At 50.9% G+C, this 221620-nt stretch overlaps 3 protein-coding genes and 1 non-coding gene across 7 annotated transcripts; all 4 read left to right on the forward strand.

The window, feature by feature from the left end:
• Positions 1-9203: 9203 nt before the first annotated feature.
• On the forward strand, positions 9204-154792 carry LGR6 (leucine rich repeat containing G protein-coupled receptor 6). Its single transcript, XM_066335919.1, has 18 exons — positions 9204-9511; positions 61145-61216; positions 71999-72070; positions 83789-83860; positions 105555-105770; positions 114713-114784; positions 128384-128452; positions 129854-129925; positions 131088-131159; positions 132170-132238; positions 133147-133218; positions 136314-136379; positions 138892-138963; positions 140423-140494; positions 141202-141327; positions 144952-145112; positions 150654-150734; positions 152282-154792. The coding sequence occupies exons 1-18, from the start codon at positions 9204-9206 to the stop codon at positions 153517-153519; spliced, it is 2982 nt and encodes a 993-aa protein (XP_066192016.1). The 3' UTR covers positions 153520-154792.
• Positions 144587-144690, forward strand: LOC136371739 (U6 spliceosomal RNA). Its single transcript, XR_010745394.1, has one exon. It is a non-coding gene; the product is annotated as a U6 spliceosomal RNA (small nuclear RNA).
• A 24227-nt stretch (positions 154793-179019) lies between the features above and the next one.
• KLHL12 (kelch like family member 12) lies at positions 179020-202976 on the forward strand. Of its 4 annotated transcripts, XR_010745387.1 has the most exons (13): positions 179020-179103; positions 179339-179536; positions 186242-186395; positions 187181-187398; positions 190381-190530; positions 192222-192336; positions 194912-195018; positions 195877-196072; positions 196769-196927; positions 198112-198210; positions 200947-201133; positions 201425-202417; positions 202532-202976. XR_010745387.1 is itself a non-coding variant. In XM_066335923.1 (12 exons), the coding sequence occupies exons 1-12, from the start codon at positions 179020-179022 to the stop codon at positions 201549-201551; spliced, it is 1794 nt and encodes a 597-aa protein (XP_066192020.1). In that variant the 3' UTR covers positions 201552-202976. The 4 variants fall into 4 exon arrangements, 1 of the variants encoding a protein (XP_066192020.1); XM_066335923.1 differs by having other exon boundaries at positions 201425-202976; XR_010745388.1 differs by lacking the exons at positions 201425-202417; positions 202532-202976 and adding an exon at positions 200488-200698 and having other exon boundaries at positions 179043-179103; positions 200947-201073.
• Positions 202977-207731: 4755 nt separating this feature from the next.
• Positions 207732-209198, forward strand: RABIF (RAB interacting factor). Its single transcript, XM_066335964.1, has 2 exons — positions 207732-207926; positions 208000-209198. The coding sequence occupies exons 1-2, from the start codon at positions 207741-207743 to the stop codon at positions 208240-208242; spliced, it is 429 nt and encodes a 142-aa protein (XP_066192061.1). The 5' UTR covers positions 207732-207740; the 3' UTR covers positions 208243-209198.
• Positions 209199-221620: the final 12422 nt, after the last annotated feature.

The raw sequence follows: 221620 nt of genomic DNA on the forward strand, positions 1-221620 counted from the left end.
CCACTGGAAACAACCCTGATGTCCAGGTTTCACCCTCCAGCTGCATCCAGCCTTTAAAATAATTCTTGGACTACAGGACAGCAGCTTTCTGCCAGGACCTGCAGGTCCACTCTAACACACCCTTAGAACAGTGAAAATGCTGATACTTTCATACTGGAGACTCAATTCCATCCCTTGTAACACTCCTCTCACTGCTTCACCCCCAGCACAGCTGACCTGTGAAGCATGTGAAGGCAGAGCTTCCTGTGTTGGAAGGAGTGAGAGAGCTGCTGGTGTGGGAAAGGGCTGGTGTCATGCTCTCAAAACAAGACAGAGGTGAACCAGACCTGACTCCAACTGCAGCATCACCTTGTTGGTGCTGCTGGACACAGCCCGTGGCTCCGCTGGCTTTACATGGCCCAGGAATTCTGGGTGCTGAGCATGGTTAATCTCCAAGGTGGGTGTAGAGGTGAGGTTTAGCATCAGGCTCTTGTTCCAGGTGTGCAGCCTGCACTCAACACTGAGAAGCCTTTGCACCCGTATATCCCCACACAAAATAAAACTGCTGGTGCTCGTTTTCTCAGAGGGTTTCAAGGTCTGTGGGTTGCCCTACCTGCAAAGCAGGGCCAGTCACAGTGACAGTGCCATGGGCCAGCAGGAGCTTTGTGAGGGGCACAGAAGAAGGCTGACCAGGGGTTTTGCTCTCTAGGGCCTGGCAGCCTGGCAGTGTGTGGGACTTGTGCTGCTGGCTGCCCCACCTGCATGGGTGAGCATCGTCCCTCTTGGCTCTGCATCACCCCAGGGTTCTGCAGGGACAAGTCCTTCCTTGCTCCCAGGTGCATCTACCAGGGTGCACCCACAGCCCAGCCAGGACTGCCTCCTCCAAAATGGGCAGCTGCCAGGGATAAGGAGAGGCTGGAACTCCTCAGCGTCTCTGTGCTGTTTTCCCACAGTCAGAACTACCCTGTGGTGCTCAGGGTCGTCATGGCTTGGGCTTTGCTCAAAGCCATGTTCTGTATGGAGGGGCTCTGGGTCTGACTCCACAGCTGATGGCAGAGGAGAGAGGCCTCAGAATGGGCCAGAATTGCTTTCATGGAGAAGAGCAGAACATCCTCCACATGGGACAACCACATGGCCACACCCCGGGCCACACCGATGGCAGTGACCGAGCAAGGGATGGGGTGAGTTCTGCTGGCACCTGCCCCACACCAGCTCTCATCCTGGAGCTCAGCACAGCACACGACTGTCCATCCTCCTCAGTGGATGGGCAGGGAACTAGGAACCTTCCACAGTCTCTTGGGAAAGTGCCCCTGGATCTCCTGTGTGACTGTGCACAGAGAAGCAGTCCCAGGACAGGGCCAGGGCTGATGCCCTGTCACCCACAGCTGGTGGCACAGAGCTGCCAGGGGCACTGGCCCTGAGACAAAAGGAAGGAAGTTAAAAGCATGGTGGGGAGGCCTGGTGCTGTCTGCAGAGCTTCCACGAGTCCAGGAGAGAGGAATCCCTCAGCCCTCACATCTGGCTAACACAGCATGGTGTTCCCTGCAGCCAAGGTGAACCTGCAGACATCTGCACCTAAAGCACAGCTCCCCCAGCAGCTATGGTGCGTGCTCCTCATCTCCAGGACAGGCACAGGACAGGGGTTTGTCACACAAACTGGCCAACAGGTTTTGCCCAGTGACTATGCCCTGGCTGTGACAGCCACACTGTGGCTGTGACAGAGCCCTCTGTGCTTCATGTCCTGCCTGACAGGAGGCCAAGCTGGTGACGATGATGAATTTATGACCTCCCACCCACTGCTGCAGTGGAGTCTGGAGCCACAGATGCTTACAGAGGGTGTTGTGGGAGCTGCGGTTTGGATGAATAATTTTCCAGCCCTGCAGCTCAAGAGCCACGAAACCCAGAGGGGGAGAGAAAGACAACAGAACATTAAAACAAAACAAGCCTCTGGCTTGGGCTGCCCAGTGAGTTCTGGGCCATGCCATGTTGTTCTTCATGTTTATCCTGTTCCAGATGAGCAGCATCCAGCCACTGCCCTCTTCCATCAGCCCTGGTGCAAAGGTCAAAACATGGGAGATGAGCAAGAATTTGCCTGTTTGGACCCCCACTTTCTACTCCCTGCTCCGCTTTCCATGGCTGCCAGAGCATGGGCAGGCTGGGTTGCCATTGCCAAGTGACAGGAGACAGGGACCCCTCAGAGCTGCACAGCCATGGGAACTGATGGTGGCTGCTGGAGCACCAGAGATCCCTGATTCCACAGTTTCTCCAGCACTGAACCTCTACCCCAGGCTCTTCCCTGGCCCGTGCTCTCCCCAGGACACAGAGTCCAGCTGCTCCACATCTTTGCACAACACAGTAATGGGCCCCTGCTCCCACCACAGGGAGTCCATTTCACCCTGACACGTGCCCAGCTGGACATCTCTGTGAAATCAGGTGCTGGCATCAGTCATGGCATGGAATGCTGACTGCCCACCGTGTCTCCCACTAGAGTTGTACCAGACCAGGAGCAGCAGGACTGCAGCCAGATGCCCCCAGGATCTCCAGTATCCTTCATCATCAGCTTCTAATGTTGGCCACCTCCTGGTGAGCAGAAGTGCTGGGGCCAGCACAGATTGAAGGTAGGTCTGAAGTAGAAGGGGAATTCACAGAATCACAGGGTTGGAAGGGACCTCTGGAGATCACCCAGTCCATCCCCTCTGCCAAGGCAGGACACAGGGACACATCCAGGTGGGTTCTGAATGTCTCCAAAGGGAGAATCTACAACCTCCCAGGGAAACTGTTCAGTGCTCTGCCACCCTAAATGTGAACAAGTCCTTCTTCATCTTGAGGTGGAATTTCTTGTGTTTTAGTTTATTCCTCCAGGGACAGGTGAGTAGTACTGGAGCTGAGGGTCCCTCCTCAACACCTCTCTTGCACGTGCAGGGCTTGCCACGGCTGTGGCTCCCTGACCCAGCTGAGGTGCAGCTGCTCCAAAAGAAAGCAAAAGTCTTCCAGCATGTAGGACACTGGACCAGGGTTCTGGTCCACCTAACACATCTCCTACCTGGCTCTGCACCTCTGTCCCTCTTCTCTGCAGGGCATGGAGCCACAGGTCTGCCCCTTTTTGTAACCAGTGCCTCCCAGAGCAAGGGGTTTGTGAGTCCCTTGGCAGGACAGGCCATAGTTACCTGCCCAGCCTGAGAGAGGGGATTCCCAATGGTGCTCTGTAGATGATGGTTCACCCCGGTCTCCCCCTCCCCAGTGCCCCTGGCCCTTGGTTTCTCCTTCCCTCTGTGTCTCTGTTGGCTGTGGGACGCGGTGACCGGCCCTGTCCTCCCGATGGGAAGCTGACCTTACCTGCCCTGTGCTCCGCCCCAAAAACTCCAGGTCATTGGCTGCTGAGCCTCATACCTGAGACCGGCACCTGCTCAGCCCCTCTGGCTCTGGGTTTCCCTTCAGCTCCTGGTAATAAACCTGCTGGAACTGATCTAGTGCCAAGGCCTTCTGCCTCTCCTGGCTGAGCTAGCCACAGGGCGTGTGTGGATGTGTGAGCTTGACACCTGGGTTTCCTCAAGAGGCCTTTCCACTGGAGAGGCTCACTGGGGTCTAGGCTCCAGCTCCCCTCCCAGAAAGCACACTGCAACAGGGGTTAAAGGGCATCTGAAGACTGTGCTGCTCTGTGCCCTGGGCATCAGGCTGGAACCATCCTTCCTCCACGTGACTTCACAGGCACTGTCAGGAGCATGGGCACCTGTCCCTGTCCCTGTCCTGCCCCTGCCCCTGCTGGAGCCACACGCTGGGCACTGAGACCTTGTTTGCAAGTGTTTGCTGTTACATTTTGGAAAGCCTCTGGGAGTCCTTGCTGGGCCCAGACTCACAGAGAACCTGACAGTGCCACCCCAGCCTTTGGATGGCCCTGATGGTAGTAGCGTGACCAGGAACATTCCTCTGGCCTTTGCCTCTGCCCCTGACCTTGGATGTCTCCACAAGGAATGGCTGGGCTCACAGACACATCTGAACCACCAGACTCCTGGATCCTGCTCCATCTCTGCTGGTTTGGATCACAACCTGCTCCACCCACCACCTAAAGGATCAGCTTCAAGAGAAGCCAGGTGTCTCAATTTGGAAAGATAGGGAAAATCAGAGCCTCCCTTGGAATGGAGAATGTAAACCCCTTCCCTCTGAATTATTATGGTTTTGAAAGTAAAGGGCTTTCAGGCAAAGATATGGGAATAGGAATAACAGTTCTTTACTAGGAATATTAAAAATAAAAATGTAGTAGTACAAAAAAGCAAATGAACAACAGAAAAAGAAAAACACTGACAGAGTCAGAACACAACCTGACCCCCTGTTGGTCAGGGTGTTGGGAGCAGTCCAATCAAGTCCTCCTGCAGTGACAGACGTGGTTCTGTTGGAGCAGAGATGATCCTGTAGAAGGGTCCAGTGGTGCTGAGATGGGTCAGGTCTCCCTCTGGGAATCCAGTGCAGACAGGCTGTGCTGGTGTTCTGAATGCCAGCTTTGATCCAGGTAGGAATGCTGGGCCCCTCCCACTGGGTGGAGCATCTCCCAGTGGAATGATGTCATTTTATCAGCCCTGCAGTGAGCCTCAGTGGTCCATTAACAGCAGATACCCCTGGAGGGAGGATGGCTCCTGGAGGAGATGAAGGAAAAACACCTCCCCAACTGGTTTTCACAGATGGAATAGAACACACACTGCTGGTGACATCCTGCACTGCAACCCAGGACACCAGGGACGGCAAGGCTGAGGAGCCTTACTCTCAGAGAGACCATGGCCCAGGAGTGAGTGTCCCCTTCACAGAGATGTCAGATGAGGGGGATGAGTGAATGCCACAGCACATATGGGCCAGCCCTGGTGATGATTTTTTTTTCTCTGGTGTCCCTGTGCCCTGTGCTCCTGCCTAAGGCTCTCTGCATCCTCTCCTGTCGCTGCAAGCCCTTCTGGAGGGAGGGGCTCGCTGCTGTCCTCCCCAGTGTGTGACACAGCATCAATCCCTCCTGGAACCTTGGCAGTGAAACAGAGCCAGCATCATCCAGGCCTGCAGGATGGACTGGCTGTCCTTGGAGATCAGCAGCCAAACTGGGATCCTACTGGCTTGATCCAGAGCCCTATAAAATCTGGAAGGAAATAAAAAGAGGGCAAAAGCAGTTGCCCCATGGGAGCAGGGCAGGAGGCACATTTAGGGTTTGTTCCAGGGGCCCCATGTCAGGCCCTTGCTGAGGACAGACACAAACAGCCTCCAGCTCTTTGCCTCAGGTGGCATCATCAGTTTTCCAGTTTGGGAAGGATCTCAGCTGGATGCCCAGGGCACTGGCACCATCACCTCTCTCCACTCTGCAGGGAGAGCACTGCTGAGTGACAGAGCCAAGGCCCAGCAGGTTGTCCCAACAGGGCCCACAGTGACCTTGTGGCTCTGCAGGAGGGGACCTCAGTGCTTGTCATCAGGGTGTTGCTGCAGCCCTGCCCCTGCTAGAGCTCCACAGCAACTCTGGCAGCCTTGGAATGCCCCCAGCCCCAGAAAATCTTGCCAGGCACAATCCTCAGGCCACAGCCTGTTTGGAATCTCACTTCTGGCCCATAGAGAAGATCTGGCCAGTGCTGGTGCACAAAGTCCTGCCTCTCCTCAGGTGGAAGGCTGCAATCCAGGGTCAGACCCCCTTGGAGCACGTGCTGGTGTGAGGAATGCAGCCCACTCCCACCAGCCCTGGCCCCTCTGTGTCCCTGGCCAGCTGAGGCCATGGCTACACTTGCAGCTCACAAGAACTGGACCTTGTTCTCCACTTAAGCTATGTTCTAAATTTCCCCAAGGATTTTTTTTTTTTTTAATTCTTGCTTTTAAGCGAGCTATAGGAAGACCTATTAGTGTGGAGGCAGCAGAAGAAACATCACCTGAGATGTCATCTGCCACTGAGAGGTGGCAGGTGACAAAAAAAAATTATTTTAAAATATTTTAAAATTTTGCATGGATTAATCCATTAAGAGATTCACAATAGCTACCCGGGAATTCCAGTGGTACTATACAGCATTATTCAGCACTTTAAAAATTTTGTTATTTTCTTACAAATTAACAATAAAAATGAGGATGTGTTAGAACTGTACTGAAGAGTGTACTTCAATCTTTTCTAAAATCAAACTGCAGTTGAATTGTCAGGCTTCAGCCTTGTGGCTGTTAAAGATGCATTGGTTCTCTGTAGGTGTTTGAGAAGTTCCTGGCTGCCTTTCATCAAAGTTTCCCCAACCTCTTGTGCTGTCTCGGAGTATTGTAGGCATTTCTCAGGCAAGCAGAAAGAAGACTACAGGAAAGCAAAATAGAAGCATCTTCACCCACACCATAAGATAATTCAGTAATTTGGGAAATGCTGGAGAAGTTGTCACGCTCAGGAATCACACTCAGCCGAACCCCGCAGTCTCAGCTCCATCCTCTAAAAGCAGCAGGAGGGTGCGGGAGCCCCGCAGGGTGGCAGCGGAGCAGCGCTGCCCTGGCAGACCGCAGCCTGCCGCTAGAGGACAACACACCAACACGGCTGAGCTGCAGGAGCATCCTCCGCTCCCCCTGCAGCGCTGCGCTGGACCCGCTGCTCCGGTACCCGCACTCATGGCACGGCCACACTGCTCCTCCCGAGCTGCGGGTTCAGCCAGAGAGGGCTCAAAGTGACACTTTCACCCCTGAGGGATTTGTTCAGAAATCCTGGTTTAACCATGGGAGCATCAAAGCTCCAAGCAGCTTGGTGTCCAGCTGTTATAAGATTTCAAAGAAATAAAACATGGATATGAACCACCACAGCCAGCCGGGAATAAAAAGCAAACGGAGAAGTCAAAGTGAGGCAGATGGAGAAAAGCTCTCCAATTTCAGGATATTCTGCTCCAAAAATATGTGAAAATTGCACTCAATACCTTCCCGAGGAAATACCCCTGCTTCAGCTGAATGACAGTTTTGAATAGCAACCTCTTCAGTGTGGTTTTTTTTGCAAGAATTGTATTAATACTGTGATCAGCCAGAGCCCTGGGTTCCTGAGGACAATTTGCTGAGCAAGGAATTGCCAAGAAGTGGTGATGTTTATAGCATTGGCTGCTGAGGCTGAGGGAGAGGAACAGGAATCACAGATAAGAGCTGCTGCTGCTGCAGCCAGGAGTGACAGGGCTGACACTTTCTCCAAAATTATTTCAGATTCCTGGCTGCTGTCAGAGCATGTCCAGCCATTCCAGGCCCTGCTGCTGTCCCATGTCAGAGCTGGAGGGAAGCGTGCTGGGGAACCCCAGGACTCATCCCTCTGAGGAGGGCTCCCTGTCTCCTCACCAAGCAGTGTTTTACATTTGGAGCTGTCAAAAGACATTGCAAATTAATTATTGACATCCCCAGCACTGGTCATGATGGAAGCGGCTTAATTCCAATTAAACCAGTTCCTGCTCCAAGACTGAAATCCTCTCGCTCCTCTGCACTCAGTGATGGTGTTTCCAAAGGCTGCAGCAATCACAGGGAGTCCTGAAACTGTGGGGTCTGAATGCACTTTGCAAGTGCAATAGTTTCAGACCCAGCATCACCCCAGCCAGGAGTCCTCAGCCAGAGTCTGCACATCAGCCCCAAACCCTGAACTCCATCCTGAGCACATTTTTGGGACAAGATGTCTGCTCTGACTCACAGGTGTCAAGACACCCCAGCCCCAGTGAGCTGGAGCTGTTTAAGTCTCCCAGAACCAGAACTGGTTCTGGTTCAACTTCCTGACCCCAGATAACACTTCCACCTCTTTTATCTTGTGGTAATGGGGCTATCAATCGGAAACTCTTATGCCAGAAGGAAAGGCCCACTCAGAGGAAGCAGGGCTGTGAAAGCATCTCTCAGTCTGTGCCTTGGCCACATGGCACTTTGCTATAGCATGGTCACAGGGGGAGAGGTGACTTTTTGGGTGGACTTTCCAGCCACCCAAACCTGAGCTCTTCTTTCTCTGCCTCATTCACTTCCTCCATTCATGGGTGTGAGGGAGGAAGAAGGAGGAACAAACCAGGAGTCCAAATCCACCTAAAGCCTCATGGAGAGCTGTCTGTCTCCAGTGTGAGCCCCATGTTCAGCTGCTGTACCTATTACAGAGAAGACACTTGGCTCTGTACAGAGACTCCGTGTGATTCAAGCTGTGGGGCCAGGCTCACCCCTATCCCTGAAACCACTGCCATGGGATCCCAGCAGTCACCCCATCTGAGGGCATCAGTGACACTGAGCAGCCAGTGGCTGTCATGAGAGAGGACACAGAGCTGTCCTTTGCAGCCTTCTCCTTTCACAGGTCAGCACCCCCTTTGCTAAGCAGGTGTTTCTGCTGCCCCAGAACTCGGTAGCTCCTTGATACAGAATCCTGTTGTGATGCACATCCCACATGTTCCAGGACACTCTGAGGCCTGGGCCAGGCAGTGCCCCCTGCTAAGCCAGACCATGCCACAGTCCCAGATGATATGGCTTCAAGCCCCACTCAATGGACAATTCCTCTACTTTGGCCACTCTCCCCAGGGTTAGAAAGAGCTCTTGAAGCAACCCAGCCTCCTGCTGCTGGCATCAGTGCTGGGCAGCTCCTGCAAACAGAGCTCACACATGCCCCTGATCTGGGCAAAACTGACAGGAGCACCATGTCCCACCATGGAGCGTGGCACTGTGACACCGCTGCTCCACCTCCCCCCAGCCCCTGCCTGGTGCAAGGAGAGAGCAGCAGGGCTGCTGAGAGTGAGGGCTGGAGCTCAGGACACACAGACAGCCTTGGGCATGGTCACTCCCAGCAAAGGGCTTGTCTTGAGCTCCTCAGTCCCTTCTCCTCAGCTGCACCCCGACTTTCCAGTCCCAGCTGAGTTTAGCAGCCAGCACAGACACAGTGTCCTTTATCTGGGGTTATATTTCAGCGTCCCGAAGTCTGGAGCCCTTGAAGTGCCGGTTGGGTAGTCCTGCTTCACTACTTGTACTCCTCTGCCCTGTTGGAGCCAGCTCTGCCTTCTCCTGCCCTGCTATCTCACAAAAACACAGTTACAAAATAAGCCTGGGTCCTGGAGCTATGAACAGGTCTTTATTTGTTGAGGTTTCTTTCGGCTTTTTTTTTTTTTTTCCTTTCTTCCCTTTGAATGAAATTCCTGCCAGCTCTAAGAGAGAGAGAGAGAGAGAGGGAAAGAGTAGAAAGCTTAACTCCTCCCATTGGAGTGTCTCACGCCCCTGCCCAGCCCTTGAAACCCAATAACCAAGATCATTCAGCGATGCCTCCCCTTGGCTGGCTGCATCCTCCGCACACTGGGACCTGCCGGAGGAGCCGTGCCCGCTCCGTGCCCGGCGCCGAGCCCCGCAGCCGGCCGCCGCCCGGGGCCACCATGGGCACGCTCCTCTTCTGGGCCCTTCTCCTGGCCTCCTGTGCCCGCTGCCAGGCGCTGCCTCTGGAGCCAGGGGCTGCTCCCTCCTGCCCGCCCCAGTGTCACTGCGAACAGGATGGCATCGTGCTCTCGGTGGATTGCTCCGAGCTGGGGCTTTCGGAGGTCCCCGCCAACCTGAGCCCGCTCACCGCTTACCTGTAAGTACAGCCCTTGCTGCTCCTTTCGCCACGGGCTCCCTGGACCCCTTACAACAGCTGCAGCTTTCCTCCGGTTTGGAAGTTTGTGCCGCATAGCCCCGAAATTAAATTTCCTGTGGAAATTAGAAAGCAAGCAAAATAACAACAACAACAAAAGGCAGCTCTCTGGGCAGGACCTGCCGAGCTCCGCTCCTCCCGCGCCCCTCTGCCAGCGCTGTTTGCACTGCGAGGTTCTGCTCCGCTCCGTGATGGCAGCGGACTCGCTGGGTCGATTTTGATTGTCTGAGCACATAATGGAGTATTTTTACACAGCAATTAGCGCAAACTGCTCTGGGATCTTTCTGTCAAGCATTTCAATAGCTGCAATAACACGGAGCTTTGCGGGGTTTGGGTTGTGCTGGCCGCCAGCAGTGTCCGAGCTGCCTTTTTAAAATGAGTATTAAAGCCTTGTAAGTGGTCCGGGGGGCTGGTAAGTGTTGTGATTATTTATGTACTAATTTTATTTAAAAGTTCTTGATTATCTTTCATGCCCCTTCTGATGTTAATACCGCAAAGAGTGAATGGACAGACACTGCTGTGCTCATTTCTAGCCCCAGAGGTGGTCTCAGTGTCATCACACTGGTGATGACTGAGGATCCTGATAAACGACCGTGGAAAAATCCCAGGGTTTAACTGGGAGAGGAAACATCCCTCTCAGGGAGAAAAGTTATCCCTGAGGAAGATGCTTGCTGGGTTTATAAGCAGCGCTGCAGTTTGGCAGCCGGGCTGGGAAGGACGGTGACATTCCCAGCTCGGAATGCCAGGGCAGTGCCAGGGGCAGCCGCGTGTGCTGCAGTCACCGGGGATCACCGGCAGCCTCAGACAGTGCTGGGGATGTTCACGCTGCGCTCAGTGCCGAGAGGGGCTCGTGTCTGGGAGTGGCGTACAGACCACGGGGTTGGTTTTCCCACGTCCCTGGACTGTGCTGAGATGCAGGTGCTCAGCTGCCGGAGCAAAGCAGGCAGAGGGTGCCCCAGGAAGGGCTTTGCACAGCCAGGGGGGAGCCGCCACAGCTGGATGTGGGCTCCTCTGCTCCTCCCGCTCGCTCGAGCGGCACAGTCTTGTGCCAGCCACTGGATGGCCGGAGCTGCGCTGGGTTAGCTGGGAGAGAAATGAGACAGGAAAGGACGATGCTCACTGGAGATCCTGAAAGATGAGAGAAATGTGTAATGCAGGCTGTATTTCCCCTGGGAGATGGAACCACTCGGTACGCGAGGTGCGACTGCACAGAATTGTTCCTGGGGCTTGGTTTAGAACCTGCTGCCCACGAGTGAAAAGTCACAGGAGCATGTGGGCGAATGCAGAACCCTGCAGCTTCTGCGGGGACAGCCCCATCAGGCACCCGCTTCACCCTGAGCTGTCACAGGGTGGGCGCCCTTTGCTGCCACTCCGCAGAGAGGACGCTGCAGGTCATCCCCCGGGGCTGGCCCCTGGGCTGGGACATTCCGGTGTTCCCGGAGCTCAGTGCCGCGTTTACCCCGGCCGTGGTGCTTGGAGCAGGGCCACAGAGCCCTGGCACACGGATCCCTGTGCCCGGACCCGGGGTGGCTCCGGTGGGTGGGTGCTGGCCGGTGCCGCCGCCCGGTGCGGGTGCGCCCGGTGACTGATGCGGCTGCAGCCAGAGCCCTGGGTTTCACCGGGACTGGATCCTCGGGACAGCCCTGGGGCACCCAGCGCTTCGGGATGGTGCTGGTGCGGTCCCTTAGCCGAGACTTTGTTCCCTGTGGGCTGTACCGGCCCAGATCCCCCGTGTCTGTACCATCCCTGCTCTCCGTGTCTGCACCGGCCCCGGGATCCAGTGTCAGTACCGGCCCCGGGATCCCCGTGTGTGTACCGGCCCCGGGATCTGTGTGTGTACCGGCCCCGGGATCCAGTGTCTGTACGGCCCCGGGATCCAGTGTCAGTACCGGCCCCGGGATCCCCGTGTGTGTACCGGCCCCGGGATCCAGTGTCAGTACCGGCCCCGGGATCCCCGTGTGTGTACCGGCCCCGGGATCCAGTGTCAGTACCGGCCCCGGGATCCCCGTGTGTGTACCGGCCCCGGGATCCAGTGTCAGTACCGGCCCCGGGATCCCCGTGTGTGTACCGGCCCCGGGATCTGTGTGTGTACCGGCCCCGGGATCCCCGTGTCCCGCTCCCCGTGGGCTCTCACGGTGGCTCCAGTGACAGTGGTCCCCTTTGCAGGGGCAGAGCCCCGTCCCCACCCGTCCCCAGGACCCTCGGGGTGCACCGGGGGGTGTTGGAGGGTCCCTCCGTTTCCCTCCCTCTCTCTTTGGGGAAAACCAGCACGTTTGGTGCCTCTCCACTAAACTCTGCCAGTGAGAGGACCAGACAGACGTTACGGAGGTAGAAAGTCAGGACGAACTGGGAATGACTGGAGGAGCACTGGAGAGCTGCGTTTTCTCCCTGCTCCTGTCACTGCTGTTAGCAAGTTACGTGAGGTTGGTACAAGTGTGCAGCCAGGGCTGGTTTGGCAAAGCAAACCAGCATACATTTGGTAGAAAGTATGGATATTGGAGTGAGATTTAAGTTTTTCATGGAAATACAGGCTCAAACTCCACATTGGAGTGAAGAAATGCTAGATGGCTTTGGAGAGCTCCAGGGGCTGAAGAGGGAGCCCTGGGATGGCAGCAGGAGCATGGAGCTGGAGGGCAGCTGCCTGCAAAACTTTCCAGCCTCTTTGCTTCCTCCCCTGTCTTCTCTGCCAGGTCACCGGCACTGTGGAGAGCAGCACTTCCTTCAGAGCAAAAGAAAGAATCCTCGTAATCGCCCTTGATTAGACACTCCTCACCACTAATGAGCTGGGGTCCATGCCCCATCCTGAGGGTGCTGCGCCCCCCCCAGTACCTGTCTCCCTGCAGGAATCCTGTCCTTGCTCACCCCTGAGCCTCTCTGAACTTGACCTTGATCCCACCCTTCCAAAGCCAAGTGTTTTCAGTGGAGACATCGCTGGTGAAATTGCCGCTGTGCATAAGGAGATGGGAGAGATTTCCCCTTTAGCTGTCGTGCCTGTGCCAGTCCTGTGTCACATCTCTGGCCCTCCGTGTGTGTCAGGGAGTTGATCTGGGGCTCCAGCAGAGGAGCCTGGAGCTACTGGGGGCTCCCTGGAAAGGACAGCAGCCATCTGGGGGTGCAGGAGAGTGGAGCTGCACAGGGGAAGGCTCCTCTGCAGCAGAGAGGGACTGTGCAAAGGGGTTCAGAGGAGGATGGGAAAAGCTTCTTGGTGCTTAAAATACTGTCTTAGCTGTGATCTCTGGCACACCCTGCAAGTCACCTGGTGGAGCAGCCCCACCTCAGATTCCCCAGGGTAAATGTTGCATCTCATGGGCTGGTGCAGTTCAGTCCCCAGCTGTCCCTGTGGCTGTCACCAGGAGGATGTCTCCACAGCTGGGTGCAGGGGCTCAGTGCAGCCCCTGCCCTGGGATGGCATCCTGACCCCCCAGCCCCATGGGTCTGGCTGCCAGCCCCTGCAAAGGGACACAAGTGGCAGTGTTGGGGCTGAGGTAATGCTCTCAATTTGCCAAGGCTTCTTCTCTTTCACCAAAAAGAAAATGACCCCGTGTTGCTTTTGCCTGCCAAGGGACAGGGATGTGCTGGCCTGTCCAACTGTCACTTGCAGGAAAGAAATGGTGAGTCTGTCTCAGCAGAGGACACCTTGGGATGGAAAGGCAACAGCAGTAGTGCCAGGGCCACGTGTGACATCAGCTGGCAGGGAGCACACACACCCCCACACCCTGCACAGGTCTAGAGGGATGTGACACATCTTCAGTGCCTTATCCCCAGCCTGGAGTCCATGGACATGGGAAAGTACTGGAAGGATTGCCCAGATACCCTAGGCTGAAAGACACTTCTGGAGGTCTCTTATCCACATTCAAACAGCTCCATCACATGAGGCTGGTCAGGATCTTGTCCAGGAGGTAAACCTACTGGCTAATCTCAGGAGTATCTCTAAGATTCCCTCAGCTTTTTCCCATTTTTTACTATCCTATTTTTCCTAATATCAAATTACAAATTCCTACGGTTCACCTTGGGCCTATTACCTCTCACCCTTCCCCTGCACAGCTCCTGTGATGTTGGCTTCAGCTTCTCTACACCCTTCCAGTCAATAGCTAAAGAGAGCACTAACACTCCTCCATTCCTCCTTTTCTTTGTGAAGGCTGATCAAACTACTGGTGTGAGCAGTGTGGGGACACAGCAGAGTGGGGACACTGTTTTGTGGGCGAGGGGGAATGGAGATACTGCAGGGGAAGAGATGAAGATGAAGGATACAAACCTGGAGGGTGGCAGACACCAGTAGCTCCATGGCTCAAAGCTCAGCTGGAGGAGCATCCCCCACTTCCCGAGGGTCTCAGGTCTCCCCAGCTCCACAGAGGGCTCAGGCAGTTCTGCTGCTCTGTGCCCCATCCCCAGAAACACCAGTGCCTGCTGTGTTCCTGTCCCAGGCCCCTGCACACCTCGCAGTGGAGCCAGGCACAGGCTGCAGTGCTGTTCTGTGTCCTGGCAAACAGCAGAGAGCTGGGGCAGGACACAGCTGAGGAGGCTCTCAGGCTGCTGCTGTCACAGCAGGACCTGGCAGGAGGGAAAAGCAGCAGGTCCTGGCCGCTCCCAGATGTCACCAAGCCTCTTGTGAGGCTTCCCAGATAGAAAGCTTCTCATTCCCCACACTGTTTCCTTTGAGGAGAACGGGACCAGGAGCCTTCAGGGCTGTTCTCACCTTGCAGAGACATTTTGAGCCACTGCCTGGAATTTAGCACCCCACTGGGAGTCTGGGGCCCTGCATCCCCCACTCTTCTCCTCTGAGGTGTCCTCTGGAGCCAGGTGCCACACAGAGCCCTGACAGGGATGAGCAGGAGATGCTTTGAAGCTGAGCAGGCACTTCCCAGGTCACACAGTGCTGGATCCAGCATTGAGCAGAGTGAGGGAAAGGTGCCTTTTCCTCAAAATTTGCATTTTCTAAAGATCCAAGAGCTGCAGGTAGGTGAGGCAGCAGGTTCAGAGGCTCAGGACCTAGCTGCTGCCCGGGGCAACACGAGCAGCAGTGCTGAAGGCAGCTCCCCTCAGGCCAAATCTCTCCCCATGGGCAACCTCTGCCCCTTGCAGCACCCTCATGGTAAGGACAGACACCACAACCTCCTAAATGGGAGGACCCCAAGGGCTGCCACCAGAGCTGGGACACCAGTGGGAGGGACAGGATGTGTGGCTGCCCTCTAGAAGCCAAGCTCTAGACAGCTCTGGGAGTTGGCACTGAAGGGATGATTGAGGCTTCCGAGGAGCTGCAGGTTCCTGCAGGGGTGACAGGGACCCCTGTGTGCCTTTGGGACACTCACACGCCCTAGGGAGAAAGAAGGAGCAGCAAAAACTGCAGAGAGCACAAAAATCCCAATGCAAAGTGTGAGTTAAGTCTTTCCTGGGGCCAGTGCTGCCCTCCTGCCCTAGGTGATTTTGCACTGACCAGTGGGTCACCATCCTGTGCCTGGCGCTTGCCTGGTGCCAGGGCCCATCCACAGCTTCTTCTTCATGCCATGGTCACCACAGGAGCCCCAGTGTTGCCCCAGAACCATCTAAACACACCACAAAGGTGCAGACTCACCCTCAGACCCTTCCACTTCTCATGCCATGATAGATAGACATGGGGCTGCTCTCTGCTTGGCCTTCTTTCCTGCTGGCACACTAATGGGAAGGGCCATTCCTGCCCTGTGCAGTCCAAACTCCACAGTCTCATCATCAGGAATGCCCAGAATTCCTGGGAGAAGGGCGACCAAAGAAGGAGCCACAGGAAATGGTTTTGGGCTTGGGGTTGTGGATGAGGAAGATAAAACTGGCGAGGGGCACTCAAAGAGCTGGGCTCTGCACACTGCAGTGGATTCACAGGTTTATATCCACCATTTATCAACTTTGAGGAACTGTTTTTCCCCACATCTAAAATATCAGGGCTAACAAGGGTTTCCCACTTTCAGGGATTTGGGTTCCTTTAAAGGGACTCTACAATGTCCATCTGCTGACCCCATACAGGCACTTCATAGGGACACAGGGGTGCTCTGCATCCTTACTGCTGCATCCCTGCCAGCAGGAGCTCCAAGATTCTAAGAGCAGGCCACCTGGATTCCAGTCCAATTGCCCAGCATTCTGGGTTTGTTATCTTCTTTCTCTTCTGGTTTTAGGCTCAGGATTAAAGCTTGGGAGACACAGTTTTCATGTTCAGACTCAGATGTTTATTAGTTCTTATCTATAGCACAGTCTCACAAGTTGTGAGTTCTAGCTAACAAGGTGAAAAATAGCTGTCTCCAACTCTTTCCAAGGTCTTCTAAGCACAAATTGTCCAATTATGACATGACACCCAGATTATTTTTGCTTTTAACCTAATAACCAACCACCCGTGGTCCACAATGCAGATTTTTTCACCCAATTACAAAATACCACCCAAACCCATGAAGAAGAAGGTGAAAGAAGGACTAACCTATGCCCTGAATCCTCCATATTGCCCTGTATATATTACTACATACTAAAATCTTAAACTCTAAGTTTTCCATCCTGTGATATTACACACCTCCATTCAAACTACACACCCATAATCCCAGAGCTATCACTCAATTCTGGAACCCTGTTCCACGGCCTCTGGTCAAATGTAGTGCTTACCTGAGGGTCAGTGCCTGTCAGGACAGAAAGCCCAAAATTCTCAGCCTCCAGGGTTCCAACAGCCCCTCAGTTACAACCTCAGGGTGTCCTGTGGGGGACAGTGGCTTTTTGCTGGCACATTGCTGTGAAGGCTCCAGGGGGAACATCTCCCATTACTCCTGCATGGCAACACTTGGGGAGACCCAAATGGGCTGGTCCAAACCAAAAACCTGCCCGAGCCCCAGATTACAGGGAGAGCTGTTGGCACTGAATCCAAGGCTCTGGCTGGTGTTTCCCTCTGGAGCAGGCAGGTGAGCCCTAAGCAGAAACAGTAATTCCTGTCCTGTGCTCCTGCAAGGAGGAGAAAACCAAATTGAGGAAATCTGGGATCAGGCACAGTTTGTGAGAGACACTGAACAGCAACAGGGAAATAGCTCAACTCCTGAGCAAATGTTTCCAAATGGCCTTTTGTGTCCTCTGGGCAAGGTGGAACTCCCAGCCCAGCAAAAGCTGAAATGCCCTGGTCCCTTGGCCCACAGCAGGGCTCAGTGTGCCTTCATCCCTGCACTGAGGATGATGAGCACGATTCTGCAGATGCTTCATGGTTTTGTGTCTGGACTCGAGGTGCAGAGCGGAGCAGTGGAAAGACTCCACAGCAAGCAGACAAAATAGTGGTGAGGGAGCCCAGGTCAGGGGGTGGAGGGAGCGAGGGGCGGGTGGGAGTGCTCAGAGCAAAGCCAGAATTGCAGGACCATTAATCATAGAGCCACAGAATAATCTGAGTTAGAAGGGACCTTGAAGATCATCTCATTCCACCTTCCACTACCCCAGGTTGCTCCAAACCCTGTTCAACCTGACCCCAAACACTTCCAGAGATCCAGGGGCAGCCAAAGCTTTCTCTGGGCACCCTGTGCCCCATCCTCACAGGGAAGAATTTCTTATGGACATATAATCTAAATCCCTGTGTCTGTGGGAAGCCATTCTCCCTTATCCTGTCACTATCATGCCCATGTGAAAAGTTGCTCTCCTGTTTTCTTTAAGCCCCTTTAGGCACTAGAAGGGGCTCTAAGTCTCCCCAGTGCCTTTTCTCCAGGCTGAGCCCCAGACCTCTCAGCCTGCCTTAACAGTGAAGTCAGTCCTAGAGCTGCCTGAAGAGCGTGTTTGGTGGGATGGTCTTCCAAGGAATAGCTCATTTAATCGAAAAGGAAAAGCTTAGTGAAAATGGACATTGTTCATGGGACTGTAAATTGTAGAAATGTAGTAACAAGTTCATCAGGAGAGATTTTTTTCAATGTTTTCACTTCATTATGTCCTTCTAAAAAAAGTTTCCATTTACATATTTTCACCTGCTGGTGTTACATTTACCCATAAGCCATTTAATATTCACATTGCAGGACTTCAGGGTTATCAGAGCTAAGCATTTTGCTATTTTTAAAACACAGATTTTTGGGTGTTTTTTTTTTTTTTGGGGGGGGGGGTGTTTGTTTTTGGTTTGGTTTTGTGTGTGTGGGTTTGGTTTTTGGGTTTTTGGGGGGTTTTTGTTCTATACTAAATGAGCATGCTGGCTCTTCGTTCTGTGTTCAAGGGAAAAGAAGTTCAGAAGTCTCTGAATTTCCAAGGAGTTTCATGGCATCTCTTCCCATTTCCTCCTGTGCTTCAGCTCCCTTTCCTGCCATAGGCTCTGCTCTTGATGTCATGAGGCAGAAGCGCTTTGGGTTCAGCGCTGTTCACTTTACTCGGCTGCTGTTTTCCCACTGTGGGTGCTGTTGGGATTCAGGGGATGCTCTGCTTTTGGAGTGAACTGAGGGTTGGTTCTCTCAAGCCCTTCCAGCCACAAGAGGCAGTGCTGCAGGTGACAGAGCAGAGAGCTGTGCCTGCAGCGCCAGCACGGCTAACACCTCCCCAGCATCTCAGTTCAGAAGGAGAGAGGCATCTCCTGCAGGGCTGGTGGGAACAGCTATCTGGATGTGAGCACACGTCTGATTGTTGGTGGGGCGCTTTCAGAGTACCAGAGAACCGTGGGATCTTCTGGGCTGGAAGGGAAGGGACCCACGAGAATCGCTGAATTCGACTCCTGCATGAGGAGAGATGCAGGATCTGCCCCTTCCCGCTGCCACCAGCTGGTGCCCGGGTCACTCCGCAGGAGAGGCAGCGGCCAGACCTCTGCTGCCCTTGCTGCAGCGCTGGCACAAGCTCTGCGCTCCCTGGCACCAGCGGGGCAGGTGAGCGGCCCGGGGCGGACAGAGCCGATGTGCACAGAGCTGGGGCTGTGCCTGGGCTGGACAGCCGTGTGCGACTGCCACACGCCTCCTCCTCCTCCCCCTCTTCATCCTCCTCCTCATCCTCCTCTTCCTCCTCCTCATCCTCCTCATCCTCCTCATCTTCCTCCTCCTCCTCCTCATCATCCTCATCCTCCTCCTCATCCTCCTCATCCTCCTCATCCTCCTCATCCTCCTCCTCATCCTCATCCTCCTCATCCTCATCTTCCTCCTCTTCCTCCTCATCCTCATCCTCCTCATCCTCATCCTCATCCTCCTCATCCTCATCCTCATCCTCCTCCTCCTCATCCTCATCCTCATCCTCATCCTCATCCTCATCCTCAACCTCCTCCTCCTCCTCCTCCTCCTCCTCCTCATCCTCCTCCTCCTCCTCCTCCTCCTCGTCCCCTCCGCAAACCGCTCCCCGGCCCCGGGGCTGGGGCAGCGCTGTCCCCGCTCGCACTGGGAGCGATGCCCCGTCCCCTTGGCGAGGTGCGGGCGCTGCTCCGTCCCGGGGCCGGGCCGGGGGGATGGAGGGAGCCGCTGCTGGCCGGCCGCATGCCCCGGGCTCCCAGCCCCAGCCGCTTTTCCTCTCCTCCAGCGCCGAGAGCGGAGGCCGGCTCTGTGCGGCGTCCCTCCACCGCAGCCCCGCTCCCCTCCGCTCCCTGCCTGCCCCCCGGGCTCAGCAATACGCTCCAGCCTCCCCTCTCTCCCGCCCTTTCTTGGAGAATAAGCTCATAAATCTGCCCGGGGCAACGAAAACACTGAGCTCATGGCCCTTAGATCTGTGTGGGAGGAGCTCTCGCTGGCGATTAAAGGAGTTTAAGGTTTGCTTTGAAAAGCTCTTTGATTCTGGTCGGGGCTCCGGTGCCAAAAGGCAGCGATGGGGCTGCAAACGCCGCTCCCCCTCTGCACCTGCCTGGGTCAGGGAGCGCAGCGGGCTGGGGGAGGGAAGGGGAGAGCAGCGCTTCGAGCGCTCTGCAGCGGGAGCTGGGGGACCCCTGTCACTCTGTCACCGTGTCACCTGTCACCCTGTCATCCCTCTGGGGAGCACCCTCTGCCCGCAGCGGTGTGTTCTGCCTGCGAGACCAGACACAGCCAGGATGCCAAATGCCTCTGTACCTAAGGAACACGAGCTCTGGGGGGCTGGGCCGGGTCTCAGGATGGGCTCAGTCTCAGTCTGGGTTCAGTCTCAGGATGGGTTCAGTCTCAGGATGGGTTCAGTCTCAGGCTCAGGCTGGGTCAGGTCTCAGGATGGGTTCAGTTTCAGTCTCAGGAGGGGTCAGGTCTCAGTCTGGGTCAGGTCTCAGGCACGGGGGTCCTGTCGGTGAGATGAGGACCAAAGGGAGAGGAGCGGAGGTCAGGACAGGGATCATCAAGCAGCTCTGAAAAGCACTGGGAAGGGATAGGGCAGGACTCTCAGGGCTGGGAGGAGTCTGGGGTCTTGGAGAATGACTTGAATTTTGTAGGAGCAAAAAAGATCGGGAACGGTCTTTGCCAGGAGCAGCAGGACCAAGCACAAGCAGCATGTTGCAGCCCCGTGGACACAGAGCCAGGCTCCAGCCCGTGAGGAGGCAGGAGCTGTGGCACAATGGAGAGCAGGGGGAGGATTCAGGGAAGCTCAGGTGGTGCCTCCAGTTCTGCAAGGATTCATCGAGGACTCAAAAGGGGCTCGTGTAAAGCCATTCCCAGATGCAGCAGCCCAGGCTTTGCTGGCGGTGATGAAGGAGGGCAGCTCCCAGTCTCCTCCCCTCCGTGGACAGACAGGTCTCTCAAGCTATCCACAGCTCTCTGTCTCCCTTTGCCTTGTTTGCAGGCCTTCCTGTAGCTGTTTCAACCCCTTTGAGGATTTGCAAATGAAAAGCAGTCCCCATGGGAGTGGAGCGAGTTGAACACACCTGTAAGGGCAGGACCAGCTCAAGGGACATGCTGTCTCTTCTTGTGAGCAGCCACAGGTCCCACTACAAAGAGAGCCCGGGAGACAGGATGGTTTCCAGTACTGAACATCCCCGTGGGGCACCAATTAGGAGCATTCCCTTCGTTCAAAGGGAAGGTGAAGCCCAAGCACCACGTGTCATCCCATCAGATGTGCCACGGTGGGAACCGCAGGGGTGGAAGGGGAGCAGAAATGTGGCCTCCTCTGCCAAGTCTGGGGCAGGCAGGCAGGGAGGCTGCCCTACACAGGCTGAAAGGCTTTGTAATGTGACACTGAGCCCTGAATGCCACCAGCCCCTGGGACATTCCCCTCCCTGCCCATGCCACCTCTGGGTGCTGGCAATGCCAAGGGCATGGATCAATGGGTGCTGCTGGCAGTGTGACGTGTGGCCAGTATTGGGGATCTCAGAGACCTGCAGGATCAGAAGGCACAAATCACCTTCCCAAAGGATGTTATCTGATGTGGGGATGGCTCTGGGTATAATTGCATTTTGAAACTTCAAGAGAATTCACAATTGTGGGCATTTCTCAACCTCAGTAAAGCAGATGCTCATCTTTGCATGAAACCTGCAGGAAAGACATTTGCACCTTTAGATAGGAATCCATCACTGGTCTTTCCCGGAGAACACAAGAAGAATTTCTGGTTGAGGAAACAATCTGTGCAGTTCTGCTTTATCCCTGGTTCTGCATCCCTGAAAGTGTCCCCAGCAGCCCCTCAGTGCCTGGGGGCTGAGAAAGGAAATGGCCATGTGAGCATTTCATCTTAGAATCCCCGAATTCCCGAAAGGTTTGGGTTGGAAAAGAACCTGAAAGCTCATCCTGTTCCACCCCCTGCCATGGGCAGGGACACCTTCCACTATCCCAGGTTTCTCCAAGTCCCATCCAACCTGGCCTTGGGCACTTCCAGGAATCCAGGGGCAGTCACAGCTGCTCTGGGCCCCTGTGCCAGGGCCTCCCCACCCTCCCAGGGCAATTTCTTCCCAATATCCCAGTATCTCTGGCAGTGCAGTCATCCCCCCTTGTCCTGTTGTTCCAGGTCCCTGTCCAAAGTCCCTTCCCATCTCCTTTAGGCACTGACAGGGGCTCTGAGATCTTCCTGGAGCTTTCTCCAGGTGAACAGCCTGAGGTCTCCCAGCCTGGCTCCAGACAAGAGGGGCTCCAGCCCTGTGACCAGCTTAGAGGCCTTCTCTGGGCTCGTTCCACTCCCCAGGCTGCACTGACTCATCCTGGCTGAGGACACACACCAGGATTTCTGTGCTGCCCAGCTCTCTTCCCCAAGGGAAGAATGAGATGCAGATCCATAGAGCTGCACTCTCTGGCTTCTCCCTGGGCACAGGGGCACGGCAGTGGTCAGATATTGTCCCAAGCTGTTGTCCCAAGGCCCTGTCCCAAAACTGGAAGGTCTCCTCATATACCAAAGGACAGAGATGTACCTTTAGGGTCAGGTGTGTGGTATGGGCAGAACCAAAGGCACCACAACCAGGACAGGACCTCGATTATAGGTGCAGGTGAGGTTTGTGTGCTGCACTGATTTCCTGTGGCAAGGTGTTCCATGAACTAATGAGGTCCTGTTGCACACAGTGGTTTTACACGTGCCCTGGAAACACCATGTGGGGCTTTCTAGAGCAGGGAGCAGCCTTCCTCTACACACTGTCTGTGAGTTCCCTTCAGCTCAGGGCCAAGCAGCAGGTTCCTGTGTTGCAGGTTGTGTTTGCAGCTGCGTCCTGTGCAGGGAAGTGCCTGCCAGTTTAGGTATTGTTGTGCTTTCATGTGGTGTAAGGCAGCAGAAGATTTATTAGTGACAAAAGCATGAATGCTGGAAGCTGTGATTTATTGAAGAAGGGGGAGAGGAAATGTGTTGCAGCCCATGCTGGTTAGTGTGGTGTGTCTGAGGTGAGCTCGCACACGCTGTGGAAACCGCCCTGCTCCTCCACGGAGAGCTGGGGCTCACCTGGAGAGACCCTGGGGGACCAAGTCCTCTTCCAGGGGTGACCTGACACTGACCATCTCACAGATGCTCTGAGGAGAGGGTTTCTCCTGGGGGAAGGGACACAAGGACTCAGACTTTTGGGAACAGACAGGTGTCCCACAAGCTTTGGCTCCCTTGTGGGGTATAGGTGGGAGACATAAAGGACAGTGCAGCACCAGGAACAGATTTCTAGCTCTGTCCCAGCCTTATGGCTGACCCTAAACCCGTTTTTTTTTCCTTTGCCTCAGTTTTCCTACCTTTAAAGCACTGCTAATAAGCCCTTCCCAATGTGCTTTGAGATGAATTGATCAAACCAGTGCTCCGGAAGAGCTGGAGACTCTCTGCACTTTCCAGCCACATGTCTGGACCTCTCAAGTTAAAATACCTTTTAAAAGTTTATTAAAAAGTTCTTGAGCTTTCCATTTGTACACGCACCACATGAAGAAAAGCCCCACTGAACTCTCAGATTTAGTGCCTGCCTTTCATGTCCGCTGACCTCATCCCTTCTCGCTCAGGGAGCAGCCACAAGTCAGAGCAGCTACTGAAACACTCCTCACAGCCACAGGCAGCAGCTGCTCAGAGCTCGTGGGCAGCACTGGAGGACTCCACCGAGGAAGTGAACCCAGCTGGGAAATGTCAGCTTGGCCAGAGATGCTGTAAACCCCAATTCTGTTCTCTGTAGGAAGCTCCGTTACTTTCAGCACAATTCTTCCTGAATTAGAGCTAGTCCAGCTCTTTGTTAAACCTGGAAAGGAGGGAAAAGGCTTGCTCAGGTTAAACAAATAGGGATGCTCTCTTCAGGTTTCCCAGGCAATTAAAACTAAACCAAACCAAAACACAACATCTTTTCTCTGACTATGCCCAAAACATTTTGCTTTGACACAAAATAGAGTACTTTTCTTTTTTTTTTTTTTTTTGAGTCACCCGAAAAATCTTTAAATCCTTAAAAAAAAAAAGGTCTTACAATGAAAAATTCTACCATTTTCCCCCAGCCCCTCTGGTTTTTTAGTGGAACATAATTTTCCTGTGAACTTACTTTTAACCAAAACACTGTGGGTTCTACCTTGCCTGGAAGTCGCAGTCAACCAGATGAGCTTGTGCTGTCACTTGCTTTTCCTTTCAACACCATTTCTGTCTTTTCACCTCCCACTGCACAAACACAAAGATCTCATGGGAGCATCACCCTCATCTGAGGGCTGTGCTGAGTTCCCAGGGAGACTAAAGAGGGGCTGGGAGAGGGAAGGAAAGAATCCATGAAGGCTCTTTTTAGCTTCAGAGAGCTCCTCTGGCTCTCCTGACTACCTCTGGCTACTGCCAAGGCACCTTTGAAACACCTTTGAAACATCTCCAGCATGTTGGGCATCATGACTGGGCTGGAGGGGAAATCCACATTCCCTTTGAAGTCTGGATACTTGAACAGTCTTAGAATTATAGGGCTGTAATGTACAGGAATGTGTGGGGCTGTAATTGTGACTTAGATCCTTGGATGAAAGGTGCTATGTACATACAAAAGGTATTATCATTATTGCTACTATTATTACTATTATTATTGCTATTATTATTGCTATTATTATTATTATAGGCCTGCAATATGTGGATTGGAGATGAAAGTAGCACCAAAAGATCTTGAAATACAAGATGTGTCTTAAGGAAATTTCAGCTTGGAATTGGGTTTTGTCTACACAGGAAAAGCGGAGCCGACTGGCTCTGCTGCACTGACAGCTCTGGGGTTGGATGGGAGAACTCCTGCACGCAGGCATGATTCCCAAATCCAGGCTTCTCTGGCCTTTGGAAGGCTGTTTCCTGTAGGAGCTATTCCAGAGCAGTTTTAGCATAAAAAGTGAAATCAGACATTTTCACCATTCTTTATGAGACACCCCGATTGCTCTGCAGACATCACAAAATGAATCCCTGGTGTTTGAGCCATTCGGTGTCACATCGTGCTGCTGCATGTCCCTGAGAGTGACCTGCACCTTTGGGGCCTGGAGAACTCTGCTAATAAAGGGCTGATGATAAAGGTGAGGAGACGGGTCCCATCTGGAAATCCCAGTGCTGTTTACTGTCTGCATTGTGGGTACAGCCTCCAATGTGCTCCAGGGATGAGAGCCAAAACGGGGCCAAGGATCCAGGGTTATATACCACAGAAAAGGGGGAGTCCTGAGGGTCCAATAGGGATAGGGAAAAGTGGTGCAGAGGGGTGGCCAGGAAACAGGGGGACTAATGGGGTCACAGGGGTGGAACACTGTGGCAAAAATAACCCAGTGGGGTCCAGGGGAAGGAAGAACATTCGAGGAGGATTGCATATATGGTGAACGGGGCTGAATGGGGTGACACGAACTTAACAAACCAACAGAACAATGAAACCAAGAAATATTTACATGTGGCTGCAAAGGCCCATGAGAGGAAGATTTTTCTCACCCTAATCTCAAAGGGTATCTCAGGCCCCTGGGCTTCCATAATTCGGTATGAGGAGTTTGGGGAGTGGTGTCCTCGCAGGACTCAGAGGCTGGAGTAGAACCTGGAGCAAAGTCCTGGTGTCACTGAGAGAGCTCCATGGTGTGCTGACCCTCCTGCCCTCAGCAGAGACGGGCCCTGCCCTCTTCACTGTCCTTCCAGCACATCGCCTCTCTCCCGGGGCGGCCTGGAGTCACCGCAGGAGAAACCCGGGATCACCTTCCATCCCTACAGGCTGTGCCTGTGCTCAGCCTTGGCCATCACCTCTCTCCTTGGTCCTGCCTCTTCTGCACTCAGGTCCCATGACCGGCCACTGGAGTGGGGCTGCCCTGGACAACCCCACAGGGATTTTCTCCTGTGTCACAGGTTCTGCAGATTATTGGTTTTCCCTTTCTACCTGATCCGCAGAGCAATACCTGCCCCACGTTGGGGAGGAGGGGGGATGACTCAGCTCCATCCCCGGCAGTTTTGCCATTGCTAAACTCCCACGGGAGTGATCTGGCTGCCCGCAGGAGGATTCAGCCCCCCAGCATTCCCCAGCTCTCCCCCAGTTGTACACCATGATAAGGACAACTCTTCCCCCGGAGTCGGGGGCGCTGGTTCCTCCCCACCCATGTGCAGGAGCCCCAGCAGCAGCATGGGCTGGGGATGGACAGAGCACAAGAAAGGCTGTTCCCGGAGCGTGGGGAGCACCCACCGGAGGGTATGACAAAACAAGGGCTCTGGTGACACCGTAGAGTCGGCCAGTGCTGATGGAAACACACTCGTTCCTCGGGGTAGCAGGCAGTGCTGAAAGGAGCCAGCTCTCAGCATCTCTGAAACGCAACCTGTCCCTCCCGAGGAGCTGCCAGGCCATTGCTGCCAGGCCATCGCTGGGCTTGGCTGCACAGCACCTCAGCCCAAATCCCTGCAGACTTCTCTCTGTCCTTAGAAGGCAGAGAGCACGGTGAGGAATGCAGATGGGATCCATCTGCCACCTTGGGCTCCAAGTCCCACCAAGCAGACAAGTCTCAAACAGTGTGGAGCTGCTCTCCTCTGCTGTCACAAACGCTCCGAGACTCATGTCTCTAAACCCTGGACTATTTTGGGGGGCAGGGCTGGGATGTGGTGATGCTGGCTGGCCACAGAGCCAGGCTGTTCTGCTTTAGGTGCTGGCAGGAGCAGCAGCTCCCCAGGGAAGTGTTCAGAAATGTCTGGATTGTCAGCGCTGGTAGCACAAGGGAAACCTGCCTGCGTGGGCTGTGTCACAGGGGAGGAATGACAGGGTCCTGGCTGCCACGTGTCCCCATAACCAGGATGCATCCTTTGGGTTGCATCCTCAGTTCCTTCTGGCTGGATTTCCCAGCTGCTGCTTTTGTAATGTCCACTTGAGAAGGCCACAAGTCCAAAAGGCATTTTTCAAAAGTTTTCAGCCATAATGTTTCTTTTTGGGAAGTATTTGGTCTGAACACAGAAAATTATCAGCCAAAAATTACTGAAAACCACCAGTAATTTTCAGTTCTGATAAAAATGCTGTTCTCCATTGTACAGTGTCAACAACTGGTTTTTGCTCCCAGTTTCCTGCAAGAGGAGTCAGATATCTCTAGGCAGCTATTCCCTGGGATCCCAGCAGTTTATCCATCTCTGTCACAGCGTAGTCCCTTCTCCCAGGACCGTTTCTGTTCCTCCAAAGAGATGCAGAATGCCACTCTGGCCCAGGGTCTGAGAGGCAATAATATTTATAGAACTGGCTGGCTTGTGCTTCTCTCCACACTACAGTTCAGCTCAGAGAGGAAGGGTAAGCCACAGCTCAGAATAGTGTTGGTGATGGCAGCAGAGATTAGGTTGCAAAATCAAGTAATAAAGCTCCAGAATCTCAAGATTTCCTGAGACTGTAGGAGCAGGAAATCTTGCCTGATGAAGCAGATGAGGAGCAGAGTCTCTTGCTCTGTGTCCTGGGCTCTTCTGTGCAGGCAGCCCAAGATTAGGGACCGAACCCCCCAGGAGGAAGGCAGCAGGGATGGTTGAGTGGCTCCTCAAAGGTCACTGTGCTACAGTCCAAGAAAAAGAAGAGATGGTGTGGGTTGGCACTTCTCAGAAGAGGTGATAACAAACAGGACACCACAGCTCTCACCCTGGCTGCAGTGTTGCCATCCAGGGAAAAGCACGAGACACTGGATGAGTGCAGCAAACCCAAGGCTGCCTGCATTGGCACAGAGCTTCCCTGCAAGGCAGCTTGTGGTGCTGCTCCTGACCAGCAGCTCACATCCCACCCAAAACTGCCTGGTCACCCTCCCCAGTGGGAGCAGGGGCAGGATCAGAAGTGCAACAATGAGAACTCTCATGGGTCAAGACAAAGACAGTTCAGGAGGTAGAGCAAATCTGAGTGTGTAAGAGGAACAAAACAAGGGAATCATGCACTGCTTCCCACACCAGTCAGGTGCTTCCAGGGGAGCAAGGCTTTATCACATCTCACGGTTCCTCGGGAAAACAAATGTCACAACTACAAATGTGGCCCCTTGCTGCTCTTTTCTCTACAGCTTTCAGTGCTGAGCCTGATGTCAGAGGATGTGGGACATCCCTTTGATCAGCTCAGATCACAGCTGCCCAAGCTGTGTTCCATCCCCACTTCTCACATGCACCCAGACTACTCCTGGTGGGGACAGAGAGGGGGAAAGCTGCTGTGTAACCCCTCCTCAGCAGCAGCCAGGACACTGGTGTTTTATCAGCATAGTCACAGATCTGAACTACAGCACCCCATGGGCTGCTATGAGGGAAATTTTCTCCATCCCAGCCAGAACCAGTTCATATTTCCAGCTGCTTGCCCAGCTCCAGCTGCTTTCACTTCTCCCTGGCAGGTTTTTGCAGGCTGATGTGGAGATCAAGGCTCTCTTCCCAGATCCTGTTATCACCATGTCAGTTCATGGCCACAACAGATTAGAATCATGCTTTAGCTAATCTGATTGATAGCCTTGATCTTCCAGAGCATGGTGGAGATGTTTGTTTCTGTTGTGGGCAGGATTCTGCTCAATCTTGATAAATCAATCCAACTATGATAAATCAATCCAATTTATTCACTTTATATCTAGTTCTTTCTGTAATGAAAATCATTACAGTTATGTGACATACTCCCTGACCATATTTCTGACAACAGTTTGGGGGTAGAGAGGTAATGTTGATGCCCTGTAGCTGCAGTCCCACAGTCTTTCCCAGAGTCCCACACAACTGGTCACACAACAGCACGAGCCTTCTGGGGCAAGGCCCAGCCATACCATGATCTTTCTAAAGGTCCAAATAAAAATTAATATTTACTTATGGCATTCTTTTGATGGCAGATGTGAGAGAGTTTCGGATCTGTGCAATTTTGTGTCTGAGGTCTGACTGGGTGACATCAGAAGTTTTCCGTGGTTCCTTGGCCTGTCCTTGCTATTCCTGATAAAGATTGAACTTTCACCAGACCCACCAGGTTCATTACTGGACATAAAAGGATTTTTCTTACCCTGAGACATCTTGACTGGGGGTGCTCTATCCCACCTGCATGACTGCAGTTCCTCTAGCACAAGAGAGAGTCCTAGAGTTGTACTGGAGGAGCTTTGTTACCCTTTCCTTACCCATTATTTGTCTCAAAATTCTTCTTATTTTCAAGTTCCACCTTGGCTAGCCCAGGTCTTGGATATGTGACAGACTTCCAGGGCTGGGACGAATGTTCTCCATGCTCTGTGAACACAGAGCTCCAGGTGCTTTCTTGTGAGATTGAGATCTCCAGAAGGGAGAGCACGAGCAGAGATGTTGTTGTACACCCAATGCACCATCAAGGTGAAGGGTTTGGAGCAGCAGTCTGGTGAGGGGTGGCTGAGGGATCTGGGGGGACTCTGAGGGGTTTGGAGGAAAGGAGGCTCAGGGGGAACCTTCTGGCTCTGCACAGCTCCCTGACAGGAGGTGACAGCCAGGGGGAGTTGGCCTCTGCTCCCAGGGAACAGGGATGGGACAAGGGGAAACGGGCTCAAGCTGGGCCAGGGGAGGATTTAGGGAAAAACCCCTCCCTGAAAGGGTGGTCAAGCCCTGGCACAAGATGTCGAGGGCAGTGCTGGAGTCACCATCTCTAGAACTGTTCAAAAGCTGTGTGGATGTGGCACCTGGGGACGTGGTTTCGTGGTGGCCTTGGCAGTGCTTGGTTAATGGCTGGACTTGATCTTAGAAGCCTTTTCCAGCCCCAATGATTCCATGATTCTGTGATCAAGCAGACCTTAGAGGAGACCTGGTTTTGCCCTGGCACAGCAGTGAGATCCCTGTGAGGGACTGGAGGTGCCCAGATCCCAAGCAGACGCAGACTGCCCACGTTCAGAGCAGCTGGGGGGATGCAGGATCAGACTGTGACATCATACCTGACAGGTCACCTTGAGAGCCACGAGCTGCCTGCCAGAAACCCTTCCCCAGAGCTGTTAGAGAACCAGGAACAAACACTGCCTGCTCAGGAGGAGGGAGCAGGGAAGCACCCCCTGCCCAGCATCCTCCTCAAATGCAGATCCCAAGCTGCTGGGGAAGGCGCCTCTGTGGACACCAGGGCTGAGGCACACAAGGCTTTGCCCTGTGGCCAGTGCAGCAGGAGCTCACGGGGACAGAAGGTGCAGGGAGCAGCAGAGTGTTCTCCTTCCTCATCTCAGCCTGTTGGGTGGTATCTGCAGAGTGCAGAGGGTGTGGGCCTGGCATGTCACCTTCTCTTGGCCAGCTGCTGCTGGGACTTCCCCACCTGGCATCCAGCAGATGTGAACAGAGCTGTGTGCCCTGTGAGTTTTGGAGTGGTGAGGCTGGAGAATGTGTAACCTTCATCAGCCAGGAGTGTGCCATGGTCTTTGATGGCTTCCTGTGTGCCAGGAAAGCTGTTTCACTGTTCACATTCCTTAAATGGTGCCCACCAGATATTCCCTGAGAACACCTGTGGGCTGTTTCCCACGTGTGGATCCTGTCAGCTCCAGGCTCTAAGATATTGTCATCTTAGAATATTGCTGGCTTTTGCTGTTGCTCATGCTGGTGAAACTTGTCTGGACAGGAGAGATGATCTTTTGGTGCATGGGCAGAGGGAATGCCAATGAATCACCCACAGGGCATCTGATTTCCAGACGTGGCCCACATGCTTCCCTGCCTTTCTCCAAGAGACCAGGCCACAGGTTCTGGGCTCATTGCACCATCAATCTGTGTCGAAGGGAGGGAACAGAGCTGGCACCCAGAGCTTTCCACCAGAGCAGCATCCACTGCCAGCAGGCAAAGGTTCCCACATTCTGCAGCTGCCGTGGAGCTGGGAGCAAAAGGGACTGGTGGGATGTCCTCTCTCATCCATGAGGAACATCTGGGTCAGCCCCTGGAGCTGTGTGAGGAATGAACAGCAGGAGCAGCCTGATGCTGCAGTAGGGAGGGTCCTTGGCAGCTCCTTCCACCTGAGAGCCCCTGCAGGTCACCTCTTGTTGGCTGTGTGTGGTGACAGCATCCCTCAGGCACTATGGAGGAGGTCAGGACTCTGGGGACCCAGAGCAGGTGGCATCAGGCACATTGGGACACAGCCCCAGCAAGGAGGTCCTGTTCCCCTCTGGGCCAGAGCACGGGTTAGCCACGGGCTGCCTCACCCCAGAGCCCTGCCTCCCACCCTGCTCTGCCCCTCTGTGCTGTCCCACACAGATTGTCCCACCTGCTGCTCATGCCACCAGCACCAGAAGGAGCTGGGTAAAACCAGTGCTGAGCACTCAGGCATTGGTCCAGCATGTGGCAGCCAGAGGTGGGAAGTTTGCACAAGTTCTGCTCATGATTTCCCAATCCAGGAGAGCAGCAGGGGATATTGGGCCTGCCCATACTTCTTGGCCATTGCCAGGGTAACCCTCTCCAGTTCAAAACTCCTCCTAATTAGTGAACCTCCCCATTACAAGTCACAATGGAGCAATTCATTATTAGTGATGTGTGCAGGCTCTGCATTCCCTGGCTCTCTGCTTCTGCAAGAATGTGGGGACTGATCTAAACAGATAACCCATCTCATCTGCGTTGTCTTTGGTGATTTAATAGTTCTGCTCTTTCGGTCTTTGGCAATTAACTGCTTCTTAATCCTCCACATCCACCAGCTTCCAGGTAATGCAGCCAAGTGGATTTGCACTGAATCATTTCTATCAAAAAAGGGAATTAGAAACACTCTGCTTGAGGGTCCCTTCACTGTTGACACCACAGCAACCAGCAGGGATGTCAAAACACAACCTTCCAAACTTCCTCCAAGTATGAGCACTCAAACTGAGTCCTGCTATCAAAAGCTTCTGCTTCCCCCTGGGATTCTCATTACTTGATGCTGCCTGTGAATTTCCTGTGTTTGAATGAATTGTCTTTTGCACCTGTGAGGGAGCAGGTTCCTGGGTGGGGTGGAGGGGAGAACAGTCCCAGTGCCAGTGCTGGCAGACAGGGATGGGGAGCTCTGGGTGGGCTGGTGGAAGCACAGCCCCATGGGGCTGCAGCACCTTTCCTGAGGGAAGGTAGGACATCCTCTGATCATAGCAGAGAGCTGTGTGCCAGGAATAACTTTTTTTCTCTCTGTGGAGGGTACCGTGCCTAGGACAGAGCAAGGTGACGGATGAGCAGCGTTAAAGGGAGTTCTGTTCTCATGCCATTTGCACTCCCCCCAGCAGGAAATTGCCTGTGTGGCTTCTCCTCAGTGAGGGAGGTGCAAGCACTCCAGCGTGGACACTTGGGACCTGTCCTCCACAAGGACTGTGGTCCTTTGGCAGCCTGAGATTGATTGGGTGCATCTGCTTTAGCCCTGTGTTCCCACCTCACAGCCCATCTCATCCAGAACTATCCTGGAGACAACTCAGTGACTCCCTGCCATGATTTCCTCAGTGAGCTGTGACTGTGCCAGGGCTGTTCCTCAGGTGGGTTTTTATCTGTGGGGCAGGTGGCTTCTGTTGCCCTCACTGTGTCCCCAGAGCCTGGCTGCCTGTGGGCTGCACGGCCAAGTGGCCACCCGGATTTTATTGTCTGTCAGTGTGCAGGAGCTCGTGGCCCTCCCAAGGGCCTGCCCTCAGAAAGGCATGGCCAAGGACTGGCTTTGCTGCAGGCTGCTTGTGTAGGCAGCTGGCTCTTCATATTGCTCCTTTCCAAGAGTTTTAGATGCCTCTAGTCTGCTTTCCTGACAAGAACCTGGAAAGGGAAAAAAGCCTTCAAGAACCCATCTGATACTCACACGCTGTGCTGTGGGTCTCCACTGGAGCAACTGCTGAAACCAGAATAAAATAGAAACAGAGATGTTTTTCCAGACAGAAATAAGGTCTATGGGATAGGAAAACGCTGGATTAGAGCTCAAAGCAGGAATCACTCAGAGATGCTGAGTTTTGAGGAGCTGTTGGCAGCTGAGTGTAGAGAGCTTTTGGGATTATTTATTTGGCCCATTATTTATCATGTAGGTATGACATTGTTGGGGAGGGGTTCTCCTGGACGTGGAGCCTCTGTAGAGATTCCATCTACCACACTGTGTCCTGGATTTCTCAGTGTCTGATGGATGGCAAATTTTCATGAGATTTTCAGCGGTTTTCCAGGAGTTCTCCAATGTGCATAACTCTCAAAGCAAAGAAATGCTACCCTGTCAGTTCCCTCATAATCAGTATTTTTTTGGATTTGACACTCTGGAGGGTCACCAACGTAGATGAGAGGGAGGGGAGTGTTTTTTCAAACATGTCTTCATGGGGATTCATGAAACAGAGGAAGAACTCAAAGCAGCAAAGATATAATTTATTGGGTGGATCTGGGCAGAAAATGTGAAAGGTTCCCCACAAAAACAACAGTTACATTTTTAGATGAGAGTGAAGTTTGTAGGTGTTTTGTCTAGACTGTCTCTTCTTTTGATGAAGTTGGAGACTCCCAACAATGAAAATCTGGCTGGGCTTTAAAGACTTCCTTTGATATTTTCAGAAGGGACTGTAAACCCTTCTGAAGACAGAAGGGTACAGAAGGCACAGTCTGGCCTGGGTGAGAAATCTGGCCTTCTGTAATTTAGTGTGACAGAGAGTGAAATAATTGATAGACCTCAACCTGTCAGTCCAGACAATTGTACAGATAAATGAAAGGAGGAATGCTATGGGAAGCAGGATAAAATACACCCAGTCAATCAAATGGTACAAGCCAAACCATCATCCCAGAGTCTGGTTTAGTTTCTATATTTACCCATTACCTTAAAGTGGATACGTAGCAGTGAATAACTCTTTTATTCCCAATACGATAAGAAATTCTTTCCAAAACATGGATTAAATCTGAGGCTTGCAGTGAGAAATCCCAGTAGGTGGCAAGTTTACAAGTTAAGAAAAGCTGAGCTGCTCCTTAATAGTAGGAGGGTAGGTACACAGCAGAAGGTGTATTGTCTTAATTAAGCTGATTAATAAGGCCAAAAAAAAGCCATTCTGATTCCCTGGAGGTATGAAATGTAACCTTATATCAAAACGTAAGCCAAAGAGAGCTGGTGTGATTTCAGATGCAGAGGCATCTCCAGCTCCTCAGCCATGATCTATTTGCAGGTTTGGCCTGTGAAATGCACTCCTGGCTGTCCCCAGGCCCAGCACGTTGGGCTGGTCAAAAAGGATATGGGGAAAAGCTTCTGATCTCTGAACAACCTCCTGTGTCAGAAATGGGGCTGGCTCATACCTTGAACCAAGCATTCCATTATGGGCTCACAGCTGTCTCCCAGCAGGGTGAGCAGGCTGATGTGTGCATAACCAGAGAATCTCCTGAGCTGGGAAAGACCCACAGGGATCATCCAGTTCAGCCCCTGCCCTGCACAGACACCCCAACAATCCCACCCTGGGCATCCCTGGGAGTGGTGTCCAAACACCCCTGGAGCTCTGGCAGCCTTGGGGCTGTGCCCATTCCCTGGAGAGCCTGGGCAGTGCCCAGCACCCTCTGGGGGGAGAACTTTTGTCTAATATCCAACCTAAACCCCCCAACACAGCTCCAGCCCTTCCCTGGGTCCTGTCCCTGCTCACAGGGAGATGGAGCAGCCCCTCTGCTGCCCTTTGGGAGGGAGCTGCAGACTGAGATGAGATCTGCTCTCAGTCTCCTGTCCTCCAGCTAAACAAACTGAGTGACCCTAGCTGCTCTTCCTGTGGCCCCTACAGACCCTTCACCATCCCAGTGTCCCTCCTTTAGATGCTGTCTAACAGATTTAGATTTCTTTCATATTATGGTGCTCGAAACTGCCCCCAGCCCCTGAGCTGAGGCTGCCCCAGGGCAGAGCAGAGCAGAGCAGAGCAGGACAATCCCCTCCCAGGAAATGCTGGGCCTGGTGCCCCTCAGGACCCCATCTGTGAAGGTTCTGGCTTCTTTTTTTCCTTCCCAAGGTCGAGATCAATACATGGGAAACTTAGGGTTTGAGTTCAGACTTGGATGTTTGTTATTTCTTATCTATTTACAGACACACGAGCCATGAGCTCTAAGTAGCAAGTCAGAGAAATGAGGTAAAATGGAGCACTTCTAACTCTTTCCAAGGTTATTTAAGTGATAATTACCCAATGATGAAGTGACACCTATATTATTCATATTTCTGACCCAATAATGACCACCCAAGGCCCACAATTGGACATTTTTCACCCAATTACAGAAAACCACCTAAACCCATGAAGAAGAAGGTGAAGAAGAAGGAAGAAGAAGGTGAAGAAGAAAGACTTAGACAATGCCCAAGATCCTCCATCTTGACTCATATATATTACTACACACTAAAACCCCAAAATCTAAGTTTTCAGAGTTCCAACACACATTGGCCCTTCTGGTTCCAGGGCACTGCTGGCTCATTCAACTTGCCATGGCCAGGACTTCCTTCAGTGGGGCTGCTCTCCAGCCTCTCATTCCCACTGTGCCCACATCCAAAGTGCTCCATCCGAGGGGCAGAATTCAGCACTTGCCCTGCTTAAACTTCATTCTTCTGCCTGGAGAAGGAAGGCTTTTGGGGGTGGCATAACTGGGGCCTTCCAGTACCTGAAGGGAGCCTGCAAGGATAATGGGAAAAGACTGTTTATGAGAGCCTGGAGTGACAGGATGAGGGGAAACTGCTTCAAACTGACAGAGATTAGGTTTAGATTTTGGGAAGAAATTCTTTCCTGTGAGGGTGGTGAGACCCTGGCACAGGTTGCCCAGAGCAGCTGTGGCTGCCCTGGAAATGTCCAAGGCCAGGTTGGACTGGGCTTGGAGCAGCTTGGGATGGTGGAATGTGACCCTGCACATGGCAGAGGGTGGAATGAGATGAGGTTTAAGGACCCTTTTCAACACAAACTATTCTATGATTCTGTGATTGTTCCACTCTCTCATTTGTTGAGGTCTCTCTGCAGCCCTCTGTGTCCTCTCAGTTTAGTGTCACCAACAAACTTATTTATTATACCTTCAGTTGCTGTATGTGAGTCCTTTATGAAGACACTGAAGAGTGTCTTGCATGGCTGAAGACTGTGAGCCTTGAGTCAGCAAAATCTTCTTTAGGGTGGCTGAACAGTTTATTCTGACAAACTCCAGGTGGTTTTAAATCTGACCTCCATGACTGCAGACCAGAGCTGGTTTTAATCCAAGCCCACTTTCTGCATCTTTACAACAGGCAAAAGGCCAGATGGTGAAAAGAAAGATGATAATCAGGAGACAGGGTGGGTTGATAGTGGTTGAGTTGTGTGATCATGGTGCTTTATGCTCCTCAGTGTTCCACCCTGGCTGGGCACGAGTGGCTCTGCTGCAGTAGCTCATCAATTGCAGCCAATTCTCTTGAATTCAGCTGCTGTCATCACTAAAAATACTTCATGTAGGAAGAAGCTGAGGTTGAAAGTCTTTACCTGACTAGAATTGCTCCTCCAGCACAGTGAGAAAGAGCTGCTTTCACAACGACCTGATGGGAAGGGTCTGTGGGCATTATGAATGGGACAATTATAAAAACCTGTTCAAAATTATCCCGTATTTCCTCAGCAACCAGGGCGTGATTTCTCTCCACCTAAAATGCACATCTAAAACAGGCAGCATGAATCACCCAGTAAAAGGACTGGTTTCTCCTCATGCCACTAGAAAGGAAATCCAAAGTCTAGCTCAGATGTAAGCATGGGCATCGTAGGCTTCTAAACTGAGGTGATGAGATTCAAACGTCCCCCTCTTTAATAACTCCAGAAATGGGAAGATTATTTGGTGAAGTCTTTAATTAATTGGTGATAAAAGCTAATGAAGCTAAGAAAGCTCCAAAACCTAATAACTATCTTTGGCGTGGCCACGTCTGTGATTTCTCAGAGTTCATTTCCATTGCCTCTGGGGAGCTGAAGCAGCCCAGGAATTCAATGGAAGAATTTTCAGAATCTTACCTCTCTAATTTGGCATATGACTTTGTGACAATTCAGATACTCTGGGACTGATTTTACAAGCTGCTCAGGTTGGTTCATGTCCTGTGAGAAGAATAATGCTGTTGTCCAAGAACATTATTATAAAGGAATCTAGTAAAACTCTAAAAAACATAATTAAAAATTTTGCAAGGTAACTGCAGCATTACATAGGCCAAAGGGCATCACCAAATACTCAAGTTTGGTTCTGGTCTAAAAGATAATTTTTGTTTCATCTTCTGAGGATTCTCTTGCCAAACTTCAGATGTCTCTGAGTTGCAGTTTTGTAAAGACATACCCTACAATCTAATTTTCAAGATCAAGAGTAATGCTCTCTTTTCTCATCACTCTTCCCTGGTTTCCCAAACCTTGATGTTCAGTGGAAACAAGCCATCCTCCTTGCACACAAAGAGAATGTGGCCCAGCTGAGGGACACACAACCCCTCTGGCTTTCAAGGCAGTTCTCCACGTGCTTTCCTGCTGCTCTGACAATGGATAAAGGAAGCCAAATCTGGCTCCCAGGGCAGTGTGGTCACCTGCCCAGGGGTGGGAAGAGCAGCACTGTGTCTCCACAGCCAAGCCTTGTGTTGGCATAACCAGGACTAGTCTGACTCACACAGGCTGGGGCAATGCCAGAGACCTTCCTCCCAAGATCCTGGCTGGGATGACATCACTTCTGATGGAGACAAACATCAAACATGAATGTTATCCCCTTACTCCAAATGGCTTTAGGAAATTTTGGATTGTGCAATTGGAGTCAGTACCCTGCACCCCTTCACATGATTGGGAAATGGGGCAAATGAGCCAGAAAACTCTTAACAGATAGATACTTTTTCTATGTAATTGCAGCCACTAATAATATTTCTAACACAGAAGATGCAGGCAATTCAACAGACCAAAAGGTGGCAGGGATGGGAAGAGCTGCTCTAACACAAGGCCATCACCATAAAATAGAATAGTTTTCTTTGTTGTTCCCTGAGAACAGGCTGTGGGTGCTTCCCTCAAAGTCATTCTTAATGTGGACAAATCTGAAAACAAACGGGTAGGATGAATAACAAAAAATATCAGATGGTATTCACACGGCTCCTAAAGGCATCCAAATTTGAGACTATTGACCTACATTGTGCTTAGCTCACTGCTGAAACCAGTTCTGCTGCCTGAAAAATGCAAGGGGACAAATGCAACACCAGCTCTCAAAAAGCCTTCAGGGGCAACCCAAGCAATCACAGGCCCTTAAGTCCGTAAGTACGTGAGTCAAAGTAGAAGTAAGGGACAGGATTAGTAGACTAAATTACAAAGGGTAAATGTGGTAGGACATAAGAAGAGGAGGGTCTGAGGAGAGGAAACCATTCATTGAAGGTGCCAACAGGCATCTGGTCCAACAGAAATTAGTGATTGAATTTACAGAGTCTCCAAAACGAGCCCACATCAAACCCTCCTAAAGGGATTCAGTTGCTGTGGGTCGATAACTGGTCAAGAGAAGGGAAATTAAAAGAGTCTCTGGCAGGAGGAACCAAGAACTGGGAGAGTAACACAGAAATGTGTGCCTCTGCCAGATGCCAGAGCTTTGCCAGGAGAACAGATGAGGGAAACATCAGTTTTGAGAAACCCAGAGACAAACAGGCTCCTGTGTGCACACAGCAGTGGGCTGCAGAGGTGTTATGACCAGCTGAGGAACCGTTCCTGGAGGCAGTGCAGGCAGATTGAGGGGTGTGTCAGCTTGGCCCTCAGGGTGATCAAAAAGGCAGGTGTTGAGGGATGGGAGGAAGCCACAGTCTACAGAATTCCAGTCTATAGTCTATAAAACTGTGTGGTAGGTCTGCTGAAGTCAAAAGGAATGACCAGAAGTGGTGCCTGCCCTCATTTTGATCCCAAATTAAATACAGATCTCATAGGCTCAGGGTCCAGAGCTCACCAAGGAGCTGGCAAAAGAAAGAGAAGATGTGATTCTACGTCATCCCCATGAATCAGTTCCTTGCTCTGGTCTCAAATCCCTGCTTCCTTTGCTGACTCCAGCAGGTCCTGCTTTACTGCCCCAGCCAGTTTCACATGCTTTTGACTCAGGAGCTTAGGAAAATGTTCATTTTGCCAGGCCTTTCCTCCCTTTGCTGCTCAGAGCAAGTTCCCACGCTGTGAAGTAGTTTTGTTGAAAAATTCAACTTCAGAAGTTTTCAGGCCTGTTGTAAGCACACAGTTCTCTCACTATGTGTGAACTGACAGTGAAATAATTATAAAAGTGAATATAACTGCAATACAGAATTGGTATAAATGAAATGATAAAAACATGGGCTACTAATCCCATCATGATAATGATACAGACTAATTCTGGTAACTTATACTACCACTTCTCTGACTCTTCTGCCTTTCCAAAATATCACTGACTTCACAGGAACCATGTCTTCTGCTTACTTCCTCCTCTTCCATCCTGAGTCAGATAGATCCAGGTCCGTCTGAAGGATCTCTGTCTAGGTTGGTGTGTTGGTTATGCACATCCTGGTTTTTGGTAGCAGGGGTCCACAGATGTGCCTTCTGTCAGAAGCTGCTGGAAGCCCCCACCATGTCTGGCAGAGCCAATTCCTGACGGCTCTGAAGATGGACATGCCAAAGCTGGGCCAATCAGAGAAGTTGCTAACACCTCTGTGACAACAGATTTAAGAAGAAAATCGAAACAAAGTGGGCACATGCTGTTTTTCTTCTTGTCAGAGAAGGAGGAGGTGAGAACATGTGAGGGAAACAACATGGGAACACCAAGGGCAGTGGAGAAGGAGGGGTAGGAGCTGCTCCAGGTGCCAGAGCTGAGATTCCTCTGTAGGCTGTGGTGATGACCACGGCGAGGCAGCTGTGCCCCTGCAGCCCATGGGGATCCATGGAGGATGCAGAGATCCACCCACAGCCCATGGGGATCCATGGAGGATGCAGAGATCCACCCACAGCCCATGGGGATCCATGGAGGATGCAGAGATCCACCCACAGCCCATGGGGATCCATGGGGGACGCAGAGATCCACCCACAGCCCATGGGGATCCATGGAGGATGCTGAGATCCACCCACAGCCCATGGGGATCCATGGAGGATGCAGATATTCACCCACAGCCCCTGGGGATCCATGGAGGATGCAGAGATCCACCCACAGCCCCTGCAGGAGCCCACAGAGGAGTGGGTGGACGCCTGGAGGAGACTGTGATCCCCTGGGAGACCTGTGGAGAGTCAGGCCCTGCTCCCAGGCTGGAGCAGCCTGTCCTTGGAGGACTGACCCTGTGAGGAGTGACCCATGCTGAAGCAGTTTGGGTGGGTTGTTGCACGTGGGATGCTGCAGCAGTTCCCAGGGAGCTGTTGCTCATGAGATGGACTCACACTGGAGAAGTTCATGGGGGACTGTCTCCCTTGGGAGGGACCCCGGGGTGCAGCAGGGGGGTGACTCCTCTCCCTGAGCAGCAGGAGAAGCTATGGGGCATGAACTGACCATAACACCCATTCCCTGTCTCCCTGCACTGCTGGGGTAGGGGGCTAGAGCTGGGAAGGAAGAGAGGTGGGAGGAAAGTGTTTTTAAAGGGCTTATTTCCTTCTCACTGTCCTGCTCTGACTTGGTTTGCAATAAATTAATTTCATATCTCTAATTAGAGCCTGTTATGCCCACGACAGTTTTTGATGGGTGACTTCTCCTGGTCCTTATCTCAACCCATGAACCCTTCATTAAATTTTCTTTCCCAGTCCAGCTGCAAAGGGGAAAGAAAATTTCCCCTTTGAGTGAGCAGCTCTGGTGGGTGCCTGGCGTCCATCCAGGGTCAGCCCATGACAGCTGGGTTTAAGTGCTCAGGATATTTGGTGCTGGGGTGCTCAAAAATGCAGTCATTATGTCAACAGGTACTCCTGGTGCTCCTTCTTTATGAAATCCAGACTGTACTGAGGTGCCTACAGGGAAGCTGAACTCTTCTGAAAGTCTGGCTCCAAAACAAGCAGCTCCTGGCACTGTTTTCTCCAGGCAAGTTCTGTGCAGGAGCTGCTCAATGGGAGAGGGAAGTTTCTGGCTTAGGGGGTTTTTTTAAGTGGCAAAATGCACTTTTGTCCTCAAATTGAATCTTTCCTTCAGAACATCTCAAGTTTCCATTGGGAAAGTTGAATCATGAAGAATTGACTGGCCTCCAGTGCCCAGTCAAATCACCTGGCTGGGTCGAACAAAACCATGTTTGACTTCACAAAGACACTGAACTGTGTAATGGGAGGCACGTGCTTGGACCTGTAGCTTAGACAATCCTGCTAACAGGTTTCCTAATTGGACCCCCAGAGTGTCTGTGATTTGACAAGGACATTACTGCTGGAGAAGTGTTCTCTATGTAGAAAACAGAAAGCAAATATTGTATTTCAAGCTTTGCTGTTTTCCTAAGAAATACACAGGGAATATTTCAGTCAGCCTTGATCAGATTAGCTGGCCTGTCACCAGGGCCTTTCTGATTCTTCCCTGGTGGTCTTTGTAAATGGAGATGGACAAACTGTAGGAAACAGGAAAAAAAATCCTAGAACAATATCCTAGGACAATATATTCCAATTGTTCTCACAAGCTGAAAAGCAGAAGCATTTGTCCTCAGTTGAAGACAGTGTTTTGTCTGAACTGATTTCAAGCAATTCAAGCTATTTAACTATGTCAGTTTGCATGAAGAATAATGTATTCCAAGGGTCTTTGTAAAAATAGAGCATTTTAGTATTTTTTATCGTTTTGCAGCCTTTGCTTGCACAAACTAGAAAACCTGATGCTGACTTGCCAAGTCTTAAATTGTCATTCCACAAGCACATTTGGAAAAGACAATATCAGTCAAAAACCTTTTCTCTGTCTCTACAGTCACTCCATTGCTTTGGTCCATCTTCTGCTGGCTGCCAGCACGGCTCAGAGGGAAGCAGTGATTCCCCAGCACAGCCAAGGGCCCAAACATTCTGTGGTGAACACTGGTGTGGACATGTGAAGCTCCTGAACAGAGATTCTTCATCAGGAACTGTAGTGATAGGACAAGGAGCAATGGGATTTAGCTAAAAATGGGGAAATTTAGGTTAAATATATCCCAAAGAAATTCTGCCCTGTGAGGGTGGTGAGATCCTGCCCCAGGGTGCCCAGAGAAGCTGTGGCTGCCCCTGGATGTGTCCAAGGCCAGGTTGGACAGAGCTTGGAACAGCCTGGGCAAGTGGAAAGTGTCCCTGCCCATGGCAGGGGGTGGAATGGGATGGGATTTAAGGTTGCTTGCAACCCAAACCATTCTGTGCTTCTCATTCTAGGACAGAGTCAGACAGTCTGGGTAATTTGACACAAATTTTTCTTGTCTTAAGATACCTGTCCAGATCTTTACACAGATCTCCTCAGCAGCAAGCCAAGGGTGACATTTTCATCCTCCTTTGACTTTTTTTGTCTATACCTAAATCTGACTGTGCAACCCAACAGCAAGAGCAGCTGTCTCTGGTGCCCAGTGATGGATATCCAGGAGGGCTCTGCTCTGGGCAGTGGCACAGTTGCAGGGCCCTGCATGGGTGGGCATGGACAGAGCTGGGAGCTCAGCAACAAATGTGGGAAAAGCTGCACAAATTTTTTTTAGTGAGTGTGGTAGAAAAGGAAGGTTTTGTGGGGAGGGATGCAGTCTGGGAGCTGCCCAGCAGATGTTCCTCTCCAACCACGGAGAGAAGGACAGCCAGTGGCGCAGCTGGGGGACACGGGGACAGTTTTGGAGAGGGAGACAAGGAGGTCTGAGAGCCATTGGCAGGAGGCAGAGCAGAAACTGGGACTAGGACAGTGTGGGCTGAGAGCAGCAGCAGTGGGGGTGATGGTGCTGTGGGGATGTGGGGCTGTCCTGTGAGCTGCTCCGTGCCTCTGCCCCATGGAGCCTCTCCCCCCAGAGCACCCAGAGGGAACATTGCTCCCCGGGTGACAGAACTGGGCTTCTCCCAGCTGCCAGGGGGATTTTCAGCCCGTGGCAGGAAGGCAGCAGCAGTATCAGTAGTGCAGCAGGGGCCTTTGAAAGCACAAATGGGATGGAAATCTGGCCGGTTCTTGCACCCTGCAGGCAAACCCTCAGTCCTCCTCCAGCTGTGCCAGGACACCAGCCTCAGCCCTCCAGCACCAGGGGCTGCTGCTTCCAGAGAAAAGGCAGTTTCTGCTGAAACTCCTGCACTGAGTGCCCTGGCCAGAGGCCAGAGAACTCGTGGTCACAGTGGAGAGTCTTCCCAGGTGATGTCAGTGTGCTGGAGGTAACTGGGCAGCACACAGTGACGTGCTCTCACTTACTGCTTTATACTTGCAGGAGTTTGCAATCCACTTTTCAGCTCTTGGCAAGAGGTAAAGCTGTTTTTCCTTGTATTTCAGGGATCTCAAGGGCCCACACAAGGAAAGGCATTATTTGAGTGTCCCATGAAAAGGCAGTGGCACGGCTGGAATCAAGGAGGTCACTCACTTGCAAGCTGCCCCCAGCACAGCTGCCTGTGAAGCACATCTGTCACCTGTGTCACAGGAGGTGTGGGCACACCCTGCCCAAGGCAGGACACGGTCACTGGGCTCCTCAGGCACCATCCCCAGGAGCTGCCTGGCCAGGGAGCTCCCTAGCTTTGGGACACACTGCTCAAAGCACGGCTGAGGGAGGGCAGGCTGCAGAAAGAGCAGGCAAGGTGTGCTGCATGTCACACACTGGCCAAGGGGCCTCTCTGTGCTCTGGGGGTACCACAGGAGCTCACTGGGTGCTCACTCCCTTTCTCCCACTCTCACCAGGTGTTAGGGACAGGGATTGTCTCCTGGAAGCCAGATATCCACATCCCAGGTCACTTTTGGAAGATGGGTTGGCAAGGATCTGGGCAGGTGTTGGTTAGGGAGCAGAAAAGACAACACACACTAGACTGGTGGTGATGCCAAACCTTCAAACATCTCCTGTAACCAGGTGAAATGAGTGTCTTTTCTTTGAAAAAGACATTTCCTGGTCCTCTAAAGGCTCAAAATTCAAACAAGGCAAATAACAGAAACCAAGTATTCTTCATTGTTAACCCTTTTCAGCAAGCAAGCTGGCAATACCAGAGTCGTGAAGACCTGGTTTTGTCGGGATGAAAATTAAAAATTAAAAATTGGGAAAAGTAAATTACAGGAGTGGGGTGCTTGATGTAATCTATTTATTTACCAAGAACTCACACTGAGGCCTGTTCCCCTGTTCACTACAGAACACCACACCGGCTCTGAAATGCCACAGCTGCCCCTCCATGCCCCAAAACCCTGGGGCCATGTCCTGGCTTCTGTCACCAGGCAGTGTCTCCCAGGCCAAGCTCTGCCACTTGCAGCCTGATCACACAACTTGATTCTTCAAATCCTGCACCTCCACAGCTTCCAGTCTGGGGTTCCCCCATGGGACTGGGCAGCAACCATCAGAAAGGTGCTTCTGACAGTTAAAAGGGGCTTCACTTTTGGAGACTGGATGTGTTTGTGTTTGGAACCTAAACTGCAGCCATTGCTGCAAGGGAATGGGAGCACACTGAGCTGGTTGCCTTGAAAAGCTGATGTCTCTTTAAGATAAATTAATATATGCATCATTCTGCACACATATGGAGCACTTAAAGGCTGGAGATGGACATCTCTGGTGTCGAAAGCAAGACTGGAATACCTTGCAGTGTTGTGACCGGCATGCACTGATGCAGGTGGATATAGCAAGGAGGTAGGAATGCACTATCTGATGGAGCACAGAACACTGGAGCACTGCCTGCAGTCCAAGTATTTTTGAGATATTAAGTTAGTAGACCCAGTCCAGGTCTGAACAGGCAGATCTGCACCAAAATACTCATTCCTGTAGTCTCAGGGTGATTCAGTGCTCATAAAAACTTGTGTCTTGTGGTTTTCCTTTTCATTTCCAAGGAGAAATCCACTTAAAAATGGTATCAGGTCATGAGGACTCTGGCAGCTGTGAGCAGAAGTTGTCACTCCCTGCAGCAGGCCAGGCTCCAGAGCCATTTGAAAGCCTTGTGTCTACTCCCAGCCCCAAGCTGTGAGCACAGCAGGTCACACTGTGTTTCCTCACATCTGCCTTCCATGTGCTGGGCACCATTCCCTGTGCTCCAGTTGGAGTTTGGAGATACCTGTAGCAGCCAGTGCAGAGTAACAGCGCTCAGGATGTTCTTCATTCCTTCTCCTATGCTTTACTCTTTCTGTTTGAGATAGGAATGAGGGTGTTCACCTTGTAAAAGTGCTTTGCAGCAGCATTCCTCCATGGCTGGGCCCTGCACCTCCAGTATTTTGTGCCTTTTCCCTTTTCCCTTGGCCCCAGGACACCCATCAGACGTGTCCCAAGGGGGCACAGCTCAGTTTCCAGGGGCAGGGGTTGGACTACAAGCAGCGACCAGAGCAAGCTGCAGCTCTCCCAGTTTCTGCTGCAGTGCCAGTCCATGTCCCTGCCATCCTCTGGGCATGCCAGTAGAAGCTCAGTCACTGCTCAGGGGTCAGGATGCTTGGAGTGCCTGGCTCTGCTGCCAGAACCCCACCTCCAGCTCAGACTTCTCATGACAAGCACTGAGAAGTCACAGAGACACTCCTGGTGCTGTGAGCAGTGCCACATGGGGCTGCCCCTCTTCTGCACAGCTCAGGAGGGACAGGGACCTGTTGGAGCAAGTCCCAAGGAGGTCACCAAGTTGATTAAGGAGAGGGAGCACAACTCCTGCCCTGGTTCCCTCACCTCTTAGGTGAGCAATGGACCTCGGGGAGGAATCTGGGCAGGGACAAAGATAAAAGGCAAAAAGGTGCTCTTATTCCTTGTGGGAAATTGTCCCACAGGTTTCATGTAGAACTTATTCCTCAAAGTCCAGGAGGAAAAAGAGGACAGGACCCCTCATGTGGGGAGTTTTCAGCCCCAGGGAAGAGGGGAGGGGGTCTATTGACAAACTGACCCAAGAGGAGGGGAGATACAGGGGGTATCAGGTGAAGAAGATTCCAAGGTTCATGGGAAGGTGTGATCAAGAACACCCAGTGCAAAATGAACTAACTATTTAGTGTAACACAACAAACTCCTACAAGGAAAGGCAGAGGGAATTGAGATTGTTCAGCCTGGAGAAGAGAAGCTCCAGGGTGACCCAATTGCAGCCTTCCAGTGCCTGAACAGAGCTGACAAGGAAGATGGAGAGAGACTGTTTAAAAGGGCCTGGAGTGACAGGACAAGAAGAAATGGATTCACACTGACAAAGAGTAGGTTCAGATTGAACATTGGGAAAAAACTCTCCCCTGTGAGGGTGGTGATAGCCTGGCACAGGGTGCCCTGAGAAGCTGTGGCTGCCCCTGGATCCCTGGAAGTGTTCCAGGCCAGGTTGGATGGAGCTCTGAGCAGCCTGGGATAGTGGAAGGTGTCCCTGCCCATGGCAGGCAGGTGGAACGAGATGAAGTTTAAGGTCCCCTCCAACCCAAACCAGTCTGGGATTCTGGGAGTTTGTGGTTCTGTGATTCTGCTGGGGCACTGACAGATGGAGAGGCTGTTGCACACTCCCAGCCCCACTTCACAAAAACATCCATGAAAAGCAGCTTGATCCAGCCCTGCCAATTGCCAGGAGCAGTGTGGGGACCACTCCAAGGGCCCGTCAGGACACAGACCTTTGGTTTGTGGCTGTGAGAAACAGCTCAGGATGATGTGTGGGCACAGCTGGATCACAAGTGGTCACCCCAGCAGCCTGCTAAGGAGACACCAGCCATCATCCATCCATCCCTCACCAGAACAGGCTGGGTTCAAACCTCACCTGGGGGCTGTGATGGTGGTGTCACAATGTTCAGCAGCTGGGTGGCTCATGGTAGCTGTGTCAGCTCTAAGCACAGTGTGGAAGACTTTATTTTTCTCTGTGCCTCGGTCTGTTGGGGCAATGAAGTGCTTCTGGTCCCAAAGCTGAGTCCAAAACACGGGGAAGAAATAACACAATCACTGTTTTCCCCCTGAAACATTTTGCACAATTGAACTGCATGAGATAAAAACAGCAAACTGGAGTTGGATGAGAGTGCTGGACCAGCCTAGGGTGATGTTACTTGTCCTACTGTCATCCAGAGTTGCCTCCTTCCACCCTAAAGAGCCACAGGGACCTGAAGCAAGTCAAGCCTTGGCTCTAAAGATGGTTTATACATGATCAGGCTGCCAGTGACTGCTCCAACCATGATAAGGTGTCTGCCCATATCCCAGGGTGCATGGCCACATCCTGAGTGGGAAGGCAGTCTTTGGGCAGTCAAACCCCAAAGAATTCCCTGGATTACCCACACAAATGCCTCAGTCTGTGTCCCCAAGGTCAGCTCCACTCAAATAGGGCAGAGGAGTCATCTGGAGTTGAGCATGCAGCCAGAGCCTTGCTGTCCCTCCACACTGCAGGATGCAGCTCCTGTCTGCTGCCCCTTCCTCTGCTGCCTTCAGGCTACAGGTGAGCCCCCTCCTGGCCCAGACTGTACAGAAAGAACCTGCCAGCATCATCGGGCATGATTCTGGGTCCTGGAGAAAGCAAAGAAAAAGGTGGTGGCCCAATGCTGCACTGGGGCTGCAGAGGACAAGAGGTGCCCAGTGCAGCCAATGCCTGCCAAAACACTGAGCAGGGGAGAGGGCAGCAATGCTGGGAGACAAACGAGGAAAGCATAGTCTCATAGTCCAGCCCCCAGCTCCTGCACACAGCAAGGCTCTCACAGCACAGGGGATGTGCCCTGTCAAACATGCACCAGCAATGCACCTTCACATCTGTCCAGAAGCTGCTCCTCTCCTGCACTCGGGCATCAAACACTTAGAACAGATCTGTGGTCAGCAAAACACGTCTGGTGGTGTAGCAGGGGCAGGAAGCGGTGGTCAGACAACACCCAGATGTCCAAGCAAGCCTGATGTCTGCTCCTCACATGGTTCTCCTCAGTCTCTCATGGTCTGCACAACTCTGGACTCACTCTGTTGTCTCATCAGAAGTTTGCTTTAAAGGAAATTCGTTGTTTTCATCAGGCCTCCTATCTCCTACTTCAGTAATCTTGTCTAGCAAGACTGGCATATGGAGTGTGGCCATAACTCGGCTGGAGGGAGAGGACTGCAGATGGCAGGACTCAGACTGGGAGCAGTCCAGCTCCATCAGTTCACAGGTGCAGCTCCTGGTTCTTCCAGACTGCAGAAAATGCCACACAGACATTGCTGCTGCTGCTTCTTCTCACTGCACAGATACAGTGCAGAGAGCAGCAGGCACACCATGTCTGCCCAGTGAAACATGGACTGGACATATATTGAATTCCCCCAGAACCTTGGTCTTTCCTGGGAAGAACCATGCCTTGAACTTTCCAAAGGAAAGCAAGCAAGCTTGGCTCCAGCAAGCCTCAAGGCTGGAGAGGGCACCTCCTCTGACACCCACCAAGCTGAGACCAAACATGGAATATGCAGGACCATCAGGTCTGATGGCATAACAAAGAGATGGTGCTCTGTGAAAGTCTGGATCTTGTCAGCACAAAAGACTTTCTTCTTTCCATTTTCTTCTGATGCACATCAGTGCCTGGCAGTGCAGTGCGGAACCACCGAGGGAACCAGAAGATGCCCACGATGATCTACCAGCCCTCAGGGGCTGTTTGTCACTCAGCTGCCTGAGGACTAGGCAGCTTGGCCTCAGGGAACAGCTTTAGGGTGCATGGACAGGCTTTGGGCAATGCTGTGGGCAGCAGTCCCCTTCCAGTCCAGCAGAACTCCTTCTCTGAAAACCCTGAGGGATCCCCAGTCCTCCCCAGCACATCCCTGAGCAGCATCCAGCCTGAGTGACACCTGCACCACCAGGCTGGGACCCTCTGCCAACCACACAGCCCAACATCACAGCAGCCTCTTGGAGCTCTCCTCCCCACCCAGCTCTCCTTGGCCCTTTCCCTGCTTTATTCTGCATTTTAATACGTCGGATGTTACACAAACCCCCTGATTGTTCTCCCTTTTGTGCTGGGGCAGACAGACAGGCTCCCCAGACAATAGACAGGCTTCACCGTGACTGGCAAGGAGAGGTAGAAGATTTACTGCCATGAGGTAATTTGCTGGAGGAATTTGAACTTTCTTTGCTTCCGGAGCTGCCTCCCTTGTCCTGCCCTGTCAGCAAAGCAGAGACAGGGAGGGTCCCGGGCACAGGGTGCTTGCAACAGCCAAGGTTTGCCTTTCAAGAACCAGCTCCATTCACAGATGGCAGCCAGAACCTGAATCTTTGGGCTGGGAATGTTTTCTGCCCCTGGGTGCAGCTTACCCCACCTGCTTTGACACTTCTTTTGCCAGATTTCTCAACCACGACCCCCCTCTCCCTTATTCAGAGCATAAAAATGTCCCAACCCTATTTGATTGACCTCATCAGTGAGAATTAAGCTTCTCCCTGATGCCTTTGATAGCGCATTAGGACATGACAGGCAGCATCACATGTTAGATCACACAAGTGTGTGGGTGCGTGGTGAAAGTCAGTGCAAGAGGTGAGCTCTTGTGGGCTGTGTGGGGCGAGGAGGGAGCTGTTTTCAGCTAGGAAAAACACTTTTGCAACTTGCAACTGCCCGTGTGGTGCTTTTGAAATCCCTTCCCTTTGTGGTGTGGGTGCAGCAGGCACAGAGCAGGAAATGCCACACCAGCAAGGCCAACACTTCATCATCCTTTCAGGTGCAAAAAGCCACTTGGTTGGGATCTGAAACTTCAGGCTGCCACATGGCTCAGACTGACTGCTCCAGACAGGTGCAATGTCTTTACTGAATGGCTGGTTTAATCCAGTGTGGGCTGCAGCTGCACAGATTTACACGGCTTTGTCACAGCCTCTCCTGACAGGGTTGGCTCACGGAGTTTCCCAGTCCTGGAGGCTGTGGGCCTGGACACAGGTCACTGCCTAAGGGAGCTGGTGACAACACTAACAGGAAGCTTCAGAACGATGCATTAGGGGTCCTTTAGCACAGCTCTGCACAGACATGGCCAACAGGCTCTCAGGTGGACACAGCCTTGGCAGACAACCTGGGCAAAGGGTGAGAGCGTCAGGTGGGATATGCTGGGGACAACCCCAGCCTTAGATTACACATCCCAAAAAGTTCTGGTGCCTGGGTGGTGGGGGAAGGCAAACAAATGAAATCCGTGTCCAGACTCATGCCATGGCCTCTGATACTCCTTCCAGATATCAGTGGGAGATGCCCAGTGATACCTCATCTCTGCATGTCAACATCATCCTGTGGGTTTTCACCCCAGGACCAGCAGGAAAGCCAGTGCTGCTCAGTTTTTGTAAAGCCCTAGATGCAGGACTTCAATGAGTCTTAAATAGCTCTTAAAAGTGCTGTTTTAAATTTTATTTAAGCTTCTGAATTGTGTTGAATTCTGGTTTTTATTTTTCCTTTTCCTGACTCTGTCCCCATATGCAAGTTCAGCCATTGGACTTCAGGGAGGCATTGCCTGTGAATCCCCCAGAGCCTGTTCTCCATCCCTGAGTTAAGGTGACACTTCCCTTCTCACTCTGTGCAAATTCATCCTCCTACACAAAATAAAGGGAAGGCAGAAACATTTGCAGGAGCAATTTTTTTTTTTTTTTGAGTTTCATTTACTCAGAGTCTCATCATGAAGGCAACCATTTAATGCTGGCCTGGCCACCAGCAGGGGCTTGTCCATCCCCACAGCTCTGGCAGCAAAGCGTTGCCCAGTGGAGCCCAAAGCAGGGATCCAGGCTCCAGAGTGAAGTGGCCAAGCCAGCTGCCCCAGGCTGTGAGCACGGGGCTGGCCTCAGCAGCCCCTCCCTGCCTGAGTGGCCAGCACAGCTCCAGGAGCATCAGCCCTGGCCACAGCCTCTCCCAAGCTGACACTGCAGGGCTTATGCAAAACCCATCCTGGACACCCTTCCTAGGACAGCCCCATGGACATGTTGTCTGTCCTCCTGCCACAGTGCTGGGAAAATGTGGCCTCCACTGTGGCCTTTCAATTCCCAGTCCTCATGCCAGAGTGGGGATGGGTTTTGGGGGCTGGAGGGCAAGGAGAGGGCTGGGGCAGGGCAGGAGCCCAACTCTTCCTGGCCCCTGGGTTTCTGCCAGTCCACCCAGGCACTTGGGTGCAGGATGTTGAAGGGGTTCTGCCCTCTGATCAATGTGCCATGCCTCTGACAGCACCTAGCACCACCCAGCTCCCAGGAAACAGAAGAGGGCAGTTTTGTGCACTTCTTTCCCAGCTAACCTAGTGAATAGTTGGCCATGCCACAAAGCGGAATGGTTTGAACTGGTTTTGGGACGGGTTGAATACAATTGAAAACCAAACTTCTGTTCCATAAGAGCACCTGCCAAGCCCAATTCCAAGTATAAATCATCTGCTGTGCTGGACCATCCCAAAGCAGTGCTGCTCCAGAGTGAATTATTGCCTTCTGTTCCTGCTTGAGTGCATGAAATGTATTCAGCACTCTATTACATGATTGTTCCTTCTGTGCCTTGTTTTGGCACAGAGAACACCACCTCCAAGACAAGTGAGCTGCAAAGCAAGCCCTGGACATTGCCTTGCTGCTCAGCAGCTGTTAGGTTATCACAGGTCTCCTCCTCTCGGAGCAGCCATTCTGCAGATGTGCTGTTGCTGCTCTTGGCAATTCTCAGAGCCTTACTTCAGTATCTTTGAAAATCCAAGTCTGCACAGGTAGTCCTTTGTCTAAACAACTGCTGCTCACAGTCGTGGCTGAAGGAGTGGCACAAACCAGACTGAAAAAGCAAAGTGCAAACCTTAAGGGGGGTCCTGCTGCCCTGTCATTGCAATGGGCAGCTCCTCTCAGGGCAAAGCAGGGATTAGAACCATGGGATCATAGAATTAGACTGGTTTGGGTCGGGAGGGACCTTAAACCACATCTGATTCCAGATCCCCTGCTGAGGGAGAGACAGGGGTTAGGGTTCCACCAGACCAGGCTGCTCAGAGCTGCATCCAGCCTGATCCATCCTGTATCCTTGTGATACACCTCCCTGCTGGAGGAGACCATGACCTGAATCCAGGGCACCTGAATCCATGATAAGATGCACAGGCACAATTCCCCCACAACTCCTGCCCACCTCTGCTGTGTCTCTCAGCCATTCTGCACAGAGCTGGCCTGGCTGCTGGGCCTCAAAGCACAGGAAAGACAAGAGACACAACTGGGAGGTGTCTCTGCCAGCTCTGGGCTGGATGCAGCCATCGCTCTTTGTTTGCCCAAACTTTTGGCCGAGTCTTTTGGGACTGGATGCAGTTCCCCACTCAGGGGCATTAAGGGCTGTCTGGGATAGCCTGTGGTGCCCCAGACATGCCTGTGGATGCAGTGCAGGACCCCCAGCTCCTCTGCCTGAACACAGCTCAGAGTGGAGCCCAGGGCTCCCTCGGGGTCTTTCCTGCAGGGGCAATGCCTGGAGCCCCCAGGGTACAAGATGGTAACTTGCTTGTGAGCAGCAAAAGCACCCCCCTGCAATGCCCAGGGAAACCAGGCTTCTCTCTGAGTAAGCTTCCTAGAGCAAAAAATGCTCTTCATCAAATGCAAAAGTTTCCAGGCATCAGATGTAGTAGAATTTTTTGAATGAAAACATATTGGAGGTGTTTGAGTCTGAAGTGAAGGATTTTGTTTCAATTCATTTTACTTTTGATTTTTCCAAATTCAGCCTCGGGTTAGTTTGTGCAGGTGCTGCCTGTCATTAAATACTGCATTGTCATGGCTTGGCTTTTAGTGAATGAAATGTTCTGATGTGCCCATAAAGCATTTCAATCAGCCATTCTGACATTTTCTGTGACTACAAAATTTATAAGATTTGGTCCCCTTTAAGATGTTTCCAAATTTTGCCTACATCCAAGCAGTGACAGACCCAAACTGCACTGAGACCCAGCAGTGCATCTATTCCCACCCTCAGTTCACCTTTACTGCTTTACTTGCCAGCCTCAGGACTTGGGGACTGGTCCCCAGGGCAGTGATGGACACGTGGTGCTTTGCCATCTGGTTTAGCTGATATGGTGGTATTTGGTCAAAGGCTGGATGTTGATTTCTTATTTTCTTTTCTTTCATGTTAGAGCTGAGATTAATACACAGGAGTCACAGTTTTTGTGTTTGGACTCAGTGTTTATTAATTCTTATCTATGTTACAGTCTCATAAGCTGTGAGTTCTGTTATACTCCAACTAACAAGGGTTTAAAATGGATGCCTCTGTATCCGTACAAAGCCTTTTCAAGGACAAATTGTCCAATTGTGAACTAACACCTGAATTATTTATACTTTTAACCCAATAGCCAATAACCAAAGGTCTGCAATGCAGGCCCTTTTCACCCAATTTCACCCCTTTTCATTCAGTTAGAGCTGCTGGCAGGACATGGAGCAGGCAGGGCAGGCTGCAGTGGATAGGCCATGGATAGGTTTAGTGCAAGCTGCTTTCTGAGGTGCTGCAGGTACCAGCACAGCTCCAGTCTGCTGAGAGGAGCCTCTGCCAGAGAGTTTCTGGCGGCCTAGAACAGCCCTGTGGCTTACAGCCATCCTCAGCCTGGTTTTATCCACATCTGGGTTAATTTTTGCAGTATTTGGGAAGGGACACGTTTCCAGCACTCATTTGGTTTCCAGGACACTGGCATGGGGAATGCCAGGGGTGCACCAGTTGTATTGGTTTGCTCTTTACTGCTCATGACCTTGTTCCAAAGGCTTTGGCTGGGCAGCAAAGAGGAAGATGCTCCTGGGTTCACCTTTCCCTGGTGGCTGTTCTGGGTTAAGAGAATAATTCCTCACACAGGAGGGATTTTTGTCCCCAAAAAGCCTGACAAGTGGGGACCTGAAACACAGCAGAGATCTGGAGGAGGACAGGGAACAATCCCACACTCTGTACACAAGGGGATGTGAAGCTCTTTTCAAGAATCTAATGGAGATCATTTAGTTGCCAAAAGTCAGGATGTTGCTGGGCTGTTGCTGCTCCAAAGGACATGGTGGGAAGAAAGGATGTATACCTGCAATCTCATTTCTCTTCCTTTAAAAAGGTATTTCTTGCTCTCATTCATGCCCCAATATTTCTTTTTAGTTTGGGGGTTCTTTTAGATTTGATGTGCTCACACTAATGAAAATGTTAAGGTTGACCCAGCTCATCCACTTGCCATCTCTCAATCTTATTAAGTTAGGCTAACATGTAAAAATGAGTTTTAAAGATGCTTAGAAGTCCTGCTTTGACATTTTCTGGACAGAAAGTATTTTTCTTTTCAAACAACTGCTTGTTTAGAATGTCCTTTCTGGAATAATTTTTTTAATGTCAACACTGAAGGGTGGGGGGAAACAACATGGTTTTTATTATTTTGATCAACCCAAACCAATTCCTTCTGGACTTCTCTTTCATGGGAATCACCAAAAACATGAACTTGCAGAATGGTACCAGAAAAGGACAAGTGTGACTTGCCCAACATCCAACTCAAAGCAGGCTGCTGCACTGCCTGCTCTGTCTGGAAGGTGAAAGAGGGAATGGCACAGGGAATGGTGTGTGAGATTCCCCATCTCCAGCCCCGTGTGATAGGCACAGAAACCACCACAGCACTCATCCTCCTGCAGGCCAGGAGCTGGCAGTGCCTGTGGTGCTCCTCAGAGCTGGATGCAGCCAGACAAGCCATCTGCTCCCTGCCTCCTCACAGCACACTGCTTTCCCCTGGGACTGTCGTGCTCCTCTGGAGCCAGGACAGCTACAGACAGGAGATAGAGCCCAGGAAAAAAAATTTCCATGAGTTAAAGGAGCATTTGGATAACACTCTCAGGCTTATGTTGGGGCTGTCCTCTGCAGGGCCAGGGCTTGATCTTTGTGGGTCCCTTCCCAGGGATATTTTCTGATTCTGTGGTTCTATGACACGCTATGAAAAATTCACAATTCTGCCTATTTGGAAAGAGTGCCCTTTTGTTCTGATCAGGTCTCATTCCTGCCCCCTGGCACAGGGGCTGCTGTTCCTCAGCTCTATTTCCTCCCTCTGGCTGCAGCCTGTTCTGCCAAGTGCCCTGACCCTCTACCTGCCCTGGCCTTGCCCACGCCTTCCTGGCTCCTCTGCCCTTCCCTGGCAGCCCCTTGGCCCCGGGGTGGGATGGGATCCCCTGACAGCCCTGACCCAGCAGAGGGTTTCTACAAGTGCTTTCTTCTGTCTCAGCCATTCCAGGGGAATAAAGCATCAGTGCCCTGCTCAGCCCCTTCCTGCCCCACGCTGGAGGACCCCTGACACGGGGCAGAGCCAGGGCAGGTACAGGACAAGGTGCAGGAGCAGCAGCCAGAGTGTCATCAGAGCTTTGCTTGCCAAGGGTCACTGCTCTCACTGCACAGACCCAGCTTCTAGAGACCTTCTGGTGCAGGAATGGGCTTAATCTCACCCTGGCAAACTGGCCTTGGCTGAGACTTTATTACTGAACTACTGTGGAGATCTGGGGTAGGGCCTACACATGGGGGATGATCTAAGATGACTGATCTATTTTCAAACGTGGAGAGGTGGGAGTAGAAACACATTCTGCTCTTGCTCATTGCAGTAATATGGGATTGAAGCAGTGCTGGTGCCTCCAGATATGGTGTGATGCAAATAAGCTCTCATTGCTTTGATCTCTTTATCTTTCCTTTCTCCTTCTCTTTATGGAGACTACCTTCAGTGTAGTTTTCAACCTGCAGGCTTTTAGGAAGAATTTCAGCTGGTTCTGTGGCTCCAGGTACCATTCTATCCTCAGCCCCAGCTTTGCCCCAGGCAATTCAAGCATTTTGTGGTGACCTTGGAGATCTCAAGATAAAGAGGAAAAGAGATAGTGAGAACCTTTGTGAATCACTCTGGTATAATCTGAAGTATTTCTGAAACCATCATTTATTGCCTTTGGGCTTCTTTTCTGGTGGTGTAACTGTGCATTTTTACTGGATGCTAACGAGAGTGGCCAGGAGAGAGGCACAGACAGTGCTCAGCACCCAGAGGTTTCAGGGTGTTTCATGCCTGAAAGACAAGAACAGGTCTAGTGCTGGGCCCTTCCAGGATAAGGATGGGGATTTTGGTCTGGTTTGTTCAGTTCCCCTAGAAATCAGACTGCTGGACTGGGAGACCTTGATGCTGTAACAGTGCAACTAATTAATCAAAAGGATACCAGGTCATTAGCTTCTCCTCACAATCACAAACATTTCTGCTCACCTGCCTGAGTGGAAGGAAGGAGTTTTGCTTGGTCCAGGAAGCCCCATGTTCAGCACCAGAAGTGAGAGGAGCCAGGCTGAGCCTGGGCTGGGAAGAGAGCACATTAATATCCTGAAAAATATGGACATATTCATATAGCAGAGCAATTTAGAATCTGAGAAGACAGTCACCATCTGGGCTTCTTAGCCTCCTGTGGGCTCAAACCAGGATCTCAGCCAAATTTGTCCTTTGGAGTGACTTTGCCTCCTTACAAACAGGGAGCAAGGGGTCCACTTCCCAAAATACTGAAAGTCTTGTCCAGTGACTGGGGCCATGTCTGTCATCATTTCCAGCTGTAGCCACACACACTGGATTTCACTGAGGTACCAGGAAGCCCATGGAGTACCCACTGTGAGCTCTCTGAAGGTCCAGGAACAACAACCTGAGCTTGCAGAAACCTTGCAGGATAAAATTCTTGAAGGCAGCTGCAAGAGCAGGAGGACACAGGCTTCTCGGTCTGCTGAGTGGCAGAGGAACCCAATGGAGAGCACCTCAGGGGGCTGGAGCTGAGGACCAGACTTTGTGCCCCTTTGGAGCAGACAGAGGTGATTGGGGAAGGTCTTCTCCCAGCCACAGGTGGGAGCTGCTCTTTCTGTGGGACATCTGTCCTGTGATGAGAAGGGAGCGCCTCTCTGCCAGCTGTGTGCAGTTTTCTACAGCCAGATGCACATCTGGCTCTGAGATCTTTCTAACTGGCCTCAGCCCAACCCTACCCCAGCAGTTTCCCCTTCAAACCCTCCTGGTCCTGTTGGGTTACTCAAGGGGGAACTCAACCTCTGTTGTTTTAGGTCTGTTGGCTTCTGCTTGCATTAATCCCCATTGCAGCACATCTCTGGGGAAATACTTTGCTTTGTGCCTGGGAAGACACACATCAGGAGCTTTGGGGCTCATGGGCAGGGCTCATTTTCCCCCCAGTTTTGTGGGCAGCTTCTGGATGCCTTGAGTTTGTGAGAGAGGCATCAGTCCTGCTGTCTGTCCCTGGAGGAACATCCTGGGGATGTTGCTTAGGCCTGTCTCAGACAAGGGTTGCAGGATGTCCTTTGTGCAGCCCCCTCACAGCAGCATAAAATCCTGTCCCTTTGGCCCAGAGCATGCACAAAGTCCACACAGCCCTGCAGGTGCCTTCTCTGCCTTCTCCCAGTGGGGCTGCACACTCCCGCAGTGACAGCCACGGCTCCGTGGCTCAGAGCACACCACCACAGCCTGCCTGGCAGGGATGTCAAGGATAAAAAAAACCCTTTGATCTTTAAAGCTCATCTCATCCCTGAGCTAAATCTCTGTGGTCACCATCTCACAGAGCGGGTGGAGAGCGTGGCAGGCAGCCCCAGCAGGGAACCCGGAGCAGCATGTGTGTGTCACCTCATTTTTTGGTAAGGAAGATCAGCTAATCAGTGAATAATCAAAGGTTGTTCATGAAAGAAGGTGACATCAAAGCAAATAATTTAAGGAACCCCTCGAGGGCCAGAGGAGTTGTAAGGTCTGAGGCTGAATCACATGAGCTCAGTTTCCATGAACTGTGTCTCAGTTTTCCTGCAGGTACAAGTTCGAAATGCTTACAATAAATGTTTAGAATTAGTTGGGGAAGGGGGGAAAGTTAAATCACACTAATTATAGCCATGATGGCTTTGGTGCAGTGCCATTTGAAAGCATAGTTATTTTCTACACCTAATGCAAGAGGCATTAAAAGGAATTGCTTCTTGGGTAAGCAGGGTGATACGAGAGCAGAGTTTCAGTTTGGGGAGTAGTAGAGTACTTCACTCTACTGGCAGCATTCCAGACCACAGCCATGAAGGATGATTTGACAGCAAAAGAATTCCTGCTTTTATTTTATTTTGTAGAGAGGGTAGACAGGCCAGTCACTGGGGCAGGAGGAACAGGGGAGCTCTGGGACAGGAGAGGGATGGCTTGGCCCAGAGCAGCACTGCTGGGTGGTATCGTGGACTCAAAGGCAAGAATCTGGACAGTTCCTCTGCAGGTCCTACACTGCAAGGCTGGGTGAAGCTTCAGCACCCCACTTCTTCTTCTACCTTCCTAATTTCCTTAAGGGACTTTGGGATTTGAATCAGATTCTTTGTGCACTTCTGTACTGCCTGCTCTGGTACAGACCTCACCTTTGGAGGCGTCATTTTTGGCTCTCACTTTTGGAATGGTTTCTCCAGAGCAAATGACAACAGCCATACACAGACACGAGTGGCCCAGCACTTGTGTGGCCTCCCTGGGTGCTCAGCCATTTAGAAGAGAGCCCTAGCTTGGAAAATCAAAGTCACTGACACAGCTGAGAAAGGTCAGAGGAGCTCCCAACCCATTCAGTCCACGGATCCCTATTTCTTTTGCTAGATGTTGCAGAAAAAAATAATCCAACAAGGTTCAAACACCGTGGGTTCCTTTTAAATTAACTAAATGCGGCTGACTGAAGTAACCACCCCCAAACACTGAAGAGATAAACAGCTTCTCTGATTGCTCTGACAGGAAGCATTTCCACCCTTGCATGTGTTGGGGATGTACATAACATAAGAAACCTTACTAAGAGGAAAAGCACGAGCTTGGGAAAACACAGCAACAAGTCAACAACATCTTTAAATGAGTAATAAGTCAAATATTTACTCCCACAACACTTCAGGCAAGAATCCTGTGCCTCAGCTTTCACACAAGCATGGACAGCCTGTGGAGAAACATCTCGTTCTCTTGTGGCTAGAAAAATCACCGGGTCCAGGGCTGTGCTTGGGAAGTTTATTTCCAGCCTTTGGAGGAATTTGTTCTTCCTTCACACCATTTGTCCTTGCTGGCCAGGTTGGGTGTGATGTCCCCTGCTCTGGAGGAGCTCGTGGGGGTCCCTGCAGGATGTCACACTATAATGACAAATCTGAGTCCCTGGAGCCTTTGCCTAGCTGTTCATTAGCTGGCAAACCACTGCCAGGATTTGCACTTTTGGGGTGCCTTTTTCAGGGTTGTCAGTGTAGATGTATTACACTTGAGTCCTGCAGGACTGCAAACCACCAGAGTGTTCAAACAGCCAAAATATCGGTGACTTTTACATAAAATTACTCAAAATATTGTCTATGTAACAGCCTTGAAAATACAGATTGGGCTTTTCTGCACTACCCAAAAAGATGATGGGAGAGAGCCCCTTGTGTCAGACCTGCCCGTGGCCAGGAGCCCCAGGGCTGCAGGAGGGTGGGAAGGAGGGAAGAGGAGCTGTGAAAGAAAAGCCACAAGCTGTGGAGCTGTGAGGCTGCCAGAGTGATGGGATAATGGTATCTCTCCTCTGCCTTTTGGAAGATTTGTTCAGAAATCAGAGTATTTTGTTCCTTTTAGTAATGGATCAGGGCAGGAAGAAAGAAGTGTCCAAGGCCAGGCTGGACAGAGCTTGGAGCAACCTGGGCTAGTGGAAGGTGTCCCAGCCATGGCAGAGGGTGGGAGGAGATGAGATTTGAGGTCCCTTCTAACCCAAACCATTGAGTGATTCTACAAGATATTTGCCCTCCCATCTCCTCAGCCCTGCTGCTGTCTGGGCCTGGGGCTGGGTCCCTGCAGCCACCACCCACCCAGATGTCCCAACTGTCCCCATCACACCTGGGGAACACCTGGGCACACAAAAGGCGCTTCCATGGCTCTTGGAAAGTGGCTCCTGCAGCAAGCAAGGGGTATTCTCTACACTGCCAACAGAAGGCAACTTAAGGAATATGCTTCACAGTTTTCAAGGAGATCGTGGATGTTTCAGATCTGTGTTTTCTTTCACACTCTTTCATTTTACATTGTTTTTCGTTATTTTCACATTGTTCCACAACATGTCAAAACATCAGACAGATTCATTACAACACAAGCAGGAGACACTTTGATGTAGGAAAAAAGATGTTTTAATGGGTGCTAAGTAGCAACTGCCCTTGGGGGTTTAAAAATAAAAATAGAAGCAGCACAAAATAATATTTTAACCCTTGTATCCCGGGATCACCAAAATATAGAATGCAGCATTGCACACAGAACAGTGCAGGCATTAATTTTCTTTTTGCACTCATTCTGAAAACAAAATTTTGAATCCTCATAGATTTTTGGAGAGGTTTCTATTACTTCTTTGGAGAGGAGAAAGTTATAAAGAAAAAAGTCAACTTCTCCAGGAGTATTTTCAAAAGGGCTCACGGAAGTGTGTGGTTTTGTCACGAGACACCTCTCCAGAGAATACACACAGACAGCTTCCAACCTTCCTGATGTGTCACCTGCCTCCACCAATGCCAAACAGAGCTGGTTAGAACATGGTGGTTTGGGGTTTTTTGTGGAAAATGGTCAAAATGTAGAAACCAATGCCCCCCCTAGGTGTTCTGCTCTTTGCCAGCAAAACTCAGGCTTTTTTTTTTTTTTTTTCCTGAGGAATACAAAGGGATCTCAGTAAATTTTTCAATTAACTCGTTTTTCAATGAAGCAATTTCCTATCCAGAGCCCAAACCCAGCTGAGGTGCTCCAGATCATTTGATATGTGACCTGTAGGATCTCAGGTGCTCTGAGCAGATGGAACAACTCAGAGAGGTCCCTCTTGTATTGCTGGGGTCTCCTGAGGGTCATTTCTCCTTCATACTTCTGTCCTTGTCCCTGGCAGCAGCCTCCTTCCAGTGCCAAGACATTCCCAGTGACACTGGGAGGACAGGGAACGTCCTTCCTTAGGCTCACAAGTCTGTGAGGTTTGCAGAAAGGAAGAGCCAATAAACTGCCCTTATTTTGTTGTTGTTTCTCCTCATTTTCCTATCACACCCATCAGTCTCTGCTGTTTAGTCCAAGCTCTCAGGAGCTGAGCTGTGCCTTGTCTGTGCACAGTGACAAAGAGCAGCTCCTTCTGCCTCACAGGGAACTCTCCTGTACCCAGATGACACTGCCCAGGTTTGCTTTGCTCAGTGAGGGATATGCCCCAACTATTCCCATTGGTTTTAACCACACCAGCTTTTAATTCAGTCTCATCTCACCTCTTAGCTTTAAAGGTCCATGCTCCCTTGCTCACGTGGACACAGCCTGGTCTAGGCTGGGGTAAGCAGCGTGGGTTTCTCCCTGTGCAGCTGCTCATGAGGGCAGGGTTACAGCTATCAGGTGTCAGACCCCAAGAACAGCCTTGGAGCCTGGAAATATCCCTGTTTTTATCAAATACCAGCTTGTGGATTGAATCACTGGGGACAGACTGAGCTGCTCCCATGCCCTGAGACCAGGAGAGCTCTGCACAGGCAGCTCACAGTGACTCTGTGAAGTGCAAAGGGCTTCAGACTCACCCTGACCTCTGGGTACCAACACAGCCTCCTCCAGAGGCTCTGTTGGAGCCTGGGCAGAGATGACCTTTAGCTGCGGATGGCAGAGTGGGACAAGCACCATCAGCCAGGTTCCTTCCACCTGCTAACCTCAGTCTGTCACCCACAGAGCCAACCTCTGCCCCTCAGCGTGGTTCTCCTGTTAGTACAGCACAGAGAAAGCCAGTCCAGTGGGATGTACTCCTTCTCTCGTGGGCTGTCTCCTCAAAAGCAGCTGTCTGTCCACACACTGGAAGAGCTCCCTGTGGGGGCTGCCATGACCATGGTGACAGAGAGATGCTCTTGGGCCCAAGGACAGACTGTCCTATTCCAGTGTCACGGGACTTCCTGTCCACTCTCCAAACCTTGTGAGACAGCAATAGTGCTTGTGCTGTTGGGAAATGTCCTAGCTTGCTCCATAACTTGGAGAAGCCCAGACACACCACGCTGAAGGAGCCAGCTCTCTCTGGCTGCTCCTCTCCATCCCTCTGCAGGCAGAGCCGGGGCTGTGATCAGACATTGATGGTGAAATGCTCTTTGCAGAGACTTCTCACCCTTTCACTTAGCAGAGAGGGGACACAGAGCCTGGCACTGACGTTTACTCCATGCAAACCACTGCATGACTGATCAGAAACCTCTGTCTTTCTTTCCTGCCAGAGACCTGAGCATGAACAACATCAGCCAGCTGCAGCCCAGTGCGCTCCGGCACCTGCGCTTCCTGGAGGAGCTGTGAGTACGGGGCAGGGAACGGTCGGGGTGCTGGGGGGACACTTCACAGGCTCCTGCAGCTCTGCCCACAGCCTCCAGTGCTGCTCCTGCAGCTGCAAGCTGAGAGGGAAGCAGACTGCGTGCTGGGACAGTGTTTATTCACTGCTCCAGCTTAGGGGTTTCACTGAGGTCATCACCTCCAGGCTGAGGTGATGCATGTGCCAAAAGCCAAAATAAAAGAGGACCTAATCTCCCATTCAAAAATCAACACTGCACCCTGGAGCAGAGCCAGCAAACAGAGAGCTTCACTTAACCCTACAGCAGAGAGGGTCCCCCTCACAGCCTCCTGGAGCCCAGAGACACATTAACCGCCGGCACTTTGGATGGAACCCACCCTGGAAAACTGATGTCCAGAAAGTTTTCCCCAGAGGCTGAGGTGTCCCACCACGCACCAGTGTGCACTCAGGTCTAAGCAGACACACTCAGACACAGCAGCAATCTCAGTCCTGGGGTTCAGCATGTGGCGGTGTGTCAGTGGAGGAGTGGCCCCACTTCTGAAAGTGTGAAGATTAACCAGCAGCACAAGAAACCACTGGAATCCTTTGTGAGCCCCAAAAATGGGAGCCCAGGGGGCAGAATGTTGAGGTTGACCGTTTCTGCATGAGTAAATTGCACCTGTATGGTCTTACTCCACTTGACCATGAGAAACACCTCCAGGTGTTATTCTCATGCTGTTGGTACTTTCAACACAACAGCTTCTGTTGGAAAACACAATTTCTTCAAAACACTGTTATTGCATTCATGAAATACTAATATTAACGCTGCATTTGATGTGTGTTGTAAACTTACTGTGTATATAACAGTTACTGCAACTTAATCTTCCTAAATGAAACACTTTCACTTCTCTGAATCAGATCTTGCCGCCGCCACAAGGCACAGCACTGGCATTTCATAAATGGTATTTTCCAAAATGTCACAATTACAGACATTTCCCTAACACCCTCTGAGGGTGCTGAGGCCCTGGCACAGGGTTCCCAGAGCAGCTGTGGCTGCCCCATCCCTGGAAGTGTCCAAGGCCAGGTTGGACAGGGCTTGGAGTAACCTGGGATAGTGGAAGGTGTCTGCCCATGGCAGGGGGTGGAATGAGATGAACTTTAAGATCCCTCCAAATCCAAATCATTGCAGGATTCTGGGATTTTATATTATAGGATTTATTATATCAAATGATCTTGTAACTGACCATCATCTGTCTGTGTTTTAAATTCATTAGAGTTGTAAGGACCCCAGCCACCCAAGCCCCCCACTCCAGCAGTAATTTACATGGAGGCTGACAAGGAGGCATTTCTGATCCTGTTTTTGCTTTTTGATCTGGTTTTTGATCTGTTTGGAGCCAGAGCTGCCCACAGAAAGCGGGCTCTTCACCACTTTGCTTCCATCTTGCAGCCCCTCTCTTTTCATTTTATCAACACCCATGTTGAAGTGTGGACACTCAGCACCTTCACTGGGGGTGCTGAGGCTGTTCACACACACAGACCAGACTCTGCTGGGTACAATTAGCAGTTGTCTTGCTGCAAGCAACCGTGTCCGGATTACATCATGTACAAACAGAGCAGTCTCGACCAGCAATGAATAAATATTCATAGGTTCCAAAAGAGCCAGCTTCCCACAGCCAAAAATAATTATGAATGAAACAGGCAAAGGGGAAAAATTTAAAGAGGAAAATCTGAAAAAAAATAACTGGAAGTTGTTAGATAAGATTTTGCTAGAGGTTCAGTGTGTCACAAGTCCCCCTTTCGAAAGACCTAAAATCACATTTAGGGAAAGAAATGCAAACTGCAGCATCATATATCTATGCAGAGCAAAGTGCCTGCTTGGATTTGATAGCAGTAAGATAGTAATCCTATTTATGGAAATCAAGTAGTTTATATGAAATCAAGGAAGGAAGGATTTTATATATTATGGCAAATTAAAAGTGATCAGTTCAATAACAACAACAACAGCTAGACAGGGACAGTGTGTACAGCATTCGTAGGGCTGTCACTGACCAATAATGCAACTTGCCTGGCATTTTCCCTGCTCTTTTCATTTGTATCTTCACCAAATTTTCATCCCACAACATTACATCAGTACCATGACATTCAGCCTGGGATCACCCTCTGTGCCAGGACACGCATAAGAGTCAAGCAAACAAATCCTGCTTGTTTAGACATCCTCAAGGGAAGTTTGTTCAGGTTTCACAGCTCAGATCTCTGCTGATTTCATCTACCTGGGACACATTCCCAGTGTCTGCCAGGGTGACACGAGCCCAAGCCCTTTGTCTTCATCCCCGTGGCAGAGCTGCCCAGGCTGGGACATGCCAAGTGAGTGAAGTGCAGAAACCCCTGCAGAGCAGTGAGGGACAGTCCAGGTACCCCAAATCCAGGTATCCCAGTGTTATGTCACCTGGGGAGGAGGAAGACCTGCCTGCCTGCCCTCCTGCCTGTCCCTCTCCAGCCAGGGAAGTACTGACAACAAAGGACTCTGCTGCAGCTCACCCTTGCTGCAAGTGCCTGTCTTCAGTAGGATGGAAAGCCTTCAGCAGGTTCCCCATCCCCAGGGATTCTGGATGGCATTATGGCCTCAGTCTGCCTTCTACACAGAGTCACAAAGTCACAGAATAGTCTGAGTTGGAAGGGACCGACAAAGATCATCAAGTCCAACTCCCAGCCCTGGACAGCACCAGCCCCAAGAGTCACACCTTGGTCCCAAGCACGTTGTCCAAATGCTTTTTGAACTCTCTCAGGCTTGGGGCCATGGCCAGTTCCATCCCCTGCCACAATATCAGGCCAATCCCTTGGGTCCTGTCACTGGTCACAGAGATCAGTGCCTGCCACTCATCTCCCTCTCCAAGGGCTGAACAGAACAAGTGCCCTCAACTGCTCCTCACACAGCTTCCCCTCAAGGCCCTTCTCCATCTTCACTGCCCTCCTTTGGATGCTCTCTAATAGTTTCATATCTACAGTCTTACATTCCCTAGTACATGCTGGATAAACCAGGTGAGCAACAGGCTGGAGCAACCGAAGACAAAATCTACGAAATGCAGCTCAAGGTGAACCAAAACTGATGTTCTGGGGCTTTGGTCAACCCCAAAAATTTCTTTTAACTTGAGAGATAAAATAGTTTCATCTTCAGGTTACTTCTTAATATTTAGTCTTTTACTTTGAGTAAATCTCTGAAAGAAAATGGTATTTCAAATTATATTTGCTTAATTGCCAAAGATGCCTTAGGTGCTTGAGCCTTATGAAAAAAAACAGAGGTTCCTCAGCAAAAACTTTGCCAATTTAAACACAGATTTTTCAAATCTTCTTTTCAAGATTCTATGAAATTATCAAATGTTCAGAAACATCCGAGGAACTCTTGAGATCACTTGTCCTTGATCCATAACCTTTATTTTCTTCAGCAGTCAGAGAAAGCCCAGGTTCCTCTGGCTCCTCACAGTTCTCCCCTCCTGCTCTCATCCATGATTCTCTGATTCTATCTTCTCTCTCATTAGATTTACCCCAGTAGCCCAGGGTCTCGTGGAGGAGAGCTGGTGTTTCACACATTTCACTATTCCTCCTCTCTGTGTTTCTCTATTTTAGCATCACCCCAGGCTCCTCACCAAAGTGAAGTTTCACAGAAGGCAGAGATCAGCTGGATTCATGGCTGAGCCTGTGCACGGAGCTGGGATTCAGCCAAGGAAAAGGAATAACGGGAAAGGGGAATATAGCTGCAAAAATGGGTGGATGAAGCACAGTTGTCCTAGGGACGACAAGCACAAATGTGCCTGGTTCCACTGCTGTGGAGCCCTGCAAATCCAGATTGCTGGGCCCACTTGAACCCTGAGTACATCAATGCTCTGCACACACCCACACTGGGCGGAGGCCTGTGAGGAAAATGCAGGAGCAGGGTGGCACCTGAGGGTGCTGAGGGCAGCAGAGCAATCACCCAAGGCACCCATGACCCCCAGCCAGGTTGTGTCCCACAGGGCATCTCTGCACACCAAACAGTCCCCGTGGGATCAGGGGAATGCTGTGCCTAGGGCACAGATGAGGGCTTAGGGACTGCTCCAGCTCACTCCCGCTGTGGTCTGGGTGAAGGTATTTTCACTGCCCTTTCCCCATCTGTCCAGCGAGGAGCAGGCCCTCAGGTGTGCCCTGCTGGCCTCTGTTCTCACTGAGAGCTGCTCAGGATGGTGCTGTGAGTGCAATCAGTTCTCCTGCTCAGGGGATGGCCAGAGAGCAGATTGTCCAGGCTCAGCTGCCCTCAAAGAGGCCATGGCAAAGTCCCTCAGTGGCCGTGCCCCCTCTAGCCCCCAGCCTCCTCTCCAGGGACAGGGGAGGCTCTGTGAGCAGGCACAGCCCAGGCACCCACCAGACCTCATCTCCAGCAAAAACCTGCAGAGATAGAGGTGTTCAGAGCTGGGCCTCACACAGGCAGGGAGCAGCCCAAGGTTTAGTGCGTCTCCTCTTTGTTTCTTTCCTTTTCTTCCTTCTTCTTTTCTTTCTCTCTTTTTTTGGCAGCAGGAAGATTGTTTAAAGTTGCTAATAAATTCCAGTTAATGAAGCCTGAAAAGCCAGAGCTGGGAGCCAAGAGAAACAAGAGCAATCAGTACAGAAGGAATAGAAAGAGATCTTGAAAGCCAGCCTGGGAATAATAACATGTTGAAATGTGTTCGCCGGCAAGGGCTTTGTTACCGCGCTTTGAATCCAAGCACGAGCGCTCGGTGCCAAGAAGAGAAACTGCAGCCAAAGGCAGGTGTTCATTGCCATTCACCTCCTGCTCCGGGGCACAGCGGCAAGATCAGACCCCTTCCCAGCCACTGGCTCTTTCACCTGCCTCTTGTGGGGCCCCAAGGGCAGAGGGACTCACCGTCACGGGGAGTGCCGTGGGGGCAGAGCGCAGGCTCAGCACTCCTCTGCCAGCCTGGGGACCCAGGAACTGCACTAAAGCACAGTGAAATACAGTGCAGGCATGTGTGCTGGGAATGTGAGTGCAGCAGCGCTCTTCCCCTCCCTTGCACCTGTGAGAACCCCCTTCCCACTCCTCTTCCCATGGGGGTCCAGAGGCCTCCGCTGTCATCTCAGCTTATGGGGCTCCAGCGCTGTTCTGGGGGGCCCTTGGCTGCTGTTAGAGCATCCCCTCCCCATCAGCAGCTCCCAGGTATCTGGAACATCCACTCTGCGAGGGTCATCCAGCACAGTCTCTCTCCAAGGCAATGTCACTCTTGCAGTGGTGCTGGCCGTGGGACATGACTCCAGGAGCCACAGCTCTTCCCTGGAAGGGGGGCTGGCATTTCTGGGCAGTGCTCACGGGTGCTGGCACTGTGGTGAGAAGCTGTTCCTGGAGCAGAGCAGTAACATGTCTGAAGTGGGAGACAACAGCTTTGGTCCGTTTCCAGGACACATCAGGCTGGAGAGGCTTCTTATGGAGACATAAACACCTGTAGGTCCATGACCTTGCTTTGCCATGCTGACATCTGGAGGTAGAACCACTGAGTACTCCCTTGGTAGTCACCTCGCCTGGCACAGCCCTCCATTTCCAGGTGGCAGAGCTAAAGAGCTGCAGCTCTGAGTTCTTGGCCTCTGTGGTTCCCTCAGCATTCTGCACAGCTCCTGTGCAGAGAAGGCACCAGGGTACAACTCACTGGCAACAAAGAGACCAGCTCTGCTTCGCCCACGACTTTCTGTCCCCCTGGCTGGTGTCAGTCCTTGGCAGAGGATGGTGCTGCTCATCAGTTCAGTGGGTGAGAAAAAGCACAGAGAGAGTTAAAGGATAATTCCTCTGATGAGGCCTTCCAAAGGTCATCCCTGTGCACAGTGTGAGGACTGGCCTTAGCACTGGCTAAGGTGCAGCTGAGGACAGGAGAGAAGGGCTTCTAAAGGGTTGTCTATCATGAACATTGACCAGTGAGGCCAAGATATTGCAGCTGCCCAAATTAATTTCAAAATGGTTTGAAAATTTAGAGATTTCCGTCTATTTCTACTCCATTTAGACCAGGGAGAATGTTCAGCAACTGAAAAATCCTTGCTAGTTGGGATAACTGGTCCCAGTTTTCCTGAAAACTGCTTTCCATATGACTGACTCTGTTCTGGGGTACCCCAAATGGGCCACCAAAAGTAGAGTCAAAAGTCAAAACTGCTCTGAAGGTTTGGAAGGAACTGAAAACCCATGCAGTTTATGATCTAGAGAGATGAAGTGAAGGTGTTCAGTGTCCTGTTCATTAAGGAGTTGTGTCTTACTAATAATACTTGGCAAGTGAAGCCAAACTGGCTTGCATATGAACATTTGTGTGGGTTGAAAACTGGCTTGAGGACCATAAACAAAAGAACAAATGCGATCAATCTATCGAGTTGGAACAGGCTTTCGAGGGGGGTACAGCGAGCACAACTAGAAACAGGCACAGTCTTCTCCTCAGGGATGCAGTGAGACAGCAAAGACCACATTAGAGGCATCTTCAGGAGATACCAAACTGGGACCAGCTGCAGATTCCTGTGTGAGAAGGAAGAGTCCAGGCCTGGCCCTTTTCTCAAATGCACCATGTTTTCACTTGCTGACTTAATTGGCTTCATTCCTGCTTTGCACCGGCACAAGAACAAACTCAGGCATGACACGGGGCCTGTGGTCCCCTGTGTGCCCCGGGGAAGGCCCAGGCTTGGCGTGATGACACTGTTTAGGCAGGAGCATGGAGTGTCTGGGCACACTGCCTCGAGAGCGTGAGTGCTTGAGAAACCAACCCGAGCAGGAGATCAAAGGGGCGGCCGACACACTCAATAAAAGTTTGGCAAGGGGAGAATTTCACTGGGATATGGACACACATGTTTGTCCTGTCCTGCCAATGGGCAACATTCCTGCCTCCTAATGTGAGTGATAAGAGCATCACCGAGCTGCCTGAGCACCTGACATGAGCGATCTTGCCCAGCACAGCCTTCGGGCGTGCCATGGAAGTTGTAGCATGACCAAGAAGCCCAAGATACAGGAGGGTTGAGCCTGTGGTAACTGAACAGCAGCAACCATATGGTGGTAAACCATGAGTTTGTTCCAACTTGGAGTGTATTGGGAATGCAGATCAAAGCCTGGAGGAATGTTCCCAGAAATCACGGGAGTGGTGGAAGGGGGGGAGGGGGCAGAATCTAAAATCCACCATGAGCTTTCTGAAGCAAGCCAGCCATATCCAGCTGCCACCCTCCCCTTCTACCTGCCCCTTCTCTCCTTCTTCTATCAGTCACTTTAAATCCAGAGCTTTCTCTTTCTCCCAGCCCTATGTCACGGTGTAAACTTCAGGACAGCAGGACAGACCACTGAATCAAGTCTATCCTAAAAAAGCTCTGAGCAGGAGTAGAGCTGAACTCATGTGCTGTGGACCAGAAATTCAGCCCTGCAAGAATAGCTCCCCTTCCCCGTGCTCAGGGCAAAGGCAGTGCCTCCCTGTCCTTCTTGATGGGGTTATTCGCTCGAGTCTCCTCCACAGAAGGAGTAAATTAAGAGCTGTCTCAGGGGATGTCACACTGGCAGCACCACTTCAAATGTTATTGTTCCATTTTAAATGGAAAGGAAGGAACCATTTCACTGCATTTCCTGTGGGATCCGAATTCTGCAGATATATTCAATGGGTGCCTGTCTGCCAAGCAGGGGAATTTCTGGAAAGTTTGAGTGAGAGAGACAGAGGGGACCAAGCACTTGGAAGTCTACCAAGTGACCATGGATGGAGGAAGGGGTCACACTTCACAGGATGACTTCTATGTCTTGGGTCTCTTACATGAACTGGCACAGGAATTAACAGTATATAAGCAAAAGATGGTCAGGAAGATGCTCCAAGAACTGGATCCCCTCTGCTCTGGAGCCAGGCTGGAAGAGCTGAGAGTGCTCACCTGGAGAAGAGAAGGCTCCAGGGAGACCTTAGACCCCCCTTCCTGTGCCTAAAGGGGCTCCAAGGGAGATGGGGTGGGACTTTGGGCAGGAGTTTGGAGGTACAGGACAAGGAGGAATGGCTTCCCACTGCCAGAGGGCAGCGTTAGATGGGACATTGGGAAGGAATTGTTCCCTGTGAGGGTGGTGAGCCCCTGGCACAGGGTGCCCAGAGAAGCTGTGGCTGCCCCATCCCTGGATGTGTTCAAGGCCAGGCTGGACAGGGCTTGGAGCAACCTGGTTTAGTGGAATTTCTCCCTGTCCACGGCAATGGCTGGAACCAGATGAGCTTTAAGGTCCCTTCCAACTTTAACTGTTCTGTGCTTCGATGACACGTTTCCAGTGGTCACCCTTCCTGCTTGACAGGGCACCCCAAAATGCTCCCCATTCCTGTTCTGTTCTTGGACAGGGGGGACAGCCTGGAACATCTGGCTACACTCCCAGCATCCTGCAGCACCTGTCCTGGGAGGTCTAGCAAACCTCCAAACCCCACACCTCCAGGCCCTGTGTGCATGTCCCAGCCACACGCCCCTCTAGGAAAGGGAAAACTCAGCACACAGACATGTCCCACCTCCCTGTCCCTGCATGGAAGTGAGCAGAGGCCATCCTGGACCCCGGTGACACTGTCAATTGCCTTGGGAGATGAGTTCAGAGAAGTGGTTGTGGTTGGTGCCTCCTCTGTGCCTGCTCCTGGCCTGGCATGGCCCTTTAACCCTGGGGAGAGGAGCTGGGCTGCCTCGGTGGCAGGGAGAAGGTAAAGGTATGGAGAGAAGAGCCAGAGGTGAGCCAGGGACAAGGCACAGTCTCAGTGCAGAATGGCCAAGGACAGAAACATTTGCAGCAACACCGAGGCGTGGGGCTGCTTCAGACCTCTAAATTCACCTGAGACAGGACCCAGTGAAACCAGGGCATCGAGCACAGAGTTATTTTCCCCATCATGTTCTGTGTTACCCACAGTGCTGATATGCCACAAGCTGCCTCTGTGTGTGTCCCACCACCGTCCTGAGGCCAGCAGCCCCAGCTTGGGCTCCATTTCAGCTTCACATTCCTCTCCTGCTCATCCTGGAGGTCCCAGATCCACGCAGGGACCTGGCAAACACTCAAACACACCCAGGGAAGTGAACAGAGAGGCACGGAGCTGCCAGGACAGGAGCCGAGAGGCACATTTAGCCCGGAGTAGGTGTGAGCTGCCAGCAGTGGAGGCTGCGGCAGCTCGGAGCTCGGGGAGATGAGGACAGGAGGGATGCAGGGAGCTGAGGACAGGAGGGATGCGGGGAGCTGAGGACGGGAGGGATGCGGGGAGCTGAGGACGGGAGGGATGCGGGGAGCTGAGGACGGGAGGGATGCGGGGAGCAGGCTGAGGATGCCGTGCAGGAGGAACACCTCCCCTCCAGGCAGGCACTCCAGCCTCCCGGACAACACTCTCTCCCAGGTGGAAATCGGCAATCAAAAGGAGCAATTACCCCAAATCACAGCCCCCAAGTGACAAATCGTCCAGCCTGCCAGGCAGATCATGTGCTGCGGGAGGCAGGTTCCAACCTGCTCGCACACATTAAAGAGACGACCCTGTGCTGTTTATGCTGTCAGAGGCCTAATTATGGGAGCAATTTTCTCCGGATTCCCGAGGGGAGAGACGGAGAGCTCCCGGGCAGCCCCGCACGGCTGCCCTGCCGCAGGCTGCCCGGAGCACCGCGGTCCCCCCGGGGAGCTCTGCAGAGCCCTGCCCGCAGCAGCTCTGCTCCCGGCCACCGCTGCACTGCTCAGCTCCTCATCTGTGTCCTCCCGGACAACATGCCTGAAAGCCCAATCTCCGGCAAAGTTTAATAAATACCTTTGCCAGATCTATGTCCAACCTCTTGGAGCTCGTTTGGACTTTCTGTGAGAGCGAAGATGAGCCTGGTCACAAATGATGTTCACTCTGTTTTGGAGATGCAATATTCCACTCCGAGTCAAGTAGAGTTTCTTGCCCGAATTGAGTAGCAATTTAGGGTCTTTATCAGGTTGCTGAACCTGTCTTTTATGATTTCTGGCTGATGGGTGCTGGGACTTCATCCATGTTTGTCCTCGTGTGTGAAACAGAAGGAGAAAGGTCACCTCTTCTCTAGGTCAAGCCTAGATTCAGGAGTCCTGGACTTTACTCCTGGCTCCACCACATGCCCTCACCATAGTCCTGATGATTACAGCGATGCACTTACTAATGTCATGAAAAATGCAAATACCTTTTAACTCCTCAGCCTGCTCTGGGCCTTGTTAAAATTTGAGTTCTAAGATCAGGTGATGCTGTTCAGTGGCAAATCCCACGGGTTTCCTTCAATAAATTCTTCCAGTAAGTTCTGGACCTTCTCCCCTACTCTTTGCTCTTTGTCCCAGATATGTCCCATTTTTCATGGTGATGCTGCTCTTTGCTTTGTCTTCTCTCCCATCCCTTTACCCTCATTCGTCACCCAGGATTTAGGCACAGTCCTCTCAGGGCCATACATGAGCAGAAACAGCTCTCCCCTGCTCTGCTGTCTGTGCCAAGGCCTGGCATAGAGCAGGGTCTGTAGGCTGGTACAGCACTACCTGTGCTGTAATTTCTGTGGACTAGAGACCTCTCTGTCTATCCAGGAAATGGCTTTGAGCTGTGAGCTGTCTCTGGATGCTGAAAATGCTGGATTCAGGTCTGGCAGGAGTTGTGATTTTCTTTTTGTTCCTCAGGCTGAGCGAGGGGATGATGTGGAGAGGCTGCCCGAGCTCAGGATTGTGGCTCAGCTTGCAGGTGCTGCAGCCTGCTCTGGAGGGGACAGTGGCAGGATGGGCGGGATGCTAAGCCTCTGCAGACAAGGGACTGTCATCACAAGGATGTTGACACATGACTGGCTCTTCTTTTCCCTGCAGACGCCTCTCTGGAAACCAGATCTCCAGGATCCCAGGGGAAGCTTTCTCTGGCCTCTACAGCCTGAAGATTCTGTAAGTCACTTGCTGCTCTCTGCAGAGCAATCCCTGTCCCTGCCTCTCCCCAGCCCCTGGCACTGGCCATGAGCAGGGACTCACAGCCAGCCCAAGGGGATGCAAAGCTACAGGGAGGTGTGGGGTCAGATGTTAAACCCACACTGGCAAACACACCCTATGCTGCCTGGGGGGCTGTGTCCCACCCCACAGACTGTGAGCCGGTCCCCCCAGGGCACCGTGTGACAAGGTGCCCCAGGAGAATCTGCAGAGATTCACATTTTGCGTAAAACTCACGGAACCCCCCTAAAGTGGTGTCCCCCAGATGTGGAGTCCAGACCCCAAACAGGCCCCCATCTGCTCCACTGCCGTGTTGGAGCTGGCTTGGAGCAACTCACAGGTACTGCATTCTGGCAGATGCTGGGGAAAGGGCCTCTGCTCTGTCCAGCTCAGTTGTCCTCACCACAAAGCTCTTCACGGCCCAGAAGGCCTCTGCAAGGCTCTGGAGTGACCTGGGCAGGCTGGGATCCTTGGGCAGTGTGACCTCAGGGACCCCAGCCTGCCCCAGGGGCAGGGGAGGCAGCTGGGAGCAGGAGCACTGCAGCCATCAGGCCGTGCCTGGGATCTGCTAACTCTGACGAAAAAAGGCACTGCAGGCAGGACACCCACCCCTGCTGGCCACAGGGGAAGGTCTAAGAGACAAAAGCTCCTCTGGAAACTTTGGAAGCCACACTCAGCTGAGCTGGCTCTGCTGTGGCACCTACACTCACACCTTCCTACGGGCCACAGGGTCTCACTGCTCATGGAGTCACCTGCTTTTTGTACCGTGTGACAGTGCTCAGGGTCTGTCAGGATGTTGGGGTGGGAGTCCCTTTCTCCCTAAGGAACCATCTTCAAAATCTTCTGCAATAAACATTTCATCCCCAAGGGGATGTTTTGAACTCAGCCACAATGTGAAATTGTTGTAGCTGGTCCAGTTTATGCAGAGAGAGCAGGTATGGACCTGCTCCCAGGATTAGAGAGTATAAGGCTGTTTACTACGTCTTCTGAAGATGTAAAGTATGAATCCTGCCCTAAATCTCAGGGCTTAGAGATTTATCCATCCCCTGCATTAGGCAACAAATCAAAGGAACTGAGGAAAAACCACAGCTCTCCCACCCAATTTCAACAAGAGGAGCCTTCTACTCTGGGGACGCGGGAGGTTTTAAAGGTGCTTTTGATCAATTCTGTTTGTGTCAGGCCCAGGTAAGGACTAATGCAGTGTTCCTGGAGCAATGTCTCCCTCCCAGAGCCCAGGAGGAAGGGGAGGGTGTGCTCTGCCCTGTTGGCTCAGGGCACAGGCTCCTCGACAAGGCCACAGGCAGCACCAGCAGGGACACACTCACTAGTGACCCCAGAGCAAGGAAAGGTTTGAAGGATCAGGGCATTTCCATCTGGGAAATGGTTTCACTGGGAAGTTTGCTCCAGGCTGTCTTGTGAGAGCCAGAGCTGTGGTGTCCTCATGTGGCAGGACGAGCTGCTTTGCTCTCAGGCAGGCTGTGCCCAGTGACACAGGGTGGCATGTGGGGTGCCATGTCCCCCTGGCTGCAGCCCTGCCTGAAACTAAACCATGTGCCTGCTTAGGGACATGGCTTAATGGTGGAGCTGGCAGTGTTAGACTAATGATGGGACTCAGTGATCTCAGGGGCTTGTCCAATCTTAATGATCCTGTTGTTCTCTGGCACTTGCCCTGACCCCAACCCTTTCCCACGGGAGTGTGTGGAGCAGTAGCCCAACCACAAGGTCAGGGGAGGAGGGTGGATGCTCACAGTCCATCCACGCCCTGCCATGGACCTCTGATTTAACAAAGTTCCTGCTTCCTAAAAGCAAGGGTGACCCCATGTCACTGGGAGCATTTCACTTTCCACAGACCCTGCTGGTTTTGCTGGCCTGTCTGCAGTGGTATGTTGTGCTGCCATGTGCTCTCACTACAGGACAGGCTCTGACTACTTTCTGCAGTGTTTCTGTGGGCTCCACTGGAGCGAGGTCTCTGGGGGAATGCAGTGGCAGATCCTGCACCCTCCAGGAAAAGCAGTCATTGACCCTCACCTATTCCTCTGCCACTGTAAGAATGAGGGCAGTGGTGAGGGACATGATGGAGATAGACTGGTCCCTGGGAATTGCTGGAACAGGTCTAGAGATGCTGCCAAGACAGATCTTAGGAGCACTGAGCTTAATCACATTGGAAGGGCTCTAGCCAAGGGTGGGGACTCTCACTCATTTCTCTACTAAGAAAAGACTGAGGAAAACCACAAAGTACTGAAGGAGGCAGGTGAAGGCCACCATGTGTTTCCTTCAAGCTGTGATTTAAGTCCCTCAGATCACTGCAGCAGTGACCTGGTTGGGGCTGGTGGCTCTGCAACAGCTCACCAGGATTTGTTCCACCTCTCCAGGAATCAGAGGGAACAAGTGTATTCCCTCAGAGTCTGGTTGTGGCTAGGGGTGGAGAGCAGAGCCTGGAGAGAGACCATGGGGCTGGATCACCCTGCTCCTTGTGCCCTGGGAGTGACCAAAAACCCTCACCCTCTTCCAAGCCACATCTCAGTTCCCTCCTCCCTTTGCTGCCCTTCTCTGTACCCCATCTGAGCCTGCTGAGGGCCAGACCCCACTGCCGAGCTGGCTCTACTAAGATCTCCCTGTATCCCAGCACTCTGAGACTGCAATATGAATTTCAGCCTAAACGACTGGGAGGAATTTGGGGCTGGGAAAGTGCAGTGGTTTATAGGTTTATAGGATGGACACTGTGGGTACTAGAGAGATAAGGGTGCAAAGAGCTGTACATTGGTGTAAAGTGGTGTGCCTGGTGCAGGACACAGAAGTGTGCCAGGGAACTGGGGAGCACCAGACTGGCCCCAGTCATGTCCATGTCCTGTGGGCTGCTGAGCACCTGGACTGGGAGGGGACAGCATTTCCTGGGACATGAGATGCTCACTGCACTGCTCCCCATCCAGACCAAATCCTTGCTCCCTTAGGGCCACTGTAACCATTCCTGCAATCGTGTGCTTTTCTTTGCACTTTAATCTCCACCAAAAACACACAGATATTCCTCTGTCCAGAAGGTGTCTGGAGGGAGGAATCTAAGACCACATGAGACAAAAAACATCAGAGAAATGCTGGGATATCAGGTATTAAAAGGCAGGAGCATGGAGGAAAGTCTTGTCTCCTCACTTTAGGCAGAGGCAAAGCACTGAGTTTATACTTAACCATTCTGGCTCTGCTGAAAATGAGGACTCAGAGAGGGCAAGTCACCTCTCAGGCTTTACACTGAACTTCACTGGGGGTGCTGGCCAGCAAAGGGCTGCTGCTGGCTTGGGACCACCTGCAATGACCTGTGATGCTTCTGTTCCTCTTGATGCTGGGCAAGCTTTGGCCAGCCCACACTGTCCCACTGGGACCTGCCCTGCAGGACACGGGGCAGCAGCAGAGCAGCCAAAGGACAACAGGCAGAAGGAGGAGGAAATGCCAAAGCCTCACCTGAGGGGAACCTAGAATAGAAATTGCAGGAGTAGCAGAAGAGTGGGACTGATGTGGGTCCCCTGCCCACGTCCTCCTCCCGCAGCTCCTGGGCACGGCTGGGCCCTGGCAGCACAGGGGCCCAGGGCCCGGGGCTCACAGGGGCTCTCCAAGCCTCGGGCACTGTGACAAGCACAGCTGCCTGTCCCCTCAGCCCCTCTCTTGTACCCCACTCACACCACCCTGCCACCCTCACTGCCCTCGTCCCCTCCCTGGGGGATCTTCTCCCCTCCTGCTCACGGCTCAAGTGTGGGGACACCGAGCACCAGGAGCTGCCTCACTCTGCACCCAGAGCCCCTGGCCGTGGGGGACACGCTGAGAGGCTGCTGGCACCCCTCTGACATCAGTGTCCCCCACACAGGACCTGTGCCTGCTGGGAATGTGCCCTGCAGGTCCATCATCCTGCACTGTGCCTCTCCTGCCACGCTGGGCAAGGGGCAGGAAAGCCTCAGTGATGGATCCCCTGGGTGTTCCCTGCAGCCCACTGGGATGGAAAACCTCATCCAGGTGGGCAAGTGTCCCACAGGGACCAGCACAGCCTCTGGGGCTCCTGGTCCTGCCTGTGGATTTGTTTCTGCAGCCAAGGTGTCCTGGCGAGATAAAACCCTGGCTCCTGCAGCCCCCTGAGAAGGATTGGGGCTCTGGTGATGAACAGTGAGTCAGCTGAGGTCACTTAACCTGGAGGAGAGGGGAATGAGGATGGACAGAAACCTTCAAGGACAGGCTGCTGCTGCAATAAATAAGGAAATACATGTTCTCCACAGAAGTAGACAAGGAATAGTCGATTTTGGTGTTGATAGCAGCAGGGCTATTGAGGATGTTGTGTTTACGGATCTGGATGCTGTGTCACAGGTCAGGTAAGGTTTTACAGGTGACAGGTATGGCTGCAGTTGGGAATGGCTGGCCCAAGCAGGACCAGCTGAAAACTGGGGGGATTCAGGAGCTCACTCACAGCAAGGTCAAAGATCGTACCTCTGGTGACAGGGGTGTCCCCTGAGGAGACAGGCTGATATCTGGGCATGGAAACAATTTTCCTAGTTAAATTTTAGCGTGCTAGAGCCCAAGGGCTTATTGCAATCATGTGCAGGTCCACAAGTAAACTCTCACATGCTTCTTGGGCTGTCAGGGGGCCTGGTGCTTTCCCAGTCTTTCCAGAGAATTAGTTTATGTTTAAAAAAGGATGGGAAACACCCTGGGAATTCCTCCACAAACCTGCCTGTGCAGATGGTCCTCTCCCTGCCCTCGGAGTGAATCCCAGAGGTACTGGAACCTGGACCAGATTCTTGGCTCTGCCTCCTCTGGCTGCTTCCCTGCACAAAAACCACCTGGAAAGTGGCCATGAAGATAGGCCTGTGAAGAAACCATGCAGGGGTACACCCAGGGAAGCAGGTGTGTGGAGACTTGGAGAAGAGCAGGGAAAGAGCCAAGCTGCCCCACGATAACAAAACATCATGCCACAAACATGCTGGGATATTCCTGCTGAGATCTTCGTGCATGGAGCCTGGAGCCAGCCAAGGGCAAGGTGAGAGGTGGCAGCCTCAGACAAGGGCAGACTGACAGGGTGGATGCTCAGCAGCAGTAGCTGGTGCTCAGAGGTGCTCTCCACTGGCAGGTCCATCCCTTTGCAGAGACTTTGGGAGTGCATCTCTCCCAGGGGGCTGCTCTGCAGCACGGTGCACCCACATCCTCTCCACAGGTGCTGATGCTCCTCAGTGCAAGCTTCAGTGCCAGGATCATTGGAAGCCACTCCACAGGCAGTTTTTGCAAGCTCCTTCCCTTGCAAACTTAGCTTTTTTTTGGTCCATGCTCTCCCAGCCTTGGAGCTTTCCAGGGTGGTAGAATATGCTGCTTAATGAGAGTATCTGGAAAACTGGAAATGTTTCCAACCTTCCAGACCTCCTCATGAGCTGCCTGGATGCCTCTCACTTACAAATATCTTGGCTGGAGCTCAATCAGCCAGAAAGCTTCCATCCCAGCTGGCCATGGGCTGACTTGTGCTGCTGCCACAGCTTCCCAGACATCCCACCCTTGCCCAGGAATCTTTCACCAAACGCTGCCCTGCACAGCCAGGATTGCCCCTGCTCTGACTCCTGGCTGAACATGCTGCAGCAATGGCAGTGCCTACTAGCCAAGAAGGAATCCCACACCAAATTCCACCAGCAAAGGCCCCAAGTGTAACCACAACCTCACCCAAAAAATGGCTGGGTGCATCCTCTTGGCTGCAGACCCCATACCCACAGAAGGCCCACCCTGCCACTCCATTCCTCAGCAAGCCCCAACCAGCCTGTGGGAGTGTGCAGACCCAGTGCTGCCCAACCTGCCTGCACAGCCTGGGGTGTGAGCACTGCCCAGAACTGCCCTGCACTGCCCTGCACTGCCCAGCACTGCCCAGCACTGCCCAGCACTGCCCAGGGTGTGAGCACTGCCCAACACTACCCTACACTGCCCTGCACTGCCCAGCACTGCCCTACACTGCCCAGCACTGCCCAGCCCTGCCCTGCACTCCCCAGCACTGCCCTACACTGCCCAGCACTGCCCTGCACTCCCCAGCACTGCCCAGCCCTGCCCTGCACTCCCCAGCACTGCCCTACACTGCCCAGCACTGCCCAGCACTGCCCTGCACTGCCCAGCACTGCCCTACACTGCCCAGCACTGCCCAGCACTGCCCTGCACAGGCACATTCACTCTGCACTGCCTGAAGCCTCTCCCAGCACACACTGCCCCAGCGCTGCCTGTGGTTCATCTCCACCAAGAGGTGGGCTGGACAGAGCCTGACAAGAGTGGCCTTGTTCAACACATGCCACATCTCCTGGATGGGCCCTACCCAATGGCCACCTCACCAGTCCCTCCTCTGCTCCTCCTGAGCAGTGACCACAGAACCTCCTGTGGCCCAGGACAGGTGCTGACTCGCCTGCTGTGTGAACACACATCAAAAAACATCACCAGGAAAGTCACATTGCCCCAGGGTGGCTGGTGTGGAGGTGGCCTGGGACACCAGAAATCCCTAGACAGACCTTACCTCTTGGGCAGCCCTGAGCCTGTGCAGAACAGCAATGGCTTTGAGACAAAGGGAATGGTGTGGCACATCCAAGAGACGCTCCCATTGGGAGGGAAGGGGAACGTGCAGAGGTTGGAATGTCTTTAATCCCCGTGCATGGGCTCCAGGCACAGTTGCCTCCAGCAATAACAGCCCTTTGACTGTGCTGGCTGAGTCACTTCAGCCTCCCAGGATGGGGACATTTTCTCATGCACAGGCCTGTACCTCTGAGGGCTGTGTGTCTGCTGAGACTCTCTTGTGCAAGGATCCTGGTGTGATGGGACCAGATCCCAACATTTTTCTGGTCGTTCAGGCGTGGTCCCCACCAACAAACAATCCTCCTACTTCTGAAAATGAAACCTGACCTCTGGGGAGCTGCGATTTTTTCTGGTTCTAGTCAGACTGCTGTGGGTAGCAGGTGGTGTGTCCACGTCTGCCAAGGTCTGCAGGCCCTGGTAACACCTGAGCAGTGCCAAGCTCCATCCACACCTGGGTTTGAGTCCCTGCTGGTCTGAACAGTCTTTGCTTGTCATGTTCATCAGTGTCCTCAGCCTGTCCACAAGTTGGCTTATCAACCAGCAAGGTCATAGAATCACAAAATGGTTTGGATTGAACTAAACTTAAGGATTATACTATTCCACCCCCTGCCATGAGCAGGGACACCTTCCACTCTCCCAGGCTGCTCCAAGCCCCAAACCTGGCCTTGGACACTTCCAGGGATGGGGCAGCCACAGCTTTTCTGGGCACCTGGTGCCAGGGCCTCAGCACCCTGAATAAATCCTATGAAAATTAGACTCAGCAACTGAGAGATCACATCAACTAGTGCAGGATTGCTCCATGGGCACAAGAATTTGAGCTCTGACTAAGGTTGTCTCCAAGCTGCTGTGACGCAGTACCTTGCTGTAGGAAAACCAGTGAAACCCAGGGATTTGGTTTGAAGGCAGGAACTGATGGAGAGGCAGGAATAGACGGATGCTGACTGACAAAGGCTGAGGCCAGGGTAATCTGGCATCTCAGGGTCACTGTGATCTTGTGGATTGAGGTCCAGCTTCACAGACCATGTGTGCCTCAGTCGGTCACCCTGCAGGAGACCTGGCATCCGTGCAGGTCCCTGCACCACCATCCCTGCTCACACCTTGGACAGCAGCTTCCTGCCCTGGGAGGAGCAGGAATGGAGGGTCCAACAGTGCCTGCCCCAGGCTTTTGGGACCATGAAGTCAGGAGATGACAGATGACTGGTTTGCAGGGTTGTGAGCATTTTCAATGCTGTTGACATAAATCGTGCAGTGACCTCTTGAAGCAGGATGGATTGGCCATCCCTGGAGATGGCCTGAAGCCCAGGCCTCCTGCTGAGGGTGCTCTCCCCAGTGAGCTGCAGCATTGTCTTCCCCCTTCTCATACAAGAGCAGCATGCCAAAGGGCAAAATGCCACAACTTAGACAGAGAGGGACCCAGTAGCCCTGTCCCAGTTTTTCAGATGCCCTGCTGTCCTCTGAACCTTTTTGCCATGCTCCTGTTACAGCACAGCCTGGGCACCCCGGTATGGAGCAGCCCCAGGAACCAGGTGCCACAGAAAGGAGATGTGATCCTGCAAGTGTCTAGGGGTTTCCCTGGCATCATCCCCATGGTGTTGGAACAATTATCTGGGCTCTTCCCAAAATCATGTTGTATGTTGTTCATGAAAAAGAGGTAAAATGCAAGGCTGGTTTAACATGATGTGTAAGGATTGACTGCAGTGAGTAGGACCTGATGGGGTTGTCCTTGATACAGACTGAAAGAGAAGCCATCCTGGGATATCTAGGCAAAAATGCAGCATGTCTTCTGCTGCTAAAACCTGAGCTGCCTGTAAGAAAAGCTGGAGTTTCCTGAGCTTGAAGCTGAATGAAGAACTTCTTGTTTAATACCAGGGTGGCCCTGTCCCTAGAATATTATCAAACTCTGTTTGGAGTTGGTTTTTGGCTTCTCTGAGTCATGCTCTGATGATGAGGTATTGGATTCATTATGTGCAATGTGAAGAAGCACTGGTTCTTGTCCCAGTCCCAGCATCTGAAAACTTCTCTAGCTGCCCTGCTGCTGTGAAAAACAGCATTGTCCACCACTCCAGTGGTTTTTGAGGTCTCTGAAGCATCTTCCTTAAATATTGTTTGTCTGCACCAAAATGGCTTCATTTTGGAACCAGTCCATGCTGATGGTGGTCTGGAAAGTCTCTCAGTCTGTTTTACTGGAGAAGAGACTTGTAATAAATGGTAGGCAGCAGCATCCAGCAGAAGTGTGACAATGGGCTTTGCTTTAGTAGTGACTTCAGATACTTCCAATGATCAACACAAAACACCAGGCTCGGATTTCAGAGAGCCACTGAGATTCAATGTTTATCCCACCAAAACCCTGAAAGCACTTTCTGATGCCCCACTCTGTATGTCTCTGTGTTCAGCTCTGCATCCTGATTTTTAACAGACATGAATTATGATTCCACTTCACTGGGCTGCACAGGGTTTATCTCCCCAGGACACCTTGGCTGCAGAAACAAATCCACAGGCAGGACCAGGAGCCCCAGAGGCTGTGCTGGTCCCTGTGGGACACTTGCCCACCTGGGTGAGGTTTTCCCTCCCAGTGGGCTGCAGGGAACACCCAGGGGATCCATCACTGGGGCTTTCCTGCCCCTTGCCCAGTGTGGCAGGAGAGGCACAGTGCAGGATGATGGACCTGCAGGGCACATTCCCAGCAGGCACAGGTCCTGTGTGGGGGACACTGATGTCAGAGGGGTGCCAGCAGCCTCTCAGCGTGTCCCCCACGGCCAGGGGCTCTGGGTGCAGAGTGAGGCAGCTCCTGGTGCTCGGTGTCCCCACACTTGAGCCGTGAGCAGGAGAGGAGAAGATCCCCCAGGGAGGGGACGAGGGCAGTGAGGGTGGCAGGGTGGTGTGAGTGGGGTACAAGAGAGGGGCTGAGGGGACAGGCAGCTGTGCTTGTCACAGTGCCCGAGGCTTGGAGAGCCCCTGTGAGCCCCGGGCCCTGGGCCCCTGTGCTGCCAGGGCCCAGCCGTGCCCAGGAGCTGCGGGAGGAGGACGTGGGCAGGGGACCCACATCAGTCCCACTCTTCTGCTACCCCTGCAATTTCTATTCTAGGTTCCCCTCAGGTGAGGCTTTGGCATTTCCTCCTCCTTCTGCCTGTTGTCCTTTGGCTGCTCTGCTGCTGCCCCGTGTCCTGCAGGGCAGGTCCCAGTGGGACAGTGTGGGCTGGCCAAAGCTTGCCCAGCATCAAGAGGAACAGAAGCATCACAGCTGGTGTCCTGCTCCTCACACCCCTTTAGTCACCCCCAGGGTCTCGATTCTCTCCCACGAGAACACTTCTGTGATTCCCACGAGCCCAGGCAGAGCTGTGAGCCAATGCCCAGCTGTATTTGTGCAGTCTTTTATCCCTGTTCATCTCTGGAGCCTTTCCCCCTGTTTCCCTGTGGAATTCTGCATTTCCCAACTGCTCTTCCACCCCAACCTCTCCCTGCACCCCTCCTCATATGTGTAAGTTGTTGGTGGAAATGCCAGCTGAGATGCTGTAGTTCCTTACTCATGTTCTTCATTTGGAAGGGAATAATTTATTAAATGTAGCCTCTCTTCTGCCCTTTTGTACCAAATGCATCTTCTCTCCTGCACTGAATGTCAAATTTTAACATTTGACTAAAGGAAAGCTTAAGTCATATTAGCTGGTGTCTATTCTCTCTTCTCCATTCGTATGATCTTTTACCCTATATAGAAAAAAATTTGGGACAACTCATTTTTCACTAGCTACTACTGACCTCGTTTCCTTGCTCTTTCTTCTGTGTTCATACAAATAATTTACTGGTTAGCCTCCATTTTCTTCCAGAAGTTGAAGAGTTTTGTGCCCTATAGCTTTCCTTTTATAAAGGTTATCTCTTTCCAACTTTCCTTTCATGTCAGGCCTCTGAATCTTGGCAGTAAGGCTGCAGTCACTGCAATGGGGAGGTTTTTAGCCTACATCTGTGCCCTTTTGGCTGCCCCTCACCACTAAGGCCATGCCCTGTTCCTTTGATACGGCAGTAAATTATGATAACACCCTAAGCACCATTTCCTTTTTCATGCCATCTCCAATCACTCTTAGAAGGTTTTGTAAAGAGTGACCTCAGATATGTGAAACTTTCCTTTTTTAGGCACTTCCCCTGGCCCAGCTGCCTCACTGGGATGTGTCTGTTATCTAGGGCAGCACGTGCCAGTGATGTCCCAGTTCTGCAAGGAACAAGTAGGATCAGGACAGAGACATGTCCAGAGTCAAAACCAACCTCTGAAGGGATGCTGAGATGATGGCACCAGTAAATAAACTCAGATGTGTGATGCTCCAGTAGGTCAGTGAGAGAGGATTGTGTTTCTCCAGTCTGAAACACCCCTTGGAGTGTGGTTCTCACTCTGCCTCCACCCCTAGAGCTGTTCAGACACCCTCCCCGGGTGCACTGTCACTCTGTCTCCTCCTTTCCCATCACCTGTGTAGGTGTCTCCATGCCCATGGCCCTTCTCCTTGCCCCACAGTCACTTCCATCTCTGAGGGGTCTTCTGGCTCCTGCCTGTTCAGCCCCAGGCACCTGTTCTCTCTGGAGTCTCTGATTTGGTTTTCTCTTCAGCAGTTCCAGCTCCTGCTGCAGGGCTGGGAGGTCCCTGAGCACACAGCTGTGAGCAGCTGCTCACCCCCTGTGCCTGCAGCTGCCCACAGTGCGACAGGAAAGCTGCCCACGGGCTGCTCTCCATCCCCTCTGCAGGGAGCCACTGACACACACAGGCAAAGGCTGCCTGACTCCGGGATAAATGTGGCACAGCCTGGCTCAGAGCACTGGGGTCAGCCTGGGGTAACAGATGCACATCTGCAGGCCAGAGGCCCCTTTGTGGTGACATCCTCCCCGTGGACCCCCACTGCAGCACCACTCACCCCTTGGCCCTTCAGCTGCACATCCTGGGCCAGACTGGGCTGCAGCCAGCCACCTTCAGCTTGCTTAGGAGCCCTGGCTGGCCAGCATGGTGCTTTCCAACTGCTCCAGCTTTCCAGCAAGAGCCCTGAACAGCTTCAGAAACAGGCAGCAACATCCTCCATTTCGTGTCAGGCTGTTGCTGTTGGGTTTTTAACAAAGTTTTCTTTTTTCTAATTATAGGATGTTGCAGAACAATCAGCTGAGCCGCATCCCTGCAGAGGCACTGAGAGATCTTCCAAATCTCCAATCTCTGTAAGTCATTAAAAATCAATGCTGCGAGCTCCACAGTCCCTTGGGGACCCCAGGCTTCCCAGTATTTGAGTCATTAGTTCCTTTGTCAAGGATGTTCTGTTCCTTCTTCCTTTTCTTTTCCAATTTATGCAAAGATTATTGTCACTTAGAGTGGAAGGGAGGGGAGGGCAATTTTCAAGGAAGAAACACTGTCTTGGTAGAGGATGTTGAAATTACAGCTCCCCATGTGCGCATTGTGATGAAAAGGCCACCAGAGCCAATGCATATTTCAAGGAACATTGGAAAATATCCACCCAAAGAGCCTCTGTCCTCTGCAGTGTGGACCAGAGTGGGGAAGGGACCTGCCAGGGAGCACGGAGGACACTCTGGGCTGTCAGAGTGCAAGCTGGGCTGTTTGACCCTAATGGAGGATAATTGTGTCAGGGTAGAACTGCTTTAAAGACTTTTAGCAATCCGGCCCTGCGAAGAAGCTCGGGGTGGTGACTGTGCTTTTCCTTTAAAGGAGCTATACCCACAGCAGGTCTGTGTTCCCGTGTTCCCTAAAAATCACACAATGTTGGAATTTTGCTGTTTTGCTGAGAATGGGCACAGTTGAGACCAGACCCTGGGAGTGCCAGTGAATTTAGGGAAGGTGTGTTTTGTGCAGGAGCACAGCTGGAGCCTGTCAGAGCATTCTGTGTTGGGCTGAACCACTGGAAATCTAACCTTATCCTTAATCCTTAACTTCAGTCCTAGTCTTACACAGCCCTTTTACACAGAAATGTTAGCTGGGACCAGTTTCTGGAAGTCTCCTGCTTGGAGCAGAACTACCCAGGGAAGAAGCTTTTTATCAAGTTCAACCTCCTGGAAGGCAATTTGTGTCCATTACTCTTTGTTTGACCATCTGGAAGTACCCTGAAGGGCTTGGCTCTATCATCTTTGGTTGTCCCTGGCAGTTCTCCTCTCAGCCCCTTCTCTGCTGAGCAAAACCAACCCTGTTCCTTCCACCTCTACTCACGGGACAAATGCCCTGGGACCCCGACTCAGCCACTAGTCCTCCACTAGACCTGTCTCTTTCCTCTTTATCCTTCTTACACTGGGCATCCCAAAACTGGGCACAGTTCTCCATGTGTGGGCCTCCCAGTACCCAGTAGGAGTTTCTGTAAGTATTAATTAGAATGTTAATTTGCAATGGGGGTGTTGGCTGTGCAGGGTATGAATGTTCTTTCTGCCAGAAGAGATTTGAAACATTTGTTGTTGAAACATCACTGGCACACGGTTGTGGTTATTATTAAATCGTGTTGACATCATCACCAGTGCCAGAGTCAAGACCCCCCACTCCAGGGACTTTGGGATGAGGCTGTTCTCCAAGTCTTTCAAGGGAAGCGTGGCATGGAAGGTCACTGCCCCAGGAACACCCCTTCCCCCCTCAGCCTGTCTCTCCTGGGCCTTGCAGGTGTGTGACAGCCAGTGCCACCAGAGCCCACGGCTGCAGAGAGCCAGCCCTTGCCTCTGAAGGTTCAGCTGCCTGAGCAGCCACCACTGCAGCTCTGGCCACCAGCCCTAGGGCATTCCCCACTGATGGCTGGTGACCTGGGCTAGTGCTGGGAGGTCTGGGAGGTCCACATGCTCCATCTCCTCAGCCCACAGCCCCTGCCAAAATACCACAGGGCACCTGAGAAATGCAAAACACCCCAAGAAGATACTTGCAGCACTTTGGGGGTTGTTTAAGGGGCAGGGTGGGAGGATGGCTGGTGTGAATTAGCACAGAGGTACCTGCTCCTAGTGCACTTGGGGAGCACCTCATCCAGGGTGGTTTTCCCAGTGTCTCCAAAGTTGGGTCAGCTAGGGCCAGCTGGGATCCAGTGCTCTTCGTCCAGAAACTGAACTGTAAAAGCAAATTTTAGGAAGAAATAAGCTGCTTTAGACAACCTGAGGGAGATTAGGCCTGGAATAAAATCAGAGGGCTGAGTGTATGGGCAGGTCTGGCTCAGACATGCCTAATGCCAGTCACAGCAGGACAGCTTTCAAGAGCCCACAGTGGCCAGAGCCTGCTGTAGCCAGCTGTGTCCTCTTTGTCCCCAGAACATTCTGCCCAAGCTGGCTGGTTCCCACCCAGGGCCCGAGGTGACTGAGCAGGGACCTCCTGCCTTTCCTGAGCAGCCTTGTTGCTGTGAACCACCCTGTCTGGGCTGCTACTGCCCTCTCAGAGCTCCCCTCAGCCCCTCAGTGCAGCCAGGGAACAAGCACCCATACCTGCTCCCCCTGGGCTCTCCTCAGCATCCAGTTTTAAGATACCTGACTTCATTTCCCTGTAACAGAGCCACATCCTCTGTGCTTCCCCAGCTCCTCCTCTGAGGCTCAGGATCCTTTCCCAGCCCCTCATTGTTTCTAATCCTGTCCAAGACACAAACTGAGCACAGAACGGACTGAGAGAAGTGACCTCCCACTCTTGCCCCTATCTTTAAAAAAAAAAAAAAAAAAAAAAAAAAAAAAAACCAAACAAAACAAAAAAAAAAAAAACCAAACTGTTAGGCCTGTCAAGACCTGAGTTCAGCATGGGAAAGGTGCCAACACCTTCTGACCTCCAGGATTGCTCCACCCAATGCTCCCAACTGCCCCAGGCAGCCCACAGCACATTCACCAGCCACCAGGGACAGTGGGAGCAAGCAAGTTCAAAGGAAAACTCCTGCTGACAAAATAAACTTTGCATGGGATGGAGGAGTCTAAAGTGCCCCTGCAGCCAAATGAGCCTCAATACACGTTCTCATGGTCACAGAGTGCCCAGGGCCTCTTTAGAATCAGAGCATAGAATCAGAGAATCATTATTGTTGGGAAAGACCTCGGAGACCATTGGGTCCATCCTGTGCTCTATCCCCACCTTGTCAGCCCAGAGCACTGAGTGTCGCTTCCAGTCATTCCGTGGACACCTCCAGAGATGGGGACTCCACCACCCCTCTGAGAAGTTCTTCCAGTGCCTAACAATCCTCTCAGTGAAGAAATTCTTCCTGGTGTCCAACCTGAACCTCCTCTGGCAAAGCCTGAGGCCATTTCCTCTTGTCCTGTCAGATTTACACAGATGACTGATTAACACCCTTTTTGGGAGGCCCATTTGAGAACTGGCACAGCATGTAAAAAAAGTGAACAGATGTGTACTGGGAACAGCACATTCCCCTGTAGCAGATCTGTTGGGACCTCAAAGCTCATCTCATTCCACCCCCTGCCATGAGCACCTTCCACTATCCCAGGGTGCTCCAAGCCCTGTCCAACTTGACCTTGAGCACTTCCAGGGACAGGGCAGCCACAGCTTCTCTGGGCACCTTGTGCCAGTAAGATGAAGAGCTCTGGGAGATGATTCCTGTGGCAAAAAGCAAGCAGCAAAACACGAGTAACTTCTGTAGGTCTTACAGCAGGGAACCCACCTCACCCGTCTCATTCTCTCTGTGCTTACAGGAGTTCAGGGTAAAGCCAAAGGAGGACAGTCACATCCCCAGCTGTCACTTTTCCATGTGTGCCCCTGAGGCTGGCCCCGCTCTGCAGCCAGCTGGGGGACAGTCTCTTCTAGAAGCAAAAGTTTCAGAGGTGTTCCATGCAATGGAGAGATGGTTAAAGGAAGGGCAAAAAGTGCTTCTCAGAAGGATCCTGAGCACAGATCACCCACAGGCTGCAGTGAGACCTGCCCTCAGCACAGAGAGGACAGGGGGGAGCAGTTCTCCGGGGTGGGTATTCCACAGGGGGGTTATTCTCCAAGGGGACAGGCACGAGCCAGCTCTGTCTCACATTAGGACCACACCAAACTCTTTTCCTGACTCAAGTCTCACTTCTTTAAAGTGTGGAGGACATGTGCAGGCAAAGATGATGATTTGCACTTTTATATAATCACAGAATCACCAAGGTTGGAAGAGATCTTCAAGATCACCTAATCCAGCCCTCAAGTCAGTGCAACAATATTGACTCGTACAGCACATCCCTGAGTGCCACATCCAGACACCTCTTGAACACATCCAGAGACAATGACTCCACCACCTCCCTGGGCAACTTATCCCAATGTCTGATCACTCTTTCAATGAAAAGATAATTTCTAATGTCTAATCTGAATCTTTCCTGGAGCAGCTTAGGGCCATTTCCTCTTGTCCTATCACTTGAGACATGGAAAAGAGCCTGACCCCCACCTCACTATAACCTCCTTTCAGGCAGCTGAAGAGAGCAACTTTCTCCCCTTCCCACAGAAGCTGCACAGCAGAATCCTTGGGCTGGGTGAAGTCCCAAGAACCACGTCTGGTGACACAGCCCAGTGTGGCTGCAAGGCACAGCCCTGCCCCAGGGGGATGGGAACATTTCTGAGCACGCACGGGGTGCTACAAGGTGGTACCTCTGCTGTGCCTCACACTGGAGCAAGCACGACCTGGAAAGCATCCTGGGTGTCCCCTCTGGGAGCAGCCAGAGCTTTCAGAGTCATGCAGTTCTCCCTCTAGCTCGTGTTCAGAGATGCTCTCCATCCAACAGGAGTGGCACAGCATGGACAGGACTGTGTCTGAAGGGGAATACAGGGCTGAGATGCTGTGCTTGGTTTCTTCTGGTGCTGCCATGGCTTCTCCAAATGTGGCTACTCGCCTCAGACCAAGAGACTCCATGCAGGTCTGCATTAGAGTGACTTTTTTCCCCTCTTTTTCAAATATCTGAGTCATTTTCCAAAGGTTATGAGACTCCTGTGTATCCACTGCCAAAAATTCATCAGCTTGAAACACCTACAGTCACCCACAGCAGTTTTCAAGAATTACCAGTCAAGCCATCTGAGCCTCAGTGTATTTGTGCTGCTCTGAGACTCCTTTTTTCCATTCCGAAGGGGAAGTGGCTTTATGGCACATCATGACAGTCCATGAGTTACCAGACTTGTGTGGCACTTGGTGAAATATTAACTCTCTGTTTGCGTGCTGGCAACACATCCTAAGCAAGCAGGAGAGCTGGGAAGGGGGTGAAAATGGGAGCCAACAGGAGTGGGGTGGAACCAGCACCAGACAGAAGGGGATTGTGTGTTGGTTATTTTCTTGCTCTTTCACGTGTTTACATTTGGTGTCCATGTTTGTCGTTCTGGGATTCAGGCAGGATTTGAAGGGAAAGTGTGTATCCCTTAGGGATAAACTGACCCAGGAGAGGAAAGGCAGGCTTCTCAATGCACAAGTCTTTTCTCAGGATTACAACAGAAGCAGCAAAACTAAGTAGAGACTGAAAATAATTGTTTTCAGTTCTATCAGAAAAACTTGCCAGTTAGTTCAGGAGATGAGGTGAGCAGACAAATGGGACAGAAAGGGATGTTCTAGCCGTGTGGGATGTGTGGGACAGAGAGAGGCTGGCATTCACTGCCTGCACAGCACAAAGTTAGATTGGAAATGTAGCAAAAAACAGTGTCAATGAACTCCAGTTGTCTCCAAATGTAGCAGCTGTCTTGGCTTCTGGGCATTTAGAGAGATGAGATAAGACACATCACCCAATTTTGGTGGCACTTGGAAGTGAACTGCAGTGTCCCTTTGGAGCACTGCTGGAGTCCAAGCTCGGCTCCCAGGCTGGAGGCAGATCTGAACCTGTGCTGAATTCCCTCTGCCTGCTGGCTGAGGGCTCTGCACAGTGCAGGAGCAGGCACTCCTCAGGCTCTGCACGATGCATGCACTGAGATAAGGAACCAGCTGGAAGTCTGCAGGGAGTTTGGGAGCCCCTGACAGCCCCTGACATGCTCGAGGAGAGGGGAAGCCAGGCAAGAAATTTCAATAAATGCTGTCACTCAGAGGGCAGAAGGAAAGCCATTCCTCCTTTTTATCAGGTGCTGATGTGTATTGAAGTAGGAGTGCCCTGTGGAGAATGATCAGAGTCAGGGGCACAGTCAGAGCATGAATTCTCCACTCCAGAGGGCCTTGACTCCTGGAAATCCTGGAGCCCTCTTGCACTGCACGTGTACCCCCCCTGCCTTTCACCCTCTGGCTTTGTGGCAGCCTGAACACAGGGCTCCAGCTTGCTCTCAGGAGCAGGAGCTCTCCATGCCTGGGTCCTGCTCACATCTGTCTCTAAAAGACCAAATAAAAAAGTTGTCACAAAGACCACACTCACACAGCTCTGCTTCTGTGGGCCTCCCCCTCTTCTTGCCTTCTGATGAGGACGTGTCTTCAGCTAAGGAGCTTTCTCAAAGCTGCCAACCCATGAACTTCAGGTGGACAGAATTTTTCATGGCAGATGTGGTGACCTCCACAAAAGACATGCTGTGGAACCAGCACTGGGAGAATGCAAATTTTATCTATTTTAGATAAGGCACACTGGCTCCCTGGGAGCCCAAGTTACTGAAGATCTTTCACTGGAGAGACAGCAAGCCAGAAAAACATGTTTCAGGCAAGTTTCAGTAAGATGGGAGAGTCAGAATGTTCCCCTTTGGATTCTTTCTCTTGGATATTCCCAGTGCCCCGTGTGCTCCCCCCCTGTATTTCCTAACCAAGGAAGATGCAGTCCTGAGTTCTGGCAAGTCACATTTCAAACACAGTAAGAAGGCTTCCTGCTGCAAACTCTCACAGAGTTGCTGTGAGTACCAGCCAGCCAGGAGGAGGCTTCCATCCATCCAACATAACTCTGTGCCAAAGGGGCATTTGTAGGCCCACGATGCCCAGTGCCCATCACACCATGTGCTGACCCAAAGCTTGGCTGCTCCAGGTTGGATCACTGAGTGTCCATTGGTCACCAGGGACCTGCTGTGGTCTGCACCATCCCTCCTCAAAGGGTTTGGCTGTCCCCAGGCAGAGGTGTCTATGGTTTATTCTGCCCATGGATGTCAGCCAACCTGAGGGGGCAAGTGTCAAAGCCACCCAGATAGCCCCATCCACATCAGACACTCCTGTGCTTACAAAAACCCCTCACCAGGTGCTCCAAAGCTGCAGCCATGCCCAGACCAGAACCAGACCTGCCCTGCTCCCTGTCAGGATGTGGAGGCATCACTGTCTGGAGCCCCAGCTGTCAGGAAGGAGACCTTGGCAGGTTTCTCTAAATGAATACAAAGAGGAATTTGGATTTCAAAAGAAAAGTCCAGGCTCTGGAGACGGAGTCTCTTACCAAGTACGAGGGAGCTGCTTCCCAGCAGGCCTGATTTATCTGGGGAGCATGTTGGGGAGGCCGGTGGGGAGGATTAGAAGGAACACGCACACCTGATGGCGATGCTGGGAGCCCTGCAGGGGCTGCCAAGGCCTGACGTAATGCTGGCATCCAGTTGTGATCCCCTGGCACGGGGGCTGCCTCCCGGTGGTTTATAGGTGCACTGACAACATACCATGTGCATGCTGGAAGAGTCGTGTGTCAGTCTAATTAACGACTTTGTGGTTTGTGAGCACTTACCTAAAGCAGATGGGCACTGTGTCTGTTCCTCTGCCAGGCAGAAAGAGTCCAAGGGATTTCAAAGTGAGCAGGTGCTATAAATTATAATTACCGAGCTTGTCGAGGTAGAGAAAGCAGAGAGAAAAGAAACCTGGTGGATTAAGAGATCAAGATAAACTCCTGGGTTTTCTTTTTCAAAATGCCTATGGAAAGCTTTTTTGGGAGTTTCTTGCGGATCAGCATTTTGGGAAGGTGTTTAGCATGTGTCTGGCTCTTCAGGGTGAGTGCTGTCTCTATCAGCCTGGTGGGGGAAGGGAGGATTTTGTGCCAGGCAGAAGAGGTAAAGCCTAAAGATCCTGTACCATAAGATCAAGCTCCCCTTGCCTCCTTTCCACACTGCACTTTGGCTTTTCTCTCATGGTCCTGGCAGGATGCTACATTCTGCTGGCAAACACTTGGGTGCAAGCCTTGGGGTCATTGCCTAGCTCTGCATCCCACAAGGATTGACTCTCTTGCTGTTGGGGTTGATGGCATCCAGGAAAACAACCTGTGACTGTGTCTCCATCCACCTTCTGTCTCTTGGCAACTCCTCCTGTGTGCAGAATAGTAAGTGCTTCTCTCAGTGCCAGCATGTGTCAGTCCCCTAGAGCCAACCACGCTCTGCTACCCTGTGGCTAATGCCCCCAGTGCAGAGGTAGCCACTGTCAGTGCCAGTGCAGCAGCCCAGCAGGGCCCATTCCCTGCCATCATGCCCTTGCTCTCATTTTAGTTCCCCTTGCTCCACCACAGCCTTGCATCCCTCTGGAATATTTGCAAAATTCTCCTGCCACTCCGCTGTTGGAACCCTGCTCACTGAGAATTTTAGATTTTCTGTGCTGACAGGCACTGACCCCCAAGAAAGCCTTGGAAAAGGCCTCCAAAATTGAATGATAGCACTGGGATTATGGGTGTGTAGTTTGAATAGAAGTGTGTAATATCACATGGCAGAGAACTTAGAGTTTAAGAGTTCAGAATATAGTAATATATATATAAAGCAAGATGGAAGTTTCAAGGCATAGGTTAATTCTTCTTTTTCACCTTCTTCTTCATGGTCTGGGTAGTATTTTGTAATTGGATAGAGAAGTCCACATTGAGGACCACAGGTGATTGGTTATTGGGTTAAAAGTAAAAAATAATTTTGGTGTCATTTCTTAATTGGATGATTTATCCTTAAAAGGCCTTGTAGAGAGAGAGATAGGGGCCATTTTTACTTTTTTAGCTAGGAATGCTGTAGAACTCATCATTTGTGAGACTATAATATACATAAGAATTAATAAACATCTGAGTCCGAACAAGAAAAACTGTCTGGTGCATTTAGTCCCAACTCTGGCAGAAGAAGAAGATAAAAGTGATACTCTGCCACAAACCTGCTGTTCCCAGCTGGGATCAGCCATGGTGTCCCTGAGGAGCACTCTGGTCCCATCAGCACCATCCCCACCAATGGCACCTCCTCGTTTCTGACCCTGTTAATGACAGCAGTGCTCATCTGCCCTTCACAGCCTGGGGGGATGCAAACTGCAGGAGAAACTGTGCCATAAATGTTGTTCTTAAAAATATTGAAATCACTTTCCTGTTTGCTAAAAGTGTACTTTGTCCTTATTTTCTGATTTCACTCCAGCTGTACTTGACTTATAATCAATAAGTGCTAAATTATTCTGACACGTAACTCCCTTTGTACAGGTTAATTGTACATCTAACTAAAACAATTCACTTCCTCCATCCCATTACTTTGCCACCATTTGGACTCCTGTGGAAATGCAATAAAGGCTGCTTCATCCCATGTCCCTTAAGGCAGGTAATTATTTTCATACATATGGCCAGAGATTAAAATGCAAAAAATGACTTATAGCAATTTGAGAACATGTGGACTTTGATGTAGACAGAAGAGGAAGGCTTTTCCCCACCAGATCAGATTCTCACAAGCATATAAATTCTTATGACAGAAGGAAGAAAAAAATTCCTTTGGAATCAACATGGCCTGAAGAGCTCAGTCAGTTCATTCCTCATTTCACTTCTTTGATCTGTTTGAGATTTGACAGTTTGCTGTTCACAGCAATATTCTTCTCACTAAATCACACCTGATGCTGTGAGGTTTGGGGAAGGTGTTGTTTCCATTGATTGTTTAGAGGATAAAAGCTATGAAAAAACAGATACCTCTAAAGTCAGTACAACACAGCAGTGCCTTACAGTCTGTTGGCATAGGAGCTGTCCTGTGGCAGGACCACCTCAGCTCTGATTTACTGGCTACAAACTCTTTGTGGAGCACAAGGAAGGAGAGGTCAGGGGAGAGCAGTGAGGCAGCTCTGATGGAGTCTATGGAGATGGACTGGAACAAAGTGGCTGCAAATGCTTCCCTGGCAATTGCTGCTGCTGAGCACACAGCAGCTTGGATTTGCCCACTATGGACATGTCTGCAGCAGAGAGAATTCCTGCAGCAGGAAAAGGAGCCCAGGATGGGTATCACAGCAGCATGCTGTCCTTCCACTTGAGAGGACACAGGCTGCTCAAACCTTCCAGTCCCGTCTCTGAAATCCCCTTTTCCCTCAGGCCCCTCCTCCCATCAGCCAGCTCTGGACAGCAGCACAACTGTGTTCTGTCCCCACTCCTGTTTTCAGAAGTCTTAGCTCCATTTTGGCACTTCAGGCTCTAACAGAATTTCTACAAAGGAGATCATCTGGGAGGTCCAAGAGCAGACATTTACCACGTTCAAGTGAACACTGCAGGCAGATGTGCCATACATCTGGATGTACTGAAGTTAATTTTCAGGCACTGGTGTAGCCAAGGTGTGGTGAGTCTTTGCTGATGTTTGGCTGCTGCTAGTGTTCCTCGTAGCTGTATGGAGCAGGAGCCTCTCTGGCTGCACTGCCATGATCCTTCCTCCCAGGTACAGCTTGTACAGTCTGGGGGTCACCTGAAAATGGCACAGTGGATCCTTGGCTTGTGCAGTTGAGCCAGTGCACAGACAGGAAAGAGATGACACAATTTTGATTCAGGTGGGCTGATGTCCCTAAAAGGGACTGATGTCTTCTCCTGAGACTACTTCTCATCATTTGGTTCCTCAGTGATAAAGCAGAATCAGAGGAATTACTGCTTTTTTGGCACAGACTTCTAACAGATAAGATTTTTCTGGTTCTGTGTACCATGGGCTGTCACCCCACCTGCCATGCCCTAGCTCTTCCCTCCACCCAGTCTGAGCTGCCACTGGAGATCTGTGTTTGTCACCAGGACTGGCCACAATAGCTTAGCAAGATCAGACCAGGTTTCAGGAGAAAAAGGTGCATTAGAATACAAACACGGTTCAACATTCAGATTTTGGATTACTCGTTACTCTGCTCATATGAGCCTGATCCAAATCCCAGGTCTGGGTTTAAGAGTATCCCTGACAGGGACACAAAGTGTATGGCTGGGCCTTATTTCCTATTCCAGCAGCTTTCTTTGCCATTCAGCTCACGTCCCCATGCTGTTTAGAGTGTGCTCCCCAGTACCTCTGAAAACCATTTTTACTGCAGTGAAGAGCAACAATATATTTTCAAAAGCCATTGGTAAATCCACTTGGCAGAACACGCCTCAGTGTCTTTTACTTGGGGCAAAAGCTGTGTCTTGGTCACTGTGTTCTTGCTAGGAGCTTCCCTGCAGCCCACAGGTAACAGCAGGTGTTTACCTGCTGCAGGGGGATCAGCCAAGGTGGGGTTTGGCACAGCTACAAAAGAGCCTGGGCTGGGTTTGTAGTTGGGATGTTGAGTGCCTGGAACCAGGGGCCTGGTGTCTTTGTGCCTCTGCTGTGACTGGGGTGCTGGATCCTTCCCTCATGGTGGAGGATCCTAAAACACTGCCAAGAAGGAAATCAAATTGTTCTGAGTCACCACCATGGCCTCACTACACAACCTTCCTTCACTTTGGGTAAGTTTCTGCTGTGCCCACGTCTCCCTCAGGCAGACCAGGTGGATTTGTCTCCTCTGACCGTGGCTGTCTAGATATTACCTCACCCCAGCAGCAGGGGAAAATGCTCAGCATCTGCAGAGGGTAAATCATCTCTGTTATCTCTGAGCCCTCTCTGGGGGATGAATCACTCTCTGGAGGAATCTGGTTTTCCCTTCTGGCTACAGAAAGAGCCTATATCTGGTTTCAAGTTCTGTGTGAATAAGACTGGATGAGATGGGGTTTTCCTACTCTTGGAAGGCAAAAGAAAAATGTCCCTGTCCCCACTTCTAACCTTCATCCAGCAAAATCAGCACACCAAGCTGACACACCCCAACAGAGCAGGGGTACCAAAGCAGAGCTGTGCATCTCTTCTCCCCACAGCCCCCTGCACATGACCCAGCACACATTTGTGCAGCCCTCAGGGAAATCTACCAGGGGAGATTGTCTTGCCCAAAAATACAAATGCAAGGAGCAGCTTACCCTCCAATCAAGGAGCAATTTCTCTACACTTCAGAGCTGGAGGGATTTGAATTTGCAACCACTGTTCTGGGAAGAAGTCAGAAAGGAGGCATGGCTAGTGTGTGCATCACAGACACAGATTTTTTCCTGTCAGTAGGAGGAACTCAGCTGGTCAGATTCGAGTCTTTTCTGCTTAGCAGTAAAAAACCATGAAATACATTGTGGTCATCCCAGTACAATGGTCTCAATTGCATTTTTGAGAGAAAGGCTTAATGACCACACACAAGGAGCAATTCACTTTAGCAATGCCACAACAAATCCTTGCTGCATTTGTTTTTCATTCATTACTTGCTGTTTTTCAGCAATGAGCTGCTGTGAAGTTTATGCAAAGGCAATGCCCATGTATCTCATGCTTGTAAGTGTCAATGCTGTGAAGGATCCCAGGATTCATCTCTCAGGGAGACAAGAGTGTTGTGTGGTTTACCAGGCCAATGGCTAAAAGTTTAGCAAACTCCAGTAAAGAACTGGAAAATAATACAGAAAAATAGGTGTCTGCATGAATTGGTATCTCCTCCAAGGATGGTGTATGTAGATACAAGAGAGAGAAACTGCCCCAACTGCATCAGATGCCTCATGTGCTCACAATGTGTAAAAAGCAGCAGCTTCCTCTCTTTTGAAATCCTTTCCTGGAATGTGCAGAGAGTAGGTAATTCAGGTCCCAATGACCTTGAGTTGTGGCAGCATGTCCAAGATGTCAACTTCTCTCTTGAGACTTCACTTCCTAATTTCCCCATTCACTGAGCTGGTGGTTGGCAACACTTGGAAGGGGGTGATGGTGTGGGCTCCCTTGGCATGCCCCAGCACCTCCAGAATTCCCACTTGTGCTGCCAGTGAAGAGGTTACAGCCCAGGGGGGTGTTTGGAGCTGTGCTTACCCAGCAGCCTGGCAGTGGCTATACCTGCCTGGCTGTGCCCACGAGGCACTGCAGTCACCTCCAAACTTCTCTGTATTGACTGTGGCAATCCAGCACAGCCACTGGTGGTAACGTATCTCCCCAGGTTATTTCCACCTTTCTCTGCCCACGCTGCAGTGACTGCAGAACCTGTCTTTCAATAAGCAGAGGTCCCTCAGAAGAGACTCCGACAAACACTGAAACTTGACTCCACCTTCATACCCCTCTCAAACACACTTGATACCTTAAATTTTAGCTTTCATATTTTCCAGATTCTGTACTGCATTGGTATATAACTCTGGTATATTGGTATAGTCAGAGTTATATTGGTATATAACTCTGAACTTCATCTATAGTGTTAGCAGGTTCTCTTCACAGTGTAATTAGACAAAACAATCATTTTCCAGCCTGAGAACCAAGGACACCTTTGCAGCTTCAGGCCCAAAAAGTACAAACAGCAGCAAACTGAGGAGAGCAAACTGGGAGGATGGGACTTCATAACCTGAAGCTGTAATTGGACAATTTGCCCCAGTATGTAAACGGACCAAAACTGATAAAAGTGTGAAAACTTGTGACCAGTCATCCATCTGGGGTCCATCTTGGGTTGAGCCTTGACCAAGCTCTTGTACTGTCCAAGGTATATCCTTTGAAGGTCTTCTAACAAATACCTTTATTCCTCTAACACTGTGCAGCCTCTGTTCTAGGCAGCCTCCAAAGGCATCACGCTGTCACTCCCCGTGTCAGGTTGTATGAGCTTTCAGGAAGAGGCACATGCTGCTTTGGCTGTCCTCAGTGTGTGGCTGGGCACATTGTGAGCACTGAAAAAATAATAATCACATCTCACATCCACACTCATGCCTCATAAACTCATGAAGTAAGTTCCAATGTGTTTCCATTAGCTTTTGTCATGGCATAACCCGTGTAATGTCAGGAACCTTAACTCACTCACCCACGTGAGCCCCCAGGGCAGGCTGCATGTCCCTGGTGATGAGTCAGTAGAAATGACAGACAGCAGTTGCTCCATACAATAGACATGTCAGTGCCAAAGCAAGGTGGGCCCCAGGTGTTCAAGCATTGGTGTGTAAGCTGACTCCTGATGAACCACAGAGGAGCTTCAGGTGAACTGGACATAGGGGGACGAGCAAGGAATGGACATATTTAAACTGGCAACATCTATCATACAATCATGGAATCCTGGAATGGTTTATGTATCAAGAAACTTTAAGGCTCACCTTGTTCCACCCCTGCCGTGGGCAGGGACACCTTCCACTAGCCCAGGTTGCTCCAAGCCCTGTCTTGCTGTGCCTTGAACACTTCCAGGGATCCAGGGGCAGCCTCAGCTTCTCTGGGCCCCTGTGCCAGGGCCTCCCCACTCTCACAGCCAAGAATTCCTTCCCAATATCAGATCCATCCCTGCCCTCTGGCAGTGGGAAGCCATTCCCACCTTGTCCTGTAATGCCATGCTTGTCCCCAGTCCCTCTCCTGGAGCCCCTTCAGGCCCTGGCAGGGGCTCTGAGGTCTCCCTGGAGCCTTCTCCTCTCCAGGCTGAACACCCCCAGCTCTCCCAGCCTGCCTCCAGAGCAGAGGGGCTCCAGGCCTCAGAGCAGCTCCGTGGTCTCCTCTGGACCCACACAAACAGCCCCCATGTGTTTTTTGCTGAGGGCCCCAGAGCTGGACCTTGCACTCCAGTGTGCCTAGATCTGTTCAGAGCCCCTGTCCCCAGAGCACAGCGTGTCCTGTTCCTTCTGTCACAAGGGCTGCTCTCCCTTTTCCAGCTGCCTCATGGTTCACAAACACCACGTTTCCCAGCAAATACACAGGTCCCACTGCTTGGTGAGCCTTTGAGCCGCTCTGCTCAGCCTCCAGCTGCTTCTGCACCTTCTCCTTTTCCCTGAGCCTGGCACCATGGCCAAGGGGGCAATGCCAGGGCCCAGGGAGAGGCTGGCTCAGCTGCCCAGCTTTCAGCAGTTTCTATACCTGCACAGAGATTTTGGCAACCCTTCTTGTACCGTTCTGACCCGAGGGGTTTTGGAGGTGTTTGCAACTGGGGATAACAAAGCCCTCTTGTCTACACCAAAGGCACTTTGTGTGGAGTCTGGGTATTGCTCTGATTTCATTTCCTGAGCATCCCTTGTGGAGAGCTTCCCACAGAAACATGCCCCATTGAGTCAGGAGTGAAGACTCATTGCAGTCCAAACAGAGCTCTGCAAACTTTCTCACCGGGTCCTGTTCCACAGCCAACTGCAAACATGTTTGTGTTTTGAACCTCCATTCACTGCCTGGGATGGTTTTCACAAGTTTCCAGCTGGAAATGGAGCCAGGCAGCACTTGTGAGTCTTGCTTGAGGGCTGTGAGCCTTTCTGTGGCACGGCAGGATCCCAGGTGTAGGAGCTGGCCTACAAGGCAATGATGTGTCATTCACAGAATCATAGAATGCTCTGGGTTGAAAGTGACCTTTAAAGGTCATCCAGTCCAATCCCCTGCAATGAGCAGGGATATCTTCAAGTACCCCAGGCTGCTCAGAGCCCCATCCAACCCCAAATGTTTCCAGGGAAGGGACATCCACCACTTCTCTGAGCAGCCTGGCTTAGTGTTTCACCATCCCACTGTAAAAAATTTCTTCTTTATATCTAGTCTGAATCTCCCCTCTCTGTCACCCCTTGTCCTATTGCTACAGACCCTCCTACAAACTCTGTCCCCACCTTTCTTACAGGCCCCCTTTAGGCACAAGCAGGAGCTCTGAGGTTTCCCCAGAGCCTTCTCTTCCCCAGGCTGAGCAGCCCCAGCTCCCTCAGGCTCCTTCCAGAGCAGAAGGGCTCCAGCCCTCGGCACGGCCTCCTCTGGGGCCACTCCAACAGCTCCATTCTCCCACCAAATCTACAATACATTGTGGTAGCAAAGACGTAACAGGCAGGCAGAAGTTTAACCCAGTTTTCCCTTTCCCAGGTGAGTCCTGCAGTCCTTTGTCCTATCCCAGCTGGTACCAGCTGATAGAAGAACTCTGCTCCTCCCCTGGGTTCTTTGGGCAGGCTCAGGGACCCAGACCCTCCTGCCTTTGTGCTGAGCAGGGCACAGAGAGCAGCAGTGTGGAGCTGGCTTGCAGGGCAGTGTGGCAGTGGGGGACAGTGGCCTCGAGCAGGGTGACCCCAGAGCCATCCTCCCTCACTGTGCCCTCAGCTCCCTGCACAGCACTTCGCTGGGAGCTCACCAGCCAGCCACATACTCAGTCTGGGAGCTTTGCCTGAGAAAGAAGCTGAGGTGTTGGCTCCAGTCATTAGTAAGTTATCGGAGAAGTTGAGCTGCAAGTGACATCATCTCCTTCTTATGTTACTACAAGGAACTTAGATCCTGTTATGGGAGAGGAGGTAACTCAATCGAGCCTTTCAAGATAAACTCAGACAGGAAGAGAGACACGATTGCCTGAAGGCACCAATTAGACATCTCTGGTGAGCTCAGCTCTGTTCAGCTGACACACATGTACACTGGGGCCAGGGAGACAGCAGCTCCTCTCTCGTGTCTCAGGGCTGTGGTGGGCAAACCAGCGCTTCCTCTCTGTGCTGCTGGCTCAGCCCTCACACCTTCAGTGGCCACAGCTCTCCCTGCAGAATGCCCTTTCTTTATGTCCTGTGTTCTGCTGTGGACAGAGGACCACAGAGGAGCTCCCTGGTCTGGAGGGAGAACAGCCCAGCCCGGCACCACTCAGTGCTGCAGATGGCCTTCAGTGGCAAGTCTCCTCCAGCTTTATCAATGGGGGTAAAAGCCCAATATGTTGCAAAAAATACAGTGAGGATGGGCTGCAGTTTGAGGTCCCAGTGCCCTGTGGTGACTGGGCTGTGGGGAACATCTCAGTCTATGCTGCAGGCCAGTTACTGCACGAGTGGCCTAGGACATGGAGGCAGATAGCTCTTACTGGCTCTGACGTGTGTGAGGAAGGAAAAACCAGCAGCAAAAATTGGGATATCTCCTGACAGCATGGTACTGAGCATTTCTGTTGGTTTCCAGGCTGCAGCTCCCCCTGTAAATGTTTCACAGCCAAAAGGAAATGGTAGGATATGAGCAAATTTGCTTCTGCCAGTCGTAGGTTGAGATTTGCACCACATCTGTTGGGGAACAGAGACGCTGGTTCTGGTTATCCCTTGGTTATTCTGGTTATTCTGCCAGTTATGTTACCAACAGCTCAGAAACACACTTGTACATCCTCTGAAACACTCTGGAAGCATTTATTGGGAAAAGACACTTCTGGGTGTCTGTGACACAGAAAATACAAGATCTGAGATCATAGCTCAGGATTAACACAAACCTCACGAGACACTCACTGCACTGAGGACTGCACATAGCCCACCCCTGTCCAGACCTCCCCAGTGGCTGCACTGGTGGCATTGGCTTGTCTTTTGCTCATTGGAAAGGAGCTCATTCCCACTCTTGATGTTTTGGCCTCGGAAAAGGATTTCTCTGTGCCTGGTTCTTTCTAGAATTGTTCCTGATCCCACCATCCTCTCTGGACTGCTCCTGCCAAGAACGCAGTTGAATTCTCCTCCAGCATTTATCAAACACAGACAACATTCAAAGCAATGAAGGAGCTCTTCCAAGGCATGTTAGGCCCTTAGCCCTGGATCTCCATATGAAGCCAACCTGAAAATGTCCTGCCCAAGGAAACACTTCCCTTTCCCATCCCACCCAGGTTCCTCTGCCTCCCCAGAGCTGTCACTCCACAGCAGCAGCAGCAGAGGAAGCAGCTGGTAAGCTCAGGCACATTCACATTTGGTGCTGACCTGGTCCTCTCACCATGGCTCTGCACAGATGTGAACATCTGCTCAGGGAAAAAGATGCCTCAGACCAGTGGATTTTGGGTGTTCTTCCAGGCAGCTTCTTCTCTCACTCCCACTGTAGTCCCTAAAAGGGGAAATGGAGTAAAGTCTGAGGTGACTACAGGCACTTTTAGGACTTTTGAGTCATTGTCATGTTGAAGTCATATAAACACCCTGTAACTCTCAGCAGCAGATGCAGCTCTAAAGCCAGAAGCTGGGACTTTCAGCATTGGCTGGTTTTCATAAGCTGTTGTTCGTGAATGTCCCACTTAAAATCACCTCCTTCTGCATGCAACAGACAGGCCAACACTCTGCAGAGCCTCGCTTGAGCCCATGAAGTCACTTGGAAATCTTGTCCGTGCTGACATCTGGAGGCACTGTGTGTGATCCTCTCCTCAGACCCACAGCACTGCTGGACAGCAGACGTGGGATGAGTCCCTCTCCAAAGCCACCCAGCAGCTCTGTGAAAGAGGCACCTCCCTCTGCAAGCAAACAAAGGGTTAAAGCTTGCAAGGAAAACCAACTGAGTGATTTGGTGAAATAGAGATTAAAACATCTCCGTGGAAGGTGAGGAGCCAGCCCTGGCCTGTGCTGTCTCATTTACCCACTAATTGGCCCAATTACCTCAGGTATAAATCATAACACAAAACACTTAGGGAGCCAGAGTCACACACTGAAGAAAGGAGAGAACTGTTGGGTTGGTTTTTGTTTAGTATAATTGATATAATTACTAACGACTCTGTGCCAAGAACTTCAGCTTTTCTGCTTCCAGAAGAGAGTAGAGAGCTGTCTGAAAGCCATAGCAATTAGCAATCCCCACATGCACAGCTTTTATTAGAAAGAATGCACATCTATTCCAGAAAGAGCCAGCAGCTCCCTGAGGAGGAATTAACCATCCCTTGGTGCCAGGGATGCAGCTGTCACTGAGCCCATGCTCCCTGTCCCCTCATCAGTGCTGCAAAGGCACATAAGGAGTCCTGCCCACCATGCTGCAGGTGAAATGCCTTCACCTGGGCACTTCCTTCTTCCTAATTTTAACTTACTTGGCCCCAGATAGGTGCATCTTGCTGTGTTGTGGTCCAGGCAGGCTGCTGATTCTGAGGCTTCTCAGGTCCACCTCATTGGAACCAGCAGAACCAGCAAAAGTCTCCCTTTTGCTTCACTGAGGAATCTGTCTGAGCTCTGCTCTCCACACTCTGGAGCAGACTGACAATAGTTACATGGCTAGAGCTTCCCAACACGTCCCCAGAATGTAACCCATCCCCAGAGGGTGTCTCATGGGCAGCTGCCACACATTCACACCTTGCCACGTGGCCTCCAGGCAGCCCCTGCAGAGCTGAGGAGCAGGAGAGCTGGGGTTCATCCCAGTCCTGCAGAGGGGACCTGCAGCAAGGTGTGGAGGTACAGAGGTGTGGACACACGAGGCTGCAGCACGTCCACAGCCAGGAGCCATCCAGGAGTGTTAACAAATTCCTTGGATGGATCCAAGTTCCTGCCCCTGTACTCAGGGATCCACAAAGACAGGCTGGTGCCCGAGTACCACAAAAACCTCCACCCGCGCTGCACTTCTCATACCCATGGACATCCCTGGGGATAAAAGAGCCTTTCCTGAGCTGCTGAACAGCCACAGAGCAAATCCAGCAGCATTAATGGTTTCCCAAACTCCTGGGGCACCAGCACACTGAAATCTTGTGGGTCACATCTGAGGCTTCAGCCAGGAAGTTCATGATCAAGGTGGGAAGTGAAGCTGGACAGCCACGGGCTCCCCCTCACTCCCTTGTCCCTGTCCCAGCTCAGTCTGGTGTACCAGCTCTCAGCTCTGCTTCAGCATCTCCATTTCTGAAAGCTGAGTTTGGGTTTGAGAAATTATAGCTATTCACATGGGTATTTTCATTGTCTGTTCTTTAATTAATTCAACTTGAAACTGAGCATTCACTTTAAAACAATTTTCAGTAAACTTGTAGAGATTTGGATGAAAGAATATCTCTGGGAAAAGTAAGCAATGCTGCTTTTTATTAATTTTAAAAGTTTATGATGCCAAAACCTAACAGAATTCTTATGCTGAGGAAAGAATGGGGGAAAATAAGCGAAGATTAACATTTTGTGCAGAAGTTTTAATGTTGCTCAAAAAATTCTTGTTTGTCCCAAAACATTTTGATGAAATTTTCAAATAAAATCCTTAGCCTTACTCTGAGCTGCTGCAGGGTTTGCTTTTCTGATGTTTATTTTTTGGAGTTGTTGTCTCAAGAAGATGAATGATGTTATTCTCTGATTTGTTTGTAGTTTGGGGGGCAGAAAGTAAATTGGGACAGAACTTGCAATGCCCACTCTCTCAACAGGAAAAATTGAAACTCATTGTCTTGTGCCAGCCCTCTGAACAAAGACACAAAACCTGTGGGAATAGAGCTTTGGGTGTGATGTGCTTTTGTGCTCCTCTCAACTGAACAGCCTTGCACCAGAAAATGTCCCTTTGCAGCAATGCAAAAGTATCGAAATTTGGGAAAACAGAATCACAGAATAAATCACAGAACCCCAGAATGGCTTGGACTGGAAGGGACCTCAAAGTCCATCTCATTCCACCTCTTCCCTGGGCAGGGACACCTTCCACCATCCCAGACTGCTCCAAGCCCTGTGTAACCTGGCCTTGGACACTTCCAGGGATGGGGCAGCCACAGCTGCTCTGGGCACCCTGTGCCAGGGCCTCAGCACCCTCTGAGGTTAATACATTAATATGGCAAAATGGGAGTAATGGAATAGGGATTTAACCCACCCTGGGTTATCATTCCAGTCTGAGGTGATGCTGTACCAGAGCTTGTACTCTGTGTTTAAAGGATATTTTTCTGAAGGGGATCTCAGGAAGATTTGACTGCACTTCTTAACCAGGTCCAAACCTCCAGATTTGTCCATCCAGGTCAGGCCAGCCAAGGCAGGAAAACCTTCTTTCTGTGATGTAGGGAAGGCCTGTTTCCCAAGATTATCTGGGAATTTCACCCAGGAAATACCTCCCCCAGAGGTATATAGCAGAGAAAGGACTTGCACCCAGCCTCTTCCCTGCTCCCACTCATGATGGGCCATCTGCTCTCCTCCTCCTGCAGCTCATTGCAGTGTTCTGTGAATTAAGAAATGTCAGTAGTCTTTGAAGAAGGGTTGTGCCTGGGGGGCAACAGCATCTGGGGGTTTGCTCCAGTGTTCACCTTTCATCAAAATTATTACTTTATATAGTCAAGAATATTAATTTCTTTACCACATTCCTTTCTGGAGGGTCATTGATTTGAGGGCTGGGCCGTGACAGCTCTGTTGACTTCCTTCTCTCATGCTTTGATAAGAGACAAAACGCTTCCTCTTTGCAATTTGAATTCAGAGATCTCTGCCTTAGATAGCCTGGAAAAATAAAATTAGCTCTGTTGGCTGTAAATGGAAATGAAAATTTTGTATAATTGGTTCCTGGTATTTCGTCCAAATCTGAAGTATTTTCCTCTTATAATATGGTTTAAAAATCTACAGATAACACATTGTATCCTGCTCACCCTCATTGCAATAAAAGACCTTTAGACAGATGATTCCCAAATCTAAGTTTTATACTTTTTTTTCATAAAAACCTTAATATTTTTGGCGTGTCGTTTTATTTTGAAACAAAAAAACAAGTGTTCAAAATTAAAGTTTCTCACCAAATTACAGCTCAAATTCAACCGCCTGAAGCTCTCCGTGTGATTAAAAAGAAGCAATTTGCAGATGGAGCGGGAGGAAGAGCCCAAAGGCGGATACAAGAGCAGGGCCTCGGTTCCTGCCCCGGGGTCTGACTCCTGCCCCTGTTCCCCTGGGATCAGACCCGGGACCCCAGCAGGGCTGGGACACACTGCGGTCTCCAGACAGATCCTCTCCCCGCGGGATGGGGCCGTGGCTCCCGGTATGGCTGCCCTGCACACACTGTGGGGCAGGCCCATGGCAGGCCCGGCCTGGGGGATGAGCTCTGGACGTTCAGGGGGTGGCCTGGGGAACACTCAGCCCCATCCAGGAGCTGCCAGCACCTAATGACCACCGGGGAGGGACTGCGGGACATTTCCCAGAGCAGGCAGGGCCTCAGCGATACCTCTGATGTGAATGACTATTTCCAAGGCAGCCCGATCTCCTGGCCGTCAATCCGTCCCAATCAGCTCTCTCTGACGTCCGCCCTGTTTCTCTCCCTCAGGCGCCTGGACGCAAACCTCATCTCCGAGGTGCCCGACAGGAGCTTTGAGGGGCTGCCGGCCCTGCGGCACCTGTGGCTGGACGACAACGCGCTGACGGAGATCCCGGTGCGGGCCCTCAACCACCTGCCGGCGCTCCAAGCCATGACCCTGGCGCTCAACCACATCTGGCACATCCCCGATTTCGCCTTCCAGAACCTCAGCAGCCTCGTGGTGCTGTAAGCCTCCTCCACTTCTTACCCCCTGGGCTGGGCCGAGGAGCTGCCCTCGGGGTGCCCCTCCTGCGGCGGTCCCCGGGGACACGGGTTTAGTCCAAAGAGTCAGGGGATCCCCCTCACTTGATATGAAATGTTAAAATTGCCTCTTCTTTTTTTTTTTTTTTTTTTTTTTTCGTATTTTCCCCACTTTTCAGTGAAGAGCTAAAAAGCTCCCTGATATGATTCAAGAAATGTTTTGTATTTAAAAAAAAACCAAACCAGTAACTGGAAACAAAAACCAGATTGTTTTCCTTGAAGACTCAAGCAACAAAAAACCTTCTCATTTCTTTTCCTCCTTCCAATCCCTGTGTTAAAACTACAGGAATTTCTAGCAATGAAAAAAAAAATAATAATTACATTGCAGCAATTTTCAGTCAGGTCAAAAAAGTAATATTTTCACTTCTTGGAAAACATACCGGCTCACTCCGTCTCCTCCCCCGTCACTCTCTTTTATTACCAAATATGATTTTGAACCAAAGGTCTAATGCCAACACCTTGTCCAAGGCCGTGGCTGCTCCCTTGCATGACTGTGGCACATCTGCAGGTCAGATGTTTGCTGGCCCATCGGCGCTGGGAGCTTTTCACGGCCAGCGCTGGGGAGAGCAGCACTGCTCCACATGGAAACACTCCATGGGCAGCGAGACACCGAACCAGCCACAAGCTGCCATCAGGAAGGGAACCCATCCCTCTGGCAGCTGCTCAGGAGAGGCATCCTTTCTATCAACAGAGGCCTGCAGATTATCTTCCCTTTAAAAGGAACTTCACATGTGCAAATTAGATACTGATTACTTCTTTGGTGTTGATTAGCGAGTTCGGGTATGATTGCCAGCTGCTTTAGGGCTCCTCCATCCACATGAAATGCCACCTCCAGTGTGGTAATTTGTACTGATACCAGGGTGTTAAGTAACCTCAGCATGTAGTGCCTTAGTGAAAGTTTAGCAATTATTTCCCTTTCAAAATTTAAAGTGTTTACTGAGACCATCAAGCCTAGAAAGTGCTTGGACAAAGCACAGCTCAGAGTTTTATTAAGCATCAAATTCATCTGTTTAGACAAAGCATAAAGGCTTATTTAGGAGAAAAGCAAAAAGCAACTTGAGAAAAATCAAAAAAGTAGTTTTCACCCACAATAGTGCTCATTCTGCAAGGCAACCCCTGGCCACCATAATGCAACCACTTCAGTCAGCTTTAATAGCTCACTCAGCGGGTGAGCTGACATTTGGGGTTTCATTTCAGCCTCCAAAGCATTCATCCAAAGCTGCTTTCATTTTGGCTCATCCCATACTGTGGGCAAGAAGCAACTCCTTAATTAAGCAGGCAAGCTTGAGAAATAAAAGTCATTGACCATTAGGTCACAAGGGAGAGAATAATGTCCCACCACATACAATTGGAAGGGAACACATGTGTGATCCTGCCAGGCTCTGTGGGACACGATGCTACATTTTTGTGGGATCACAAGTGTTTGGCAGAACTGGCTCCATAAATCTCTCCCATGCTTCCATGCAAGCCCTTGTCAACACATCACCAGTGGAAAGTCACCCGGTGTCCCTCCTGTGTCCCAACTAGGGGAATGTCCTGCTCCAGACTCACCCATCGAACTGACAAGCAAATTCTCTCAAAAGACAGCCAAGCTGGAGAGAAAACATTCCCTGGCAGGGTGCAGATGATGTGTGTGCCTTCCTCTGCAAATGTCTGGGTTTGCAGGTAGATGGGAGATGTGGCTGCTGCTGAAACATTGGAAACTCCCAGCTACAGGGTGTTCAAATGAGCCCCAGGGGAAGAAAGCCAAGGGCAGATGTGGCTGAGCACAGGGGAATCCCTCCTGTACAGCCTGGTCAGTACTCAGGGACGTGGCTGACCATGGTTAACCACAGCTGACCATGACTGACCATGGCAGACCATGACTGACCACAGCTGACCACAGCTGACCATGACTGACCATGGCAGACCATGACTGACCACAGCTGACCACAGCTGACCATGACTGACCATGGCAGACCATGACTGACCACGGCTAACCATGACTGACCATGACTGGCCATGGCTGACCATGGCAGACCACAGCTGACCATGACTGACCATGACTGACCACAGCTGACCATGCCTGGCCATGACTGACCATGGCTCACCATGACTGACCATGGCTCACCATGACTGACCATGGCTCACCATGGCTCACCGTGGCTGAGAGCAGGAGCCTCCCAGGTGCAGAGCTGTGCTGTTTCTCCTCCACACACCTTGGGCCCTGGGCAGAACCATTTCACCATCCTGCACTGCCATAGGCACTGACATCAGAGTATCCCAGCCTTAATCTGGAATACTTCAAAGGTTTGGTGTTTGCTAATAAATTACACCTTTGTTGAGGAATTCCCTGATCTTATTCCCATCTATTGCTGCTGCATGCTTCAAACTAGGGCTGCAGGCTGTTCAGTGAGCAGAGCCTTGTGTACATCACTCATCATTACATCCATGAATCTCCACAATTGGCACCATCCTTTCCCAGCTTTATTAACAAAGGATCTGTATGCTGGTGTGCTGGCACTGTGCTTTGATGGCAGAAGTGAGGTGGATATATGATAGTTCATGGCAATAGGTGGTTACCTTCCAGTCTGATCTATTCAGGACCAAATAATCCTGAATACTTTTCAGCTGATGGTTTGTATGAAGTAAATGTTGCTTTACAAAAATCATCATCTTTCTTGAGCATAAGAGATTTTTCACTCAACATCTGAAATCCCCATGCTGCTGTGCTGACAGCCCAATAAAGTGCATGACAGCAGTTCTCAGTGGCATCCCTCATTTCCTCTGTCAGCTGAATTCAGCAAGAAATCTCAAGCCAGGAATCACAGCACCTCTTTCAGTCTCACTCACCAGAGCGGTCCTCAAGTAAAATCTTACACTGCCAGGAAATCTCCTGTGCTGCAGACGTGTCCTTGCTGCTGCATCTCTGCAGTGGGCTGCAGTTCCCTCCTTTCCTGATGTCACCTAAGGAGCTCTCAGCAGATGGGATCTGTGTGGGACACGGAGTTGGAGTGAACTTTCCAAAACAGGCCAAGCAGTAGAGGGCTTTGCCCTGTAATGAGGGACCTGGATAGAGAAAATCTTCAAGTAGTTTTACTTTCATTGCACAGCAGAGAACCCCTTAAGTCAGAGCAAATGAGGTCAAAACCCAGATCCTTCCTTGTTTGGTCCACAGGGAGCCTTGGCTCCTGGAAACCTCCAGGAAACCTCCAGGAAACCTCCTCCAGGAGTCAAATTAGCACTGTAATAGAAGCAAAAGAGAAGCTCTACTCCTCTCACCTGGCCCTCGCTCTTGCCTACCTGGTCAAAAAAATGGACTCTGGGAGAAGTTGTTCTCATGCCATTGCCAGTTAGCTTTGATTAACACCCTCTAATTCTTGTGCTCTGTGCCCATCTCCTCTGAGCCATTGCTGTATCTGTTACTGTCTGTTGTACCCTTCCCTCAGCTCAGCTCTTCCAGTCCCCGTTCAGTTACCTGGTTTGCAACATGGAATCCCACGATGGTTTGGGTGGGAAGGGATCTCAAAGCCCATCTCATTCCACCTCTTCTCTGGGCAGGGACACCTTCCACCATCCCAGGCTGCTCCAAGCCCAATCCAACCTGGCCTTGGACACTTCCAGGGATCCAGGGGCAGTCTGTGCCCCCTTCTCTGGGCCCCTGTGCCAGGGTCTCCCCACCCACACAGGGAATAATTTCTTCCCAACATCTGATCTAAACCTGCCCTCTCTCAGTTAAAAAAAAAAAAAAACTACCCTCTTTTCCCCTTGTCCTGTTACTACCTGTCTATGTAAAATTAGAAGTTAGTTCTCATATCACATTTATTTTTTCTTCACACCTTCAGATGGAGAGATCAAATCTCTGTATCAAATCACTGTATCAAAGACAAAAATTAATTCTGGGTTATGTCATGGTACAATGCTGTTCTGTGCCCATTTTCCCTCTTCTAGCTATCCCTGTCGTTTAATTTGCTTTTATTCATAGCTACTAAACACCAACACCTCTTTCCTGGAGACATATAAAAGGCTGATAAGTGTATGTGCTCATATAAGACTGGTTCTCCCCTCTCATGCACTTGACCTTCACACAACCTAAATATCAGCTGATAATTTATTTTCAAGGTCACCCAGCAGCACCTTCCAGCTGAGTCTTTAGTAGAACTTCTCTTTTTTGATATTTTTGTCATTAAAGGACACAATGTGGCCATCTCTCTAACAGAATGATGTAGTGACTAGAAAAGAAAGTTTGTTTGCAAGAGTTCTGCATTCTCATTCCCATCTTGTCCTTGTTCTGGTGTAACTCTGGCTGAGACTTTCAGAAGGGACCACTGCTTTTCAGTGTCTTCCTTGCCGAGGAGGCAAGGATCAACACATCCCTGCTTTCCAGGGAAGCTGATCACCAGTCATTCCAGCTGACATCCGTGGGACTTGGAGCTTCCCAGCACCACAAAAGCCAGTCTGGTGCAGGATGAGCCTGTGAATCCCTGCCCTCACCTGTGCAGGGGAGTTACCAGTGCCTCTCTGAGAAGCTGTTGGGAACCTTGGTGCTGGCAGGGAGTGCCAGGCATGTGCAATTCATTATCACTAGGAAGAATATTGCCTGGAACATCTGGGTCCCATTCATGAGCCTTTTAATTGGCAGAAGTGCCTTTTCTCTCGGAGGAACAAGCTCGCTGCCTTGGCAAAAGTGGATTTCCTTCTCCAGCACTTGAGGAAGAAGCAAATTGTGCTCCAATGTACCCTGAGAATGTCACTTCTGATCGAGCTTTGTTCTTCACCAGACAAGTCTCATGCTGGTCCTTCACTAATGGAAACAATCCATGGAATTTGCACCATTTATGATTTAGATTTCTCTACTTCTCCATGGCCAAGTTGAGAAAAAAGACAATTTTGCCACAATAAAGATGGAAGCTCATCATGGCAATGGCTGGTCAGGGGTGAATTCATATGATGTCAGATTTGAGCTTGGTTCAAATCATCTAATGCAAGTAATTGATGGAAAATATTTGCATTTGTCCTTTTTGAGAAGAAAAAATGAAGTCATTAAAAATGAAAGCAATGGCAAATCCACCACTTCTCTTTGTAGTCTGTTCCAGTGGTTAATCATCCTTAGTGTTAAAAAAGCCTGCTCATATTTCCCATTTGAATTTTCTTTGGCTTTGACTTCAGACATTTGTTCTTATTATTCTTTTCTCTGCTAAATCACAGAACCATTTTAGTACCCAGTTTCTAACCAGGAAGAATCCTATACATTACACTGCACTCGTCCCCTTGATCTTATTTAATAAGCTAAACAGATTGAGTTCTCTAAGTCTCCATACTTTTTTTTTTTTTTTCTCCAGTGCTTGGATCATTTTTTTTGCTCTTCTCTGCACCCATTTCAGTTCATCCACATCCAGTTACCAGTGTGGGTACCAGCACCACCTTTGTCCTGCCAAATCTGCTTCCCCAGTGTTCATGGCAGATGTTGGCACAATTTCCCTTCCCTTGCCCATATAGACAAGTACCTTCATTTTTTATGAAGAATTAAAGCAGTATTTCAGCACTAGCTCAACCTGCTTCCCTTCTGTGTAAGACAAATGTGCAGTCCCCTTGCAGGTGGCACTGCCAGAGCTGAAGCTACTGCCTCTGGACTGTCTCTCAGACTATCCTCTAGGACCTTTTAATTCACAGAAAAACTTACTGGAAAAGGAAGTCAAACAAAAACTGAACAAATTTGACTAAGTGTGCTGCATGAATGATGAGGGGAAATTTATTCCTAATTTCCAATAAGAAATCGTTGGCAAAGAGAAAATCTTTCTAGAATCTGTTGCATGTTTCTTATTGCAGGTCAGAATGAATCTTACAGGGTTTGATGTTTTTTCTGCTGTTTCTAAATCCTCACCACCTGAGGCACCAGCCAGGCTGCAGCCTCTCTGCCCAGCCTCCATGGGATTGTGCTGCCACTGCCATTGATGTTGGTTTCAGCAAGACACAGCAAGGGCTCAGCTGGTGGCAGAGGAGCTCACTCGTCCCACGGCAGGTGGGAGCCCTTGTGCTGCTGCAGGAGCTCCTGGGCAGTCCCACCTGCCAGGGTTCAGTGTGACACTGGCTGTTGCTGTTTTCTGATGGAATTCGTGGCTGAGAACAGCCTGCAGGCCAGCCCACAAACCAGCATGGTGTGACTCCTCATCCTGGGCACAGCTTCTTCCATGGGTGATTGCCTAAACCATCCTCACCCCATGGCCTGCCAAGGAAGACACCAGATCCTAAAGCCCATTGCCCTGACCAAGGAGACTGGTGTGTTCTAGCTCCAGCAGCAAAGGCTTAAAGACTTCCCATGTTTTTGCATAGTAGGAGTTGTTTACAGCCCAGAATCAAGTACCTTGAGCTGCCATCAAACCAGCTGAGCTGTAATTTGCAGGGCAGAATATAACGTTGTGTGGGCTGAGCTCAAATTGACAAGCACTGGAGATGTTGCAATTCCACTTGTTAAAATTTGTTTACCAGGAGAGAAAAAAAAAAAAAGGCAGGATGGAAGACAGGAACATCTTTTCAAGTGTTTACCTTTCCAGCTCTCTTGTTTCTATTATTGCCGTGTGGTTGGGTAACTCTAGAGTTCAGCTTGGACAGCAAATTTTTTTATAACTCCCTTTTTCGGTTGTTCATAATTTTCTCACCAACAAAGAACTTCCTTCGGATGATTTTCATTACTCTGCCTCCAAACAAAGCACTCTAGAGCCAAATATAAACGCAGCAGGTGATTGCTTTTCTCTGCTGTCTCCTTGCCTGACTGCAGTGATAGCAGCTGGTCAGCATGTCCCAGCTTGGACAAGGTGTCCAGACACACCAGCCTGGCAAAGCTCCAGGGAGCTCACACCTTCCCTGGCATTCAGCATTCCCTTGTCCCCACTGTCCCCTCACATCAGACAGGGGTTTGGGGCACAGGGTTCTTGTGATACCTCTTCATGTGATCCCACAGGAATCCAGACCCCAACCCTCTCTTCGCCAAATGCAGGATCCAGTGCCAAAGGAACTCAAAGTGGTTGGCACCACCAACTGAAGAGAAGGCAACATGACCAGAAGCAGTTAACATTTGGTGGGGGAAATCATTTGGGCACAAATTTCTTTTCTTGTGACAAAGAGAAATTTTTCCCATAAGATTCTCCTTTTGATCTCAGGCTTCTTTTCTCCTCTATAAGTCACAATCCAAGTTTTCTTGCAGGCAACATCCTTTTCTTTTTTCCCATTTGCTCAAAGGAGCAAACATATTTTATCAGATATCTTTCCCTTCCCCTTCCCCTTCCTGGGAAATGTTTGTATGTTCTCATCCCCATGACAAACATTCGTGTCAGGCTGGTTTCTGTTTTGCAGGCCCCTACCAAACTGCCCTAGAGCCTGCCTCTTCCTCCACTCCCAGCTTCCTCCTGTTTCACCCTAGAATATTTGGCAGTGGGAGCTGCCTGTGCTCAGCCAAACAGCTCACACTTGAATCCAGGTGGAGTGAGAGATTTTTCAAGCTGAGACATATTTAGATCAAGCAGCAAATAATGAAAAATCATTGATCCACCTGCCAGGATGGAGCCTCCCCCAGGCTCTTGGAAGAAGGCAGCAGCATTGGACAAAGGCTGGTGGGTCCCTTGCTAATGCCATCATGGGCGTGGTACAAAAGGACCCCCAAGGAGAGTGGTATGGCAGCAATTCACCACATGTGAACTTGGGAACATTAAAAGAGAATCTGAACTGATGGGGAGACCTGCCCTGAGAGAGCTGCCCCTCCTTGGTGGGCATTTATCACACAGACCATGGCAGTGCAAGCAGGGGCATCACTAAAGGGATTAAGTGCAGGCTGGTAGAAGTGCAGACTGGGCAGCAGTGGGTTGTCTTCTGGTTTTGAACAGACCTTTCTCAGACTGCTCACAAGAACTCTCTCCATGGACTTGGAGGTGCCTTTGAGTGGGATTTCAGAGGGAGATGCACAATGAGCCACAAGCTCACAGCTGTAAAGGAAGTGACATGGAAGCACTGAGATGTGCACACACACAAGAGTCTCCGATAATCCAAGACGAGGAATCCAGGGATTAAGGCCTTGGGTTTGCCAAAGGACTGAGACAGGAGAGTGAGGAAACACAGAACTCCAGAAACTCATCACCTACAGAGCTTCCAAGGCAAAATCACCCCAGGTGGCTTTGCAGGGGCCCCCAGTATATGGCTCCCCAGTGCCAACATTAATGCTGGGAGCTCCCAAGCCTGTAAGCACGAGATGTTCATGGCATGTAGCAGCAAGATGAAGGGGAACAGTAAGAAATCAGCCTGTGGCATGACCCCAGCACTTCAGCCAAGCACTCTGAAGCACTGAGCTGAAGACAACTCTTATTGCAATCAAATTGGAGCTCATCCAGGAACTGGCAGTGTTTATGGTTTTTTGAGGGGGTTTTTGATTTTTATTGTAAAGATAATAAACTGTGACTAACAGGATGATTTTGCACTCAAAGTCTTCTTGCTGCTACGAAGGCTCCAAGGAGTCCAAATACGATTGTGTCCTTAGACAGCACCTTGTGCCCATGAACAGCTGGTGAAGCCACACAGTGGGCTGATCCCAGGGTACAGTGAGTTCTCGGGTGTTTCCTGAAGCTTCTGCTTAAGCATGTTCATCCACAGCCCCCTGGCAGCTGTGAGGGTGGAGATCTCAGGGAAACTCCTACATTAGCCTGGAATTCCTGAGAGGGATGGCAGCTCTGTAGCTCTACAAGCACTACTGCACCCAACATGTGTCTTGTGGGGTAAGAGAGGGAACCCAGTAAGTGCCCCTGGCATCTCAGCCCAGGCTGTGCTCAGCTTACAGGACGTTCACACCAAAGGAAAAGGTCAGCTTGCACCCCCACTGACCATCTCTGTTTTGCCCACAGGCACCTGCACAACAACCGGATCCAGAGCCTGGGAGCCAACGGCTTTGATGGGCTGCACAGCCTGGAAACCCTGTGAGTGCCCTGTTTCCTTCTGTCCTAAAGACATGGGGGGTGATCATCCCCCAGGGGGTCAGCCCCACACGTGTCCCTGGTCACCGTGCACTGAGGGCAGCAGCAGGGGTGGATGCCCAGGGCAGGATCTTACTGGGGAGTGAGAGCCTGGGCTTTCCTCCCATGGCTGTGCTGCTGCTGCAGGGGGAGCTGTGCCCCTGGGCAGTGTGGATGGCAAGGGGTTCCGAGGCCCTGGACACCATTTTACTCCAGGTGCGATCTCAAGAGCTTGGATGCCTTCCCTACTCAGGGATTGTCTCCTTCCTCAGCACATGGGCGTGGTCCGAAAGCCCCCCCTACACCTGACCACCAAAGCGAGGGGCTGGCTTGAGTTTGGGGCCTGTAAAGTCCTCAGGGGTCTGTGGGGCATCTCTGAGATGATCTCAGGTCTGCTGGCACCACCCACAGCCAGCTGACTTCATTGTGCACCGTGTGCTTGGCATGGCTGGAAAACAATCCATCAGAAGACTGCAGGGAGCATGGGAAGCAGGAATGAACTCACCTCCAGGACACATCTTCAGGAAGGTAGATTGAGATCAGATCTGGAAGGAATTCTTGGCTGTTAGAGTGATGAAGCCTTGGCACAGGATGCCCAGAGGAGCTGTGGCTGCCCCATCCCTGGAAATGTCCAAGGCCAGGTTAGATGGGGCTTGGAGCAGCCTGGGCTAGTGGAAGGTGTCCCTGCCATGGCAGGGGGTGGGACAAGATGGCCTTTGAGGTCCCTTCCAAGCCAAACCCTTCTGTGATTCTGTGATTCTGTGATTAGCAGCAGAGGGCTCCCCCTGAACTCTGGGATTTTCATCCCACAGCCTGGGCACACATTCCCTGTGCTGTGACTGCTGCAGGAATGGCCTGTGCCTCCTGTGCTGTGCATTGGCCCAGGAGGAAACATAAACAAGCAAACAAATAAATTGAGGCTCTGAAAGACTGGAAGAGGTGCTTGATGCCTTCAGTTGTGCAGAAACATGTCTCTGCATACAGGCTTGGGGTCAGAGTCTGGCCCTCTCTTCCTGCCAAGAGAACCAGGGGGTCTAGGTCATGGCAGAAGGAGATGTGCTTCCCAGTATTCAAGTGCCACTCAAGGAGACAGGGCCCCTCTGTGCCCAGCATGGTGCCAACAGCAGCTATGGGGCAAGAGTGCCAGCAGCAGGCAAACCCTTGGTCCCCAGACACACTCCTCAGGGCAGGACCATGACACACATTGTCTCTTCCCTGCAGACTGGCAGATCCTGGGACCACCCAGAAGGGCTCAGCTGGGGAGAGGTTGAGCTGTGCCAGGGGTGGGAGGCTGATGGATAGTCTCCTCTGCTGACCCACGGGGCCCAGCTTGGCTTTCTCTCCAGTCATTTCTGGTAGTCACAGGCAAATATGTGAGGGCAGAGCTGTGGCACCCAGGCAGCACAAAGGCAGAGAGATGCAGGAGGAAGCAGAAAACTTGCTCATGGAAGAAAACCTTGTTTGGGGTACAGCTGTAGCAGATATGCAGCAACATCCCAGCCAGGTCTGGGCCACCCTTCTCTGCAGCCAGGGTGGTTAGAGATGCTGCTGCCCATCCCAAGCAGATGGAGTTGCAGAGGAAAAGATGGGGCCTCATTTGCTGTGAGAAAGACTAAAGGGTTTCCTAACCCTGGGAGATAATTCTGTTTCCACAGCCATTTTTGCTGAATGCTCATTTTCCCTCTCCCACTCTGCTCCTGCTCTCACACTTTCTTTGCCTTTTGCTGCTCGTCCAAGGTGCCACCCAGCACTTGGGGAGCTCCATGTCCCTTTCTCTTGCTCCCAGAGCCCGTAGGGACAGGAGTGTGCAGCAGTGTGGGGATTCTGGAGCACTGCAGCTCTGCAAGTCCTGTCTCTGCTGATGCTCATCAGGCAGCCCTGGGAGGATCCAGCCTCCAGGGCTGGTCCTGGTGAAGCAGGGCTGTGTCCAGGCTCTGCCTGTGTCCAGACCCTGCAGGATGGACTGGTGTGAGGGTCCCACAGCCCCACCCTGCACAGCTCCTGCAGCAAGGATGGTGCTGTGGCAAAGAGCCCCAGACTCTCCACACTCCACATCTGATTGCTCTGAAGGACCATCCTCCAGAGCAATGAGAGGCCTTCTACTCCTCTTGGCCCGAGCATCCAATTCTCACCTTCAGGCCAGCAAGCACTCTAACTCAGTGATCCTGAAGGAATGTGTGTTCCTCAAGAGGAGCCATCCCTCATGTCAATCCTTAGCACCCACCCCAAGCTCTGGGGCAAAAATCTGCCAAGCTTTTGGTTGCAACATCCCAGCCAAGCTGCTAGACCTGCATCTACCTACCACCTCTCAGCTCCTGTGCATGTGGAGATGATTACAGTCTCCACATTTACCCTTTAACTCAAATTATGATTGCATTCTGTTGACAGCACTTAGCACATTTTCTTGGCTTGTGGAGGCCAAACCATGCTCTCAGTTACCCGTGGGTGTTACGTCCTGGAAGGCAGCAGCATGGTAAAGGTTGGTGAAGACAGAAATTTCTCCAGGGTTCCTAAAATGAGTATTTGTGGCCAGATGCTGATTATAAACCAGGCACAATAGTCGAAGAACTGTAAAATTTGAGAGGAAAACATTGTTTCGGGTTTTTCTGAAGAGCTTGGGAAGTTTTAGGTGCAAAAACCTCTGTCTCCCTAAGGGAAATATTTCTTCTCATATTCGGCTAGACAGGAAAACTTCTATTTTTATTAAATGCCAAAATCCTAAGAGAAGCAGCAGGCACTGCCCTGTGCACGTCTCAGCAATGTACAAGCACACTGATCACCTGCCCCACGTCCCAGCAGTTCTGCAAAAACAGATCCCAGTGGAGGAGCATCCTTGTTCTTGGAGAGGGCTTGGCCCTGATATTTCAGGAGGGCAGCAAATCTGGAAAGAGGTGAAGCCAGAGGAATGACTTCACATTTCCCTTGCATTGATCTGCAGCTTCTATGCACAAGTCAGCTGTGCCAAGTGCACAGCAGGAGCAGCTCTGTGTTCTCCCAGCTGATGGGGGGACAGGCAGATGTGAGCCCCACCAGGTTTCAAGGAGTCAAACACCAGCGTGAAACAGGAGAAAGCAGCTCCAAGAAAATTTTCTCTGTCAGGGCGAGATCTGGCTGCTCCCCAACCTCTCTTCCTGGGAAGAAGAGCTGGCAGGTAGGCTGGAAGCAAGTCAGAGCAGCCTGGGCCAGATTCCCAAAGGGGTTTCGAAACAGCCCTGTAAAACAGTGAGAATCCCTCTCCAGTTCCCATCAGCCTGAGAGATGACACAGAACAACCCACCAGGGCTGTGGGAAGAAGTCCCAAACTGAGCCATGAAACCAGGGATTGATGCTCGGAGCGGGAGAAGCTTGGCATTTTCTATCCCTTTCCCAAAGACATGGAGTAAATAAGAGTGTAAATATCCTGATGTCACACCTTCTTCCTGCAGCCCCTTTGGGCAATGGCCTCGATCCTCTGCACAAGGTGTAAGGTCAGGGAATGCCCATAGGAAATGCAGGGAGGAGGCAGCACTGCCCTGCTGGGCATGGGGACCATAAATACCAAGGGAAGGACGTTGGCACGGCCAGAGGGGAAGGCCTGTGGCCAAGGTGAATGTTTGGACCATGGCAAATGGCCTGGCACAAGGTGAGGGCATCCCGAGAGGGTGAGGAATGGAAAGGTGAAATAAAAAAGAGTCAAGAGAAGCAGCATCTTTTGCAAGAAGTAGGTTGCAAGGCATGCCATTTCCTGATTATCTCAGACTTAATTTCTCAGTCTTTAACAAAGCAGCAAGAAGGGCAAAGAGTCTAGACACTTTCTAGTGGGAGGTGTCCCTGCCCATGGCAGGGCTTGAAATTAGATGATCTTTAAAGTCCCTTCTGACCAAAACCATCCCGTGGTTCTGTGATGAGGCTTGTGTATCATAAGCCTGCTGAGTGGGAGTGCTTCTGGAAAAGCTGATGGAAGGAGCAGCTGAGCTGCAGCCAGGAGCATCACTGCAGTGACAGAGACTGATTCTTGGGAGCACTCAGACCTTGTGAGTGCTGGGGAGAGCATGGCTGTGGTTACAAAGCAACAGCAAGGGGAAACTGCAATCCAAACACCTGCACGGAGCTAACACAGGGGCCAGGTGCCCCGTGCTGTGTGAGGAAAGGATTTCTCATGAGAGGATCCCTGTGACATCAATTTCCACAGGGAGGCTGGTCTCATGCCCAGGTTTCCTCCTTACCACCCTCACCTGGAAATCTGAGCAGTGCCCTAAGATCCCTGAACTTTGCTGTCAGTCTGAACACAGCCTAAAGGCTGCTGAACAATTGCCACACACCTCATAGTGCCCAACTTCAGCCTTTTTAGGTAGATTGTCATAACACTGGATTTATCCCTCTGTGTCCCTGAAATGTGAATATTTCATGGATCACAGGTGAAGGGAAATGAGTGAAGCCCCCCCATGTGACCAAGCTCCAGGTCACTGCTCTGTGCAGAGGGGAGGAAGGGGAAGATGACCTGAACCTGTGCAGCTGTAGGTGTTTGAGTGTGTGTGTGTGCCTCAGAAACAGCCATGGGGAGGGCATGAATTATGGCAGCTGAATCCCAGCTGGCCCCAGATTCTGTCTGCAAACACCAACACACACAGACCATCATTCAGTATTCCCACCTTCCCTGCTGTTGGGCAGATGTCCCTCGGTGTCCCCATGACAGAGCAGAGCAGATCCCAGAGAGCAAGTGCAGAGTGCAGCTGAAAGGGGACAGAGGCTCCTCATGGATCTTCCCAATCAGTTATGGAAGTGACTCATTGAAATTGCCTAGGGACATGGTTTAGTGTGGGATTAATGATTGGACTCAATGACCTTGGCTTTTCCCAAATCTTCACCAAAGTGGTTATGGAAATGACTCATTGAAATTGCCCCTGGGATTGGATCTCTGCTTTGAAGAAAAAGAGAGAGCATTTTTTCTCCCAACAGACTGTTTTGTCCAAGCAGGGAGAGGTGTGGTGGCCCTGTGGGCTGGCTGTCACGCACACACACAGCCAGCAGCCTGATGAGGAGTCCCTGGGGCCCCTGGTACAAGGCAGGTGGGCAGCAGCAGTGGCTCTGGAGGTCTGTGCTCTCAGGTGAGGCTCAGGTGGGCTGGCAGTGCCAAGCAGCACCCTGCCAAGGGATGTGTCCCACCACAAAAGTCACCTCATATTCCCCAAAACCTCCTCAGAGCTCTGTCTGGAGCTGCTGAAGGAAAGGGAGAAATGCAAAAGTGAGAGCTGTGACCCTGCCAGTGAGCCCTGTGATGGAGCAAGGGCCAAGGGCAGGGGCCAGGGCTCCTCCTGCCTTGGCACACTCCCACAGACAGCCCCTGGTGCTGTGTCCTGGCAGTGTCCTGCCTCCCCAGCCCCCAGCGGGGCCGAGGTGGGGCACAGGCAGGGCTGGGAAATGAATGGCTGCTCCCCAGAACCGGATCAAAATGCAGGAGACCTTCGGGCTGCAGCCAAAATAGCAACAGTCTGCCCCAGAAGTGCTGCTCCTCTGGGAAATCTCCAGCCTGGCTCTGGCACAGACACGTTCAGAGAGGCCACGCAGCCCTCGCCCATCCCCTCCACCTGAGATGACCCCGCTGTTTCCTATCTCCCTGGATTCTCCCTCCCCGTCCACATCCCTGCCAGCTCCTCCACCCATCAGACAAAGGAGATAAATCACTTGGAAAGAGCAAATCTCCATTCATTTAAAAACCTTTTAATTTATTTTTAAAAAATAGCACTAATAAATTAGAAACGTCTCCCAGAACGGCTGGATCCAAAACCCTCTGGCTCCAGGCGTTTTATCTGCCTAACCTTGCCTCACAGAAAATGCCCTTACCACAGCACCCAGCCTATTATCTGGGTAATTAGTCGAGTCTGTAAATGCAGAGCAGAGCTGGAACATACCAACCTCTCTGGAGAGTAGGATTTTCTATGGGTGCAAAAAAAAATAAAAGAAGAAAATTAATATAAAGTGCACCTTGGGCAATGAAGGCAGGAAGAAGGAAATGGGAAATATCTGCAGTACAGCTCATACAAGGCTTGTTTAACACTTTAAGGGCCAGGCACACTTTGCTGTTCTCCCAGAGAACTCTCTGCCAAATGCTACCTTGGTCCTCAAGTGGATTTCTCTCCATCAGTGTGTTTAATTTGAAGCCTTTTGTGCAGTCTCTTGATGGTGATCCCAAATCTGTGCATTTCCCAAAGCAGCTGATGGATCTGACCCCTCAAGGACACACTGTTTGCTGCACTGACCTGCTCTGGTCCTTCCTCTGCATCCTGATGCTGCAGCCCTGCAGTGTCAGCATGGGGCCCCAGGCAGCTCAGCAGAGCTTGGCTGTGTGATCCCAAACTGTCTTGTAGAGGATGGAAGGGACTTCAGGAGAGGCTCAGGTACTCAGACTGAGGGGACAGAGAAAGGAAGGGGACATGTGGCTTTCTGGAAAGGCCACAGCTCAGGGCGCTGGTTGCATGGGTTCCTGTGCCTGGTCCAAGAACAGAGCTATAAAGTTCATTGTCTGCTGGGTTATTGTGCAAGTGGAAAGTGACTTTTCCAAACAGAGAAAGTCTGTAACCTGTAAACCTGAACTGGTAAACACACCTGGCACTGGCTGGGTGTCTCCTTGGGCCCTGCTCCCAGTTTGCTGCCGCTTCTCCCCCTAAGGCAGGAGCCTGGACTCCCAGGAATGTGCCCTTCCTGAGGCAGCTCAGCTCTGAACCAGTGGGGACCTTGTAACTGGGCTGAGCTTTGGCAGAACAGAAGTCCAGTCAGGATATTTTGCAGGTTTAGAAAGAAAAGAAAGAGAGAAAGTGAAGGCAGTTTAGGTGAAAAGCTGGTTCTGGAGCCACTGCACTTTTCCATGGCTCCACTGTAAAGCTCATCTCCATCTCAGGACTCTGCCTCTTCTCCCTTTGCCCACCAAATCCTCACACCTCCTCTTGCAGCTGGCCAGCTCTCCAGCCTGGCTCCCCCTGCCACGGATCTTGCAATGAGCAGCAGCACTGGGGCTCTCCAGGCTCCAGCCTCTGAGTCTGCAGTCAGGCTGTGACCCATGGGAGGTCCTCAGCTCCTCTGGCTCTTTGGGCTTCCTTTTGCCCTTTTCCCTGTTCCCAGGGCCCTTCCTGGAGCAGCTGTCTGTGCCTCTTCCTCCCGAGGTGTGTGAGTGGGAAGTGGTGCAAAGGAGGAGCAGCCCTGGCAGGCAGCAGAACAGCAGCAGGGGCAGCTGGGGACAGGTTTTCACCATGGATGTGCTGATGCACAGCTCTGCCTCCATCCCATGCTCCCTGCTGCCAGCAGCAGAGCTCCAGGGGCTGATCACCAGCCATTTGTGCACCTTGGGGAGCAGGTAGAAATCCCCAGCTTCTTTCCTGCAGTTGGGGAATGCTCTGCTGTAGACAAGGCTTCCCTGAGCTTTGCATTCCTCTCCAGGCTGGCAAAGAGCAGCCTCCTGAGCCATCTGCCTGTGGATGGTTCTGTGTGTCCCAGCACCGAGGTCCCTGGCCTTTGTGGCTGAGTGTGCATGGCAGAGTGTTAAATATATAAAGGTTTATCCATCACCTCTGTCAGTGAGAGAGCAGACAGGATCCTGGGTCCACACACTGGACACTGCTGGGATTTCCAGGGGAGATCAGAGCTGCACTGGGAGGGGTTGGTGGCTGCAGGGGTACAAGGCACAACTCACAGACAGTCCCCCTGCCTCAGCAATGGCCCATCAGTGCCACAGAGACCCTGTAAAGGGCTGCAGCACCAATCAGTAAGAGGCCGAGACGTTTCCAGGCCAGGTTGTCAGAATGAATCCTTGTTCAAAGACTGCTGCTTGCTCCTGGCAGGAATCATGTACCCCAAGCACCAGAGAACCTTCCCACAGTGGGCAGCCCAACTCTGCTCCTTTGGGACACACATGAATTCCCTCAAGTTCTATCATGGCCTGGCTTCTCCTTGTAACTTGCAAAAAAATAAGGAGGTGTTCTAGGACATGATTAATTTCCTAATGAAAACACTGACCCTGGAAGATAAATCCCATGGTGGGTCCTGCCTCTCTGCAGTGCCTGTGAACATCCCTCTCTTGCACGTCTTCCTTCAGGGGATGGCCACATTCCCTGGAGCCAGACAAATGCTCTGGGTCCTTCCACATTCCCTCCTCCTACTTACCATAGGCACTGGCAGCATCTCATGCCCCAGGCCAAGCTGGGCAAGGGCACACACTCACTGCCTGCCACTACAGGAGAGTGGGCTTTGGGCTGATGCTACACAACAGAAAGTGCTGCAAGCATAAAAAAAAAAAAAAAAAAAAAAAAAAAAACACTTGGGTGCTTAGGAACATGGTTTAGTGTGGGGTTGGTTATGGTTGGACTCGATGATCTTGGCTTTTCTGACCTTAATGAATCTGTGATCCCATAAAAAATTGGCACCTCATTGTGCAGTTATTTTTCATATCTGAACTAATCTGGCAGCTCAGCCATAAGCCATGGGTGGATGTATGGAGTGTGGGTAAAGCTGTCTGGCCAGTGCTGGGCAAGAGGTCAAACTACATGGTCACCATGGCCCCCTTGGGCTTCCAGACTACCAATTAAATCATTTCCAGCACTTGATTTGCCCACAGCAATCAGCACAACTAGCAGAGGCAATAATTACATTTGCTGGCAGCTTGATGAGGTGCCAGCACAGGACAGGTGGAAATGCAGGTCCTCAGAGGAGGCTGCACAAAGTCCCCCCAGACACCATGGTGACATCTACAGCTCCACTGGGATTGAAATAGTCAGCAAAGGTCCCATCTACAACTTCTAATCTCACTTCATCTTCAGGTTTATTAGCTGCAAATTTGTGGTGTTTTGTGGCTTATGGAAGAATTTATAGTACTATATAATTTTATTTTTTTTGGCTTCCTGTGTGGAACCACTAATAGTCCCTAACAGGCAGAAAATTGACCTGAGACTCTTTCCCCTCCTTCTCTCCTTTTGGCATGACTGAAGATATTAATAGTTACAGGCTGCTTGCTGTCAGCTTCAAATCACCCTGGCAGTTAAAGCCCAAAATAACTGGGCCTTTGATGTCAACTTACTTTTATTTCTAAATAAACAACAGGGTTGGTTACGATCTTCCAAATATGAAGCTATAGGCTCCCTCTAGCAATAAAAACAATGGAAAGCCAGCCAGTTCACCGTGTCTTGGGCAGACTGAGTGACCTTTCAGAGGCTTTCATTTCAAGTAGAACAGCCAATGCTCCTCTTGCCATCCCTCTGCCATGTTAGAGCTGGTAACTTTGAGCCAGCTGAGGCATTATTCATAGTCACTGCTCTTGCACATCAGTTCTGAACCTCTTTCCTGACTGATTTTGCTTTCAAAAGCCCTGGATAATGCTCATATTTTTTTAGGGTTTTGTTGTTGTTGTTGTTGTGAGGCTTCCCTATTGTTTGGCATAGCCATGGCCATGGTGTGTTGCCATCTTTCCACCAAGTAACAGTGCCACTGCTCTGCTCTGTGCCAAAGAGGACAACACTCCACAGCCAGGGCACCCCACACCAAGCCTGGGGCAGCACTGCCAGCTGCAGCTCTCTTGGACCTCCTTGGCCACCCCAGCCCATGGCACAGCAATGGGAGCAGGGAAGGGGCTTTTTGCAGCTTTCCCTGCATCATCCCAAAGCTGGAAGCAGTGGGAAAGTGTCAGAGTGTGGAGCCAGGGAAGCAAAGCATTGCCCAGGTACCTCAGAAAAGGCAGGGAGAGGAAGGGGACCCCTGAAGGCTTTTGCTACAGCACTCCCCTTTCCTACATCCACCAGCTCCTGGAGAGGGGTTGTGACTGATGGGCAGTTCACTGACATGCTCAGGAGAGGAAATTTTGTTGCCTGGAATCCGAAAGCAAAATCATCCCTGACCCACTGAGCTGAGTCCTTCCAATCTGCCTTTAGCCTGTACTGGAGGAGAAGCTCCAGAGAGCCACCAGCAGGCACACGGGCTGGGCCAAGTTCCCCATGGGACAGGATGCAGAGAGGAGATGTGTGGGACAGATGGAGCCTCACAGCACCTGTGGAAAGACCTGAGCACTGAATTTCACTAAATGAGCAGAAACTTCCTCACTAACAGGAACACTGTGGTGGTTGAATGCTGGGTCATTGCTTGGGCCAGAGACTTACTCCAGTTCTGAGAAAGAAGCAGAAGGGACAGGGAAATTTTACTTTTTCACATCATGGTTTGGTTCTGGGCTTTGGGAAGAGTGGCCCCACTGCAGGGAAGATGGCCCCTGAGGACCATCCTGAGTGCTGGTTTCTTCCAGCCCCTTCCAGCCAGTGGAATCCCATGAACTGGGCTGAGCTTGGCCAGGAGCTGCACTGGAGACAGGTCAGGGCAGTGGGAGCAGCACCTGATCCAGGGCAGACTCAGGGCCCTGCTCCCCAGAGCAGCTGGGTCCTTGTCCAGGAGGGAGCCTGAGCTCCCCAAAGCCCAGGAGCACGGGCACATCATCTCTCTGAGCAGAACGGGGTCACCGCCTCCGGGATGGAGCAGCATTGACCACACCTAGAACATTTCCACTTTCCAACAAGCCCCGTGTCTGCCAGCAATCCAAGATGGGTTTTTAGCCAGCAGGAGCTGCTGCTGTACACAATGAATGCTCTTTGTGTCTGTCAAGTGCAGAGGGGAGGGAGGCCCCGGGATGCTGGAGGGAACGGTGTGTGTTCGCTCAGGAGGCACTGGTCCTGTACATACTTGCACACATGCGAGGTACAAACAGAACCTTCATCTGCTGATGAAAGACCAGCCTGCCTGGAAGAGGTGCAGGCTGGAAAGGAAATACATTTTTAAAGACAGGAGCAAATATTACAGCACAATGAATTATTCCTTGTAAATAATACTGGTTTTCAGATCTAAGATCCCTTGTTCTGTTAGTGAATCAGAGGTGAGCCAAGCCTCCTCTCTGTTGGGCAATATTTTCCATCCGTCAGCAGCCCACAGAAACAGCCCTGTGCCATCACAGGAAGCCTCCACAGTGACAGTGACACTGCAGTGATGGGCTGAATGTCACCGGGGGCTGGGGCTCACAGCCTCTTCTACAAGGATCATTCCTTGGCATCACACGGGCTCATCCCAGCCCCAGTCTGTGGTGCAGCAGAGGGAGGGGACACAGACAGACACCCAGCCCTGAATGACCTTCGTAGCTTCATCCTCCCTGTGGAATCTCCCTTTAACTTCAGGGAGTCATTGCAGGGTGAAATTTTTAAAGGTATTATGCACCTTATGTGCATAATTTGTGGCTGTCAGTTGAATTAGGCTGCTAATGCCTCTGATTTCAACGAGTGCAGTGATCTGGAGGCTAATCAGATTTGACTGATGCTTTGAAAATGCCCAGTGGGGTCCTGTCTGCACTTCCCATTGCTTGTTCACTTGGGAAATCCACTCCTGTATCTTCCTGAGCAGCAGAGAAGGGATGTGTCATGAGCAGTCATGTCCGTGGTAACCAAACCTGCACAGTGAGAGCCAGGCCCTGATGGAACCTGGCAGGTGCCATCCACAGACACTGGCCAAGAGCATTCAAGCAGCTGATAGGGAGCTACAAGCAAAGAGTGAGGCTATGAGCAATCATGTTGGGCTATTTATCCTTGAACAGATCAATCTGGGCTCAAGCAGAGAAGACTGAGAAAAACCACTGATCTGCTTGGAGCCAGATGAGAACAGAGCTTATCAGAGCAATTGCAGAGAGGACACATCATTCCTGTTCCACTCCTGGGCCCTGGGACAGGCAGAGCAGCTCCAGGTGTGCTGGGACCCTGCCACCACTGCAGGGTCAGCTCACCATCTCACTGCCAGCCCTGGGCTCCTTCCCTGCTGATTGCCAGCACTGCCAGCTTCTAGACAATATCAACCCTCTCTGGGTCCTGCTGGAGCAGATTGATTTGCTGAAATCCCTACCCATAGTACCAGCATCCAGATCCCTGTGTAACTGGAGGAGGGAAAAGTGCCCTCAAGTGTCAGGGACAAGCCCTGCCAAAGCAGGGCCTGCCACAGCACCTAGGCTTCTCCAGGAATCCAGCAACAAGGTCTGGTGTGGAACTTGTCAGAGCTACATGAGACAAAATCCACCCACGACAACCTCATTCCCTATTCTTCTCTTGGGTTTGTGCCCTATCTTGTAATTCCATGACAAGCATTCCCTAAGACATAAATCATATAAGCTGGAAGTCTTGGAAGGACCGATTTGGAGAGACTCTCTGGGTTGATTTCCATGTAAACACCTTCAGGGCAAAGCTGAGGCGGTGCCATGGAGTCATTCCCAAGCAGGGGCACTGGTAGTGAGAGATGTAAGAGGCAATGGGGCCAAGAGAGATCATAACATAATGACCCTGCTTGGGCCCAGAGGATGAGAATTACTGGGTAACTGGGCAGCAGCCCATGGCTGTGTAAATGCTCAGTTATTTCTGTTCCATAAACCACAACCCAGGTTACGTGGTAATTACTTTGAGGTTCATTAAGTGTAATTATACAGTAATCTCCAGGAGCCAGTAATCATGTTCCAAAGTATCTACCACTTACAACTTGGTGAGTGTCATGCTGGTAGGAAGCAGTGGCATGGTTTTCAGGCTTCAGCGAATTGCAAAGTGAGATGGCCAGGACAGGGTCAAATGTTACTGCGACAGCTGAAAATGCCTTCCAAGGAGAAAGCTGGGCGTGCTAGAGAAGTGCTGCCCACCCAAAGCCCAGCCAGTGTCCATGGGCATCCTCCAGCCAACGGCAGGATTGGTGCCTTGGAGGGGCTCCAGCAGTGCCCCAAAAGTCAAATCAATCCTTTTCCAGAGGCTAAGCCCATCCTTGGAGAAGAAACATAACTCCTGAGATCTCATTCAGACTCAGATGCCTCTTTTAGTTGCCAAGTCAGGGTGTGTAAATTCTACACTTGTCATTACAACCAACATAGTATAGTTTATTTATTTTACTACACAGCAAATTAGACTTAATGCTCAACAGTGTCAATACCTCTTGCACATCAGCTCCAGCTTTGGCTCATCGATTACAACCATCTGACTCCAACCATCTGAAGAAGACCCAAGACTCCTCTTCCCATTGTTCACAGTCACAGCATGGCCCAGTGTCAGGGACACCCAACACTCCCCACAAACATGAGGGAGAGGTCCTCTGATCCCCTCGGCACCACAGGGCAAGGGGGCCCAGAGAGGCTCTTCATGGCCCCCACACAGCTGACACTGTTAAGTTTCTTGTCCTACAAAGAATCCCATTTTGACCTGGGAAGGCAAGAAAAATTACTCAGAGCTGAAGCTGAGCCTCTCCAGGGCTGAGCTCCTGGGAGAAGGGGCCAGGGTCCTCAAGAGAGGGGGAGCAGTGCCCAGTGATGGGTACGGCAGCAGCTTTGGCTTGGGCTGGCTCTCACCTGACAGTGCTCCTAGCAGGGAATATTGCTGCTGCAGGAATGTGGGAAATTGTGTTTCCAGGCAGTGGCTGGATCGGCGTGGTAGGAAAAACCTGTCTCCCATGCCGGCAACCAAGTTTCCGTGCCTTCAAAGCACAGATAAACATGGTCGAGTTCCTACAGAAATGTTAATGAATGTTTTTCCCTTCTCTGTCTTTCAGGGATCTGAACTACAACGAGCTGCTGGAATTCCCCGGGGCGATCAGGACACTGGGACGACTGCAGGAGCTGTGAGATTTTCCATTTATTCCTTTTCAAAACCACTGCCTGTGCTGTGGGAGAGTGACCTATAAAGCATCGCGTGTGCTCTGACTTGAGGAAAGCAGAGCCTCAATCCAAGCCTCTCTTTTCCTTCCCAGCCCTATCCACTGCATCAAACCAGTTTTTACCCCCTCGATTTCTGTCAGCCCTGACCCACCTCCCTGACCAGCCTCCACACCACGAAGGGGAGTGGGAGTCTGTGCCAGCCTCACTCTCCTCTGGCATCTCAGGGGCTCCAATTCCCCCTGTTCTCTGGCTTCTTTTGGTGTCCATTCCCCAGCCTGGGCCCACAGCCTGGCCTTATCCTTGTTACTGTGAGGCCACAGTTTCTGCAAGCCCTGTGCCAACTCCTCTAATATGAAGAAAGTGTTTTATCTCCCTTAGGATAAATTAATAATAGGGAAATACCAAAGTTTATGACCCCTTTAGTGGATAGCCCTCCTTCCTCTACCTGGTCAGCCTGGGAGACACTAAAAATAAGAAACCAGCCCACTTATCACACACAAAGGTAGAAGCCCCAGGGTGGGTGAGTTGATTGGATCCACAGTTCCTGTGGGACACTGCTGCCAGGCTTGGGTGGGACAAAAGCAGCTGCTCTCATGTTTCTGGGAGCCTTGGAGTAAAAATCTGACACTACTTTTTTCTTTACTGGAACAATTCTCAGGAAATTTCTTTGTTCAGCCCTGGTATCATCATTATTCTCACCTTCAAAATGAGAATAAGATCCTTAATCCCCTTTGAGGTGGCTTTTGAAATGGCTGTCATTAAAGAAGAGGCAAATTCCAAACAGTCATCAACTAATCACCTGCTCAGACTCCCCTAGGATATACAACTTGGGCATCACCCAGAGCTGGTCTTCCTGGACACAGGAACCTGTGGCTGCCTTTGCTGTACAGGAGGTCACACTGTGGCCAAAGAAGTCTCTTCTGCTGCAAAAGTTTGCTGATAGAAATTTTCTCAAGCTTAACCAAAAAAATCCCAGCTAGAGCTACAAATCCTTTAAAAGTCATGTGGGCCAAAAATGGTGCACTCTGGTTGGCAGCTGTGGAGCTGCAATGGAAACCATCCATAAAAATTGTAGTTCCTGGAGGATGGAAAATTTTGTATTTGGCTTGTTTCTGTTTCCTGACCTGTAAAGTGTTAAGTCTTGTACCCTGGGTGGGGTTGGTGGATGGAGCACCCACAGAGCAAATGCAGCAGATTTTGTCCTGCCAAACCACAGACCTTGTTCACCTGCTGGGATGATGCTGCACCTGGGAAGGAGCCTATATCTCCTATCTGATGTATATTTGGAAGGCTCTCCGCCTTTAAAAGCATTGAGGAAAGAAAGTTAATTTAATTGATATAAAGATATTTGTTTCTCCCAACAGCGGTTTTCATAACAACAACATCAAAGCTATTCCAGAGAACGCATTTGTTGGGAATCCCCTCCTCCAAACAATGTAAGTAAATTAAATAATGTTTCCTACATCCTTATATTGCCCAGAAAGGGGCATTTCCTGATGTCTTTAGTTGGGATTTCTGACAGTGAACAAATGACAGCAATCTGATATTTGCTATCCATGTGCCAAAGCAGGTTGCAATTGCCTCTTCTCAGCTCCTCTCAAAACTGCTGTGGGTTCTCCTTTCCCTGCAGCTGAGTTTGCTGCAGCACAGGCTGTTAGCAAGCAAGGAACAAAATACAGGTGGTCTGCATGGAAACTGCCTAAGCCCTGGCTGACATCTGCTGATGTTTATTCCTTGTGTTCAGAAAAGCTGCTGGCCAGCTCCAGCAGCAGCTACACGTGACAAGGAGCTGGGATTGCAGATCCCTGCGTGTCTGCCCCAGACCTGGGGACACAAAGCTCTGCACATAAACACACCCAGCTGTCAGGTTATTTCTGCTCTGACCCAGGCACTGTTAGTGATTTTTGGATACTTCTCTGAACCACACAGATATTGGAAATCATGGAAAGTGACAAAAGCTGTGCTTGTCTGAACTGGACTTAAATTATAGAAATACCAATATCTGGAAAGCCATGGTGACACTAGGTGAAACCATTCACTGCTGCAGCCAGAAGAACCAGCCTCATCCCCATCTCCCTTGGGCAGCATCCACAGGGTGATGATGGGGGCCCACACACCCAGAATGTTCATCTCTCCGTGGCATCTGCCCATCTAAAGTCCTTCACAGTTAGTGGAGAGGAAGTGCTTCTTGTAGGAACTGACCCAACTCCTCCCATATCTCACTGGGTCCTTGAAGAGCTCACTTCTCTCCACTGACTGTGACAAGTGGAAAGGGGCTGGTGCTGTGTGTGGGATCACAGGAGGTGTCTTCCTGTGCAAGGTGTTTCTCAGTAAGACTGAAGAAGGGCTTTATACCTTTCTAGCCCATCTGGTTGAGCAGGACCCCAGGGGGCCCATTCAGAGCAGCAGGAGACCTCAGTTGTACCCATGTCCAGCCAAAACAGGCCAGTGGGAGAGCCTGTGGTTGTCTGGGAACAAGAGCTCCTCACAGCACAGCAGCACCTCCTGCACAGCTGGTAGCTCTGAGGCTTTTGACCTCTAACAGCATCTTCTCTTCATGTGCAGCAGACTCTGACCCATTCCTCTTTCCCATTGCAGCCATTTTTATGACAATCCCATCCAGTTTGTTGGACAGTCTGCTTTCCAGTACTTGCCAAAGCTCCACACTCTGTAAGTTCACCAAACACATCCGCATAGAGGTAACATCCAAGCTCCAAACCCTGGGCACCTTTGTGGCCTCCTCCCTCCCTTTTTCGAGAATACCTGTACCAATAGAGGACCATGAAGCCTCTCTGTTGTCCAGCCCCAAGGGCTACTCCAAGGAGTAGGCACTGCAGATGTTTTCTTCTGAGGAAGGCTAACTCTGACAAGGGCATTTTGGATGCAGCCACTGATTCCTCCTCCCCACACAGCTGCCAGGCACTGAGGCTCCCAGGGTCTCCACGGCTGGGCCAGGAGCAGCAAAGACCTTCACACAAGTTCCACACCTTTTGCTGCTGCTTTGTAATTGCCCAGACAGAAGGACACTGCAGATATTTGTGTTCCTCCACAAGATGGAGAAGTGGAGTAGCATGTCCCAGCACCATGGCACAAATCCCATTACTGGGCAGGCAGCACTGGCAGTGCTTCACATGTCTGGCCCTAGGCCTGCTCCAGCACAGCACAGGCTGGGCACCACCTGGACCACAACAGCTGCCCCACGTTGGCTTTTCAGCCAACCTGTTGTGGCACAGAATTAAAAATACTGAGGCATGAGGCAACCTCATAAATCTCTATTTATAAGCCTCACCCAGGCACATAAAATAAATCATTCAAGTAACCCTGCATTCTTTAGATCCAAATGCATAGATTCAGGGAGGCTTGGGTGGGATGCCCTGCTTACATTCCCCATGGTAATTGTTTGGGGTTTTTTTATTTAATTTGGGTAGAGATCGTGCCAAGAATGTCAGTGGCTGGGAGAGGCTTTGAGCTTGGCAAGTCTCCTTGCACAGAGGTGCCCAGCTCCATCTCGCTGTATCCGCATCTGCTCCAGCCACAGGGACACACTAGGTCTGGGCCTTGATCACATCTGGGTGTCAGGAAGCAGATTTGCCACCATGGCTGATGGGTCTGGAACCTTGGGCAGTTGCAGTTGCCTCCAGATCCTCTGCCCACCTCACTTCATCCTCATTTCTCTACAGGTCACTCAATGGAGCAACAGACATCAGGGAATTCCCAGACCTTAAAGGCACCACCAGCCTTGAAGTTTTGTGAGTGGCACCTCTCTCCCTTTTACCCTGCTAGCTGTGCTCTTCCTCCTCCAAGGCGGTCCAGGCTGTTTCAGTGAGGACAACTTTCCCAGTGCTGTGCAGTTTCAGCTCTGCCTCTCCCTGGTCACTCACCCTTCTGCTTCGTTTCACCCCTGTGGCTCCTGAACGCAGCTTTCTTCCCTGTGAGTGACTCTCTTGGTACTCTTGAGTGTGCTCCAGTCTTTTTTTGGTTGGTTTGTTTGTTTCTTCCTTCCCTCCTGCCAACTGTGAAGGAGTGAACCTCTGAGTGCAGAGCTTCTGCTGCATCCCAGTGTCTCTGTCCCTACTGGTGCAGCTCAGGGATATGTGCACTGGGGCTCAGGCTGATCAGGCTGGGGCTCCTGCAGCCACTCTGGTCCCCTCCTCAGCCCCCAGGCCCTTTGAGGACACACTGTCTCTGCCCACACTCACCTCTCCTCTCTCAGACACCAGTCCCCATGCTGAGCCCAAACTGGATCAGCCCCTGGCCATGCCATGCTCAGGGACACAGGGACACACCATCCATCCCTCATCCACAGGCTTCTGAGGCAGTCCTGGCTCCAGGCCTGTCCAGCCTGGACAATGGGAACAGGGATGGCAGAGCATGCTACAGAGGCCACTACCACCTGTCCCCACCAGGCCAGAGACAGCTGTCTGTGAATTCAGCACTCAGCAGTGACCCAGAACTCTTTACAGGAACATTCCCCTTATCAAGGTCTAGCAGCAGCAGTGCCTGGTTCCAAAACTGTCAGGCGGTTTTCCATCCTCTCCAGGTATTTTATTGTCCTACTGATATTGTCTCTCCTGCCACTAGCTGGGACTTCTGGGTCACAGAGTCTGGGTGCTGGCTGTCAGCAACATCATTTCTTCTCTCTCCTCCATCCCTCTAGGACCTTGACCCGGGCAGGCATCCATTTCCTCCCCAGAAGGATGTGCCAGCAGCTGCCCAGCCTCCGAGTCCTGTGAGTAACCTGTGTCTCTGTCCTGCCTGGTCCTTAAAAAATGCCCTGAGGAACAGAGCTTTTCTATTTTCTGCCTCAGGGAAAGGGCCAGCTGTGGAAGACCATCCTGTGGTTCTTGTTCCCATCATCTTTTCCATGCAGAAATCACCTTCTTCTTAACCACTACTTTCATCTCTTGCTTGTTCTTTAACTTGCTGCTCCATCCCAGCACGATGCTCTGGTCTCAGGGCTGCAGTCAGGCACATCCTCCTTGCTCTGCATCAGTAGGAACTGCCCCTCACCCAGGAAAGGAGAGAAGAGAGAGTACAAAAGGAGATGGGTGAGAATGGCCACAGCACTTCACAGCTCCCAGATCCCAGCTACGCTCCCAACTATGCTCAAGAAGCTCTTAGCCCAAAGCCAAGGGGGAAATCATCTTCACCCCCTGCCCCAGCCTTAGCTTATTGTAGTTGGAGCTCCAACAAGTGCCATCATCTGGAGGAAGGTTCATATCCCAGGAGGGATCAAGTCTGACCTGATGGAGACCTGTGAGGCCACAAGGCCACATTTCCTCGTGTGGGGCAGCACAACCAGACCAGGATTTTGCTTGGTTCTGAGGCTTCTTTGGCTCTGCCTGCTTAGCCAGGCACTGAATGATGCTGGTGGGGCCATGCCTTCTCCTTTAGCTTGGTACATCAACATCTTGGAAAGGTTTTGCATCATCTCAGGAATTACACCCATGGTTCCTGAGATTCCCAACTATGTTTGCAGTCAAAGACATCCTCAGGAAATGAGTCATGAGCCAGATTTATACAAGTGTGCAGCCTTAGGGCAGCAGCAGGCTTGCCTCTCATCAGTCTTTATACAAGCAAGCTGAAAAAGAAAACAAGTTTGTTCCAGGAAAACAACAGGAGTGAATTCTTGATCACGGAAATTGGAAACAAGAGTAAAACATAAAAATAAAATAAGACAATTTGTTACTTAGGAGATTACAGGCTTTTGGTTCCAGATGTCCCTGTAGGGAAGATCTCTCATCTTCAGACATCTGGACCAATTCAGTGGAGGACTTGCTATGAAAGTGCAGCCTTTGGATTGGCCCAGGCTGTTGGGTCCCAAAGCTCTGTTTATGTTTGCATGTTATCAGACTGCAAACCCTCACAGCAGAGCCTGTTCTCTGTGCCTACCCCCTGCCATGTGGTAGAGTTTTATTGGGACTCACCACCTTGTTCTTTACTCCTTGCTCCTCTTCCTTAATGAACTTTCCTGACATTAATTGCATTGCTGTCAGGGTTTGGAGAGAGAGTGTGTGGGCCAAGGTTTGTGCATGTTTACATCTCTCTTGCCTTTGAAATGCCTCGGTCCTGTCCCCACAGACCCAGTGGTTGTTCTCTGCCTGTCCCTTGGCAGCCAGAGCAGCTATGCCTGTGACACATCTGACCAGAGATGACACAATTCAAGCTGCATTTCTGGCCTCACACCACGATGTAGATTCTCTGCAAGGGTCCTGCACAGAGACTGCAGAGCCACTGCAGGGGCAGAGGGTCATGGCCATCCTGGGATGCCACTCATGCTGAACCCAACACACACAGGCAGGGCATCAACCTGGCATCATCCTGCTGCTTTCATCCAGAGCTGCTGCTCAGGGCACAGATTTCATGGAATCATGGTACATCCTGAGGTGGAAGGGACCCACAAGGATCATCGAGTCCAGCTCCTGGCTCTGCACAGACACCCCAACAATCCCACCCTGTGCCTGAGAGAGCTTCCCAAATACTCCTTGAGTTCCAGAAGATTTGTCTTTCTTCTCAAGCAGAAATAGGTGAAACTGCCCTGAGCAGAGCTGAAGTCCCTTGGTGCCACCAGCACCTTCATCCTGGTATGTGCCCAACAGAGCATGAGTGACTGAGGCTGCTCTGTCTGTAGATTCTGGGCTGCACCTGGTTACCCTCACTGGAGGAACCAGAAACAGCTCCTGGGGCTGGTTCTCCCCCATCACTGTTAGCTAAGCTACAGCCCTGTCAAGCCCAATTGACTGACACAGGGGCCAGGGAAAAGTGACTGATGCTAAGGCTCTTTCTCCATCCAGGGTGACAGCCTCCAGACCCAAGTACAAATCTTGTGCTCACTTTGCCCTCCCTCCTCCTCTCCACCATGGAAAACTGGTGGTGAGTGGGTTGGCCCAAAAAAAAAAAAATCATTGAAATATTTTAGGAGCAATCTATTGGCAGAAAGATGGAAACCAAGTTTGGAAAGTCGGCAGAGAAACCACATACAAAACTTCACCCTGCGGCAAATTTCCCTTGAAACAACCACAAATCCAGTCTCTGCTGGTGGGGGAAAGAGCTGGGTTTAAACATTGCTACTTACCCAGCCTGTTTCAGCTTCAATAAATTCTCATTAAACCAGGGTAGGTTTTCCTCTGACTATCAAGGCACTCTAGATACTGACATGATACTGGGCCATGAACCAGTGGGAAAAGGAGTTTGCTGCAAACTGCTTTTGAGTGACAGCACTTGAAAGAACAAGGACAAGAAGTTTTCAAAGTCTGTAATGTCCTGAACCAAATCCCTGCCAATGCCACAACCCCTTCCCTAACCTGGGAGAAAGCCAGGAAAGGCTAAATGGGAAGCAGGCAATGGGAAGTGGGGTTGGTGTGCCAGGAGGGAGGAGACAAGCTGGCTGGTCAGAACCTCCCCAGGCTCTGCAGGCACATCTGCACCTTCTGCGAGCTCTGGCAGAAATCTCTCTGTGCTGTGCCCACAGAAAGCAGAACTGTGCATGGCAGAAGGGGCATGGGAGGGTTTCCCAGCTGGCTTGAGGCTGGGGAGGACAATCCCACCCCAGCTGTATGAGCAGCTCCAGCAGCCCACGGGCAGGGAGCTGGGCTGGAGGTGGGCAGTGGGTAATCCTGGGGCAACCCTCACCTTGCACAGGGACACCCAGAGCCAGCACGAGGTGCACAATGGAGATCCCGCTCACTGGAGTTACCAAAAGTGGAGCTGTGCAGAATGAAGTGAGGCCACCTCACTCTCCGGCAGTACCTGCCTTCCAAGGGAGGGCTCAGGGACTCTGGTTTTTGATGTCCCAACATTCCTGTCCCATTCCTTTCCCTGCAGGGAGCTGTCACATAACCAAATCGAGGAGCTGCCCAGCTTCCATCGGTGCCAGCAGCTGGAGGAGCTGTGAGTATGGAGATGTCCTTGTCTGTGCTATGCTCTGAGGGAAAAGGGCTGCTTTGAGGAGAGGGGCAGGCCCCACACACAGAACTCCCTAAGCACTGGGCAAGTTGGGCACTTTAACTCACCATTTGGAGTGCAAAAGGACCAGAGTTCCACTCTTTGCCTCTATGCACAAACAGAATAAAAATACATTCCCTGTGCACAGGAATAATAATAATATAATATATAATAATAATAATAATAATTCAGTCAGGTCCTTTCAGAGGTGCCAGATACTTCAAAGAGAAGTAGGATGTGACAGCACTGAATTCACTAACTCCAGTCCCACTATGAGCTAATCAAGAACGAGGCTTATGTCCACCATAAATGTCCTCTGAGTCAAGGAGGAGTCCCATGCCATGGGCACAAAGCCATTCTTATCCTCCGTGCCCAGGGCCAGCCCCTCCTGAGAGAAGGGGGATTCTTTCCTCAGGTGTAGCTCTTGAACTGGCCCTCTCCAGGCCCCAGGAGGCACCACTGCTGCTCTGAGACAAAGTTATTCACATTCAGCTCACAGTGTCTGGAGACCTGCCCCACACTTCAAATACTGCCCCACACTTCAAATAGAACACAAGTTCTTGGCCTTTTTGAGAAAAACTCTTTTAAAAAAATTAAGATAGACTCCATGATTTTTTTACAGAATTCTGCTGCCTGAAAGAACAGATGAATGGGAGCAGCATCCCCATTAAAAAACCCCACAGGAGAGGTTGTCCCTGCTCTCTGTAGCACCCCAGGCTGGAGAGTCAGACCAGCTCATCCAGCCTTAGCAAACTGGACATTAGAACACGGTGAAACTACATGGGAATGAGTGTACACAGCCCCTGCTGCTTTTTATGGCAGCTGGGAGAGTACTCCTAGGAAAACATTTAGAAAAAATAGAAAGTACACCAAAGACAGACAAATGTTCAGAATTTCAAACCTATAGTTACATACATTCTACCTAAGTTCCTTCTTACCTATAAAATTTTATAATATGCTAAATTCAGGCTTAACATCAATATAAAATCACACTAAATCCTAGTTTCTGGCTACTGATGTCAAATAGATTATGCCTATATACCTTTTTTTTTTTTTTTTTTTTTTTTTTTTTTTTTTTTTATGGGGCCAAAATGAGCATTTGGTCCTTTAACCCCAAAGTTATTGTCCTGTAAGCCCCACCCCCACCAAGCATCAGCATTCGTGATGGTTTGAAACAAGTCTGGTGATGCCTGGTGGTACAACCTGGCACTCAAACAGCTCAGGTGTGCCCTCACCCTGCTGTAGCTGCCAGTTGTGCCGACCTTCACCTGCATGACACAGGTGATCCCTCACAGCTAAACACCCCTAAATTATTTTTCTCACCTTGTTTCAATACCCCTTCTGCCCAAACTCTACCTCTTCCTATCAGTGAGACCCCCAGATTTGTGCCCAGATCTTCCAGTGGCCCCCACGTGAAATCTTGGCTGGAGGCAGGAGCAATGCCTGGTTATGTGGGGCACCAAGGGAGCAGCTCAAGTGCCCACCTTTGGAGCAGGGGCATGTGGCCAACTACAGCTGGGACATTACAGCCTGCACATGATGGTCCTTGTGTGAGAGGAGTCAAGATCATTTCTGAGGCTAAAGGCAGGCTAATGACCTGAAAACTGCCCGGGGAGCTGCTGTAGGTGGAGCACCAGGCAGTGGCTGTCTCCCCTTGCAGAAGGTCACAGAAGGGGAGACACTGCTTCTGCAGGTCTGAGAATTCATGATGGGCATTCTGCAGGGATCTTAATAAGTATTCACCACAGTTTCACACTAGGGAAAACAAAACTGAGGAACTGAACCTTTCCCAAAAGGTGCATGGTTGGAGCAGGATGTCTCTTGAGGGTGTGGGAAGTGTGGAGGTCAGTCAGCAGAGTCTGTGTGAACTCACCCTGCTCCTTCCCCTTCCCCAGGGGATGAAGGAGCTGGAAAGGAGATGTGGAGGGCTGAGGTACTTCATGTGCAGATGTGGAGAGTGGGTTCTACAAGACATCAAGATTTTTCTTCATGAAACTCTGAGATACCTTCAGCCCTCAAATCTTCATCCTCACCAAGGCAAAGGGTAGCACCACATGGTCCTTGCTGAAGGGTCACACAGATCTAGTTGCTGATCACTGGCTCCAAGCTTTCAGCTTTTTCCTCTGAAAAAAGCAGTTTGGAGGTTTAGGGCAGAGCACTGTGGGAAACCAGTGTGGATTTGTGGTTAACAGGGCACCTTTGGCCACTGCAGATCAGCAGTTCTTTACTGAATCATGATGGCATCAGAAGCATAGACTGTCTGAGCCCTGAAGCTGCCTGTAGGAGAAAATGGCTTTGACAGGTTTTGCTGCACATCCTGTTTAACCCTTGAAATAAGAGTAGGTCTCCTAAGCACAGCAGCTTCTGCTGTGACAGTCTGCTGCACTGGGACAAAGATCTCCATAACATAGGAACGCTGCCTTCAGCTCTCTTCTCAGACCAGTTTCTGTTTTTCCAGGGGTCTCCAGCACAACAAGATCCAGGAGATCAGAGCAGACACCTTTGTGCAGCTGATGGCCCTGCGCTCCATGCAAGTATTGTGTGCCAGGGGCTCGTGCTGGGCAGGGGGGACTGTGAGCCCAGATGGGCAGGTGCCAGCCTGCCTCTGCCTCTGCTGGGAGGCTTTTCTGCTGAGTCCCTCTTCCAGCTTAGAAAAGAAGAGGGCACAAACCATCCTTTTGGCTCCCCCTGTTCCTGCAGACCCTCTCCTCACCTATCCCCTCATGCCCACACCCCACACGCTCTCAGCACGTGCTGCAGCTCTGCCAAGGCAGAGCCCACATCACAGACAGGCCTGAAGGCCAGCAGGAGCTCAGGGCAGGGATTTACCCCGTGTACCTGAGCTCCTGCAGCCCCTGTCCTGCCTAGGCTGCTCCTGGGCCGTGCACTCCTGCAGCATCCATGCAGAGCATCCTGTTCGGTTTGAAAGGTCCTCCTCCCAAAACTCAAAAGCTGGTGTTCCACGTACCAAGTGCACCCAAGCATGCATTTCCCACACACACAGAGTGACCTCCTCAGTGCTTGGCACCTTGGAGAGCTGGCAAGGCCCTGAAGGACACGACTGGCTCTGGGACATCTGGGAAGAGCCCTGACAGTCTTTATTTGCTGTTCTGTTAAGAAGTGAACTAAATCCCACCAAATCTTTTCCCATGGTGCAGCAATGTGAGTGCCATGGAATAGCCCAGCATTCCTGGAATGCTGTGAGTGTCACTCACACCATGGTTACAACTGCCCGGGAACACTGAGGTGTGACAGGTGACACTGCAGACACTCAGGGAAACGTGAGCATGCTGCCCCAGCCCAGTCACACACACAAAGCTGAGCAAGCTCTGGCATGACCTCTAGGTATGCTTTGATCCCTGTGGAAAGGACACATCCCACCCAATGGCACACACATCTGAGCAGGTATCTTGGCTCCCTTAGAGCTGGAGAGATGAAGGTTGTCCTGTAGTCAGCCTTAGGGCAAGAAATGGGTCCCAGTTTGCTGGAGACAGAGGGAGTGGAGCCCTCTCACTCCGATGGAGGCAGAGTTTATTGACAGAACTCAGTGTATCCAAAACACCTGTACATGGCATGAGAAATTCTAAAATCACCTTCCCTAGACCCCTGGCCTTATCTGCCCTGGCTGCACTCAGCACTGTGACTGCACTGGGGATGCTCTGGCACTAGGGTATGACCTGTTCAGCATGTTGGTAAAAAATTCCCAAATTTACAGAAATTAAGCCAGAAAGGAACCTTTTCCATTGATCCTTTCCCATTGCTCTCAGCAGAGGAGCTCCTGCAAGGCAAGCTCTCGTGCCCTCTGTTAGAAAGCACCCATGTACAGACCTGGACTTGTCTGGGGGGAGCTGCAATGGGACAGAAATTGCTGCTGGCCAAGGGGCTACAGACCCCACATGTGCTCCCACCAGGGCCCTTGGCCAGGCCAGTGTCAGCAGCTTCACTGCCACACTCTGCCCTCTTCTTACTGCTGTGTCCTTGCCTTGCAGAGACCTGAGCTGGAATTACATCCAGTTTATTCACCCAGAAGCCTTTGTGACCCTGCACTCCCTCACCAAGCTGTAAGTTGCAGGGATATTTCTTTCACAGTGGACTATGGATAGGAGGTATCTGAGGACCTCAGGCTGACTCCCTGGGCTACCAGGACACCTAGGATTTTAATGTTGGAAGACTGATGTGTTGAGGTGCACATCTCAGCACTGATGTGGACAGAACAAATCCCAAGGTTTCCTATTAATATTATTAATAAAGGGATGATGAAGTGCAGGAGGGGCCATCTTCAACACGCTCTCACCCTGAACTCTTAAACCTCCATTTCCTGATGCTTTCATAGCCACCTTAGATGCCTTTAAGGAAGATCAGCATCTTTAGGGATGATGAGCTGTTTCTGCAAGAGTCACTCAGACCCTCTGTGCTGGCTCTGGAGGGTCCCCAGTTCTCAGCCCCCTCTCTAAGATTCTTGGGTATTTTATGGGCTGGGATCTTCAGTCATTCCTGACCTGCAGTGGAGGAAGAGATGTGTGGGGCACGTGTGTGCACAGCCAGGGAGATACCACCCAGAGCCTTCAGCATGGCCACTAGCCCCAGTCCCTCACTTTCCTAGGGACTGCAGTGTTTATGTCCAGAGGCTCCTGGCCCCAGTGCAGCACCCAGCCCCATTCCAGCATCTCACCAAGGGAGCAACTGAGGCAGTGCCCTCTGCTTGGCTGAGATACCACTGGCAGCAGAGCCCTGACCATGGTGTCCCTCTCTGCTTTCCCCTCACCAGGGACTTGACTGACAACCAGCTGGTCACGCTGCCCCTGGATGGTTTGGCTGGACTGACCCATCTGAAGCTCCAAGGCAACCCAGCTCTCTCTGAGCCCTTCACCAAGGAGAGCTTCCCCAAAATGAGGTACTTGGATTGTTGGCTCTTTAACCTCTGGTGTTCAGCACAGCTCATATTTGCTTACAGCACTCAGCCTCCTGCTCTCCTTGCCCATCTCATGTTTTCTCCATGCTTCCAGGCCCATGAGTAGAGGAAGATCCATCTGCTGCTGACACATCTCCACTTTAATATGTTCCACAGGAGAGCAGTGATGTGCTCCCAGACCACCACCCCCACCCCAAACACACACCCCCAAGTGGAAAGTGTGGAGCAGGCTCAGCTCAGAGCTCCTCTCAATGGAAAACATTCCCAGAAGCAGTGCCACCTAATGACATCCAGGTTTTCTTCCATAAACTCTGCTTGTGTGGCCGTGTCTTGTCTGTTATGGATTAATGAATAGCCTGAAGGGGTCAAACTGATCAAGAAGAGGCTGCAAAAGTCTCAGAGCAGAGTGCTGTGCTGCAGGCTCAGATTTTCCAGACCCTCCTTGGCTCCTGGGTCTCAGAGTGGCACCTGCCCTCAGGCTTAGATACCCATGGTCCAAAGAACACAAATTCCTCTCAGATTGAGTCATCTCTTGCTTGGGTGTCCCAGGGAGTTCCCCTCAAGCCAAGAATGCATGAGCTGATGCTTCCACTCATCCAGGATGGGTTCCCAAAGCTGGAGCTTCTCCAGTTTACACACAGGGCTGGGGTCACAGGTCACTGCACCAACATGGGGCTGAGGAGGAGTGTGAAGCTCTCCCTTCAGGCTGCCTCAGCAGCAGTGCCTGCAGGTTCTCTCTTCTGACGGTTTTAACTCAGAGCTAGGATCTGCTGCATCACTGGTTTCCAAATGGCAGGAGATTCCAGAAGCTTTTAGAGAGTTTTCTACACCCAAGATCATAGAACAATAGAATGGTGTGGGTTGGAAAGAAACATTAAAGCTCATCCAGTTCCACCTGCCATGGACAGAGAGACCTGCTCAGGTTACTCCAAGCCCTGTCCAGCCTGGCCTTGAACACTTCCAGGGATGGGGCAGCCACAGCTGCTCTGGGCACCCTGTGCCAGGGCTTCACCACCCTACAGGGAAGAACTCCCTCCCAGTATCCCATCCAACCTTGCCCTTTCCAGCAGCAAATGAGGATTCCATGTCCTGTCCCTCCAGACTCTTGTCCAAAGTTCCTCTCCAGCTTTCTTCACAGAACCACAGAATCAGGGAATCATTACTGTTGGAAAAGACCTCTGAGATCATTGAGTCCAACCTGTACCCCAATGCCACCTCATCTCCCAGACCAGAGCACTGAGTGCCACATCCAGTTGTTCCCTGAACACCTCCACCACCCCCCTGGGCAGCCCCTTCCAATATCTAACAAACCCTTCCCTGAAGGAATTCCTTATGATTCCGACATGAGTTTCCCCTGGTGTAGTTTGAGGCCATTTCCTCTCTCCCTGCTGCTTAGTGCCCGGGAGAAGAGACCAACACCCACCTTGTGACAACCATCAGTTGTAGGGAGTGAGAAGGTCCTTGCTGATGGGGGGGAGCTTCCTTTTCTCCAGGCTGAGCCCCCTCAGCCACTCTCCATAAGATTAACTCTCCAGATCCGTCCCCAGCTCAATTTCCCTTTTCTGGACTGACTCCAGCCCCTCAATGTCTTTCTTAAAGTGAGGGGTCCAGAATGGGACACAGGACTCAAGCTGCACCCTCACAAGTGCCAAGATCCTTTAGGCCCTGCAAGGGGCTCTAAGGTCCCCCTGGAGCCTTCTCTTCTCCAGGTGAACACCTCCAGTTCTGCCAGGCTGGCTCGGAGCAGAGAGGCTCCAGCCCTCAGAGCAGCTCCATGGTCTCCTCCAGACCTGCCCCAATGGGCAGAGCCCTGTGCAGAGTGGGTCAAGTTCAGCACTTCCAGGGTGCATCTCCTCTAAATTAGTCCCACTGGCATCCCTTGAGCTGGTTTGGATTTGTACCAGAGAAACTGAGCCTGAAGCAGTGCTTCAGTGAACCATTGCCAATGGGCAATGGCCCCATTAACATTCTCTAAATTTTGTGGTACTGCCATTAAGTAGCCCAGCTCTTGGGGCATATGTCTGGAGGAGTCATCTGGGAGCAGTTTTTAGCCTTGCTGGGAGATCTGCACCTCCCTACCACCTTTCAATAATACGATCTAATTTGGAGCCTTTAACAGGAAACAAGCTTGTATACAGAGTTTCCAGACCCTCCCGGGGCTCAGCCAGAAATGTTTGGGAACATAAAACAAAAGCATATTTTTAGAATATAGAGTTTTACCATATTTACTGATCTTGTCAGGGGACCTTAATTGTCTGGAAAACCTGGGGTTCCTTTGCCTTCATCAGCAGTCTCCCTGACTTCCAGCAAAGCCAAAAATGCAGCTGCTGACAGACAACCTGGTATTGCATCCAGATGATGCTCAGCTGCTGTTGAATTAACCTTGTAATACATGTTATAATTAGCAACTAACAATTCAACTTTCAAGTAGAAATCAGACGTATTTAAATGACTAGCTTCACTTGGGAGACTCGAGAATTCCCTGCCTGAGCTGGGACTCCTGGAGCTCAAAGATGCCCTCAACAAGCAAGGGAAAATCAAGGGGAAGCTTCTCTCCTTGAAAGAAAAAAAGGATGCCTGGGGAAACATGGTCTTGGGGTAGAAACTGAAGACTGTACATTGCATATTGGAGAGAGAGGGTAGTTTATTCTGAGGAGAACAGCAGAAAGGTTTTTAGGAGTGTGGTGGTTCAGGAATGGTATTCGTATTCCTGCTAAAACCATGCACCACTCACTGCTTCCCAACTGGAGGCACAAAAGGCCAAGTTCATGGGTTGAGATAAGAACAATTTACTGGAAATAGCAATGAGATAAGACACAAGCAGTAACAGCAACAATATTAATGACAAAAAGTATAAGAAAAGAAAGTTATTTACATGGAAAGCCCCCAACAACAAATGAATACCAGATGGCTCCCCCATCACATTTTGTTCTTTCCCCCCAGTTATGAGTAAGATGGTACAGAATAACCTCTGCGTCCTGGCCATGCTCCCTCACACCTACTGCAAAAATTAACCCTGTTCTGGCTGGAACCAGGACAAGGGACTGTCTGGGACCTTTAGAGCAGCTTCCAAATCTGTTTTTTGACAATATTCTTCTGACAGACAGTGTCTTAAGCACCAAAAACAGATCAGTGCAGAGTTACCATGGGCTGCCCTGGGTGCACACCCTGTCCTACACGGAGTCCTTCACCAAAGCAAAGTGCCTCTCCACTGTAACCACCACCATACAGACCAGCTTTTATCCTGTCAGCAGCACAGGTACCAAAACTGGAATGATACAGAGAAGATCAGCATGGTCTCTGCACAGGGACATCACAGAAATTTGTGGAACATGCCATAATTCTTTTGACTCTGAGGTTAGCTCAGCTGGCTAAAGTCCAGTGTTAATAGCATCAACTTTGTGGGTGTGCTCCCTGTAGGGGCCATTCACTTCAGAGCTGGGCATGAGGATCCTTGTGGGTCCCTTCCAACTCAGAATACTTTGTGGCTATGTCTAGATGAGCTTCATCTTTGAACAACTAAAGGAACTAAGCAAAAAGTGCAAAGCAATGAAGAGTCAGGTCATGGAGGGGACACACCCTTAAGTTCTGCTTTCCTCTGTGCAGAGTCCTGGAGGTGCCATACGCCTACCAGTGCTGTGCCTACGGGAGCTGCAGCAGCTTCTTCAGGGTGTCCAGCCAGTGGAAGGCAGAAGACATGAGCCCTGAGGAGGAGGACCCCCACAAGAGGACCTTGGAATTGTTCCCAGGTCACACTGATAACCACTGTGAGTAACAGGGCTGAATGGTGATCGGTCCCTGGGCAGGGCTGTGAGCTTGGGTACAATCCTGCATTTGCAGGAGTGGTGCCACTGTCAGAGGTGACACCTGCCTCAAGGAGGGCAGGCTGGGCCTTCTTCAGCACAGGTGGCCCATTGTTTTGAACAGGCTCCATTTGGTGACCCTGCAGGGAAGAAAGAGTAAATCTGGCACATCCAAACCTTCACACTGTAACCAAAGGAGCTGGCAGCCCTCCACAACACGGACATGTTTGTCAGTTTGGCCTTGCTGGCCATGGAGGGAGACTGCTCAAGGCACTGGAGGGTGGCTGAGGCTACCTGGGACAAGTGGGCTTGGTCATTAGGCTTCTGGGCAATGTAGAGCCTTTAGCAGGACCTCAGTCTTTGTTCTTACATTATCTAGAGGAAGGATCCTGGGATTAATCTGAATAAGAAAATGAACTCAAAGACCTGGAATATCCTGCTGACTGGAGGTACAGAGACCTGTGTGTATGCCACTTTTATGCACACTCCTGGTGTTACAGCGAAGGTCAGGGTTAGGTGTGACAACAGGACATGTTTGGGGACACACAACACAGGGACTGGCCAAGGCAGGGAAGAAGGAACTCCATGGTCGAACAGCACTTTCTGTCCAAGAGTCAGTTTATTTGGTGGTCTGAAGTGCAGCACTGCACAGGCTGCATGAGGCCAGCTGCAGAAGGCCAGCAGAGCTCAAGGCATCCCTGCACTCCCAGCCCCACTGCACAGTAGCAGCTCCAGCACAAGGCTGGTGTGATCCCTCTGCAAGAGAATCTCAGAATAGCATAAAGAAAAACATGAAACCCTTTGCTTCCTCTGTAACTGCTGGAGAGTGCAAACAGCATTTCAGGACACAGCCTGGACACTGCTTCTATTTATATCTTGGTGTAAATACAGTGCACATCCGAGGTCTGAGACGTCCTGTAGGCAAATCCACATGGTAGGTGGAGAGAAGGCTGCACCCCTGGAGAGCCCCTGACTCACCTGTTCTCAGGAGCACTGAGCATGCCACAGCCAGGGGCTCTGCTGTGTCCTCCCACACGTGAGCAGGCAGGACTGGATCTGGAGGCAGACTGACACTTTGTCAATCTGACCAACACACTTAGTGACACAGCCAGCAGGTGACCCACAAGCCCTGTGCTCCTGCTCCTGTGCTGATCCTTCCCAGCCTAAGAATAATCTTCGACATGCAGAGTCCAGCCAGAGGGTAGCAAATGGGATTCCTACTGGCCTGATGTGGCTCCAGGAAGCACGGTAGACTTGGTGGTGACACTGGCCAGACAGCACAGAGGAGTCACATTACAGTCATTGCTGCAGGATTTTATTCTGAGCCAGGTCTCTTTTTCCATCATTAATGCAGCCCATACTGCAGCAGTCCTAGTGCAGAGAGTTGTGGGGTTTGCCCAGCAAATTACAGCATTTGTGGAAAGACCTAGTTTGTAACAAGGGGCCACAGACCTCTTTTGCTTGGTACCAAAGCCTTTGATGTCCCAAAGGATGCTCTCACCTGGCCCTGTTAGCAAACCAAAACCTACCACAGGGTCTCAGGCTTCCAGGACAGTCTCAGCCTCATGGATGGTGTGTTCATGAGGTGGTGGCACTGAGGGGAATGCTGACTGGTTCTAAGACATGCCAAATTAGACTACTTGCAGCTCATAAAGGCTCCCATTTTCAGATGTTAAAGCATTGGATCTGTTTTGAAATATCAAAGCACAGAGGTGCAAATGCAAAATGCACAGGAACATCATTCTTTATGATGTGCAGCTTTTGCAGGTGACTCTCCAGACCTCCAGCAACAGGGTCTGCTCTTGATGATAAGGGGTTTGTGATATTGCTGTTTTACTTAATTAATCATTGCTTTATTTCTGTCCCCTGTGCTTCCATTCTGATGGCCATTCTGGTGGTATTTAGCTGGCTTATATTAACCTTGTAACACTTTCTCATTAAAGAGGAAAAAAGCTCTCAAACATTCCTTTGATGCAAGAGGGAAAGTGGTCTGCTGAAGGGAAAATACCTCAGGGCTGTGTTGCAGCAGGGTCCAGCCAGGCTTGTCAGGGCACTCGGATCGTGTGGGAGAACTTGTGAGAGGGACAGGGAACACTTCCACACAGCTCTGTCCTCAGCCTTGTGCATTGCTTCCAGTCCTTCCCAAACAAGTCCACAGGACCTCAGGCTGGGTAGGGAAAGGCAGTTTGTCCCAGGCAGCCATGCAGGGACAAGAAAAGGCTCCCAATGCCCAGCCCTGCCCTGCCTGCCTGTGGCTCCTACAGCCTCCTCTGCTTCCATATCCAGCACCCATCCTGCAGCCAGGCCCTGCACCTGAGGGGCACCTGACTCCAGACACAGAGCACACGTGGTGCCATGGACTCCAGGGCCAGATCAGCTCTTCCCCATCTTTCCAGGGCCCCGGGTGCCTGGGAACCAGCCCCACCACCCGAGTATGTCCATTTGCATCTGAGTAACAGCCACCTGAGGCCCAAAGTAGTGTGGTCAGTGTACATCTCATCATTCTGTCACCTTTTCAAAATGGATATTGAAGGTTTCACTTCCAGGACTTTCTCTGTTTGGGATATCATAGAATTCTAGAATGGTTTGGGTTTGGGAAGTACCTTGAAGCTCTTCTTGTTGCCCCCCTGTCATGGGCAGGGACACCTTCCACTGTCCCAGGTTGCTCCAAGCCCCATCCAGCCTGGTCTTGGACACTCCCAGGGATGGGGCAGCCACAGCTTTTCTCCAGCTCTCTTGGAGCCCCTTTAGACACTGGAAGGGTCTCTAAAGCCTGGGGCCTTATCTCCTCCAGGCTGGGCAATCCCAACTGTCTCAGCCTCTTTGGATTACAACTGGCAGTGTTCAGCCCCTGCCCCAAGTCTGTCCCCTGTGGCTGAGCAGGAACCCAAAGAAGGCTCAGGGGCCTGTCCCCAGGACAGCCCCCAGTTCCTCCCAACAGTGGCTTCAGAAGAGAACAGGAAAAGCTCCTGGGGCACTTCCATCACCACCCCAGCACCTCTCTTTGGGAACTCTGGTTTGAGGATAGAAAGGGATGTATTCACTTACGAACACTTCCCTGTGTTTGCAATGATGGAACAAAGCTACGGGAAGTGAGAAGGGAGCACACGCACACAGTTACCCTGGGCAGTGGGACACTGCCTACCCCAGCCAGCACCTCCAGCAGCTTGTACAGTTATTAATGAACTTCTGCAACACCTGGCAAACCCTGCCCGGGTCCTCAGAGACACACTTCTACTTCTGTCATCAAGAAAGCTACTCAAGACCCAAACCAGGACCTGTCCTGACCCCTTGCAGCCTCCCCCACCCCCACGCTGAGGAGAGGGCAGGACCCTGCAAACCCTGGGGACTGCCCTGGCTGAGACAGGACTGAGGGAATGAGCAGACAGCACCAAGGGGAAAAATCATCCAGCCCAATGTTTTCTGTTCTATCCCTTCCCCAGCAATTCTGCTCCTGTTCCTCCCACTTGTCTTTTGGTACAGGCAGCTCCTTTCTCACGGAAAGGGCAAAGTGGGTTTTCCCATAACACCTCAGAAAGTCGAGGCACCTCAGCAAATAAATAACAGCTTCTTCAAAATCAAGGCAGCCCACCTTGCTAGGACACAACAGCCATTTTCCTTTCTCCACAGTTCCCAGGCTGGAGAGGGGCTGGTTTCTAGCAGAGAGAGGTATATTTTTCACTTTGAATCCCACTGTGCTGACTAAGGATTGCTTTGTAATTCCCAGCAGACTCAGTAGTCCAGGCAAAACAAAAGATGATCCTTCATTTCATGAAAATGTTTAACCTGGGCTTAAAACTAGGTTTTGAGAAGAAAATGGATGGCACAGGTTACACTTTCCCAAGGGCTGGGTCTCAGCAGAGCACAGAAAGAGCAAGCCTGTGTCTGTTTTATTCGGGTGTCGTGACTGCACATCACAGCCTCCGCACTGTGGCTGGAAAAGACACTGGAGATTTATAAGACTATAAAATACAAAGATGAAATATTTTTCCATCCCACTGTGAGTGTTTCCTTGCCAGGCTCCAAAGCAGCAGTAATATTTCAATTCTTACACAGACAGATTTTTAAAATGACCTTTTTTTCCAAAGCTCCCTGAAGCTGAGAAAGCCATGAAGCTTGTCAGGAGGCACTAAAGATAGCATGTTATTTGTCATCATCCTTTAATCAAATAATCCCAGTCACATTTTCAAACACAGGCAGGGAGCATGGCTCATGAGAGGCACCACTTCTAAACAGATTAGACGTGTAAATCCCACTCAGATCAGCCTTATCTTCAGCACTGTGGAAATTTGCCTTCCTGGCCAGTGTCTAAGCTGCCAGGTGCACACCTGGGCTCCAGCACCAGCCCATTCATCCAAGAGAGAGGTCATCCCACAGCCACAGATCCAGATCTCTGGCTACCAGGCTGTAGCAAGAACAAAACCACATCCTTTCCCTTTCCTGCCGCTGGCAGAAAACCCTCCCGAGATCTCCACTGGGAGCTGGAGGCTGTGCTGGTGCCATGGGTGGGACCGGGGCAGCAGGACAGCAGCTGTTCTCACTGTGTCCCAGTGCTGTCAGCCAGCAGGGCTTTGGGAACAGCAACAAGGGACAAAGCAGAAAAGCACATCCTGGGTTAGACTGAGAGGATGCCATTCACCCTAGTGACGACCTACACTGAAAACACAGCTGAGGGCTTGGCCCCATTCTCTTCCAGCAGCTTCTTCTGCAGCCAGGGGGTCTCTGCCTGACCCTCAGCAAGCCCCAGCCTGGCTCAGGGTGCAGCTGCCAGCATTTCAGAGATGCTGGTGCAGGGCTGGGCTCTGCAGCCTGGCTGCACAAACTCCATGGATGCAGAATCTGCAGCCACAGGGACCAATCTGCCCTCAGCAAACCCTGGGAGCATCCACGATTAAAAACAGGGCACCACAGTCCCAAGATTTTACAGGGCATAAAATAAAGCAATAAATGTTGTGTTCCCTTGTCTCTTTACTGCTGAACTGTTTGGTGGTGGTGGCTGCTGATGAAAAATTTGTGCTGCAAGAAGAGGCTGATGGCTCCCTCTGAACAAAGCCCCAAAATCCCTGTTGATGAACAAACATTGGACAAGGCCTGCCCAGAAAGCTCCCATGGAGAAGATGCATTTGAAGGCTTTGTGTTCTGTAACCACACAGGCTGGAGTACTTCTTTACTTTTAATAAAGAGTGCTGGGAGGAGGGAACCACCATCACTCAGCTCTGGGATCTGTGACTCTTACACTCCAAATGTTGGGAGTAACCTAAAACCAGAGGGGCTGGCTACACTGCAACCCACCAACGTTTACAAGATCTTCTCCCTCTACAGCAGTGATTGCAGGGGACAAACTGTACACCAGCAGCTACTTTGAACTTGCAGGCTGGGAACTGGCTGGGAACTGGCTGGGAAGGTCTGTGTGGAGGACAGGCAGCAGGAGAAGCTCCTGGCCCAGTTTGTCCTGATGGTTCTGCCTGCTCTTATCTGAACCATTTCTTGTTCTTTCCCCCCCAGATGACATAGATGCAGATGATCTTCAGCTGGACCTTGAGGAATCTAAGCTGCACCCCACTATTCAGTGCACACCAAGCCCCGGTGAGCAGCCAAGAAAATCCTTTGAACAGAGTTGGGATCCTTTGAGCTTCTCTAAATCCCCAGGATCCCCCACGAGCTTTCAGATCAGAAACCTGATGGGTTGGGCTTAGGCCAAATGGGGGACAGGTAAGAAGTTTTCTTCTCCCTGCTGGATGTAGCTGCCCTCCTAGGAGGGGAGGCCCAGGTTAGGATAAGCCTGATCAGGAACCCGAGGTATCACCAGCTCCTCCATCCACCAACCTGCTGCCCTCAGATCTGGCTCTCCTGTTCCCTTGCATGATTTACACTTGGCTTTGTGTCAGCCAGCCTGAAATATTGCAAGGCAAGGCCTCGTCCTTGATGTCCTGATCACACCTATGGCACTGCAAACTGCAGGGATCCTTTTCTGTTTCCTGAGGAAGGGAGAGTAGTGAGGCACTGGACTGCACATGCTGGTTGGGGCTTGAGGAAGTTGCCTTCTGATTTTGCCCCTGTTCATAGCTCAGTGGGATCCTACACAAGCACACCTGGAGGCTGAACAGGTCTGGTTCCAGCCAGCCTGCTCTGGGACACTGGCAGGGACAGAGTTTTTACCAGTTGTTCCACTGAGTTTGTTGCAAAAGGAACAAAAATATTTCAGCTGAGGGTATGTCCTGCTGCCTGGCACTCTGAGCTTCACCTCCTTTGAGATGAAAATGATTTCTCCATTTCCTCCAATTCTGTTTGCTCTCTACCTAAAAATGCTGCCACCCTGGTTTTGTTTTTGCTGAACCACTCACAGAAACATCCCAATCTCTCCCAGAGGCAATTTTATGCCCACGCCCACTCTCTCTTTCCCCACTTTCTTCTTTTTACTTTGGCAAAGAGCTTCCAGACCAGCCCTCTTTTTACCCCTCCATGACCTTCCCTTACTCACTCCCCCATCCATCCACTTCTTTCTTTCTCCTGATATCCTTCCATATTCTGCCTGCCCAGACCTCTCTGTCCCTTCCCTGCCACACCAGCTCCCTCTCTCTCTCCCTCATGCCCAGACACTTCCCCTCATGCTGCTCATCCCCTCTGTGCAGAGGCCATTCCCGCAGAAACAGACACCTCTTAGCCAAGGTCTTGAATGTACAGACAGAGGTTGGCAGTGCCAGAGCAGGGTGCAGCATCCTGGCAGATCTCCACACCAGGGGGAGCATGAGAAGGAACAAGTAATGGTAGAGGGACCCAAATGCCAGGCTGACACCAGGAGTACTGGGAGGTCTGGAGTCACGACTTTTTTACATTTTAGGAGCACTGACCAGTTTGTTGTTTCTTACATTTCGTTTTGACCTCTCCCTGCACCTTTTTTCTGCCCTAGATGAGATCTGAGAGGATGCCAGAGGCACTCCAGTGTGGGGACAGGAGCACAGGGGAGAGCCAAGAGGCAGCTGTAGAGGAGGGTGGACAATGTCATATTTTCCTTGCCAGCACTCACATGGTGGGTGGGGCCCTGAGGGGGCTGGGACTTGGCCACCACTCAGAGCAGCACCACTGGAGAGAAGCAGTGTCTGCTGGGTGTAACTTTGGGGTTTGTCTTCCAGGTCCCTTCAAGCCCTGTGATCACCTGTTCGAGAGCTGGATCATCCGCCTGGGAGTCTGGCTCATCGTTCTGGTCTCGGTGCTCTGCAATGGGCTGGTCATCCTGGCTGTCTTTGCTTCCCCCAGCTACCTCTCCCCGGTGAAGTTCCTCGTGGGCTCCATCGCTGGGGCCAACATGCTGACGGGCATCTCCTGCAGCATGCTGGCCCTGGTGGACACCCTCACCTACGGCCACTTTGCCCGATACGGCGCCAGATGGGAGACGGGTGTGGGCTGCAGGGTGACAGGCTTCCTGTCCGTGCTGGCCTCCCAGACTGCCATCTTCCTGCTGACCCTGGCTGCTGTGCAATGCAGCCTCTCAGCCTCCTGCGTGCGGGGCTACGGCAAGTCCCCATCCCTAGGCAAGGTCAAGGCTGCCGCCTGTTGCTGCCTGTTGCTGTCCTCTGTGGCTGCCGTTCTGCCTCTCTTCTCCATTGGGGAATACGGAGCGTCCCCTCTCTGCCTGCCATACCCCATCCCAGAGGGGAAACCCACCACTCTGGGCTTCACTGTGGCCTTGGTGATGACAAACATGCTCTGCTTCCTGACTATCACCGGCACCTACATCCGACTCTACTGCAACCTGCTGAAGGGGGAGTTCAGCGCTGTCTGGGACTGCGCCATGGTCAAGCATGTGGCCTGGCTGATCTTCACCAACTGCCTCCTCTACTGCCCAGTGGCCTTCCTCACCTTCTCCTCTACCCTCAATCTTTTCCTTATCACCCCGGAGGTCATCAAATCCGTCTTCCTCGTGGTCCTGCCCCTGCCTGCCTGCCTCAACCCCTTGCTCTACCTGCTCTTCAACCCCCACTTCAGAGATGACTTCCGCCTGCTGAGGCAGAAAGGGCAGGACAAGGGCAGCCTCCCCCAGTCCTGCAGGGCTGATGACATGGAGAAAAGCTCCTATGACTCCACCCAGGCTCTGGTGAACTTCTCCGACATCGACCACACGTGTGACACAGCTGATTCCCTGGGAGTGCGCTCCATCCTCGACAGCTACAGCTTCCCCTCCATGACGCTCATCCCCTGCCAGCAAAGGGTGGGCACCAGGGGGAAGGAGAGGGGCTGTTCTGAGCATTGTCCCTGCCTCACTGACAGCGAGGCACTGATAACTTCAGAGAGCCGAGATCTGTCGGGCAGCAACCTCCGGATAACCTTCTTCCCCTCCTCACCCACACCACCCTACACATCTCACTTATAAACCTCCTCAGAGCAGCCATGGGAACGGCCCCACAGCACACGCCAAGGGCCAACGCCCGTGCCAAGGGGCCAGCAAGGTGACACAAACTGCTCCCTGAAAAGCTCCAGTACAACCTGTCTACCCTCATCCCCATCATACCTGCCTGGGCAACAGGCACCACTCTGCCAGCTGCGACTGGCCGAGAAGGGCTCTGACTGAGCTCCAGACACTCAGGGTTGGCCATGGGAGGAGACCGTCCCTGTGTGAGTCTCACTTCTGCTAGGAACTGCCTGGAAGAGAGCCCCACTGGCTCAGGAAGTGGATCAGGGAAACCCTCCTCCTGCTCACCCTGCAGCATCACCAGCCAGGAGGAGCCTGCAGCAAAGCCAAGCTTGTCTTCTCAAGGCAGAGGCCTCTTGGCCAAAGCCACCACTCTGTGGCAACCCCTGGAAATGGCCAAGTGTGATGACGTGACCACCCACAGGAACCCTAAGCGTTGTCCTCTATGGCTCTCTGCAGGTCCCACACACCCCTGGAACTGGGCTGGTGCCTGTCTTATGCCACCAAAAGCAGCGTAGCCATGTGTACACCTGAGTTTTGGACCACTTCTAATTTGGGAATCCCCTCTCATTCACTGTTCATTCATTTAACCTCATGGGTTGGACACAACTCTCATTTCCAGCCAAGACCAGGAGCTGGGGATGTTCAGTCTTTCAAGCTGACCCATAATGTCTCACAACGGGTCTCTGAAACCCACAGCAGCCAAACCCAAACAGGTCCCAGAAAAACCCATGTGCTCTGCCTGAGGTTACCCCACAGCACCAATCCAAGGCACCCAAGGGCACACCAGGCCCCCTCCACCTTTGCCACTAACCCCATTCAAATGGCACAGCACACCTGGGGCACTCCTGTCTGTAGCCTCCTGGCTCCTGGTCAGACATGCTGAAAATGGGGTCTGGCTGTTGCCTCATTGTCCCTAAACCTCACTCATGGAAGAGGCTCATGGTTCCAGGTACATGTCCCACACACAGTGTAGCCATGTTGGGGAGTGCATGTGCCTTCTCCTATTTTAAGGCAGCTGGTGTAGAAGAAGAAAACAGAAATCAGCATAGGGGGATGGTGGCATCAGGAGGACACAGGCACTGGGAACAGCCTCAAATCCACTCCCTGCAGCTCAGGGATCTCCCAAATCCATTGACTCCATCACAAACCCTCCCAGTGCCACCCAGTGCAGCAGGGAGCCCTGTGCTCAGAGCTCAGCCCTGGGCAAAGCTTTGGTTCTGCTGATGTTACTGCAGCTGTTTGTCACTCATTTTCATGAGATAATAAATGAGCCCCGTTGCTGACCAGCAGCTGGTTTCTGTCCTCTTTCATGTGAGGAGCACCTTGGTGATTCTCTTGGCTGCTGCTGTGCCTTGGGTGTTGTCTGCATTGCCCGAGTGAGAGCTGGGAAATTGTTCTGTGTCCACGGAAGCTGACACCACCCTCCCAGGATCTCAGGAGGGAAGAGCCACATCACCCACCTTTACGCAGCAGAATTGTAGCACCAACTGCCTCTCCAGGTCCCATGGATCCGACTCCTGTGAGCTGTACCCTGTCATCTGCTGCTCAGGGGTTTGAGCTCATGAGCAGGACAGAATCTGTGGCATAAAAGTGTAAGGACATCATATAACAGGGTCTCCCATGCAAAGCCAGACTTATCGGCCAGAACCTGGCTTTGCTTCCCTCCTCTGCATTTGAGGCCTATGGTCTTATCTCAAGATCAAAAGCTTGAGAGATAGCAAGAAATCAGAGGAACAAGATCCAAGGACTAGAGAAGAGGGTGGGACCCCCAAATTTAGTGACAACATCCAAAGTTCTGCTACAATCTTTGGGTGGGAACTGTGGAAAACATGGCCTGTTGTGAGACTTGAATTCTGATCCAGATTTCTGATATCCTACACACATGCAAAATCAGTTTTCATGTTTGGCTTATTAAAAACACAGAGCCATTTTCTTCTGTGTCCTTAGGGCTGCTCAAGTGCACAGGATTAGGAAAAACGCATCCTAGGTCAATTTCCAGAAACAAAATGCTTCTTTGGAAGTGGGATCAACCTCCTGGAGCTACTCCAGGAAGGCTACAAAGCTGATTATAGAGATGAAGCATGGGGAAAGGCTGAGAGAATTGAGATTGTCCAGCTTGTAGAAAAGAAGATCCAGGGTGAACTAATTGGGGCGTTCCAGAAGGAAGTCTGCAAGAAAGGTGGAGAGAGACTGTTTACAAGGGCCTGGAATCACAGGACAAAGAGAAATGGCTTCAAACTGACAGGGAGTAGGTTTGACTAGATATTGGGGAAGAAATTCTTGGCTGTGAGGATGGTGAGGCCCTGGCACAAGGTGCCCAGAGAAGCTGTGGCTGCCCCATCCCTGGAAGTGTCCAAGGCCAGGTTGGACAGAGCTTGGAGCACCCTGGGATAGTGGAAGGTGTCCCTTCTCATGGTAGGAATGGGGTTGGATGAGCTTTAAGGTCTCTTCCCACCCAGAACAATTCTATGATCCCCAGCATAGTCAAATTCTCTCAGCGTATAACCTTACTCCATAAGGAAATCTCTAATTGGAAGACCCCCTAAAATAAACCCCACTGTCACTGACACAATGAGCATCATTACAAGTCACAGACTTGTCTGAAATCCCCTGCCCTGCACTGCTGCTGGTAGTATCTTCAAGCAGTCGCTGAGGTACCCAAATGCACACAGAGCAGAAGCTGTCCCCAGCAGAGGGTCATGTGAGTTCTCCAAGGGCACTGGGCCATCAGGGAACAGCCCTTCCTCATGATGGCAGCAGGAGCTGAGCAGTACCGTGGACAAGAGCAGCACAATGCTGCATGGCCAGTGGAGCAAGAATGGAGTCTCCAGCAGGTACACAGGGTTCCCAAACTGTAGGATGCTGTGCACAGCTCTTGTATGTGTCAGGCTGCCATGACTGGAGAGACTGTGGGGTAGAGGCAACAGATTCCTTTTGGGATTACACAAGTTACAGCCCTCATCCAAAGGGTCCATATACAATTTCAGCCTAGTAAATGTATCAGGTGGGGGTCACTGTGGAGTGGAGCAATGACAAAGAGTTACAGACACACCTGATGGCACTGAACACAGAGGACAGAGAGTCTGAGCCCAAGGCTGGCAGGAGTCTGGCACAGTCAGCTTGCCAGGGCTCATGCTCACCACCCAGGGAGCTGGCTGAAGAGAGAGCCCATCCCAGGAAGAGTCTGAGATAACGACAGGGTTGGTACATGTGAAAGCACTGCCCTTCTCATGAACAATTTCTCCAGGAAGCTGTGGAAAAGTCCACTGTGGCTCTGCATAAAAGTCCTCTTGGGTTGTGTGGGCTCCTCGATCAATGGGAGACTTCCCACATCCTCTTCTCCCAGATGAAGCAATAGCCAGCAGCCCTGCAGGTCCTGTCTGTGCCAGAGCCCAGACCAGGCCAGCCAAACTGAGACCCACAGCGCCTCACTCCATCTCCTCTACAGCAGATGCTGTCCATAGATGTGCTGACCATTACTTCCAGCTCAACCAGAATCCCCACTGCACCCTGTCTTCTGCCACACTGATGCCTCTATCAGTGTCCCCAGTGTCCCTGGAGAGTGTCCCCAGTGAGCCAAGGACAGGCTGCAGGGAACCTCTGGGGAAGGAGGGACTGAGAGAGAACCAGATCAACCCAAAGCAAACATGCTGTAAAGCACAGGAGCTTTTCCTTACTGTTCAGCAGGGAACCTTTTCCCATCAAGGGTCCCTTGGCTCCATCCAGGGAAGCTCAGTTGCCTCTGAAAGCCAGTGCCCATCTCCTGGCAACTCAATAATTGTCAGCCTCACAGAGAACAAAGCTACTTGGAGCACTGCCCAAAGCACCAGCCAAGATCCTCTTATCCAGCTCCCATGGGGCACAGAGCCCTTCCACATGTTGTGCACAGGCCAGGCAGGGGAAGCTGGTCATGGAGCAGAGATCTGCTCCCCAGGCCACAGCAGCCCCTCAGAGCCCATTTGCAGCAGTCACAGCCTGAAGCCCACTCTGAGCTGTGTTCCTTGCAGGGTTGCTAAGAGGAAAGGAGGGAGCATAAACACAGAGCAAGTTCTGTACTGACCAAAGAGGTGCCTGAAAAACAGTGAAAGTTTATGGATCTGCAGATGTGCAGAAAACAGAAACCAGCACCTTTCTATTGCTGCTGCAGGCCATAAATCCAGAGTATGAGCTCTCTGGAAAATGCTCATCAAAGCGCCTTTCACCACATCTCTAACAGTTACACATCTTTCCACCCTACCAAGCACTAAGTTCAACAATTATTTTTTAAAATATTTAAAAGTAAAAGCAATCCTATACCCCTTCATCTCCCTTCTTAGCAGCTGGTTTGGCCCTTACTGGTGCTACTCTGCCCACCTTTGGGCAGCTCAGCCCTCAGCCAGTTGGCGGTACCTGGAGGTGACCCTGCTGCTTCCTCAGGCAGCACATCCTGCCTGGATTAACCAGTCCCATGAACAAGCAGGAGTCACCTTAGACTGTGTCACCCACTTCTGGTCACCAACACAGGTGTGAAATGACCTCAGCAAGGCCAGAACAGAGGGAAATTCTTGCTCCCCATCCTCCACTAGCAAGACGTCATGAGGCCACTCTTTTGCCTCCTCTCTGCTCCAGTTAGGTGAGACCCTATCTGCAGCTGCCTCCACTTCTTGGACCACCAACACAAGAGAGATGTGGACCTGTGGGAACAAGTTCAGAGGAGGCCACTACATTGATCACAGAGCTGGAGCTCCTCGCTCTGGAGCAAGGCTGGAGAAACTGGGTGTGTTCAGCCTGGAAAAGAGAAGGCTCCAGGGAGACCTCAGAGCCCCTGCCAGTGCCTGAAGGGGCTCCAGGAGAGCTGGAGAGGGACTGGGGACAAGGATCTGGAGTAGTAGGACAAGGGGGGAATGGCTTCCTACAGAGTTAGATGGGATACTGGGAAGGAGTTCTTGGCTGTGGAGGTGGTAAGGTCCTGGCACAGGGGCCCAGAGAAGCTGAGGCTGCCTCTGGATCCCTGGAAGTGTCCAAGGCTGGGGTGGACAGGGCTTGGAGCAACCTGGGCTAGTGGAAGGTGTCCCTGCCCACGGCAGGGGATGGAACAAGTTAAGGTTTAAGGTCCCTTCTGACCCAAATCATTCGGATTAAATGCTTTTAAGTAGAGCTGGGCTGCCCCAATGTGATACGGCCATACAGTTCTGAGCTGATGGGGACACCCTGGAACAGCCCGAGTGGGCAGGAGAGCACCGAGGTGGTGGGACAAGTTGAAAGGGAGGAGGTTGAGGCCATTGTGGGCTGATTTTGGCTGAGAAGCAATATTGGAGGCAGAGGCCCAGGGGTGGCGGGGTGACAGGCACAGCTGCTCTGGAAGCCATTGTCAGGGCTGGGCACCTTTGAGGTTTCCCCTGCACGTCAGCAAGGCACTGCCAGGACACCCTGAAGGGCAGACAAGGCATGTTTGAGGAGGATTTTGGCCCTGAGGGACCCGGAAGCATTGTCTAGCAGGACAATGTGGAGGCAGTTTGTAGGCACGCTCAGATGTCAGTTCTCCCTTCGTCCAGCCCTCCTGGCTGGAGATGTGCAGCTCCTCTGAAACAAAGCCAACGGAGCAAGCACCCTACGGTATTGTTTTTTCAATCTTATTGTTTTTTCCACCAACATTGTGATTTCTCTAAGACTGGGCCATGATTGGGAACGCTTGGGATGGCAGCACGGCTGTGGCCACGGGAATGCAAGTGATGAGGAACAAACTGTGCATGGGATGGCAAAGTCTGGTACTGGCCTCCTTGGAGGCCAAAGGAAAACCTTGGAGGCCAAAGGAAAACAGACATTTTGGAGAATGCAAGCCCATCTTCAAGCCGGCAATGGACCACACATCGGGTCTAGCAGTTCAGACCTCGACAGTTCCAGGTCATACCTGAGCTACCAAGGGGTTAACACCTTGTGCCTGCTCTCCAGCAACACAAAACCACATTCACTTTTTCAGGTAATCATTTCCATAACTGTCCCTAGACTCCTGTTCACACAACATTTGCTGGTTTGAACTCCTAGAAGCAAAACTGAGGCACTTCAACTCAGCTTTTCATCTGTGAATATTTTGTTAGCTGTAATTCCTGCTGGGATCTTTTCCCTGCCATCCAGACCTAACTTTTCTCCATATGGACACCACACTCCCAGCCCTGAATCCCCACACACCTCCTCCTTCCATCACAGACCCAGAAAAGTGCTGCTGGTTGGTGGAGTCCACAGCAGGAACATCACAAGGACCAAATATATCAGCCTTTGTTCTCCAAGCAAAAGACACAGTGATCTTCAATCTATACTGCCAATGGTAGAGGCTTCCCTTGTGTCTCTCCATTCCATGGTCTCTGTCAGAGTTTCAAGGTGGAACAGTCAAAGATGGGCAGACTGGCACAGGAAAAAGTGAGATCTGATGGATGTTCTCACAGAGGGCTGCAAAAGACACGGGGTTGGACCCCAAAGAGAGCTGCAAGCCAGGGAAGAGCATGGAGCCAGAACCTCATGGCATCCTGTGCTGGGTAAAGGCCACATACAGCCAAGAGCTGGCTCTCCTCAGAGTCTTCAGGTACAAGCACAGTAAGTGAGGACCCCTGGGCTAAAGCCACACACCCATGTGAATTCTGCCTTGCTTCTGCTGGATGTTTCCCATAGGCAGAGGAGGTACAGGCACCACTTATAAAAGTGACAGCCAGGAACATGGTGCAGAGGAGGCAGAATTGGGAGGGGCTGAAGAGTTAAGAGCCTGCTCTGATTCCTCTGGCCAGTACACTCTCCTGTTCTGGGAAGTATTCCATTGGGAAGCAGAAGTATTCTTGGAAATATTCTGCTCAGAGATTTCTTAAACTTTGGATGAAAGAAAAGTGTGTGCAAACTCTCTCCATCTATCATCCCAGATATACAGCAAACTCCAGACCTTGCATCTTCTCTTTGGATGTACTGAGGATGAGACTGTACATAAAACTGTCAAGTGGGCACTTGGGAAAAATCACAGGAAAAGCTGAGTTCCCAGCGTGAAAAATCTGGAAAATAGTAAAAAGCTCCAGCTTTCTGAATGTCTCAAAACTGGAGTAACTTCCCTGCAACTGTCAGGAAGAAGAATCCCGCTCAAATACTGGTCAGTCACAAACTAAGTCAAACACCTCGACCTCTTTGGTGGCTCCACCCCCAAGACATACAGAGCTGAAAGAATTAAGGTTTGTCTGGGGCAGGGTAATGGGTAATGATCACAATGGTCACAATTCCTGTCCTAAAGTGCTCCCAGGGCACAGGTGTCAGCAACACACACACGTGCCTAAGGATACAGAGAGATGTTTTCTGAAGCACTTTGGTATTTACTTATGAATGGAAACAAATGCCCAGGATCAGCTGACTGTTTGTAGAGCCTCAGTGTGCAGTGAAGGATGGGGGGAGCTGGAGAATGCTGCGGCTGGCTCTTCTCTTTCACAGGTATTCCCTGCAATATGCCCCTTTTGCAGTGCCACAAGGAATCAAGCAGAAGTCCTCTCTCTCAGGAGTGAAGTTCACTTGGCCCCCCAGGACCATAGGTGTGTGTAAACGCACAGACAACAACCCAGAATTAGTGAGGACACTCTGCTCTTTGGGTATTGGCTGCAGGTGGGTGCAGCAGGAGCTGCACATTCAGGACATGGGTCACATCCATCTCTCCCATGCCACAGTCACAGAGTCCTTGAGATGCTCTTGTATTGCCAGGCTTTCAGTGGGAGTCAGGTGTAAGGAGAGTTCCCACCTCACCTGGTCTGAGGATGCAGAGGTCCTGCATTACCCACCTGTGGCAGGTGTTGTTCAGAAGCAGCAGGTGATGTCCCATTCCCTCCAGAAATGAGGAGCAGCAGTTCACGTGCTCCCTTGATTAGCCCGAATGGAAGAGCAGAGCACCCAACTCTTGACTGGCAAGAGCCAAGGCTGTCTGCTGTACTGAACTGAAGCTTGGGGAACATTTATATTCTCCCTTCTCTCAGCTGCCAGTACTTCTTCACAAGTACTTCCAAGTCATCATCTCCTCTCCCTCCTTATACTCCATATAATCTTATTCTTTCTGCTCAAAGGCTACCTGTCATTTGTCTTTTAAATTTTAATAATATCACTATTAACTATCAGACTTTTTAATGTCAGTGATTCTAGTGGGAAGAAACTATTTGGCATAGTCTGCTTTTAAAAATAAAGTATGTAAGTAATTATTATCCCTTATTCTTAAGAATATTCCACACAATTCCAAATGTCCATTAAGAATAATCACAAAAATCATAGAATTGGAATCACTGAAGCTGGAAGATGATCTAGTCCAACCTGCCCACTGAAGCAGGGTCAGCTGTTGTCCACAACAGTCTGATTTTCAATAACTCTATTGATGGGGAGACTCAACAATCCTCTGAACAATCTCTCTCTGTGTTTGACCGCCCTTGCAGGGGGGAAATGGGCCACTGAATAACCAAATCACGATGATTCCAACAGAAGCCGTTTATTGTTTACATCACATGGCAGATATTGATTCTAGGTCTACTGTCCATGTGGGCATCTCTGGGTTGGCTGAGCTGCTTCTTCATGAGGCAGGCACATCCTTCAGGACATCCAGTTGGTCAAGTGTCCATCCTCACATTGTGCTTCCCCTATCTAAGGTTTACATTTTTTGCAGACATTTTCTCAGGCTCTCTTCTTATTTTTGATCCTGTTGTTTTCTCTGTAACCTTGAGGAATTCCTGAGAGCTCTAACAACAAAACTGCAGGTGGTTTTAAAATATTACTCACAACTAGTTTGGCTGGTACATCAAAATGGCCTGTTATACAGATACATTGCTACATGTCCTCAGAGTAAAAAAGTGGGGACTGATGTTCAGATGGAATTTTCTGAGCTTGACATTGTGATTCCCATCACCTCTTGTCCTGTCACTGGCCAACACTGAGAAGAGTATGACTCATCTTCTTCAATCTTCTTCTTCGGGTATTCAGACACATTGACAAGATGCTCCTCAGCTTTCTGTCCACCAGGTAAAACATCCCAGCTCTCTGATGCCTTTTCACATCAGAAAAGGCATCAGAGAGCTTTTCACATCCCCATCTTGTACTGGGGAGTAAATGATCTTATGGGTGTATTTGATTTCAGGCACGTATATGCACACACACATCCAGTGACTTCAATAAGTGCGTATTACTCCCTTATTTCTATGTAAAAACACCTCAACTCACCCCAAAGTTCTGTAGACCCCATCCTAAACCGCCTTGTACATCATCCTAAGGAAGAAAATTGCTCCCTGCTGCAGGGTGTGGAGCTGGGCTTATTCCCAGCTCAGGCCAGAGCAGTAACCAATGCTTCCCAGCATGGAATGAAGGGATTAGGGATTTCTCAACAGTATCCAATACCATCTGTTAGACAGAGAACACAGAACTGAATCAGCATGGCAATCTCATCTCTCTTGTCTTTTCAGAGCTGTGGTTCTCACCTCCCAGACTGATCCAAAATGTTGGATTATTGCTTCATCCACAGCATCTCTACAAGTCCAGCTCCACTTGCCATAACTGATATTGCAGCACTGTGAAGTTTCACAATCTAGTTATGGCACTCTCATTAATAATTATTCACTAAAATGTAAAGGTGATACTGGTGGAACATCAGTGTTAGGGAACCAAAAGAAGTAGGACTAGAACAGCTTATTGTCAATGCCACCCTCCTGTCCTGACTCACCTTGCAGTATTTTCCCATAACCTTCATCCCCTTTTTTCCCCTTGATACCAAAAAGAGCCACAGATGCTCTTGCCTTAAACATTCAAAGTCAGACCAACTATCTATGCAGGAGCACGTGACAAAGGAGGAACATGCAAAGCTTCAATTTACAGGTGAAAGATGCCAGTTCTGCCACAAGAACACTAAAAGGAATCAAGTATATGGCAAGAAATATCCTTCAAGGCACTTCTGAGACTTACCAGTAACCAGTGAGCTCATTTTCTCAACATGCTGAAATAATCTGCTTTGAATTTAAAGCTTTGTTGTTGAAGGCACAGTGTGATGATGGCTGGGTGAAAGCTAGGACCCACCAGTCGTCCTCAAGGGTATAGTGCAGTGAATGCCACCTACACTGAACCACTGATAGTATTGTACCATTAATTATAATGTTTGAAGTCCAGAGAAGGAAAGCAGGCATGCTGTAACCAGGCCTATTGGTTACATGGAGAGTAATGGGTCATCATTTCACCATTAAAAAATCAAACCTGCTCTTTCATTACTCAGTGTGGTTTCCATCACCCAAAAATAACAGAGTGGAATGCTGGGCTACAAAAGTACTCGAACAGTGCAAAGGGACTATTCATTCATTTATGTCATCATCAGCACAGGGACTGTGACCATCAGGACAATTAGAACCCATTTTTTATTTATTCCTTTTCAAAGTGTTCTGAAATAAAATGCAAAATAAAGAGCAGGACCCACCAAGTGCCATGGGAGATGCTGTCGTCACAGTGCTGGCTTTGAAGGTAGTGACTGACACACATCAACAACAACCACCTAAACCAGAGGAGACTGGCCAACCACTCACATCACAGAAATATTATAAGATCCACTTCTTTACACCAATTAGGTGATTTTCCTTAAGTTCAAATCAAGTTGACAGCAAAGTCATCCTCAGAATAATCACACATTTTCCCCTGCTCCTGATAACAGCATTTTCTTTGCTTGGGGAGTTTAGATTCTCTGGGATATTGTCTCCCTTCCTTATCCAGCAATCTGAGATAGCCTCAGAGACAAAGAAATCTTCCAAGGTGTAGAACAGGACCCATGTTCCTGATTCTGCCTTTGTCCATCCCACTCCCAGCCTCACACTCAGGGTTCCCCACCACCTTGCAGAGGCACAGGAGGGAAGCAGAGGGAGAGGCATAGTTCATCTCATCCAAGCACAGTAATTGACCCCAAATATTGGGGAATAATAATTATAACAAGAACAATAATTTTAACACTTATGACTGAAGTGTACATTTTAGAAGTTGTAAGAGACAGCAAAGGGCCAGGAACTTGGTGAGTAGAGGCAAAAACTGGCTCCCCCTCTCAAAAAACATCATTCTACATCCATGTTTACACCACAGTGTAATTATTAGTGGAAAGAGCTGATCCTGAATTGCTGCTAGTCCAAGTATAAAATCCAGCAGCCGTTCCAAATCACCTAGGAAAAGTTTGAGGTTAATTCTCAACAACAACAGCCACTGTCATTGCGGATACTTTCCTGAACCAGGCAAAGAGAAGAGGATGGAACCAGATGAGTTGTTTTGGTGGCAATGACAACTTTTCCCAAAATCAGCTGTTCAGGAAACGACAGCCTTCAGCAACACAGCTAAAGCAACTGTAACACTGAAGGAATAAGCAGATGGTAAATTGACTCCAAGTCTGCCATTGAGGTTCAAGGGGTGCCCAGAAGTTCTGGCTCGTACACAGCTGGGCTCTTCCTCCCCTTTGCTGTACTGCCCCATGGAGCCAGTCAACAAACAGAAAAACAATTACACCAAAAATTCTGCAGTTGTTTTACTTCAAGGCCTCAGGGGGAAAAAGCCTTTTATGCTTTTAATTTTCTGTTTTTCTCTTGCAATTTTGCCAATTGAGTTAATCAATTAAAATAACTGGGTTATTTTCCTTGCCTAACCCCTCTAACCCACCTCTCCTCTTCCTTCTCCCACTCTCACATTTAGACCTTTATTTTCTCCCTTCCCCCCCCCCCCCCCTTTTTTTTTCAACTCCTGGTTTGGAAAATTCCACAGCTGGAGTTTCACATTTCCTTTTGTCACCACATTGGAGACATTTGAGGAAGACAGTGAGGGCAATGTCCCAATGGGCACAGTTACATTAGAGGCAAAGGGAAAAGACACATTAAGGCAAAGCAGGTTCTGGTCCTTTCCTGAGCCTGGTTGACTTTCCCCTTGCAAGGCCTTGCCTTCTCTGTTCATCCGCATCTCTCTGTCTTTACTACATCACTTCTTCCACTTGCATCTCAGTCTTGTTTCGGGGAATCCATTCTATGTACACTCCTCATCACCCCCCACACAGAATAAAATCACTTATAACAGAAGTCAAACTGCCCTGCACATCTGAAGGTGTCTGGTGTGAGTTGAGTGAGCAAAGCTTTGAAGAATCCAATTCTCTCCTTTGACCAGTGCTGAGCCCTTCACTTCAAGAAAGACACTGAGGTGCTGGATTGCCAGGGGAGGTTCAAGTTTGACATCAGGGGGGATTTCTTTCCTGAAAGATTTGTTAAGCACTGGAAGGGGCTACTCAGGGAGGTTTGGAGCCCCTGTCCCTGGAGATGTCCAAAGAACACGTAGATGCTCAGTGCTCAGTGCTCTGGGCTGGCTGACAAGGTGGGGATTTGGCACAGGTTGCACTCAATGACCTTGAATTCTTTTCCAGCATTAATGATTCTGAATAATGAATGAATAAGGAACATCCCAGAGCCCGGGAGGCTTGCAGGGAACGAGGGGTTTGACCTGACTGTGAGGCCTGTCCTGCCAGAGCCTTTCCAAGACATGGAACATTACTGGAGCAGGCTGAAGAGATCTGTGCCGCTAAAAACAGACAGGCTGGAGCCTTGTGCTCTGCAGAGAGCACAGGCAGGGATGGGGATGAAGTGACAAGGCTGCACCTTGAAGGGAATGGCAATTCCCAAGGGAACTCATGCCCATCACACAGAGGCTGGCCCTGGTCAGGGAACTCCCCTGTCTGTACATCCAGAAGCCACTCTGACTGTCATTATCCCATCACCTGAGCTGGGACCAAGGCCCCTCTGCAGCTGCACTCCCACACTCACGGAGTCACTGCAGATTTTCTCACCAGCTCCACCCTGGGTTTCCCATCAGAGGACTCCATTAGAGTCTCAAATGTCCAGATCCTTAAAAGAATTTAATCATGGTGCAATAGCTAATTAACAAAATAACAGCTTGAGCTGGGGCCTCTGAGGAGGTGCCCTAAACAAAGAAAACCCTGGGCTTTTATCCTGTCACAGTTTAAGGACAGGAAAGTCTGGGGGTCCTTGGCTCCCACCGTGTCTCTGAGTGTTCAAGTCCTTGGCCTGGCCACTGGACCCTGGGCCTTTGTTGTGCAATGGGTCAGCAGTTCACAGCCTCTTGCCTTGGCTCTGGCCCCCAGAGCTCAACCTGCAGCTCCACTGCAGCTGCCCCCTGGCCACAGGCACTGAATGGATTCTCTGCCAGGCCAATCCTGTCACCGCAGTGGTGGCTGCTCCTGAAGCTGAACTGGAGCACTGGTCCTTTGGATTCTACTCCCATCCCACACTGGACAACAGAAGACCCCACCTGTCCTCCAGATCTCCATGGAATGAGTGCACCGAGGTTAGGATTTTTGGAAAGCCCCTTCTCTTGCAGGTTTATCTGAAAATCCCAGTCTTCAAACAACAGCAGAACACAAAGTTGGAAAGTCACAGCCAGACACCACACATACTACACCATCACCTTCCTCATCCTCCCACATGAGCAAGAAACAGCAAAAAGATTTTGCATCAGAAAAGTTGTACTGCACAGGCCATTCCATATCTCCTCATCTCCCTTATCAATAGGCAGCTACAGATATCTCTAGCAGTCAGTATAAGGGGAGAGGGCAGAGAGAAAATCATAAAATCATAGAATGGTGTGGGTTGGAAGAGACCTTTAGGATCATCTACACAGAAGTTTGGAGAGGGACATCATAAGAAGTGTTGGAAAAGGAAAGCCCTTGAGGCCTGTGTTCCAGATCAGCTAAAGAACAGCTAAACCCCCTGGCCCAGGTCACTCACAGAACCTTACCCACCTCTACACAGCAGCTCTGGCAGGAGGTATTTCCTTCTCTAACTTAATTGAAGCTTCTGCTTTACCTCCCTCAAGTGCCTGCTCCTGGCTTCTGACATTTTATATCATCAGGGATCTCTTTGCCAGCCCTCAGCAGCAGCTTTCTCCACCTGAATACCTGCTCTGTCATTGCAGACAGAGCATCAGGAGGACAGACACATTCTCAAAGCCCTTTTTCCTCCTTCCTAGCAGCGTTTAATGACTGCTGTTAACAAAGTCTTGGGGAGCTTATAGCGAAGTGAATTTATCAATCAAGTGAAAAAGTGGAAAAAATCAGCATATAAAGTCCTTCATCCCTGACAGAGGGTCTGTGTTCCAAACACTAGCCCAGGGATCCAACTCTCACCTCTAAATGCCTCCCATATGCTCAAAACAACAGCAGAAATCGCAGCTGCCTCACCATGTGCACATCATGGGGTGAGATGCAGTTCACCTTCCAGAAAAAAGTCCTTCCAAGCTGAAAGGGCCTTTTTTCATATGACATTTTTACTCCAGAGAAAGTTTCTGAAAAGGGAAAAAAGAACCAACAGAACTTACCAGAAGATAGAGCTCAGTCAGACACAAGGAACAAAGAGCATTAGCTAAAGGTTGCTGAACTGGATGAGATTCCTCTTACCAGCCTTAGTGAGTCCAGGCCATTCCAGTTCAGGATGAACAGTTTCCAGATTTGAAAGGGAAAGAAGAAAAGAAATTGGACCTTGGCTAACCCAGGGCACCCAGGTAGCTCAGGCCAGGCACACACACTGTTCCCAGCAAGCTGGGGGCAATGACTCTCTGTCCCCTCCAATGTGGTTCTGCCCCTCCCCAGCCAGAAAACCCTCAAACTGCCCTCAGGCCCACGGCTCCTCAGTCCTGTGCCCCATTCTGTCATCCCAGCAGAAACGCCCCCTGATGTCACAGCTCTGCAGTGGCTGTGACTGCAGGACACACCGCACGGCCCTTCCTAGATTCTACTGCCGTCTCATATGGATCACCGGGAATTTCAGGGCCACAGTGATATCCCTGAGTGCAGGGGACTTGCCAGGTGATAACAGCCTCCTGCAGCTTTTCTCACACCCTTGGATCAGACAGGAGAGGCTCAGACCTGCAGACCAACCTCAGAAGCAAGACAGCTATCAAGCACAGACACGTTCAACCTTCTGGCAAAGCTCTGTGGGGGCTCTGGGTGCACACCTCCATGGGATGGACCTTGAGAAGTTAAAATAAAGAGGAGGAAAAAAAAAGAAAAAAAAGAAAGACATTTCTGACAATTCACAGTATTGGAGAACTTCATTTTCTGGTGAGTTCATTTCTCCTATTCAGAGTGATCTCTTATTTACCAGAACTTCAGGGACAGGAGGTATTGCTTATAGAAGAATTATGACTTCTACTGCCGATAGCCCCATAAAACTTTAAAGCACATGATGGCAGCAATCTTTACTGCATAAAAGGCCTCTTATCCATTTCCCACCCCAACAATCCCATCATCCAAAGCACAGTAACAGGCCCATTGCAATGCTACAGGCAAAAGAAAAACCTTTATGGTTTTCTTAATGAAACCTATACAAGGTGGGCATTACCATTCTAGTCTAGAAGAAGCAGGTGTTCAGAACCTAACAACAACAGAGAAGTCTTTACAGAAAAATTTTGCAGATATCAAGATTCTCAAAGCATCAACTCTTTCAAGGGTGCAAAGGCAGAGAAACATTTGCCTTTTCAGTTTTATTTCACTTCCATCCAGACCTTTTTTTTAATGAACAAATAAAATGTGAATTGGCCAAGTTCCATATTCCCTGAACCTTGTTATCTGACACTAAAACACGTATTGTTTTAGAAAAAACATTGTAAAGCATTCAGCATTGCAAAATATAGCTAAAGGAAGTTTCATCTGGCTCTGGTGAACTACACAGGGATTTTGGAGCACTATCCCTATGCAAAGAAAGCCTGTAAGCAAAATGTGTTAGTAAAAACAACAGTATCAGATAGAAAAATCTCTTAATGGCAATTTATGATTTTGAAATAATTTAGACTATCCCAGATGTGCTATAACAACAACCAGCCTGTCCAAAGGATCTTGGAGAGCTTCTGCACATGGAAAAATTAAAAATGAAAATAACTAGAACTAATATAATACAATACAATATTCAAAACTTATATACAAAATAAATTATGGAACATATACTGTCCTCAATAGGATGTTAAGATTAAATTCAAACACGACCCTTTATGCAGAGAGATAAAAGAAATCTAAAACAATTTTGGTCAGACTAGCCCTCTGGAAGACTCCAGTCTAATTCCCTCCCCACAGCTGAACTAACCCCACAGCCAGAACCTGCTCAGCACCTTCTCCAGGTAAGTTCTGAGCCCATCAAGGATAAAGATTCTCCCAGCTTCCCAGGAGCTGTCTCAGAACTACACCACTCAAGTGGGAAAACTTCTGCAGCAGAAATTCCCTTGCTGAAGTTGCCTCTTGCCTTTCCAACGTGCACCTCTGACATGGCCATACATTAGGCAGCAGCAGACAGCAAGATGTCCCCTTTGTCCTCCCTCCTCCAGCTGAAACCAGCTCTGTCAGCCTCTCATTTTTCCTGTGCTTCAGTCCCAGCCACCTGAGTTGACCCTCCAATACATCCCCATCCATGGGGAAGCCCAAAATAGACATAGCACATCGGGTGTGACATCCTGGGCAGGATGCACCAGACCCATCCTAGGAGTGTAGGGAAAGCTGGGGATGTTCCTGTGCATTACCCCCACTCTGGTCCTCTTGTTTTAGCCTTTTAACCACTGTCATCCTTCTCTCTTTATTACTTGTCCCATAGGATCACTTGGACTCCTAAGTGTGGCCCTCCAACCCTCCCTACCAGCAAGGGCATGGAAGGGAAATAGTACAGGTCATACACATCACAGTATTGCAGGAAAGAGACACAGACTGAAGGTTGGTTGTGAAATGGAAGGTCTCGATTTGGATGAAAACCCATGCCAGCAAGGTGAAGGCAAGAGGCAGAGACACGTTGGGTTCCAGAGTTACTTCCTCACAAGCCATCAGGGACATGCTCCTCCTTGGATGCCCAATCACAAAAGCTGAGTAGATTGGCCCAAAGTACAACACACAGTCACTGGGAGCAAAGTCAGGTATAAGAGGATATGAATCAGAAACAGGGGTTCAGTGTGTGGAAGAAGGTGAAAAGAGACTAGTCCTAGTGGCAGCAGCTCCAGTGCCTGCTATGGCAGTAACAGATGGGCTCTGCAGGAAGTGGCACAGCCCCACACCAAGCCCTAGGGACAGAACAATTCCCAGATCCCACAGCCACCAGTACTGCTTGGTGCTGCTGGGAGATCACCCCTCCCTTGTGATGTACAGCCCTTCCAGGGCTGGTGTTTGGGAATTCAGCCTCATGAAACAGGTCAAGGTCACGGGAGCCTTACAGCAAACCTGCCCTACAGCAGGAGGGACACGCTTCCACAGCCATCCTACCAAGAGGGGGATCACAGGTGAGCTATAGCTGCTCCCACATCCAAGCAAGGACACTGCCTGGACACTGCAATCCAGATGGATAAAGTGCTGAGCAACCTGGACACCACTGGCTGTCACAGTACAGCTGGACTGTAGCTGGGTAAGATAAATCTAATATACATAACAAATCCAATTCAGCTAACCTGGCTCGTCCTAGAAAAGAAGTAGAACAATGTGAACAGTGTTAGGACAGATCTGGACTCAAACAGGGACCCTCAGCCAACCCTGTTCAAGCCTAGATGCAGAAACACCACTGGCCAGAGATCTGGGAGGAGATCCCAACCGATCAGCTGGGAGATTCAAACCCCCTATAAAAAGAGCTGCAGTAATAAACTCTTGGCTGTTTGTTGAAGATGCTCAGTGAGTTTGTGTTGTTTTTGTCTCCAACCAATGACCCCTAATGTAATACACTGCAATACTCACGTTTCAGCCCAGAAACCCCTTCATATCCTGGACTGCATCAAAAGAGGTGTGGGCAGCAAATGAGGGGATTCTGCCCCTCTGCTCCACTCAGTGAGACCCCACCTGCAGTTCTCCTTCCAGCTCTGAGGATCTCAGCACAGGAAGGACGTGGAGCTCCTGGAGAGAGTCCAGAGGAGGCCACAGAGATGCTCCAAGGACCGGAGCTCCTCTGCTCCGAAGACAGGCTGAGAGAGCTGGGCAAATTCAGCCTGGAGAGGAGAAGGCTCTTTTTAGAGCCCCTTCCAGTACCTTATGGAAATTTAAGAGAGCTGGTGAGGGACTTTGTACAAGGACCTGGAGTAGCAGGACAAGGGGGAATGGCCTTCCACTACCAGAGAGCATGGACAGATGGGATATTGGTAAGGAATTCTTCCCTGTGAGGGTGATGAGGCTCTGGCACAGGTTGCCCAAAGAAGCTGTGGCTGCCCCACCCCTGAAAGTGTCTAAGGCCAGGCTGGACAGGGCTTGGAACAAACTAATCTAGTGGAAGGTGTTCCTGCCCATGGCAGGGGCTGGAACAAGATGAGCTTTCAGGTCTGTCCCAACTCAAAGCATTCTGTGGTTCTCTAACGCTCAGATATTGCCCTGGTAAGCTTAGAGAGACTCTTATCTCCTGCTTGGGGGGTGTCAGAAGAAATCCCAGGGGTCTTTCCAGCCACTGTCACACACACACACACTCACACACACACACACACACACACACTCACACACACACACTCACACACACACACTCACACACACAGTCTCTGGAGCTCTCCCAGCGCAGGCGCCGGCAGGAGCCGTTCCCGGCCGGGCTCAGAGCTCCCCTGCCCTCGCGCGGTGTGCAGGCACTGCTGCATCTCCGCCAGACACACAGACACACAGACAGACAGACAGACACAGACACACAGAGAAACACAGAGACACAGACACACACAGACAGACAGACACACAGAGACAGATACACACACACACACACAGACACACACAGACACACAGAGACACACACAGGCACAGACAGGCACAGACACACACACACACAGACACACACACACAGACAGACACAGATACAGACACACACACACACACACACAGATACAGACACACACACAGACACACACACACAGACACACACAGACACACACACACAGATACAGACACACACACACACAGACACACAGACACACAGAGACACACACACACAGACAGACACAGATACAGACACACACACACACAGACACACACACAGATACAGACACAGACACACACACACAGACACACACACACACACACACACACAGACACACAGAGACACACACAGACACACACACACACACAGACACACACACACAGAGACACAGATACAGACAGACACACATACACAGATACAGACACACACAGACACACACACACACAGACACAGATACAGACACAGATACACAGACACACACAGACACACACACACACACAGACACACAGATACAGACACACACAGACACACACACACACACACAGACACACACACACGCACACAGACACACACACACACAGACACACACACGCACACAGACACACACACACACACACAGACACACACAGACACACACAGACACACACAGAGCCCTGAGGGTCCCCACACCCAGGGCAAGGGGCTGTGCTATTTGCACACAGACTCACGGACCGTCCCTGACAAATCCCACACATATGACAGATGCACCCAACCCCCCCAACAGATACGTGCCATTTGAAGCTGAGTTTATCACAGGAGGTTTTTAAAGTGCTTCTCAGACCACCCTTGTGAGACTTCTCTACAGTATTCCTGAAGAGTTCTCTAGAGTATTCCCCCAATTGCAGAGCCTTGATATCCCAAAGTCATTTTAAATTGACTCAAAGCTCTCACCTAAAGGACAGAACAATTTGAAAAATTATTCGATGTCCCAGCCCAGGAACCAACCATTCTGTGACTCCTCTAAAAGCTGGAAAAATTTCTCAACTACAGACACAGCACACCAGAAACCACAGCCAAAGGCAGTTATGAAAATACATAGATCTAATGTCCCAGCAAAGAAATTTATCAAAAGTCTCAGAGATCCCATAGAAGGGACATTTAGAAAATGCCCTCAGGACATCACTGATGAAACAATTGTGAAAATCATCAAGGCAATTGTAAAGCTGCCCTAGAGTCAAAACCATATGGATTTACTGGGAACATCTTGGTGATTCTAAAATTGCCCCAATAACATCACATAGAAGCCATTTTGGAAGTGATCTGTGATGTCAAAGCATAGCAATAAACACCTCATTAAAGAGACCATAAAAAAAAAGCGAACCAAAAAATCCCACAAAGCAGCCAGTATTAAAAATCTTTTGTGTGATATTTGGAAGTATTCTCGTGGGGGCCTTTTGAAGGGATTTGTACAATGATCCCTCCATTTTTTATGGTTATGTTTACAATGGCTCCTCTGTGGGAATTTGGGCTTACTCTTGATAGCTCCTTGGCAGTATTTTTGGTCTCCTCAGTGTGTTTTCACAATAGTTCCATGATGGAGGTGGGGTATTTTTACAAGAGGCATTTGACTTTTTGGAGACAGTTTACATAATGGTTATGTTACGGTGTCTTTGGGAAGGATCAAAGATACTATTTAAAGGTCTGAGTGATGTTGTATTTGTGTTTTTCCTGTTAAGTCACATTCACATACCCACTACAAGCCATGAAGAGCAAAGTGGAGACAACCACAGTCACTTTGACCTTAGGGAAAGGTAGAACAGCCACACTGTGGACAGCTGAAGATGACACTACCCTGCAGTTCATGGGAGGAGCAAACTGAATCTGCCATGAATATTTCATCCATGACTGCAACAATTCCAAACAGATCACCTGAGATCACCAGCCCAGTCTGGTTCCCTCTTTCACCACTCCCCTGACAGTGAGCATGAGTTTCTCACACAGGGATGCAGTTGACTCGCTCCACAGTGCAGCCAGATTGAAAACCACCATGTAAGAAGTGAGGGATCAAAGAGTCTGGCTTCTTCCATGATCACAGCCACAACAGTCTTGCCCATCCCATACTGGTAAACTACTGCTGAAGAAGAATCTGGAGCTCCCTGCGCTGCTGCTCAGACTTACAGGAGAGCTTGGGTGCACACTGGCCTGTTTTTCTAGGAATATCAGTTTCTCTGTTATAAGAAATCACCTCTTCCTTCTTTTCAGCTGAAGAACATCTATTGGGGTAGCTGAATTGGAAGAGAATAAAAACATTTCTTAACCCAGGGCTTGCAACAGGAGCTGAAATGCAGTAACTGAATTTTTCTCCTGGAAACTGCAGCACAGGAATTGAGAACAGACTCAGGCTCCTCAGATGAGCAGCTCCATGCAGGATCTGAAGCCAAAACAGTTGGCAGTAGCCTTTGAGTGTCTCCGGCTGGTAAAGGATTATCCTCTGGAGGATGAATGTTCTCGAGAGGATATTCCCAAATCCGGTGGTGGCTTTTGTTAGTTTTGACATAAGAGACTTACAGCCAACCCAATTCCAACATTTCCTCTGCCTTCCCCAAACCATCCTTCTCCCATAGCACCACAGTCTGCATGCCCTGCAAGCACTGAGAATGTGCCTAGAGTGGGACCAAAGGAATGAAAGTCTTAGAAAAAAAGGAAACTTTTAGTAACAGAAACTTCAACAGAAAACATTTTCTCTGTGAATGAACAATAAAACACATCAGTCTTGTGTCTAGAAGTAAATGAGCCTCCAGAAGACTTTCTATAACTAAAGTATTTCAAATAAATATTTTTTTTCATAACTCGGAATTGTGGAATTGTTTCTAATAGTCCTGTTTGTACTCAGGCTAAAACTCTCCTTGCTGCCTCATGGGCATATCTGGTTTGTGCCTCCAGAGCTCTTGCACACCCCCCCTTCCTGAACACCACAGTGCAGTGCCTGAGTCACAAGGCTCTCTGAGCTCCTGAAGGTGTGAAGGCCAACAGGGCTGGCCTGGCTTTGTCCTCTCTAGCCTGGATGCACCCTCAGTACTTCCAACATCCATCTGTTTTCTGTAATCCTTGTTCCTCCCTTTGGCAGACCTGTGCTCATCCAAACCATATCAACCACTTTCCCAAGTGCACAGTTGTGGAAGAACAACCCTCCCCAGGTTACTCTGCTGGGCAATGACAGCTCTGAGGACTTTTATCCCTGGAAGCTACAGACAAGGGAGCAAAGGAGGGATTCCAACCATGATCCACAAAAACAGAAAATGAAAAGCATCTCAAACTGAGGATCTGGGCTCTGCACTGCTGTTCCCAAAAAAAGGGTCTACCTTGTCATTCTAAGAGAAAGAGTGACTACATCTGGGAGAAGGAGGGCTGGTGTACAGCTGGAGCAGCTCCACCTCCTGGGGATCCCATCTCAGTATTCCTAACCTACAGGACCTGCAGGCACAGACTCTGTGTATTCACTCAGATTTGCAGAAAACCAGGTTTGCTTGGCAGTGTGACAGCAGGTTCCCCAGCCTGACGTGTGCAGGAGACACTGAGCCAGGACACACTGCAGCCTTGGAGAGCCAAGCTAGCACAACTGCTGGCAACTGTGTCCCTGATGTCCCAGCACAGGACTGGCAGAACACCTGAGTCACCAGGAGTGCCACGTTTGGGTCAGGCTACTCTGCAGGAAGTGCTGGGGACACAAGAGCTGGCCTGACCAGCTCTGCTGCAGGTAGGATTCAGTACCCTCCACCCCAAGTCATGGAACACAGGCCTCAAAAGCCATTCCACCACATCCCAAGTGCCTCTCCAAATAAGCACAGCACAGGTGGCTCCTCTGCTCGCTGGGCTGGCCCTGTTCCAGTGGCAGGAGGTCTCTGAGTCCAAGCCAGTCTGAAGGAGAAGCCCAAAAGGAAGCTGGAGATAAAGTTCTCCCAAGTTTCTCCCTTGCACCATACCAGCTGGGACCTTTTCATGCAAGCCCAGAGGACACTCCAAGGACCAGACAAGTCCTACCAAGACAAGCCAAGGAACTTGTCAGAGGCCTAGAGAGATGGTCCCATGCCACTCAGCAGAGCCAACACCATCACATCAGGTTGCTCAAGGCCTTGTCTAGTTACATAGAAGTGTCTGGAGCACATGGAGTGTGTTTGTATAGAGTATTCTAGACCGCATCACCACTGTGGGATTGAAATGCATTCCCACACATGGGATGACAGGTTCATTTTTAAAGCCCCTGATTTACTTATTTGCTTATTCTGAAATATTTGCTCATTCTGAATATTTGCTTATTCTGAAAGAACATTGCTGAAGTGAATTTATTTGTACATTATTTCTGAGCCCTATGATGCACCTTGCTCTTGTTTACACAAATTTGATAGTTTTCATTTCTCCATTTTAATTCCTTTTTCCTATTTAAAAATACTTAATTAAAAGGATAAAAAATATATGAAGAACATTAATGGAGAGGGCAACACAATATATGTCACCATTCAAATAAGAACATGTACCTAATTCACAGAGACCATTAAAAAAAAGAGTATATTGCAAACATACAGTACATTGTGTTGTGCTTTTCATCCTTTGAGATATTAAGTTTAATTTCAATATGCAATTTTTACTGTGGCTGTCTTAATTTTCCCCACATTTTTTTCTTGAAAAAAATCATGGAATTATACATACAACACCTGAGCTGGAAAGGACTCACAAGGATCATCAAGTTCAATTCCTGGCCCAGCACAGACACCCCAACAATCCCACCCTGTGCATCCCTCAGAACGTTGCCCAATCACTCCTGGAGCTCTGCCAGCCTTGAGTCTGTGCCCATTCCCTGGGGAGCCTGGGCAGTGCCCCAGCACCCTCTGGGGGAAGAACTTCTTCCTGATATACAACCTAACCCTCCCCTGGCACAGCTCCAGCCCTTCCCTGGGTCCTGTCACTGTCACAGAGAGCAGAGATCAGAGCTGCCCCTCATGAGGAGCTGCAGCCCCAGTGGGGTCTGACCTCTGAACAGACCAAGTGCCCTCAGCCACTCCTGGTGTGGCCCCTCCAGACCCTTCCCCATTTCCGTGTCCCTCCTTTGGACACTCTCCAATAGCTTCAGATCCTTCTTATATGGAGGTGCCCAAAGCTGCCCTCCAGACTTGAGGTGAGACTGCACCAATGCAGGTGGTGAGTGAGCCACTAATTGTTCCAAACAGGCCTTTGATACTCCCGGGGATTTCATCTGTAGCCTTGGAAAATCAGCAGCAGGTGGATACAGAGACCGACTGTTGGGAAATGAGGAGCACAGAGCATAAAGCAGGCATATGCTGCCTCTCTCCTCCATTCTTCCAGGCTGTATCTCTCGTGCCCTGAGTCTGCTTTGACACTCTGCTCACACATCCCTCCCGACTTTAAGCCCCCAGAGGACTAGATGATGATGCAGTCTGACAGACACACTGGTACCTGCCTCCAGCACAGTAATTTCTGCTTCAGTTGAATCTAGAAAACGAGGTGCTGCCGACTTAAAAATCTGTGGCAGAGCATCTGCCAGCTCTGAAGGCCGTGGTAAACTGCCCTCCTTGCTGAATTCTGAATTCTCATCTCCAGCTCCTAGATCTTGCCAATCGTTTGTTTCTTTAGCATGGCTGAGGTCAAACAAATCCTCCAAACTCTCATTCCATGTACAGCCCCCAAACAGACTGACCCTGGTTCTTAGAGGAGGAAGCTTATAAATTAATGATCAGCCTTCAGGCTAGGGTAATATCTCAGCCTTGATGTACAGATTCCTTAAGTCATACTCTGTTCTACATTTAGCTGGGAATTTATCTCTGGTTGCTGACAATGACTGCACACCTGACTGTATGTATGGATTCAGGTTTTAAAATTCATACCAAGGCAGGATTGGCAGCAAGCTCGAGGGCAGGGGGGAGCGGAGGCGGCTCAGGGCTGTCAGCTGGAGGTGATCTGCCAGAGATGTTGAGTTGTGTGTGTGGGAAGAACAAAAAATAGTATTCATTTAAAAATCCTGGGATTCTAAAGCAGGCTCCTGGTGCCTGGCTCACAGCTTGGCAGAGCCAGTTCCAGGGCTTCACCCCGCAGGAGCCACACCAGAGGAAAGGAGGCAGCTCACAGCCTGTGCCCAACGCTCTGTGAGGCCTCTGCTTCCAGAACACTGCAGCAGGGAACCCAGAATCATGGAATCACAGGATCATGAAGATCTCTACAATCACTGAGTCCAATCATTCCCCCAGCACCGTTATGTTCACCATGAAACCATGGCCGCAGGTACCACATACACACATATTTTGAACATTTTCAGGAATGGTGATTCCACCATTCTAGGCCCACTGCCCTGGGCAGCCTGTGCAAGGGCCTGACCACTCCTTCACGGAAGAAATTTTCCCCAATCTCCAACCTCAACATACCCTGGCCCAGCTTGAGGCCGTTTCTTCCCGTCCTGACGCTGTTCCTCAGGAGCAGAGCCAACCCCCCCGGCTGCCCTGTCCTGTCAGGGAGTTGTGCAGAGCCAGCAGGTTTCCCCTGAGCTCCTTTTCTCCAGGCTGAGCCCCTTTCCCAGCTCCCCGAGCCGCTCCCGGGGCTCCGGCCCCTCCCCGGGCCCTCACGGTCTCTGTGCTGCGAGTCGCTCGGGGGCCGCTGGGGGGCGCTGTGGGCCCCGCCCCGGCCTCGTTGCTCGGCAACCAGCCGGCACCCGGGGGCGGGGCGCTGTGCGCGCAGCGTGATGACGCCATCAGAGCGCGCGGCGCGGGGAGAGGGAAGGGCGGGGGGAGGCGAGGTGTGCGGGCCGGGACCTCTCCCCGCGGCGGTGAGTGCGGCCGGGCAGCTCCGGGCTGGGCGGGGAAGGGCGGGGCCGGGCTGCCGCCCCCGAGCCGCTCCGGGCGGGTGTCGCCGGGGCGGCCGCGCCGCGGGGGTCGCGGTGGGCGGGGGCGCCGGGCGGGGCGGGCGCTGAGGGCGGGCGGGCGGGGCGGGGCGGCGCGGCGGCAGCGCCCCCTGTCGGCGGCGGGCGCCGTGCCATGTGGCCGTGCTGGCTGTGCCCGCAGGTGCCGCGCGCCATGGCCCCCCCCAAGGACATCATGACCAACTCCCACGCCAAGTCCATCCTCAACGCCATGAACGCCCTGCGTAAGAGCAACACGCTCTGCGACGTCACCCTCCGCGTGGAGCACAAGGACTTCCCGGCCCACCGCATCGTCCTGGCCGCCTGCAGCGACTACTTCTGCGCCATGTTCACCAGCGAGGTCGGTGCTACCGCCAGCCCTGGGTGCTCCGTGGGTGGAGGAGGCAGGGCTGCCCAGTACTTGGGCTGTTCACTGTTGAGCTGCTCAGCAGCTGGGCCAGGGTCCCCCTGTGGGGCCCAGGATCCTCTTGTGGTGATCCTGAAGTCCATTGGATCCTCCGTGGTTCCTCAGGATGCCCCCGTTGTGGTTCTTGATCCCTTCATGGTGGCTCTGGTTGCGTCAGGACCCTCCATGGTGGCCCTGGATTTCTCTATGGGCTCCAGGTCCCGCCTTGGTGGACCTGGGTCTCTGTGAATCCCCCCATGCTGGTCCTGGAGCCCTCTGGATTCTGTCCTGGTGGCCGTGGAGCCCTCTGAGGTGATTTATGTCTTATTATGGTGGCCCCAGAGCCCTTTATTGTGACCTGGTGGGGAGTTAAGAGGTTGTGGCAGGCACTCTGGCCTTGATTCATGCTCTGCTGTGACCACCCTGTGGCTAGCAAGCTGCCAGGCTGAGCCGCCAAGCTGGAGAGTTGTGATCCATTTACTTATCTTTCTAGTGGTGGTTTGTGGTTTCTGTGGTTCTGGGCATCTTTTCTGCCTTGGTGCTGAGCTGTGGGAGCCATGCTGGAGAGTCTGGGCACCGCTTTCTGTGGAAGGGAGGGTGTTTGATGCATGCTCTGGGCTCCCCTTGGCACTGGTGAAAAGCTGGGCTGTGCTGGTGTCCTGCCATGGGGTTGTCACTGGGGCTGGGGTGGCTCTGAGCCCCAAGTGCTGCACTCAGCACATCTCACCTGTGAGCACCTTGGCTCTCGGTGCTTCCTGTGGGACTTGCACTACCTGTGCAGTTTCCCTGAGTCATGGACAGGCACTGCTTCACTAGAACTGGCAGTCACTGTTAAACGTCACATGCTTTGCCTGGCTTTGTCTTTATAAGTTTGAGTCAATCTTTGCAGCTTTTTCGTATGGAAGATTCTTTCCTTGTCCTACCACCTTCCCCACTAGCAGGAAGAAATATTTTTAAGTAGCTCACAGGTCCTAAAGCCCTCCCTGCTAGCCCAAGAGTCACTGCAGCAGAGAATGATTTTTTTCTTTGTTTTACCCAGGCATGAAGGCTGTGGCAGAGCTCTCTGTGTACCCAGTGCTGTCAGGGCAGCAGGTGTCTCAGTTTTTACAGTCGTGTGCAAAAAAACCAAAATAATGCATCTGTGGCCTGACCACGGACCAGTATCTTTTCTTGTCCATATCCTCATGAAATTTGTAAATTCATCAGGTTTGTGGTCTTTCTCTGCAAAAAGGAGATGTAATTAAATGAAGAAAACACACAAAGCAAATTCAATCCCTGGAGGCTGAAGTTCTCTGTTCTCCAGTAGCTCTAGGTGCTCAGCAGTACAGCAGAGGATCTCTGCTTCTCTGGGTTTGTCATCACGTTCCTGTCAGTGCTTCAGATTCCTGGACTCTGTCTGGCAGTGTGCAGAGATCCAATCACTCCGTGTGCTCCAGAACATTCTTTGTGGCTGCTAACAAAGGCTGGGCCTTGGTGTGTTTTGGGTCTGAGCTGAGTTGTCTCTCTTTGCTTCGTTACAGTCATGTTAACTGTAACATCATAGTGACCTTCATTCACACATGTAAATCTTTCTCGGAAATCAAATTCTTCCTGGGAAAATTCCTGTGCTCAGTGGGAAGAATTGCTTGCTCTCTCATGCTCCCACAATGCCTCTGCTTTAGGGGCTTTTTCTTTTGCTTAGTTTGTGTTTCTTCCAAATTTGCTTCTTTGTTATGGAAACCCTAAAGTGACCGACCTGCCAAGGGGCACACAATTACAGAGTGTTTGTGGGAGAGCTTCCTTCCAGGAAGGGGCAGCTTGGTAAACCTCAGAGTGTACATGTTTCCTGTGTGTGTCAGTGACAAGTGTGTCGGGGCCTGTGATGGGACAGTGCTTGGACACTCTCCAGGCACTTGTGGGTGCAGGGTTTGGCCAGGCTGGGACTCCAGAGAGCTGTGTGTGGTGTCAGGGTCTGACAGGCCCTGCCAGGGCTTCCTCAGCACTCCATCACTTGCCTCCTGCAGGTCTGGGGCTGCTTGGCTGCTCTGGTGTGCCAGGCTGGGCTTCAATTTGTTCAGAATTGATCTTGAGGTTATGCCATGGCATTCCTGGCCTTTTATCCTGGAGTTAGGCCACAGTATGCCTGGTGTGACATCTGTGCATGGCCAGTACAGCACTGAGACTGTCAGCAGATACTGTTGTGATAAAGAACTGACATTGCTTGTCTGTGTCTCAAGTTTCCTTCCTTCTCTCACTTCTGACTTGTAACATTTTGAAAAGTTCTCAGTCTAGCTTAGTATTAATTTCTTCCTGTTTTCTGTTCCCGTTTTACAGAATGAGGAGAAGCCACTGATCACCTGATGAACCCCAGGCTTTTCACAGCACTTTCCTTTGCCCCTGTGCTGAGCAGTATGGGAGAACTGAAATGCCATCAGTTTTACTTGCAGGGTTCTTCCTTGTAGTGAAAATTGCAGAGCAGTTTTATCTCCTCTGGATCTTGGTTGTGCACTGGTATTTGTCTTTGGCCAAGTCAACATGACTTGGGATCTTTCAAGAGCTGATCACTGGCTCCACCTCAGAAAGAAACTATTCTGTCTTCTCTTGGAGGCTATATTCTAGAAATTGAAAGGTTCTTTCCCCACAAAACAGAAATATTATTCTGAAAGTAAGCAACTGATATTTCCAGATTCTTACATGGTCAACTTGCCTGTCTGTGTCTCCAGGGTACATGAGCCCACAGCAGCACTGCCATGCCAGCATTTCTCTTCCCCTGTGAGAAGAAATTGGGGTTTATTCCAGTGTACTTTTGTGTATCTGCATTACTAAAGGCACAGACAAGAAGTAGCCTTGGCTAAGAAAGGAGCTGCAAAATTTTAGACCCATTCTCCTGCGTGATTGTCGTGGTTTAATCCCAGGCAGCAGCCAAGCCCCTCAGAGCCCTGTGCTTGCTCTCCCACCAGCAGGATCAGGGAGAGAGTCAGAAGGATAAAAGCTAGAAAAATTATGGGTTGAGATAAAGATAGTTTAATATGGAAAGCAAAAGCCACGTGTGCAAACAAAGCAAACCCAGGAATTCACTCCCTGTTTCCCATGGGCAGGCAGGTGTTGAGCCATCCCATGGAGAGCAGGGTTCCATGACATGTAACAGTGACTTGGGAAGACAAACACCATCACTCCAAACATCCTTCCCCCTCCTTCCCTCTGCCCCCAGCTTGATACACGGAGCGTGATGCCACATGGTCTGGAGCACACCTTGGATCACCTTGGGTCATCTGTCCCAGCTGTGTGTCCTCCCAGCTCCCCGTGCACCCCCAGCCCCTGGCCAGCCCTGCAGTGTGAAAAGCAGAAAAGCCTCGGCTCTGAGTGACCACTGCTCAGCAATAACAAAAGTGTCTCCGTTATCGTTCCTACGTTCAGCACAAATCCAAAATACAGCCCTATGCCAGCCACTGGGAGGGAAATTAACCTTACCCCAGCCAAACCCAGCACAATGATTTATGGATGGAATGGAAGAAGCAACATTGTGTTTCACAAAAGAGCTGTAGCCTGCAGCCCTCTGCCTTAAGGCTTTCAGCCACTTGGGCATCTTGAGGCAAAACTCCTGAGGCCTCAAAGTGACTCTCCTTAATCGTTTTCCTGGATGCTGCAGTTGATTTTGGATCTGTACTGCTGCACACTCCCTGTGATGTTAGAAATGTGCTTGTATGAGGGGGTATCAATCCCTGGCAACTTTACTTCCTTAAGGGAGAGTGAGCAAAGTTCTGATATTAACAAGGTGGGCAATGGATCTGAAGTTCTGACAGCAGGGAGGCAGAGATGTGTCTGGTGCCTCGAAAGTAAACAGTGAACACCTTGGAGAGGAAAGCTGCCTGGCCTATGTGTTGGTTAGCATTATAATGACCAACAGTTTGCATTCTGAGTCCATGGATGTGGCATGGATGAATGAGGGACTGTGTGTGTCCCAGCAGCCCAGCACTGAGCACTGCAGGCAGTTCTCTAATGCTGCATACACAGGCTGGAGCTCAGCTCAGAGTCCTCATGAGTCTGAAAGCCTGAGAGAATTATGATTTTTGAGTCTGGAGAAGGTGCTGGGGTGGCCTTCCAGTACCTGAAGGGAACCAACAAGAAAGATGGAGGGAGACTCTTTTCACTGGGGTTACAGGAGAAAGGGGAATGGCTTCAGACTGACAGAGAGGGTCCAACCAAGACCATTCCACGGTTCTGTGTTCAGAATCAAGTTGTCTCCACGCTGAGATGCATCTTTAAGTTGTGCTATTGTCCTGATTCTGCATCACTCACATTAGGTGAAGTTACATTAAATACTTCCTTCCTTCTAGGCATGCTGAGCAAAATAACAACCAAGTAGTAGAGTGCAGCAGAAATACAAGGGAAGCAGGAAGTACTCATCTGTATGGTATTAGTGCTGTCCTCATGGTTTGTGTTGTGGACAGCACTATAAAGAGAGTGTGTGCATGGCTGATTGATTGGGGGTCAGGGAGCTGCTTTATCAGCTCCAGGCTGAGGTGTGAAGAACTGATGCTTACAGCTATCAGGAAGTCAATAGAAGTTTGTAACATCTTTGATCCTAAATATGTATGGTCTATGTCTCTGCTTATTGGAATACTTTGAACATCTTGATCAGTTCTGAACTGTGGTGGCATCTGTGTCCTTTTGTGGTACAAACAGCTTAGTCTTGTTTCAGGAATGTTTTGTCTGGCCCAAGGCGGGGAACTGGTTTTAGCTTTTGAATGCAATGCCTGGCCTGTCACACACAGCAGGTCAGACAAGGTAATTTGCTGTTCCTTCCTGACTTGAGAATCCATAAAGTTTGTTCACTGAGTCAACAGATTCAAGAGGCGTCTTCCCTCAGATTACTTTGAGGGTCACCATTATGTCCTGTATTTCTCTACTGCAAGTGTATCTGCATCACAGAAAGGCCTTAGTCCCAGCAGACACCTCTGCTGTGTCATGGAGTGCCTCTGCAGGAGTAGCTTCCACTGCTCTTATTTTCTGTATTCTGTATCACCTCCTTTTTCCCCAGCTGTGGCAGATTTGAAGCTCAGTGCTGGTGCTTTGACCATGCTTTCTGCTCCCTGAGCCTCTATTCAACTGGCTGTACCATCTCTGGGCTCATTCTTGGCAAGAGAGGTCATGGGCTTTCATCTGCATTGTGCTTGCACTGCTGCTGACTGCTGCAGAAGTCAGGGGCTGGTTTTGCAGCGTGCCACAGAAAGATCACTATCTCTTGAGGTGCAGCCAAGCTGCTGAGCTGGCAGCAGTGTGCAGGGTGTCATTGGTGAGCCCACCAGCCAGTCCATTGGTCAGGAATCATCAGGTGCTCTGCCAGCAGCTCTGTGCTGGAGGCACTGAACCACAAAACTGATGCTTTGTGAAATATAATCTGGTTTGTGCAAATTTGATGGATTCACAGGATTTGCTGTTCCCAAAGACTGACCGTTGAGAGGAAAATGTTCCTTGGAAAAAATAATTATTCCAAAATTAATCATAGAGGTGGTAAAATAGTCAGGGGACAGAGTCTGGATTGTGTGCTATCACGGCACAAACTGTAATTTTATTTAATTTCATATTAGGAATAAAGTTCACCATAAGCTTGAAGAATGAATCAGGAAACGGACAAGCTGAGAAAACTTTTTCTTTGGCTTGGTTTTAGAGTGGAGTGATGAAGATGTCCAGGTGTTGGAAAGGAAAATCACTCATCGGCACAAGAATTGACTTGTTCAGGTTTAGGGCTGGACATGCTCCAGGGGGAGGTTACCAAAGCTCAGGCAGAAGGATGTCCCAGTGATAGGGGGCACAGAGATGCCAAATTTCTGGGCCACAGAGACACTTGACAAAACTCCCAAAATAAGGAAGAAATTGATAAAGCCAGCTCAGCAGCTGTGCTGAACGTGGTTCTGAATGGGTACAAGGTATGTCCAGCAGGGGCATGTCTGACAGCCACCCACTCCAGAAGTCCCCTGACCCAGAAGAAGAGAAAGACTGAGCATGGGACTAATTAGCATAAGAAGCAAGGAAATCGTTAACCAATAGAAGATAGAAAACTAATCAGTAAGAGAACTAAGTAGCTTTTAGCCAATGAACCTTAATGCCTTTGTTTGCTAAAATGTATAAATAGTAAACAGTTTTACCAGCCGTTGCCTTTGGGGATTGGCCCCCAGCCTCCCTTTTCTGTGCTGAGCTGAAATTAATTGAATACCCGAACTCTGGGTGTGGATTGGCCTCTTTCACACCAGGTGAAAGAACCTGGTTTGGGCCAACAGTTAGGTGGGGACTCCATGTAAACTGCAGAGTGTCACACACATCCAGCTGAGGGAGGAATTCCCTTGGAGTAAAGCTTGAAGTACTACATGGAGAAGAGTTTAGTTGTCTTGCACAGGTGACACACGTAATCTCTGCTGACTCAGATCTCAGCTCACAGCTTTTACTGTGCAGTGTGAATGTCCTTTTGATCCATAAAGAATTTTGTCTCTTACTCGTTCTGTAAGTGAATTTTGTAGGGAAATTCCCTCCTTCCCTATATCCTTTCAATGAGCACCAGAATAGAAAGGACAAATCTCTGTTGAAACCTCTGACAGATCTTACTTTCATACTTGCTAAGTGTTCTGGGCTTTCTGATCACATTAATGAAAAATAAAGCTGTGTATCCCTTTTAATTTACAGCTCTCAGAGAAAGATAAACCCTGTGTGGATATCCAGGGCCTGACAGCCTCCACCATGGAAATCCTGCTGGACTTTGTGTATACAGAAACTGTGCATGTGACAGTAGAAAACGTCCAAGAATTGCTGCCAGCAGCATGTCTGCTTCAGCTGAAAGGTAATTCAAGGATTAGCACAAATTGCATCATTGCTGCTTTTTAGAAATTTGGTTTGTTTGACCCTCTGCGCATGAAAGAGAGATTGGGGGAGGAATAATATTTTTAAGTAGTTATGTCAAACTTCTCTTCTCTTGTGCGCTGTGGTCTCATTGGTAGAGGGATGAATTTGGGTGCAAAACAAAATGATAACACAGGTTCCATTCTTTGAGCTACTGTACTTCTGCAGGAGTATTCCCAAGAGGAGTTGTGAGCTGTACAGCACATAAATGTTAAAGCTCAGCTACATTATTATAATAAGCAATCCTAGATGTTATTTGACCTGCCATCACAGTATGTCTGGGTCAGTAACAGACTGGTTGTTGTCATTGCACAGGCACCTATCAGGAGCTATCCTGGACAATTATCCCAAAGACAGCTTACCCAAAAGTTATCATAGACATAGAAATCTGGTGCCACATCCACTAGCAGACACATTAGTGGTTTATAATCCATTAAGCTGAGTACAACTCACATTGGAGTCTTCCTAGTATCAGATAGGTGTAATGTTTTCATGGAATAGAGCAGCCAGAGCTCAGTGCAGCCCAAACACATGGTCTGGTTGCTCCAAGTGCATTCGGAGTCTCCAAAGCAATACATACATGTGTGTGTGTTTCTGTAGTACTTTTACTTGTTATTTAAATTGGATTTTCATTATTGCTTAGAACTTTATTTTTTGAAACCCTTGCCAAAGCAGTGGATTGATAGTAAGCATGCAGTGCTCATTCACCCCTCCAATTTTCCGTAGGTGTGAAACAAGCTTGCTGTGAGTTTCTAGAAAGCCAGCTGGATCCATCAAATTGTTTGGGCATTCGGGATTTTGCTGAGACACACAATTGTGTGGATCTAATGCAAGCTGCAGAGGTCTTCAGCCAGAAACATTTTCCAGAGGTGGTTCAGCATGAAGAGTTTATCCTCTTAAATCAAGAAGAGGTTGAAAAGCTCATCAAGTGTGATGAAATTCAGGTAAAACCTGAAAAGTATCATTACTGTGCAAAGCATTGAAATAAAACATTGAAACCAGTCAGTAATTAGTCCATACTCCTGGGGTGGACTCCTCACACAGTTCTTGAACTTGAAATTTAATTTTTAAGAGGCGTCTATTTTTATTTTTGCTAGTTTGTAATTTTATCAATACCATGTAGCGTCTCTGTAAGAATTTGTTGTCAGACAAGTGTTTCTTGCAAGTCCATCACAGGAAGTTAGTTCCCTTTGCAGAGTTACTGCCCTTTCATTCCCTCTTTTCCCTGGAGAAGGTAAGTTGTCTCAATGCCTACATTTCAGAAATAGCCCCAAGCTTTAACTTCTGTTTGCCTGCTGATCAGCAGCACAAAGAATCCTAGGATGGTGCAGGGTGGTCTGACTCTGCAGGGGGTTACAGGGAGATTTAGTTCCCTGAAGGTGAGCTTCTGGAGGATATGCTATTTGACTGGAACATATCAAATACATTTTCCCAACTTTTCTGTGAATAAGTTGAACATTCCCTGGTAATGAGGAGAGAGGTTGATTATTTATGGAGGTGGGTTTTGTCAAGACCTGATGTTCACTGCAGTTGGAAGGCTCAAAGCTATCACTGCTCAGAATTGCTTGGAACAGGAATGCTTGGAAGCAAACCAGTGTATGGGATGTCGTTGGTGGGATTCCTTAAAAGCCAGTTCAGGGGTAGCCAGAGGAGAATTGTTGATGTATTCCTTGAAAGTGGTCTTCAGCCATGCCAACATCCCCTTGTTAATGAGGCTGCTTGAGAAAGAGCATGTGAGACGGTGGTGAAGGACCCAGCTCCAGCTGGGATCCACAGTGGAGAAGGCTGAGTGTGTTTGGTGTTTGACAAGCTGCAGTTTTGTGCTGTGAGGGGCTGAGCTCCTGTGGATTGTGAGCAGAAAATGAGGAACTTCAGAATGACCCAGCCAAGCTTCTTGGGTGATCTGCTTGGGAAAGGGAACATTCCTTGTGGATTGGAAGGGCTGGTTCAGACCTTGCAGCAGGCAGTGTGTTGGGCATGGACTGTTGTACCTTAAGAGTCTGTGGCAAGGGAGGGGATTCTCCTCCTCTTCTCTGTCCTTGTGAGGACTCACCTGGAGTGCTGTGTCCACGTCTGCAGTTCTCAGCACAAGAAACACGTGGACCTGTTAGAGAGGGTCCAGAGGAGGCCACAGAGATGCTGAGGGCTGGAGCCCCTCTGCTCTGGGGCCAGGCTGGGAGAACCGGGCGTGTTCAGCCTGGAGAAGAGACAGCTCCAGGGACACCTTATAAAGGGCCTTATAAAACAGAGGAAGAGTGATTTTTTACATGGACAGAGAGTGATAGGACAAGGAGTAACAGTTTTAAAGAGGAGAGGTTTAGATTTGATGTTGTGAAGAAATTCTTTCCTGTGAGAGGTGCTGAGGCCTTGGCACAGGTTGCCCAGAGAAGCTGTGGCTGTCCCATCTCTGGAAGTGTCCAAGGCCAAGCCAGATGGGGCTTGGAGCAGCCTGGTCTGGTGGAAGATGTCCCTGCCCATGGCAGGGGTGGAATGGGATAGACTTTAAAATCCCTTCTAACCCAAACCAGTCTGGAGCAGATCTCTCTCCTGCTGTGCCAGCACAGTGGTACTGTGTGGAATGAAGAGCGTGGTAAGGGAACACCCTCAGAAAATCTCTGGGCTGCTCAAGAAGTGCAATGACAGGTCCTCATTGTGATCCTGCCTTAGTGTTACTCACCGTTTATCAGAAAACATAAACGATTTAATGAGCAGTAAAACTGTTAAATATATCTGAGGACATTCAGTTCAGGAGGGAATAAATCAACGCAAGATTATTGCATTTAAGGAGGAGGTGGGGAAATTGGAAGCAATACAGTGGTCTGCTCTCCTTTTGTGAGCTCTAATTGTCCTTTCCCTGTAATTCCAAAAGAAAGAGGCCATTCCAAATTACACTGTAACAAATATAAAACAATAGCATAGAAGAATGCCTTACATAATTAACCTCTGTGTCTCCCTGATTCAAAACATTCTGCCTGACAGCTTCAAACTAGGCTTCAAAGGGGACCAGTCATAGGCTGGTGGGAAGGCTCAGTGCTTTCATCACAGGCTCTTCTTTTATCTTCATGTTTAGTCTGAGTTAACAGTCTTTGTGATAATAAATTCATGTCTGATTTCCTTTTACATTGGATGATCATCAGATCAGATGTGCAAAAAGGAAACAAAGTCTAAGTAATATATAATTGAGATTTTCACAATTCTTTAGCATTTGGTAATCATAGGTGTCCAAAGTACCTGTGGTTCTCTAACAGTATCATATCTGGATGGTTTAGTCAGTGTCATCTCCAGAAGTGGTGTAAGCACCAGCATGTGTCAGTCCTAAATGGAGACAAAAATAAACTAGTGATAAAATAAACAGTAGAAATAAACGGTAACATTCATGCCCTGGGACTCTCCACTCTGAAATCCTTTGTAGTTTTTAAAAGGTGGATTGAAATAAAAAGATACCTCCTGCTTTGGCTGGAGTGTCCAAGGGGCAGTGCATAGGCACAGGACTGATGAGGCCTAAGCCAGACACTTCACTGCACAAAGGAAATCTGATTCTAATCATCTCTTTGATAGCACTTTGAATTTTGCAGGATCACAGCTCCTGCTCCAGAGAACTGGGGGAGCTGTCCTGTGAGTTCCCACTGGTCAGTGGGTGGAGCTCTCAGCTCCAGGCTCTGCTCTGCACTGTAGCACTCACTGCTCTGGGGCTTGGACTGCCTGTTGTTGATCTCAGTGCAGGGGAAAAAGCAAACGCAGATTTAAGGAAAAGAAAGTGAGGGAATTTGCCGTGCTTATGGGAATTTCCCTAAGGGTCTCATAGCTGAGCTGTCCTGTTCCCTTGCGTGCTGTGAGGCAGTACAACAGCCTGGATGTTGTGTGCTCCACGGCAGTAGCTCCAGTGTTATGCTGCCACGTGATCAGGATGTGCCTCCTGTTTGCAGGTGGACTCTGAGGAGCCGGTGTTCGAGGCGGTGATAAACTGGGTGAAGCACTCCAAGAAGGAGCGAGAGGCGTCGCTGCCGGAGCTGCTGCAGTACGTGCGGATGCCGCTGCTCACGCCCCGCTACATCACCGATGTCATCGACACCGAGGTACTGCCAGCACTGCCTGCTCCTGCCTGGCCTCTGCCGGCCCACAGAACCTCCTCAAAGCTCTTTCTCTGCTGCTGCTGTTTGGTGGTGACACTGTGGAGCTGTCCCTGCTCAGCCGCAGTGCCGCTGTCACACTGAGCGGTGTTTGCTGTGCCAGCAGTCACGGCGTTCCGCACTGCAGCCGCAGGGTGCCCTCTCCAGAGCCATTAGTCAGCTGTCTCTGCAGATACCCACAGCACCTTTCTCTTGTCATCTGTTGTGGTCTCCAACAAGTACTTTCTGCCTTCATTCCTAAGCGCTGGCAGGTCCTCTTCCCCAGGCTGAAGATTGCTAGCATTGATCTCATAGCTCTTCAGAAGGTGCCTGAGGTGCAGATGGCCAGCAAGTACCTCTGAGTGAGAAAGACAGCAGCTGTGTGGGTCCAGGACCAACACACAGCCAAGAGCCATGGCTAATGCTGCTGCTTTGTGTTCTGGGATGCTGCAGCGGCAGCCCAAAATGGGGATGATGCAAATTAAGCTTTTCAGTGCAAAATTAATTGCAGACAGGAAGTGATGCTGACCCTAGGCAAGATTTCAAAGGGAGGCCCAGGGAAGGTCAAACCAGCCTTAAGGTTAGATGGTGATAGGATGTACTCAAGGGTTACTAATGGTTACTCTCCCTTGTCACCTGACAGTTGCTGAATGGTGAATGACAGACATTTTTCTACATCAGCAAAAGGCTGGTTTAGCAACAGTCATCTCGGATGTGATAGATCGTGGATGTAATTACATGAGGACAACTTAATGGGCTGTTGTGTTAGGTTATGCCAGAGCTAAAGAGTGTTCAGTCAGCTTGTCATGGCCCACTTCAAACTGAAATTGAAGCTAATGGAAAATGGACTGGAACCAAAACAAATAGAAATCCAGCCTGAGACACATTGTGTTCAGCTCTCAGAGTGAATGTCCAGTGTGACCTGTCCAGTCTGACAGTGCCACACACTGGTGGCACATCCTCAGCTTGGGGCAATGTGGAGAGTGGAGCGTTGGCCCCATGTGGCTGCCTCAAATGGACACCTGTAGAGGTAAATCTGAACTTACTGAAGCAGCATGTACACCCGACACCCAAAGGAAAATAAGTGCTGAGCTGACAGGTTGGTCCAGGCCCTTGGCTAGGGAAGAGAATTACACAGCATTGTGCAAGGAGATGAGGCTGTCCTTGAGTGCCTCTCACTCTTCAACAAGACCTCAGTGCTCCTGTTGCCTCTTCACAGCTCCATGTCCTTTGTGCATAGTGATCAGGGCAGTAAATCAGCTGAACAGTTTTATTGTGCTGTGCTCCGTCTCTTCTCCAATGGCAGGTGCAGGACAAGTTATGTGGGGCAGATCAAGTGTGATTTCACTGCCAGTTCCCCTTCCTGGTCATGCTTCTGCTGGCTTAGATGGAGCAGAAGTGGCTTTTCCTTAGTGTTCCAATGCAACCATGTCCCTTAAGGAGCCTTCAGTGCCAGAGTGTGAGGATGGAGCCGCATCTTCTCAGCTGCAGTCTGGTCTTCAGCTGCCTTTACATTTCCCTACGTGCAGTGTCTGCACCAGGACCCGCACATGAGTCCTTTTCATGCTGTCTGAGCTGATGAGAGTTGGCTTTAGGACAGTTCTTCTGAGGTTTCTTAAAATACATTGCATGTACCAGTGACTAATGTTTCTCCCCAGCCTTTCATCCGCTGCAGCCTGCAGTGCAGAGACCTCGTGGACGAAGCCAAGAAATTCCACCTTCGGCCCGAGCTCCGGAGCCAGATGCAAGGACCCAGGACACGAGCACGTCTGGGTGAGCAGCAGGGAAAAGGACCCTGAGAGGGGCCAGAGCACTGCCAGGTGCTGTGCCAGACACCTTGTCTAGTGCCTCCTAATTGTGCTAATGCTGTTCACAGCAGTAACTTGTCATCTCATGGTACCCAGTGGGACAGAGCGGGGACTGGAGCAAAGGACAGAGGTGCCTCTTTTACAGAGCACGATTGCTTACTGCCAGTGTGGGGAGTAGCTGATTGCCTTTAATCCTATGCCCCTGCTGTGGCCTTAAAAGCAGTTTCCCGAGTTGCTAATGTCTGCAGATACATTCGTCCCAGCATGCAGCTGTGCAAGAACTGTGGGAAGAGTTTCATCCTGTCTGAAGAGGCAGGTATCAAAGTCCAAAATAGAGCTGTAAGGAGAGTGACAGTTGCCTTATAGTGACAGCAAGTTTGCACAGCAAACTGAACAGGGGATGGTGCAAGGAGGAAGATGGAGATGTCCCTCTTCCCTTTCAGAGGTGCGTTTTTTCCTCCCTAGCCTTGTTAAGGCAAATAAATGATGATATCTTCCTTTATTTCAGTAACTCCTACCAAGCATGGTCACTGAATTGTTTGGAAAATGCTTGTCATAGGGCTGTGAGCACTCAAGAGCAACATAAATGTAGGAATGACCTACAAAAGAAGGAAAAGTATTTTACTGGCTTCTTCTGTCAGACTCTGTGCCATGTCTGTGTCCTGGTGCACTCCCAGGGCACTGCCATCAATGCCAGCATGGACCATTCTTCCTGCAAGGAATCCTCACTGTGTGTTCTCCAGTGCTCCTGCAGGTGTGGTGGAGAGAGACCCCAAGATCCCTTTGTGGCCTCTTTTAGGGGACAGAAAGCAGTTTATCCACATGAGGAGTAGGGCAGATTAGGCTTGTCAGAGATACAGTAATCAGACTTTGTGGCCTGAAGGGAGTGTTGTTATGCTGTTCCTCCATAGTCCAGGCCTCAGCACATTTTGTGGGAATTTGTGTGCCAGTTTCAAAGACCTGCACTCAGCTCAGCCTGTCACTAGTATCAGCCTTCCAGTATCTGAAGGAACCTATAAGGAAGCCAGAAAGGGACTCTTCATCAGAAACTGCAGCAATGGGACAATGGGGAATGGTTTTACTCTGAAAGAGGGGAAATCTAGGGAAGAAATTCTCCCCTGAGAGGGTGGGGAGGCCCTGGCACAGGGTGCCCAGAGAAGCTGTGGCTGCCCTGTCCCTGGAAGTGTCCAAGGCCAGGCTGGATGGGGCTGGGAGCTACCAGGGATAGTGCAAACTGTCCCTGACCATGGCAGGGGGTGGAATGACAGGAGCATAGAAGTCTTTTCCAACACAAACCATTTTGTGATTCTGTGATTTTAGAAAAATGCATTTAGTTTTATTCCTAGTTGAAATACTTCACCTGATAAAAAGACATTAAAAATTATTTTATTGTCTAATTGTACGGGTTAAAACTGCACATTATTGCTGAGGTTTATCCTTTGGATTCAGCCCTAGCTGTTTTAATTGATTCCATACCATCTGATCTCAGCAATGTGTCACTTATAAACTGTGATCAAGGCTTGTATTAACTTTGCATGGGAGGAACTGAAGTGATTGCACTTTTAGCTGCCTTACTGGAAAGGAGGCTTTCCAAGATGTTGGAGCTCTTGTGAATCCTTCCCAGTTATTTTTATATTATTCTTCATCTGAGATGGCAGCTTTTCTGCTTTGTGACAGATATAAAGTCCTGTTAAATGTTGTTGTTTGGTGTTCAGTCCTTGTGTAATGAAAGGCTGGACAGTCCTAAATTCTAGTGATAAACTCCCTGTTCCAGAAAGGGCCCAGGGAGTCAAGGGGATGCTGAGTTGTTCTAAACTTGAGACAGAACCCTGCTTCCAGGAGGTGATTAGAGGGGAAGTTACAACTCTCCAGGTCACAGCTGTTAATAACAGTCATGAGGAAATAAGAAAAATTCAGAGAAAAGAAAGCAGACGGAAGGCAATTTTGAAATAAAATACACAAGATTTAAGAGACAATTCCTTGGAAAATATTTAATTAGTTTTCCAAGCGTCAGACAGCCTGACTTGTTTGTCAGTTCCATGGTGAACAAAGTCCCCTAAATCAGGTCTGGATGTCACTTTGCAACCAAGAGGAAACTTTGTGTTGTGAGGAGGCTGCAAAGAAGCAGCCATTCTACAGATTCTATGAGATGGTGAGAGGATTGGGAAAAACAGTGGAAAAGATACAAAAGGAGACAAAGGAATGAACTTCAGCATCTGTCTAAGGCAGTTTGTTTTCTTAAAGTGCCTTTGATGTTTGATGTTAGGAGAAACAGCCCTCCAGCAGCCAGTTCCTAACACCTCAGTCAGTCGTCTGCCACATGCTCTGAAGAGTTTCTCCTTTCTCTTCCTTTGCTGAGCACAAAGAGAGTGTGAGTGCCTGAGCCAGGTTAGGTCCCTTCTCCAGAGCTAAGGCAAAAACAGGGATTTAGGGGCAGCTTTGTGCCAGGGAAGGCTCAGAGTTTCTTCAGGTTGTTCCCCTGAGGTGAGCCTTTGGTTGTGAAGGAATTGACTTGTCTTTGCTGTTCCTCTGTGCCTCAGGAGCTAATGAAGTGCTGCTGGTGATCGGCGGCTTCGGCAGCCAGCAGTCCCCCATTGATGTGGTGGAGAAATATGACCCCAAGACCCAGGAGTGGAGTTTCCTGCCGGTAAGGGACTGGTTCTGGCGACCACTGGGCTGACTAGACTGTGGGCAAACACTGATCCTGCAGCTCCGGCTGGATAACAGTCACCTTGGGCTGTCCTGTGCAATCTACTGAGGATTTCTGACAGAAATTCTTTAGAGATTTACACGGCGAGTGCTGAAACCACTTCAGCTTGCAGAGTGACTGAGGGAGAGGGGGTTGTTGTCACAGACCTGATCAGCTGAGCCTGCAGAGACCCACATCTTGGCTGTGGGAGTGAGAACTATCATGTTTCTTAGTGAAGGGGTGTTAAGCTTTAAGGTTAGTGATGATAATTGGAATGTCAATAGGAACAGTGTAATCAGTGCAGTCTTCAGGCTGCTGCGTGATCCCACTGCTTGCCCTGTTTTGGAGCGTAATGGGAAGAGAGAATTCCTGCACTGAGGACTATTTCTACCCAGTATTTCTTTAGCTCTGTGAAATGGTGGAGAAGTGCCTCTTTTTTAATATCACCATTGTGATCTTTTTTTGGAGGCTAAAAGCTTCATCAAATCAGAGTCCCCTCTTTTTCCCATTACCAGTGTCTGCAGGAGCCAGTGGGAGGCTAAAAGAATGTCCCAAATGCATCAAGGATTGTGCAGCAGCACAGGCTAAATTACATTTAGTGCAAAATATTGGAATGCAGAGAGACGTGGTCCTAAGAGGAGAGCATGGCAGGGGGAGGCAGGCACAGCCACTCAGGCTGTGTCCTTTAACTCCATAGCGCTCTGAGGCAGTGGGCCATTTCCCAACAGAGCAGCAGAAGAGGGTGGAAGAGCAGTGGTTGGTCTTCACGCCCAGTGCTGTTCCTGTCTTTGACTCGGTGTTGCTTTGCTGTCCCAGAGCATCACCCGCAAGCGGCGGTACGTGGCCACGGTGTCCCTGCACGACCGCATCTACGTCATCGGGGGCTACGACGGGCGCTCCCGCCTCAGCTCCGTGGAGTGCCTGGATTACACCTCAGATGAGGATGGCATCTGGTACTCCGTGGCTCCCATGAACGTGCGCCGAGGGCTGGCGGGAGCCACGACTCTTGGAGGTATGTCCTGGTCCTGCTGGGGCAGAACAGCCTGTTCAGCTCTGCCCTGAGATGGCCTGAGCTGGGCTGTGAAGAGTGGGCTGGCTCTAGGGGAGGAGGGGAGCCTGAGATTCTGCCTTCTCATCACCGGCATGCAGAAATGGAAAACTTGCCCACATATCCTGAGAGGAGCTCTGCCTCCGCTGCATTCCTGCAGCACATACCCATGAACTGGGGGAAACAGGCTCTGTGAGAGATTATGGAGTGGGAAGCTCTGAGGGTGGTGACAGTGTTGGGCAACACTGAGCACAGGACACCAAGTACAGCTGTGAGATCCAGCACTGGAGTGACTGGAACATCTGCAGGGAAGGAGTGAGGACTTTGGGGAGATACTGACATGAGGCTCACCACAGGCAGCTTTTGGGATTGGGCATGGCAGTGTTTCAGTGGTTCTGCAGCATGGAAAAAATATCTGAATTGTGTGTGTTCTCTTTCATCCATCAGCAAGAAGCAGATTTAAAGGCCAGATGGGACTTGTGTTTGTTTGTTGGGCCTGTGAGCCAGGCTGAGGAGCCTGGGTTCATCTTGGCTCCCGGTGTGCCACAGTCTGTTTTGTGTCCATGGTTTGCAGTCCATGTTGTAGCGTTGCCCCGTGTGGGAGGGCCCTGGTGCTCCATGTGCATGGCTGACTGGCTGGGCCCCACTCTGTCACTGCAGACATGATCTACGTCTCGGGTGGGTTCGATGGGAGCCGCCGTCACACCAGTATGGAGCGCTACGACCCCAACATCGACCAGTGGAGCATGCTGGGGGACATGCAGACAGCACGGGAGGGAGCGGGGCTCGTGGTCGCCAATGGAGTGATCTACTGCCTGGGTAGGTACCCTCAGCACCTCTGGGAGCTGTGCAAAGCCTGCCTTTTTACCCAAGTGACCATTCACGTGCTGCCTGAGCAGCACCAACCTGCCACATCTGTGTTAGAAGAGGTCTAACCTCGCTGGGCACCCAGAGCTGTGTCAGTAAGTGCTTCCTGACCCCACTGTTCCCATCACAGTGGCTTGGACTGCAGCTGCCTCATTCTGCAGAGAATGCTGCACACTGCAAATTACACTGCATTTGAGGGATGGCAGAAGTGTGGAGGATAAGCAATGCCAGCTGAGGCTTTGTGTGACCTGGGCAGTGTCTAAATGCCCAGAGATTAAGCAGGTAGCCATGGGACAGGGGGTGCACTGTGGCTGTAGTGCTCCAGAAATGTATCCTGAGCCTTTTGTTCTCCAGCTTCTTCCTGTAGCACTTCTTTCAGTTTCAGAGCTCCACACCAGCTGGGAATACAGTGAGATTGCCAGAGGACAAAGCACTCTGAGGCTTGTTCTGTGGGTCACCTTCTAGGCCCCAGAAAAGGCAGGCCCAGCGTTGCCCCCACATCTGTTGCAGTCCTGTTCCTGGGGAGTCACGGATCTTGGGCCCTGGTTTCACAGAACCACCGAATGGTTTGGGTTGGAAGGGATTTAGTCTCATTCCACCGCCTGCCATGTGCAGGGACACCTTTCACTAGACCAGGTTGCTCCAAGCCCTGCCCAACCTGGCCTTGAGTATGTCCATAAACCAACCACATTTATTCCTCTTCCTCACGCTGTCCCCCAGGGTGGATGGCAGCACACTGCTCCTTTGCTGGGGCTGCAGTGAGATTTTAGTATCGGCTTGTGAAACAGCTCTTGAGAGATCTCAGCCTACACCTTTCAGCCTCATGCAGCTGCAGCACAGACCTGTGCACAGAGCTGCACATCTGCAAGGCTGCACCAGCAGTGGCCTCAGTGTGCTCAGAGGCAGTTCCATGAGGCTGGCCTGGTTTGGGAAGGTGATGCTCTCCCACACAGCCCAGTGCAGTGTGAGGGCAGAGCTGGCTCTGGGCTGGCTGCAGGATCCTCTGCCACCAGGGTGGGCTGTGCTAATGGCAGTGCCACGCTGTGCTCGGGGCCCACCAGGCATGGTACTGCTCTCTGCACAGAAAACATTCTCCCCAGCTCAGCCCCATGGTTTGCTCCTGTGCTTTGTTTCAGGAGGCTACGATGGGCTGAACATCCTGAATTCTGTAGAGAGGTATGACCCCCACACTGGACACTGGACAAATGTCACTCCAATGGCCACCAAGCGCTCAGGTAAGAGCCCACAGTGCCTTGAGGTCAGTGTGTCCTGCTGCACTGAGGGAGCAATTACTGCTGGTGTGTTTTGCTGCCCTGAAGGATGCTCTGGCCCCAGTGGGTGGGTTGGCTTTGAGAAAGGATGATTTTACTGGCTTGAATTCCCAAGAGAAATACTGATTTTCACATTCCTCCATTCCGTACTGAGGTGTGTATTGAGGAATGTAGCAGCAGGGTTATAGGTTACATGGAGGGAGATGAAATGCTGTGTGACTTCCACAGCTAGGAACAGTGCCTGGCATGGAGAAGAGCTCACAGACTGACCACAGTGTGGGTCAGTGCTTGGCAGCTGCACAGGACATGGTGAAGGCAGGTGTGCCCTGCCAGGCTGCTCCTTCAGTGCCAGAGCAGTGTCCCCCAGCAGTGGGGTTACACAAACGGTGCAGTCACACAATAATTATCCCCCATCAACTTACCTCTCTGCCTGGTGTTCTCTCCAAGCTTTAAGTTGGCTGTTGTATCCAGGACACGAATACAGTTTAAATCCTACTTTTGGAGTATCCTTCTGGTTAAGCTCTCCTTCATTTCTCAGAGCAGTTGCTGTGGGGCTCCTGTAGCTCCTGTGTGCCTCAGGCCTCCTGCCCTCCAGGCCGTGGCAATGGGCTGCCCTGCTCCTGCCTGTGTGTGCATGTGCAGGTTGCTCTGTGCCTCCACACCTGTCTGGGCTCCTAGTGCTTACAGTTATGTGCTTAGACCCTCTTCCAAATCCCTTTTGAATTTGCTTTTTCTCTGCTTCTTGCAATAACTGAGCCTCACACCAGCCTGGGCAGCACTGCTCCATGTGATCCCTGTGCAGTGTTCCTGGTTAGGGACAAGTACTGGGTACTCAAAACTGGGCTCTGTTCCAAAAACATTTCAGCTTTCTTGTGCCTGCAGTGGCATTCGCCAAAACCCCAATCTTTAAATATATGTTCTTGTGACAGGGATATTCCTGTTAAGTGTTGGTTTATCTGCCAAAAATGGATTTGATTTAGGAGTTGGGCACTTTCCACATCCAGGAATGCCATACAAATAAAACACAGGATAAAATCTGTAGCTTCTTCTAGGTCAGAGGCACTGTGTGAGACTAATCTATGAATCTCTAGGAAGCTTGAGGATCAGGTGGCTTTCTGGTGGGTCTGCTTTGGGCACCAGAGAAGGCTGTCTTTGGACAAGACCAAAAGCAGAGTTCAAGGGAAAGCTTTCTCTAACAGGCATTTACCAGGTCTGTGCTCCCCACAGGAGCTGGAGGCTTTAGTAGCTGTGCCTTGGCTACAGCATGAGCTCCTTGGTGCCACAAGCCAGCAGGAACCTGGTGAGACTCTTGACCCCAATACTGGCTCACCTGGTTCCTTCCTTGGCACTGTGGCCTGGAGCACCAAAATCTGAAGCATGGGTGTGCCCAAGGGCCTTTTTTTGTCCAGGTTTTTGTGCCACCACTCTGGTACTAACTACTCACACCTTGGGTACTTGCAGCCTTCATCCTGGTGTCAGTTAAGTCCATCCTGGTGACCTTGGACCCTGTAGGACCTCTTTTGCCCCCAAAAAGCCCTCAAAGAATTATGCATGTGCAGACCTTTGAATTTCAAGACCAGAACTAAGAATAAGGTTAGCTTTATTCACAGAGATTATTTCCTCCTGGATTCTTTTCACCTCTTAGGACAGGTTCAGGAGGGAGGCTACCTCTCAGAGACTTTGGCCATATTGCATTGCTGGACCAAATTTCCCTGATTAAGCCTTGGTTTGGTCCTTCAGCAAAAGCTCCTAGAGAGCCCACTGGGCCAGCCTGGCCACTCCCAGCTGTTCTGGGGCTCTCAGCAAGGACAGACAGGGAAGGGCAGGATGCATGTAGTGGAACAGAAAGTCTTTTATACCCTGTTTGTAAAGAAACAGATCCATGCCCTAGAACTGCAGGGTAGCTGGCTCATTTCCTTCAGGATATTCATTAGTGCAAGAGCTCCATGTTGGTGGTGACAGTCTGACAGGGCTGACTGTGTTCCCAGCTGCAGGAACCCCTGAGGTCACTGTGTATGGATGGTAATGTCACAGTGTCCTCCAGTGCTGTACCTGAGGGGGCTGCCAGGGAGGAACCAAGGCTAGTGGGGGTTATTTGCTGCTGGTTTCATAAATTCACAGTTGGAGCAGCATATTATTGTCTGCTTTCACTGTGAGAACACCTGTTCAGGCAGCTGCTCCAGCTCCAGCCACCTCTGCCTCTGCAACAGTGTAGAAACCAGTTTTCATTTTGTCTTCCAGAGGAGTAATGTCAGGGAAATCCTTCCTCCAGCTTTGCATGGAGCAGTGTGCAGCTACTCTCCAGGCCACAGCCAGGAGCTGAGTGACACCAGGGAGTCAGAAACACCAGAGGAAGCTGTCTCTCTGTGCTGACAGTCCCAGCCAGCTGCCTGCCAGCAGAGTGGGCCTGGTGCTGCTCTGCTCACACACCTGTGGTCAGGTGTCAGCCCAGGTAAAGCTCTTGTGCTGCTGTGCTGCCTAGGCCTCCCATGCCACAGAGTCAGCAGTGTTTAGTGGAGTGAGATATTTTCATGTATCATATAGGAGACAACGACAACAGAAGCCACGGTTATCAGCTCTTTTGAGGGAGGTACAAGCATGAAAAATGTCCTGCGAAGAGGGAGGAACCGACCTGTGCAGCCTTGTGACAGTGAGCCCAGGGTCACTCGTGGGTGTGACTGTGCCACCTTCTCTCCGCAGGGGCCGGCGTGGCTCTGCTCAATGACCACATTTACGTGGTGGGCGGGTTCGATGGCACAGCACACCTCTCCTCGGTGGAGGCCTACAACATCCGCACGGACTCGTGGACCACGGTGACCAGCATGACCACGCCCCGCTGCTACGTGGGGGCCACGGTGCTGCGGGGCCGGCTCTACGCCATCGCCGGGTAAGCTCCGGGTGCTCTGCGCCTGGCCCGAGGGGACACAGCTGTCCCCGCCTTCCACGGGGCCTCTCCTCTGTGACAGGACACACCCCTGGGGTCACCACGGCCGACGGGCAGCACAAAGGGCAGGGCAGGCAGGAGAGCAGCAGCAGACAGCAATGTCAGCCTGATGTAGCGGTTATAACTCGGGCTATTCCTGCTCCATGCAGCTGTTCAGCCTCTCAGGAAGAGCTCTGAATGCCTCAGCCTCTTCCTTCAGCACCGTCCTTCATTTGTAACTTTCTGTCCTGGCAGATACGATGGTAACTCACTGCTGAGCAGCATCGAGTGCTACGATCCCATCATTGACAGCTGGGAAGTGGTCACCTCCCTGGGGATGCAGCGCTGCGACGCGGGAGTCTGCGTCCTGCGGGAGAAGTGATCCGGAGGAAACTCACAAAGAAAAACATTCTAAAAAGTCTCAGCTGGAGGAAGAGTCCCAAATGATTTGCCGTGACTGTTCTTGAGAGTTGTGGATGCTGTGGGAATAGGCACCAGAACAGCAGCTTTCTGTGCTGCTTGTGACTAGAGCATGTGCATAACTGTGTGATCTCAGCAGTCATCTGAAATCAGGGGCTCTGTGGGAAGCTGGAGGAAGGGGACGAATGGGTCAGGAGAAGCTGCACTCTCTGCTGTTCCTGTGGCTCAGTCTGTGGGCAGAGCAGAGTTGCCCCAGCCTGGTCTCAGGCAGCCTGGTGACCCCTCCCAAGGACATGTACATACCCCTGGGTCACCTCTTCAGCCTCCGCAGGACCCTGCGGGTCCTCGGGCCGCTCTCAGCCGTGTGGATGTGTGAGGGTGAGTCCAGCTGCTCTTATGTTCCAGCTTCAAATCATCGTGTACGTACTGAATGTTCCAATGTGCTCCCTGAGTGGGTGCAGAGCCAGGTTGGGTGATGTGTGTGAGGGGCCTGCACTGTCACTGTGTCTGCAGGGTCCTCGCAGGGCTGCACACAAAGGAGTCGCAGGTTAAAGCTGTCAACTACTGTGACACAGAGCCTGAGGCCACAGGGGCAGAGGGCAGGGCGGAGCTCGTTGCCTGCCACAGAAGCATCTGCAGTGTTTGTGCTCTTGATCAGGTGCTCAGCAAGGTTCATCACATCGTATTTCCTCAAAAAGCTTGACAGCTCCAGCTGCAAATGATGTGTGGCACTGGGAGCTTGGCCGTGGCTGCCCTGTGAGGAGGTCACCTGAGCTGAGGCCAGGAGAGTAGGGACACAGTGGCTGCTGCCCACCAAGGTCCTGCTGGGTGAGTCGCTGGGGTTTGTCCCCACACAGACCTGAGCCCAGCACACCCAAGGCAGCCTTTCACTCAAGTTCATTGTGTTGGTTTTCGTTTTATCAAGGATTTTTCTGCTTCCAGGGCTGTTCCGGAGTGACATCCAGAATTCTGTTTCACCCTTTGTTCTCAGCTGTTTATTCCCATCTCATAACTCCCCATCCTGTGACACTTGCTATCCCTGGCCTGCCCCAGGGGCCCGGGTGAGGCTCCCTGAGTGTCACACACAGCTCACGGAGCACTCCCTGCTCAGCATGTCCTGCCTCACTGGGAGCACGGGCCCCCTCTGCCATCAGCTTGGCCCCACAGTGCCTGGGCTCCATGTAGTGCTGCTCGTTGAGCTTCCTGCTGACTCCTTGCTTGGGGACAGGGTGGGATCAGGGACATGGTAGCATGACCTAATTATGCACTTTCAGCCAATGCTCTGACCTTCTGCGTTTGTTTCTATCACACAAGTGTTCTGTGGTTTTGTTTCCTATGTTTATTTTTTAATGAAAGTATAAAGAATAAAATATTTCCTGAGCCAGTATGAGTTTAGCTTCTGTTCTCCGCCTTCCAGACACATGTCTGACTATTATGTGAAGGGCCTGTGCAAACCCTGTGTTAGAGAGGCAGCTGCCCTCAGGTGTCTCTGCCCTGCAGCTTCAGCCCAGTAGTGACAAACAGCTGCTCCAGCTGTGAGATCTGTCAGCCAGGCCTGGAGGACTCCCTAAGGAGGGAATTTCTTGCAAGGTTTGTTGGAGAAGAGCGTGGCAGCAGAGAGGAGGAAAAGACTGTGATTACAGTTGACAGCAGTAATAAATCATCAGGGGCTGAACATGAGCCCAGGTGGCCAAGAAGGCCAGTGACACCTGGCTTGTGGCAGCCGTGGTGTGACCAGGACTGCTGAGCATCTGTCTGTGCTGGGCACTGCTGAGGTCACACCTCCAGTCCTGGGGACCCTCACAAGAAGAAAGACATTGAGGGGCTGGAGTGTGTCCAGGGAAGGGAACAGAGCTGGGGAAGGGGCTGGAGCCCCAGGAGCAGCTGAGGGAGCTGGGAAAGGGGCTCAGCCTGGAGAAAAGGAGGCTCAGGGGGGACCTGGTGGCTCTGCACAACTCCCTGACAGGAGGGGACAGCCGGGGTCGGGTCAGGCTCTGCTCCCAGGGAACAGGGACAGGACAGAAGGAAACGGCATCAAGTTGTGCCAGGGGAGGTTGAGGTTGGAGACTGGGAAAAACTTCTTCCCTGAAGGTGTGGTCAGGCCCTGGCACAGGCTGCCCAAGGCAGTGGTGGAGTCCCCACCCCTGGAAATGTTCAAAAGCTGTGTGGATGTGGCCCCTGGGGCCATGGTTTAGTGGTGATCATGGCAGTGCTGGAGGAGTGGTTGGTCTCAATGATCTTAGAGGCCTTTTCCAAATTAAACAATTCCATAATTCTAATACTGTTACAGAAGAGCTGCAGTTGCAAAAAATTGCAGTTCCTTTATCCACCAGAGGCATGTGGGATAAATGGAGCCCAGCATTAATTCATCTGTCCATATGCAAAACACAGATTCTGTTGATTTCAGGGCAAACTGCAGCATTCTGCCCCAGGAGCCTTTGATGCCTCCAAATCCTCCATGTCCCACTTGGTCCCCCCCATAAACAGCTCACCACTCCAGATGTTCAGGAGCCTCTCCCGATACCTGTCTCCCAAACTGCTCCATCATCCTTTAGCCAGTGAGAAGTGGGGAAGGGGCAAAGAAGGGAACAGCCCCGTTTGGGGGGTGCAGCACTTACTAGGAATCACTCACTGGCCCCACACATGGATCTGTCCTAGCTGTGCCCCTCTGACACCTGCAGGGAGACGGGCAGTGCAGGGGGAGGTTCTAGGCTCTGATACTGACCCTGGAGCTGTCGGCAGCTCCCCTCCCTTCCCTGCCAAGCCCTGCTCTCCTGCAAAGGGCTCCGGGGGATTCAGTTCCAATTCGACGTGTCCACTGTGGAGTTGGGCAGATTGAAGCAGCACCATCAGAACTGGGTCACAGCAGGACGTGAGAGTGGCCAGGAGACCCATCCCTGCCTTTCCAGGCCAGGAGGTACTAAAGGGTTTGAAGAGGAGCTGGTGTTTCCAGGGAGGTAGGACACAATATAAATCTTCAAAATGCTCCGTGTTGGTGCTGGAGATGAGAAAATGTAAAGGCTCCTGCTGAAAGGAAAACAAAGGAACAAAATGTTCTGCTTGGTAGTAAGCTGGTATCAATTCTCCCTGGCCAGCAAGAGTGAAACTTTTCTTCATGAGTAATCTAGCAAAAAAATGCTAAAAGGCAGAATTAAGAGTGAGTTTTCAACAGAGAAAGCTCTCACCCAAGACTTAAGAATTAGCCAAAGATTTTATTAGTGGGTTTTTATTTACCTCTTGAACTGTTCACAAGAACTGGGACAATGAGAGACACCACTCCAGGCACCAGCCCAACCAGCCCAGCAGCAGCCTTGGGCCACAAGCTGGGGACATCAGGGAGGTGTTTGTGCCACTCGGGGTTTATGGGCTGGGGACCCTCAGAAGTGCCCCATCTCCTGTTAATGTGTCGAGGTAAGAGCCATGCAGCACTGAGAGCTGTGCATTTGCATCCTGCAGCAGCCTCCCCAGGGCAGGCAGAGGGCTCACCTTCCTCCAGCCCCATCTGGCTGGGATCTCGTTCCTCACAGGCTGGCTTACCCCAAAATGAGGATGTGCACACGTGGTACAACCAGGCAAAGCCTTACAAATGTGTCACTTCATGTCCTGCTGCAGTCAGAGCAGGAGGGAAAGGCCTCCCCCATGGACCCTCCTGCAAAGCAGATGGGTGGGCAGGAGCTTTCCTCACTGGTCTGGGGGCAGAAGTGACCCATGGGGAGGCTCTGAAGCTCTGGAGAGAGAGAAGTGACCCTGAAGTGGACTGTCCCTCCTCGGGTGCTTCTGAGGCAGCTGGAGTCAGCTCCCAGGGCAGAGATGGACTCCCAGAAATGTTCTGGGGTGTTTTTCTCCGAGTGATGTTGACACCTACATGAGCAGGAAAGAACTCACAGAATCCAAGGACAACTGCACTTGGGAAGGGCAATCTGGTGGTCTGTAACTCTGCCTGAAGGAGATCCAGTTTGGATCAGCTTCTGCTGAGTCCAGAGTATCTCTGGGCACAGGAGTTCTGTGACTTCCCTGAGCCCGTGGACAGGTGGCTCTGGCTGTGGGACAGGACTGAGCCCTGTCACCTTCCCGTGGCTGGTTTGTGCCTGCCTCAGGGCAGTGGGTGCCCCAGGGCTGCTCAGGGGCACTGCTGAGCTCCACACCTCCTCACACCCTGCTCCCCTCTGGAGCCATGCTCTGGCTCCACACACACATCCAGACAGGGCTCAAACACTGCCCCTGCCTAAGAAACACCTGCACAGGTCACAGGAGAGTGGGGTGATGTCCTCCAGCTACACTCACATCCCAGCTCATGTCAGCACTGCCCAGGGCTGGAGCCTGAGGTGAGCAGCTGGTCTGCTGCTGAATTCCTTTACCTTTATGTAGTACCTCGAATTTATTTAGTACCTCAGTTCCCTTCTCTGCCCTCTCCTGAGGGTTCTTGGCACAGACAGTTAGGAATGAGACAGCACAAGGATGAGGCATATCTACACTGATTCAGGACTCTTCTAGCATCTGGCCTACCCTGTAAAGAAGCAGTGGCTCAATCAAAAGGCCTTTTTCCATCTTTTCAACACTAGCAGAGAGGTGTTAGCAGCAGCCCAGACCAGCACCCAGGCAGAGTGGCTCCAAGGTGCCCAGAGAGGAGCAGCAGAGTCCCCTGGGCCCCAGGACCCTGTCCCCAGCCCTTGTGAGCCCTGGCACTGCCTCCTGCTTGGCCCAGGCTCTGTGGGCAGGGATCAGGCTGATCTCGGCTTTCCTCTCCAGGAAAACACATTGCTGCCAGTGTCAGCCCCTGCCCCGTTCAGGGGAACCCTCAAGGGGGTTCTCTCTGTCCCAGGCAGCCAAGAGAGCTGCTGTGTTAGAGCTGGGCCACTCCCAAAGCTGATGCAATCACCACATGCAAAGATGTGCTGCAGCTTCATCCCACAATGGCCAGGTGAGAAGGGACCACAGTGGCTCCTCTGGTCCCACCTCCGTGCTCAGGCAGGGCCACCCCAGAGCACAGGGCACAAGATTGCATCCAGACAGTTCTGGAATATTTCCACTGATGGAGACTTTTAAGGGAGACAATTTCCCTTTCCCCAGCATCAACTGAGTTCCCTCTCCAACCATGAATTCAAGCATCTCCTGACTCCCTGCCTGGCAAGTGACTGTCCCTGATGGCCCCCGTGGGCAGGCCCACGACACACAGACTGCACTGCCCACTCCTGCTGGCCCAGGATCACCGGGGCACCAGAAAATCCCACACTGGTTTGGGTGGGAAGGGCTTTAAAACTCATCTCATCCCCCCTGCCCTGGGCAGGGACACCTTCCACCACCCCAGGGTGCTCCAAGCCCTGTCAGCCTGGCCTTGGCCACCTCCAGGGATGCAGAGGCAGCCCGTACCAGGGCAGGATTCCCAGGGCACGATTCCCAGGGCAGGATTTCCAGGGCAGGGTTCCCAGGGCAGGATTCCCAGGGCAGGGTTCCCAGGGCAGGATTCCCAGGACAGGTTCCCAGGACAGGATTCCCAAGGCAGGATTCCCAGGGCACGATTCCCAGGACAGGGTTCCCAGGACACGGTTCCCAGGGCAGGATTCCCAGGGCAGGATTCCCAGGGCAGGATTCCCAGGACAGGGTTCCCAGGACACGGTTCCCAGGGCAGGATTCCCAGGGCAGGATTCCCAGGGCAGGATTCCCAGGACACGATTCCCAGGGCAGCATTCCCAGGACAGGATTCCCAGGGCACGATTCCCAGGACAGGATTCCCAGGGCAGGATTCCCAGGACAGGGTTCCCAGGACAGGATTCCCAAGGCAGGATTCCCAGGACAGCATTCCCAAGGCAGGATTCTCAGGACAGGATTCCCAGGACAGGATTCCCAGGACAGGATTCCCAAGGCAGGATTCCCAGGACAGCATTCCCAAGGCAGGATTCTCAGGACAGGATTCCCAGGACAGGATTCCCATCCCGGGGTTCCCGGCCCGGATCTCGCGGACACTCCCGGGCACGGGGAGCGGGGCGGGGCCACCACCTCGGGGGCGGGGTCACCACCTCGGGGGCGGGGTCACCACCTCGGGGGCGGGGCCATCGCCGCGGGGGCGGGGCCATCGCCGCGGGGGCGGGAACGTGCTGGTGACGTTCGCTACGCGCCGCCTGACGTCACGCCGCCGGCCCCGCCCCTCGGCATGGCGGCGCCTTGCGCGGAGATGGAGCCGGCGGCGCCTCCTCCTTCTCCCCCTGCTCCTCCTCCGGCCGCGCCGGGCTCGGCCGGGCTCGTGTGCGCGCAGGGCCGCAACCTGCGGGCGGTGCTGTGCCAGCGCTGCGGCTCCCGGGTGCTGCTGCCCGGCGCCGCCACCTTCGCCCGCCGTGAGGTACCGGGGGGTCCGGGGCGGGGAGGGCGGCGGGCGGTGCCGGCCCCGCGGTGACGGCCCCGTGTCTCCGCAGCTCCTCCTGCCCGCCATGAGGAAGAAGGCGGCGGCGGCGGCGGCGGGCGGCGGCGGGGACGTGCTGCGGGAGCACTGGCTGGTGCGCGACATGTTCTCCTTCGAGAACGTGGGATTCACCCGCGACGTGGGCAACGTCAAGTTCCTGGTGTGCGCCGACTGCGAGGCGGGGCCCATCGGCTGGCACTGCCTCGACGACAAGGACAGCTTCTACGTGGCGCTGGAGCGCGTGGCCCACGAGTGACGCCGGCCCCGCGCTGGGAGCTGGGCCCGGCCCGACGGGCTGAGCGCGCCTGGTCACCGCAGAGCCCCACTGACCGCGGCCTGGCTGGCCACAGCTTGCCTGCTCCCCTGTGTGACTGACCCGCAGCCCGACTGGTCACCCCCTTTCCCAGATCCACAGGCTGACCAGCGGCAGGAATTGCAGCCCTGGCACAGCCAACTCCTCACCTGTACCCACATGGGAAGAGTCTTGGTCGTGGGAGGGTCCCTGTACCCTGCAGGGACAGCTCACCCTGGCATTTTTGCCCCCTAGCCTGATCTGCCCCAGTCTGGCTGTTCTACCACTTCCCTGGTGGCTGCTGTTGCTCCAGGGGGATGAGACATCTCTCATGCTGGTGGCCCTGTGACACCATGTAAATGGTGGCACTGGGACAGGACTGCTGCACTGAGTCGTTGTGGCAGCTGTGACTGTCTGACCTGCAGCCAGAGCAGTTCCAGGGTTTAAGGCTGAATCTTCTGTTGATTTTCAGAAGGAACGTTCACTGTCCCCAGCTCTAACATTTATGTTCTCCAAAACCTCATCCTACCTGACAGCTGTACTCTGAGAGTTGTGGTACCTGAAGTGAGTGTAAGGCATTCCAACTAACGTGCAGTTCCATTAACTGAGTACTTGGGAACAAAACACAGGTAGGATGTGCAGACAGCATAGGCTGATAGAACAGCAAACAAAGAAAATGTGCCAGAGCATAGAGCTTTCAGGCAGCAAGAGTGAAGAGATTCCAGCCTGAAAAGGATCTCAATCATTGGACAGGCAGTGCTGAAGCATGTCAGAACATGTGTCTTAAACAGTGATGTCAGGAAGGAATTTCTCTTCTGTAAAATCTGGTGGTAAAAGTAATCTGGGATATTGTGACCAGTTCTGGTTTCTGCCTTTTAAAAGCTGGTCACAGAGCTAATTAAAATTGGAAGGAGGCTGCAGCAGCTGTGGTTCTCACTGCATTTATCACTGCTGGTAATTGTGGCCCAGTTCATTCTCCAGTGCTAAGCCCTGTATGACAGAGCAGCTCTCCAGGGATGCTCTGGGCTCCCTGGAGCTGTGCCTCACTGTGGGACATATCTCTGTCCTCTGCTCATAAGCACTTGGGTACTAACCCAGCTGTGAAGGCACAGCTGTCACCGTGCTGGACTTGCTTGTGTCACCAAACTCAAGGTGAGGTGTATGTGTGCTGCCCCAAGGCTGTGGGAAGAACCTTTCCCTTGCCCCTCTAATGAGACTATTTTGCTGGCAGGGCTCTGTAAGGCAGGCACAGCCTCAGATGAGTCTCCCAGAAGAGGCATCCTGAAAGCAGGAGGGGCAGAAACAAGTCCCTTCTTTCTGCAGTGCTTGAGCACCTGCACTTTTAAGATTTTGGAGACTCTGCCTTAATGTGTGGCCTGTTGTGGGGCTGCTCTGTCAGGAAGCTCTGCTGTAAGCAGTCAGGATTTATCAGGGGAGGGACAGAGGCAGAACTGTGGTCTGGGGCTGACGGTCTCTCTGGAGCAGGAGGCAGATCCTGTGCTGTGTCCTTGCTAAATGTGTCAGATGGACATTTGTCATGGGAACTGCTTCTTCTCTTTTGCCCTTCCTGCCTCTTCGCCCTGAGCCCAAGGAGTGCACAGGTTCATGAGGGAGATGTGCCTCAAAGGACAAGAGAGCTTCCCTTGGGTTCTGCCCAGTCATCGCGGAATTCTGGGATCACATCACTAATTCCACACTTTCATTTGGACTGTCGTCTCTTAGGATATGTGTCCTGACCTGTAGTGCCCCAGTTACAGTCCATGTTACTTAAATATGCTGCGCTGCACAAGCTTCATTTTGAAGGTGCCACTGTGCAGAACAGAGTGGAAATCAGCTTGGCCAACGCTGAGTAAATGACCTCCAAAAAATGGTCCATGTGGATTCCTGAGTAGTGGGTGGCACTGGGCTGGAGCTGGGGGGTGGTGGCAGCTTTGCCAGTCAGTAAACACCCCTGGAAAGGTGGGAGAGCTCAAAGACCTTCATGTCGCAGTGGCAGCAACTGAAATCCATAGCACAGAGTGCTGTGAGCTCCTGCTCCTCTTTGGTGGGAGAGGGGAGGTGAATCCTCCATGTATCCAGGTGTGCTTTCTACTGACTCTTAAATATTAAATAGGATCACATAAACGTGAAATGCTAAGAGGAAATGAACAGTCTGAGGGGAATTCTTGGGAAGAAGCTTTTGTACCATGGGATCTTGGGGATCATTCAGCCTCAAGTAGGGTCTTGAGTTCCTGCAGCTTGGAGATGCCATGAGAAACAGCCCTGCAGTGCAGGTGGCACAGGCAGAGACCTGGGGCAGGTGACTGGACAGCTGTGCAGTCCAGCTCTCAGCACCTGGGCTAATTCATATTCCCAGAGGTGACTGAGAATTTCAGGGGGTGGGCAGGAAGTGGGGAAAAGGCAGCACCACTGTGTGGAATTTGAGTTCAGGCAGCTCCACTGTGCTGTTAATGGAGCTCTGTGGGAGGAGTGTCCCAGTTAGCAGATGTGGCCTGGGGGAAGAGCAGCTGCTGCTCCACTGGACACATCACCAGGTTTGGGATCTGCTGAAGCTGCACCGTTCCTGTGTGAATGAGAACTAATAAAAATTCACATAGACTCACAAATATTTTCACTTCTTTTTATGTAACGTGTTGAAAAACTGTTTTCCAGTTGCCTGCAATAACTCCTAGAAAATAAGGGTAGACAACCCTCAGGCATGGGAAGCACTTAGACAGGAAGGCTCACTTGCAGCCCATCCTTCTCTATCAACACCAAGACAGTGCAGAATCCCTTATTTCCACGTGTAGGTCACTTTAAATTAATTCGGAAATGGATTCTTCTATTTAATGTCTGCATAGACTGGACTCCTGAGACCATCTTGTGTTAAGATGTAGCAGTGCCTGGAGAGGGAGCATTAACAAACCTGCCTCCCTTGCTCCAGTCAATCCCTCCAGCAAAGTTCAGGGGGGCAAGTAATAACTATTTTGTCTGATTGCTTCCTAATGTGGATTTAAGGCATGCCTGGTTTGTATGGGTCAGGTGTTTATATGCTATAAATGTGCTTAGGATGGTTAAAAGCAGACCTTGCTTCACTCTGGCTCTGCTATTGGGTTGGGTTCACAGCCCAGAGTTGTGGTCTGAGCTCAGCTGCATTGGCACCTCCTGTAGCTTCACCTCTCTGCTCCCATTCCCACCCAAACCTCCCACCGGAGCAGCTGCTGAACCCTTTGCATGTTCAATTTGATAACTTAGGCTGAAGCTTCTTTTCTTGGCAGCTGGGCTGACACATGGGAGTTTGGGTGCTGCAGCCTGTGATATGCTCCAGGGGCAATGGCAGGATGAAGGCAGCTGCAGGCTGTGAGATCAGCTGAGCTTCGTGGGGAACTGCCACAAGTCATGCTTTGCATAGAGGTCACAATCACATTCTTCCTTCCCTAAATTATTATATTTCACTGAATCAGGTAAGTAAGTGGTGCATGGAGCAGGGGCTGGGATTCAAGGTTCCCTCTTTCCCAAGCTCTGCAAGTCAGAAAAGCCCTTGGTGCCTGGCCCTGCCTGAGGTCTGTCCTTGATTCCTCACTTCTGACTGAGGGAGTCTTCAGAAGAGCAGTGGTCACAATGTGGGCTTTGAAGCAATAGCATGGAGAACTTTGCTGTTTGCTTCCCTGCTGTGTCCTGGGGCTCTCCCATCCAGAGATGGTCCCCAGGGAGGAACCCCGCAGGGATGAAAGTGAGTCACTGCAACACCTGCTCAGTGTGTCTGTGGGACCTGCTGCCTGCAGGTGTGGAGGGAAACGGCTCAGCAGAGTTCAGAGAAGAGCTGTGACTGATGAAAGCAGGGCCAGCTTGGCCAGGGAGGTAGTCGTGGTGTTCCCTGTCCTGCACAGCTCACCCTGCTGCATTCCCTAAACCTCTGCTGTGAGCAGGGACTGCCCCTCCAGCACAGGCAGTTCTGCAGGGAGGTGTTTAGGGGAACAGGGATTTCTGAAATGTGTTATGAATTTCCCTGAAGTTCATTTTACATATCTTGCACTCCCTGGCAGGAACATGAGGAGGAAAGGAAACAATTGAGATTAAATAATTTCAAGGTCCTTGGACAACTGGTGCAGGGAAAATGTCCCTGCCTCCCACAGAGTCAGGTCAATACAGGCCAAACTCCAGAATCACAGAAACACTAAACTACCAAGTATTTTGCCAAAACCCCACCAAGTATTTTGAAGCTGCTTGGGGACACAAAAGGAAACCACAGCAGATGAGTGGAACTGGCCATAAAAATGCAAAGAGAACATGAGGACTTTTATCAAAGCCAGCTTTGTTCTCTTTCAACCAACACTTCCATGCATTTCAGCATAAACACTTGAGTGCTGAGCTGTGAGGCAGCCGGGTCCCTCCAGTGCAGCTTTGGTACGGGCACAGCTGGGCCCCTCAGTGACAGTGTGGGGAGAGAAGGGGGAGATGGCAGCCCAGGAGTCCAGTGAGAGTTACTGACTGTGGAGCTGGATGGGGGAGAGAAGCCAGTTTTCAGAGGAGTGTGCTTTGGAGTGAGTGCCCCAGAACCTGAAAATTACCCAATCATACCCAAAATGAAAATGGAGTGCTTGGCTTCCTTCGCACAATCCCTGAGGAAGAGTGAGCAGGTTTCCGAGGTTGCTGAGATAACACTTCCATCCTCTGAGGGGGGAAGCAGCTCTGGAAAAAGTGTTTCTTGCATTTTTCCTAAAACTGAATCGAGCACAGTCCACAGTCCATCCCAGTGGTTGCTGCAACTTGTCTTTTGAAGCGCTGCACATCGAACTCCGGGACAGCTGCAGGGGTGGGAGCACCTGTGGGGGAGGATCTGTCCCTTGAGCATCCCAGGGCCATTTCCTGGGGGGCTAAGACATGAACCAGTCAGATACAGCTTCTGCCTGGAGAAAGGCAGTTGCCTTTCCTTCCTTGGCACGGTTCTCAGCCGTGTGGGCTGAGCGGGACGGGACAGCCCCGGGCAGGTTTGGGAGCCCAGAAATGCACTCGGACCTGGCAGTGGGGCGTGTGCTGCCCCAGCAGCCGTGCAGCCGCAAAGGAACCGAAGCAGAGAGCCAGAGCCGTGTGTTGCCAGCAGCCCCGGCTGTGTGTGGCAGGACAGGGTAGAACTGCCGAGGGGTCTGTCCTTCACAAGTCTTCCAGGATAATTTGTGTGCTGATGGGATCCGAATGTCCCTGGGGCGAGAGGCTGCGCTGGGAGGATTCCCCCGTGAATGTGTTTGTGCCCGCCTCTCCTCGCTGGGGAAGCAGCAGGGAGTGTGTATGCTCAGCTGGGCTTTTGCTCCCCCTTTCATGTTCCTTGTCTTCCAGGAGGCTCTGAATTCCCCGGGGGAAGGCAGACAGTCGCTGTAATCGCTGTGCGTGCAGAGGCAGAGCGCTCCCGTCTGCTTGCTGCCTGGAGTCCCCCGTGCCATTGTTTCAATCCAGCTGGAAGAGATGCCCTGAGAGCAAGGGAAAATGAGCAAAGCCGTGTCAGCACAGGTATCCTTCCCCTCCCCAAGCAGCTGGCTCTGCACGCTGCCTGGAATGCTGTGAATAGCAGACACTCCATGGCAAACATCCAGAACACAGCTCGTTGCAGAATCGCTGGTTCATTTGGAATATCTGGCACTGGAACATGAGGATGTGACTTCAAGAACTTGTTGCCTCGTGCTTTCCTGTTCTGCTGGAGGCCTTGGTTCACTCTGCCAGGCCATGGCAGGTCCAAGGGGTTGGCACCAAAAAGGCCAGGACTCAGCAAATAGAACCAAACTTCTGAAGAGAAAGGGTGCTTGGAGAAAGGAGCAGCTTCAGGCTCCACATTCCCTGATAAGGAATACCGAAGTGTGAGGGCTGAGATGCATCAGCAGCAATCTGGGGACTCTGTGCCCTTCTCAGCTCAATCCCTGCTGCAGCCACAGGTGCCCCAGCCTGGCTGTGGTGTGGTGCCAGCACAGCTCAGGGAGATCTGGTTCCATCCCCTTCTGCAAGGCCCCTGCTAGGATGTGGGGGTTGCTGTTGGAAACCCAGTATGCTGGCACCAGAAGAGAATGTCTTGTGTGTAGCTGGATGGTACCCAAGACACAGCTCCTGATTTTGGGAGAGGTGATGCCACAGTGCCCAGTGCTGCACATACTCAGGGCAACACAACATAACATGCAGTTTACTGAGACCCTCTGGTTCACTCCTTGGCACCCCCTCCCCACCTTCACAGACAATTTGTGCTGCTGATCCAGCACAATGTGATGTGAAATTGGTCTTGACACAGAGGTCAGTGAAAAGAGGCTGTTGCCATATGCAGCTGCAGCCCAAGGCCAGTGCAGTGCAGAACTGGGTGCACTGGTTGTAGTGCAGTGCACCTGCAAAGCACCTCTGCTTGTCCATGCATCCCTCTGCAGGTCCCTGGGTCACCTGGAGCTCTCCAGCCAGGTCAGTGCCTGCAGTGCCTCAGCTCCTCAGGGCTAATGGGGACATGAATGCTCAGCTCTGTCCTGGTGCCCTGCTCTCATCCATCGGTGTCACCATGAATTTCCAGAGCATCTCAAATCTGAGACAGTGCACTGAGGAGTTTCTGTTCCTACCTGCTTTACTGGTCAGCAATCCACGGGATTGTCAGTGCAGCCACCCTGTGTGCATTTTGCGTAGCGAGAACCGACTCAGATCTGTGACACTTCCCCAGCCTCTGCTGCCTGACCATCACAGATGGACACAGCCCTGCCAAGGGAGTCTGGACTGTGGATGTGTCATGGTTTAACCCCAGGTGGCAGCTAAGCACCAGCACAGCCCCTTGTTTCTCCCCCACACTGTGATGGCAGGAGAGGTGGAAGGTGAAAATGAAAAAACCTGGTGGGTTGACATGAAGACAGTTAAATAATGAAAAAGATTTTTTTTAAATGTAAGGGGGGGAAACCAACAAAGAGAGGGAAATAGAAACCAAGAAAAACAAGTGATACAAGAAAGCAATTGCTCATCACCAACTGCCCTAAGCCTGGCCAGACCTCCCCATCCCCTCTGTTTCAGGGCTGAGCATGGCATCCCATGGTCTGGGATATTCCTGTGGTCAGTGAGGGACAGCTGTCTTCACTGTGTCCTGCCAGGTCTTTGTGCACCCCTGGCCCAATGCTGGTGGGTCAGGGTGAGGGGCAGAACAGCTCCTGACTCAGCAGGAGCTAAATCATCCCTGTGGGATCAGTGCTGTTTCCAGCACAGATCCCAAACGGCACCACAAGGTGCTGTAGAGAGCTGTGACTCTGCCCCAGCCCAAACCCATACAGCATGTGAACTGTTTGCCACACTCACTCCCTGCACCACCTCTGACAGGTTCCATCCTCAGAAGGACCACGCAACAGTCAGTACAGATGGGAATGCCCAGACTCTGGGAATAGGAATGAGTTGGTACCTGGTGCTGCTGCCTGAGCAGCAGGGAGGGGAAGCTGTACAGAAAGAGAGATCTGGCTTAATGCGTGATTTTGGTTGCCCATACAAAAAGAATCACAAAATGGTTTGGGTTGAAAAGGTCCTTAAAGCTCATCTTGTTTTTACCCCTGCCATGGGCAGGGACATTTTTCACTATCTCAGGCTGCTCTAAGCCCCATCCAACCTGGCCTTGGACACTTCTAGGCATGGGCAGCCACAGCTTCTCTGAGCATCCTGTTCCAGAGCTTCACCACCTTCACAGGGAGGAATTTCTCCCCAGTATCCTACCAATCCCTGCCCTCAGGCAGTGGGAAGCCATTCCCCCTTGTCCTGTCCCTCCAGGCCCTTGTCCAAAGTCCCTCTCCAGCTCTCCTGGAGCCCCTTTAGGCACTGGAAGGGTCTCTAAGGTCTCCCTCTCTTCTCCTGGTGAACACCTCCCAAAAAAAGCCAATTAGTTGTCCGAAAAGAGAGGCCAGTTCCTCTAACAGGGCAAGACAAGACACATTTTCAGTATCTAACCAAAAAGTTAGTGAGAAGACAAGATTTGTAGGCTAGGGACAGTTTACTGCCAGATAACAAACTGAACCTGGTTCAGGTACCAAAATCTGATATCATTTGAGACAGGGGCAGTCTCCAGCACAGACACAGCACCCCAATACAGAGAGTCCACAGCCCAACCGGTTCAGGAGGGCTTTGAATTCTAAATTAAAACCAACTGTACTTGCTAGAGAGGCTGTTTCAGCTTTGGCAAATGGCAGGTGGAGGTTTGGTACCACAGAGCAGTAGGGAAAGGCAGGAAAGCAGCACTGAAAGAGTCTGGGCTGAAGCAATATGTAAAGTGATCAGGGATGGGAGAAGCCTCTGCAATGTGGGTTTGCAGAGAACAAAAAAATAGGGCAGGTAGTGAAGTCTGTGCTTGCAGGAGTAGGATTAAAACAGTTGGATGAACAAACAATCTAAAATTTAAAAGCAGAGAATGTATTTAAGGTCATTAAACCAGGCTCTTATTTATTTAAGGATTACCTCCAAGAAGACAGGCTAATAGCATGGTGAGGTTACAAACTCAAGTGATCAAGGGAGACAGTGCTGATATTAAACTTGCTTATGAAATGTTAATCTGTGTGCAGACATTGCTGCAAGTGCTCCAACAGTCACAGAAGGAGCTTCACAAAACAAAAACAGAGCCCAGCCCTTTGGGGTTCCACTCTGGCAACTCGGGTACATCCTGCCACTTAATTAGACACTCCCTGCGGGGGCAGGATCAGGTATAAACATCATTAGAAGTACACCTACTGCACCCATCCAGGGTCCTGGAGGCCTTCCCTTGAACAAACCACTCTGGCTGTGCCTTCTGCACTTGTAATTCCCATATTTAAGGATTCCCAGCACATCTGGATCAGGACTGTTTAGAATAGGAATTAATTCAGTGTTGTCTAGTTGAATAGTTTTCAGTTTTAAATGAAAGTGATATCTTGGCACCCAGCAAACATTCCCAAAACCCTCATGGAGAATCCATGTCCTCCCATCAAGGTTTAGCCTGAGGTCAGTGGATTAAGCATTCTCCCCAGATTATTGCTCTGTTTGTTGCAATGGAGCACTTGAGATAAAATGTGCAGGTCTGTGTGATGAGATAGAAGGTTGTTGTGGTTTAGAAATTACATTTCCCAATTCAATGTCTCCACCAAGACTCCCTGTAACCAGATTCCTCTCACTGCCCCCCTTCCCCTTCACCTTCCTGTTCTGGGGATGGGATTGAGAATTGGAGGCACAAAAAGTGCAAACCATGTGTTGAGATAAGAACTATTTACTGGAAACAGCAATGAGATGATAAAACAACCAGTAATAGCAACAACATTAATAAGAAAAGGTATAAGGAATTATTTACATGGAAAACTAAATACCCAACAGTTCTTCCCGACCACGGCACACTTTCCTCCACCGAAGGGGAATGTCATTCTTCCTCAGGAAGTGAGATTCAGTCAGTCCCTCACTTCCACCTCTCCACCCCGGTGGTGAACTGCATGGTATGGAAAAACAACCTGGATCCACCCACATGGCTCCAGGCTCTGCCCCTCATGGCTGCTATGAAAAAAGTTCCCCCTGTCCTGGCTGAAATCAGGGCAAATGTGCAGGTCTGTGTGAGGAGACGGACATCCCACTCTGCAGTCAGAGCCCAGCAGTGTGCACTGGGCTGTTGCTACTCACTGGTGCATCCCAGGTGTCTGGGAGGAGCACCTCCAGCTGCACATCCCTCTCCTTCCCAGGCCCCTGCCCGCACCACCCTGAGGCACACCAGGGCTTGCGTCCTTTTCTGGGCAGCGCTTCTGGGTCTTCGTTTTTCCCAGGAAACCGAAATGGGCTGAATACCCCGTCCTGCTCCAGGGTGATCCTCTGTTCCTTGGATAGGGGCAGGGAGAGGGCTACAGGTAGAACTGCAGTGGTTTCTGATTGTAACCCAGTCTAGTGAAGAGAGTGTTCCATTTTGGTGTCTTCCATTATTTCCATGATGCATTTAGATTACATCCATACATTCCAGCAGGGAAGGACAGGGTGCTGGCTGCTCCTGCAGTTGCAGACTTACGACAATGCAGCCCGTGGCAGCCAGACCTGAATGGCCAGATGAGCCTGTCTGGATAGAACGTGATCACAGCTGGGGCTAAACCAACAAAAGTCTCAGCATGCAGCACAAAAAGTACTGGTTTTCCTTACTCTTGCTAGCTCAGCTTTATGCAACAGTCTTCTTTATCTGCCATACCCTTCCCAAGCTACAAAAAACCCCAAAACAAAACACACCCGAGCAAACAAACAAACAAAACCCCCCAAAAAACAAACCAACCAACCAGGACAGCATCCCTGCTTCTCTTCCCCTTCCATCTCTCCAAAAGACTAATGACTGTTCTGATGTCAGGGCTGTCCCTCCCCGGCCTCTGCAGAGCTGACAGTGCATTTTGCAACAGCCAAAGGTCAGGGCCTTGCACTGGGAGCCTCTGCAAAAGTCCACAGCCCTAGGCTGGGTGTCAGAGCTGTCAGCTGGAGAAGAAGGGTTAGATCAGATCTGAAAAACCAAAGTGAAGTGCACCCAGTGCCCCAGAGGAAGATCAAACCAGAACAAAAATATGTGATGGTCCCTGTCAAGAGAAAATGGAAGTAACTCCTGGGCATGATAAAAACCCACCTGTTCCTGTAGCAATACAGGACCCCAGATCCAAAAGGAGACTCTGTTACCTTCCTGGCCACTGGTGAGGCATTGAGCTACCTGTGGAAAATGGAGCAGGAGCAAAGAGACATCGAAAAACCCATCCCCAGATGATAGGTTGGGATAGAAAGTTTAGAAAATACAGGCTGGTAGTTCAGGAATCCTCTATTACAGGGATCACTGAAAGTGGAGAAGAATATCCCAGGGTAGTGGTGATGTTACACAACCTCTTCCACACTTCCCAGGGTATTTGCTGTGGGTCACCATGAGTGAGCTCATTGGTGACAGGCTGAGCCAGGGTGACTCTTCTTGTGTAATATGTTCAGTCCTCGGTGATTTCCTCGTGTGTACAGTCACCTCAGGATTAAAGCACAGAGATCTAAACCCAACCTCTCACCATCTGCCACAGCACCAAAGGGGGCAGGAGACATCACCAATGCAAAGGAGAACCCAAACCAGCACAACAGCACCAACTCTCAGCCCAGCACTATCTGCTGCCATGGCAGCATGTGAGGAGTGTCCCTGGGATCTGTTCCCGGGATCCCATGGAGCCGGGCCCTTGTTTGCCACAGCCCTGCCTTGTGCACAGGTCAGGGTTCAGCCCCTGCTTGGGAGGCACCTTCCCACCTCTCCCTCAGGAGAGCCCTGAGTTGCCAAAACAATCCCATCCCCCTGTGCTGGGAAGGGAGGGAAGGGACTGTGTTTGTGAATGTTCAACCATGTCACACCATCCCTCCCTCTGACACCCAGCCCTGGCCCTGACCCCAGCCATGGGAGTTTCTGGTACTGTTTCATCTGACCTGACCAAGAGGAAGCTGGGTGCTCATTTTGGGAAAAGGGATGAGGAAAGAATGGAAGTGAAGGATGGAATCTGTCTGAATCTGTGTCTGTGGCTAAGGAAGATTTTTGATGGCAAAGGAGTCAGGGAGCTAGGGACAGGTGGCCATAAAGGTTGCAGCTGGCACAGCCCTGTCCTGCTGCCATGGGACAGTGGAGCAATCCCCACTCACCCAGGTTATGCAGTTCTTACAAGAAAGTGAAATCCATGTTAAGGAACTGGCTTAAGCAGTGTGCTCCTTCCTGCTGCTAGAGCATGACACATCCCTTCACCAACTCCCAGCTGATGTCCAGAACCAGCTCCAGGTCCTGTCATCTAAAATTTAAAATAACTAATAAAATCAAACATATTAGAGACAGAAAGGGTCTTTCAGAGCCAGAGAATAAAACCTGTCACTGAGGATCAGGGCTCCCACACTGCTGAGGTAACCCCTGATCCAGCCTGTGATGTGCTGGTGTAAGGCTGGTGGCCATGGGATACAGCTTAAACCAGAGCAGGAAAACTCACAAACTCACTGCGTTTGTGAGTTTTCAAATGTGCTTACCCGAAATAACAGGTTGCACATTTATTTTTTTGTTGCACATTTATTTTTTTGTCCTGTTTTTTGTTTGGTACATCCTGCCACTTAATTAGACACCCTTCCTTGTCTGCCATGTTCCTGTGGAGGAATTGTCCTGAGAGGCATCTGGGCTGGGTTCTTTGGCCTCCACAAAGGAGTGGGAGGGAAGTGTCTCTCCCCACTTATACAGCCAGAGGGGCCCTACACTTCTGGAAGGAGCCAGATCTAAAAGCAGGGTGAGTACACAGGACTGAGGATGGATGTGTGAAGCAGAATGGATTTACACTTGGAGAGGAGGAGATGAACCTGAGCTCTGAAACAATGGAGCCGTGGTGAAGCATTGTCCCAAGTGGCACAATTTGATGGCTTCACTCTCACCACACAGGTGCCCTCAGCAATCCTCACACCCACATGGGTGTCCTGTGAGCTGGGGATGAGGACCTGGTACCTCAGTCGGTACCTGGCTGAAATGCAGGCAGCAAGTTGCCCATGTCCATCTGAGTGCTGGGAAATGTGCATGGAAATCCCAGGTCATCCCAGGTTTAGGCTGTCACATTTTTGAGAATTTAGTGATGGAAGTGAATGTGCACACTTTATTTATCCAGTTCTTCTGAGAAAGAACAGAAAGCAAGAGCTGCAGAGATGTACATTCAAAGATGTTTCATCCAAGCTGCTGGAGAAGCCCCAGGCCCACAGCGGAGCCACAGAGATTGTACCACAGATACACAGCTAGTCCAGAATTTTTGGAAGGTATCATATTCACTGAGCACAGGGGTTGCAGCCAAAGTCTGTGCCTAGGGCCATGATAGCATTACCAGGCACAGGGAAATCCTGGGGAAACAAATAAACTTCTGCTGCTCACAAAACTGGTATCCAGCAGGAAAAAAATTCTGTTCAAGAAACTCCTGATAGCTCCTTGGACTTGACATGATTGTCCAGTCAAATTAAATCAAAAGCATTTCAGGCCCCAAGGAATGGTTTTTGGATGTGCAGCAGCACCAGCTTCTGTATGAGAGGAATGACAGACTTGTCTTTACAAACAAGCATTGGGTCTCCTGGTAGATAAAACTGACACTGAGAGATAAAAGAAACAATGGGAAGGATTCCACTGATGGGTGAATGGAAAAGAAGATATTTGCATTTGCAAACAAACTGTAGGTTTGCTGATAAATGAAACTGGATATTGAAAGATGAAAGAAACAATAGGGGAAACCCATAAATTCCATAAGAATTAAAAATTAAAAGGAGGCTTATACGTTAAAGGGGAATTTTAGGTAATAGGCACTCTGGGAAGTCTGTACCTCTCAAGTGCCTCAGCCAGTGGGGAAAGAGAGAGGGAAATGCAGCC

This window comes from Sylvia atricapilla, chromosome 25 (assembly GCF_009819655.1).
Source record: "Sylvia atricapilla isolate bSylAtr1 chromosome 25, bSylAtr1.pri, whole genome shotgun sequence".
Taxonomy (NCBI): domain Eukaryota; kingdom Metazoa; phylum Chordata; class Aves; order Passeriformes; family Sylviidae; genus Sylvia; species Sylvia atricapilla.

Excerpts from the sequence above, each read along its gene's own strand:
- LGR6 (XM_066335919.1), top strand. The coding sequence starts at position 9,204 with ATGCCTCCCCTTGGCTGGCTGCATCCTCCGCACACTGGGACCTGCCGG. Across the intron at positions 72,071-83,788 it reads CTCTACAGCCTGAAGATTCT|GATGTTGCAGAACAATCAGC; the intron begins GTAAGTCACTTG and ends TTCTAATTATAG. Across the intron at positions 138,964-140,422 it reads CTGATGGCCCTGCGCTCCAT|AGACCTGAGCTGGAATTACA; the intron begins GCAAGTATTGTG and ends CTTGCCTTGCAG.
- KLHL12 (XM_066335923.1), top strand. The coding sequence starts at position 179,020 with ATGACGCCATCAGAGCGCGCGGCGCGGGGAGAGGGAAGGGCGGGGGGA. Across the intron at positions 186,396-187,180 it reads ATGTCTGCTTCAGCTGAAAG|GTGTGAAACAAGCTTGCTGT; the intron begins GTAATTCAAGGA and ends AATTTTCCGTAG. Across the intron at positions 187,399-190,380 it reads TCAAGTGTGATGAAATTCAG|GTGGACTCTGAGGAGCCGGT; the intron begins GTAAAACCTGAA and ends TCCTGTTTGCAG.
- RABIF (XM_066335964.1), top strand. The coding sequence starts at position 207,741 with ATGGCGGCGCCTTGCGCGGAGATGGAGCCGGCGGCGCCTCCTCCTTCT. Across the intron at positions 207,927-207,999 it reads CCACCTTCGCCCGCCGTGAG|CTCCTCCTGCCCGCCATGAG; the intron begins GTACCGGGGGGT and ends GTGTCTCCGCAG.